The 288,358-nt window shown below is 37.1% G+C and overlaps 3 protein-coding genes and 1 pseudogene across 4 annotated transcripts in view; 2 read left to right on the forward strand and 2 right to left on the reverse strand.

The window, feature by feature from the left end:
- Positions 1 to 20,526: 20,526 nt before the first annotated feature.
- Positions 20,527 to 145,695, reverse strand: ST8SIA6 (ST8 alpha-N-acetyl-neuraminide alpha-2,8-sialyltransferase 6). Its single transcript, XM_037509840.2, has 9 exons — positions 145,579 to 145,695; positions 134,435 to 134,490; positions 125,560 to 125,658; positions 76,216 to 76,305; positions 55,892 to 55,978; positions 30,418 to 30,562; positions 26,564 to 26,676; positions 23,775 to 23,867; positions 20,527 to 22,518 (listed from the first exon to the last, which is right to left on the reverse strand). The coding sequence occupies exons 1-9, from the start codon at positions 145,693 to 145,695 to the stop codon at positions 22,050 to 22,052; spliced, it is 1,269 nt and encodes a 422-aa protein (XP_037365737.1). The 3' UTR covers positions 20,527 to 22,049.
- On the forward strand, positions 41,657 to 41,777 carry LOC119245429 (U2 spliceosomal RNA; annotated as a pseudogene).
- A 61,370-nt stretch (positions 145,696 to 207,065) lies between the features above and the next one.
- On the reverse strand, positions 207,066 to 227,094 carry HACD1 (3-hydroxyacyl-CoA dehydratase 1). Its single transcript, XM_054694678.1, is given in 9 exon segments — positions 207,066 to 207,240; positions 209,699 to 209,877; positions 213,034 to 213,155; positions 215,603 to 215,691; positions 215,767 to 215,785; positions 215,956 to 216,073; positions 223,326 to 223,526; positions 223,528 to 223,709; positions 227,002 to 227,094. Coding segments are annotated over 9 exon segments (1,086 nt in total). The 3' UTR covers positions 207,066 to 207,157.
- A 9,819-nt stretch (positions 227,095 to 236,913) lies between these two features.
- Positions 236,914 to 288,358, forward strand: part of STAM (signal transducing adaptor molecule) — a 55,314-nt gene continuing 3,869 nt past the window's right edge. The window contains exons 1-12 of one of the 2 annotated variants that reach the window (XM_037510678.2): positions 236,914 to 237,137; positions 248,470 to 248,554; positions 267,826 to 267,901; positions 267,983 to 268,078; positions 269,920 to 270,066; positions 274,639 to 274,729; positions 276,375 to 276,567; positions 278,336 to 278,430; positions 282,971 to 283,059; positions 285,614 to 285,701; positions 287,011 to 287,065; positions 287,429 to 287,582. In XM_037510678.2, coding sequence (XP_037366575.1) covers positions 237,098 to 237,137; positions 248,470 to 248,554; positions 267,826 to 267,901; positions 267,983 to 268,078; positions 269,920 to 270,066; positions 274,639 to 274,729; positions 276,375 to 276,567; positions 278,336 to 278,430; positions 282,971 to 283,059; positions 285,614 to 285,701; positions 287,011 to 287,065; positions 287,429 to 287,582 — 1,209 coding nt within the window. In that variant the 5' untranslated portion in view covers positions 236,914 to 237,097. Of the gene's footprint in view, positions 237,138 to 244,874; positions 244,913 to 248,469; positions 248,555 to 267,825; positions 267,902 to 267,982; positions 268,079 to 269,919; positions 270,067 to 274,638; positions 274,730 to 276,374; positions 276,568 to 278,335; positions 278,431 to 282,970; positions 283,060 to 285,613; positions 285,702 to 287,010; positions 287,066 to 287,428; positions 287,583 to 288,358 lie in introns of those variants that run through there. The other variant, XM_054695109.1, reaches the window with a different exon arrangement.

A 288,358-nucleotide genomic window follows, 5' to 3' on the forward strand; every position in this document is an offset into this window, starting at 1 on the left:
GAAGTCTTTATTGAGACGTCAAATATATAGTCTACTCCATTCTTTCTTTATTAGTATCTAAAACTTGGTATACATACTACTAATAAGGAGTCTCTGCGGTTGCTGGAAGACATTTGAAAATCAAAATATTTGGCTCCAAATGTTAAAGCTGTAGCAAGATCACACACATAAAAAATCCCATGAGTAAATACTAAGTCCCATTTGTGTGCCAGACAATATTTTAAGTGTTGAGTATACACAATGAGCAAGATAAAAATCTGTCCTCCAAGGTCACTTATTGTATTGCAAACATGATGTAAAAAAATACAATGTATTCTTACTTTTTCCCTTTTTAGGCTACCAGTATAAAAGGAAATGCAGAACAACATATTTGTGGAGCCTATGAATGTAGACACCAAAAAGTATCCCAGTTATTCCCTGTCTCCACGAATGAATCTTTATTCTGTATTAACCACCCGGACAAGTATTTCTTGTCTGGTTAAATGATCATTTATGAGGCTCTTGTGATTAATTACAATTAACTAACTCATTGAGTAGTGGATGAAAATATGGTCAGGTACTGGAAAAGATGCATTTCATGTGAGATAAAATAGATTTCCTAGCTTTTAAGGTGTTTGAAGTTTACATGTATATAAAAGCAAACAGGACACAAACCCAAGGTTCTTTCTATGTCATGTAAAGCAAAGGTCTGCTTTATAAATAAATGATATAATTTGCTCTTAAGCTTTATTTGTTCTCATCCAGTTAAAGGTAAATAATTCCTCACTTCAAAAAATTAATGTTTCCAAACTTTATCCCCCGGCCACCCATTTCTGCCTTCAACAGCTTCCCATTTTAGCCTCAGGAAAACCTCCTAATATTCTACTTTCTAGGTGCCTAGTATGTTGCTGTTCTTTTCATTCCCTCCCTATTTCTCATATTGTGAAAGTGCAACAGAAAGTAGAGACTTTGACAGAATGCAATTCCCTCTAAAATGTTTGCTCACATGGCCTTTTCTTTAAATTTCCAATCTTCTGCCTCCTCAAACCCCCATCTCCCTTTTACCTTTACCACCCCGAACTTCCAACAAAAAGGGTAGAAAATGCTAGGATCTAGGGATTCCTAAAATTACATGAGGCCTTTTCAGCTGGTCTAAAGGAAAACCTGATGTTGAATTTTTAATGGCCTGTAAGGAGTGCCAAGAAGGCACTGTCAGATTGTGCCATCAGAGCTGAAGGAGTTTGTGATGCTAGTAGAGAAAGTTCTGGTCTCTTTCGACCTTAAAAATAGTTGATAAAATCCTGAAGCCCTTTACAGAGGCTTCTCTGGGTAAGGAGTTTTCAATTTTGTCTTTTCATGATAGATGTAAGTCATATCCATTACCCAATTCATCCTCAGGGTTACCTTGGAAACATGAACTTCAGCTTGGTGGCTATAACCATCTCTTTCCAAACAAAGCACAGCAGAGCTGTTCATGGGGATAACCTCGAATCCACTCTACTTCCTTCCTTCCTTTATTTTTTTTGTGTATCATTGGCTAATTTGGGTAATTTATGTGTTTTAGTTATTATAACTTACTCATAAGCTGTCTCACAGCCTATCTCAATATTTCTATTGAGGAGAAGTACTAGACACTTTCCTCTGACCATGGGGTCAGCAGCCTCTCCAAAGAGCCAGACTGCAAATGCCTTCATCTTTCTGAGCCATACAGTCTCTGTAGTGTCTATTTACTCTATGTTTGTACAAAAACATATGTCACTGATTCTAAACAAATGAGCTTCTTTGTTCCTAATAAAACAGAAACAAGCAGGCTGGATTGGGCTTGCTCGCGGGTCAATAGTTTGCTGATCCAACTCTAACCAGCTCTCTCCCTTCCAATTTCAGAGGAACCCAGTTCATCTAGTCTTGGATCATCTCTGATGACCCTCTCTCCTTCACTATCCTCTCCCCTCCAGAAAAAAAATCCTCACCAATGCATATTTCATTTGTCCCTGAACAAGTGATGTTATTTTATTTACATTTCAAAACTGCTGTTTTCCTTCAGTCTGATATACTGAAATATTCCTATGCTTTTTATCAGATTTCTGCCCATGATAACTCCTATTTTTGATAGACAAGCATATTTCTTTCATTAAAAAGAACACCACAGTATTTGTAAATTTTCCAGTCAATAGTAGTTACCACCAAATAGAGCAAGACTTCTAATTAACAAGCAAATTCCAAATTCTAAGTGGTGTGCCAAACTACTTAATTTGATCAGTTGCTTTTTAAATTCCCCTACTGGAAGTTTCAGGCTTGACTTTATCCTTTATCCAGTCACTTCATTTCTTTAGCCTAATCTTGGCTATACTCTAGTCATGTTAATTATTTCCAATAATTTGTTAACCTCAGATAGAGGATCTCTTACTCTTTAGAGGTCAGGGAATGTCAAAATTTCTCTGACCCATAGTTCTCTTACTTTTACTTCCCAGCCTAATAAACAAACAAACGAACAAATAAAACCTGACTATGGTTTTGTTTATATTTCAGGCCTATTTCTTTTTTTTTCTTTTTTGCACACAACCACTACAATTATAACATTAAAATTCAAACAAATGACATAAATGAATAATAAACATCCCATTTAACTAGAAATATGAAGTCCAGAGACAGGTGAAGACATGGTGTTAGAGGATGTCAGGTACAAGTGTGAAGAGGTAAGTAATAAGGATTTGGCATTTGAGTATTTCTCTGTTCTTTCCCTACTTGACAGTAATTTCCAGATGTTTTTCCACAACTTGGCACCTGGTAACCATGAGCAGAGTTGGAAGATGTGAGTAAAGTCTCTGACCAGGTCAGGAGGAGAAAACTTAGGTAGAATTTTCCCCCCTTAATACCAGATCATTAGTTTCCAGTTGTTTAAACAAATTATCAAAAATTGGGCCTCCCTGGTGGCACAAGGGGTTTAGTGCAGCACTGTGAAACTGTCCACAGTCACTGCAGCAAGAGTTCAATCCCCAACCAGGGAAGTGACCCACATGGCACAGCAGACCTCTCCTGTCCCTTCCACTGCCCACTGATCCCCTCACCAGTGTATTTGGGTGAATCCACCTGTTCTGCTCCCCACTCTGTCTCTGGTGAATCCTCTTACCTCTTGTACATCTGACCTGTACTCCAGTTCTTGTATGTATAAATAAATAAATCTTTAAAAAAACACAAATTATCAAAAATTTATGGCTTAATGCAAAATGAGAGTGGACTTACAGTTCTGGAAGTCAGAAGTCCAAACTGGGTCTCACTGGGTTAAAATCAATGGTTAGTAGAGCTAAATTCTTTGGGAGACTCTCAGGGAAACCAGTGTCCTTGCTTTTCCCAGCTTTCAGTGGCCACCTGCATTCCATGGCTTATGCCTTCTTCTCCCATCTTCAAGGCAACACAGGAGCACCTTGAGTCTTTGTCTGACTGGACCCTTTTGCCTCCCTTATTCACTTCTGAGAACTCTTATGATTATATTGGTCATACTCAGTTAATCCATGATAATCTCCCTACATGAAGGTCAGCTGATTAGCAACCTTACTTCCATCCACAATTTTCAATTCCCTGTTTGAATAGAAGATAACACATTCACAGATTTGATTCTAAATATAATTTGGATGAGAAAAGTCAAAATGAAATCATGAACTATAGAGAAAGCAATGAAGGGAAGACTATCATATCCTAAAAGCCTCTGGAACTCAGTGAACAGTTCACTACCAAAAAATTATAACCTTGAATACTATGTTGGAGGTCTCTAAGATCACCCTCAGATGCGTTTGATTCCTAGACAGCACTCAAAAATGCTATTACACTCACAGTTATGGTTTACTGCAGAAAAGATAAAGAGTACAATCAGCAAAGGGAAAAGTTGCATGGGACCAAGTCTAAGAGAAACCAGGTGCAAATTTCCAGGTATCTAAGAGAGAACATGGAAGTTCCCACACTTAAATAAGATGTATGATATTTATCTACCTTCTACATGATTATAAAGTGATGTGTGGAAGTTTTCAAAATTAAGTGGTATGGACTGATGGAATGTCAAGTAATTTAAACTTTCTCTTCCTTTTATTTTCATATCAATTTTAATTATGATTAAAAATAAAACTTATGATATAAGAATATATGCATCTATCTACAACCCATATGTGCATACATTAATCTTGCTTCTCTCAACCAGAATTCCTTAAAAAAGACTAATTTGTGAGATGCTTATCAGGTGTGGCTGAATTAAGAATTCTGTGGTCAAATCGATTTAGAAAATATTGAAATACGTGAAGTTGAATGACTTTCTTTTTTTTAAAAGATTTATTTATTTATGCATACAAGAACTGGGTACAGGCCAGAGATGCGGTGGGGTGGGGAGGGGTGAGAGGTTTCACCAGAAACAGAGTGGGGAACAGAACAGGCAGACTGAAATGGCTGTGGATTGCTTCATGGTGCGATGCCCAACCCCCTGTGCCACCAGAGAGGCCCTGAATGACTTTCCTTACTTGGGAACTTTCAGCGTCTTCCACTGTAGGATGTTGTCCAGAATGTTTCTTGATCTTAATTAACCATGCAGTGTTCTGTGTTCTCTACCTCCTGTCTTGGGGGGTTGAGGAGCACTTTGAGACTCTGGTATTCCCTGCACCTTCCCGAGGAAAAGGAAACTACTGAAGGCTTTTGAACAAGGTAGTAAATGTTTTAGGAAAATTAATGTAGACTGATGTGTTAGACATGAGTAGTTTTTCTTCTCTGAGACATAAATCCCAGCCTGGCTGTTGAGCAGACTGAGATCATTGGAACATTTCTCTTTACTTTGTCACTTGGCTGTCCCTAGTGATTTATGTAACTTCACAACTTTATAGTTTATTTATCTGTGGAATAGGTAGAGGGGGAGAAAATGGGTTAATGTGAACTTTCTGTTAGGACATCTGGTATAAAAGCTCTCAAGGATGAATTTTGCTATAACTGGTGTTGAAATAAAGGGAACAACACTATAGCAGTCTTCATGAATGATATTCTCATTACTATAAACCACTTCATACTTATTTTCAAATATGCCAAACACTTTGTCTATTTTCACTAAGACCATCCTCATAATGAGGCCCAGCTCAAATGATTCCTTATCTTCATAGTCCTTTATATCCCCAACAGATGAACAAACTGTTGTCTTTTTCTGAATCTTCAGAATATGTTATCTTTACATAGCTGTTCATGGGAAGAGATGCTTAGAAAGAATTAAAGATGCTAGAGATTTTTTTTAAAAAAAGATTTATTTATTTATACAAGCACTGGGTACAGTCAGAAGTGAGGGAGGGTGAGAGAATTCACCAGAGCCAGAGCGGGGAGCAGAACAGGCAAACTGATGAAATACACTGCTGAGGGGAGCAGTGGGCGCGGCAGGAGAGGTCTGTGCGCCATGTGGAACCCTCGCCGGAGGCCAGGGATAGAACCAGCGCTGCAGAGGCTGCGGCAGCTTCACAGCCCAGTGCTCAACCGCTGCGCCACCAGGGAGGCCCTAAGAAGATGCTAGAGATTTATTAGGAGAATCACCTTTGAAAAGTAAAGAGACAAGAGTACAAATAGACAGCAATCTTCAGACCCAGAAGCAAGTCAGGTACCCGTGAAAGGAGAGGAGGGAGGGAGGAGAGTAGGAGGATTGCACAGGGAGAGCCTTAGACTGCAGTGTGGCTGAGAACATTGTCAGGCTGTGGGGAGCCCTACAACAAAGGCTGCCTGCTTGTTCCACATTCAGCAGCAATGAGAAGTGGCTTGGCTCCAGCGCCCGATCCCTATGGTAGGTTGTCATCAAGGTAGAGCCTGGCCTGGGTAAGATGGGTGGCCAAGGCATGGCAGCTGGAGCCCATCAGCCAACTACATTCCCTGCAACAGATTCCTTCCAGAAGGAGGAACCGTGCAGAGTGTTGTGACTGTTATGCTTTTATAGCTCATATCTCACTCCCCTCTTTATATTAGAATTATTTATTCTGTATATTACTTCCCTAACTAGCTTGTTAGCTTCTGAATGAGATCCATATCTGATTTATTCTTAGGAATGTGCAAAGCTATGAAATACTTGGCGGGACCTAGAGACTCGTAATATGAAACAAATCGTCAGTAATTTATTTCTGCTGTAATAATCATTTCTCTAAAACATAATGTTTCATGGTGTGAAGTCAAGTTTCCCTCAGCTATTACAATTGTTCAGCTAGTTGCTCTTCGTGCCTCTTAAGTATAACAGATTATTGTCCTGACACCAATCTCTTATTTACTGGAGAGTTAATGTTTTCATTTGCTTCCTAAATACATTCCCTTTTTGACAGTGGTCTAAGGTTAAGCTAGGCCAATAATCTGTAGTAGTGCTGACCTTTCTCTCCCATATACTCACTCTACTCACACAACATTCCACCTGAATTTATGAATACATAACATCAACTTTAGACACTTACCAAATTTTACCATGAAGCTGTTAAAAGTTCAAGATAGAGGTATAGTTACAGACAATAGTAGGTACTAATTAAATATTTCTAGTTTGAATAACCCAAATACAATATTTCTTCCTAAATACATGGCAGATGCATAACACAAAGAGCAAAAATAGGCTGCTATGTGCACTGTGACAGGTCCTACTTCTCTCCCTTCTCAAGAATCCTTTAAAAATAATATTAGGTTAGGATTGTTAGGGTATGTAGTTAGCTTTTCCTTTTCAAGTCAAATATAAAAGTCATTCTTTCAACAAGTGATTAAGCGCTGTCTGTCACACTGACGACTTCATGTAAAGAATTAAATGGCAAGAAGCCATAATTCTTTTTTACAATCTGGTGTCAAAATTGCTGATGCTGGTCAAATGGCTCTTTATAGCATTTACATTACTGTATTACCAGTAACCATCAAAATCAGCTGAAAACACGGAAGATGGCTTATGTATTTCACATGCACACATGCATATAAAAAATAAATATTTTCTCAACTACTGTATTTCAAAATATTAGGAACACCATAGGCTCTTTTCATGTCTATTCTGAGAAAGGAGGGAAGAACTAATTTTAAGTGTTATTTTATTTTAAAAGAAACACATTCTTTGATTTCCCCCAGTCACTTGCATCACATTGTGGAATTGTGAATCAATAAATATTTTTCTCCCCATTAAATCATTTATAACAGAGAATACCCACTTCATAAAAGATCCAGGCTAGAATTTTTCAAATTGTCTACAATAAAGATCACATGATCTGAAATTTGTGAATTCTAGAGGTTTCATAAGCCAAAGCTAGAGCAAGGGACTTGAAGAGTCTCCCTTATTGCACTTTTTTCTGCGTGTGTAAAATTGTCCTCACATTGACAACAGTTTCCTATGAAACAAAGAGGACTGCTGACCCTGAGCAAAGCAAAGTGTACACAGAGGCCTCTGAAAGTCAGAGGCTTTGATTCCTACTATTGTGGTCACCATTCAGCAGTCTGAAAGGCTTGGTTTAATTCTTCACGAGTCCCATTAAGTAGATATAAGAAGTAGCAAAGTCAATTCGTTAGACTGCCCAGAGGTAATGGCTTGTTAGTAGCACTCTGTGTTCAAGAGAGAATCATTTATTGGGGCAAGTCCATCTCCCCATGGCTGGCAGCATCCTGCAGTCCACTGGACACCTTTGTGTGTCACAGAGTGCCAAATGCGCTCGCCTCTTCTGAACTGCAGAAAATAGAAGCTTACAGCAAATTGCCATTTCAGCACCTGCAATTCTGCTAATCCTTCATTTCAGTAGAAGAGTGAATCTGATTTAGCCAGAGTACAAGTTATTAGGAAATAGTGGTGATTATGAAACTTCTGTCCTCTGATTGCTACTCTTAACGAAAAAACAATAATCCTTTAAGAAAATATGACTGTGCTTCCTTTCTTCATCCCTCAAGTATTTGTTTTCCACCTACTGAATGAAGTCAAATAACATATTGAAGGAAATCTCTTGACAGCAAGATTGAGCTGAAGTCCTGCGTGGCCTGAAACATTATCATTTCACCTCTCATTCTCAGGTCTGATTGAAATGAGCTTTGGAGATTGCAATGTAGTCCCTAGAGGGCCCTGCAGGATAGTACATCCATATCAAAAAGCCATTGTATGTACGGACTCGTGCTGATTTTATGGGACAACCTGTTTCCATTTAGACAGGTTCAAGCACCACAGAGTAGAATTACTTCTCTCTAACTTGTAAGATTCAAAGTGGAACCATTTTTGAACAGAATCCATTGCCTGGTAGTCTCCAAGCTACTCGTTGCCCCAGAATTACAAAATCCTTGTTTCCTGACGACAGCAAACATTTCACCCTCCCTTCACCCTTTACTTCTTCCTACAGAAAAAGAAGTGTCACAAGTAGAAAGGCAGTTGGTTCAAGCTGTGTTCTTTCATTTTGGTTATAAAGAAGAATTACAAGGCCTCAACAACAACCAGCCCCCCGAACTAAAGTGCCATCTCCTAACACTTAACATATCAACATAAATTAATAGAAGGTTTTTAAAGTCTTATTTATTTCTTTAGTATGCATTGGTGTTGAAGAAATCCTAAAAAAGATGTATCCACTGAACATTTATTAAAATCTCTAATAACTACTATGACAATAATGGCTTATCTATTCATGTAGGATTTAGACACACCTGAATCCAGAATGTGAAAACCAAAGACAGTGATTCAAGCGCTATTAATATGACACACTTTTAGCTGATGAAAGCCACATCTGTACCCTCTGGAGAAGATGTCTCCTCACCCAGAGACTTTAGTTCCTAAGCAATTTCAGTGATGAGATGATATGTTAGGTATCCTCCTTTGGGGAAAGAGAATGTTCTATGGGTGGAGGGAAAAAATGTCTGCCTTCTAGAGCTCACACAAGCATTTTTTCTTTCCTTTGTATACACATAAATGACATTTCTCACCCTCCTGTGCAAGACATACAGCCATGTACCTATGCCAGTGACCTGTGACTTAAAGTGTTGGCATTATATTTAGAGCTGGCTCATAAAAGCACTCCAATCAGAATGCTTCCATGTTTGTTCTTTTTCTGATGGATAGATAGGCACAGACACATTTCAAAATCATATGTTCAAGACAGCAAAATCAAAAAATGGGACAAGCATGTCAGGATTACTGCTTGAAGGTGAATAATCTACCAATCAGAAATACCTATTACTGACTTTACAAAAATTGTAACTAAATATCAATATAGTTTGAATCATTATAATAATTTTAAAGTCTCTTGGTTATGCTTGTTCATCTTACCCTAAATCATATATTTAATATTTCCAATTCCTCTTAACTTTTTTTTTTAACAATTTCTTTATTTATTTATACAAGCACTGGGTACTGTCAGAAGTGCAGGAGGGTGAGAGAATTCAGCAGAGCCAGAGCGGGGAACAGAACAGGCAGACTGACAAAATACACTGCTGAAGGGAGCAGCGGGCGTGGCAGGAAAGGTCTGTCGCGCCATGTGGGACCCTCTCCGGGGGCCGGGAATTGAACCAGTGCTGCAGAGGCTGTGGGCAGCTTTGCAGCCCAGCGCTCAACCACTGAGCCACCAGGGGAGGCCCTCCTTTTAACTTTTGATGTAATTTCTGACAAAAGTGATTGTTCTATACGTTGGATATTTCCTGAAATAGAAATGTCAAGAAATTAAGTATGTTATATTTAACAATGGTTCATAAAGTTAAATAGCTGGAGAAATTTGTTAAACAAATACCCAGTTTTAGGACTTACATCAATGAAAGCACAAAATTATGTTCAGCAATCTTTATTAAGAAACGTACTAAAATATCAATAATAGATACAGCTCTGGGAAATGACCAATAACAGATCAAATGTATCTTCACAGCTCTTTAATGATTTAGGCACAAGATATAGTACATAAATATATTAGCAATACTAGATATTTCCTTTAAAAGCAAGCCCAAATGTATTAATTTTGTCTCTTTGAAATATTAATCAAACTTTAAAAAAAACACAACCATATCTTTGATGCCAGTTGTAGTTTATTTTGAAAAATATCTTAAAGTATAGATATCTAAAAACTATGAGAGGCTGATATAATAAAGTCTATTACACTACAACAAAAATAAGTTAGCAGAAACCCAATATACCTACAAAAATCCCTCCACCTGGAAATAAAAATAGTAGAAGGCAATTATTTATATATCACAAAAGAAAAAATACAAGACACTTTACAATATTGTCATGATTGATTACAATGTAAATATAATAGAGAAGTCTCTTTAAATATATAATTCTGGATTTATTTCAGTAAAAGTTTAGTTTGCACGTCACCAGCTTTTAGAAGTTTCTCACTGATATCTCTGTTGCACATTTTTAAAAGATATAAAAAGAATGTGAGATGATAATAATAATAATAGCAGTAGCAATGGCTGCATGTTCTGAATCCTTTTATACTTAACCACTTTACATGGATCATTTAATATTCCCTGAAGTCCTATGGAAAGGTACAATGAATAATAGCTGCTCACCTCCTGGGGCGGGGGGCCCTAATATATAAGGGTGTATGCAAATAATGGTTGATGGAGTTGTGCAGTGCACAGTCTCCAAAGTCAAGAGGGGTTCTGACTTTCATTATTCTCACATTAGAGGTGAGGAAACTGAGGGTCACAAAGAGAGGAGAAATCTGTGAAAAAGAAAGTGAAATCTGTGCCTAGAGGCGCATCCATGAAGATAAATAGCTACAGAAATTCACTAGGCAAATATTCTGTTTTAGAGTTTACATTGACGCAAGCACAAAAATATGCTCAGCACATCTTTTTAAAAAATATTCTAAAATAACAGTTACAGGTACAACATCTTAGGAAATGACTGACAATAAACCAAATGCATTTTTGTAACTCTCTAACATGGAAGCTCACCCACCATAATCTGAGTTCCTTAAGGGCAAACTGTCCCATAATTATATCTCTAGAAATTAGCACACAATGGATATTTTATTAGTTTCTGGTGAATTAAAGAAAAGGATACTAGTTTAAAAAGTTTATATAAAAAGTTTTAGATCGGTTTTCTATGAATCACACATAAGAACCAAAACCTCAACATATTTCAGAAGTCAAGCTGACAGGAAACAGAGGAAAATGTTATTTGACAATCAAAGGAAGCTTTTAAAAAAAGGATTTTATCATAAAATCCCAACAGTTAAACTATGCATGGTTATTTGACAAAAAAACCCAGTATGAGATACATCACATTAAGACAAGTTTAACAGTAAAAAGGTTTTCTTTTTATAGTTCCAATCCCTCATTTCCTAAAGTTTGAACTAATTTGAGCTCTTAGATTATTTAGTGTTGAAGAAAAAATATATTTTAGTTTAGAACCAACTGCTTCCAAAAAGTTTTCAGAGCAACTTGAAGAAATAATTGATTGTATCTAAAATTATTCCAAGGACCATCTTGCTTCTAAAATGCCCTTTTTCTGTGTCTTTTTTAAAGGTTTATTTATTTATGCATACAAGAACTGGGTACAGGCCAGAGGTGTGCGGGGTGTGGGGAGGGGGGCGGTGAGAAGATTCACCAGAGACAGAGTGAGGAACAGAACAGGCAGACTGACTGAAATACACTGCTGAGGGGAGCAGCGGGCGAGACAGGAGAGGTCTGCTGCACCATGTGGGTAGCTCCCTGGCTGGCCGGGGATCGAACTTGTGCTGCAGAGACTGTGGACAGCTTCATAGTGCTGCGACTTAACCTCTGGCGCCACCAGGGAGGCCCCTTTTTCTCACTTGTTTTTTATTTTTCTTGTCTTGGGCAAAATACTCTCCACTGGTTTGTTGCTGACTTTTTGTAATAAATAAATTTAGAGATGAAGCAGCAAACCCCTAAAAGTAGACATCCCTGAGCTCTCTTGTCACACCAGGCAGACATCTAAGCAGGGAGGGTATTCATGCTCATAAATTCAGTAGATCTAATACACAGTTGAAACAGGGGGAACCTAAAGAATATGACAGCTTTAAGCTTTGAGACCAGAGGTATATGAAAAATAAAATTAGAACATCACTGTCTCCTCAGGAATATGCCTTACATGACATGTCGAAGAAAAGAATCATGTTATGCTTAGTGTCAGAAATAATGCTACTTACTATTAAACAAAGATGATTTGTAATCTATATGTCTTAGAAGTTGACAAGTAATTCCTCCAAGAGTCTAATATTATACTTTTTTATTGCATATTTACTGAGGACTTTGAATTAAAAACCAGATTTGTTGCTTGTGATGGAATATGGGGTGTTGTTTTGCTTCCATATTTTGTCTTACAAGGATGCCAATGTTGAGAGCTCATAAAACAGTAGGTGTTGGTTTTGATCTAGGTATTTTATGAGGTTATCAGGGTCAGAATTGACTGGTGCTAATATGGGAAGGAGAGCATCTTTTGAATACATGCCATGGGAGCCTTCGGAGTTCTCTGCTTATGGAGATATTTACAGCAGGGTTCATCACCATTCTGCTGCAAAGGAGTGAACATGGGAAACCCCAGTCTTCAAGTCTTACCCTAGGAAAGACTGCAACAATAGGAACCACATTAAGACGTGGCCTCTATAGGAACTCTCACTTTATCAATCTTCCACTTCCAAAATTATCCATATATATATATATATATATATATATATATATATATATATATATACACTCTAGGTCATGTTACACACTGTTTTTGAAACCTCAGTATTCTCATCAATAAGGTGAAAATGAAACTGGTATAGCCTCAAATAATTCAATGGAATAGTCAATAACTCAAAGAGTAATAGTTTTAACACAAATCTTGTTTTTTTTTTTCACTTGTGCTTGATTATATAATTTGATTTTCACCAACTGGAAGTAACTTTTATGTTATTATCTTTTGTAAAGGGCCATCTGTACTCAATGATATTACATTTTTGTAAATGTAGCAACATTATAAAGCAGGCTATTATAGAAGCACTCTGTGTAAGTATAAAAAAACTACATAAATACAAAGATATTCATTAAATGAAACTGAGTGGATTGGGAATTTATCAGATGCTAATATTTAGAAATGGTGAAATTTTTAGCAGTTTCTCAAGAAAGCAGAAAAGACAGATTAAAAAAAAACAGGAAAGAAAAAATGTTTAGTTTTCCTAATTGCAATCAAAATGTTAATATTTTTTGGCTTTTATAGACAATGAGATCATTTACTGTGATCATGCTGGTGGGAAAAATATTTTATCAGCAAAGAAAGTATCAAAAACAAAGAAAGTATCAAATGATACTAGCATTGTAATTAAAATCAATTTTTTTTCTCACAATCGATTGTTTTTCTGATCTTCGTTAGTCATAGTTACTTTAGCAACTTCAATGTCAAACTTCAACTCTACTGAGAAATATATTAACTAACAATAATTAAATGTTTAAAACAGTTAAAATGATAGATTGCTGCTTTCTTTAAAACACTGAACATATTAATTCATGAAGCTATTCTGTAGGAGAGTTACCTCTATCCACATTTCTTGGCATAGTTAAAAAAGAAAAGAGATAGAATATATTCATAGCTCTGAAAGAAAGCTGGCATTAGAGTGGCTGAGGGGAGCAATGGAGCTGACCCTACAACCTTCTAATTGTGCACTTTTTAAAAAGAGAGTTGTACATCCAGAAAACTAAATCCATTCACTGTGGAGACAAAAGCAATTCTTGTGAACTTTACACTTCAATATGAGCAGGTGTCACCACTCTCTTGAATTTCAGAGAGGTGGCTATATTACTTCTCTAGTAAGAATTTTTAAAACCAAAACTTTAAACTTTTGGAAAGCCATATGGTCTGAACCCATTGAATATTTTTTATGAAATTCTAATTTCAAAGCACTTGGGTGACGATATATGATGCTCATTCAAACTGCACAATTTTGAGAATGAAAGGCATAAACTAAGGATTCTGGGCAAACCAAGACATATTACTAATATGAATAAAGTTTCAGTAAACTGTTGTCTTAGTGACACAAAGTGGAAGGCAGTTTTCTTCAGAGTTGTTTATTACTGGGGGACTAAGCATTACTCTGTGACTACTATGATGCTCTTAACATACAGAGGATTTCATGATTCTTAGAAGAGAAACTTGGGTAAATACCTAATGAGAAGGCAACTCTTCTGGGAAGCCATCAGCATTGGGTTCCTCATAAATAAAGTTGTTAAGATATCATTGTATTTACTCAGAGATCACTGAGCTCAGAAAGTCTACTACTATAAGGTAAACTGTCTTAATAGATATTTTTAAGACTTTATACATAAGCAAACATTCCATTCCACATATTGGATGAAAATTAATCAAAGTATTATCTTACAAATTTAACAAATAAAAGTACTGGCTCCTATATATTACAATTTGATTAATACAGAAGAGGGATTAGTGCCCAAAGTGAAAAAAATTAAAGTATTTCTATAAGATTTCTGGAGAGAATGCATTTAATGCCTAGCAGCTAATTTTAATGGGGAAAAATTAAATGTTAGAGAGCATAATTTCTCTGTGATCATCAGGGATAGAATTGTAAAGTTTAACTCCATGTCCCCTGTATTCCCTTTGTCAATGATTGGCTGAGGTACATATGACCTATTTGCGACAATGAGAAATAAGAAATGTTTGCTGGGACTCTGGGGAAAGTTATTCCTCCTCCTTCTGGGCTCTAGACACGCTGCTCTTCTTTTGATTTGTACAGATATACAGATATGAGACCTGCATGTGCAGCTTTTTTTTTCAATAACCAGCCTTAGGATGAAGTCCACACAGAGAAGTAAGCTGGATGAAGGCTTTCACAGGGAACTGAAACTAGAACCAATGTTCTTAGGTTGCTCTAATTCTGGACTTCTCTGTCTGTAGGCCAAGAATGCAAAACATTTAACCCACTTTGACTGGAATTTTTTGTAACTAATGGCACCTCAATCTTCTTCACTCAATTTCTCCTCTGGGAAAATCAGATTGATAGCTGTATTGCAACCTTGCAAGAATTCTTAATACTTAAAAAGTATTATGTACAGCACTTGGCAGTACAAGCTTTCAATATGTGATAGCAGGCTTGAGGTGCTGGTTGCCTAGCATACCAAGTGGCTGCTATTAACTTCGCTAACAATTAACTTTGGCAAATCTTTAACAACCTTGATTTTTGATTGTTCACATTTCCATTTCAGATGCGACTGGTGATATTAGCCTCCAGTGAACACAATGAAATGGCTGAGGTTGGGATTTTAAAACTCTTTGAGGTTCTCAAAAGACAAGGAATAAAATAATAATGCATATTTTATAAAAACCACACACACACACATGCAAAAAAAAAGTCAGGCTGAGAAAAGAAATTCATGTATCATATTAAATGCTCATTTCAAAAAGAACTCAGAAGAATACAGTATTTTGGGTACTTCCAAAATTAATCAAACTCTATAATGAATAGAGCAGAAAATAAAAAGAGATACAGTCTAAGTTTGAGCCATAATCCGTAATTCCTGAATTTAGAATAGTTAAAACTTGGGATTTATCAAGAAAAATAATGCAATTAAAAAAATCAATGTGATAAAAATAAAATTCTGTAAGTTTTAGAATGTTTCCAAACAAAACAACATCTACAATAAAACTAGACAGGATGAAATATTATTAAACACATAGGTTTCAGACATACAACCTGAATTTGAAATTTTGCTTGGAGATTTGCAAACCTTGGAAGGTTTCTTAGTCTGAGTTTTGTCATGTATAAAACGGGAATAAAATCTAGCTCATAGATTTGGTTTAAATAAGAAAATATAATGTATGCCAAGTTCTTGTATAGGTGTTATATGTATAGTAAACTTTTAATAAAATTATTCCCAGGGGACCCCACTTACTTCTGATTATCATAGATGGGCAAAGGGAAATCCAAGAATCTATTTCCAGCAATCCACAGTTATAGTTTTAATACTTTTCTCTCAATAACTAAGCACACAAAAAATCAGGAAAGATATAGATGGCTTGAATGACAATATCAACCATTCTGATCTAACTGACATTAGTAGAACTCTCCACCAATTTTAGAATACACATTCTTTTCAAGTGCACATAAAATATTTACCAAGAAAGACCATATTCTGGCCAGAGAAATAAAATCTGAATAAATTTAAATGAATTCAAATCATACAAAGCATGCCACTGACTACACTGAAATTAATTTAAAATGATCTATAGCAACATATCTGAAATAATCCAGAAATATTTGGAAGTTAAACACTTTCTAAATAACACATGGTTCAAAGATGTCATCAAAAGACAGAACATATTTTAAACTGAATGATAATGAAAACAGGACACATCAAAATTGTGAAAAGCTGCTAAACATTTTGTTTTTTATTTTTTGAGGAAGTAATAAGGTGTTTACTTAAAAGTTCTTTCAGGGCCACCCCTGGTGGCACAAGAGGTTGAGCGCTGGGCTTTAAAGCTGTCTGCAGCCTCTGCAGCACGGGTTCATTCCCGGCAGGTTGGTGAGGGTCCCACATGGTGCAGCAGACCTTTCCTGTCTCGCCCGCTGCTCCCCTCAGCAGTGTATTTCATCAGTTTGCCTGTTCTGCTTCCCACTCTGTCTCTGGTGAATCCACTCACCCTCCCACGCATCTGCCCTGTACCCTGATTCTTGTATAAATAAATAAATAAATCTTTAAAAAAAAGTTCTTTCACCCAGAAGTAGTTAAAATTTAAAGGGAAATCGATAGCACTAAATTCTTATGTTCAAAGCAAAATGAGGTGTCAGGGCCTCCCCGGTGTCGCAGCAAGTTGAGCGTCGCACTGTGAAGCTGTCCGCAGCCTCTGCAATGAGGGTTCGATACCCCACCAGCCAGGAAGATTCCCACATGTTGAAGCAGCCCTCTCCTGCCTCACCCAAAGCTACCCTCAGCAGTGTCTTCAGTCCCTCTGCCTGTTCTGCTCCCTGCTCTGTCTCTGGTGAATCCTCTCACCCTCCTGTGCCTCTGGCCTGTACCCCTTCTTTATACAAAAATAAATCTTTAAAAAAAATCAAAGAAGTTATAATTTAAAAAAAAAGAGGTATCAATTCAATTACCTTAAGCAATTATACAAGCAGAAGTAAATGAAATTCAATGGAAGAAGAAAGAAAATACTAAAAATGAGAGCAGAAGTTAGAGATCTAAAAGCTGATTCTTTTAGATGATCAATAAAATTAATAGATCTCTAGCCAGACAGACCAGGAAAGAGAGAAAAAACACAAATTGCCTATCTGAAAGACAAGAGGGGACATCCCTATAGCTTCTGTTACCATGAATAGTAATGAAGTAAACATCTGAGTATGCATCTCCTTGTGAACTTACACAAAAAATTCTGTGAACATATATCCAAAAGGCAGAAGTGCTAGACCACAGGATAGATAAATAATTGCTTTTACTAACTCACTACTAAGAGACTGCTTTCCAAAATGGTTGAATTGGTTTATACTTCCACCAGCATTTGGAATGAATGATCCTACTAATTTTTCCCAATATAATAGTCATAATATTAATTTTCATTTTCATTCTCAGACACTAATAAGTTGAAACATCACTTCCTATTCTTACCAGCTACTCAGCTTCTCCCTTTGTACATAACATTTTTACCTGTGGCTCTTTTTTAATATTGCATTTCTAGTCTTTTATTTGTTGATTTATAGTTCCTAAGAATGTTTTATACAATCATTAATTTTACCCATTGCTAAAAATTACTCCAGTCTGTCACCAGTCTATTAACTTTGTTGAACCTAATATTCATTGACTAGAAATTCTTCATTGTAATAGGGCCATAGTCATCATTTCTTAAACGTTAACTTTAAAAATTATATAAAGTACAGTCCCTCACCTACATTTTGTTCTATTTGTTTTACAGTTTAACCTTCAATCCATCTTCATTCTATACGGAGTGTGACTTTTTGAACTATGCACTGTAGGCATTTGTTATGTTCCATATAATAAGCCAGTGTTCCAACAACAATTGCTAAAGAGTATGTCTTTTCTCCATTATATATAAGTGCTACATCTTTATCAAATATCACTTGTAGTTTTTGATAAAAAGAATAATAATAATAATAAAAAGAAAAATGATGACTGAGATAAGATAAAACCAGCAAGAGAAATATTTCTTCCCATCCATCTTCAGAAGCATAATGATAACTACTCATTGTGGAATCAGCCTCCTGAAGCCAAAGGCAAATAGGAATTCTTAAATCACCCAGCAGCTCTAAACTGATTTTTTTTTGGATCAAGAGAAAATAGTCTTATTAGGCCAAGTGTTCCAGATATTTCATTTGAATTTCTACATTTTTTTCAATGCTTAGTAGCATAACAGTGGGTTTTTGTGCCCTATTATGTAACAAAATAAAATATTTTGAATGTCATAATTATACTATACATTGTATCATAACTATACTTCTGCAGTAGCTATTTGGGATGTGAAAAGATGTGCTATCCATAAAATTTCCAATTTTCCTAACACTTCCTCAAATTCATGGAACACCTTAGGGTTCTTGACGTGACAAAGTATTTAACTGGTAAATTTTTTATAAGCAAGGAAAAAGCTAGCCCCAAACAGCTCTGATTTATGGCTTAATTCAGTATTCTATACATAGAAAGTCCTAAAAAAAAAAGTCCTTGGCTGATTACCTGGCTGAGAGCCTACATATTGAATGGGTTGCAATTTGCATGCAGAAGAAAATCTTCTTTCATAAGAGTCATAATCTATTTGTCTTTGTTTTTTGTTAGGAGGGAAAAAAAAAAAAAACACCAAAGACTTCAAGGATTATTGTACTGTAAAAAACTTAACTCTATGCCATTGTTCAGTGAGTCCTTTCCAGCCACCATTCAATGGACCATATGCCTAAAGGAATATTTATGCTTTACCCTTGGATTTGGATGGAAGTTATTTCAGGATATTGTTATTTGGTTACATTGTTCAGTGATGCTAAAACAACAGGTAGAAAATAGAAAAAAGCAAGCTGGTATTTCTCTTAGAAACTGATTGCGTGGAATTAGGAGCTGGAGTCTTCACTGAAGTGTTAGCACTGTCTAGTACCAATGCTCAGATTTTCCATGTTAATGCCCATGGACATATTTGTTTAAGAGCAGACCACATCCAATCCATCTAACAACATTTAAGCTCCTTGAATGCAGAGATTCCTGGAAAACGTCACAGTCAAACTTGGTTTTGGTTAATCTACAAACCTACAAGATGAAGCTCATAGTTTTTATTTTTGTTTTATCATGGAGAAAAACTTATAGTAATTCACCACTATAGAACAAAAAGAACTGTGATGTTTGATTTAAAATTCACATAGCTGAAGTGTCATATTATCAAAATTCATGTTCTATTTTAGAAAGTTCTCTCTCTCTCTTTTTTTTTTTTTTTTGTTTAGGAACAAAAGAACACTATTGGCACACCACAACAGTACATGCTGTGGAAAGTCATCCACTGGCAGGGAGGAAATGTTATACTGTGAATGAGACACATGCCTCCAACCCCCTTTACTTTCTTGCAGTAAGATTGTAGAATAATTGCCAATAATGGCAGAAAAATTCAAGTTGTGAAAATACAACAACTACAGGGAAAGAGATAGAATGAGTACACATATTCTTTTTGGTAAAGACTTCAGATTAATGTGCCTGTCCAACTGTTATAAAATTTCAACATGCTTTTAGAATTGCAACACAAACTTTAAATAAGAAGTAATCTCAAAAAAAAAAAAGAAGTAAACTGTTATGTTCATGTGGAAATTTCTACAATTTTCTCCACAACTTAAAAATATTTTTCTACTGAACTTTCACTGGGTACCATTAGGCTGATGCTTCTTGCTTATGTACCATTTTGAATATTTCTGAGATCTCCATAAATGACATTAAAGATTATGTCTTGAGATTTTAGAGGATATTTTCTAAATTAAGATAGGAAGGTATGTGGGAAAAACTTAGGTAAACTCTAAATGTCAAATCATATGTAGTTTTTTATTAAAATAACTTATAAAGTCTCCATATTGCATTTTTAATGATTTATTTCAATTTGTGCTACTTTGATTAAATCAATCATATATTTCCAATATCATTGAAAAGTTTCTTCTTTCCAGAGAATGCTTTGTGAAAAACATTTTACTAAATATAAAATACAAGAGTGTTATGATCTATTTTAAATAACCCATCAGTAGTAACATGATTGATACATTACCAATACTGGTAATAGATTTTTTAAAAAAATTAAATCCATCAAATGTAGTAGAAAATAGCCATCTTTTCAACATCATAAAAAGAAAGATAAATGTAGACTTTATGTAACTAAGGGCACGTTCTTCCTGGAACATATTTATATATGAACATTTATTCAGTTTATGGAGTTACTGGTTTCATTTGCTATAAAAGAATAAATGAAAATGTGAATGAAGAATAACATCACAAATATCAACTACCATCAAATTTAAGATGTACTTTTTAAAAAATAAGCAATTTATAGCAAAGTATTCTTACAAATGAACATTTAATATAATGTTCATAAAATAATAATTAAATAATGATAATTAAAATTTAATTTGTAATTAATTCAGCATGCTCCACTTCTATTTCAGCTCTTTATGTGATGGTATAAAGATAAGCAGTAAGATATACACATAATTATTTATTTAAGTCAAATTACTTATGCAGTAGATGCATAGATGACCTCTATTAACAGGTACGATCAAAATGTAAGGGGAGATGTGTGGAAATGCTAATATTTAATATCTAATGCTTTACTTTATATTGATGTTTAAATTATTAGTCTTATTTCTCATGTAAACATATATCTTTCCTTATGAGGATTAAGTTTTTTTGTGCTTTAATCTTTAATAGCTTTACTATGAAATCAATCAGATCAGATTATTTCCATTTCATAGATGTGGGCCCAAGTCACCACCCCTACATACTACACCTTACCATATGACATGGGATGTGGCAGTTCTTGGGACAAAGTCTATGATTTATCATCAAATATCCTCATTGTGAAGAATCAAAATCAAAAGAATAACTTTCTCCTTTTTCATATTTCCACTACCTGAACTTTTATCATTTGGTAAAATCTTATTTATTTTCTAGGTTTAATTCAGGATTCATTTGTTCTCTGAAATAGATTCCACCAAAATAAATTTAATTTTTCCTGCTTTTGTTCCTCACAGTACTTACATTAAAAACTATTGCAATAGCATTTATGAACTACATCATAGTTGGTGATACACACATCTAATTCCTAGTCATCTTTCCATTCCTTCCACAGAGTTTGGCATAAACAAGCTTTAATATATATATTAAAGTATATAATAAAGTAGATCCTTGATGTAGATCCTTTCAGTGGGAGAGGCTTATGAATGAGATAGGAAGTTAATATAAATTCTAAAGAATCATTTTGAATTAAATAAAATGGGAAAAGAATTGGTCTAAATCTAACCAAAATGTCATAGCAGCTAATAATATAAATGAACATAATCAGAAGTAGACATATTACTACATGAAGTGAAGGATTTCATTTCTGAATAACCAAGGGATTCTTGTTTCAGTACATCCTTTTTGTTACATGCATTCTTTAAGATAGGAAGAAAGATGTGAAAGATATTATTGATAATACAGAAGACTGTCAGAGAAAGAACCCCAATGTGTATCTCTACCGTTTTTGAGAAGGGCCAATCAGCAATTGGGCTGATTTCTCCAGAAAAGATCTCTAAGATAGCATGACTTTAATCATAGTTCGTGAGGGTGGAAACAGCTGTCACAAATATCAACAAGGAAATACTCATCCAGTCCCTACTTCACACCAAATACTTCAACAAATGTTTTCATAGATTATCACATTTTACAAATACGAGCTAAATATCATAGTATCTTTCTTTTTGATGCTGAAATATCTTCCAAATGTATAATGATAAGATGCTATATCAGAACAATTGAATGAGTGAACTAATTGGGAAGTTTGATCAAACCAAGTGTTGGGGCCTTTCCTACTATATCTTAATATGATCTTTCTTCACATTTGGAAACACTGTTAGTTACCCACTATATTGTATTAAAATTTTTCCCATTTTAAGATATTTTGCTTAGGCTGTTTCACATTTGCTAAATTGTAATTTGAGTATTCCTTTGAGGTGAAGTTGGAGAATTTGGCTATATTCTTTGGGCATCTCATGGAAACCACGTTTAGGTAAATTGTTGTCATAGTAATGATGGCTGACAGGTGTATCTTCTACAGTTTTTGAGAAGGGCCAGAATCCATACAGCTTCACATTCTCACACAGTTCAACTGCCACACTTGTGATCATCAAGCCAGATGACAGGCGATATTCTGTCACACCTTTAGTTCTCCAGAAAAGGGCAAGATTTTTCAGGTACTTGGGATGGAAAAATATGACTCTTGGTCTTGCTTGAAACACTTTCAATGTTTCATACACTCTAAAAGAGGCAATGGTGTTGGCTCTAAAGGAAAATGCTGGCAGAAGAAGGTATGCATCTCCGTAGTTTGCAATATCCTTCAGGAATATTGTTCTCTTTTCCTTTAAGTTTCCATATCTGCCAAATTTTTAAAAGATTATGATAATGACATCAATAATAGTCAAAGTAGTAGTTTTGGTAACATGAGTTTGAATTAACAACTGACATTAAAACTGAACCATTTGTATTGCTGTATATAAGAGAAATGATTGATTTGAGGAAAACACTACAAGTAAGCAACTGTTAAATATCAAGAGCTAAGCCCTCAATATCAAGAGCTAAGCCCTCCATATTCATCTCTCTTTCTTGGTATATCAGGCTTTATTTCTATTTTCTCACCAGGTGATACCCTGACTAGATATGCACAGCACTTGCATTATTTTATTTTCCAACTCAGTCATTTTTTTTTCTGAGATTGTTTTTTTGATGCTGAAACACCTTCCAAATGTATAATGATAAAATGCTATCTCAAATATAGCACACTCTTCAAATATTTACACATTAAAAAAATCATATAGCTGAACCTTTATAATCTCATTTGTGCACCTTTTTTACATGTTATTATGAAATAAAGGTTTCCGTATAAAACCTATGATATCATCTCTATATATACACACAGATACAAATGTATTTTAAATTTTCTTCACATGTTGCAATAGATCTATATGTTTGATTCAAACAATAGATTAGTAAATATACTTATATGTACAATTTATGTATGTTTAGAAAATGAGCTCTTGGGAGACAAGCATAATATTTTATATTCTTTCAAGATATGCTAGAACTATTTGGGGGCATGTTATACTAATAGTAATTATTAGCCATATTTCATGAAAAATGGTGTAAAACTATGCATGGAACTTTTATTTATCAAGCAACATTATTTTAGTAGTTATGTTGCAGTAAAAAAAAACATGGGGATTATTTTTTTAATAATAAATTATCCAAAATGAAAAATTAATTTTGCCAGGTTCTCCTAAGGCTTACTCTCTGAAGTTTCTAAATATTGTCTCATTGAAAAAGTACTACCAAGAAAAAAGAATAATGCTAAAATTCTAAAATAAAATTGAAAAAGTAACTTCACTATTGTTAAAATGATGAAGAGATAAATAAGCTCTTATTTGATTAGAAACATTCAGCTTATAACTGACCATATTTCTTATGAACAACAAATTTGACAGAATGTCAAAAAATACAAGTGTTTTCATATATATTTCCCCAAGTCAGTTATATTGCAAGTCAGTCTCAGCAACAAGATTAATGCTCAGATTAAGAAACATGTTAAGCAATGGAGGAAAATATTCTTAAGTATTAGGAAATATGTAGGTACTTACTTTAGCTTTATGATACTGGGATTTATAGTTACAAGATTGGTTTTACTGCCAACGTCTTTACTAATATTTCCTGTTACTGGAGGGAGGTTACACCTGAAATTTGGAAGGGAAATTATTTTCAAAATAGTAAAAATAGTGTGTTCACTTAAGCACACATTTATCACCATTATCTTTACACTGAAAAAAATGCCAGATACTGTTCTTTGAAAGCGATCTCTTAGAGTCTCTCAAAATCCATTTGATTTCCATTTAAAACTATTTAGTAAGTACTGAACTCTTAGTTGCCATTTCAGCATTGTAAAAGTATACAAATTTAATAAATGGTCTTGATAGTAAGATTTTATAAGCAACAAAGTTGGAAATAACAATTACACTTTGCCTAGCCTTAGAAGAATTTATAATCTTTTATTAAAGTTGTCATTGTTTGTATTGATTGTATTCCCAACAATCAACAGTTTACAGATTTAAAAAAATGGGCACTGTGACTGAGATTATGCACTCTACCAGAAGCAAAGATTATATAAAAAACTCAAAATCTCCTGATTCCCATATGGATAGCTTTCCCATCAACTATGCTGCTAATAAATAAAAGCTTAATGTTATTATAATGCTGTTTTCATGTTGATATTCTCATCGCCTTTTGAGTATTAATTTGTTTTTTAAGTTGGAAGACAAATTCAGAATTGTATTGAGTAATTATATTTCTGTTTCAAAAAAAGAGAAAGTTGGTTATGTCTCCTTAAGGGTCATTTACAGAATTTCAAGAAGGCCATTCCTTTAAAGCCATACATAGAAAAGGAGCATCTCTGGGTACTTCTTAAGAAGTCCTAAAGTTGATGTGTTCTGCAGTATGCAAATAAGATTGAAGCATTGGATTCCATGCTCTATGAAATATAAGGAATGAAACTTGTACGTTTCTCATAAAAAATATACATCAGGGCCTCCCCTCGTGGCGCAGCGGTTGAGCGCTGGATTGTGAGGCTGCCCGAGGCCTCTGCAGCGCCAGTTCGATCCCCAACCACCAGCGAGGGTCCCACACACAAAAATATATATATATACATCATAGAATTACTAAATAAATAATGGCACTTGGGAAAAAATAAATAGTAATCCTGTATTTATTTAATTGGCTTCCTGTAACAAATTTGTATTCTAGACCATCCCCCATATTATTTCTCTCTCTCTCTCTCTCTTGCTCTCTCTCTTTTATTTATTGAAATATCATTGGCTTACAACATTGTATATGATGCAGAGGTGTAGGATCACACCTCTTCAGATGTATGTTACCAAACCATACCCATCACCAAGGCACCCATAGTCCAATTAAAGGTATGGACAACTCCTACAGGAAATACTGAGTGTTGTGATATCTACAACAGTGTAGTACAGTTACTCATTGACAGTTTTTGTTCCTTATCCTCTTAACTGAAACCTCTCAACATTTTGAAATGAGGAGAAGCAATAAATTTTCCCTTTGCTTATAAATTATGAACATGTACAGTCAAAATAAGTACAGGCTTAATAATTGAATAAATTTTAATGATGCTAATCATTTCTAGCCTTTCAGTTGGGAAACTTAACTTCAAAGGGATCTCTATGTTCAGGAAAATACCTGGCATCTGCAAATGCAGAATCTAGAAATACATGCATTTATTTTAGAATTATAAATTACGTAGCTGTTGAGAATGGTTTTTTAATTTTAAAAACTAAAGTTCTATTTCCTATATTTGCTACAAAGGAAAATGGATGCTTCAGTATAATACCACAGATATTGTTTGGAATTTTAAGTCTATTAATAACAAGTACAAGAATTATTTACCATTATTATGGCTTTTTTCATACCAAATACCTTAACAAAATGACTAAATCATTCAGGTATTGGCTATTTTAACATGAATTATAAGGAACACATCCAATAATTGTGGGACTGTCAGGTCTGTTGTTCTGTCATTACCTTCAACAGAAAATTTTAAAATGAGAATTTTAAAATGAGGGAGAGCTACTGATTCAAAACTGTATTTCCTTTTCATTGCTTAAAAGAGCAACAACATTAAATCAATAAGGATCACAGGAGGTCCTCTGATGTATGAAATCAGTGCTCCTAAAATAAGAAGAAACAGATTTCTAGTTACTTTTTTATAAAAGGTGCATTTCAATGGAAATCCATCCTCACAGGGATGAATCACCTTTCTATCATATTCTGAACGTAGAGCTGTTCTACAGCTTGACTTAGTATTGGCACACACAGAAACCACTTTTGTTTCTATTTTTGCAAGCTTGCTGGTATTGAGATATAAGCATTTAAAAAACAGAATGTAGAAACTGCAGAAGGAAAGTTTTAATTTCAAGCCAAAAAACTCAATAAATAATGATGCTGCGTGGCTGTATAATGCCTAGGCCAGCGTTTTCCTAAGTACCTGAGAATGAAACTTTTTTGAAATGCGCTATTAAAGCGAGTAGGAGGAAACCCGGGAAATGACCCCTAAAATGCTTTCCAGGGAGCGATGCTAACATGAATATGCTCTGACAGTCCTGCGGCACAGACTCTCTTCCACCATGATTTCACCCACAGTTTCTGACAAGTGACCACAGCACATTTTGATCCTTCAGGCATCAGCGTTCTTTAGAGCTCGTGATTCATTCAATACTTAAGAAAACTCTTTCAAGATAATTTGTAGATTTAAGCACCTGGCTCAAAAGTTGAAATTTACATGAATTTTCTTAACACTATGCCTTTACAATATCCAACTGATCTTTGGTTACAAAGAAACCAGCTTGACAGCTCTTACCTAAAAACGAAGTCGGATTTATCTATTTCAGCTCCACAGAGAGACTTATTCAGGATCCCTCCATTTCCAACCACTGCACACTGATTGTAAGGGTACTCCATAAATGGCTGGGACTATCAGGAGAAAGTAGAAAAGCACCACAGAAAGTATTTAGTTTTAAAAAACCACCACCACCACCACCAGTTTAATTCATGTAGCTTAATTTTTATACACCCTAAGGAAAGTAGAAGTAGCAGAAGTAGAAACACTATAGCATTGCTGATCAACTTATGACTATAATAAAAAGTCCTAAAAACCTAAGTTTCATTTCTCTTGAGAGAAATAGGCAGCCTATCATATGCAGTTTAATATAATAAAACAAATATATGTTTGTATATAACAGGTAATATAATGTATTTATGTCACATAATGAAGTAGATAAAAAGAGAATGGCAAAATTCTACTTTGGACCTTTCCAACAAGCAGAATGTTTTCAGCAAAAAAAGAGAAAATAAAGCATTAGAAAGGAACATTGTTATCTATCTTGGAAATAAAATGAATAGTTAATTTAGTGAAACTTAGACCTCCAGGTTCAGGGGTGGTGTGAGATATATGCCTTCCACCCTCACAAATGACCCACAAGGGTGCTTCAGGGAGGTCTTCCAGCTCTGTGCTGACCTATTTCAAACTAATTTCCAAGAATGAGTCCTTTTTATTTCCTCCAAGAACCCAACTTACTTTCCCCAGAAGGTTTCTTCCAATCCTTCTTAGTCTGAAACATAACTTTTCAGTTCAATACCTTTTCTTTGTTGGTAACGTTCTGTGAAGTAAAGGTGTGACCTTGATTGGCAGCTAAGATGCCAGCTCAGACTTCACAGTGATGAGATGCCGACTTACCTCTTTTGTCTCTGGAATTTAAGTGTACATTCTCGAGGGCACAGAGTGTGTGGACCACTTTAAATCCCTCTCATCGTTTGCAGACCTAGCACCAGGCAATGCATGCAGTGACTTTTCTATAAGAGCTTGCTGACCCAACGGCCCACCCTACATGAGCCCCAGCACTGTGCTGGAGCCCACTTCTACCTACTTGTGGGAGCCAACAAGTAATTATTCCAGAATTTGATATCTGGTTGTGAAACCTTTGATAAATTAAAATTGGCCACAGTAGGAATATTTACACCCTTAAAATTGGCACATGCTACAGATCAGGGCATCCTACCGACAAAAGTCAGTTTACTAGCATCACTGGAAACACCCCAGGTTTAAGGTAGTTCTGGGCAATTCAACAGACCCCTCAAACACTGTGTTCCCAATGCTGCATCTAGAAGATACCAAACTAGCAAAAAACCCACAAAAACCTGTTTCAGCATGTCTAGGTTTGACTCTAAAAGTTAAAAATCATATAGTGCTTGTTATACATGAGCTACTGTTCACAGTGCACACCTTATCAACACATGTAATTCATACAACCACCACAGGAGCATTTCACAGATGGGGAAATGGAGGCAGGAGATTAAGGAGTGGCAAGGAAGGGGCAAATCTGTCTTCAAACGCAGGCAGTATGCTCCAGAGCCCATGCCCTTAACCTACACGTGATACCACTCCTCTCGCTTAGTGGATAAAATGTTAACTTCAGTACGAGTCTTATTTCTTTTTATATCTGCGATGCTTAGCATGTTGTTTGGCTTTCAAATGGGTGGTTTTCAGATATCTCAGGTTATCGTAACTCACTGAACTTCTAGCTCAAGATGTCTTCAGACAGTGCTTACTCACAGTACCACAATAAATCCTGAATTTTATAGATAGGGCAGAATGCAAATATGTGATTTATCATACAATGGAAAAGATTACTGAGGGAAACCTATCTCCAATTAAACACTCAAAATAATGAATGTTTTTCTCTGGTTTCTTGGTCATCTGGGGGAAAACATCCATATGCTTGGGATCTCATATGCAGTAAGAGTTTCAATAAATTACAAACTTCAGTGTTACCTAAAATAAACCTGCTAAGAAAATGCAAATTTGTGCCACTCAACTGCCTGCTCATTTCTCAGTCTGGTTGAAAGCCAACTTTGTCATTTTTTTTTTCAAGCAACTTAGAAAGTTTTTGAAGGAAAAAGCATTCACATTATCCAAATGCATTTATTGCATTCTGCCTTATGGCCGAGTCCTGGGGACCCGAATGCAGCAGAGCAGGGCAGAGTGAGACAGAGCAGGGCAGGGTGTGTGTGGGAAGCTGGGTAGGAAGAGGCTCTTTCGCTGGAAGTCATGTCCATTGAGAGCAAATGCTGAAGCAACATAGAGAAGTGTTGCAATTGTTCTATATTGAATTCAGAATTTTCTCCCCCCAGCCTTAAAATTCAGTACAAACTTGGAAAATGAATGCTGTTAATCACATACAGAATTAACAAAACTAGGTAAATATATTCTTTTCAGGGGGCCCAATAGAGGTAAGGGACCTCTTGTTCCTTTGTTCTGGTCAGTGTAAAGCAAGGGAACACTAGCAAAAATTGCTGAATAGGTGGCTCTTTGTGGAACTTTTCAAGACCTTCCCTGATAGGGAACATAAATATTCTTTAGCTATTATTAAATTTTCAACTTTTGGTCATTTCAATGCAACATGAGGGCATTTTTAGAATGCTGTTTGTTATTTTTTGTCCTCCTATCCTTCCAGAAAAGTTTCATTTTTCTCTATAATTTTCTGTTTATGGGCCTCCCTGGTGGTGCAGCGGTTGAGCGCTGGGTTGCGAAGCTGCCCGCAGCCTCTGCAGTGCAGGTTCGATCCCCTGCTGCTCCCTGGCCACCGGAGGAGGGTCCCACCCACATGGCCCATAGACCTCTCCTGCCACCCGCTGCTCCCCTCAGCAGTGTGCTTTGGTCCTTCTGCCTGCTCTGCTCCCCGCTCTGGCTCTGGTGAATTTTCTCACCCTCCCGCACTTCTGACTGTACCCAGTGCTTATATAAATAAATAAATAAATAAATAAATAAATAAATAAATAAATAAATCTTTAAAAAAAAATTCTGTTTATTTCTTATTTGTTCTCAAAAAATTATTCTCCATTGAATTATAATATTAAGAAAAATGGGAAAACATACATGACAAATTATTTGAAAGAAAGCAAAGTTCTAACAAAAGGGAATTAATTGTAAGTATCAAATACCCCACAGCATTTATAAAATAATCCTAGTTTTGACAATACTGACTTGGCCTGATGGCTTTTAACCAATTCCTTAAAATATGCCTGAAAGTGTATATTTATAAGCAATGGAATGTTCTTCATGACAAAATTTCTCCCTCCCAGTTTGGATTTATATAAAGGAATGAGTTTCTTCTTATAAAGATACCATATCATTACCCATTAGTTTATTTAGCAAATATGTAATGAGTGCACTAGGGAATGTTCTAGTAGCTCTGAACACATAAGACAAAAATCCATGTCTTACAGAGGTGTTTATTGACCACAAATTCTCACATATTTACTTCCCCCCACATATACCTTAAGTTCTTTGTAAAGAAATTGATTTAGTCAACCAGCCTGACAACTGGAAGAATCTTATTCCAGGTGAAAAATGGACATCTCCCAAGTGCCAGTAATTACTATGCAGAGAGCCTAAGTACCTCATCTCCTTCAAGATGAGTCATGAAGACTCAAGGACTAGGAGAGCTTATCATTTAAGGGATAAATGCCATTCCTTACAGAGCCACCCTGCATCCAGAAATACCTTTTAAAAATGGACTGCTATACATATTTTATACAACATATCAGAGTATAAGTATGGTGTTTTAATTAACTCCTCCATTACTATAACTTAAAGTGAGTGAATAAATTCCCTGGAATGCTCACCCAAATAAACCACAGCAAATCTTTACTCACCACTGGAAACATATTAAAAATGTTCTGTCTAATTAAAATCTCGTATTTGCTTTCCACCTCATAACTGATGTTAGTCCCAACTGGAGTGTTATTTTGAGAAACAACGAAGTTTTGGACAGCATCACAACAGGAAGCAAGTTTTGTTCTGCAAAGAATAAAAATCAAATGAGTCAAGGAATAAGATTAAGAAATCAAAAAGGGAGACTACAATGGAAAATTTGCAAAAGGGATTTTGCCATATTGACTCTCAGAGAGAAGACAAATCATTCACAGAGACAACATTTTTGTCTCAGTTCTTTCTAACTGGACTTGGATGGTGAAATAGGGTACTTGCAGGATAAGAAGCAAAGGCTATTAGACATACTTATTCTCAAGTAGGGACCCTTTAACCAATAGGAAGCACTGATTAATATAATAATATTATATTTAACTATAAAAACTCCCTTTTAATTATGTTATGAAATAAGAGAAAAATGACAGAATGCATTCTATTTTATAATAAAAATAAAGTAAGAAACTAAATTAAGCAGTGTGTTACAAGGTCATCAAAGCAATATGTAATTATCTGTTATGAAACAAACCTAATGAAAAGGGGAATAATTCAATATAGTGACTTTGTCAAGTTTTACTGAGGTATAATTCACAAATAAAAACTGCTTAAAATTGTTTATATCTAAGGTCTATAACTTGAGATGTATAAACATTGTGAAATAATCATCAGAATCACACTAGTTAATATATCCATTTACACAGTTAGTTTTTGTTCTTTTCTTTTTTCTGTGATAAGAACATTTAAAATCTCAGCAGATTTCAAGACTACAGTACAGTATTGCTAAGCATAGTAGTTCACTGTATATTAGTGAATTTTTAAGTAAAGCATATTTAAAGATGTCATTTCTTATAGAAAGCCCTGAAATACATAATGTAGTTCCAAGCTGTACATCAAAATCTTACTGTGGAGTGAAACATTATTAGACTGCAGACTCAGGAAGGTTTTTCCAGAAATCATCTGAATTTGCCCTCAACCTCTGGCAGATGAACATAGAACCACCAGAATTTATATTTTATATAATTTCCCAGTATGTGGATTCCATCATGTTTTTTGGTAATTACTCCAGAGTTTAATCAACTTTGAAGTCAAGAGCTACTTCCATTTACACAGTGAAGTATGGCTTAAATCAATTTTCCTTGTTAGTTTTTCATAGAAACTCCTCATAAAGCACTTCATGTAATTCAAAATGGAAAGCAAGCAAATCCTGAATCTTCTCGGCCTTTAAGTATTCTGAGAATTTTTTTCTTCCCTCAGATTTTCCTCACAGGTCCAGTTTTTCATTATTTTAGTTATCTTGCTCCTCTTTGAACATTTACTCATTTCTTCAATTACTTAAACATATTTAAATATATATACTTGTATAATATAAATGTATTATAGATGTGTGTGTGTGTGTATAAATATATCTCAAGGTTGACACAATCATTACACAAGGGACAGTGAATATTCCGTGAACACACTGCATGTGAAATCATAGATTCATGCCTGGTTCCTTCCTCATTCCACATTTTTCCTTGGTTTTGGTCCTGAACAGTGAACTTGTATGCATGTTCCTGCTGGACTTTGTGCATTTGAAAAAAGCACAATGTCCTTATCGGTCATGGTCATTCTGAATTATACTCTAGTCTTCCTAAAATCCAGTAATTCTTAGGGTATGAAAAGTCAGTGCTATGATATTATTTTACCACAAAGTCAAGGTTTTTTTTTAAAGATTTATTTATTTATTTATTTATACAAGCACTGGGTAAAGTCAGAAGCGTGGGAGAGTGAGAGAATTCACCAGAGCCAGAGGGGAGTACATAAAGTCAAGATTTTTAATGTTATTTCTTATGAGTTAATTTACATCATTAAAATATACTTTACTCTTCCCTGAATTTTTTTAATATTTTATTTTATATAATTCTTACATCATTTTTCATTTTTGCACAATGTATACATTTTCATTTGGTTATATTTCCTATACAATTGCACCCCCCTTATTTTGACCCTAGTACCCTATCCCTTCCTCTCCCTACCTGTCCCCCCACCCCCAACCCTACAGTGTGTCTCTGGTTTATAGTTGCTTGTTGATTTTGATTTTTACTTTGTATTAATTAGTCTTTTTCCTGGTCCCTTATTTAGGTTTTCTAAATTCCTGCTATGAGGGAGACCATCCAGTATTTTTCTTTTTCTTTCTGACTTATTTTGCTGAGCATGATCCCTTCTAGCTCCATCCATGTTGCTGCAAACTGCATGTGTTTATCTTTTTTGACTGCTGAGTAACATTCCATTGTGTATATGTACCACATCTTCTTGATCCAGTCATCTATTTTTGGGCATTTGGGTTGTTTCCGTAGCTTAGCTATTGTAAATAGTACTGCTATAAACATAGGGGTGCAGGTGCCCTTTGGAATTAATGTTTCTGTGTCATTTGGGTAAATACCTAGGAGTGGAATTGCTGGATCATATGGAAGCTCTATCTTTAGTAGGTCAAGAAATCTCCACACAGCTCTCCATAGTGGTTGGACCAGTTTGCACTCCCACCAGCATACTTGCACTCCCACCAGCAATACTCTTCCCTGAATTTTATCGTCTGCTTATTATCCCTCTTTGCATTTCAGAACCTATCATTTCTAAAAGAGAGTTGATGGGGATTAACAAGAGAAAAAAATTAAAACTAAAGTGCTGTGTAGTCAAAACCAGAACACTAGTTTTTAATTACAAATTTAATTTCATAACATTCCACGTGACATGCTACAAATTCAGAAACCCTTACGTGTTTACAACTATATGTCTCTTAAAAATAGCATTTTGCAAAAGGCAATGTAATAAATTCTCATTTAACTTTTACAAGTAACAATTTCTTTAAGAATATTCAGTACTTTAAACAATATTGCATCATTAAAAACACTACCCAGGGTTCCCTCCATGTTTTTTTATGTAAATAGATTCTTCTAAAACTGTATCTTTAGTGTTTTACTAAAATTTTCAAATTTACCAAAATCTTGAAAGACCTGGAAAATGAGCACTTGAAAAACCACCTGAATGCTACAATTACTATATTTTCCTTGTTGTGTATTTATCCATCAGTTCATTTTTGTTGTGATTACTGCAATTCTAAGTAAATTGCAGGTCCTAGTATACTTCACCCCTAAATATTTCATCATGAATGTCATTATTTTGTTTACATTTTGGGGGGTACAATTTATATACAATAAAGCTACAAATGCATCCTATGGATTTTGAGACATGCATACACCTTTGTTACCCAATCTCTATCGAGATACAGAATGTTACCAGCTCCCAGAGGTTCCCTATACTTCCCAGTCTCTCTCCAGCCTTCCCCCAACTTAAGGAAAACACTTTTGTGATTATTTTTTTATCATACATTAATTTTGCTTGTTCTCAGTCTATATAAAAACAATCACAAAGTATAATGCTTTGTGTAAAATTTCTTTCATTCAGCATATTGTTTTTATAATTCATGTTACATTGCTGTATCAATAACAGCTTTTTCCTTTTTTTTTTTCTGGAATAGTATTCCACAACATGTCTGTGTCAGAGTTGGCCTAGCCAGTTCTAAGAAATTACTCTCAAAAATCAATGTTAAATACCTAATCACTCATAGTAATCTCCCAGGAAAAATATCAGAATAATTATCAAAAATGTCATTTTAGAAACCTTCCTTAGATCATAGATTAAAGGGACTTTTTAAGTCTTCATATTCAGTGGCAAAATTATAAGTTGATGCCACTTGTAACTTTCCATCTCACTGTTCTAGAGACCTCTGTGATAGCCAGTGTTAGTATAAAACTGAGTTACTTATAACAAATAAAACAAAATGGAGTGTTTATCTCTGTTATTCCATTGCCCATCACCCCAAAGGACAGAGTCAATTCTGATTCCTGATGACTCAAAAGTCAATGAGGTTATTGTCACAATAGGCATGACAATTCTTCCCTTCTTGTGTAAAAAGAGCAGGAGAAATTAAGAAACAAAGACAATGTCAGTATTGACTAGATGTGATGGTTAACTTTATATTAATTTTGGACTGGGCTAAGGGATGCCATATAGCTGGTAAATATTATTTCTGGAAGTGTCTATGAAGATGTTTCCAGAAGAGATTTGCATTTGAATTAGTAGACTGAGGAAGAATGTTGTCCTCACAGATGCAGGTGGGCATGATCCAATCTGTTGAGAACCTGAATAGAATAAAGAGGCAGAGGAAGGCAAATTTGCTCGATACTTGAGGTGGGACACCCAACTTCTGCTGTCAGACATTGGTGCTCCCTGTTCTTAGGCCTTCGGAGTGAGACCAGGACTTATACCACTATCCCCCAAGCTATATTTTTTGACATTGACGCATTTGCAACTTACTTTAAAGTAAGTTGTAATTGCAGAGTGATGCTCTCGTTTGGGTTCTTCCTTCAGGAGGCTTTCCAACAGGGCACCAGAGCAACATAAAGCTGGCAGCACCTTTCTGAGAATTTGCCCAGACACTACTCAAAGGCTGAAATACAGTTGACAGAAATGCTTCAAACCCTATATATAATTGAGGCATTAGAGCATCTCATTTCACAGAGAGGATTCATCCACCAGGGGTCAAGTTTATCAAGTGATCAGTAACTGACTTGATGATGATATAACCTTTGCTGTATCATACCATTAGCAACTTTCTCCCCATCATGAAGTTTCAAAAGGAGAATACACTACCCTCCACTTCCAGGAAAAAAATGGGAGCACTTCTCATAGTTCCAGAATTCAAAAGCTTAACTTTTTAATTTTCAAAAGTTCTTAACTCTCAAGAATTAGGTTTGTTCTAGGAGAATCTGGCTTAATACTTTGTACCTTTTTTTTTTAAGATTTATTTATTTATGCATACAAGAACTGGGGTACCAGCCAGAGGTATGGGGCTTGAGAGGATTCACCAGAGAAAGAGTGAGGAACAGAACAGGCAGATTGACTGAAATACACTGCTGAGGGGAGCAGTGGGAGAGACAGGAGAGGTCTGCTGTGCCATGTGGGTAGCTCCCTGGTTGGCCAGGGATTGAACTCATGCTGCAGTGGCTGTGGATAGCTTCATAGGTTGCGTCTTAACCCCTTGTGCCACCAGGGAGGCCCAATGCTTTATACCTTGATCTAGAAAGAGACTCTGCAAATGTGCAAAATCCTCTTTGTATCACAGATATTGCAATAAACTTCTGAGAAAGGGATTTTTGATAAAACTGGAAATTCATTTTTATTTTTACTCTATGTGCTGAGTATGTCCTTTTTATTTATTTATTTATTTATTTTTATTGTTTTGGGTTCATTTCAAGTCTTAGGTCAAAATCTTCTTCAGTTCTAAATGGGATGCTTCCTGGATTTCCATGAAATGTTAATGACTGCTCAAGGCTTACAGAGTGGAGCACTAAAGGACACTGAATACTAATGACCTGACTTTTTCAGCCTGGAGCTCAGGGACATATCTTCTGCCTATCAAACTCTTTAAGGCTCTCTAATGAGAGGGCCATTTAGGGTATTAAAAAAGGGTTACCTTTTTAAGGAAACCACTTGCTAGGATTCTATGTGGTAGGGGGGACATCTTGAGAAAAGGAGTTTTAAACCTATATAAATTCCAAGGGATTTATTTACCATTGTAATGATTCCTAGACTAGTCAAATTTCTTTTCCTTCATTAAAACTATAATGTACCCAGGCCAAGCAATATACCAAATGTCTCTCCTATTGATGCTTCCTTTTAAAAAACTTTTTTCTTCTTTCGCTGCTCTATATTTTATATCATTGATTGACCAATAATAACACCAAATATTTAATGCATTCTCACAATGTGTTAAATATTTTATATATATTCTTATATGCTATATGTAAGCCCCACAATAACCCTGCAGGTACAATTAACACTCACTTTACAGTTGAGGACAACTCAGGTTTATGAAAGGAAAGTAGGTCACATGTGACATATTCTTTCATTTGCTTATAGTTGTTTAGCTTCCAGGCAGGCATTAAGCACTGTGAGAAGCCCTGTCTACATATTATGAATAAAATAGGCATTTTCCCTGACATTATTTATTTATTTTTTATTTTTTTATTTTTTAAAGATTTATTTATTTATACAAGCACTGGGTACAGTCAGAAGCGCGGGAGGGTGAGAGAATTCACCAGAGCCAGAGCGGGGAGCAGAGCAGGCAGAAGGACCGAAGTACACTGCTGAGGGGGCCAGCGGGTGGCAGGAGAGGTCTGCGCGCCATGTGGGACCCTCCTCTGGTGGCCGGGGAGCAGCCGGGGTTCGAACTGGCAGCTGTAGAGGCCGCGGGCAGCTTCGCAACCCAGCGCTCAACCGCTGCGCCACCGGGGAGGCCCTCCCTGACTTTATTTTTATTGTGATCAAGTAAGGCAGAAAATATAAACATTTATAAGGATAATTTGAAGGGTAGCAGAATATGCTATCTACCCTCAAATATCACACTATGGTATATTGATTATTTTGAGTTGTAGTTACCTGAAAAACAACAAAAGCAGGGAGAGCCTTTTTCTGAACTTTCCTATTTTGCGTAAAAACAGATCCTCCAAAAGAAACTCAGCTGTCATAAATCCCCTGCTGGCAGTTTCATCAACCAGATAAGAAGGACTCACCACAGGAGAGACCAGAGAACTTTGTCACAAACTATCACACTTTCCATCCTTTCTCCTAAGGGCTCATTCATCTAGTTTAAATCATGTACTTTTTCCTAAGAAGCCAATGTGACCTCTCTTTTCCTTAGTAAGATGCTATTTAAATCTGATTTCTAATTCACTCATTTTTCCTTAAAGTCTCCCATGTATATATGAGGTATACATATTAATAAACTTCTGTTTTTATTCTCTTGTTAATCTGTCTTTCATTACAGGGATCTCAGCCAACAACTGAGAATGGTAGAGGAAAAACTGTTAAAGCCTCCTTACAAAGTGTAAGAGAATGAAAATGGCAAAGCTGAGATTCAAAACCTTACTCCAGAACCCACTCTCAGAGGATACCTTATAAAGTACCAGGGTGTGCCATGCTCCCTACTTGGGATTTAGGGAAGATTAAGATGATTAACATGTTCTTATTACAATCACCATATCTTGCTACCTACACCTCAGGTTTTTTCTAGAATCTTCACATTCATAATCAGAAGCATATCTTAAAAAAAGAAAAGAAAGTTAAGATGGTGCTATGAGCTCAAAGGACCTTTCATATCATGCAGATGCTAATGTTGTGTCATGTAGACGACCCCCAGCTTGGCGTTCACACGCAGTCATCATGCCGGGTGGCTGCATTAAACTCTGTGTGTGTGCATGTGTGTGTGTGCATGTAACTCTGAAAGTTGGGAAAGTAAGAAAAATTTGGTATTGGAAATTAAGAACAAGTTATTCCTGGTCATGTTATAGGACAGGGAGAGGAGCAGCCCAAACCCCGCAAACCTGCCTATTCTAAACGGGTTCTGCCATCCGCCGCATCAACACAAAACATAGGAGACTTTAATGGGAAGGAACTTTAATAAAACTAGGAAACAATACAGGTAAGGCAAAGAGTCTAGTTTCTAAATGAAGCACCCAAAGTTACCCGTCCCCTTGTGGGTAAAAGTCCATCCACCTGGGAATGGCCCAGAGCAAGGCCCCAAAGCCTGCCACAAGTCTAAAGCATCTTCCAGTGGGGACCCACAGCAAAGGGTCACAAACAACCAGACAAGCCCGGAAGGGAAAGAGCAAAATCAACATCAAGATAAAAGCTGCCATGGTCACCTCCCCACGGGTCTCACCCACATCTGTCACCCAGTCCACGACCCAACCCACATCTGTCACCCAGTCCACGACCCAAAGACAAGCGCAGTTTCTTCACGTGTCTCTAGGCTCCATGCACCTCCTCCAGGTCTCCTGGCTCCATCCTGCTTCCTTCCTCAGTCTCCTCTGCAGCTTCTCCTCTCCCTGCTCAGCTCCACCCTCCCTTGGGAGGGGCAGGGAACCTCCCCCTTTCCTGGGGACCACCCTGTTACAGTCAGAGTCCACTTAAGGAGTGAACAAGATTTACAGGTTTGAAATTGACTTGATATAATTCAAAAGAGTCTTGTGCTTACTAAAGTTCTAATGTTATCTGAAACAATATCATTAAAGAACAGTGATGAGAGAGGGAAGAGATAGAGTCTACTCTGTGGTACTCACAGCACCCATACTCGTTGTGCTGCTTTGGAAATAGTTTTCAAAGACATACTGAGAAACCAGCTGTCCATGTAGAAGAATTGCGATCTTAAACAGATAAAGAACTAATAATGTATAGATTGGGCAATAACAAATTCAGGAGGATTCACTTGCAGTTTTCAATATGGACTTAGGAGAAATTATATTTGACTTGTATAACTGCAAGATACAGAAGTGGGATCAAAGCATACAACAATTCAGCACACATTTGCTTCAGGTGATTACCATAGTTCAAGGTCATTACAAAGTACAAATTGTTAAATATATAAATATAAATAAAGTGTGGGTAGACCCAGCCCTTTGGGAGCTTACTAACATCAGGAGAGCTATACACAGGGAGTAGCCTAAACGAAAAGCAGTTACCTGTTTTTTTCTTAAAGGTCCTAAAGGGAGAATGAGCTCACATTACAGCAGTAGAGCTAGAAGTTAGATTGTGAAAAAGCAGGGCTGGAGAGATTTGAAAATAGGATTTGAAAATAAAGTCAACCATCTGGCTGACTTTAGATGTGATCGGGAATAAGCACAAAGCTATGACCAAACCGACCTCTCAAATTGACTCACAACAGTCTGGTCACATGGTTGGTCCTACCTTTTAAAAATGAAGTTCAAGTCAATTGCAAATTGCATGAGTGTGGAAAACACAATTCTAAAAATACAAAATCAGCCGTTAAGATGGATGTTGAGATTTCTGAATATATTTTACTTTGTAGACCAACAAAAAATCTAGGTCACTGCTTTATTGTTCAACATGTTAAAAAGTCATTTATATCAAAACTTTGTTAACAGAGTTTATACTTCTGTTTGAGACACAGGGCAAGCTAGGGTTATTAGGCAGTTTTAAGGACAGTGTAGGAGGGGACCTCTGAAGAATTTAGGGAGGCTTTAGAGATAAGGACAACCAAGGGAATGTAACCAATTCCACTGGGAAAAACAAACATCCCAGGACCATTGTTAACAAAATGGGAAAAACAAACATTCCAGGACCACGGACAATATCCAGGATGGTCCTGGTTTTCTTCAGGTGATAAAGTGTGGAGATGCTCTCCCAGAAGGCTAGGCCATAAAGATAAAGATGTAACAAATGGGGAAAGAGAAAGCTGTTAGATAAGGAATGTGAAGATCCCCCACTCAGTAGCAGATTAAGTGAGACAGCCGAAAACTGACCAATCACAAAGAGACTGGTGGAGCTTTAGAATAATCAGGGAAAGAAAGTATATATTCCCTGAGACACGACTCCACTTTGGCTTCCTTGCCCCTCCCAGGCCTGGTTTCCTGGCCTGGGAGTCCCACTTTATTTCTGCTCTTTTTCTCCTCAATAAACTTTTTCTTCTTCTAAACAAACCTGCCTCTTCTTGCTTGCTTGCCTGAGCGTCTGCAAAGTTCCTGCTGCGGCTTCGTGAGACACCAACCCATGCTGGGGCTCAGCGCTGCCCCTGCAGCCTGAGATCTGTTCCTGGCTGAGAGACTAGGCCTGACAATTCCGGTATCATGTTTAGTTACATGTTTTGTAGGGGAGGAAAAGGGAGGAGTAAGAAACTTTTTTTTGTAGATATTTTTATGGCAACATACTTGGTCTTGAATTAACACTCCGAACCCCATGAAAACAGTTCTCTTACGGTATGCTGAATCAATCTTCTCCATAATTCTACCAACATGCTACTTTGTGAAGCATTTCCTAAGGAAAATATTCTTGTACACTTTGTGTTTATGGCACTTTTTTAAATAAAAGATTTCATTATTTCATTATCTTTTCCTTACCAAACCAAGTTCTAATTGTATGTTTCAGGAAAAGCAATGCAATATGCGACATTGCATAGGGCTCCTTCTGTACATGGAAGGGTGTCTGTCCTGCACAGATGGAAGAACAAGTAGGAGGCCAGTTCTGAGAACCAACATTTAATGAGCCTGATACACATGCACAAATGGCCCCTAAGTGCTCCTCAACAGCCATGCAGGCAAGCTCCCATCTCAGGCGCTCTTTCAGAACAGCTCTCATAGCTCTTGTATGGTAAAATTCATCATCTGCATTTTGGCTTCAGCCCCAGACTCAGCTCCTATTTCTTCATGGCCTCTGGGAACTGTCCTCTTATAATCCCCTTTTGGCCTCTGGCTTCCCTCCATGTCCTGACTTTTCATCTCTGCCCTCAGGCTTGCCCAAGCAGAGAATTATTTAGTTCTACCCTGAGCTTGTCAGCCCTTATTTAGTTCCATCTGGGGGCTAAACAATCTGAAGAAAGGGCGATGTGTAACTTTTCATTCTGTCTATAATCGGGTTGATAGATTTTCAGGCGACTCATAGTTAATGGTAGTCAGGCCTTAGAGCATAATCTTTAACTTAACAAAGTGATTTGACTAGATTGTCTCTTGAAAGCAAATGACAAGCTGCAGACTTATACCAAGTTAACTCCTTTACTATTGTAAATAATGCACTGGAAGTTTGTAAACCTATAATGTTAACGATTAATGGTTTCTGCTCTCTGTGACCTATTCTCCATGGTGAAAAGATCGAAGAATGTTCAAACAGAACAAACTGAATAGGAAGCGTAGCCCTTTTCTTTTTTTTGAAAATTTTATTTATTTTTTAAAGATTTATTTATTTATGCATACAAGAACTGGGGTACAGGCCAGAGGTGTAGGGAGTGAGAGGATTTACCAGAAACAGAGTGGGGAGCAGAATAGGAAGATCTACTGAAATACACTGCTGAGGGGAGTAGCGGGCAAGACAGGAGAGGTCTGCTGTGCCATGTGGGTCACCTCCCTGATTGGTCCTTTTCAAAAATGTGGCATAATCCATATGAAATACACCACAAAGGCAAAACTGGGGCTTATCAATGTTCACGTGTTTCTCTAGGCAGAGGCTTGGGATGAAAACTATTATAGTTTTATTGTTACTCATGGCCTTGCTATCTTTATTACAGATGCCAACTACTTTTAGAAAAAATATTAATTGTATGCTAGGAAAATGTTAAACTGATAATAATAATTTATTATTGCTTCTCAGCCTTTTGTCTAAGATCAAGCATAGCATCTGTTCTTACCAGTTTAATAATAATAATAGTGATCATGTATTGAGATAGTATCATATAACAGATTCTTTTTGAGCATTTCACATAGGGGAATATTCATTAAAAACTCAATGATATTATGTCCTTTTTATGATAAAAGAGGCTGGCTAGGAGAAGTGGTTTAGTCTAATAATAATAATGCTAAATCCACAAATAACCAACTACCAAATGCCTTCTGGTATACTCTATTTTCTTTTCAGCTCACATAAATTTTTCACCTTTTACAAATGCCTCCTGTCAAAAGCAAAACACTTCCTTTAAGATGTTCTAGTGGGAACTCAGCCACACTTGGAGGAGACAGACTTAAAATAAAAGACAATGGAAAATAAACAAAAAAATGTCAAAAATAAGATGCTTGAAGTCAACCTGAGATAGTCTCTGATCCTGAACCCAGAAAACTGACTATTCTTTCCAAATCCTTATTCAAACTCTGAGTCTGGACCTACCTGTAAAACTATTTAAAAAGATTCTGGATTCCTTTGGATGAAAGCATGTCTCTGTCATTGTTTCATACTCTATAAAGTGTATGGATCACAGATTAAGTTGGTCTATAAATTAATCACAAGCACAAAGTGGAAATGCATAGTTGTGATCAGTTATGAAGGAGAATCTCATTGAAGTACAGCAGCAGGTCATTCAGGGAAGGTATTCCTTGAAGAAGGGATGTCTGATTTGTGATATGAAGGATTAAAAACATTAACTAGGAGTAGCAAAGGATAGAGAAAGGATAGTGTTGTCCAAGATCTGTGGCTAAAGTAAGCACAGTACATATAATGATGTAAAAGACCAAGATAGAAAAAAGAACCAAGGAGAGGTGTGTTGTGCAGTGAGGCCAGAGAAGTAGAGAGTGGTCAGGCCTTGAGCTTTTGTTTTCAATGTAATAAAAAGAACAATAGATGCCCAAAAGATATGAGTAAGGGTGAGAGTGATAGAAGGGAATCGTGACCATAAATGGTAGTCCAATTTCCATTTTTAAAAAATCAGTCCAGTTATTGTGTAGAGAAAAGATGAAGACACCAGCATGGTACATGATAACCAGGTGAAGGTGATGGTAATAGTCCAATGGAGAGATAATGGGGAAGCAAACAAATTGCACCCAATAATAGTCAGTCCTGATTGATTGTGTGCAATATGTCAGCAGACATTTCCTTGTTCTAGAGAAAGAGGTTTCTGAAATACAAACAAAACTTGAGGACGGACTGATATGTAGATGAGGAGGAAGGAGCTGAAAGAACAAATAGAAAACAAAGAAATCAAGTATAAGAATCATCTATAATTTCAAAATACTGGTAAAGGTAAGACATTGAACAAAATGCAAATTGAAAATGTCTTTTGGATCTGGCATGTGTGCTGTTGCTGATGACAAGATCAGTGTTAAAGATGTAGGTGGAAGATAGTATATGGACAACTCTTTCCAGAATATGGCTGGATAGTAGAGGAGAAAGCATCTTTGAGTGTGTATGAAATGAATTGAAAAATAAAATCAAGATAGTATGTTAAAAGACTGATTTTTAGAATGAGTAGGTTTACAAGGAATCCATGTTGCAAGCTAAAGGAATAGTTTGTTATTAAGAATACTGATCTATGAATTCTGAGGCATGAAAACATTTTGTTTCAGCCCCAAAAGATGAAAAGAATTAAGAGTTTAAAATAGACACCAGCTTCTAGTTAGCAACATGTTTGTGCCTAAGTTAAAGTAGAGTCATCCACAAGATTGAGTTAGCTCCCAGAACACTGGGAAAATTCCAGTAACCCAGAGGGAATCTGTTAGTAATTTGTGTGGCCGTTCGGTTGGCATCACACTGAGAGTGAAGATGGAAGAAAGAATAGGAATCCCTGGTTCAGGGTTCATTCATGACCCTAATCACCCAAAGAAATTTTATTTTCAAATTTCTGGCTCTGTTGCAAAATGTTTAGGTCTAAATGTTTAGGTTCCAAACATTTAGAATTGGGAAGTCAGACACCAGTGATTGTCCTTAATAAATCCTGTTGGATACAGAATCAGACTCATGGCTTTAGAAAACTAAAAAACATTATCAAATTATAATGCAGAAGCCTAACGTTATCCATCATCTTGCCACTTTTCCTTTTCTCTGGAACTGTTGAGCATACCCTGTCCCACTTCAGCCCAGTGTCTCTCTTCCAGAATGCTCTGTTGGGCTCCTTAGTCTGAGCCTTCATTATGTCACACCTGGCTTACTGCAGTAAAAGCCCTTCTGTTACTCATTTTGCTTGCAATTACCAGATTAATCACCCTAAATTTTTTTTTATATGTATGACAGTGGGCAATGGAAACTGTCTTGAGATTAGATGCCTAGTTTCCACATTCACTAATGGTGACACCTTAGAAAATTCCACCAAACTCTCCATACCTCTACCTCTTTATGGTATTAAATGGGTAAAACAAATATAGTGAAATCACCTCCAGGAACTAAGTAGAGTTGTTGTTTAGCATTATAAATATGATGCCTATATTTAACCGTGAATTACTTCACATCACTTATAAGACAATCTAAACTCCTACAGAGTATGACATCAGTCCCCCGCAAATGGTTCACTAGTCCTCCTTCTGAGACTTTGTAATGGCTCTGCAGACACTTGTCAACACCCAAACCTTTCTCTCCTCCTGTATGAATTCTTCCTGTTCTTCTACAGTCCTTCTTGAAGACTCCACGAGCCTCCTTTCCCTCCTTCATGAAACCTTCCTTTACATCTCCATTTTTCAGGGATCTAGACCTCCTCTAAGTCTTAACAGAGATCTATCTTTTTATGCCATAAACCATATTTTATCGTTAGTCCTCTAACTTTGCATATAAGTCACCTGTCATCATGTATATTAAAGGTTTGGGAGAGGGCTGTATCTCATTACACTAAGATAAGAGAGAAACATCAAAAAAACATAGCATGTAGTAGTTACATGTACATATGTAAAAATACTCACAAAAATTTGCTTTGCTATGTATGGTCAGCTTGGGAACACTACATTCCTCTTAATATTCAATGAGATACACACCCTGCCACATCCTAAGGGGCTCCTCTGAGGGAGGAGGAGGAAGATAATTACCAAACTTGAAGCTGGTTGTGATCTCAGAAATGCTCCTTACTGTACAGAAGAGAAAACAGGGAACTAAAGATTTCTTCAGAATCACTGGTCAGGCACTCACAGAGCTAAGACTGCACCCTTAAATCCTTAAATCCTTAAATGTTTTATTTGCTGTATGCCTTGGATGTGGCTGTTATGAGACCTTTCCATCCTTATGCTGCTTCTTCCAACCTCTTAATCCCTATATTTTCCTTCAGTTTCCCATTGAGATTTCATCTTTATATTTACATAGTAACAAAACTACTCCACTGGATGATGTCAGAGACAAACAAGCAATGATTGGACAGTAAAGCAGTATATCTAAATAATGACCAAAACATACTGGCTAGATTTGCACATGCTATTAAAATACATGAATGAAACAACTAATGTGATCCCTGAAAGAGGGACAGGAATAGAGAAACCTGATTACAAAGCCAAATTGTCAATAAATATGAATATGTAAGGGGTGCAATGAATGGAGGAATAAGAAGTGAATGGAAAAGAGGAACTGTTCAAAATTGACTACTGTATCTAAAGGGACAAAAAGAATGGAGGCACTTGCACTTTCACTTTTAGAAAACTATATCCTTTCAAGGCTAACTGAAAATGTATGATACAGAATAGTGCTCACACTTTTCAATTTCAAAAGTCAATGCAAGGGTACAGTAATCAACACTGTGTGATATGCTGGCAAAAGAATAGACAAATCAATGAAATAAAACTAAGAGTCCAGAAATAAACCCTTACGCTTTTTATAAATTGACTTTTGACAAGGCTGCCAAGATAATTCAAGAAAGAAAAGATTATTATTTTATTTCCCTCAAAAAAATAATATCTAGTTGGGACAACTGGATATGAAGCTAGGTCCCTACCTCATACCATATACAAAAAAAAATAATTGAAATTAATTCATAGATCTAAACATAAATTCTTCAAGGATAATATTTCAAGGGGTAATACTTCAAAGGATAATACTTCAAGGTCATTTTCATGACCCTGGGCCAGGGAATGGCTTCTTAAATATAATATCAACAGCACAAGGGCAAAAGAAAAATAAGTACATTTGTGATTAAAATGTACAAGTTTTGGTCTTCAAAAGATACTGTCAAAAAAGTGGAAATGATATTGGAGATACTATTTTCAAACTGAATATCAGATAAGAAACTTACATCTAAAATCTAAAAGAACTTTTACAATTTAACTATAAAATGAGTCTAATTTAAAATAAGCAAAAGGGGGTCTCCCTGGTGGCGCAAGGGGTTGAGTCTCACCACTATGAAGCATTCTGCTGCCACTGCAGCATGAGATTGATCCCTGGCCAGGGAGCTGACTCACATGGCTCAGTAGACCTCTCCTTTCTTGCCTGCTGCTCCCCTCAGCAGTGTATTTCAGTCAATCTGCCTGTTCTGCTCCCCACTCTGTCTCTGGTGAATCCTCTCACCCCCTGCAACTCTGGCCTACACCTCAGCTCTTGTATGCATAAATAAATAAATCTTTAAAAAAGGTAAAAGATTGGAAAAGATATTTCTCCAAAGAAAATATACAAATAGCCCATTGATGGGCTATTTCTCAAAATGTTAAACCTAAAATTACCATGTAACCCATCAATTCCACTGCTAGGTTTATACAAGAGAAATTATAAAATATATTCACCAAAAAACCCCTAAGTGTCCATAGTAATAATATTCATAATAACCAAAAACTGGAAACAAATCAAGTGTTTATTATTAATGAATGATAAACAAAATATGGCATATCTTTTTTTATTTGACAGTAAAAAAAAGAGGAATGAAGTGCTCCAAAGAAAATATACAAAAAGCCCATGAAAGATACTCAACATTTGTAATCATTAATAAAATGCAAATCCAAAGCACAATGAGATACCACTTCATACTCACTAATATGGCTAAAATTTAAAAGAGAAAATAACAAGTGATCGACATAAGAGCACAGTAGGAATAGCAGTAAGAAAGAAACTTGAAGAGATAAGCAGGCCAGACCACAAAGGGCTTTGTTATCATTCCTGTGAGTGATTTTGGTGGTGGTGAGTAGTTGGGAGCAGTTCACATAAATGATCGTGTATGGTGGAGTGATGTAGTTGCAGGGAAAGACTGCACTGGATGAAAACTACACAGTAGGGGGCCTCCCCAGTGGTGCAGTGGTTGAGCGCTGGGTTGCGAAGCTGCCCACAGCCTCTGCAGCGCCGGTTCGATCCCCAGCCGCCGGGCGAGAGTCCCACATGGTATGGCAGACCTCTCCTGCCGCCCGCTGCTCCCCTCAGCAGTGTATTTATTTCATCAGTCTGCCTGTTCTGCTCCCTGCTCTGGCTCTGGTGAATTCCCTCACCTTCCCGCACTTCTGACTGTACCCAGTGCTTGTATAAATAAATGAATAAATCTTTAAAAAAAATAATAAAATAAAATTAAAAAATTGCGTTTAAAAAAAAAAAAACTACACAGTAGGGAAAATGGCAAAGGAAACTATAATGCAATCCATCCTACATAATACTATCAGGAGAGGTAAAGAAAAATAGATTGCAAAGATATAAATGAAATAGAATGATGCAGTTGGGCTGATTGGATCTGGGAGATTAGGGGAAGCTCTAATCAATGTCATTTGGATTTTTGACCTGCACAATTCACTGCAGGTAAGATTTTTTTTTTTTTTTTTTGTGGACCCTCACGGTGGCCGGGGAACGAACCAGTGCTGCAGAGGCTGCGAGCAGCCTTGCAGCCCAGTGCTCAACCGCTGTGCCACGAGGGGAGGCCCTGCAGGTAAGATTTTTTTTTTTTTGTCTTTTTTAAAATTTTTATTTATTTATTTTTATTTATTTATTTATTTTTAATTAATAAATTTATTTTTATATTCCCCATACAATTGCAATCCCCCCATTCTCCTGCAGGTAAGATTTTGACCAAGCCAAGGGACAATGAATTAAACCATGGAGTGTTTTCCATGTTGAATCTGACATGACAGTGGGAAATCCAAGAAAAACTGCCTATGAGGCAGGCAGACTATTTATTAGTTTTCAATTCACTTATTAACAAAATTGTATCACAAAATTCACAAATTGCTGTGCAGGTTAAATGTGATCAAATGAGCAGCTCACTGCATGTGGCATGAATTGAGCCCTCATTATGAATTCATTTGCTTCCTTTCCTTCTAGATCCAATCCATTAATCATTCACATCTTAACATGAACTTGTACATTGCATGTCAATGGAGGTCTGGCATAGAGAAAATAGAGACTTGAGGAAGAATGAGAGAGAAAATTTGGAACGTGGAAACTTGACATGGTTCGTAGCCACTGGGTCATTGAGGCATTGCATTGAGAAGCAAGAGATAAATGAAGAAGGAGGTGGGACAATTTGTAGAAAATGAAAAAAGGGAGGGGGGACAAGAGCCTGATATAAGGCACCTGAAACTGAGTGGATGTTGAAATACACATGAAATTAAAAAATAAATAAATGAAAACTTCACATACTTTGCAATTTTGCTGAAGGTTCATCTATCTATGCATCCCACACATAAAGCTCTGTTTCATAACCTGGCAGTCAAAGAAAAGTTCAGCAAGGTTATATGATCCCATATTCAATACAGGATTAACAAAAATTTCAGTCTAAGAAGAAAGAAAAAAGTCCAAATTCAGTCAGCAATTTGGATAACTGAATTTTCCCATTATTAGCTAATGTGGGCACCAATATTTTTAATTTTATGAAAGATGAGCTCATATGTTTGAGTAGAATATAAGAACTAAATGGGGGTAAAATAAGTTATAAAAGAATATGATTACCAAACCAAAAAGCAGGAAATTAACTGAAATGTAAATTCAGAAGAGAAGACACAGAAACACTGAAGAGCTGTATACAAGGACATCGTACTTGTGTTTCAACAATGGAATGAACCAATGAAGACATTGAAATGTAATAAGGAGCAGAGTTGAAGGGCATGGCAGTCCAGAAATAGACTTATAAGATAGCATAAAACAACATTGTTAATACTGAGGACAGCTTGGGAGATAAGTTTTGAAATAAAATATAAAAGATCAGCAAATTCCATGTGGTTGGATGCATTTTTATGGCAAAGTTTATATTCTGAAAACTAAGAGTGGCACTAGTCCTTAAATGTATAAGAGCCAGTTCCTATTATTAAATACAGCAAGAGTAATGGCATGGTGAGGGTTTTGTTACTTCTCTAAATGCACAGGCATGCTATGTGGCATGACAAATGGAAGATGATATGACAGGATATTAACAATGAAAAATGGTCTCGATGCAGAGGAAACAAGGAAAAGAAGCTTTTTCACTCTGACAACTGACCCAAAACACCTATCATAAAGTATACACATCTTCTTAAATTAAAAAAAAATATGTATCGCTTTGAGTCATCATCATGTCAACCCCATGTGAATCATAAAGCGTAAACATTTAAAGAGTGTGAGGAGGAAGGGATCAGGAGCTCAGAAAAATAAACATGGTTTGGCATAATCAAAAGAAGCCCCAAATAAGATGATTTTTGCTTCTCTCCAAGAAATCTGTACAACAAAACAAATGTCTGGGACATAACCATGTTCAGTAAGTGTTGACTGAATGAAGGAAAGTATAACCTCATGAAATGCTATCCAAAATCAACCATATCTGTTTTTGAAGAAATATTTCAGGAGACAACTGAAAACTTTGTTAGTTAAAGCAAGTTTCATTGCTCCATTCTATACTTTCTCTAAAAACATTGATTAATTTAACCACATGTTTTATTTCCAGAATTTATATATTCTTTCACAAATGTAAAACATTAAACAGCACTGGGTTAATTATGTAAATGTCATGTAGTCAAAACCTACCAAATGTGGTATGCTACATAAGTTTATTTAGTTTAACATTGTATTTTTTTCTAAGGCACTAAAATAAAAATGAAATCAACACACTGGCTGTTTTATACAACCCATTTTTTAGAAAGATCAATTAATGTGCTAATATAGCATTGGAGTTTGTTCTTACATATCCAACACAAATTCTGTGCAAAGAATTTTAATCTCATAAAACCTGAGGGGATAATTTAAGATTTAATAAAATTGTTATCAGTAATAGTTATCTGTATCAAAGTAATCAGGTACAAAATACGTTTTACATGTAAAACAAAATCCATTTCACACTCTCCTTTGTGAGAACCTTGAAGTGTGCATTTGTATAATAGGATTGTTTTCTGCCCCCAAGTTTTCAGCAAATATGTGATTGATAATATCCAATTATTCTGGATTCAAGTTCACATCAATGAAACAGGAGGCCATACAAAGAAATCGATGGTATTAGAGAGTACAAAGGTAACTAAACAAAATCATAGTATGAGTGTTTCTGAGAGAAATTGAAACTTAAATGAAAATTAAGAACTGTTGTTTGTATATCCATTAGTTTTCAGTAATTGATTACACAATTTAATACAGTTCTTTTAAGTTAACTGACAGAGGAAAGCTAAGACAGTTATTACATGAAAGCTAACTAGGGAACTTAAGACTAATTATTGATGTTCTAAGATCTTCTACTGGGATCAAACCTGCTTCCAAGAAGTCTGGAGCGTCACAAAGGAGCTTTCAAGGGTGCAATACAGCAAGTGGGGAAAGGGAAGAGGATGTTTCATATCGTGTTTAAGTTTCAGCATCTTGGTGTTTTTCTCAAATATCTGAGCAGTACGTTTAAGCAGATGTTTAAGCAGTACGTTTAAGCAGATGTTTAAGCAGTACGTTTAACAGTACTGTTTAAGCAGATGATAATGCATCTCAGTTTCTAAAAATGAGAGAGGATGTAAAGAACCATAATTTCTTCAGCTCATTTTCTGATAGATTTTCCACAGATTATTGTATGTGGATTGCCTTGTGCTTAGGGGAAACATTTTAATAAGAGAATCAATTAATGATTTTAAAACCAAGAGAATTAATTAATGATTTTAAAAACAGAAGGTGGACAGCACACTTAGCTATATTCCTAGCTATATGTAATGAAATTAGAGGCCGAGAAAAAGCAGGAGGTAGGACATGCTCAACTTTAATTTAAATCTCTTTTTAGGTTCAACTAGAATCTCACAGAAACACCAATTAGGATGTCTGGGAGGGAAAACTCTCAGATGATAACTATGCTCTCAGGGAAGTTAATCAAATCCCAAAGCAAACAGAGCCTCAGGTCCAAAGAGTTCTTAGAAATATTTTCATCCTCTCTGGGATCCTAAACTCCCTGAGAATCTGAGAAAAGTTAGGGATCTTTTTCCCAGAAACATGTACAAATTTTATACGTAATATCACTAACTTCATGGAACCACTGAAGTGGACCTCAGACGTTTCCAGATAAAGGCTGAGGAGAAATTAGGGATGCAAAGCTCAAGCTAAAAGGTGTCAGATTCACAATTAGGTGCTAGATGAATAAAAGGTTAAGAATTATATAAAGAGAGCAAATACTGTTAAGTAGTAGTGAGGGAAGATTTCTGAGAAGACAGAATTTCAGAGGGCCATATTTCTTCCTATTTTTCATTTTATTGAGGTAACACTGGTTACAAAACTGTATGACTCAAAGGTATAAGATCACACCTCTTCAGATGCATGTCACCACGACACACCCACCATCAAGGCACCCATAAAGGGCCATCATTTTTACAGAAGCTAGATTTAAACTGTACTTACCTTAATGGGGGGAGGGTCCATTTTATCTTAACACTGATATTTATCTTAGACCAAGGAAACATCTTCTGCATTTGGATGTCCCAATGTCAGCTCAGACACAGCCTGTCCAATATAGACTTACCATCTTGAAAGCAACTTCCCTTTGAAATGTTTGTATTTGTCAGTAGAATTACTATGATTCCAATCAATCAGACACAAAATTTCTCATTTGTTTTTGGTGCTTTGTTTTTCTTCTTCAATTGAAAACTAGGAATCAACAAGGAACTAATTCCTACCAATCCTCAGTCATGTCTGCTATAGCTATTTAGTCGCCACATACTGGGCCTGGAGATACAAAGATAAATAAAATCTGCCATGCCCCTCAGGAGCTCACAGTCGAGTGTCTCTTCCCTTATATTTTGATAGTTACCTTTGAGGTTTTAAATCTTCATCATTCTACAGTCACCTGCCTACAATCAGATCCTAAATGCACTATTTCCTTTAGTCTACTCTACTTAAGAGCTCAATTCGGGCCTCCCTGGTGGCACAAGGGGTTAAGTACTGCACTATGAAGCAATCCGCAGCCTCTGCAGTATGAGTTCAATCCCCAGCCAGAGAGCTACCCACATGGTGAAGCAGACCTCTCCTGTCTCACCCGTTGCTCCCCTCAGCAGTGTATTTCAGTCAGTCTGCCTGTTCTGTTCCCCTCTCTGTCTCTGGTGGATCCTCTCACCACCCCCCAACCCCCACATCTCTGGCCTGTATCCCAGCTCTTGCGTGCATGAATAAATAAATCTTTATATAAAAAAAACCTCAATTCATTTGAGGTCATTGTAACATTTGACTGACTGAATATGTTCATAAAATAATACATTCATCATGTAATTCCCTTGCTAGGAAGATCTCTATTGGGATCCTGGTTTTGACAGAAAACCTGGAGATGATCAAAGCCTGGTACATCTACAGGTCCACACTGTGATAAAGTTATCACCTTTATCCCAAGTACCCTCTGTACAAGTTCACCGCTCCTATCAAATTGGTGCTGAAACATACTCATGTTTATTCCTGGTCTGACATGCCTGTATTTGTCTCTCCCTCCCTTTCTAATCATCCTGAGTTACAGCTCAAATCCTTGCTCTTCCCACAAAATATTCCAAGAAATTATATCCTACAATGATCATGCATTGATATAGTGTAGTAGCTGCAAAAATCACACATTTGACACTAAATACTAAATATTCAGTGTTTTTTTGAAAGGAGTCTACTGTGTTTTGATGTAATACACCATAAATGAACATTTATTGATAAATCAAATTTATCTCCTTTGCTACCAAGCGGCATATTTGTTCAAAATAACTGAAAAGTTCTCTTATGTTAAGGTCACATGGCCAGAGAAGTCTTATAATTTTTAACTAATTCCTAGGTGTCAATTTTGGGAAGCTTCAACTATCATATTGCAGCTGGATTTAGAATATATTTACTTGCTCATGTAATTCTAAATTTAATGTAACTTTTATATTCTGGTCAAAGAATATTACCACCTTTTTAAAGCTCACATTTCACTTTTCCTCAATTTGGTATAAAATGCTGTACATAAATAAAATGGAAACTATTAGCTACATGACATCTTTAATAATAGGGGAACTTTCTATAATACCAGCATTATAAATAATCCAGAAACTCCCCACATGTGAGCAGCTATATTAAGAAAAACTTACAAATATGGATCATTTATTATGATTCAATTGTATGTCTATTAAGGGTTTATATAATTTAGTTTATATGTCATAAAAAGAACATTACAATGGTCAAGTAAATCAATAAATGTCACCAAGAATATTGTCTCAAACGACAACAAACAGCAAGTGTTATTGTCCCAGATGTTTACTGGATTGGCCCTGAAGTGACAGATAGGCCATCGGGTGATCATCATGATTACTGATGCACTTTTTATACCAGTGTGGTACTAGGGAAAAATGGCTATTCTGTCTGCTTTCCATCCATCTATACAGCTTCTATTCATCATAATTTGCAGCAGTGACTCTCATGCAGCTTTGGATTTAAAAAGACTCCTGATTTTTTTTTTTTAAAGAGGGAAAGAGAAAGGAAAAACCTTTAAAGACAATTCTTTTTTTTAATTGAGTTAGACATTGTATGTGAAAATTACATCATTTAAGACTCAAAATGAGATTACCTTATTCCAGAGAGGATTGACTTTTGTTTTTATCGGCGGGCATCTTGGCTAAGGGCAGGTCTAAATCCAATTGAGGATGGGAATGACTCAAATTTGGGCTTCAGTTTTTTAGAGAACTGGTCTTTTCTAGCAATTTGATTGCTAGAAGCGCTTAGCTTCCTGCCTTTTAGCCATGCTTCTGCATTTACATTCCGAAAGTCCCCTGTGAGAAAAAGCAGCTCCAAGTGCAGGGCTCCTGTACCTTAGCTTTCCTCCTGGATCTTGGTCCTATAAATTCTCCCTGCCTTGGTATATTGCCAATGCCCTCAAACAGGTATTTAGTATAGTTTGTTCTATTTGTATTATGCCCATGAGGCATGGTCTAAATCATCTTTACTGTCACAGGTAGTGTAACAGGGTGGTCCCCAGGAAAGGGGGAGGTTCCAGCTTCCCTGCCCCACCCAAGGAAGGGTGGAGCGGAGCAGGAAGAGGAGAAGCAGAAGAAGAGACTAAGGAAGGAAGGAAGCAGGATGGAGCCAGGAGACCTGGAGGAGGCGCATGGAGCCTAGAGACACGTAAAGAAACTGCGCTTGTCTTTTGGTCGTGGACTGGGTGACACAGATGTGGGTGAGACCCGTGGGGAGGTGACCATGGCAGCTTTTATCTTGATGTTGATTTTGCTCTTTTCCTTCCGGGCTTGTCCGGTTGTTTGTGACCCTTTGCTGTGGGTCCCCACTGGAAGATGCTTTAGACTTGTAGCAGGCTTTGGGGCCTTGCTCTGGGCCAATCCCATTTGGATGGACTTTTACCCACGAGGGGATGGGTAACTTTGGGTGCTTCATTTAGAAACTAGACTCTTTGCCTTACCTGTATTGTCTCCTAGTTTTATTAAAGTTCCTTCCCATTAAAGTCTCCTATGTTTTGTGTTGATGCGGCGGATGGCAGAACCCATTTAGAATAGGCAGGTTTGCAGGGTTTTTGGGCTGCCCCTCTCCCTGTCCTATAACAGTAGGAACTCTTTAATCCCTACTTTGATTATTGGTGTCACTATCTAGTCTTTTTAGCTAATTATCTTGGATTGATTTTCAGTAGCTCAATATCTCAATATCTCCATCCTTTTTTGCCTATCTGCAAGTGTAGAAGGGCTTCTCAACATCAGATTCTTTTACACTTATTGACCCTGTGATCACTTAGGTTACAATTTCCCATGCACCTTTATATATGGTGTCTCTATCACTAGGATCTCCCAAAACTACTCTTAAGTAGGACTGGGTCTTAGTCTGGTCAGACTGCTATATCAGAAAATCATAGTCTGGGTGGCTTATAAACAACAGAGTTATTTTCACAGTTCTGGAGGCTGAGAAATCCAAGATTAAGGTACCAGCAGATTTGGCTCCTGATTTTTAAAGAGCCATTTTGCTGTGTTCTCAGATGGTGGAAGCAGTGTGATGTCCCTAGGGTCTGTATTGTAAGGTCAGACCCCACCTCCAGATACCCTCTACTTTAGGGATTAGGTTTTCAGTTTAAGATTTTTGAGTGGACACATTCAGTCTGTGGCAGACTGTGTAGCATAAACTATCCTGGAAATGAAATAGTTAAGCAGGGGTGCAAGTATTCATGTACCCCCACAGCATGTTGTTTTAACACAATTGATTTCTGTCTGGCTGGGTTCCAAGTTATCCTAGCAGAGAAGACAGCTCTATAATCATCAACTGATAACCTGGTCTTAACAGGTTGATGGCTTCTCCCCAGGTGATTACCTGAAACAACTCACACTCCTGAATGTTGCTTGTGTTAAAAATCTACTGAGAAAAACTGGAAGTGAATATGCAGAAAGGAACACAGTTTTTATCCTAAAGTAATAAGATTGTGGGTGATTTTTTCCGCATCTGTTTTTCTAATGCCCTGATTATTACTACATTTTATTTATAAAACAAATAAATAAATGTCAAATACAAATGGTACAAAGAAATAGCAATATTTTCTAAAATGCAATTAAAATGTATAACAAAAACTCTGTTTTGAACTTGGGATTTTTACATTAATTCCAAGTAGTGTGCTTACACATACAAATTTCTATGTAAAATCTGGAGATGGAGTGCCATGTGCCTCCTGAGACAGCCCTAGAATTAAATGACCCTGATTGTCAGTTGGTTCTTTCTATTTTCCTTTGTAACAACATGCTGCTTATTTTCCCTACAAAGCAAATGTACAAAACATTTTTATCTCATAGTATTTATGAAGAAGTTTTTTACCTAAAATTCTCATATTCTTCTGATTGTCGCTTCCATGGACAGTTCTGTATATTTGTGATAATCTGAAGATAGTCATTCTCTGAATACCTAAAAGTCAAATGTCAATGAAATTAGAAAATAAAGATCTCACACATTACTAAACAAACATAAGTCTTTTAAAGAACACTCATAAACAATTCATTTTAGCCTTCTAAACTTTTTCTGAAATAAGGTGGTGTAAATTATTTACAATGTCCAAATATGGAAACAACCTAAATACCCCAGAATAGATAAGTGGATTAAGAAGATGTGGTGCATATACACTATGAAATACTACTCAGCGATCAAAAAAGATAAAATCATGCCACTTGTGGGCGACATGGACAGAACTGGCAGGGGTTATTCAGCTGCCCCTTCCTCTCATAGGTTGTAGTACAGTTTAATTACAGTTTTATTAATCCCTTCTACCACGCCAGTGCTCTTGATACTTGGCATCCATCTGCCATTCAAGGGTCACTGTCTTTGTTTAGATAGAATTAGTTTGTAAATAAATGGAGAAGATGGCACAATACCATCACAATTTGTGAAGTGCGGGGATGGCTGACATGACCAGCCCATCTGACCAGGAAAAATCACATGTATGCTACACTTGTGGGCTTACATAGTGGGATAAGAGTGTCTCTATAAAAGTTGCCTTTGTAAAGTAAAGTAAAATGCTCTAAATCACATCATACTTTCCATAAATTTACATTTATAGTTGGTTTTCAGGTTAAAAAATATATACAAGGCCCCATAATTTGAGAGACAATTATTCCCATGATATTAACCCCTTTTGTATGAATGACAAAAGTAAGAGTTCTGAGAAGATAAACAACTCGCTCAATATTGTATTGTAAGTTGATGAACAAAGAATTAAGCTCATGTCTTTTGATTCATAGTGTGGCTCCCTTTCTAATATATCATGCTGCATCTCATCTATTTTCATAATGAAACTGAAAATTAATCTCATCAGAAACATTTTCTGGTTCTAAGACAAACAATAAATCATACAAAATAATGTAGCAAGTTATTATCAAAAGAATAATGTCCATTTAAATCATTATTAATAATACTCAAAATGGGGTACAAATTATAAATAACATACCAAATGATACTAAATAATATATTAAAATTCAAAATATTTTTAGGAACTTCTCTTTGGAGATAAAACCACACACTGTGACAATTTTGATCTCAATTAAGATATAAATAGGGATTTATAATGACTATAATTTATAGTTAATTTTATCATTAAATATTTTTGGGACAGGGCCTCCCTGGTGGTGCAATGGGTTAGGATGCAACCTATGAAGCCTCCTGCAGCCTCTGCAGCATGAGTTCGATCCCCCGGCAGGCCAGGGAGCAACCCACATGGCACAGCAGACCTCTCCTGACTCACCCACTACTTCCCTCAGCAGTGTACTTCGGTCAATCTGCCTGTTCTGTTCCCCACTCTGTCTCTGGTGAAACCTCTCACCCCTGTACCCCAGCTCTTGTATGCATAAATAAATAAATCTTTTAAAAAATAAATTTTTAAAAAGTAATATGTAGCACAAATGGAAACCTATTCATGCCATTTATCAGAATTATTTTGGAATAACTGTAGTCATTTCATTGGACCAGTTTGATATAATGTCAAAATCAAGTAGTACCTCATCTCAAAATGAAAAATGTAATTTTAAGTATCTTCTCCTCAAATATCTGCAACATGAAAAATATCACAAGGACAGGATAAATGAAGACAAAAAAAATGAAACTGCTTTTCTTCTTGCAACATAATACAAGATTTCTGGAGATGAAAAAATGATAATCCACTATTCAAGTTTATATAAAGAAATCTCCAGACATAAAAAGGATATCTAGAGATTAAAACAACTACTTAGTGATCTTATACTATAAATTTTTAGAAATGGGGTCCTATGTATTTCAAGAATAAAACCTATGAGAAACCTAAGAGAATCAATACATTTAGAGTCTCTCCATCTCCTGTAGAACAATGTTATATGGGTATAGTGAGTTACAGTAGTGATAGAACTAGCACGGAGAGATCCCTGGTATATATGAACTCTTTGCCTTTCAAATTTATTTGACTCACATAAGTGGGGTTGGTCTCTCCCTTCTCTGTCGTTTGCACCATCCTATAGTTATTATATATCTTTACAACATTTATCCTTTGTTTTCATGTATTTATTCAATAAGCACTGGGCATCTGCTATGTGCTAATCTAGGGGCCAATAACACAACAGTGAATCATACAGATTTCTTTAAAAAAAAATCTATGGTCTTGTGAAATTTATATTGTAGCAGGGGACAATGGACAATAAAACAAAGTCTATTCATCATGGGCTGAATTGTGTTTCTTCAAATCCATGTTGAAGCCGTCATATCCAATACCTCAGGATGGACTACATTTGGAAAGAGGGCCCTTAAAGGGGGGATTAAATTAAAACAAGGTGATGAAAGTGGCCCTATCCAATGTGTCTGGTGTTCCTAACAGAAAAAGGAAATTTATATATACAGAGAGACCCCCCCGCCCCAGAGAATGGTGTGCATAGAGAAAACACCAATGCAAAAACACAGATATTTCCGTAGGAGAAACCAAACTTGCTGGTATCTTGATCTTGGACTTCTAGACTCCAAAACTGTGAGAAAATAAATATCGGTTACGTAAGCCACCCCATCTGTATTAGTTTGATGTAGAAGTCCTAGCAAACTAATGCACCAAATAAAAAGTAAATTAATAGCATATTGAAGTGCTCTGTTCTTAGTACTACGACTAAAAACAAAATGGAAAAAGGAAGAAGTATGTGAAATACTGCTGCAGTTTAGATAGGGTGTTCAGAGAAGCTCTAACTTGGAGGTAATGGTTGCATAGAGAATCAAAGGAGCTGATTAAGAAATCTATATGCATATAGGCTGTGGGAAGCAGAAGAGCACTATAGATAGTGGTAGAAGCAGGCATGGTATATTGGAGGAACAAGATGGATAGTGGCTGGAAACTACCATGAGTTGCTCATGAAGGTAGCAACAAATGAAAAAATAAAGATAACAAGAAACTGAAAATATAAGTCTTGTTATTTAAAGTATGGATCTCAGAGTAGCAACACTTGTATCATATAGTATATTACTGGTAAAAATTCAGAATTTCAGCCCCTCTTCCATACCTACAGAATCAGAATCGGCATTAAAATAACATCCCCATGTGATTTGTACATTAATGTTTCAAGTTTTACCGAGGTATAATTTGTATATCATACAGATGACCCATTTAAAGTGTACAAGTTAATGTATTTTATGACAGTCACAGATATCTTCAACTATCAACACAGTCAATTTAAAGATATTTTCATAAACTCAAAAAGAAATCTTGTACACTTCAGCTATCATTTCCTGAATTCTGTTACTTTTGGTATGTTGTGTTTCATCTTTCTTCATCTCATTTTGAGATGAAGAACCTTTTTATTGTTTCTTGGACCCACTGCCTAGTTAGAAGTATGTTGTTTAATTTCTACAAATTTTGAGATTCCCAATTTTTTTCTGAATATTGATTTCTAACTTAATGACAACTAGTCAGGTAATATATTGTGTAGTGTCTCTATCCTTTTAAATTTATTGAGGTTTGTTTCATGGTCTAGCATGTGATTTATTCTGGAGAATATTTTGTATGCATTTGAGAAGAACACATATTCTATTGTTGCATGGTGCATTCTATAGGTGTTCAGTAGGTCTACTTGGTTTATATCATTGTTCAAATCTATCTCCTTGTTGATCTTCAGTCTAATTGTTCTATGCACTATAGAAAGCAGGGTATTGAAATCTCCAATTATTGTCGAATTGTTTATTTCTCCCTTATTTTGGTCAGTTTTTTGCTTTATTAACTTTGGTGCTCTCTTATGAGGAGCATCTATGTTTATAATTGTCATATTTTCATTCCGAATTGACCTTTTTATCACCATAAAATGTCCTTTATTCATAATCACTTTTTTGTTTTAATTCTATGTTGTTTTATATCAGTATAGGCACTCAAGTCTCCTTATAGTTGATGTATGCATACTATAGATTTGCACATTCTTTAACTTTCAACTTATTTGTATTTTTGAATTTGAAGTGTGTCTTCTGTGGACATCATATAGTTGGGTTATGTTTTTCAATCCAGTCAAATAATCTGATTTTTGATTGCATGATATAACTATATATATTATTATTAATAGATTTACCAACTGTCACTTTGTTTTTTGTACTTATGTCTCACGTAATCTTGTGTCTTTATTCCTCCTTTACAGCTTTCTTTTGCTTATATTTTTCTAAGGTAGCATTTTAAGATCTTCAGTAATTTTTTTTTTAAAGATTTATTTATTTATTTATACAAGCACTGGGTACAGTCGGAAGCATGGGCGGGTGAGAGAATTCACCAGAGTCAGAGTGGAGAGCGGAACAGGCAGAGTGACTAAGTACACTGCTGAGGGGAGCAGCGGGCGGCAGGAGAAGTCTGCGCGCCATGTGGGACCCTCACCAGGGGCCAGGGATCGAACCAGCGCTGCAGAGGCTGCAGGCAGCTTCGCAGCCCAGTGCTCAACCTCTGCGCCACTGGGAGGCCCCTTTAGTAATTTTTAACTACATATTTTTAGTGCTTTCTCTAAGATTTATCATATACATATTATCAAAATCATCTTCTAGTTTATAGTTGCTTAACTATACTGACAAAAAGAAATGTTATTACTCTTCTATAGCTCTATTACCTTCCCCTTTTTTGAGGTATTTTTATACAATATTATATATATTGATATTTTAAGTACCAAGACACATTGTTATAATTATTACTATCTGTAGTCATTTCCTTAGCCCAATACAGCTTTGTTCCAACCGTCTAAGGGTGAAAGTGGGGGAGTTAGTAAAAAATTTAATCATCTTCTGAATGTGATTTGAAGGAAACCAGCAAGAATTAGTAATAGAATATGGGACAGATAAAAAGAGGAATCAGAATAATGCTGAGCATTTGTACTGAGCACTGGAAAACCAAATTATTTTTAATTTTTATTTATTTTTGATAAGTTATTACTTATTATACATAAATCTTTGAATGACCTTCAACTTACTATGAAAGGAGTGATCATCCTTACCCAAGAATTAGAGGAAATATCTGACTCTTTCTTTGATATGAGGATACAAGCATTGTGGCTGGTAAGCAGTGATTCTTTCCTATTTGTTTGATTGAAATAAATAGAAACAACTTATTTTTAAATGATAGGAGAAGAGCACTAAAGTACAAAGTTTAGGAGAAAGTCCAGGAGATCATGTGAGACATGTTAGGACTGAGATCTTTATAGACACCCAGGAAGTGTTGACTGGGCAAAGGTGCATTCAAATTTGGGAGTAGTTTTAGGTGGGCGATATAAATTTGGAAATAAGCCACATATAGATGATATTTAAATCCATGTGACAAAGTGATATTCTTGAAGACAAAGAAAAAAGAAGTGAGGCCTGAGGAGAATCTGCAAAGAATAAGGAGAAACCAACACAGTATATGCACTTAACTCTCCCAATCTATGGAGTTATTAGAAAGCAGCAATAATTTCATTATAGTCATGTCCCTCATGCAAGAGTTCTCAAGCATACATTCTTTGGAAAATTTTTCCCAATGAGTATGATATGCAACTCCAAATGGGAGGATAAATATCTCTGTGCCTGTCATAGGGCTGGGCACATAGAAGGTGTGTGTTTCTGTAAAATTTAATGATTAGAACATATCAGTAACGAAGTTTATAAATATTAATTTTGAGCTATTAATATCTTAGTTATTAATATGTGAAGTGTTAACAATTAGTCATCAGTCATAATCTTACCAAGAGAAGCCACATTGATCACCAAGATGCAATCAGAGTAATTGCTATCTAAGTATACACAATAATGCTATTTAAGTATATTTATATTACAGAAACTTAAGTAAAACAGTAACAAAAATAGAAAAGTGTATAGTGTTTTGGAGACGGATTGCTTTTGAGTAGTTTCACATTATAAAGTCAAATGCCTTTCTCTTCTTATACTTGTGACATGAAACTTTATTTTCATTAGGAGTGGTACCATGGAATAGTGAAAAGAGAACAGTCAGAATTTTGAGCAAATCCTGGCTGTGCCATTTGTAACTGTCTGATATTCTGTGAGCCATTTCAACCCTCTCAATTCATTTTTCTCACTTGCAGAATTAGAATAATAAAATGTTTTCTGAAGAACAATCACATGGACTTAGATACATTTAAATTATTTTGCATATGGTAGGTACATAAAAATAGTAGTTGTTATTGCTATCAGTAGTGATAATAGAAATTATCTTTTTGATAAAATATAATGTAAATGCCTATAAATTAAGTAGTCACTTTATTATCTATGACTATGTGATGAATTAACTCAAAACTTAGTGACTTAAATCAATAATTAACAATTGTTATTTGAACAGTTACTGTAGGTAAAAAAAAAAAATCATGAATACCAGAGTCAGGCTGTTATGATCCAGAAGCTCTCATTAGGTTGCAAAATCCAGATGTTGGTTGATCTAAAGCATCTACTTCCAAGGTGGCTCACTAACATGTTTGACAAACTGGTGCTACTTACTGGCAAGAGACCTCAATTCCTTATCATGTGGATCATTACATGTCCTCATGACAAAGTAGCTGGCTTCCCCCAGAACAAGCATTCTAAGAGACAGTAAAATGAACACACAACTCTTTTTGACCTGACTTTGAAAGCACATACTGCTATTTCTGTTACATTACACCAGTTACACAAACACTGGGGGGAGGAAATACATAATGTTGGGGAGGAAAAGCTTGTGACTATGAAAAGGAGAGGATCACTGGGTGCCATTTTGGATGTGTGGCTGCCACAAGTAGTAAATAAACTGTCCCCTTTGTATTATCTGTCATATTTGAGAACACTGAACAAAAGCAACACATTTGCTTTTTTCTCTGTACCACTTGTAAAATTGCAAATAATTCCAGTTATTTCTCAATAACCTTAAATAAGTGTGATATTTTAAAATCATGGTCTTCCTAGTAAAGGTTTCTTTCAAATAACTAGCTATTTGAGGAAGTATGAGGATGTCATCTGTTGTGAATACATGATTAACATCTTAGTATAACTAGAAAGTCAGCATTTCAGTTTTCTCTGAGGGAAAATTCAGTTTTTTTCCACTGAAAAACACTTAAAATAACACCATTTCAGTCTTCATCATGGTATAAAATGAAACTAAGTAACTACTACTAAGTATTAATTAAGGAAATCAAATTAGGATTATGCTAATTATCTTCCAATAGCAACAACACACACACACACACACACACACACACCCTTTATTTCCTACCCTCCCATTAATTTGTTTCTCATTTTGAAAAAAGCATACCTTTTTATCTTTAAACTGAAGGAATCAGATTTTAGAAAAACTAAAGTCATATAATTTTCATGGAAAGAGAAAAAGTATCAGGTTTAGAAGAATTAAAGAGTCTATCCCTTCAAGTTCTTAAATTGGTTTCCTAGATATTAAGAGAGAAATTTCCTAGATATTAAGAGAATACTGTATTGGTATGAATGGTTGTGTTGTGTTCATTCTTTTTCTGACCTATACCTCTATACCAAGGACTGGAAGTAGTGCTAGATTTAGAAGGGCAGTAAGAGGGAAGTTAAAGGAGCAGAGGTGAACAGAAAGACTAAAGTGTGGGTGTCATTTTTAAAAAGCAATGAAAGCACCATAGATTTAAGGCTGACAGGAAACAAGTCAGATATAATTCTATACCAGGGAAATCTTGTATATGACCAAGAATTGTTTTTCTTGATAGACAACTTGAAACTTAAAATACTTGCTTTGTTAGCAGGCTGTCAAGTGCTATGCTCACATTTGCGTTTTTTGAAATTTGATCTGCCATAATTTACGCCTCTTCTTTTCAAGGTCATGTTGTTCTCTCCAAGATAATAAATAGTGAAGAACATGTAGGACCAGTTTTCAATACACTTTGCCTTTCACCCTGCAAAACAACTCCTTCTAACAGGCATCGTTATGCTGCCCCATTAGGAAGATATCTTTCTGAAAATTCTATTGTTCTCAGTAATTTTAAATGCTACTGCATAAAATAACTCATCAAACACATACAATCACCAGTGTATGATTCAAGCTACCCTAGCCTATGCAAGGCAATGTTCCAAATCTTAATTCTGAGCATTTGGATCTTTCAAAAAAATAAAAAGCTATTTGAATGCAAGTGAATTTTTCATGGCTTAGTGATTGTGTAGGAAGTTATAGAACAGTGGCTTATACTCTGTTCCCGTAATCTCTAAATCTCTCCTTTTACTGGAGATATTATTAAAACTGTTCAAGCATTCAAAAGATGTAAAAGATTGCTGTTGGTTTTCGATCCACCTTAGAAGCCTACAGTCAATGGAATGATCAAAATGGCAGAGTTCTTTAATATATTATCTGTGGCAAAAAACATATGGTGGACATATCTGGTGGTGCTTCCTTTCCAGAGCATACAGCTGTTATTGCAAGCAGTTTCCCACTCAGATACTACATTCCCCTCCACCAACTGCATACCAATTCCACTTCTATTCTATTGCCTAAAATTGGTCCCATGATCCCAAACATCTGGATGGTCCAGTTCCAGCCTGTAGAATGTAGATGGAAATGATGTGTGTCCCCTCCAAGCTGGGTGTGCTTTCTCATTGCATCTTCTCTTTCAACAGCAGGGCTGGGATCACCTGTTAACAATGGCTGTATTATATGCTGGATGGAGGTCAATACATAGAGGAGAGTTACCAGATCAAGAAGGAATATCCATATGGAACATGATCGAGAGAATAAAATTTTGTGCTATGACACTGCATTTTGGGAGCAATTCACCTATCCTGACCAATTGGTGGAAACTGAACAAAAAATAAGCATATATACTCTTGGGATTCTGGAATCACCTCGGACAATGGAACAGGCACACAGAAAGAAAAAGGCACAGCAACAGAAGCAGAAAAACCCAGGAAGGATGAAATGAGTTTATTTCCTGCATCAGTTCCTCTGAAGTATCTGCTCTTATAAAAATCAGTTCATACGTCTGAAGCAATGCAGACTAAGATGGACAACTTGGATACCTATATAATCACCACTTCTCTAAAATTATAAGCAAAAAAGATTATAAATAATCTTCCACTATACTAAAAGATGGGCAAACTGGTGTGATAAGATGGCTATGCAGCATTTTAGGACAGTAAAATACTTTATCTGAAGATAACCTCATGAATAGGACTGGGCTGAGAAACCCATAGAAAGATTCAGGGGAAAAGGATAAAGGTAAAAAGAGGCAAAAACAGAAAACTGAAGATTTAAAGCAAAAGAATCAGAAAAATTAAAAATTGGTTTCAAAAAGGAGCTAAAGTTTATGGATTTATGGATAATTTTAATACCTATGTATTAGACATGGTACAGAAAATGCTTTGAGGGCCTCCCCGGTGGTGCAGCGGTTGAGCGCTGGGTTGCGAAGCTGCCCGCAGCCTCTGTAGTACCGGTTCGATCCCCGGCTGCTCTCAGGCCACCGGAGGAGGGTCCCAGATGGCGCACAGACCTCTCCTGCCACGCCTGCTGCTCTCCTCAGCAGTGTATTTCGTCAGTCTGCCTGTTCTGTTCCCCACTCTGGCTCTGGCGAATTCTCTCACCCTCCCGCACTTCTGACTGTACCCAGTGCTTGTATAAATAAATAAATAAATCTTTAAAAAAAAAAGAAAATGCTTTGAAGACCTATGAAATATATTAATCGATTCATTTGTTTATTCAACAAATATTTACTGAGCAACTACTATGTGCTGAGCTCTGTAACAGGCACCAGGGACAGAACCCAAAATAAGTTCTTTGAAGCTCACAGTTTTAAATAGAAAATAAAGAATTCTCACACACAGTTCCCTATCCCATTGCTCCTCTGAATGGTTACTGTTTAATTTTCTTTTATTCAAAAATGCAGTGAGACCAGTGGAGAAAAAGAGCACTGTTTCCCTCACATTATAATTTCATCTCCTTAAAATCTATGTTAGGGACAAATTGGTTGAAGAAAGAGAAAATTCCATGTCTTTATCAGACCATGACAAAAATAGAGCTAAATAATTATTTCTAAGAAAATGAAATTACTTTTTATCACCACACACTAAATGGCTTTCCCAATTGTCCCCTGTTTAAGTCTGTAATAGCACTGGTTGCAGAATACACAATTTCTGACAATAGATAATACAACTGAAAAAATTAGTCTCCTGTGTGCAAATAACACTTTTATAACAATGGGCAATTCATGCCTGCTCTCTCTAGACCTTTGCAGAACAGGATACCAGTAAAGGCTAATTATATGAGCCAGCTGAAAATTGTGTGTGTAATGGAAAGGCTTCCCCCTAAAGAACAGATGAGAAAAGGTCTTAGCACCACACACAAAACAACAGGGAAAAAATGAGAGAGCAAACACAAGAGCATATGCACAGGCAGTTTCAATAGCACACTACAGCTAGCCATTTTGTGGATGCACATAAAAGAGTTGTAAAATTCTCTGCCTTAGAAAAAACTCCTTCCTTGACTAAAGAATTTTTCCCTGTATTGACTCCACTGCTTTTCTCCAATGTGCAGTTCTGGATTGTTCTTACACTGAAGACTTCTGACACTTTGGAGAGCAAAAGATAACAGGGAGAGAGCTGAAGAAGATCAAAGTTGACTTTATATGCCGATCCACACATTGGGCAAGGAATTCATCCACCTTCCATAGGGGATAGTGGAGTAAGAACGATTCTTCCAAATTCTACTTTATAAGAGGCAGGTGGGATGGCGCTGTAAGAGATTTGGAATTTGAATCCCTCCAGAACAGTTTCAGAAAGAGCCTTGCAACATTCACATTCCAATAAACAGATAAGCAAAACAAAATAAAGATAAACTCCAGCAAGAGCAAAAAAGATGTGTTATGCCATCTATAATGCATGAGCTATGTTAAGTCCACCCCAACATTCAATGAGTTTATCCTGCAAGAAGAGGAGCCTTCGAAAGTGTTCATCACAGTTGATCTATGCTAAGCAGGGGCAGAAATGATGACCCACTCATACTGCTTCAGTTAAGAAGAGCTCACCGAAGGGACTATAAGAACAAAACAGTGTTCACCAGAATGCAAAAAGAAGAGGGGCTGGGCAAGTTGAGGGAGAGGGGTCAATTGTATGGCAGTGGGCGAAAACTACACTTTGGGTGGCCAGCATGATACAATACACACAGATGTCGATGTATCAGTCTGTGCACCTGAAACCTATATAGTTATGAGTCAGTGTCACTTCAATTAAAGAAAATTCAAAGAAAAGAAAAGAACTTTTCCCAAAAGGCTGGGTAGATGTAGGGAAATCCAAGAACAATATCAGGGGACTGTTAACAACTTATCCTGTAGTTGAAGGGTCCAGTAGGAGATGGTGGGAGTGAGAGCTCTTAACAAAAGCCACAGGGCCTCTCTGGTGGTACAAGGGATTAAGCACAGCACTGTGAGGCTATCCACAGCCTCTGCAGCATGAGTTCGATCCCCTGCCAGCTAGGACCTTTCCTGTCTCACCTGCTGCTCCCCTCAGCAGTGTATTTCAGTCAATCCACCTGTTGAGTTCCGCACTCTGTCTCTGGTGAATCCTCTCCTCTCATCCCCCGCACCTCTGGCTTGTACCCCAGTTCTTGTATGCATAAATAAATAAATCTTTAAAAAAAAGCCATAGTCTTCTCTTAAAATGCAGCACCTTTCTCCGGGGTAAGAATGTAGTTAACCTGCAGCAACACCACAAGAAAAAGCTTTTGATCCTTCCTCCCTCTTTCCGGTCTCTTTTTTGTTCTCCTCTCTGAGTCAACATAAAAAAAAAACAAAAAAAAACCCACACCAGATGACAAAGGAGCATAATGACAAAGGAAGTCCTTGTAGATCTGCTTCCCAGGGCCAAGACAGACCAGGGCTAAACTGTAGTAAAGGGAAGGAAGGAGGTAGGTAGTTTTGGTGAGCAAATGGCAAGTACACAGCATGGGAATTTCTCCATGAAGCTTTGGGCCCATCAGTTGGAATTTAATGTAAAGGAAACAAAAATTTCAATAGGGCTGTCCTTTTGTAATAAACTGAGCCAACACACAGGATTGGACTGTCAAACCAGATTAACTCAATTGAGAGGGCTTATGCAGCATTTGGCTTTCCTAATAATATTAAGGATCTAAGCAGGCCAAGAGGATCAGACAAAGCAGAGAGAGGCCTGAGACATCAAGGGTGACCAAGCTGCGTTCCTGCACTGAACACGCATCCGTGGCTCAGAATAGTAGGTGAGGTCTCTGACAGAGGTCTGTGGTGGTCCTTCAAAGCTGGAACATTTAAAATCTGGAACATTTTCTTTTTCTATCCAGAGAGTTGGAGACCATGTGCTACTCTACAGAGAGCCCTGCCTCATGGTTCCTAGGTTCCAGTTACTATAAGTAGTACCTTAGCCTTCCAGGGATATCCAGTGAAAAAGTTCTCTTCTTCATAGCAAAAATTATTAGAGTAGTCCCCCTCACCCCACATCTATGGTTCTGCTTTCCATGGTTTCAATTACCTGCAATCAATGTATTTCAAAAATAGTATGTACAATATTTTGAGGGAACACATTCACATAACTTTTATTATAGTATATTTTTCTAATTGTATGTTTTCTTATTAGCTACTCTTATCTATAAATTTATAAGTGAAACTCGATTCACAGGTATGTAAGAAAAAATATAATATGAAAAAATATAAGAAAAAATATATAAGAAAAAAGTAAGTATAAGAAAAAATAAGAGATGGTGGGCGGAGCAACATGGCGGCGAGGAGACGCTGCGAGTAAGATCTCCCATTAAAAAAAGTTAATAGGGAGGAAAAGCGGCAGGTCCCAGTGAGCACTGGGACACGGAAGATAAACGGGTGACGCCAGCAAACTACCCGAAGAAGAAAGTGGCCAAAAAAGAGGACTAGAAGGGAGGGAAGCGCAGAACCCTGCTCCCCTCCCCCGCCCACAGAGGCGGCACTCTCCGACAGGCAGAGAGGAGGAAACAACAAACCAAAACGACCCACAAGAACAAACGAGGCAGCAAGCGGGACTGGGAGTGGAAAGGAACTATTGCAGCCACCACACCCCGTGAACGGGAGCTGAGGCGAACCCTGCAGGATCCGCGCCGGTGAGCGAACGGCTCCGGGCGCCATTAGAGAAGAACAAAGACCCCGGGAGACGCGCACACAGCCCGGGCTGCCGGTAAGCTGGCGCGGAAACGCGGCGCGCTCGGGGAGCTTGAAAAGCAAGTGCAGACCGGGATCGCGGCTGCCCAGGTACCCGCGCCTGCGACCTAGGCTTGCGGGGAGACGACCTAGGCTTGCGGGGAGACGCGCGGAGGTCCTCACTGAGGTGAAGGTCCCTCCCTGAGTGAGCAGGAACCAGGCGCCCAGGCACGGGAGCGGTGCAAAAGGCGCCATTCCCGCGCCACTGAACTGGGCTACAGCCCGCGTCCTGGAACTGAGGGCTTTGAACTGAGACCCGGGGCACGAAAATTCGGGGCGTGGGTTCTCCACGACGGTGGGGCACATGGCAGACACAGCACCCCAAAGCTGTTGAGGTGTACCCTACCATTCCCGCTCTGTTCCCTGTCCCACGGGGTTGGGGGGACGAAAAACAGCCCCCCAAGGACAATAGGAGAGATCTCTGGCGCCACCTAGTAACCAGGAAAAAAAAAGTCACTAACACCCCATAGAACAGGAAATTTCTTAAGACTGCTTGAAAAGGGCAGAAGGCTTCTGCAGTGGCCAGCCGGGAAGTTATTCCACGCCAGGCCCCTTCCGACCAGCAGTCTGAGCCCACAGAGGGAGCAGGCACTCACGTCCGGGGCAGACCGGGGGCGCAGGAGAGTGTGCCTGAAACCGGAGGCGCAGGGACTGCATCCCGCTTCGCCATTTGAGAACAGGGACATTTCTTCAGTAAAAACTGCCTAAAACCAGCAGAAAGCTCCCCCAGAAGGCAGAGATGGCTCCTGGAAGAGCCAGAGGGGAGCGGAGAAGTTCACCCAAGATGCCAGTCAGTCCGAGCATCACAGTGTCCCAACGCATACGACAAATTAGAAAACAGACAGTAGGGAGTAGAAGAACCACACGCAACCTAACAACTCCTCAGGAAAGAAGCACACCACAAAAAGAAAACCACTCCCCAGATTGCAACGACAGCAACTTGGAAGAACTTCTGAGCCTTCCAGAAAGAGAATTTAAAATTGCCATGATTAAAAAAGTGATAGATCAGAAGAAGGAAATTGAGTCCCTAAAGAGGGAAAACAATGGTCAAAAGAATGAAATTGAGTCCCTAAAGAGGGAAGTAAAAGAAATGCAGGAGATCAAAGAATTAATGGAGGAACTAAAGAACTCCGGGAAAAGCAAGGAAAGCAGAATAGATGAAATGGAAGAACGAATAAGTTCTCTTGAAGACACAGAAATAAAAAGAACCAAAACAGAAAAGGAAAGAGAAGTACGAAGGAAAAAGAATGAAGAAAGACTTCGAGAACTATCTGACTCCATGAGGAAAGGAAATATAAGAGTTATAGGAATTCCAGAAGGAGAGGAGAGAGATGTAGGAACAGAGAAAATATTCCAGGAGATAATTGAAGAGAACTTCCCAAATGCGAAGAAGGAGCTGAAAATTGATATACAAGAAGCAAGAAGAACACCAAACTTCCACGACGAAAGGAAAAACACAGCAAGACACATAATAGTAAAGCTCCCAAGAATCCAGGACAAGGAAAAAATAATGAAGCTGACAAGAGGAAAGAAACAGATAACATTCAAAGGAAAACCAATCAGGCTGACATCAGACTTCTCTGAAGAAACACTACGGGCTAGGAGAGAGTGGAGGGACATAGTCAACAGACTCCAAGAAAACAGATGCCAACCAAGAATACTCTATCCCGCAAAGCTCTCTTTCCTCCATGAAGAAAGAATATGGACCTTCCCAGACAAAGAGAAACTCCGGAATTTCATTACGAATAAACCCCCACTCCAAAAAATACTACAAGGAATCCTAAAGCCAGAACCTCAGAGGGACGAATAACAACGAAAGAAGACCAAAAAAAAAAAGTTATTAAAAGAATAAATAAAATCAAAGGAAAGACAAACATAATGGCAAATACAGATGCTAACATATCAATATTAACTCTAAATGTAAATGGACTAAACTCTTCAATAAAAAGACACAGAGTTGCAGCCTGGATTAAGAAACAAAACCCAACCTTTTGCTGTCTCCAGGAAACACATTTAGCTACAAAAGATAAAAATAGGCTCAAAGTCAAAGGATGGAAAACAATCCTACAAGCAAATGGGCCAAAAAAGAAAGCAGGAACAGCTATACTTATATCAGATAAAACAGACTTCAAACTCAAAAAAATAAAAAGAGACCCCAATGGTCACTACATTATGATTAAGGGGACAATACTTCAAGAAGAAATAACACTCATTAACATATACTCACCAAATGAAAGAGCACCAAAATATATCAGACAACTGTTGTCCTCTCTGAAAACAGACATCAGAGAAAACACATACGTAGTGGGAGACTTCAACACACCACTATCAACAATGGATAGATCAACAAGACAAAAAATAAGTAAAGAAACTAAAGCTCTAAATAAGGACCTAGAGCATTTGGGCTTAACAGACATCTATAGAACACTAAACCCAAAAAAAACGGAGTACACATTTTTCTCAAGCGCACACGGATCATTCTCCAGGATCGATCACATACTGGGGCACAAGACAAACATCAACAGATACACCAAGATTGAAATCATACCAACCATCTTTTCTGACCACGAAGGCATCAAACTAGAAATAAATCATAAAAAGAAGGCAAGGAACTATCCTACCTCATGGAGATTAAAAGCCACACTACTGGAAGACCACTGGACTAACGAGGAGATCAAAGAAGAAATTAAAAAATTCTTTGAATTGAATGACAAGGAGGACACCAATATCCTAAATGTATGGGATGCAGCAAAAGCAGTAATAAGAGGAAAATATATAGCAATAGAAGCTCACATCAAAAAACAAGAAAGAACTCAAAGAAACAACCTAATCTCGAAGCTCAAAGATCTAGAAAAAGAACAACAAAAAACCCCAAATCCAGTAGAAGAAAAGAAATAATAAAAACCAAAGCAGAAATAAATGAAATTGAAACTAAAAAAACAATCCAAAAGATCAATGAAACCAAGAGCTGGTTCTTTGAAAAAATAAATAAAATAGACAAACCCCTAGCCAGGCTCACAAAGGAAAAAAGGGAGAAAGCACAAATACACAGGATCATAAATGAAAGAGGAGAAATCACAACGGACACAGCAGAAATCAAAAGAATAATCAGTAACTACTATGAACAGTTATATGGAAACAAGTTCAACAATCTAGAGGAGATGGACAAATTCCTACAACTCTACAATCACCCAAAGCTAGATAAAGAAGAAATAGAACACCTAAACAGACCAATTACAAGCAGCGAAATTGAAATGGTAATCAAAAACCTCCCCAAAAACAAAAGCCCAGGACCTGATGGATTTACAAATGAATTCTACCAAACATTCAGAGACGAATTAGTGCCTATCCTTCACAAACTCTTCCAAAAAATTGAGAAGGAAGGGACAATACCAAACACGTTCTATGAAGCCAATATTACACTAATACCAAAACCGAATAAGGACAACACAAAAAAGGAAAACTATAGGCCAATCTCCCTAATGAACACTGATGCAAAAATCCTCAATAAAATTTTAGCTATCAGAATCCAACAATGTATCCATAAGATAATTCACCACGACCAAGTTGGATTCATTCCAGGGGCACAAGGATGGTTTAACATCCGAAAATCAATCAACGTTATCCAACACATCAACAAAAAGAAATATAAAAACCATATGATAATATCAATAGATGCTGAGAAAGCTTTCGACAAAGTGCAACACCCATTCATGATAAAAGCCCTTGAAATTCTTGGGATACAAGGAACATACCTCAACATCATAAAGGCCATCTATGACAAGCCAACAGCCAGTATCATTCTCAATGGTGAAAAGCTGAAAGCAATTCCATTAAGATCTGGAACAAGACAAGGATGTCCACTCTCACCACTGCTTTTCAATATAATACTGGAAGTCCTAGCCAGAGCAATAAGACAAGAGAAAGACATCCAAGGAATCCAAATAGGAAAAGAAGAAGTCAAACTATCACTATTTGCAGATGATATGATAATATACATAGAGAACCCCAAAATCTCCACAGAAAAACTAATTCAACTCATCAGTCAGTTCAGTAAAGTGGCAGGATACAAAATCAACACGCAAAAGTCAGTAGCCTTCCTATACACAAACAATAAATCTGAAGAAGAAGAAATCAAAAAAACCACCCCTTTTATTATTGAAACAAAAAAATCAAATATTTGGGAATAAATCTAACAAAAGAGGTAAAGGACCTATACAAAGAAAACTATAAAACACTGTTAAAAGAAATAGAAGAAGACACAAAGAAATGGAAAGACATCCCCTGCTCATGGATTGGAAGAATAAACATTATTAAAATGGCCATCCTACCAAAGCAATATACAGATTCAATGCTATTCCAATCAAAATCTCAATGGCATTCTTCAAAGAAATAGAACAATTATTGATGAAATTCATATGGAATCACCAAAAACCCCGAATAGCCAAAGCTCTACTGAAAAAAAAAGAAGGAAATGGAGGCATCAAACTCCCAGACTTCAAACTATACTACAAAGCCATAATCATCAAAACTGCATGGTATTGGAACAAGAACAGACATACAGACCAATGGAATCGAATAGAAAATCCAGAAATAAACCCACAGATTTATGGTCAACTAATCTTTGACAAAGGAGCAAAGACTATGCATTGGAGCAAAGAAAGTTTGTTCAATAAATGGTGCTGGGAAAACTGGGTCGCTACATGCAAAAGAATGAAGCTTGACCACTACCTCACACCATACACAAAAATCAACTCAAAATGGATTAAAGAACTAGACATAAGACCTGAAACCATAAAATACATAGAAGGAAATATAGGCGAAACACTACGGGATTTGCACATCAAAGACATCTTTACAGACACATCACCCAAAGCAGTGATAGTGAAGAGAAAGATAAACAGCTGGGACTACATCAAATTAAAGAGCTTCTGCACAGCAAAAGAGACAATAAGAAAAACAAAGAGAAACCCCACCAACTGGGAGAACATTTTTGCACCCAACACTAATGATAAAGGACTGATCACAAAAATCTGCAAAGAGCTGATGAGACTCAGCAACAACAAAGAAAATAATCCAGTCAAAAAATGGGCAGAAGAGCTAAAAAGAAACTTCTCTGAAGAGGAAATGCAAATGGCCAACAGACATATGAAAAAATGTTCAACATCACTTGTCATCAGGGAAATGCAAATCAAAACTACCATGAGATACCATCTCACACCAGTGAGAATGGCACATATTAAAAAAACTAGCAACAACAAATGTTGGCGAGGGTGTGGAGAAAAAGGAACTCTTCTGCACTGTTGGTGGGAGTGCAAACTGGTCCAACCACTATGGAGAGCTGTGTGGAGATTTCTGGACCTACTAAACATAGAGCTTCCATATGATCCAGCAATTCCACTCCTAGGTATTTACCCAAAGGACACAGAAACATCAATTCCAAAGAGCACCTGCACCCCTATGTTTATAGCAGCACTGTTTACAATAGCTAAGCTTTGGAAACAACCCAAATGCCCAAAAGTAGATGACTGGATCAAGAAGATGTGGTACATATATACCATGGAATATTACTCAGCATTCAAAAAGATAAACACATGCAATTTGCAGCAACATGGATGGCGCTGGAAGGGATCATGCTCAGCGAAATAAGCCAAAAAGAAAAAGAAAAATACCGGATGGTCTCACTCATAGCAGGAATCTAGTAAACTTAAATAAGGGACCAGGAAAATGAATATAAGAAAGTGAAAATCAAAATCAACAAAAAACTATGAACCAGAGACACTTTTTGGGGGTGGGGGCGGGAGGGGAAGGATTGGGGTCAGAATGGGGCGTTTGCAATTGTATGGGGGAATATAAAAATAAAATTTAAGATTTAAAAAAAAAAAAAAAAAAAAAAAGAAAAATAAGAAAAATATAATACAAGAAAAAAATATAATATGGGGTTTGGTCCTATCTATGCATGGTTTCAGGCATCCACTGGGGGTCTTGGGACATATCCCCCGCAGATAGGGGAGAACTACTAAGCCTAGGGCCCAGAGGACCAACTGCAAAGAGGTAAGACAAGGTTACTTTATTGGTTTCTTTTCCCCAGGTCAGTCTCTTCACACCTCCAAGGAAGGGAGTGAATGGCTTATAGGCAGATGCTTTAACTCCTTCCTCCCATGAATGCTACTTTAAAAATTAGAAGAGTGTAAGTGGGGTTTGTTTGTTTGTGTGTGTGTGTGTGTGTGTGTGTGTGTGTGTGTGTGGAGAGGAGAGGAGAGAGACTGATTAATAGTAAGAGAAAGAGAAAAATGGGTAGGAGGGATGGTCACTGGGTCTCCCTTATATGAGTTTGGCACTAGCAAACCTATCCTTACCCTGCAAAAATCTTCCAACATTTTTAGGCAAGCACAGGGCAAAATGCAACTCAGGTTAGTTTCTTGAGGGAGACTGCATACATAACCACAAGCTGCTGGCCCACAAGCACACCCTTGTCCAGCACAGTCAGACTCTGCTCCCTCTGGGTACAGTCAGATATGAACAATGTAACTCTTTGAAGAACATGGTATCATGAACTCTGCAAAATACAGGTTTGGGAGCAGATATGGGGAAGCCGGGAGCGTACCACAGGTGGGACTGTGGGTAAAACTGTTTAACTTCTGGGAGTATAAGCAACTTAACATAACTGTGCATTTTTCTAGAATAGAATCCAGAAAGTTTAAGGATTCTCAAAAAGACTGAATCTTTTTGACAATCTATAGAAGTTCAGCTGGAAAAACATCATGGTGTTTTGGTGAATGTGGATCCAGGGACAAATTAGTAAAGTCCCCACTGCCCACACCCAACCCTGGTCTGCTCTGTTGGGGCCTCCTTCTGACTGCTCACTATCGGAGGTCTCAGAGCCCAGGTCAAGCCTGAGGATGAGCAGTCTTAATTTCCAAAGGATTTCAAAGATGCTGTGAGACATTCTGAATACCAAACACTCATCGTTTAAATTAATGAACTATAAAGAGTAGAACTTACCTTTTAGTTTTGTTAGATAAAGTCTCAAAGTCACCTTGCAGATTTTTGCATGTTTCTTTCCATTGAAGAGACTTCTCATTTAGATATGTACTGTTTCTTGAAAGAGATTTTAAAAAAAGATTATTTAAAATGAGAGCTTCTAAGATATTGCTAACAAAAATCCAATTTAATTGATAATGTGTGCCCAAACAAAGTCTGCTTTTCTTTCCATTATTGGATTTCTCCGTGGAAAAGGAAATTGATATTTTTACCTGTAAAGAGTCCAATTTTTTAAAAAATTATTCTATAAAGTCAAACAAAAAAGAACTCCCTATGGGAGACTTTATATTTTCAGGTTTTCATATTTTAAGGCTAGTATTTACAATGTACAAGTTATTGAATAATTTTAATCATTGGGTATGAAAACAGCCTTTATTTTTAAAAAATGTCTGGTAGGAAGCATCTCAGACACAAAAAGAATGCAAGGTACATCTGGGCTTTGATTATTATAATAGCTATGGCATAAAGGCCTGTTGCTATTGTTTTATGATCTGGAGTTGGAACAAGGCCAAATCAAAATGCAAACTTTAGACACAGGGTATGGAGTTGGGCTGCCCAAAGAGCCTCACCAGCATATGCATGTTAGTTAACCATGTAGATACCAGTCCCCACATCTCTACTGGAATGATAGTCCTTACTGCATAAGGTTATTGTTATATGTACACACAATGCAAAGCACTTGGTATTCCACCTGATAAAGTAAATGCTCAAAAATTTATCAATTACCACTTACACTTCAAAAATATGCATACAACTCCAACTTACTGTTAGTGCATTTATTTAACCACCATGAAGATTCTGCTGGGAACCTACTACGGGCAGGGGGCCAGGCATAGGATGCTTCCAGTATGGAGATGGATAAAACAGACATGGTCCCTTCCCCTGGAGGTGCTTGCAGACTGGTTAGGGGGATGGACATTTTCCAAACAAATAACCACTCTAATGCATATGGAATTCTGAACTATGGTTAGGATCATTAAAAGAGTGGAAGTGCCCTGGAGGAGTGTGAAGGGGACAATCTTAAGAGCATCTCAGGGATAGGGTCATTTAGGCTGAGATCTCAAGGAAAATTCAGATGAGCTGGATAAACTGAATGGGGTTGGGGAGAGACATTCCAGACAAAGGGGAAAACACGTGCAAAGGGCCCAGAATGTGAGGAACTGAAAGAAGGCAAGTGGGTAAAAGACTAAAAGGTTAAAGACATTTAGAGCATCATGCAGAGGGAGCAGGCAGAGCACACAGGGCTGGGAGTCATGCTTGGAATTTATCCTAATAACAAGGGGGGCAGGAGAGGGAAGTCATGCATTTCATTTCTATGCAGAGAAATGATATGATGGACGGTTAGATACAGCAGAGCTGGGAAAGTCAGGCAGTTGCTGCAGGATTGCAGGAAAGAGATGATGGCAACTTGTTTAATTAGTCAGCACAGAACAGACTGTGATGTGAGGATAACAACCACCACCAAACCCACAGCTGCTTCACGTAACAAAGCTTTGTTTTTCACTCATGAAATGCCCACTTTTTGTCTGGGTGGCTTTGTGGGGCAGCTGTGTTCCATGCAATATGGGGATCCATACCAACTGGTTCCTGTGGGGCCTATGTTCCAACAACCCGCTTCCATAATTACGTAGCTGGAGAAGACAGTGCTAGAAGACCTTACCATGTATCTGAATGCTTTAACCTGGCCTGAGAGGTCGTGTGGCCAAGCTGGTCACAAACTGGGAGTCAGAAAAGAGCAAACACCCATGTGTCCAGAGAGAGGAGATGAGGACACAGAGTGCAATGGAGCGCTGGATGCTCAGCCCACAGGTGATGAGTCCATCACCTGTGTCCATCAGCGTGAAGAGAAGCTGACAGATCGGGATCTATTCTAGAGGTAAAACTGACAGGACTTCATAATAAATTGGATATGGGAGGTGAAGGAGTAGAAGGTGATGTAAAGGTAAAGATACAAACAAGACAGATTCATAATTAATCTTCCAATATTTCTCAGAAATGCTTCTCAAAAGGACTGTGCAAGGGTCAATCTAGGCTCACAATCTCTCTTCATCCTGAGAAGAATTTTCTCCCCCACCCCCACCTTCTGCCTTCTTCTCCCTCCTTTTGTTTACATGCCTCACCTTCTGCGCTTTCTGAATGTATTATTGTACTTTCCAAGGATTTGTTTATTTCTAATTTGCTGTGTGTTTTATTCAGGCAGCACCATTAATGAAGTGAATTACTGAGCCGGCAGTGCTTTGAATTATGATGGCTTTGCAGCATCAAATGGGGAAGCTGTGACAAGCAGGAACCAATAGGATTTGGTGTCATATAACTTTCCTGAAATCAGATAGTATCTTTGTTAATAAAAAGTCAAAACAGTTTTGCCCAAGTAATATCACAGAAGATGTGGAAGCAAGTGAGACTCTCTGGGGTCAAGTGAAGATGACAGAATGAAATTCTAAGGAAAAAATGAGCTTTTAGGCATCAGCAAGGCCAGCCTCTAATCTGGACTCTACTTGTTGGCCTCAAACTTAACCAACCCTATCTGAAATGCAGACCACTCATTCTGCACCACGTTCCCATGACAGGCCTTCCTCTCTGTTCTCCTACTTCTGAGAGCTGACCGGCGCCCTCTTGCAAGTTCTTTCTTGGACCCACCTATAAGTGCTGGCGTTTCTCACAGTTCTTTTTCTGTGACTTTAACATGTTTCCTATTTTCCATGGTGGGGTGCAGTTACAGGGATTCCCAGGACTGTCTCCAGGTCTCATTGTCTCAGTCTGCCTGTTTTCTCTGAACATCTCGACCAGTCTCGTTTTCTGTCTTCTGCTCCATCGTCACCGGCCCCAAGATGGGTAGTATTGCATATACATTTGATCATGTCATTTCCCTGCTCAATGAAACTTTGTGACCACAACCCCTCAGGACATGCTCCACACTTCTTGGCTGGACATATATAGCCATCCAGCACCAGGCCCCTGACTGCAGTTCCAGTCTTATTGTCCACTGACAGTGAGCTAAGCTTTAAATGGAACAAATTCTTTTTCCATTTCTTGCAAGTCCTATGTTATGGATTCAAACTAGTTTTATTATTTCAATATAGGATTTATTTATTTGGTACTGGCAACCAAGCCTTCAGGCACATTTTCTTCAGTATGTAAGTTTGGGTGAGTAATGAAGGAGAGATTCTTTAATAAGATTAGGAGAAAAAAATACAAAAACAAGCATTTTTGTTATCATGTTGTCTATGTAGCTGATCTGCACTGTAGAAATTCTATCTGTATGAAAGCCAGGCTTCTGTTGAAAGTGATCACTTTATAAGATCACCTAGCAAGATTTTACAGAATAATGAGAAGCTTAGAGACTACATCTGCTGCAAAACAATAAAACTTAAGATTCTGGTAATACAAAGAACATCTCTTTTTAAAAAATAAGTGATTCAATCACTACAAAATAGTGGCATCAGTACTTAGTGGGCATTCACAAGAACCTCTAATATGCTGAGCTAATGTCACCTTCTGAGCATGACTTGTAATTAGTGCAATCATGCAATCAGTCCCCCAAACAAGAGAAGCATTTCAAAGAATAATCTGCTTGCAGGTGACTAAGGAGTTTCAAGAACTTTCAAATTCTATTTACAGTGGCCATAGCAGAGGAAAAAATGGAATGTGAACCAAAATGAAAAACTTAAACCTAATCAATTTTACTCTCTGAAGAAAGACTGTCATTTCAAGTGGGAAATGTGACCTAGAAATGGAAAGCCTAAAGAATAAGAATTTTCCTGAAATCCAGGGAAGAGTTGCTGATGAGCCAGGAGTTGTCATCCTGAAAACTAGCAGAAACCCCTACAGAGGAATCTAACATGCTGGCCTGCCTCTAGGACAAGAGCAGTAGTGAGAGCTACCTGTGCTCTGTCATCAAGCAAGCTTCTAACCATCATGCTCACCTCCCCAAATCTGAACACCCTGGGTTTTCCCTGAGGGAGGAAGGCAAGCTTCCCAGACCGCTGCATAGAGTTGATTATTCTCTTTAACCTATAAACTAATATTCTGGTTTATAAATCACCCTTCTATGAACCTAGCTAACATAAATCTGTCTTTGAAATACCAATCATATTCTAGAACTTACAAAATCATATTTTGGGGCCTCAGAGATGAGTCCCTGTCCTGCCTCTTTGTTTAGTCCTTCATGAAGTATCTTGTGGAGTCCTATCGTGTGCCCAGAGTGTGGTAGCTATTGAAGATATGACAGAAAAGTACACAGTGTCCCTGCTGCCATGGAGCAAAGAGTGTAATGAGGGCGACAGTCAAGTAAACAAACACCACACTGAGTCTGCAGAATGAGTGCTGGCTATCTTCCATAATCATATTAATTTCATGAAACCACAGCTCTGTGTTTTGGTTGGTGTCATTTAATTCAAAGCATAGAAACTGCTTTTAAAAGGACCATAGAGAACTTCACTCTTTTATATATAAACACTGCAGTCAACTTATATTGCAAACATTTCTGCAAATACTGTTAACATGGTTTTACCTTAACTCTTACCTGTCTTTGGTTACCGTTGACAAAGTTTAATTATCTAGCTCTTGACTACTAAATCAGTTACCATAATATATCCTGGCTTCCCTACCATTGTTGGTAGTTTTCAAGCATATGAAAGAATAAATCCTATACAAGTAGGAACTAAACACATTAAAGATTTGATTTTATCATAAGGAAACTGGTTCAAAGATGAATCCAAAACACAGACACATTTCTAGATCAGGAATATTGAGATGGGTGTGCAAATGAAGCCCAAACTGGGGCAAGAGGTGAGTGGGGGCAGAGAAGTGAATTGGACCTCTACCAGACAGGACATAATTTGCATATTTATGGACAAAAATTATTTTGCATTGTTCTAACTACAACTTACAGAGTTGTAAAATTATTCACATAGGATCAGAATCAGATAACTCAGGTGTGTGACCTGAACAATGCAAATTTATCCATTGAAATTACTCAACTATAGGGCCTCCCCGATGGCACAGCAGGTTGAGTACAGTGCTGTGAAGCTGTCCACAGCCTCTGCAATATGGGTTCAATTCCTGGCCGGCCCAGGAGATACCCACATGGCGCAGCAGAACTCTCCTGTCTCACCCGCTGCTCCCCTCAGCAGTGCTTTTGGTCCGTCTGCCTGTTCTGCTCTCTGCTCTGTCTCTGGTGAATCCTCTCACCCTCCTGCACCTCTGGCCTGTACCCCAGCTCTTGTATGAATAAAAAATAAAATCTTAAAAAAAAAAGAAGTTACTCAGCTATAGAAAGAAGATGAACTCCTGTTGTCTGCAACCACATAGCTGGAACTTGAAGGGATTAGGCTAAGCAAAACAAGTCAGAAAGAGAAAAACAAATACAGGATGATTTATTAAATGTGGAATATTAAAGAAACAAAGCAAATGAACGAATAAAACAAAGTAGAAACAAAACCTAAGACTAACAGCAGAATAGTGGTTAGCAGATGGGAAGGGGCTAGGGGGAGGGAGGATGGGTCAAAGGGGCTAATTGATAGAGGCAAATGGTGACTAACATTTGTGGTGGGTGTGGTGTAGTACATACATTTATTGAGGTATAAAACTATACTCCTGACACACTCTATTCTAAGACAATAGTACCTCAATTAAAGAGATAGCACTTCCCACTGAAGCACAAAATTTTCTCTAAACCATTAACAATATCATTGTCCATCACTCTAATCTTAAAGGAAAGCTCTACAGTGAGGAACCTAATTCACTCGCTCTCTAAATTTCAGTCCCCTGCTTGCCCTGAGGTCTCCAGCAGACCTGACTCAGGTGAGTCCTTTGGGACAGAGAGGAATCACTGAGAAACAGGTTACCAAAGATCAAGACTGACATGGAGCTTTATTAAAACTTTAAATCCAGAAAGGGAAGAGGAGGGTCCTAAATTGGAAGTGGAGTCTTTAGCAAGTAGAGATAAAATAGGACCCGACTTGGGAACAAGCAGAAGAAAATAATGACAGCAAGGAGCATCTGTGTCTCCCTCCCTTGTCCTTCAGTATCGATCCTCAGGGGCTGACGCAAGCTCAGAAGTGTAAAATCAGAGTGAAATTCATTTATAGTCAGTGTTTCTAAGTCTTTCTTTTAACCTCCAGCAATACTCTTTTATTCCACACAGCCAAGATTGTTCTGACCTTTCTTTAACGTGTTTTGAATTTGAAAACACCAGATAAACTGAGTGTTTTTTAACGCTAATATCCACATTTCTTTATGCAAAAATTCTGGTATGCCCTCCCAGTTAAGGATACTGATCATGTTAGCAACAGATAATGAATGGTCATTAGGTGCCAGGTATTGTTTTAAACACTTTAAACAGATGTTATTTGTATATGCATATGTAATTACATCTACATATACAATTCACACTTTAAATATGTTTGTTTACAATGTACTGTACAAGTCAGGTATTGTGTCCATTTTATAGATGAGGAAAATTGGGCACGCTGTAAGATTAAATAATATCTCCAAAGTCACTCTGCTAGTTAGAAGTGGAGCAGAATTCTAAACCCAAACACCATGGTTCTGTGTTCTTAGCCATTATGACACCCTACCTCCTCTTACAAGAGAGGGGGGAACTTGCCCTTCAATGGAGAGTTATTCATTGTCTATCATATCACCACCCCCTTCAGGTTACTTCACTCTGAGTCTGTGGAGTCTGACATAGATTTTCTCCTACAAGGCTCCTCAGAACTCTTTTGGAACTGGGCTCCAACCTTGGGCATATCCTTAAAACTGGACTTAAGAGTCCAATTTTAGACAGAGTCCTGCTAAGTCAGTTTAGTCAGGATCTCCCATCAGCCACATGTGATCACCCTCAGTATCTGATCAAATTCCTCATCCTCCACCACCCCCAGGTAGTGTCCAATCACCCTGACTTGCCTTCAGCAAGAATCCTCTCAAGTAGGCTAAGTCAGGATCTCTCTTATTTGTTGACACTTTCTCAGTGTAAAGTTCCATCTACTGACCTCTATTCTGACTTTTGACTATGAATTCCTGTATTTCTTTGCTGCATTCAGAGTTGAGTCCAGTCTCTCTACCCTATTGCAAAACCCCACCGCAGCAGTCCCTGTACTTACGCGACATTATTGAATAAATCTGCCTTATTACTTTAACAAGCATCATGAATAATTGTTTTTAACAGAGCTATTTTGTGATTCTATAAATTGTAGCAAAGTGACAGCAACACAAAATAATTCTTGTCTATAGGCATGCACGTGACTTATGTTCAGAAGAGAGATAACTCTCCCCACTCCTGATGGAAAAATTAGCTTTGTCTCCCTTTTTATTGAAGGGAGACACTGAATGGGCATACTGAAAATAATTGTGAATTGAATAGACACATTAACCCAGGTCAAGAGGACAAATCTGGGTGGCAAATGAATTCAGTCCCAGTTTTACTCCATACTACCTTAGTCCCAAGAAAGTCATTTACCTCCTCTTTTTTTAAGGTTGATGTGCAAATTGGGATAATACTAGCTCTTCATGTCAATCTAAAGCAAAACTTTCAACAAATGTGGGACTGTCTTATGGCCAGAGCATTAGTGAGAAAGGTAATAAATCGACTTGAAAAACAGGAAGAGTAAAATGAGCTAAGGTACTTTGTCACCAATAAAAGATTTTTGGTGCATTTTTTTTAATTTTCAGATGAAAAGCATAACAAAGGAAATAATAAAAAGGTACTTAAGGGAATAACATAATTGCTTTCTTGAGCTCATCCTCCTGGGAGCTCCGTCATCGCTGTCTCCCCTCAGTTCCACCTGGCCCTTCAAAGGCAGCACCCCCTCCCCTTCAGTGGGCATGATTCCAGCAAACTGGATGATAACATGATAACTGAAGGAAGCTGGCCGCTCTGAGGAAAGGCCAAAGGACATGAGTTCTGAAAATGTCTCTAAAATGCCAGCTGAAATTCATGTTTAAGTGTCCATATTAGCTAAACAATCCCAATCAAAAAGGTCTTTGTCTCAACCAAAAATATAAACATATTTCTCTGTCAACTAAATATTTCTTCAATAAAACTTAGAGAAGTGCATTCTGCAATGAGAACTTCCATGAGAAAACAACTTTTTTCCTCATTCCATGTTGACTCTATGGTTGTGTTTGAAATAATAACTATATAGTCAAATAAATAATAAATAAATAAATAATAAATTATAACCACTGTAGAACACTCAAGGATTTTCAAACACTTAAATATTTGAACCATAAGTCCATTTTAAAAGTAAGTTTAGTCATCAAAGAGTAAAAACTTCCTTACAACCTGTAAATCCATGGCTCAAATCTTTTTTTTTTAACATTTATTTATTTATGCATACAAGAGCTGGAGTACAGGCCAGAGATGTGGGAGGGGGTGAGAGGATCTGCCAGAGACAGAGTGGGGAACAGAACAGGAAGACTGACTGAAGTACACTGCTGAGGGGAGCAGCGGGCGAGACAGGAGAGGTCTGCTGTGCCATGTGGGTTGCTCCCTGGCTGGCCGAGGATCAAACTCGTGCTGCAGAGGCTGCAGATTGCTTCATAATGTGGTGCTTAACCCCTCACCCTATCAGGGGGACCCCAATGGCTCAAATCTTAAATATTCATATTTCAGACTCACTTTCAGGGAAGCATGAGGTTTAAAAACAATGGACCTCAGATAGAGAATTTTATGGAATGGCCTTTTAAAAATAAACCAAAATGAATGAAGTTGAATAAGTTGATAAAATAGTTTCAGATCATGAGAGCAAGGAAAACTTGAAGCAATGAAAACTGGTGCCATGACTGGATGCTGATATTGGGAAATCTGGGAAATCATATACTATAAAAACTGGCCACTGAACACATTTGTGCAAAATCCTAAATTTACTGATTCAGCATTTAAAACAAGTGGATGGTCCTATATTTTACAGAGGCCATTTGAGTTTTTGTATGGTTCGTGTCAGCAGAATGACAACACAGTGCAAAAAATCTTTCAGAAATCATAGCTAAACATTTGGGACACCTAAAATGGGAAATGGAATGGCAAGAAGAATATACAAAAATAAAAAAAACAACAAATGGCACATTTTACCTTTTATTGTACAATTTTAAAAATGTGAAATGAGGCAAAAGTCCTGTCATAGAACTATAATGATTTTCAAAATTATAAAATGCAAAGATGGCAACTATTTCATTTAGTTAGCAGGAAGCACACCAGAATCTCCCCATTAATCAAGATTTTTTTTCTATGACCCACGTTTTGTAAGCCAACGATGAAAAACCTATAAACTAGAATTTATTCAATAGCAATCTCTAGAATGTGTCCATAATTCAATATTATACCGCTTTTATGTTTGTCTTTTACATGATGTGTCTTTTTCATCTGAAGTAGCCCCCTAGTAAATTTGAATAATAATGCGTGAATAAATAAATGATAACTGAACTGTAAGATTGTAACTCAATGAGTGAAAATAGATTTTGGAGCCAAACAGGTTGAAAGCAAATTAAAATTCTAAAAAAAAAAAAAGAAAAGAAAATCAATAGGAAAAATTAGAAATTAAGAGTCTTCTGATTAACCCTCTAGCTAATTACAAGATTTAATTAAAGGAAGAACCCAGTCCTTGTTCATTCTATTTAATTGAGATTTTACTGTACTTAAAATGATGTCCAAATGTTCTCATTAATATTGAATGAAAGTGTAAGAGAATTGGCTAACCAGATTTACTGTGCTTAGGTAAACTGTAATTAGAAAGGGTTATGAGACAGTCCTAAGAGACCTATCTATCTCAAAATGGAGCAATATAATTATAGATGAAATTCAACAAGAAACAGCACAAAGTAATAATCCTCAAAAAAATGGAATACAATTACTCGAATGTGGTGTTGGGTTCTGAGCAGTGCAGTCAATCAAGACTCATTTCACGCAACTCAGGAGCAATAAACCTACTCAACAATATTGAACTCTTGATTAAACTGTATTCATCTGATATCTGTATATTCACAATTTCCCAGCCAGCAAAATGTCCTGCTGCTCTTTCACTTAAAATTTGGAATAATCTCTAGGGAAAATCAGAGTTTTGTGTGGTTACAAGTTCTTTTTTTTAGGATTTATTTATTTATACAAGAGCTGGGGTACAGGTCAGAGGCACAGGAGGATGAGAGGATTCACCAGAGACAGAGTGGGGAACAGAACAGACAGACTGAAAGCACTGCTGAGGGGAGCAGCCGGTGAGTCGGAGAGGTCTGCTGCACCATGTGGGTAGCTCCCTGGCCGGCTGGGAATGGAACTCGCACTGCAGAAGCTGCGGACAGCTTCACAGCACTGTGCTCAACCCGTTGCGCCACCGGGGAGGCCCTGGTCATGGGTTTTTTGGTTTGGATGTTTACTTTTTGCTGTGCTGTCTTTCTACTCAGCAGAGCCCAACCACTCTGAGTCCATTTGCAGCAGGATCTTTTCCCCACTCATCTCAGGTTCTCCTTCAAAGCACCTTCCAGCTAACAGATATTCTTTCTTGCTCTTTAACTAATTCCCAGTTCCATTTTCTATTCATCTGAAAAACTACACTTTGTGAGTAGGATCATACATGGTAATGAGTTCTAATGAGTTTTTAATGGATCCTAGCTTACAATAAACATATTTGCATTTTAAAAATGCTTTTAAAAATGTATTTTCCTGCCCTTATGCCCAACCTTGTTGCCTTTCTTTCAGAAGATGAAAAGTGAGCCTGCTCATGACTGGTCCTAGGATTGCAAACACTGTGAGCCTTGGGAGGGGCCCTGGCCCCTCTCTTCATGCATTCATGTCTACATCTACCCAGTTCTCAACTTCCAGCCAGTCCTACTCCCACTAGATACATTTGCTTTTCTGGCTTGTCTCCTGGGGGATCCCCGTGGCCATGGTTACCAATCATTGTGGCCACCCTCACATCACTGACATCTGGCTCTTGTTGTTCTGGACAGTACCTGATGTCCACCTACTCCCACCTCTGACCTCCTACTTGCCTGCAGCCCACCAACCAACCTCCTACCAAGCAGGCTGATCACAGCCCCTCTTAACTTCAGTTCAGAGAAATTAGCATCTCAATCAAAGATGCTAAGGTAGGGATTTGAGACTGAAGTAGGCTCCAAATTTTGAAGAGATGGGTCCCACCTAAAACCAAACCATGTGAGCCCCCATTCCTGCATGAAGTGTCAGGTAATAGGTGGGAGCTTAACAAAGCCACAAACAGGATGACTCTGAGTAAAGACCATTTGCTGAGAATCCTTAATTTGAATTTAGTGGACCAGCTACTGCTATGTCAAAATGACTGCATTGGTATGGACTCTTTGTTGTGACCTGCATTTTCCTAACATGCAGGTCTTCTGGGAACTTTGACTAGAATGTACAGGAATAGTTCTGTAATCAATGCAAGTTCCATTAATGTATGAGATTCAAGAAGTTGAGATAAATGCACACAGCATTTTCTTATCGAACACACCTCTTTTATTCCATTCTGTCAAAACATGAATACATTTTTAATTTAAGAAATATAATATTCAGAATGATTATTTTTATTATAGCTTTTCATTTTTCTTTAGGCAATAACTATTTCCATCTAATCCATCTACTTGTTTTTTTCTCAACTCCTCTATTTCTTTTCCAGTAATAATATCTGTATTTTCTCAGCTGTTTAAGTTGCTTTAATAGATCAAATTGAAAGTAATTTGGAATTTACAAGTCTTATCATAGTCTCATTCTGCCTGAGCAATTCTCAGTACAGAAAATTAGTGCAGAGAAAAGCTAAAGACTGCATACATTTATTGAGAGTTTCTGTAGCTTTCTGCTTATGAGTCCTAAAATAAATACTATGGATTTTTGAGTTCTGATATATTATGGTGTTGATGTCTGGAAAAAACCAAAAACCTTACTAACCCACTTATTCAGTGTCCCACCCAAACATCTCACTTGCCTGACATTAGAGTACTGACCATCATTTTGCTAAGAGAGTTGGCACAAAGATAAAAGCCAGCAGCTTCTGATGCAATTATTTAGTTATTAATGATTCCAGCTTATGTGTTATTGTTTACATAATATGATTTTATTCATGGTTTCTACAGCTGTGCAGAATGCCTTAAGGAAATGAAGATACATCCTATCCACTGCATTAGCTTGCCAGGCTGATCACTCACCCTGTCCTTTAGCATGTAATTCCATCTGATCCCTGGAATGAATTTGTGAAGTATTTTTATCACCAGTTTCATAGCATGAATTTAACTTATTACTATATTACTGATGTATTTATTAATGTATTCTATTTGTCTAGCTCACTTACTCTAGTATTCTCTAGGCAAGAATTCTTTAATCTTGCTGAGACAAACTCCTCCCCTCCCCAACACATATGTCCTATTTTCATTTGCCTCCTTCCCCGACTCAAGAAACATTCTTCATTTTCTTGCATCTCTGAACGCTGTTGTTCTTGCCTGGCAGTTTTGGTATCCTGAATGTACTCAACTATGCCATCTGGACCTACCCCCAACAAGCCAAATCCTGCTGAAGAAAAATCACATCACTCTGCTCAGTGACTTCACTTTATACAGCTTTACAAACTCCAAATGGACATTTAATGATACCTGGCAAACCTACGTTGGCTCCCTGATAAATTGCATTCTTCTTTTTCGAAACCATTACTTTCTTTTCTTCCCTCTGCTCCAAATCATCTCCCACCCTGCTTCTTACCTCCCCACTCACTTCAACTGATGGTCTTACCTCAAGATTTACTGAGAAAACAGAAGCCCGCAGAGGGCAACACTTTCACATGCCTTCCACTATATCTAAAACCCGTCAGCTTGTGCCTCTATTAATATGTTCAGGCAGCCACAACAAAATACTGCAGACTCGGTGGCTTAAACAACAGACATTCATTTCTCACAGTGCGGGAGGCTAAAAGTCCAAGATCAAAGCACCATGTGATTGGTTCTGGTGAGACTTCCCTCCCTGGCTTGCAGATAGAATCTTTTCATGGCCTTTTTCTGTGTGCACACAAATGGAGAGAGAACTCTCTGGAGTGTCTTCCGTGTTTTACAGAGACACCAGTTATGCTGAATTAAGGGCCCAATCTTATAACCTCATTTGACCTTAATTGTTTCTCTAAAGGCCGCATCTCTAAATACAGTCACTTTGGGGGTTAGGGCTTCAGTTTATAAATTCAGTTTATAAGTTTGGGGGACCAAACCAGTTCTTAACAGTGTCCCTCTTCTTCATCTTACCAAGTCTTACAACAAAGAAAAGTGCTGCTCCCACCAAAAGCCAACAGCCCCAATGTGCTCTACATCATAATCCTTATGCCTTCTGACCCCCTCACCTCCCTGTCCTTTTGCATAGTCTATTTCTTTCTCCCCACTGAGTTGTTTTCCCAAGCATTCAAACATGTGTCTCCCTAGACTCAACAATCCTTTTTCACCTTCCAACTCATTTTTCTCCCTTCCTCTGAAACATTTCTCGAAGGAATTATCTAAAACCACTGCCCCACCCCCCTCAACTATTTATTCACTTATCAGAACACCCCCATCTGGCTAATACTGTTTCCTCAGTATCCCCCATGTTCCCAATTCAATGAACACTGCGTTCATCTTATGCCATCTTTCAGCAGTATTTGACTCAGTTGATGACTCACTTCCCTGAAAACTGTCTTCTTATTGGACCTGATCCTAGTTTGATTCTGCTAGCTTCTGTGTCTCTTTCGAACCTCTAAATATTGAATGCCCTAGAATTTGCTCCTGCATCATCTTCTTTTCTCCAGCTCCTTCGAGTGTTAAGTGATCTCATCCAGCTTCCCTCACTGTGAATATTGACACTCTGGTGATGATTCCCAATTTTATACGTTCAACTCTGACCTCTCTGATGAATTCCAGCTTCATTTACATGGTCTGAATGCCTATCTGACAGTTCTGCTGGGATGTCTGGTAATCCTGTCAAATATAATACACCAAAACATAACCCTTGACTTCCTTCTCTCTTTCCGGGGCTTCCCCATTTCCACAAATGGCTGTGAACTGCTCAAGTCAAAAATTTATCATCCTTGATTTTTCCCTTTCTCTTACCTGCTACATCCAGTCTTTTGGCAATTCTGTCTCAAATTTATCTACTTCCCTTTAACTCTGCCTCTATCACTCCTGTCCAAGACTCATCTTTCTCTTGTCTGAACTGGAGTCACAGCCTCTTAACCAGTCTTTATGTTTCTCTTCTGAACCTACTGTTATCTATGCTCTATACAGCTATCAGAAGAATCTTTTAAAAACTTAAATCATGTGTCAGTCCCTTGTTCAATGCATGGAAGGTAGAATATAAATAGTTCTTCAGTGATCTCCCTCATCATAAAAAAAAAATCATCACCAAGACTTGTGTCCTACAACATTATCTGATTTACCAGATTTCTCAGATTTCTCTCACTATTCCCACCCACCCTGCTCTCTATGCTCCATTCTTTCTGCCTTTCAAAAATATACCAAACTCAGATCTAAGTGTTCACCATTCCCTCTGCCATGAACATTCATTTCAAATGTCAGCCTCTCAAAGTGACCTTTCCTACTCCCTAGCTAATGCTTGCTCACACCCTTCCCCAGCACTGACTTTCTTTCATACAACCTATCACAGTGTGCTCTGAGGGTAGAGCTCTGATCCGCCATGCCCCTTGCTGCATCACTAACAGAAGCATACAAAAACTCACTGAAAGAATGAAATTAATCAAAAAACTCTCACCTTTCTTCAGGCTGCCAAAAGAAGTCCATAATTGCCTTCCCCAATCCTACATCTGTCCCACCCCACCTATTTTCTAAGGAGAATAGTTACAGCCAGAATGGTTCCGGCCTCTTTGTACATCAGAGTCAGAAAGTTGACAAAGAATTAATAGAGGAAGATAGAACTGAAAGTCTCAGAAAGGAAACGACTTGAAGAAATTGGTTGTCAGTCAAAAATAATAAAGAGTAGAGATGTGGCAAGGAGGGAGGAGGGAGGAGTTGGTAAGGAGGGAACGTTGGTAAGGGGGAAAAATACATTTGGTCTAGGTAGAAGCCAGAGACATTGAGCATTTGTCAAATTTGAGCTTCTGGAGGGCTGAATATAGTAAATGGGGTTGACTAGCATAGCTAAGGATTCTGAACTGAACCCCATTTACTTACTTTAAGAGAAAGGAGAGTAAGGATATAATTTTTGCATATTCTTTTGTGCTTCTTTCTTTTTTTAAGATTTATTTATTTATGCATACAAGAGCTGGGATACAGGTCAGAGGTGTGGGGGGTGGTGAGAAGATTCACCAGAGATAGAGTGGGGAGCAGAACAGGCAGACTGACTGAAAAACACTGCCGAGGGGAGCAGCGGGCAAGACAGGAGAGGTCTGCTACACCATGTGGGTAGTTCCCTGGCAGGTCGGGGATCTAACTCATGCTACAGAGGCTGTGGATAGCTTGAAAGTGCTGTGCTTAACCCCTTGTGCCACCAGGGAGGCCTCAGTTGTGCTTTTTAAAATACCAGCCTGGGTTTGAGCTACATGGCAGTTGATTTCAGTAGGATCACATATATCTGAAAAAAATGAAGTTTTGGGAGGTACTGTGACATAAATAGTCATTCAGCTAAAAAGTGACAAATGAAGATTCAAACCCAGGAATTCCACCTACAAGGCCTTGGTTAATAATCCTACACCATCTGCTGCCCTTCCAAAAGAAGAAATGAGGTTAATCAGATTTGTCTTTTTTCTAATAAGCATCGTGGTGTCTAATGGTCGCCATTTTCCCTTATAACTACTCACAGTAATTTAAGTCAAATTCACTAACTTGTGGCCTCCAAAATATATCATTATCCTCCCAATAAATACCAAAAATAACATCTGTTCCCTTCATAGCTTTCTATCACCTGTTCTCTCCTCCATGACTGCTTAAAGATTATCAGTAGTGGGCATCCAATGACATGTCTACGTCTAGAGAACTGAATTGACTTAAAATGACAAGTGTGATCTCTGACTATCTCTTCACCTGTCTTTGGTTCCATTCTCTCTCTACTGAGTGAGATGCTTCTGAGTTGAAGATCATTGTTCTTGAACTGGAAATTGGAAACACAAAAGAAAAGAAACAGTTCTGATTTCCCCACTGCAGGGAACAATATCCAATCTGCCTGCAAGCGGTGAGCATATCCCTGTCTCTTTTTTTTTTTTTTTGCTTAAAACATGGCTATTCAAAAATATCAGTTCATTGTATTCTTTCCTTAAGTCTTTTTTACAATCTTCTTCAATCTTCATGCCACTCTTTGGTGTACATATATTATACACCCTTATTTTTTTTTCCATTCACCTTTTCTGAAGTTGAGATCCTGTAGTCATACTATTTTGAATTCATATCTTCAGAATTTTATTTTTAAAGAGTTTTTCTAGCTGGCAGTTGTTAAATAAACACATTTTCTGAAGAGATAAGAATGAGGTTTTTAAATGATAACTACGAAATAGTTAATTTTTTAAGAGTATAATCACAAAGATTGATGACTCTGAAGTGCTTTTTAAAAGTGTACTTTTCCAGATAAACACATGCAATTTGCAGCAACATGGATGGCACTGGAAGGGATCATGCTCAGTGAAATAAGCCAAAAAGAAAAAGAAAAATACCGGATGGTCTCACTCATAGCAGGAATCTAGAAAACTTAAATAAGGGACCAGGAAAATGAATAACTATAAGAAAGTGAAAATCAAAATCAACAAAAAACTATGAACCAGAGACACTTTTTTGGGGGTGAGGGGCGGGAGGGGAGGGATTGGGGTCAGAATGGGGGGGTTGCAATTGTATGGGGAATATAAAAATAAAATTTATTATAAAAAAAAAAGAATATAGACACCTAAAAAAAAAATAAAAGTGTATTTTCCATGGTGGTACAATGTACTGTGAACACCTGCATCATTTGTGATCACCCCAAAAATGCTCAATGGGGGTTTTCCTGGAAACAAATATGGAGGACAAGCTCTCAGAGGTAATTTGGGTGCTAAAATATTCAAGTGCTAACAAATGAGTGTTCACACACAGAGCATGCTATGGGGTGCCGCCCAGATGCTTCCTTCAGAACTGTTCAGTCATCCTGCTGCTCAGACTATTGTCTGCTGATGGCCCCTAAGGGTCCATCCAGGGAAAAGGTGCTGCCTCCCCCAAGGTCACATTCTTAGGGGGAAGAGGGCATCTGCATCCTAAGATGATCAATGTCCCAGTCCTTTACCTCAATTCAGTGCAACTCAGAGGGGCCATTCCAACTTCTCATGGTCAAGACCTCCTTTGCAACTGGACTGAAGTTCAACTCCTCCTACTACTCCATCATGCTTCCGTTACTTCCTTACAGGCATTGTTCATGAGAACAATTCCTAGTACACTTTATGCATGCAAATCTCCATCCCAGACTCTATTTCCCAAGGAATTCAACTCCCAACAATCCCGAATACATTAGAAAGTATATAGTGTATAACTCAATTTCTTTGTGCTTCTAATTGGTTAATAGAAAAAATGTATACAAACTGCTTAATTAACTAAACATGAATGAACCTGATCTCAGAATTAAAAGGATGCATACAAAGTTAGAACAAATCAAACCACATTTTATTTCCTCTTGGAGATAAACATTTTCTGAAGGTGTACAACCCCCAAAATATAAAGGAAGAAAGTGGAGAAACATAAAGTTTCTACAAATGTATAATTTATAAAACATTTCTTTTCTGAATCTAATATAGATTGTTAATTTACTATATATAATATTATAGAATTTATGTCAAATGTATAGAGAATTTTGATCTTAAAGTAAGAGCACAGAATATTAGGACCCTCATTTCACTTAATGAAGAGATGAACAATCTTTCAGTCAGTAGAAACAGACTTAAATCATACTACAAAATCAGACATTTGCTATTTAAGAACAAAATTTTTTTTTAAACTTTGGGGGAAATATGAAATATTTTTAATCTCCAAAATAATGAATTTCTGTTCATCTTCCCTAAAGAAACTCCCCACAAGTAGGAAACGTTGTATGGGATAGCATTGAGCCAGTCAGAGGCAATTACAGAGAGACAAAATTTATATAATCTCCTTCTGTCTTCCCACAATGCCAATCTTCTCTTTATCAAAAGGTAGCAAATAGCTACTTCCTTCATTAAAAACAGATACTGTAGCGCCTCCCTGGTGGTGCAGGGGTTGATCTCTGGGTTGCAAAGCTGCCCACAGCCTCTGCAGTGCCAGTTCAATCCCCGGCTGCTCCCGGCCACCGGAGGAGGGTCCCTCATGGCGCGCAGACCTCTCCTGCCGCCCGCTGCTCCCCTCAGCAGTGTACTTCGGTCCTTCTGCCTGCTCTGCTCCCTGCTCTGGCTCTAGTGAATTCTCTCTTCTGACTATACCCAGTGCTTGTATAAATAAATAAATAAATCTTTAAAAAAAAAACAAAAAAAAAAAAACAGATACTGTATTTGTCCATGGCAAACTGAGTCTTAAATAATTCTGCTCCTCCCTTACCACCATCCTTGGGCTGAACAGTGAATATGCATTAATATGGCTCACAATATATTGATTGATCAAGGTAATACTCCTTCTAAACACTCAGTGAAATGGAGTGAAAACACACTATTTTACTGACTCTCAGGGGCAACAATTCATCTTCTCCTTCTTTAATAACAGAGCAGTATCTATATTTTTACAGTCATGTATTTGAAATACATGTGTTTTTTGGCTCCCATACCATACAAAGTCCACAAAGTTCTGCTAAAATTTTCAAGAAAAAAATAAACAAGAACTACTAAACAACATAAAGCATGCTAAGAGATAGGGAAGGGAATGATAGAAAATATATAAATTGTTTAACAATGTGAACAACACAGGATGATGGGTAATGGTAATTTCACTTTAAATAGAACTGACTAAAAAATGCTAGAAATCTTTTTCAATAGGACAGAAAAGAAATGTGCACAGGAACAATATTTAATAGCATACTGTTACCATTCATTTGGCAGCACCAGAGCCAACAAGATACTCAGAGAGTGTTTGGTAACAAAAAATATGTGCCTGATATATTTTGCAGCCAAATCAGCAAGCAATTAGATGGAAATATTGAAAATGCACAAGAAGCAGTGCCCACCCCCAAAATTCTAACCATAGACAACAAGTAAATGGAAGCTTGTAAAATTCACTGCATTTCTAACTCTCATTCTTATTTTCCAAACCCTAATAATCTCCTCAGGGAAGCCTTCTGGAATTTTGCAGACCTGGTTTCCTTATTTTCATAGTCCCTTACTTATTTCTCCTTCATATAATTTGATATTGCTGGGGTTCTGTGTTAATGTTCCCCTCCCCCAATTGGGCCACCACATCATTTAGGCCAGAAATCCCAGGACGGGTTCCCTGTGTGGGTGGTGCAGTGTGTGATACATCACAGGAGCTCCAAATATACTTTTTATGCAAGTGAATGATCTCGACACATCAACGATTTTCTCCATTTTCTTGTCTCTGCTACTACTTCTTGCATTGTTCTCTAGACTTTCTTTCTTTCTCTTCTGCTACCACTCGCATGAGAATACAATAGCAGACAGCATCCCTAGAACAACACGACAAGTACAGGAAAGGGACATATCCCTCCTACCCCTTTGTTCTATGCGCACAGAAATAGATCACTTATTCAAGTGCATTCAGGCACCTGTGATGGGTCCAGAAATACATAAGCAATAATCTTAAGGGGAATCTTACATCTTTGTGTGAAATCATCTTCAGAACAACACTATATATTCCACTGGGCTCTTTATAGAAAAGTAAATTGATGCAGAAATCACAGGTTTTAACTGAGTACCTACCATGTGCCAGTTATTATAAAATTATCCAACATCAAGAATATATGTATCACTGATTTTCACTGAATTATTTTTGTACAGCTAAGGTTATTGTTATACTTTCCAACTTTATGTTTTGTAGCAATATGCCTCCCACGATCCCCATATCATGCTTTATACCCATCCCTTACCTTAAACAACGTTTATTGCATTATAGCATTTATAGCATTAAGTCAATTAAGTTCTATTTTTGCCTGATTGTCACTGTAACAGACACCATATTTCAATGCTGCCTTTATTCTGCACAAATGGTGTGTGTGTAAAGCCTATCATTTTAAGATTTACTCTTACTGTCAATTATAAAAGAAGATTTTATTTTCATTACACAAGACATGAGATTTCCTCTTCACTTATTCATAGTGATTTAATATGTCAATTTTTTACTTACAGCTTGTATCTAGCAAGCATTCACTTTTTGTTTGTTTGTTTTTCTTCTAGAAAGGAGTAACATAAACATTATGGTGTTACCATAAATAAGTGGTCATCTAAAGAACTACCTTACCTTGCCACCAGCAACTTGAGATTTAAAACTGAAGTTGCAACTTAAGAATGTTTTTTTTTTAAAGACTTTTTTAAAAGATTTATTTTTATTTATTTATACAAGCACTGGGTACAGTCAGAACCACGGGAGGGTGAGAGAACTAACTAGAGCCAGAGCGGGGAGCAGAGCAGGCAGACTGAAGTACACTGCTGAGGGGAGCAGCGGGCGGCAGGAGAGGTCCGCGCGCCATGTGGGACCCTCCTCCAGTGGCCGGGGAACAGCCGGGGATCGAACCAGCACTGCAGAGGCTGCCAGCAGCTTGGCAACCCAGCGCTCAACCGCTGCGCTACCGGGGAGGCCCAAGAATATTTGATTAAATAAGATGATTTGCAGAAACTACAAAATATACTGGTCAGTACAAAAAAAGCCAGGTAGTAGGACAAGCTTGCACATGGCTGTGGAAGTCTGGATTCTCCCAAAAGCAGACCATGAGACAAAGATTCAAATGTAAGTAGTATGTTCAGATATTGAGGCATAAGGCCAAACACAAGGTCCAATATGATGTGTGCCTTAACATTTGAAAGAATCATGAGGATCTTGAATGGCCTAAGTGCAAGTTCCCCTCCCTAGTCTTCTCCCATAGATAAGGTCCCTCAGTCAAAGGGTTTCCCTTATCATGGGGAATAGACAGCCCCCATTTTCCCCTGAGCTTTCATTCTTTGCCATTATGTAGAATTATTTGAACAAACAAATCACAGTCCCCTATTAAGAACCCAAGTCACCTTACCCTCTTGATACCACAAATTATCCTGCCTCAGGCCTCCCCTGGTGGTGCAGCGGTTGAGCACTGGGCTGTGAAGCTGCCCACAGCCTCTGCAGCGCTGGTTTGATCCCCGGCCACTGGCGAGGGTACCACATGGTGCAACAGACCTCTCCTGCCACGCCCGCTGCTCCCCTCAGCAGTGTATTTCGTCAGTCTGCCTGTTCTGTTCCCCACTCTGGCTCTGGTGAATTCTCTCACCCTCCTGTGCTTCTCTGTACCCAGTGCTTATATGAATAAATAAATAAATCTTTAGGGAAAAAAAAAAGTATCCTGCCTCCCACATTCCCTGCCTGTTTACTGTGTTCCTGAGTATTTGGCCCCATGTGGCATGTGATGTCCCCCTTCCCATGCCGGGAGTTTATGTAACTAACAAAGAGCAATGATCCATTCTGCTGAAATCCTATAGTTCCCAAATTCTTCTATAAAATTCACAGAAGGACTCTGTGATTTTTTTAGTAGAAATTTCTATGTATGAATGTAGGTTTTTGCAGTAAAAAAAAACATGTTGATGATCATAGCTTGATAAAGTCCCAATTCATTCTTCTAATCTTCACCATTCATAAATGAAGTATTCTGCTGGTGGTTCTCAGACCTTAGCATGTATCCAAATCACATGGAGGGACTAGGTCTCAACTCCAGTTTCTCATTAAGTAGTCTGGGGTGAGGCATGAGAATCTGTATTTCTAACAACTTCCCTGGTGATGCTGATGCTGCTGGTACAAAGGACCACCTTGGATTCTAGACTGAAGTTTTGCCATCAAAGGCCTGGAAGTGTGGAGTTATGGAGTTTTGTGCTGAATGCTAGGAAAGTAACAAAACCAAAATGACCTTAGAGCAGGTCTCTACCACACTGGGATAAACAATAAAGCATAAGGTTAAATAACACAAGAAAAATCATCAGCTTACTTTGCTACATTGTAATTAGCAGAGATAGTGAGATTTCCTTATAGATCAAAGTCAAGGAGACAGTTTGGGGAAAAGCACAAGAGGAGAGCAATTCAACATGCCTCCACCCAAGGTCTGGTGTACATGGACATTGTCTCCCTGGGCAGAGTAACAAGTGTTTCCAATGGAGTCGATGTTGGGACTGGAGTCAGGTTCACTCATTCCCAGGTCACAACTGGGCGTGGGTTGATAAGGGGATGTTAATAAGGGGATGCCTTGTGTTTCGGTGCTTTAATCCTTTCATTCTTTAGTCCAGCAAGAATCATTTGCTGCCTTTGGCAATAGCCTGGTGTCCTGGCCTCATGGAAATCCACTTGCTCATGAAAAGAGGACAACCCTGACTAGTCTTTTATTCTTTTGCTTCTGAATTCAGATGCCCAGTAAGCAACTAGTAAATCATCATTGGTTGGAAAAGAAACAGGAAGCAAGTCCTGAGATCTTACATCCAGTGACCAATGAAAGCCCATCACAGCAGTCCATCGAGGTGTAAGAGAGCAAGGCAGGATGGAGGAAGTGTTTCCTCCCCAAAATCCCCACTGAAACCCAAAGTTCAGCCCCCAGAGGAATTTGGCTTCAAAAGCTCTAGAATCCCAGACCTTTCACAGTGAGGGTTAGTATCACCATTCATAAGGTTTTCATTTCTCAAATGTTTATTGAGTGCCTCTTGTGTGGTATGCATTGAGCAATAAAATATATTCAGAATACGCACTTTTCAGTCTCATAATGTTTAAAAGAGCATTGCAAGAAGAGACGGATCCAAATAGATCAAACCAGTCTATTTGAAATTCAGTTTCACATTCACTCTTTCCCAGCAAGGACACAATTTTGAAGAGACTCCCAGTGACTTGTGATCGAGTTGCTAAGTAGCCCCAATACCAAGCAAGAACCCTGCAGAAATATCTGTATGGAAATTAATATGTGATACTGTTTGCTAAGGGATGGGTAACTCCATGCAAAACAAAATAAGAGGAGAAACAGTGACAAATCAGCATTAGGCGAGATGCTTCAATACAGATCCTGAAACACTAACAGGAAATACAACATCTAGAGGAGATGGACAGTCCAAGGAGCAAACAATTCTTGAGGCAAGGAAGGAAGATTTGTATGGTCCACTTCATAATCTTGCCTATAAATCTAGATGAGCATCTGTCCTCCTGCTGCCTTCCCCTGTCAGGGCAAAGCCAGACACCTTCCAGGAGCCCAAGGAGGGAGGGAGTCAATAGGAAGGGAAGGTTTTTCCTAAATCTGTGAAACATCCTTCTCTGGTATGAAGAAAAGAAACATCATTTTGTTTATTGTCAGGGACTTTCAAGGCATTATTTTGATGTCATTTTAAGCCTTATTAACTTCTACTATTATCCTCTACAAGTTATCCTCACTTATTAGCCTAGTAACTAAATCTTTCTGAATGTCCACCTTATAAAATTCTATAACACAGATATTCTAACATGTATTCCACTGAGATGATAAACAAGTGTGAATTTCTTGCTGGGCCTCCCACTGTAGCCAGTGTGAGCTGCCATGGCTCCTGCCCCTCCCACACGCTGTCCTCATCACTACTTGACAAGATAAGTGTCTTCTCCCTGTAGAGATAAAGTGCATTACAGATCCTAATACATTCATTCAACAAATATTTCTCCTTATTTTGATATGACAGAAATGCTGGAGACGTAAAAATGATGGGTAGTCCCTGTTCTCACACAGATAGCTTTCAGTCTCCCCAGGAAATGGGAAAATAGTCAATTTGCTCGATTGTGATAATGAGCTCCGCCAGAGAGACACAAAGGGAGGAAGTTAGAAAGAGGGAGCAAAAGCAGCTGGAAGGGTTCGCAAGGGAAGGGGCAGCTGAGCTAGGGCTCTAGGGAAGTGAACTAGAGTCAAGCATAGACTTACTAGGTGGCTTTTGAGGCCTGAGCTGCACCACCATCTCCACCACCTCCCTTCGTGTTGGCAGTCATGGATACCCAAGATCTCATATAGCAAGCACAGAGGTAGGCCGCTGTTGGCTCACAGCTGGGATTTGCAGATATGTCTTTTGACATCCATGTTTCCTATTTTAGAATACATCTATTGTCCTTACAGTTTATGACCCTTTACAAGTTTAAATCTCCGTTCAGGATACACCACTGCCACCGCTCACTACCAATACCTCACATGCTCCTGGGTACTTACTCCACTCTGATATGGACCTCACATTCTTATGGCCTGGGGCTCCATTTAGCATCTGGTGCTTTGCTTTGTGGTACCCCCTCCTCTTCCAAGTACCTCTATTCTTCCGGAATACTTGCTTCATGTGACTCAGGGCTCCCCCTTGTGACAGACTGTGGGTCAACAGCCCCAAAGCCACTCGCAAAGTCCTTTCTCCTTGGCCTTCCTGTAAAGACCACACAGGTAAAAAAAAAAATGGAACATTTCTCTTTCTTGGACGTCCTTCTACGCAGGCTGGATATGGGATAGTTATGGGCCAAAACATTTAGGCAGAAATCTTTGGGTGGGCATTTTCTTTGCAAGTGGAAAGATAAAGCTTTCTTAGGAAAAGCCCTTTGCCCTCAATCCATCCCTCTTCCTCCAAACTACAATGTACAGGGCAGCGGGCCGCCACCACTTGTCGACATGAAGACAAGAATCACACAGGTGATGATGGAGAGAGAAGGTACTGGGACTCTGATGACACTGGGGAGCTGCCACAGCAGTCTGGACTGCTACCTAAGCACTTCTTGCACAGTGAGAAGATAAATCTTTGTTGTGCATGCTCTGTTACTCATTATTAAAGACCATCCTAGAAGATCTACATTTGTACCATGAAAAAACAGGCACTTGATTCATTCTCATTGTTCTGTGGGCCCTGTTGAGACTGGGGAGGCTAGGGCATCCACACTCCTCTCTAACAATCTACTACTTGGAGGCTCTACGTCTATGCAAATAGAACTGCACCTTGTCTCACTGCTGCCTCGTGTACCCCCATGGCTTCTGCTGAGAAGACCTCTCTAACCAGATAACCCTGAAATCCAGTTTACACACAGATCCTGGAAATTCTTGACTCCTGGCAAAAACCACAGAAGGAACCAGAAAAACTTGTCTGAGTAAGAAAATATCTGTCTGGGTCATAGCTCTGCAAATGTGGGGTGTTAATACTCACCCTACCACCACCAGTAATATAAAATTACTGAAGGAGAGGATCAGAGGGGGGAGAAGTGGAGAGACGGTTCAAGAGTGGGCAGTGAAGAGTAGGCAGGGTCTTGAGGCCCTGATGCGGGGAGCACCGGAAGCAAGGGGAGTGAACACTGAAGAAGGCCCCAGGATACACCAGGGCAGAGGCACCATGGCTTGTTTAGAGATACAGATTCCTGGGAGCTGGCTTAGGGATTCTAAAGCCATAGATCTGAAATGGGGTGAAATGGGGGCCAGGAATTTCCATTTATAATTAGCACCTCAGGTGATAAATATGCATGTGCTTTTCCATTTTAAAACTCTGCTAAAGGCTATAAAACCCTGAGCTAGTGAAGGGAAGTCTGGAATGAGAAAGAAACTTACTGAGTCAGTAGCTTTCTGAGACTCAGCTGTAAAGTAACTAACTAAATAACTCTCAAACTCTTTTGCTGCAGGACACTTTCTTGCTTTTTTTTTTTAATTAATATGACTAAATACAAATACTGAACATAGCAAATTGAAGAAAGAAACACACTTCTGACTGAAACAGAATGGGGACCTAAAGTGCCACCTAATCCCTCTAACCCTGCCACATTCCTCTGAGGAAGCCTGAGGCTCCAGGCATCACCAAGCCAAGTGGCCCGACTCCATTCCAGCAAAGACAGCATGACTTTAATAGAATGGCAGAAAACACAGGGGAAATATTTGTGGTCCATTCCAAAGATCTGGCAGATTCCATCCTATATGGAGGATAAAGGAAAGAAAGTTGGGGTATATATTTTAAACCACATTCATAACCTTTATATAAAAGGGATTTCTTCACAGAGCTGTTTAAAGGTATTTTAAGCACATCACTTCAAGGTGTGATGAAAATAATGATGCACTGATTTGAAACAGGTTATTTTAGAAAGTTTAATTTAAAATGGAGGAGATATAAGTTAGATTTATTTGGATTTTTGAAAAATATAGGTTACTCAGGTTACACATAAACTAGAAGAGCATCAGAGCCCACTGTAAAAACAAAGGGAGAATTCAGAACACTTTCTGATATAAAAATATCCCTGGGGGAATGAATCTTGGCTCAAGTCACAAGTCTTATACCTGTTCCCTATGGGATATTAGATAAATCATTCCAATTCTCTACATCCTGTATTCTTCACTTGTAGACAAGGATTAACTGAGCAAGTATTTATTCAAGGTCTACTATGTGCCAGGTATTATTCCATATGCAGCTATATAAGCAACAAGTGACAATTCTTGCCAAAATAAAAGTAATGACTCAAGAAAATACAGCGAAAAAATAATGGAAGTAAAATATACCTCATATCATAAGGTGCAAAGTGGTATAGAAAAAAAAGGCAGAGAAAGGGTAACTGGAGAATAGGATTATGGAATGGTGACTTCTGTGGTCAATGGAGTGAAAAGGAATGCCTCAGTTATCTAAAATGAGGGGAAGGAACAAGCAGGTGGAGATTTAGGGGTGACATCTGGGGCACAGTTGTCTGGGCAGAGGACACACTGTCTGTGTTCTAGAAACAGCTAGGCTTTCTATGTGATGCAGTGAGCCAGGAGGAAACTTGAAAGAGATGAAGTCAAAGAAGCAGTGGGGCCAGATTTTACAGTGACTCATAGGCCTGTGAAAGGGTCCTGGCTTTTGCTCTGAGTGAGATGAGGCATTACTAGAAAAGTGACATGACAGGGTTTACATTTAAAAGAAGCCCATTCAGTTCACTGTATTGAGCTTGAGAGGGGACCGCGTTCACAGGCAGTTACAGCAATCCTACCAGGTGGATGGATATGTGCCTTTCCTGCCCCACTATGATGTAATGTTATGAGTGTAAGTTTCAAAACATGGAAGGCATTTAAGGTTGAGTATTATTGCCGGTCTATAACCTTTATGGTAAAAACACTCTAGCAAGAAAAAAAATCAGCCAACAAACACAATATTGTATTATGAGGAGCTCACAAGGGATAATGAAAATGCACTTTTCAGCTTGTCAAAGAATCCACAACAGCTTGGTGTCATATTTAGGGCCTGCTTAATGGCCCAAGAAAACAGATGTGTAAAACCATGGACAGGCACATTCTGACTTTTCTGTCTTATTCATATGACTCAAGAAACTGTTAACATTCTACATCTGGATGAAAATAATAACCTCTACCTTTCGTCGACAGGACAACACCATACATCAATTTGTTAAACACCCACTTCAAACACACATACATACAAACACACCCACACACGCACACCCATTGCCTTAGTAATTGTTGAAGACAAATGTCAGAAAAAAAAATGACAGAGCATCATTAATCCATTTGTTAGATCAAGGTGCTAAGATAGCTATAACATTCAACTAGTAAAAAAAAATCAAAGAAATTAAAATTGAAACAGATACTGTTTACATGCATTAAACTAACAAAAAATAAAAATAATACCTAATGTAGGAAAAGTGATAAAACAAGAATTCTTACAGGAATCTAAGACGGAAAAATAGATCTTCCCAGAATTATATCAATAGGCCATCAAAGTTAAATTGTCAATATATGATGACTGGGGTTATTTTGATGGCAGTAAAAATACTCTGTATGACACCATGATGGTGGATACATGTCTTTATACATTTGTCCAAACCCAGAGACTATACATTGCAAACAGTGAACCTTAATGTAAACTATGAACTCTGGGTAATGATGATGGCTCAATGGAGTTCATCAACAGTAAAAAAAAGCAACATTCTGGTGGGGATGTTGATAGCAGGGGAAACTGTACAAGTATGGGAGCAGGCAGTATACTGGAAATCTCAACTTTGCTGTGAACTTACAACTGTTCTAAAACAACTAAAAGGACTTAAAGCAAAACACAAGGAAAACAAAAGATCTAATCAGGTCCAGGATATGTCTCAGCTGTGAACAATATTTACAAACTCATATAATACAAATTTCATAAAGAATTAATTTTAAAATTGATAGAACTATATTAGAATGGTGGAATGTCTGTGTTTCTTTCGGTGAGGAGGAGGGAAAGTAAAAAGGACTGAATCTATTTTTAAGCTTTGAGTTCAGAGAAGAGCTAACTGTACTACTCGCTAGACTACCTTGTTTTAGGAGTTACCAGATGTTTTCTCCCAGTGTAAATAATCAAAATAATTAAATTTTAATGTGCCCATTTTGTTAAACTTATGAGACTACAGGACTGAATTTTTGATTAAAGGTTTTGACTGCTATAAAAATGTTATATTTTGAGGGCCTCCCCAGTGGCGCAGAGGTTGAGCACTGGGTTGTGAAGCTGCCCACAGCCTCTGCAGTGCTGGTTCGACTCCTGGTCCCACATGGCACCACAGACCTTTCCTGCTGTGCCCGCTGCTCCCCTCAGCAGTGTACTTCATCAGTCTGCTGTTCTGCTCTCTGCTCTGGCTCTGCTGAATTCTCTCACCCTCCCCTGCCTCTGACTATACCCCAGTGCTTGTATAAATAAACAAATAAATAAATAATCTTAAAAAAATGTTATATTTTAAATTGCAAAAACAAATTTTCCGTACTTTTTTCATTTCTTTGGAATGGCTTTCAAGTTTCTGCAAAATATGATTGTGAATTTAAAGTATTTAGCATTTATTAATGAATAATGTGTACATATTCCCATTCCATAAAAAATAAGATGAATGAAGTTTATATAAATTCTGTAATGTCTAAAATAAATAATAAATCTATTTCTGCCATAGTTTTTAATATAACTCTAGTTTTAAACCTAGGGGAAAATGGGAGCAAAATGCTAGTCGTCATTCTAAAATTTTTAGTACTATAAATGACACTTAAATAATACTAGCAATTGTGTAACATACACTAGTCAAAGTCACTTTTTTTCTAGAGCAAAATATTACTTAATAGTGCTCTTTGGATATTTAACTATTTAATACACTACTTAATAAGCAATAAAAATTGACTTTAAAAAAGTCTGTCTCAATCTATGTAATTAATTATGCACAGGAGTTAGGTGTATATAAATTACAAAGTTCAATTCTTATTAGATCAAATACAATTAATAATCTGGAACACCACAGGCAGACCATAATGAGGCAGAATTTGCTTTGCATGTTCTCCTGTGATGAGATACAAAAAGAGGCTCAATTTAGTATTTCCTCTGTGCTAGGCTCTGAGTTCCTTATATAATCTCATTTAACCCTCCCTATCACCTTTAAAGATAGATCTAGGTGACTGTGAGACAGTAGATAATGTCCTGAGGTCACACAGTTAAGATGATGTTATGGACTGAATGTTTAACTTCCTCCCAAACTTCATATGGGTAAGCCCTAACTCCCCATATGTTGGTATTTGCAAGTGGGGCCTTTGGTAGATAAACAGGTTGTTAGCTGAGGTCATGATGGGTCCTCTGATGGGAATAGTGTCCCCAGAGACACTCCAGAGACACCCCACAGATTTTCCTCTCTCCCTTCCCGCTCTCCCTGTCTCCAGAAGAGGGACTTCACCAGAACCTAACCATGCTGATCCTGGACTTTTAGCCAGAATTATGAGAAATAAATTTCTGTTGTTTAAGCCACCCAGTCTGTAGTATTTTGTTAGAATAGCCTGAGTCAGCTAACTATGAAAGATGGGCTGAGAAAAGACAGAAAAGGAGGCTCACCTGACTTCACCCTACCTCTTTGGCAGCTCTATTTCTCCTAGCTCAAAAGAACCCAATACACACACACACACACACACACACACACTCCCCATAAAGAGCTCCAACTGCTAGACTATAACCATTCCTGAGTCACTGGGTGAAACCCACTGCCACTCTGCTAGCTCTTCAAGGTATTATCTTTGAGCGGTCAAAGGAATTGTACTCACTTTGAGAAAATCTGAATTTCCAAGACTATGTTAAGATCTGTTGTGGCAACTTAGGTCAGCAGATTCTTTTTATGACAGTCACCCTCCCACCTTCCAAATCACACACATCAATTCAGGTCATTGGAAATACAGGCAAACCCCATTATATGAGCCCTCAGAATGAATGACTTAAGAATGTTTACTAAATTTGTTTATATCTCTATGCTCTGGACTGAATTGTGTCCCTCCATCCCCAAAACTGGTATGTTGGGGTCTTAGTCCCTAGTATCTCAGAAAGTGTCTATATTTGTTGATAGGCCCTTTAAAGAAGCAATGAAATTAAAATGAGCTCATAGAAGTGGGCTCTGATCCAACATGACTAGTGCCCTTAAAGAGAAAGTTTAGACACAGACACACAGAGGGAGACCATCAGAAGAGAGTGGCAGAAAATGGTCACCTATAAGCCAAGGACAGATGTCAGGGACAGACAGTTCCCTCAAAATCCTCAGAACAAACCAACCTTGCTAACACCTTGATCTTGTATTTCTAGCCTCCAAAACTGCAAGACAATAAATTTATGTTATTTAAGGCCCTGAATCTATTGTTACATTGGTTACAATTGTTACACTGCTATATTGTTACAAAAGCCATAGCAGAATAATGAAGCTCATAATTGCTTTGTACCCAAGTTACTGACTGAGTACTTTTCATCCTGGCAATTCCAATCTAATTATCAAGACCTGGAAATTCAAACTTCTCAGGTCTCTTCTTAAACTCCCATCCATCCCATCACATGTATTTTATTTAGGTCCAGCCTATTCAGCTGTGGGTTTTCCAGTTCTTCTCCTGTCAAACCATCATCTTCACAAGGAGGATGCTCACAATAGAGCCCAACCATCCAGAAACAGAACTAAGCCCACGGTTCCAGGCAAGGGACCCAGCAGGTAGCTGCCTGTGATGTCCTGGGAGAAGCACCAGGGTCCAGGGTTGCAGTTCTCCCATTACTTGAACAACTGGTATGGTTGTCCCAGGTGAACACCTCCCTGCCTTACACTAGCCCCAGAGTCCACTCTTTTAAGTTACAAAGAAAATCACATCACCCTTCTGAAAACCTATCAGCAGATTCTGTTGACCTGTGAGATAACACCTATATTATTTAGCTAGGAGCATCCCTTAGTTTTCTAGTACCTGCCTACTTTTGCAACCTTTTGTTCCCAACTCCTACACTCACATCTGGAATCCAGCTACCCTGAAAGAATTTCAATTTCCCAGATAATGTGGTCTATAAATCCCTCAGGACATTACATGTGTATTGAATAGCCACTTTCTTCTTTGCTTGCTTGTGGAACTTTTGCTTATGTTTTGAGATTCAAATGCAGGCACCATCACCTGTTCAGCCTCCCTGAACTCCTTGCTATGGGCTGTCACACTGGCCTGGACCTGTCTCCATGACAGTGTTTATACTGGGTGGTCATCACGGGTGCCTGTCTCTCCCTCTCTAGTCCTTGAGACTTAGCAGTCACTGACACTTCACAGGGCAATGTCACAGATTGGGAACTCTGGCTGAACAGAGAAGGGCCTCAGAAAATGTGTGGAGATGAGAGGATTGATGTGCTTTACCACAAATGCTGAGCTGAACTTAGCAATTGCCTCCCTAAGGAAGGAAGGCTGTTTTTACCCAAATCTAATTAGGTGCCACCTGCATATCCACCCTCCTGGCACCCAGCTCTCAGATAACAGTGCAGTTTTCCTGCAGCATAAATACCCACTGAATGGATGAATGAAGCCATTAATAACCTTCGACTGTGTGCCGGAATCAGTACTGCTGGAAGAATATTTTCAAAAGAAAAGAAAATCACCTTTTTGAGCAAGTCAGGATAGAATCGTTTGGATACAAATTCATTCTTTTCTTGGGGGACGTGCTCTTAATGAGATTCAGAGCAGGGTGAGTATGATGGATGTATGTATTCCTTGGACTTCCTCAACGGACAGTGAAATCTCACAAATATGGCCTACTCGTGCAGGAATAAAGGTGACCCTTACCTATGACTGTGAGGAGGATGCATATGCACAACATATACACAACACACACAACAAACACACACCACACTACACACCACACACACAAGAATTAAATTGGCCAGAGAGAGCTAATAAGTGATTTGACTTGAATTGGCTAATTTCAACTTGGGTAAACTAAACAATGAGGTCTCAGTGCACTTTCTCAGATGGGATTTGCATTTTCCCTTGTAGCTAAGATACTGCTTTCCAGAGGTGGGCCCCAGAGCTTGCAGCCCTTGATGCCAGGCACAGACTCTGTCCACACACACCCTAGTGAGGCTTCATCTCCCATCAGCAAGAATGTAAGGACTCCATGCCGAGGAATGCTCTCCTTGGGTTTTTTCAAGAATGGCCTGGACCTGGCTTAGCCCCCTGGGGCACAGGGTGTGCAGTCCTTGGCTGGCTGACTGAAACTCCCATCTCCACACTTGGTCTAGTCTGCATTCCAAGCTGCTGCACACTTAACATCACTAAATCTTACTTCACAGTCAAAAGGGATTCGAAGGGCTCCTCTGGGCTGGTTCCCTATCTGCCAGGATGACACGGTGTCTCCCAGGCTCTCATCCACATAAGCTCAGAAATTAGTGATCACCCTCTGAGCTCCTCTCCCAAGACCACTAAATGTTCCAAAAGATCATTCCACATTTAGTATGGGAACACAGTGTGTGCCTGGCCACTGTCTCTCCATCTGGAGCACCGCCTGAGAAGTCAGTCTGCTGCCCCTTTCTGGCATGTGGCCTGTGTAACAAAACCCTCTGCATCTCAGTGTCTTTTTCTGTAAAATGGGAATATTAATAGTCCGACAATAGTGTTGCCATGAGAATTAGATGAAGTCATACACAAAAGTTGCTAGTTGTGGCACATGTTAACAGTGCAATTATTGCTAGACCTCCTGGTTTTGTTGAACTGGACACAATGCCATGTGGATTGCAGCAGTTCACATCAGAGAGACAATTCTCTTTATTAATACAAACAGGTTTGAAACAGCATTTTAGGCCTGAAAAGAACTGTTTGAAAAACATGAAAAAAAATATGTAGGCAATCTGAATGCTAGTGGGGAATTTTACACATTTTGTCTATTTCTCATCTCAGGATACTGTTGATAACTATGTAGGTTGCCTTAGAAGACTTTTTTAATTTGGTGTGCTTCAAAACTACTTAAATCCTCTCCATATCCCAACAACACAACATTACTTCTATGCATCAGCTTCCTATATTTAAAACCCACCCATGGATGCACACACAATACATAAAGCTTACACAAAGAGCAAAATCATGGATGCAAGCACGTATTTTCTCACAAAATTTCCTGCACATAAAAATTTTAAGTGCACAATTCAAGGATACCTAGTAACTTCATAGATTGAAGCAACTACCTTCACAATCCAGCTTTACATTTCCATGACTCCATAAAAATCCCTTGTACCCAATTCTCACCCTAGACCCACCCCCAGCCTCACACAACTACTTATTTGTTTTTTGTCTCATCTCACACAGTATTTTTGTGTCTGTCTCCTTTAACTTATGATAATGTTTTTAAGGTTCATCTATATAGTAGTGTATTCATATTTCATTTATTTTTAATGCTGAGTAGTATTTCATGTATGGTTACAGCACATTTTACTTAGCTGTTCACCTGCTGTTGGATATTTGGATTGTTTCCATTGTTTGGCTATTGTGAATAATGTTGCTATAAATACTCATATATAAGTCATTTATGTGGATGTATGTTTTTATTTTTCTTGGGTAAATACCTAGGAGAGCGATTTCTGGGTCATATGGCAAGTTTATCTTTAATTTACTAAGAAATTCTCAACTCAATTCCAAAATAGTTGCACTTGGACTTCCAGTGACTGATTTACTGATTGATTTGGTGCCAGCAACCTTAAGTCTCATCTCCCACCGCTGTCTATTGCCTTTCACACAATCCTAATGAGCTTATTTCACCACTACCACCCCAGTGCATCAGTGGGGTACCCTAGATGAAGAATTGTGCAGCAGCACTATCACTGTCTGACCTGCTGAGGCTCATACCCTGAGGGGAAATGGTTAATTAGAACACTAGCAGCACCAAGTATCTTTGTAGCTATGTCTTTCCTGGATACTGCTATAAAGATTCTGATCATCACTATTACACAGAGATTCATCGTGGCACCCAGGAGCTAAAACTCATATGCTACCAGTTCTAGATGCATCACCCTCCTCACCTCCTAAGTATCCCAAGGAAATGAACACACTCAAGCCAAAATAAAGGTAATCAACAAGGATTATGAATTGTCCTATTATTCTAACAATTTGACAGATGCCTAAGGATGATAGCCCAAACTCCAACATTTGAGAATTATATCTATGCATAGAGTTATCGTAATGGGATGGTAAATACCCTGAGGCATATTGTTGGAGTTACTGATCTAGCTAATGTGTTTTATCTTGTTCCCATTTTCTTCAGCATCACAGTTAAAATTTGCATTCACCTTTGAGGTGTCCCAAAATGCATTTACTAATTACCTAGGGGCTATAATATATCAATATCCCCACCACATATGCAGAGAGGACCTTCACAGACTTCCTGTGTTCTCAAGAACCCATCCCTGGCCTTATACTAACAATATTCTACCAAAGGATAGTCTACTCGTGAAGCTATTGCACAAGACATTTGAACTGTGGTTGAGATTTGATTAACTACAGTTGGGACCCTACACCCCAAAGATCCAAGTTTCCACCACTTTAGTTAAAGTTGGGGCATGATTTGGTCCCCAGAAGGCTGCTCTATATTATATCCAGTCAATAATCCCATTCTCATCACTCTCAATAATTCAGTCAATAATCCCATTCTCATCATCTCCCTGCCTACTAGGATTCTGGAAACAACATATTTCCTATATAGAGTGTTTCATTAAAATCTATTCAAGCAATCATGAGATAACTGGCTCACTTTCAGTGGAGGTCACACCAACAACAGGACCTTGAGGCCACCCAAAAATCTAGCTTATTACAGTGTCATTAGTCTCATCTGTTGATTCCATTACTATGAAAACCCTAGCCACTAATTCTCATACTTTCTGGAGTCTCCTTTTCCAAATCTATAATCCAAGAAAAACTGCCTTTTGCTTGATTTCACTGGCCACTTGCAAGATGCCCTGGGTCCACCATAAAGGAAATCCATTTATTTTACAGTCAATAGCCCCATCATCGCATGTGATAAAACTCACGAGAGAGCTACTTCTTTCCAGGACGTCATTGATAAAGGCTGGAACTCAAGGGTGGACATTTGTTATTGGAGAATTTCTTCAAGATTTATATGAATTGTCTATATATCACACACTCCTGGATGGTGGTTAATGACCCCACTGTTTGGTCTGATCAATAGGCACAAAACAGGTTTCACATTCAAGAAGGTCCCAATGGGACTTTCCACTTAGGAAATATATTGTCACTGAGATCTCATTTATTATAATTAATGTCTCCATGTCTCAACTCATCTTTATGGTCCTGGGAAGGAGGCTCCTTTCAATGCTCACATTTCCTAAGCAAGCACATAAAGCATCCCCATTCTTTTGACTCTAATTGTCATGTCACTGTGGTCTTTGGACCTTTAAATTTGGGGCCAAATGCAATGGAGCCAAAAATCCTCCTGAGCCTCCCAATGTTCTGCTCCAGTATCATGATCCCTGAGGATCCTACCCAGGAGTAAATGCCCCTTCACTCCATGGAAAATTGATTTTATTGGGCTATTTCTCCAATACGTAAGCACAAATCACTTTGCCCTCTCAATAATTAAAAATTATAAGGGTCTACTTTGGATTTATCCTTCCTAATGTGCTGCTGCTGACACTGCTAATGTAAAAGCTCAACAAAACTTTGTCAGTTCCCTTTGTGCCCCAATACTGTGCACTCTGATATGAGTATATGCTACTCATTCAGCACAAGCATGAATCTTAAAACAAGGCATCATTTGGAATATCATTTTTCCTATTGTCCATAGTCTGTTGTCCTAACGGAGTTCTAATAAAGGGATAAAATGACCTACTGAAAGGCACCCTCTAAAAAATACAAAATGGTCTCCCAAATGGATGTCTCTTTTCCCCTGTGCCTTAGTTGCTTTGAATGCTTGAATTTTAGGTCTTATGGCATCTACCAAAATGTAACTAGGGTCCCTCTTATCATTATATCCATAAACAGTGACATTTCTCACCTACAGATCTACAATACACAAATAAAACTCTCATTCCCACTTAAAAACAACACCCCTTTGTGACACCCCTTCTCAAACCTGGAACTCAGATTGAAGTGGATAACACAGTGAGAAAACCCATTGAAAATGCAGGGGTTCTAACCCCTGAAACAAGCTACTACTGTACATGCCATAAGAAATATGTCTGCCAAAGCTTCCTCTCTTCTCCAGTATAACTGTTTCAAAGGTTGGCTAATTGAAGGTCCCTCTTCAAAGGAAACAGAAGTCTCAGTGACTTCTTTTAAACTATGAGAGTGGGTTTCATCACAATCTTTGCTATAACAGACACATATTTAGGCATTTTCAATTGTATAACAGAGGCTCAACACCCCCTATAACTACATGGATCTTTCAACAAGGAAAGGAATATCTTAAATTAATACCCAGCACCAATATTCTTAAATAGGACCAGCTCTGACTCCAGCCTATTATGGTGATTTGAATGAAGAAATACTGCAAGATTCAGGATGGTGATGCCCACGATGCTCATAAGAAGAAGAAATAAGAAATTATTCCACCACTATTACAGCAGCTAAAGAAATGCTGATTTTTCCCCCTCACTTCTGTAGTAATTTATCTCCAAATGTAAAGCTTTGCCTTAGGTCTGAAAGATGTCCAGATTCACAAGGAATCTACAGAACTCATGCACTTGCTACTGTCTCTGTTTCAGAACCTTTCCTGGAGACCCATCCTCCCCTTCCCCACCTTGGAACTTCCCTACCTGAGTAATAAGGTTTTCTTTGGCCACACTAAAGGATTACTGTCATGAGCTTCAGTAGTAGAACCTAACCTTGAGAGGGGCTGCCCCTCATCATGGCAGACTCGCTAGAAAAGCTGTCCCAGAAGATGTGAAATGGTTATCTTATTATGATTTTGATCTGTATTTCCCTAATGACTAATGATGTTGCTAATACTGTTAACACATTTTTTTCATATGGTCATTATCAGCTATATCATCTGTATATTTTCTTTGGTGAAACACCTTTTCAAATCATCTTCCATTTTTGAATTGGGTTAACGGTCTTCTTGTCATTGTGTTGTAAGAGTCCTTTACATGTTCTGAATACAACTCTTATGGGATGTATGTTTTACAAATAAGTGTGTGGTTTATCTTTTTTATTCTTAAAGTATATGTGGAATTGCAAATGCTCTTTTTTTTTAAACCTTTTTTTTTTCAAGCGGGCAGCTTCGCAACCCAGCACTCAACCACTGCACCACCGGGGAGGCCCCGCAAATGCTCTTAATTTTGATAAATATAACTTTTTTTTTCAATTTTTAAAATTTATTTATTTTTATATTCCCCATACAATTGCACCCCCCTTATTTTTTCCCTCTATTGCTTACACTGATTCAACAGCACCAAAGTGTTATGTTTTCTTTCAGAAAGAAAGATCTTAAATCTATGATCCATGCTGAGATAATTTGGGGGATATAATGTGAAGTATGGGTTTAAAGTCATCATTTTGCATGTGGAGATCCAGTTGCATGTACAGACTATCCTTACTCTACCGTGTGGAAGTCCACTTCTGATCTGTTAACTGATTTGTTTCATTTCAAATAATTTGCCCTGCTAAATAAAATTACACTTATTTTAAAAAATCTATCTGAAAGTCCTGCATTCGAAAGTACCCCAAACAACAGCTCTGTCCTGATTTTTATCATTTTCATAGCACAGATGATATAAAACAATCTTTTAAATGTAATACCTGTCCTATTCTCAATACTATTAATGAAAATATTAAAAAAAAACTTAGTGTTAAAAATTGTGTAAAAATCTATATATTTTTTATTTTGTTAGAGATTTTTTTAAAAAAGATGTACATATATGAATAGATAATATGTTATGTAATTAAAATTTTTATGTGGCAGCCTCATTGCTTAGAATACACAATTTGCCATCTTGCTATAAAGGGAACTTCCAGCAGAAACAGCATGAAAGTTAAGCAACAATGGATATTTACTTTGTACATGCATTTTCTTAATTTTTATTTATTTAAAGTTACATTTTATAAAATGTTTCTAAGGTTGGCCTCCCCTGGTGGCCCAGCGGTTGAGCGCTGGTCTGCAAAGCTGCCCGCAGCCTCTGCAGCACCGGTTCCATCCCCGGCCACCTGCGAGGGGCCCACATGGCGCGCAGACCTCTCTTGCCATGTCCACTGTTCCCCTCAGCAGTGTATTTCATCAGTCTGCCTATTCTGTTCCCTGCTCTGGCTCTGGTGAATTCTCTCACCCTCCCGCGCTTCTGACTGTACCCAGTGCTTGTATAAATAAATAAATAAATAAATAAATAAATAAATAAATAAATAAATAAATAAATCTTTTAAAAAAATATTTCTAAGGTTCTGGTTCTTTACAAAGAGGGTTTAAAATCCCTATAGAGCAAAGGTTCTAAAATGGACAGCAAAGAGATGCAATCACTAATTTCTGAAATTTTTATTGGAAAAAATTCTAAGTACAAATATAATACTTTACATCTGCTTATTCAGATTCTGTAAGTTTTTCTTTAAGAAATGATTATATTACTTTTCAACCATCCAAATTTAATCCATCTTCCTCTAATTTCAAAATTGTTCTTATATATTCATACACAAGCATACAGTTATAAAATTAGGTTTGACTATCACAAGTATTTTATCATGTGAAAGCCACTACCTGTCTATCTTGCAATGCAACATGATAAAGCCTACCTTCAAACACCTAGTACCATTATTTAGACATGGCAAAAGGGCTCAAATCCCAATATATGGGAGTTGCCACTCATAGTTAGGAGGCTGTAGTGAAAGAAATAAACAAGGCACAGACCTCCTAAAATCTATTGAAGAATAATATTCTCCATACATAGAAAATATGAGTATTTTGGTAACCCTCAAATGAATGGGGAATATGGATGAATTCCCAAATCAAAAAACACAAAAATATTGCCCACAAACTTAACGTGCAACTAGTAAAACTATGTTGACAAATATAAACATGCAGGGTATGGCAGACTGAATAACAAAGTATCAAATATCTTACAAAATGCACAGTACAGCATTAAAGGATACATTCTGAAAAAAGTGTGAGGAGGATATGTTCTATCCAATAGGGCAAGAAAATGATGACATACAATCTTAAAAAGATTATATAAGAATATATCCTCCAAATATAGCACCAAAACATACCACTTGCATTCCAACAGAGGTTCCAGCATTTTGAAAATGCATGGTGTTTACAACCTACAACCTCAGTTTCTTGGGATGCTACAGTTTAAAAATTACATTTTCCATGTACTCTTGCCAGTTGTGAAAATACAGATGAACCTTGAGGGTATTATTCTAAACAAAGCAAGTCAGACAGAAAGAAGACAAATACCATATGATTTCACTCATGTGAAAGATAAAGAAACAAAGCAAATAAAAAGCAAAACAAACTTAGATTATGACAACCGAATGGTGGTTATGAGAGGGGAAGAGGGTTGGAGGTGGGTAAAATGGCAAAGGGAGTCAATGTTGGCTGCAAACCAGATGTTTGGTGGTGATCATATGTAGTATATACAGATGCTGAAATACAAAACTGGGTGACTGAAACCAGAAAGAAAACAACTGAACAAACAAAAACAAACTCTTAGCTTATGAGAACAAAATGGTGGTGACCAGAGGGACATGGAGATGCGGGGTGGGCATATGCATAAAGAGGACCAGTGGTGGAGGATGGAAATGAGACTTTTGGTAGGATCATAATGTAGTATACAGATGTTGAATTATAATGCTATACACCTTATAAGCCACTGGAATAAATTGCTGTTAAGTATTATGTTAGAGAATTCTAGTTTGTTTTACCAATAACTAACAAGATAGTAGAAATTATTTTACAATAATTTAGAAAGCACAGGTTATATCCTATAAAATTACTCTTAGAAATAGTATTCCCACTTGATATGAATTCCTGGGAGTCCAGGAATTATTGACTGATTATCTACAGCAAGCACAAATCATTAGTACTTTGTGAGGCAAAATAAAGTCTTTTAAATATGAAGTTATGGACAAGACAGATTTAATGCCCTGATAAGCTGATGTCCTAGGTGTGTACAGGTAAATACACTACAGCAATACTCATCTCTTTAACAGCAAAAAGAAGCCATAAAATAAGATATCAGGACACAAGAACACTTCCCTCAAGTTTACTCAGTGGCTCCTTAAACAGCAACTTTTCCTGACTCCAAAAAAGAGGTGATAGGACCTTTACACCATTAAAAGACAGAGCAGTTAAAGACTGATGGTTCTAAAAAGAATCACTGCACTTGACAGATTTATTTATTTTCCTTTCCTCCTCTTGATATCCCATCCACCCTGCCCAAGTGTCTCTTCTCACTATCTTCTTTGTTAGCACCTAACCTCTCCAAATGTTTGGTCCTTTATATCTCCCTCCAAAAATCTCCATTCCCCTCACCATGCAGTCAGGCTTTTTATCATTGTTTCCAATTCACCCTAATGTCTGCTTGCTCAAGGAAAATGTCTCTTAAGAACACAGTAAATTAATACACAAGACCAGAAAACCTAAAGCAACTTGATTTATGTTGCAATGGAACCACCTTCACTTTGACATACGTGTGTGAACAGTCTTGTCTGCCAAACGTCGCAACTCAAGTCATAAAAAGAAACATCCCAGCTTCTTTGCAAAGTGAGTTTCTATCAAGGAAGTAATGACATTATATGAGTATAACAGAAAATAAAATTCCACTTCCACAACCACCAAAGTGGGAGCTGGGCCACGCAGACACCATTTCCTCATGAACTCTGCCTCTCTTCATCGTACCGCCCCACAAAGCAAAGGAAAGAGAAGGGCATTTGTTTGGGTCCTTCAAGCTTTTCCTGGCTTTCCTGTTTATGTGCCCATGAGCCCAGAGAAGCCTAGGAGTGACTGAGGCTCTCTTGAGGTCGATGCCCCCCACCTGTTCCTGACAATCGGGCCCGCTGCTTTCACCAGACCAGAGCAGACAATGCTGTGCCATGGGTGCCAGAGAATAGAGGGGCTGAAAAGTGCCAATCTGGGAAACCAAAGGCCCCAAAGGAGGAAAGAAGAGAGCAATCCCACAGCAGAAATGGAGAGCTCCCTCCAAACCTTCAAGGAGAAGGGCTGCAAGGAAGACACAGCACTGGGAAGTAGAAAAAGAAGCAGAATGCAAGATTGATAGCCTCATTTCAGGAAGCAGACTCAAGGCAACTTTAAAACATACTAAATTTTTCAAATCAGGACACATATAGTAGCATTACTTCTAAAAGCAAAGAAGGAAAGACATAAAAGTAAAAAAGCTGATATTGTTCTTGAAAGCAATATCCAACAGTTTGGAGGATGGGGTAGAGAGGAAGCGGTAAGAGGATTAAAATCAGCTCTTCCAAAGTTTTGTTTAGTTACAAGATTCTTTTTACAAGCTCTAGCTCATATTCATCTTGAAGCTCCTAGTTATGATCCCTGTGTGAACATATACAACCAAAAATTGTCAAATAAAACATTGTTACAACTTTCAGTGCAAGACAGTAGAGAGCAAACAATGCCCAATTCTTCCTTTTCCAGATTATTTACAATCTTTTCTTTCTCTATTTTTAATTGAGGCAAAATTTGGATACCCTTATTTACATTCTTATGAACATACACAAGTCTGCACAAAATTACTGCCACACATTTTGATGGCAACAGATAGTTGCTTCAGAAATTTGTCAGATTTGGGGAAGAAATGCTATCAACAAAATGAATGAATTACCATCAGCTGATGTAAATTTTCACCTATAAAACAGAGCAGATACATGGGAGTGGATATCAGACAAGTTTTGAGCCACTGCCATGGTCTGTCTTTCTTTACCTGAGCACAGAGTCTGCCCCAACTAGAAAATCAGGTGACTATTTCCACACTGGAAGGACCTGCTTCCTGAGGCAGTAGGGGCTTTGGGGAATGGGGGTGGGGGTGCATCTGTACTACTGTTGGCTACTGCTTTCTTTAGGTCTTCTTGAGATGTCACATGATATAGCAACAATGAAGGAAAGGAAGGGGGCAGAAAAGGAGTTAGTTGATGTACTCTGGATGTGAACAGGATGGCAGACATGGAGAGAACCCCAGGAGCATACCCCTTTCTGGGTTTCAGGTGACATTTGTCATGTGCCATTCCTGGCAACAGCAGTCCATGTTGACTAGGATCACCCAGAAATATATGTGCCTTCTGACAGACATGAGATCAAGACATGGGGCCAAAAGATAGCTTAGAGATGCCAGTATTAAAAAAAAAAAAGTTCAAATTAGTAAATATCACATTATTTATTTTACCATAATATTTTGAAAAATTCAACTTTATAAACATTAGACGTTTGTTTTAAAGTGAAATGACTCAGCTTCTCATCTGATAGATGCACTACGAAACAGAATCTTTCAGCCCCAGGTGGAGACTGAATGGAGTTATCAGGAATCCTGTCTAATGAGTAAAATGCTAGAGAGGCCTTCTTATTTGTGGATATCTAAATGAAAATCAAGCCAAAGAAATCACAAAACTTATGAAAAGATTCTCTAACATAAGATGCAGATAAAAGTATACTCTTGAAAATATTTACTACAAGAACAGGAGAAATCTTTTAGAGAGCATTTCTTTGTGTTCTCAATAAAGTACAAGAAAATATAAACTAAAAAATGGAAGATGAGACTTAAAAGGTTATTTAGATGCTTTCTAAGATGCAAACCAAAGTGATACGCTGTAGGCTGAAAGAAGAAAAAAGATTATAAAGAATAAAATGCTATCAATTTACTGTTTTAGACAGGGCAATACAAAGGATTGAAACTACAGAAAATAGTTCAGTAATATAAGGGGCAAATATGGGAAATGAACCCAGAGGAGGAAGAAAAAGGCCAAAGAGAAAACTAAAAGCAGAAAGAACAATAAAGTTGTTTACATGGGAAGGGGATGTAGGGACGATAAACAGCTATGGAAAAGAGAAATGAATTTATAGAAGATGGAAAATGAAGACTCACTTCAAAAGTGCAACTACAATACGTGCAACCCATCACATAATCAAAGATATAATACATTTTTTTTATTTAGTTGTAACCAAGCCAGAGGATTAAAAAGGCTTACCAACAAAATTAATCAAAAGAGGTCACTGCATAAACATATCACTGTGAATTTTAAGAATGCTAAGTGTAAATTAAAAATTCTATCAGGATTCAGTAAGACAAATAATCCAACAGGCTACTTTTGAAGAAATAAAAGTAAAATTGTTCTTATTTCTTTTTCAGAGCCCTTAATGTTAGAAAATGGAGGAGCAACATCATATAAAAATTTAAGACAAAAAAAGTTAGAACTGTGATACAACAATTCAGTATTTGTAAGAAAAATAAGATTTGTATCCTGAATATCTAAAGTTTCAGAAATACTATCATCTACATTCCAAGACTAAAAATATTAGAAGACATGCCAACAGGTCAAGAAAGCAATGGGAACAAAGGGAACTAAAGGACGGGAGAGCAGATCACTTAACGTGAAGCATCTTTTCAACGTCAGGCATTGAAAAGAAAATGCAAGTCATATTTTTCAATTTGTAAGCAAGAGCTTAAATCAAAATTTTAAAAAATCCTCAAAGGAGAACATATATAATAGAAGAGTAATAACTTAATAAAAAGTCCACCCCTTTTGACATATTCAAAAAGGACAAATAAATAGATTATGGTACATGCATATATTCAAACACCATGTTCTAAAAATTATATTGCAGAAAAATATTAATGTCATGAAGAAAATTTAAGATGTTAAAAACTATTAAAATAAGCAAAGAAAATTACTAGAAATGTGCATAAAAAGTAATGAAACAGCATTGAAGTGTTAAAATCATAGTGTTAAAGGTAGTTATCATTTTCTTGGTATTCCTCTAAAAAGATGCAATAAAATCTCTATAATAACACTCCTTATAACATTGTGAGTTGTGATATAAGACAATTGACTAATGTTTGCCCTCCACAAGCACCAATTCTCAAATATGTACAAGTCAAACTTTACTGCAGGGTAAAAGGGAGGGAAAAGAAAGACTGTGAAAGAAAATAGCAGACAAACCTCTCTAAGAAAGCAGAGAAGTAGAGGTGGGCTCTCATATCTGTGGTCAACTCATAATCCAATTATCTCAGATGGTCAATCAAATAGCCACCAAATAATTAAGACACCAAAAAAAAAAAGAAGAAGAAGAAGATAAAGAAGAAAGAAAAAGAAAAAGCTGCTACTATCAGAAAGTTCCAGGCAGTCAAAGGATCCCTATTGTCACTATGGACACTGCCACTATTAATGTGAAACCACAACCAGGACTTAGGATATTCCCATGGAAAAATTCTAGAACTTTAAAGCAATTACATTAACTGACTTTCTCTAGTTACATTGTCATCAATCTCACAATAATGCAACCTCTTACTTCTAATGATTGAATATTTGGGAACTCAATCTATGACATTATGATGTGATTTTATTGAGTTTCTTTTATAATCAAAATTTAATATTTAAGGAAAAAGCCAACTCCTTGGAAATTTAAAAGTCATCTTCTAAGTATTTATGGAGATAAATTTTTTTAAGTGTAGGGTCTCCGTGGTGGTACAAGGGGTTAAGTCACAGCACTATGAAGCTGTCCACACCCTCTGCAGCATAAGTTGATCCCCAACCAGGGAGGTGACCCACATGGCGCAGCAGACCTCTCCTGCTTACCTGCTACTTGCCACAGCAGCATATTTCAGTCAGTCTGCCTGTTCTATTCCCCACTCTGCCTCTGGTGAATCTACTCATCCCCTATGCTTCTGGCTTATACCTAGTTCTCATATGCATAATATAAATGTAATCATAAATAATTTAAAATACATTTTTACAAATCAGAACACTATGTAGCCAAATTTAAGGAACAAGTCCAAAGCTGCATAAAAAGAAAATTCATAGTAAATATTTTTGTTACAAAGAAAAAGGGAAAACAAATAAACCAGGCATTTACTTGAAGGCATTAATTCGAAAAAATTATATTTTAAAAGATGAAAGTAACACAAAATCATAAGATGAAAACCAAATACCAGATGGATTCACTTATTTGTAGAAGAAACAAAACAGAGTCAGACAAAATCAAACCAATAACAAGTCCTAGAGATCTAATTATGGAATTGAGGCTGAGACAGGAAGAGAAAAACAAAGAAGGACTAGACTAGAGGGCTGAGGGTACCTTGGTGGTGGGTGTGGTATGGTAACATGCATCTGAAGAGGTGCAATGCTATACCCTTGAATCACATACAGTGTTTTAAACCAATGTTACCTCAATAATATTTTTTTTTAAAAAATACAAAAAAAAAAGAAAGGAAATCACACATGGAAATGTATCAGAACTGAGAAATAAATTCAAGAGCTGGTTGTTTGAAAATCAAGAAAACTGATGACTGACTTTAACAAAGCTTATTGGAAAGAGAAAGAATCCATTGTAATGGGAGCCATGTTTGGAAAATTTTTAGCATATTTATCTCTTTTGTCTTTCTGACTTTGACATGAATTTCCTGTAATTAGGCTGAAGCATCCTTTGGAGAAGTATTGAATAGATAGATTTTTTATTAAGAAAGAATGCAGAGAAAATATAAGGTAATGTTCAGCTTTAGACAAGCAAAATAGGCTTTGCTGTAGCTCTAAAGTTTTCCAAATTCCTCTCATTCCTCTCTTTAGCACATTAACCACTTCACCTAGAAAACACAACTCCTGGAGCTTTCCCAATCCTTCATTCTTGGTGTCCACAATCTACCATGAAGGCATTTGAGTCAGGATTGGAGGTTTGAGACAGGACAAAAGGAAACATGAGGCAGAGGGATGCCTGTATATTTCCAGCCTAGAGAAAGGGTAGAAACAAAAGAGAGGATGAGGCTAGCTCTGACTTGGAGAGAGAAAAATTAGGGTAACGTTAAGTTTAGTGGGGGCTTTGCTTCCTCTCCCAATTAGGACTCTGAAAATAGATCATCTCTTGGACAATTTCCATCTTGATGTTAACTTAGAACAGGATCACATTCACTTCCTGGGGTTAGTACAGGAGGTCTTGATATTTAGTTTCCTGAACCATCTTTAGTCCTTGGATGTTTATTGATTTTTTAAAGATTTATTTTTATTTGTTTATGCATACAAGAACTGGGGTACAGGCCAGAAGTGTGGGGAGGTGAGAGGATTCACCAGAGACAGAGTTGGGAGCAAAACAGGCAGATCTACTGAAATACACTGCTGAGGGGAGCAGCAGGTGTGAGAGGAGAGGGCTGCTGCGCCATGTGGGTTAGCTCCCTGGCCGGGGATCAAACTCATCCCACAGTGGCTGATGATAGCTTAATAGTTCTGAGATTTTAATCCCTGAGCCACCAGGGAGGCCCCACATGTTTAGATGGGTCCCAGAAATAGCTGGGAGACTATCTGTGCAGGTGTCTAACCAGAACTGAATGAGATAGCATTTTAGGTTGCACGGTGTTGCAGGGTGAAAATCAAAAAAAAAAAAAAAAAAAAGGAATCTCTACAGATCCCTAAAAGGTAGCAACAGTGGGAGCTCAGATGAGGTCAAGACCATGGAAGGGGAGTACTAGGAGGTAGACAGTCTGAGGAGAGAGAATAAGCCACAAGCTGCAGTTTTCAAAATTGGCTGTCAACAGGGTAAGCAGTCATCAGATGGCAAATGAACATCACCAATGAAATCAGAGGAGTCAAAGGTAGCAGGATCAAAAAGCCCAACTCTTGACTCTACAACTGCATCTAAGCTCCTGTCCTTCCACCTGGCTATCATCTTAGAGTAAGAAGGGATTGTGAAAGCAATCTGAAAGACAATTATTTCTCAAAATACGAAATACTACCAAAAACAGTTCCTTAAATTGTCTGTCACATCTGACTAAGTTTTAACCTGACTGGGAACACACACACACACACACACACACACTCACACCCCTTCTTGCCCAGCACTGATAAAGGCTACACAGCAGGAAGATGAAGAATTTTGGATTCTCGGCACACATAGCCTAGGTCTGAGTCTTGGCGCCATGATGTGTTAACTATAACATTGGGCAATTAACTCACCTCTCTGTGTCTCAGTTTCCTCCATTATAAAATAAGCATAATATTTTTTCTGATTAGGTCAGTTTGGCCCATAAGAAGGATTTAATAAGTACTGGCTATTTTTATTACTATTATCATTATATTATATTATATTATATTATATTATATTTTATATCAATCATATCATATTATCACTTGTATCTATTACCTGGAGTATGAGGTTCATGGAGGACAATCAACTCAACTATTTGAAAAGTTAATTACTATTTCTTTATATAATCAAATAGTATGGATTAAAATTTGCACCCCTGCTATAAAACAAAATCATAAATGATAAAAGTGATAAAAAGCAGAAAGAAATGTTTTTAAAAGAAATATTTTTAAACATATTTAAGATTTCTTTTAAAAAGCATAAAGGAATGGAATAAATATTACATATTGTAATAAAATGGACCACATGCTGAAAAATATATGTATTGCTTATATTAGCTCAAGCAGTACGCCCAGTAGAAAAGAATATGTCAAAAGAAACTGAAAAATTCATCAAAGAATTACTTCATAAAAGGCCTAGGACCAGATCATTTAATTAGCACATTTTTTCAAACTTTCCCCACAGAGCTACCCTAGAATGTGCACTGGGCCCAGAGGTTTGAAAAAGATGGAAAGTTCTCCACTCACTGGAAAGTTAGGCTAATATACACATAACTCTGCATAACATAAAACTTTTTTTTTAAGGTTTTGTTCCTCCAGGATTTCTCCGGGATAGAGGAAAAGAGACCACTTACAATATTGCAATACAATGCTGAGGGATAAAGCAGTACATTCTGCTGGACTCAACTCTTCCAGGAAGCAATCAGCCATAAGTATGTAGAACCCAAAGCATATGCTTTAACCTAACAATACAATTTCTGTCAGTCCATTTTGGAGAATTAATTTAGAATAAAGATAAAGATTTATTGCAAGGATGAAGGTGGAATGTAAAATCAAATCAAATGAAAATGGAAAGGTACATTCATTTGATGAAGTATGCAACAATCAAAAGCAATGTTTTGGGAAAAATTTAATGACATATATGTGCATATGAATGGGGGGCAGAATACAAATTACAAATATAGCTTTAAGTATATCTTAAAACATGTCTTCAGGAAGAATATAGACCCCCACTTTAATCGGATCTCTGAGTGGTGAGACTCTGGGAGTTTTGGGTTTTTTCCTAATATATTTCCCATGTTACCTGACTTTCTGCACTAAGCATGTTACTTTTATAATCAGAAAAAAAGATCAAAACCAAGTAATTATTTTACCTGGATAGTCTTCCGAGTTAGAAAGAAAAAAATTAAGTCTCCATACACTAAGATGAAAAACATTCTCAACACTGTGCACAGAATTGCATTCTCCCAAATGAGCATCTTACACCGGTGCACCTTAAAGCACAGAAAACAAAAGCAAGCCAACTAAATCCCTGAATAAAGACAGGCTGAGCTGCTTCTCTCCGGGGTTTTCAATAGCGCATTATCAAGAGGGGAACCCAGCACCCATTTTTTAAAGTACAGCTGCTTTACTATCTTCCTTGGTTGGAATAGCATCCAATGGAGGAATAGGCTTTAAAGGGAAGGTTGAGGGAGTGTGAGGCGTTTACATGCGCGCACGTGCACACCTTCCCACTTACACAAACACACACACACACACACACACACACACAGGCACACACACGCATACAAGCGCGCTCTCTCGCTCTCGCTCTCGCTCTCGCTCGCTCGCTCGCTCGCTCAAATCCACTTAATCGTGTGGTTCTAGCTCGAAGCAAGCCCTGCGGGCACAGCCACTCCGCTTCCCTGGTCCGAAGCCAGAGTCCCCTGCCGCCCACCGCCCGGGGCCACGGGTACCTGCTCCAGGTGCGCCATAGCGGGGTCGCCGGGCTCCGGAGCGTCCTCAGCGCTGCAGGGGTGCCATGAGTGGCTTCTTTGCCTTCCTCCACCAAGAGCCTGCACAGCCAGGAGGAAAACTAAGTTGTTACAGCTCGCGGGGAGCAGCTGTCTGGCAGGCTCAGCTTCGCGCTCTCAGCCTGGCCGGGACATCCTCGCGCGCCCTGGCTCCCGGGCAGCATCCTAAGCCCGGAGTTTGAAGAGGCTTCGGGCGGGAAGGAAGGAAAGGCACCGACCACAATGTGGGGAGCCCTGAACACTTACTCGGAACCCGACACCAAGTCCTGTTCCGCAGCTGCCCGCTGGAGCCCTAGCAACCCTAGCCAGACCCCCGGACACTTGGCCCCGCCCCGAGTGTCGCCTCTCCCACACCCTCCACCAGCCCTCCTAGCCTCCAGGACGCCCCATCCCACTCCACCCTCAGGCCGCTGCACCCCGTCGGCTTGTCTCGCTGCGGCCAAAAGTCTACGCGCCCAAGTCCAGCGAGCGGCCGGCTGGGCAGCTGGGGCGCGCCGCCGGGAGCCCGCGCGGACCCCGCGAGCCGGCTGGGGGTGTCTGGAACCGGCGGGTCGGCGGGAGTCCAGCGAGCGCGTTACCTGGAGCGGGCGGGCGCGTCGGCCGAGCCCCAGAGCAGACGCAGCAGCAGCAGCAGCAGCAGGCAGGCGAGCAGAACCAGCAGCGCGCCCCCCGGCCGCATCCTGAGCCACAGGCGCCGTCGCAGTCGCCGCCGCCCCGGCGAAGCGCAGCCAGAGCGGCCCCGACTGGCGGCCCCCGCCGCGGCAGCCACAGCCACGCACACTTCCAGGGCAGCCGCGGGGGGCGACCACGGCGCGCGGCGCGGCCCGCACTCTCGGGCGCCCCCGGCCCAGCCGGCGCGGCTTTGGGGCCAAAGCAGGAGCCGCGTCCTGGCTCTCCCGCCCGGCCCTGGCCCGCCGAACCGGGCTCCGGATGGCAGCGACGATGCGCGGCGCTCGCCGCCTCTTCTGCCCGAGGCGCCCCGAACTGCCGCGGGCTCTGGTGGCCGCGCTGCTGGCGCTGCCGCTGCCGCGCGGGGTCACCTGAAGGTTGGGGCTCCGGAGCTCGACTCCTGCTGATTGGATTCCAACTTTTGTACGCCCTCACCTTCTCCCGAGTGCCCGCGTGCTCTGCGCCCGAGCCCACGCCTCCCAACCAGGTACCGACAGCTCCGCGCGCGCGCCCCTGAGGCCGAGAGCCAGGACTTGGGGGGGCGGAAGCGAAGACGGAAAGGGCCCATGTCAAAAAGTTTTAAAACTGTTTAGTCGCTCTGCTGATCATCCCACGCATAAAGGCTGCTGGGAACTTGGCAGTTGTGTTCACTGTACCGAATAGAAGCCAATAACCTTTTGCTTACAGGCAGATTAGAGGGACAGCGAGTGGGGTCTGCAAACTACCTCCTACAGCCCCAATTCAGCCCCTGCCGTTTTTGTAAATAGTTATCTTGGAACCCCTCAATGCCCATTCCTTTGTATTATCAAAGGGCTATATAGGGTTGTCTTATCTAAAGCTGTTTTTAAGGTACAAGAGTTGAGTTGTGTAGGGGTGACAGAATCCTATGGCCCAAAATGCCTGAAGTATTTATTATCTGTCCCTTTTCAGAAAAGGTTCAAACCCCCTGGTCTAAATCATCTTGGTCTACATCAGATTCGTTTATCAGTAAGTATCTCGTTTATGGCAGGAGAGCGATCTCATGGCATAGTCTGACTTCCCAATTATTTGGGGAGTCTCTCATCTTTCAGTGCTGTCCTCACCTGGCCCACACAGTGCCCAAGGCCTCACTGTGCAATCGCTCTAGGTTTTGTCCCTAACTCTGGAAACGTTAGTAAAACCATAAATCTCATCATGGTTCTACGGGGCTCATTAAACTATTTCCTTTTGTAACTGCAAAAGCAACCTTTGGACCTAATCATCTTGCTAGCTCCTTTATAAAGGTACTGAGAAAAGGCTTAAACTTGAAAAGGTTTTTATCAGTCCATTTTCTCAAATAACAAAATATATTTCAACTAGAGTCTTCTAGGATATAAGGTACTAATCTGAAAGACCAGTGGAGGATCTAGGAGAAAGCCAGTAGGCTGAACTACTCAATAAAGTTGTTACTCAGTGATTTCCTCACAGAAAAAAATAGCATCTCAAGAAGAGAAATATAAGGCTGTGCAGCTCCTTTTTGCTAATTCTGCATTTATTTTAATTAAAAATTTTTGGTGGAAAATAAACTGAAACTTTAAACAAAGTAATTGCTAAATAGATATTTGGCCAATGAATAACATACTTTCTAACCAGTGTTATTTTCAGGACAAAAAGGTGCAAAAATCTGAAAATAAATGTGTCTGGAAATAGCATTTCCTTCCAAAGTGCAACTATTCCTGTTAAAATATGAACTAATCAATAAAAGTTAAAGTTGTTACCGGTACATAAGACTGACATGTTTACGGTCCAGATGATTATCTGAGTGTGGTGTGATACAGTAATGCAATATCAGACAGAGCTAAAATAATAAAGTGATTCATTTCTATCTGTCTGAAAGTTTAAGCATTCAGCTAGATAAGCAGGAGATGGCACAATTACCTGAAAATGAAAAAGTTGTGTAGATTTGGGGAAATAGTGTGAATATTTCCTCTCTTAGAACAGAAGAACTGAGCAGACAACTCAGACTGAAGTTGCTTTGCAGAAAAAGAAAGGGGCATTATTGTATCAGCCAGGAAGCTGCAATTTCACCTAATTTACTAAAGTTTAATATTTCAGCACAGCTGGGCTCAAGGCAATAGCAGAGGAGTCAGCCTTGCACTGGGCTCCCTAAACATCCTTGCTGAAAATGAAGTTACTTTTTATCAAGCCGGTGGCTATCAGCAGGGGATTCACAAAAGTCCATTTTAATTGGAAAACCAAGTGTAAATTTGGGAATTCTGAACCAAGTGTTAAAATTCGACAGGAAGGAAGCATAAGCTTTGTAACTGAAAAAGTGGGTTGTTAAAATATGAATTGCCTTGCTTATTTTTGAAAGATAAAAGAACCTGACAAAAACATGATTGCTTTGATATTATCAATCATAGCACCAACACTGGAAAAGTGTGCTTTTGATAACTTCATGTTAACATGTTTGACCAGCAACCCTAAAGATCTGTGCCATGCAGTAATGTGAGATATTGCTAAGACTTAGGATCAAAACAGAAACTCAGGCTGCTGTGCAAAACCTCCAGCTGATGCATGAACCTGCCTCTCGCAGCCAGTCTGCCCAGCATTGGCCTGTCATTCCTTTCATTTTGCCTTTGTTATACTTTATTTATCATCACAAATACCCTTATCATCATAAAATAACATTTTTTAAAAATGATTGGGACATTTTGATATATATAAACTGTCCAAGTAATTGAAATTCTCCCTGGATGTTGCAGTTTCTCATTTCTTGGTGTACAATTTTAAACATTTCAATATGCATGAATTTGTGAAGAATACCAGCTACCAAGTGTTATAATATTCCCTGGTGTACACCAGTAGGAACTCTCACTATAGGGGAAAGGTAGAAATTCTCTCAGAAACAAAGGAAATTTATGAACCTAAAATCACTTCCTTCATTTGGGTAATAAGTTTACCTTCTAGAAAGAATGGTTGCCATTGTCTCCAGACTACTTGATTGGTTTTAGGGTTTTGTAAAGGACTGCAGGACAATACCACATTTATAAATAGTAAACTATTCCTTGGGGAGAAAATTCATAATGATTGTATAGCCAAGGCTGCATATTCTCAATAAATCATGGGATAGAAATAAAAGTATAAATAACTTTAAAGCTCAACAACCCTCCATAGGGGTGTATTTTCAAATATGTTTTATTAGATGTTTTTGCCCATTTCTAATTGAATATAAAAAATTGAAGCAAGTTCATGTATAAAGTCTTTTAACTTAAAAGATACAATCAATACCTAGTAAATAACAAAATCAATTCTGGGGCCTCCCCGGTGGCGCAGCGGTTGAGCGCTGGGTTGCGAAGCTGCCCGCGGCCCAGTGCAGGTTCGATCCCCGGCTGCTCCCCGGCCACCGGAGGAGGGTCCCACATGGTGCGCAGACCTCTCCTGCCGCCCGCTGCTCCCCTCAGCAGTGTACTTCGGTCCTTCTGCCTGTTCTGCTCCCTGCTCTGGTGAATTCTCTCACCCTCCAGCGCTTCTGACTGTACCCAGTGCTTGTATAAATAAATAAATAAATCTTTAAAAAAAAAAAAAAGAACGGCTTTTATAAAAAAAAAAAAAAAATCAATTCTAAGAAAAGAGAGAAATGGAGGAATCACTTTACCTGACTTGGAAACTTTAAAGCAACAGTATTAAAAACAATATGGTATTGGCACAAAAACTGATACATGGATCAGTGGAACAAAATCAAAGGCCTAAAAATAAATCCACCCACATATCAGTATTAATCTATGATAAATCAGCTACAACCATACAGTAGAGAAAGGAGTATCTTTAATAAATGGTTCTGGGAAAACTGGAAGATCACCTATAAAAAAGAGATTGAATCACTCTCTGACTATATACACAAACATAAATTCCAAGTGAATTGAAGATTTAACTGTAAGACCTGAAATAAGAAAATATTTAGAAGACAAAATTGGTAATGGGTTCCATGACAGCAGTGATAAAGATGGTTTTTTTGAAGATTTGAGCTCTTTGGAAAGAGAAATAAAAATAAAAAACTTGGAGTATATCAAGTTAAAAAGCTCTTAAATGGCTGTATATATATATATATATATATATATAGAGAGAGAGAGAGAGAGAGAGAGAGAGAGATGTAATTAACAAGGGGTTAAGATCCAAGAAATATAAAAACGTATATAATTCAACAATAGAAAAACATCCCACCCAATTAATAAATGGGCAACAAATGTGAACAGACAATTTACCAAAGAGGATAGCCAGAACGTCAATAAATATGTGAAAAAATATTCAGCATCACTTCCAACAAGAGAGGTGCAGGAAAAAAACACAAAGATACCATCTTACACCCAGAAGAATGGCATAAGTTAAAAAAAAAACACCCTTGAAAACAAGTGCTGGGAAGGATGTAGAGAAAGAGGAGCCCTCTTATACCGATTGTGGGTGGAAATGTCAAATGGTGCAGCCATTATGGAAAGTGATCTTGATTCATCTGAAAAAACTGAAAATGGAAATACTGCCTTATCTAGTAATCCCACTCTTGGGCATCTACACAAAGACCATAAAACCATTAATGCAGGGCCTCCCCGGTGGCGCAGCGGTTGAGTGCTGGGTTGTGAAGCTGCCCGCGGCCTCTGCGGCACCGGTTCAATCCCCGGCTGCTCCCCGGCCACCGGAGGAGGGTCCCGCATGGCGCGCAGACCTCTCCTGCCGCCCGCTGCTCCCCTCAGCAGTGTACTTCGGTCCTTCTGCCTGCTCAGCTCCCCGCTCTGGCTCTGGTGAATTCTCTCACCCTCCCACGCTTCTGACTGTACCAGTGCATATATAAACAAACAAACAGACAAAACAAACAAATAAATAAATAAATAAACATGCCTCTATTAAAAAAAAAAAAAAAAAAACTATGTGCCATGAAATGTTTGTTGCACCACTGTTTACAATAACTAGGACATGGAAAAGCAGCCAAAATGCCCAACATTAGATGACTGGGTCAAAGCATGGCATACCCATACTATGGAATTCTATTCATCCAGAAGGAAAGTTGAAATGCACCATTTACAGCAAAATGGAGGGAATTTGAGGGAATTTTGTATAATAAAGAAAGTAAAAATGACAAAAACAAATACTAAATACTGAACATTTACATAATTTAGCATGATTTGACAAAGTAAAATATTCACAAAAGCCAGTGGACATTAATAGGGCTCTGAGGTTAAGAGGAGGTGTGGAGGGAGACAGGGAAGAGGGACCCTACAGTATGGAAAAAACCCACCTAGGATGATATACAAATACCATAGTGTCTTATATATATTAGAAATCCAACTTGCAGTATAACTCAAATTACAGAACAAAAAAAAGGTGATTGTTCACATTTTAAAGCAGATTTTTAATGTATAGAATACTCAAACTTCTAAAATTCCTGTCCCTGAAGTCCACTTGGAAGATCATAAAGGACTAAATGAGAAATGGATACCATTTATCCTGAAACTATAAACTCCCAGGAATGCCTGTTAAAGTGAACCTATTGGACAAGAATGCCAAGTTCAAGTCTCATCTCTCCTATTTATGATCTTAAATTTATGTGAGAAAAAATGAAAAATTTTTTGAAGGCTCCACTACTACCCAGTTTGGAATAACTAAGGCTGGGAGTAGATCACAACAAAAGTGACTAGCAACCTGTGCGGATGACCACAGTTGCAGATTTAAGAGAGATGATAACCAGTATTTCTGTTTCCAATGAGTCCATTCAAAAATTATGCCCTAGAGTTAATGCTAACCTTGAGAGGAGATGTTATAAGAGAATATTGTAGCTAAGTCAAAGAAAGGTGAGCACCTATCCTACATATTAAATAATCGAAAGGTCCTTGAGCCTTTGGTTTTTATACTAAAAGAGTATGTATGTCCCAGAGCATTTTACCTAATTGCAGAATTTGCAGGTCCAGGCAGAATTCCAGTTGTTTCAACAGATTTGGAGCTAGGAGTTCAGGGCAGAGTTCTCATATCCAAATCTGCCATATTTCTTTTCTCATCTTCTCTTCCCTATCCCTTTATTCCATACAATTTAAACTTTAAGTAGATAACCAAGTAACTGTTTCCAGTAGCAAATCCTTACTGCAAAACTAGGCTTCAGTAAGTAGGTAAATATAAAAAGATTTTTCTATTCACAACATTCATGGGAAGTAGCAGAAAATAATATGCAAAAGATCTACAAATTATTGATTAAGGAATGTAACCAATAAAAATGAAAATAAAATCTATAAATTGGAATAAGACTTATTCCAGGAAACAGAATATTTAAATAACAATCACTTTATACACCCCAGGAAATTAAATATATTATAAACTTTATGATGGAAGAACCCAAAGGAGAAATAGGAATTGAAAGCAGAGAGAGCAAAGCAATGTTATAAATTGATGGCTGATGATAGTGAAAAACAAAACAAAAAAATTGTAGAACTTACAACTGTCTTAGACATTTAAGGGACAGAATTAAGATGGCAGAAATCTGAATCAGTCATAGATTTGGGCTAATGACAATTGCAGAAAACACAAAGGGACAAGAAAAATACATTGATTAGGACAAGAACTGTATGTATCAAAGATAGTGGAAATATAGCATGTGCCTATTAGGTTTTTTTAAAATAAAAATGAAATATTAAAAATGTTTAACAAGTATAATAAGTATATGATAGAATAAAATGTTCCTGATATAAGTGAATCGGCAGCTATGTTGAGTTTCATTTTCCAAAGTCATTGTGTTCCAGAGAAATTTAATAGAAAACAACTAATGTTGTGATTTGTTATTTTGCAGAAATTATTCAAAGACAATGAAAGAATCCTAAACGCATCCAGACAAAAGAAACAGGTAAAAATTAATCTTGCTTCTGAATTTATTTCAATATAATTGGTTCAAAAAGGAACAAAATCATATTTACAGTATTTAGGGGCAGGAAATACGTGACCTCAAAATTCTGTACTCAGCTAGGACAGTTTTCATAAGTGAAAGCAAATAATTTTACATAGGAAATTTTCAAATATTTTAGGACTCAGAATAATAATACATCTTTGAAAAAATCATAAAACATGCATCAAAATAAGGAACTCACATGAAGAATTCTTTATTGTAACATACTCAGATGAGTAATAGGTTATTTTTATATTAGAATGGAATATAACTAATAGAATTCTACAATATAAATGTTACATTTTCTTTAAAAATTGCTACCTAAATATAAAATAAATTGGTGCAATAAATCTGGGAAAGAATGTACCAGTTCATGGAAAATAATGGAAAATAAATAAGAATAATGTTGGATGTTTTGAAAGTGCATTAATTTCCTCATCTTTCAGGGTGACTATATATGGTAAAATCATGAAAAGTTTATTAGCCAAAAAAATTTTTTTTCAAAAAATTTTCCAAAGAAGAGTGGAGGAGAAAGAAAGCTCAGACTTTCAGCTAAAGATAGAAAAACACATATTCCAGTAATATATGGATCTGTTACAAACACTTAGAAATGTTTTACAAAGTATAACAATAAAAAAAGTAATGTATAGCTAAGCTTTCAATAAAGAAAGGGAAAGTCCCAGCTCCAGAAATGAGGAATGAACTGAAGAAGAACATAAAGATAACAGTTAAGTGTGTGATCTGACCAGCAGTTCACCTGGAATATATTTTTTATCATCCTGATAACATAAAAGTTTGCTTTTAACATCTATGTAGTAAATGGAAGAAGAACACTGGGTTTCTGGTGAGACAGACTTAGAATTAAAATTTGTGCACAGAGATTTTTTTTATTGTTGCTAAAAACAAAGTATGTGAACTAGAAAAACAAAGATCCACACACCTGCACATTGACAATTATTTGTCTCTGCCTGAGTTCTAGGTGAAAGAATTTTAGTTTAAAATCTGCTTCATTTGAGTTTGAAATTCAGTTTTACCCTGCCCACGTGGGCCTGGAATGAATATAAATATTAGCTCACTACTAATGATGCCCTGTGGTATATGACAAGAAAGTGATAACTATTCTGGTGCCATAAAAATTTCAAAGAAAAAGAATGTCACTGAAAATGAGATAAAAATTTAAAAATATTTTGTAATTTACTTAGTATTTGCTCATCTGGGTGATATTGATGTTTCACATGGTGTTGACTGTGGTCTGGAGGTTTCACTCACCTATCTTGTCCTTTGATATAGATGGTTAAAAGGAAGAGTTCAGCTGAGACTGTCAACTATCATGCCAATATTTGAACTACATGAATTCTCTGGCATAGTGATCTCAGAGTAGGCAGACTTCTTTCATAGAGGCTCACAATTCTCAGTGAAAATGCTCTAAACTCCTAGGACAATCTGCAAAATTCTTATGATCTAGTTTGGAAATTCTAGAACATTATTTCCACCGCATTCTATATGTCATATAAGTCTCTGAGTCTAGCATATATTCGAAAGGAAATGAATTAGATTTCCTCTCTAAGAGAAACAACAATTTGTGGCTTTCTTAATCCAGTATCCAGGAGAGAATGGGGAAGAGGTAATATTTGAAGAGCTAGTGTCTGTAAACTTTCCAGAATTAATGTTTTGAAACCTTATATTTAAAAATGACACATACTGACCAAGGTGAATAAAAATACATCAAATTGTAAAGTAGTGCAGCCACTATGGAAAATTATATGGAAATATCTCAAAAAACAAAAAATAGAACAACCATATGTATATAATTTCTCTTCTGGGAATATATCCAAAGGAAATGAAAATATTGACTTAAAAAGATAGCTGTACCCCCATGTTGATTACAGCATTACTCACAATAGCCAAGATATGGGAAAAACCTAAGTGGCCATCAACCAATGTACGGACAAAGAAATTGTAGTATAAATACATTGGAATATCCAGTCATAAAAATGAAAAAATCCTGCTATTTGCAACAGCATAGAAAAGAACTTGAAGGCATTCTGCCAAATGACATGGACAGAGAAAGACAACTATTCTATGATTTCACATATGTGGAATCTAAACACACACACACACACACACACACACACATACACAACAACAACAACAACCACCTCATAGAAAAAAGAGAACAGTCCTACAGTTACCAGAGGTAGGAGGTAGGGAATTATAAGATGACCAAAACGTACAAACTTCCAGTTATAAGATAAATGCATACTAGAGATGTATACCTATAACATCACAATAGTTATCCCTGTTCTGTATTATATAGGAAAGTTAAGAGAGTAGATAGATCCTAAGAGTTCTCATCACAAGAAAATATTATTTTCTCCCTATGGTTTTTTATTATATTTACATAAGATAATGGATGCTAACAAAAGTTTCTATGGCAATCATTTCACAGTATGTGTAAGTAAAACCATGATGTTGTGTACCTTAAACAAGTACAGTGATATAGGTAAACTATACCTTAATCAAACTGGGAAAAAGCACAATCAAATCTACATGTGCTGTAATAAAACTGCAGAACCCCAAACACAAAGTCTTAGAAGCAGCCCAAGACAAAATAAATGTAACTTCCAAAGAAATGATAATTACATTACAAAATATTTCTCATCAGCAAAAAATGAACCCTAAAGTTAACTGAATCTTCAAAGTAGCAGGGGAAATAACTATCATTCTTAAATTTTATATCTGGCTAAATTATCAAGCCAAGGTAAGGATGAGGCAAAAAGTGCTTACAAAGACTGTTAGAAAGAAAAATTATAAACACAGGAGTAAAGAAATTGATCCCAGAAAAAAGGAATGAGATGGTAGGCAATAATAGCATGAGAGACAACAGGAGCTCTCAGTGTTAGAGCAGGTTAATTCCTTATCTTTTTCAGGATGTCGGTAGAATAGTAATTAGTTTGATACACAGTTAAGTCAAAAATGCTCATTGTAAATATTAAGATATCCACTGTAATAGATGAGGTGAGTGCTATGTTAATTAATTGACTGTGGGAATTCTTTCACATTGTATACCTAATTCAAGCCATTACATCTTACACTTTAAAGATGTTACAATATTATTTGTCAGTTGTACCTTAATAAAGCTGAAAAAAAAAAGACATCCACTATTATGTAAAATCATGATAGTTAAAGGAGAAAAGAGAATTTTAAAAATCTACCCATTCTATAGGAGACAGAAAAGGAGAGGATGGAGAAGTAAGAAGTGGTCAAAAATAAAGCACAAAATAAAATGGCATAAATAAATTTCAATATATCAATTATCATATGAATATAAATATACTGTTACAAAAGAAAGAATCTCAGAGTAGATTAAAATGATAAGAAAATATGAAAATAACATATTAAAAATTATATACAAAAGAAATGCTCATCAAAAGAAAGCTAAAACAATATTAGACAAAAAAGCCATGGAGGTAGAAAGTATTATTAGAAATAGAGGATCATTTTCATCTTAACACAAAGCACACCTCAGTAGGCAGAGACAAAAATCCTGACTCTGTGGAACAACTGATGACATAACTTCATATTACACAAAACAAATCTGATAGATTAAACTCAACTTTTTCTTGGGACAAAAAAAGTTGGGAAAAATGGACTAAAGAACACAATTTGAAAAACATTATTCTGAATTTAACATGCAGTGCTCTAAAAAAAATTGCCAAATTCTAGTTCACAAAACCCCAACAAATCCTGCAAAATGGATATTTAAAGATTGTGTTCTTTAATTACAAGCAGGAAAATTAGAGATCAGCAGAAAGATTAATAAAACTGTCCCCATACTTAAACACACTTTCAAATAATTCATAGATCAAAGAGATCATCTTAATTAAACTTATAAAATATTTAGACAGAACCAATAATAGTAAGCAGGAAAATGTACAGAAATGTACAGTCATTTTTTCTTTTTTAGTATCTCATTTTATTTTATATATTTTTAATTTTTTAAATTTTTTACATCATTGTTAATTTTTAAACAATATTTGCTTCCCCCTTACCCCCTCAGGTGTAGTCCCCATAGAGTTTCCTTCACCAATGCACCCGTGCACCATCACCTCAGTCCCCTGTGCTCCTCCTTTCCTTCCTCTGATCCCTCTCCCTCCTCCTCCCCTGAAGTATGTCTCTGATATATAATTGTCCGTTTTTGCTTTGTTGTGTTTTGTACTGTTATTTTTTTTACACTGCTGTCTTATTTGGTTCCCCTATATTCCTGCTATAAGTGAAACCATCTGATATTTTTCTTTTTCCTTCTGGCTTATTACACTGAGCATAATTCCTTCTAGCTCTATCCACGTTGCTGCAAATGGCATGAGTTTATCTTTTTTGATTGCTGAATAATATTCCATTGTGTATATATACCACATCTTCTTGATCCAGTCATCTATTTTTGGGCATTTGGGTTGTTTCCAGGTTTTACCTATTGCAAATAGTGCTGCAATAAACATAGGTGCACAGGTCTTCTTTTGAATCATTGTTTTTGTGTCCTTTGGGTCCTTTTGTGTCCCTAGTAGTGGAATTGCTGGGTCATATGATAGCTCCATTTTTAGTAGACTGAGGAACCTCCAGACAGCTTTCCATAATGGTTGAGCCAGTTTGCACTCCCACCAGCAATGTAGGAGAGTTCCTTTTACACCACATCCTCACCAACATTTGTTGTTGTTTTTTTGACATGTACCATTCTTACTGGTGTAAGGTGGTATCTCAATGTGGTTTTAATTTGTATTTCCCTGATAAGTAATGTTGAACATTTTTTCATATGCCTGTTGGCCACTTGCATTTCCTCTTTGGAGAAATGTCTGTTAAGTTCTTCTGCCCATTTCTTGACTAGATTGTTTATTTTGTTTTTTGTTGAGTGCTGTGAGTTCTGTGTATATCTTTGTGATCAGTCCCTTATCCAGTCCTTTGATTGGAGTGCAAAGATTTTTTTCCCAATCATTGGGGTGTCTGTTTTGGTTAATGTCTCTTTCACTGTGCAGAAGCTTTTCAGTTTGATGTAATCCCAGGTGTTTATCTTTTCCACAACTTTCTTTGCTTGGGGTGATGAGTCTTCAAAGATGTTATTGTGATGTATGTCTTGTAGTGTTTTACCTATATTTTCTTCTATACATTTTATGGTTTCAAGTCTTATGTCCAGTTCTTTTATCCATTTTGAGTTGATTTTTTTTGCATAATGAAAGGTAGTGGTCTAGCTTCATTTTTTTGCATGTGGTGGTCCAGTTTTCTCAGCACCATTTATTGAACAAACTGTCCATGTTCCATTGCATTTTCTTTGCTCCTTTGTCAAAGATCAGTTGTCCATATAAGTGTGGTTTTATTTCTGGGGACTCTATTCGTTCCATTGGTCTGTGTGTTTATTTTTGTTCCAATACCAAACTGTTTTTATTATTTTGTCTTTGTAGTATAGCTTGAAGTTTGGAAGTATGATACCTCCATTCTCCTTTGTTTTCATCAGTAGAACTTTGGCTATTCGCATCATCAGGCTCTGAGAGTGGATGGGCCATGCAAATGGGAGTAAGAAGGGAAACAAGGGGTGGAGCAAGACCCCATTCGGGAACTGAGAGCCAGGCATGGGATCCAGGGCATGGTAAGCACCACGGTGGGCACTGCACAGGGTGACAGCAGTCATTTTGGATCTGAGACCTTGAGATTGAGAACTAGAGCACAGAATTCAGGATACAGGATCCACACAGGCACAGCACCCGGCAGACACAGCACCCAGCATGAGCAATAGCCTCTGTGTGAAGGTGCTCCCCTCCCCCTTTCTGTTTCTCAGCGAACTACAGGGGAAAAGCACAGGTCCCCAAGTATAGGTCTCTATCGCCACCTAGTGATTAGCGCAAAATCACCAACTAACTGATTCCCTGCTGGAACTGAGAAAATGAGACCTTAAGAAAGGAAATAAAAGAAAAGGAGGAGACTAAAAGATTACTGGAGGAGACAAAGAGCTCTTGGAAAAGCACTGAAAACAGAACCGAGGAAAAGGAAGAATGGATCAATACTCTTGAAGATACAGAAATAAAAAGAACCAAAAGAGAAAAAGAGAGAGAAGTGCAAAGGAAGAAGAATGAAAATACCCTTAGACAATTATTAGAATCTATAAGTGGAAAAATAAGAGTTATAGGCATTCCGGAAGGTGAGGAGAGAGACAAAGGAACTGAGAAATTGTTCAAGGAGATAATTGAAGAAAACTTCCCAAGCATGAAAAAGGAGACAAATATAGACATTCAAGAAGTGAGAAGAAAACCTAATTACCACAATGAAAACTACAGCAAGACACCTAATCGTAAAGCTTGCAAGAGTCCAAGGCAAAGAAAAAATAATGAAACTGGCAAGGGGAAAGAAACAGATAACTTATAAGGGAAAATCAAGCAGGTTAACCTCAGACTTCTCTGAAGAAACACTATGGGCAAGAAGAGAATGGAGTAACATATTCAACAAACTTCAAGATAGCAAATGCCAACCATGAATACTTTACCCTGCAAAGCTCTCTTTCCTCTATGAAGAAAAAATATGGACCTTCTCAGACAAACAGAAATTCATTACAACTAAATCCCTACTCCAAAAAATTCTACAAGAAGTCCAAAAGCCAAAATCAACAGAGGAATGATCAAGAAGAACAGAATTAAGCAAGGAATAAAATCACAAAAAAAGACAAACAAAATGGCAAATACAGATGCCAACATATCAATATTAACTCTAAATGTAAATGGACTAAACTCATCAATAAAAAAGACACAGAGTAGCATGTGCTGTATTAAAAAAACAAAATCCAACCTTCTGCTGTCTCCAGGAAACACATTTAACCACAAAAGATAAACACAGACTGAAAGTAAAAGTTTGGAAAACAATCCTACAAACAAATGGACCAAAAAAGAGAGCAGGAGCAGCTATACTTAGATGAAACAGGCTTCAAATTAAAGAAAGTAAAAAGATACATAGATGGACACTACATTATGATCAAAGGGATAATACATCAGGAAGATATAACACTCATCAACATATACTCACCAAATGAAGGAGCGCCAAAATATATTAGACAGTTATTATCAGCTCTGAAAATGGACATTAAAGAAAATACATATACAGTGGGAAACTTCAACACTGCACTCTAACCAATGGACAGATCACCGAGACAAAAAATAAATAAAGACACTAGAGCCCTAAATAAAGACATAGAACTCATGGACTTAACAGAAATCTATAGGACACTGCACCCAAAAAAAAATCCGAGTACACATTTTTCTCAAGCTTGCATGGATCACTCTCCAGAATCGATCACATACTGGGTCAGAAGACAAACATCGACAGATACATGAAGATCAAAATCATTCCAACTATCTTTTCCAATCATAAAAGCATCAAACTAGAACTAAATCACAAAAAGAAAATAAGGAACCCTCCCACTTCATGGAGATGGAGATCCATGCTACTGGAAGACCACTGGACTAATGAGAAGATCAAAGAAGAATTAAAAAATACTTTGAGTTGAACAACAAGGAGGACACCACTTTCCAGAATGTATGGGATGCAGCAGTAATAAGAGGAAAATATATAGCAATGCAGGCTCACATCAAGAAACAAGAAAGAACTCAAAGAAACAACCTAATCTCACATCTCAAAGAGCTAGAAAAAGAACAACAACAACAAAAAAAAAAACCCTAAAGCCAGTAGAAGAAAGGAAATAATAAAAAATCAAAGCAGAAATAAATGAAATAGAAATTAAAAAAAAAATCCAAAAGATCAATGAAACCAAAAGTTGGTTCTTTGAAAAAATAAACAAAATAGACAAACCTCTAGCCAGGCTCACAAAGAAGAAAATGGGAGAAAACACATATAAATAGGATTATAAATGAAAGGGGAGAAATCACAACAGACTCAGTGGAAAATGTACAATCTTAAGTTTTTTTGTCCACAGGGGATTTATTTCAAGTTCCCAAGCAGATGCCTCAACCATAGGTGGAAACCAATCCATTATACTATGGTTTTTCTTATATGTCCATGCCTATGATAAAGTTGAATTTATAAACTAACATTTATAAACAAACTATTATGAACAGGAGATTAATAATAAGATAAAACAATTATAATAATATGCTTTAATAAAAATTACGTGAATGTTCTCTCTCGTTCCCTTTTATATCATATTGTATATAATATTTTCAGACTATGGTTGATAGTTACTGAAACTGCAGGAAGTGAAAGGATGAATAAGAGGGGACTGCTGTTTATGAAAAATAAGAAATTGAAAATCAAGGAGTTAAGCTTAAGGTACTGGGAAAATATAGTTAACAAAAGACTATTAAATAAACCAAAAAGAGGCATTATAAGGCAAACAATTTGGAGGTCAATCCAAAGAACTGATTAGCCACATAACATACTACCTTAGCTCCCTCATACTCCAAAATGAGACTGAAACATGGACTTTTGTGCAGGCAGTTTATTCAGGAATAAATCCTGGAAGCAGAAGTGAGGAGTGAGAAATTAGAGAAAGGAAAGCAGAGCAGAGAAAGCCAGTGTAAACATGCATCATGGAATTGGACACTGCTTTGGATGTAGGGCTCTATCATGCCAGGGATTCTTTGATGAACCACATAGAATTCAGTATTATCTTCCTGAACAAAGGCTGTCATTTCTCTATCAGCCCCAGATGCACACCGCACTTATTCAGGTTGCACAAGAATAAATGACAGGTATCCTACAGTGGTACCATAATCATATATCAGACTGCAATTTACAGGACAGCACCTACTTAATAATTTTTACCCTCTTCAGTTATATATTCTGCCTTGTCTATGCCAGTACTTTCAATATCCATGCCCAAATGTGCTCTCTAGCTTCTGCCAGTAGGTGCCATAGTTGGTTTTCTATATATGTTCTTTCCTCCTGGAGTACAACTATATTTTCCTCCTCTAGCCATGCTGTCACTTCATCCTAGTTAGTGTAGAATCTATGAGGGAAGTGGGGGCTGATCTGGGGGAGAAAAACATCATAGGAGATATCCACTGATAGTAAATGTCTTCCATCTTTGAACAGCATGCCTGTAACTAGGTAAGATGAAGCTGCTCTTTCTTATCAGGGTTAAGTGTGATGCTTCTGTCAACCCAGAGTGTTTAGGGGGACCTTAGGCTTAGCCACTTAAACTTCCCCCACAATAGGTCTTGAAGTCCTACTCCTTCCTCTTCATCTTTGTATAGGTGTCCTGTCAAGACTGTAGATTCAGTCCTCTTTGTAGCTCTGCCACCCATAAAATGCAATCGTCAGTTAAAATGTTCTGCAGCCACAAATCATACCTTCTCTAAGGGCTGCCAAAGCGGTCCAGCTCTCAAAGCCTACTTTTAATTGGTAGCTAAACTAAACTTCTTAATTTTATACTTAACCAAGACCAGTCAATCTGTGATCCTTTTCATTAACATTACTACTACTCTATAGAATGTACAACACTAAGAGTGAACCCTAATGTAAACCTTAGACTTAAGGTAATAATTATGTTTTAAAGTGTGTTCATTGATTGTAACAATGTCCTACTATGGTAAGTGTTATCGATAATGGGGCAGGCTATACATGGGGACAGGGATATATAGTAAATCTCTGTAATTTCCATTCTATTTTGCTGTGAACATAAAGCCACATTTAAAGAATCTCTTGAAAAGACATAAATGAAGTCATTTTTTTAAATCAGTAGTATAAGGTAAAGATGATGCAACATGAGAAAACCTAATTTTATATATCACATTACATGATCACTGCGGAAAGCTACAATCATCCTAGCAAAAGAAAACGTGCTTAAAATCATTTCCTAGATTTAAAAAATCTTTAGTAAAAACAGATTTGGCAGTAGCTTCTAATAAAATAGAAAAAAGAAACAACTTGAATCAAAAGGCAACCTCATGCTTAATTATTGAATAAAAACAATTTTCTTCCATCACGTATAAGCAAATAAGGATTTGTGGAGTGCATTCATGGTCCTGCACAGGTTCTTGACATGCCATTTGACTATTTAGTGTGCTAATGATAGTTTCAAAACATTAAGCCTAAATGGAACCATGAAAAAAAACACTCAACAGTTTCATCCAGAGTCTAAGAACTGGTATAAAAGCAAGTTATCAATTGTTTTTTTTTGTTTCCTATATTTAACACTCAAAATTAGGAATGATTTTACACCTGTCTTTACTATTAGAGAAAATTCAGAAATAAGTCTATTCTACAGTCAATAGCAATTAACTTTTCTATCATTCACATGACCAATTTGATCTGCACCTAAATGCAGGAAGATTTTAGACTGTGGAAAGCTCTCAGCTCTTTTGGCACAGTGACTCAACGTTTGTTTTACTGCTAACTCATAAGCCTGAAAAGCATCTTTCTCACAGATATATCTCTAGAAACAACTGAGGAAAAACATTCAGAAATGTTTTGGAGTCAAGCAAAAACCTCACATAGCTTTTTCTTTGCCTCTTTTCTAGCATTTTTTGCCCATTGTGGCAAAGGGAATAGACAATGTACTTGTGAAACATGAGGTCAAAATGATTTTGCAATAGTGCCTTTGCACTTGCAATTCTGTTCCTTCTGCCAAAAAAAAAAAAGCAAGAAACTCTTTTTTTTTTTTAATATTTTTATCAGAGAGCATAAGTTTTTTTTTTTTTAAAGATTTATTTATTTATTTATACAAGCACTGGGTACAGTCAGAAGTGTGGGAGGGTGAGAGAATTCACTAGAGCCAGAGTGGGGAACAGAGCAGGCAGAAGGACCGAAGTACACTGCTGAGGGGAGCAGCGGGCAGCTGGAGAGGTCTGCGCGCCATGTGGGACCCTCCTCCAGTGGCCAGGGAGCAGCAGGGGATCGAACCAGGGGATCGAACCAGCGCTGCAGAGTCTGTGGGCAGCTTCGCAACCCAGCACTCAACCGCTGCGCCACCAGGGAGGCCCAAGAAACTCTTATTCCAGGTACATTGACCACTTCCTTCCTCTTCCTTTAGTTTGATAAGGTATTACCTTAATAAAATAAGAATTACCGTTCTACTCTACATGACCAGAACTTCTTACTCACGCTTTCCATGGTCCTTTTCAATCAAAGACATTATATATTCATTTTTTAGAGTGTCAGTTTCTGCCAGCTACAATAGAAACTTCATGAAAGCACAGACTATTTTTCCCTATTTCTTCATTCCCAGTGCCTAGAACACATAGCAGTACAAAATAAATATTTGTTAAGTTCATGTAAATTCTAGAGTATTTATAATATACAACTGACATTTTCTCTAGCTAACTTAAGCACCCCTGAACATTTGAGAGGCCTTTAGAAAGACGAGGCCAAATAATAATAATATACAAGTGTAAATATAAGTAACTTTAGTCACTAAACAATGCAGAATAAAGTATGATGAAAGACCAATCTGGCCACAAACTGAAAAATTCTAACAATTTGTTTTCCTATAAAAATAAAACTTGCATTAGAATTTTTAATTGGAAACATTTCTTAGGAAAATATGAATGTGCAAATATAAGACTAAGAGCTTTTTTAATGCATACAAGAGCTGAGGTGTAGACCAGAGGTACAGGGGATTCACCAGAGACAGAGTGGGGAGCAGAACAGGCATATCTACTGAAATTCACTTCTGAGGGAAGCAGTGAGCCAAACAGGAGAGGTCTGCTGTACCATGTGGGTTTGTTCCCTGACTGGCTGGGGATCGAACTCATGCTGCAGTGGCTGCCAATAGCTTGATAGTGCTGAGACTTAATCCGTGCACCACCAGGGAGGCCCCCAAGACTAAGGTTTTAATTGATGACTACCCAATCTTTCTATTCTGATACTCAGAGCACTTTGTTATAAGAGAAAGGACAGGAGCTTTTTTTTTTTTTTATTCAAACAAGCCTGGGCTGTACCCTGCTTATGTCACTCATGAGTGATGACTAAGCAGGGTATTTAACTTTTTTGAGTCTCTTATCTGCAAAGTAGGGGTAAAATGAACCTTGTAGGGAGTCTGTTCCATCTCTTTGTTTTGTAAGTGGAAAATACCACTATCCAACAAGCTGCCCAACCTAGAAACTCTCTCCTTCACACCTTGCTCTTCTTTACCACCACCCACAACCTCCAGACCAATAAGCCATTTTAACTTTACATCATTAAGGTCTCTTAAATCCATGTGCACTGCCATATGCTATATCTGTAGCCTGGGACACCACTGTCTCTCTTTATCTGGATCATCATGACAGCCACCACCATTACCCCTCCATTCCCGAAAAAGCAGAAGAAATGATTTCTCTAAAATAATCATGAGAATAAGATATTTACCTCTTTTCCTGGCTGCCTGATAGTCTAACTACTCTTTCTTCCTTTGTCTATTTTGTGGGAGAATTCCACACCTTGTGAGATTTGGGTGGGAAGGAAGCCAGCCCCCCGTTGTTGAAGTCTATAGGAATTAGATATTCTAAGAGTCTTTTGGCAGCTAAGTTATGGGTCTGTGATTCAGACGTGGCCATCAATCACCTCCAAAACTTTGAATATGACACCAAAGGAGGAGGAAGTGACACCTAACTGTAGGAACAGTGGGGACACTATTCAGCATGATGGAACTGGCATCCATAAGAATGCCATGGGTCTGGTTGTGGTATGTTTCTGTGAAGCCATATCTATTGCAAAGCACTGACAGGATTGTCCTTATTGCTTGGCCTCCCTTGGTTGGTGTCCATTTTCTAAATTCTGTTCTCTAGTTCTGATATTTCCAAAACTAACCCATAAATATTCTACCACTAACTTCCACTCTTGCCCATGTCAGTTACCTTTGCTGGCATCCAACAGCACTGATTGCCACTTCATGAAACACCGAGTCCCTCCAACTCCTTCCCATGGCCTTGAGTTAACACCCTGTTCTTAGCTTTGGGGTTCTAGCACTGCTCACCTCTCCAGCCTCGTTGTGTCTTATTCTCTACCATGCTTACCTTCCTGCAGTTAATCAAGGCTGGCATGTTCTCTCTCTCTTCTAGACACACTTTATTTTCTTTGCCTAAAATCCTCATTTGCATGCAAAGTTACCTTTGTCCTGTTGACAGAGAAATCTCTTCAACTAGCAGGGAACACAGCCAGAGACAGCATCACAACTACCTCCTTACAGTTTTAAAAGGGACCAATTTACACTGTATTTAGAAAGTTGCCGGGAGGGACCCAGTTTGGATCATGAGCTCACCCTTCTCACAAGGAGGACAAGGTGCTATGAAAGAAGTAGGGAAAAATTGAGTTGATCAGGCTTTTTTATGCCCTCGACCTCTGTGGCTCTCACCTGCTGGCCTTAATTGTGTTGATGAAGAGGGCGCTTGGGAACATGGGTGAGGGGCATGTGTGCCTGATTGTGGACACCTGGAGCATGGGTGTGCATGCATACATAAATGTGCACACCTGAACCTAAAGTCAGTGCTATAAGGGCAGCATCACTCAGAGATGGGGGCAGCTATGAGAGGATGATCCAGAGGACGAGTGACTGCAAATGAGGTGAGCGCACAAGAGAATGCCAGAGAGAGCCCAGAGAAGGAGTTAATGTTCATGGGGGGTTAAGAGGTTTGGTTGTTGCCTGCCTCCCAGCCCCCTCTGCCTGGCCTGTGCCTGCCTCCTTGCATGCCAGCCTCCCTGCCTGGTGTGCCTGCGTACCTGCTTCCCTGAGAGTACGTTAAAGCCTGAAAAATCCACTGAGGGCTCTGAGACTCTCCTTTATCCATCTTCCCAAACTATAGTGAAGCTGCCCTGTGCTTGCTGGCATTAAAATGGGCTAAGCGAGGTCTGTGCCTACCTTTGTGGCCAGGATGGAGGGTACTTTGTCCTTTTCTCTTGTGGTATACTTTCCCCAGATAGACTACCCAATATCCAGCTCTCTTGTTTAGAAAAGAATTTCTAATTGTGTGTGAACCGTGTGAAGTGGAGAGAATTGAGGGGAAGGCATAGGCATTTGTAGAGAAAACAATAAGGATACAGGGCTATAATAAGGACAGCTCAAGTGGAGTGTTGTAAGGTATATAAAGGCACTGGAAACCCGAGGGCTGGGAAAGAAGATTCTAAAAGTTGGGATAAGAATGCATAAAGGGAGAGGAGAGGAAAGATTTTAGGTGCTTCGTAAATCTACGTAGGCTTGGTGGCAGTCATCACCATTTATAGTGAAAAATCACCCCACACTTCACGTAACAAAAAGGAGAAATAAAACAAACCTGAGATATAAAGCTAGACAGACTTAACTCTTAGTTCTGCCAATTGCTAAGGCAGTAACTTCCCCCAAAGCTCCTTTTCCTCTTTTGTAAATTAAGGATAAAATAAGCATTCTCAATACTAAGTGCCAAGAGCAAGCTGCAGAACTACATGTGTAGTACGGCAGTTTGTCTCTTTTTAACAAAAGCAATATATTCAGCAAATATTATTGTGCATACATGAAGTGGAACTGGGAGTGGAAATGGGGTGGAGTGAGAGTTATATGCCATTGTATGGTCCCTAGTGTTTTTTAAAATAATTATTGGGTACATGTTTCAACTATTCTCATAAATTACTTAATTGCATAAAATATCAATCTCACCAAGTAGTTGCAAAGAAAACTATGCCTAATAGATTTCCAATAAATACTGGAGAAAGGAATTCCCTTCCTTTTTGTAAGTGGACATAAATCACCCATCTGGACTAGCATAAGAAAGCTAGAGATACTCTAATGTAAACCCCACTGGTCTATATAAGGAGTCCACACGTTTGCTTTATTATCTGTGTGCATAAAGCCTGCATATATGTAGTATATGGGAATCAGACAACTTGAACATATATCTTGTCAAATTGGGACTGCTATACCACTATATCATCTACCAGAAATATTATAAAGTATGCATATGCTTAGGTTTATACTTCAAATGTATACATTTGTTTAATTTTTAATAGAGGTAAACATTGAACAAGTAATTCTGACCCTTTCCATTTCTGAAAATTGATATACAAGGTGAAGGTGAGTTAGTAATTCTAAGATTGGAAAAAAAATTGTGCTTCTAGAATAACCCCTAATTTTTACATATTAAGAAATGCCTACCTGTGACAGTTTCTCTAACTCATTAACCATCTGCTGAAGGTCTGGCTATCATTTTCCACACTTGGCTCCTACGAGCCATTTCACTACCCAGTCTCTAAATCAAAAGCATGTTCTTACACCTGTTTGTATTTCCATTATTGAAAGAGGGAAAGAAAAATTGAACCTTGGGTGGAAAACAAGGGTCTTTTGAAAGTAAAGATCTATAACCTAGAAAAATTAGTAACATACAAAAGCCACCTTCACCTACCACTCTGGATTGGACATTCACTAAAAGCAAACATGTAAAATATATTGTGACTCTAAATATATAATGCATAATGTGCAAAAATATTCCAAGTAACAGAGACCCAGGTACTTATCAAGTATTTATGTTGTTCTTCTAAATACATGTTTTATTTACCATAAAATATATAAAATATTTACTTTTTTTCTAAAAAGGTACTGTAAATTATTCAAAGTCTAGTACATTTCACCATTTCTTTCCACAGGTAAAATTGATTTCTTGGACCACTAGCAATGTTTTAAAAAAGGGAGCTTGAGATCCAGAAAGTTACCATTCAGTAAAATCAAATATCCACACATAATACTTAATTCTAGTAAAACCTAAATATGAAAATCTGGATGTCCATATGAAAAATCAAAGGTAGCCACTTGGGGATTAACAAGTATCACTAGTATGATTAGAAAATAGTACAGAAATTAACTATCTTCTGTACCCCTTTAGAAGAGAAGATCAAGAGTTAAGGGTTTTTTTTATATAGAATCCTGTGATCAGAACTACAATTTCTATTTTTCATAATCATTCTAATAAGAAAATCCTTGAAGAATAAAATACTCAATCCAGACCCCATGTCTTTAAGTGACAGTCTTTTCCATTCTATTATTTGTGGACATGCAATGGTATTCCCTCAGAACTACTGGTAAGGAGACCCCTGCCTAGTATTTGAGCTCTGAGTCATCTTCAAGAGAACAATTTCTTGCTCTTAATTTCATTGAAATTACTGAGCATAGCTCCATATCAAATACAGTGATCTCTGTGCTGCTCCAACTCATATCCTTTCAGAGTTTACCTAATAGGTCAGTAGTAATTTACCTGTGAAGTTAGGAGATAACCGTACGTCTACTCACTTAATTTTTTCTTGGAAAATGCTCCTTAAATTATGTTTTGCATGTTGAAATGACTCTGCTTTCAACTTGTGCTTAAAGGTATCTGAGGCTAATGGATTGATCATCTTGATTAGAGAAAGGCTACCTTTACAGTTCTTACACTTTGGTAATGGAGCTTACATATTTGCCCTAGCTGATACTTTATAACCTATTTTATGACCTCATTAACTCTCTTCAATGATATTTAACCATGTATGGATATATAATTAAGATACAAATTTAATCAACCTTAGAACTAAAATTATAGAGCCAAGACAACCCAGCCTTCTCGTCATAGTTTCTGTGAGAGTTTGCTTTACAAACATTGAAACTCCTTGTTCAATTATTTTCCTGTTTTTCTTCCACAGGCATCTTTAATTGTTTCTCTTTAACACTTCCTTTGACTACCACTTTTTCTGCTTTCCTTAAAGCTCCAAATTTCTCATAATATGAAAGTTTGAAGGAGTTATTAAGGTCATTTGAGCCGATATCATGTTTTGGGTTTGGATTGTTGGCGTGAAGCCAACAGAGCCGGAATTTTCTTTCCTGCTTACCCAAGCAACAGCCTAATTAACCTTCGTATTCCAGCTGTGAAAGGCCAGCCAGTAGCAAGTGAAATGATTTTTTTCCTGGTCCCAAAGCAAGTTATTAGCGGCTGTGGATCCAGGAATCTCTATTCTCTCCATGGAGCCCATCAGATTTTTCCCACTGTGTTATTAAGTTGGAAGAAGATACTTTTCCATGCTCCTTCCTGAGAATAACTACATGTTCTTGCAGTTACTAATTGTATTCTATCTTAGAACCACTGGTTTTGTCCTTATTACTTTAAATCTGCTCCAAAAAATAGTTTAAATATAATTAATAACATTCATACTATGAGTGAGGCTTACATTTTCAGTGAAAAGATTTTCACTTGGAGTTTTTTTTAATTTTTTAAGTAGAAACAAATTACAGGAATTTGTCAGAGACAGAATAGAGATATCAGAAGAAGGCAGTGCCACCCAAAATTGTCTAGGCATTTAATTAAAATGAGGGCCAGCTGGACAATTAAAAATTTAATACAAAATATGAAATTCGGACTAAGGATGAGTTACCTTTTTAAGAACACACCTCTTTATAGAGTCAGCCATCAAGATTAAGCAGATCTAAACAAATACAGTTCAACATAGGTAAGAAAGATTCCTCCATTGTGAAACAACCACACAATAGACACCTGAGGAAGGGAAAATTCCTAAGGCCCGACCTCATCAGCTAATTTTTAGTGAAGCACATTTTCTGAATTTACAATGTCTTCACCCAACACTCATAGATATTCTCCTCCTTTTTTCAAGAATGGCTAATTAACCTTATTTACCTGGTGTAGAGGCAGGAAGGGGCACTGTGCAGGTTTTCTGATCCAGCAGACCGCGTAAAGGAGGAGTCAGAGTCCTCAGTGGCTTTTGTAGGTCTTTTATTTAGATTTACCAGGTACACGGCAGGCAGGGGTGCTGAGGGGCCCAGCCCCCAGCAAATCCTCCCTCTATCTGGGCTCTCTGGAGTTCTCTGGTGGCCTTGTTCTCGTGATTCTTTTGCTCCTGCTTCTCTGTTTCTCCTCTCCGCTTCTGCTGGCATCCCCGTGATGCCACCCTTAAAAGGCCAGTCGAATCCCATCTACCTATGCCCACAGCCTACTCCAGGTGCCCGCCATCAGGCATGCATTCGGGACCACAGGGATCCATCATCTATCCTAATGGCAGGAGGGCAGAAAAGCCTGATACTTTTTACCTTACCTACACCTGGTTTTTGCAGTTCTAACAATTTAAGAAATTAAGATTTTCCCTATTTTTTCTTATTTCCTTTTTAATAGTACTTTTCATTTAAGGAAATATACAAAATTCATAGCTTGTCTATTGGTAACTCCAAGCTCTCTGAAGACAAGTGTGTTCATGTTCTCTCCTCTTCACACTGTTACTCAAGTAGGTGACAATGAACATTTGCAGAATGGATGGATGGATCACACCAGGTGTTGTGTAAAACACAAATGAAGAGCTCACTTGCAAAATATGCATCATTATATTTTCTTAAAAGTATAAATAATTTCCACACTGTCTTGAGCTTCTATAATGGATGACTTCCTGAATTTGAAAATGGCAGGTCACTGGACTTCACAAGAGGGCAAATACAGAACAAATATTTTCTCCTGAGACCACTGACAAACTGGATGAAAATGTCATTTTTATTGTGGAAGAGGCAAGTTCCCTTTCAGAATTGATGGCACTGATGCCAGCAGCATTCTTTCAGAAATAGGAAAGCCAGAGAGTATAAAATAATAATTGTTGATGAAGAGCCACAGCTATAAGATGTTACCCCACTGTAGACTGCACACCCAAACACACGTTAGGGCTGAGCATTGAAGCAGAACAGGAACATGAGGGATTCATTACTAACAACTAAGAGTGGCCTTCACATTGGCTCTGATAACCTACCTTATCCTAAACAAAAGTGATCAGTTCATGACATGATTGTGTGTTATATGGCTTAGGTTAGGAGAAAGGTCAAAAACCACTGGACATGTAGTCATTTTCCTCCTACAGTTCAATCCTCATTAGTTTCTCCTGTGCGGTGATCCTCAGGACATGAACTCCTGGACATAGATTAGCCTCCTTGCTCCCTGCTTGGTTTACTACTGAACTTGACCTCCAATGTTGTCCTCTCTAAGCAAAAGAAAACCCATATTTCTGAAAGCCTGCTAGGTATGTCTACCTTGTTGCCCCACCAGTTTTTTTGCTTCTCCCAATCCAAGTCATAGCCTCTCTTTCCCATAAGGATACTGTCAAGCAACTCAGACTAGATTTTCCAAAATCATCTTATTTCTCCCCCTCCCTTCCAGCTCTTAGATACACTTCCACTGTCACCACCTTCCCTTATCATAACATCAGAACTGGCCCCTTCACTCACTTGCTTCCTATTCTGATCTATTCTACATGATGCGACCAAAATATGTTGCCAGTAACTTGTCATATATGAGTGTTGTTGTTCCAAAATCTAATCTTCACGTCTCTCAGTTTACCTCAGTTGAGTTGAAACCCTGTAATTGACACCCAGACTACCCTTTTATTATTATCAAAACCCACACAGCAGAGTTTAGCATGCTGGGTTTGTCACTGTGTGATCTCAGATGTCATCTCTCCATGCCTCAATTTCTTCACATAAGAAGTTCACTCTTACAATTGTGTAAATATTAAATGAATTAATCTATTTTAAGCATTCAGAACAGTGCCAAGCACTCAGTAAGTGTGAATTTTATTGGTGTTTCTTGTTATGACTGATCTTATAACCTAACAATGGGATCACTCAACATTTTCCAAATGTGACTTCACTTTCATCATTCCTGATCTTTTGTTCAAATTGTTCCCTTTGCTTTCAGTGACCTTTTCTCCACCTAAAATCTACCCATTTTTTAAAGTCTCCCTCAAATACCAACTTTTCCCTTGAAACTTTCATTTTAAAGATTTGTCTTTTTCTGAATTCAAGACAATATGTCTAACTACCTTTATTCCTAATAAATAATGTAGATTTTAGCATTTAAACCCTCATGTAAGATTTGTCTTAAAATGTATTTATATTTTTTAATTTGCCTCTATATTGCAGCCATACCCCAAATTATCTTTATGATGTTATTTTGTTTCACTTGTTTGTCAGCAACTTTGAACTTGAAATCATTTTCTGTCACAAAATTGCATACCAAAAACTCCATGCTCCAGGAAAAAGAAACTTAAAGCTTCTTAAAAACAAACATTTTAAGACTTAGGAATATTTCAAGTTTTAAGTATATTTGAAGAATATATATACACAAAGAATCTCTGAGGACTCTTAAACAGAGCATTATGCCAGCATTGTACCATTTACCATTATTTCACAGATGACTTTAAAATTGGGATGACTTTTTTCCCCTTCAGTTTCACTTTTTCTGCTATACTTAATGCATTGCAAGATTTTAAAGGTTGGCTTCTTATGGAGACAAATTATACCTGGGGAAATTAGTCCAGATGCAGCCAATTAATTGTGGATTCAGAAACTCCCCAGTGAAGTGAGACTGAGCATTCCCAATGTGTTCTGGAGATTTCTTTCCCTCACGTGATGGATCTTCACTTTTAATGAGAGAAAAGTGGCTCCTTGTGGTGTGTACTTGGCCTTGGATTTTTTTTCAATCTAAAAAATTTTTGCTCTCATTATGGAAAAGCAGACAGAATAAGAAGAAGATAGTGATGTCCCTGTCTTCACTTCCCTTGGAGATCCTTTTCAACAGTCCATCTCCCTCCCAGTACTCCCTTCTACCTAGCTCATATCAGTGGCGCACACTATCGCCTATCCAATCTTGCTGAAATATCCTGTGCTGCACTCCTTCAGGGCCAGGATTCCTGGATGAACCAAATCCATTCCATTGTATTCATGAGGGAAACAAAGCAAACACTTTCAACAATGGGCTGTGCTGGGCCCCTCTCTCATTTAACCTGTTGATTTTCTTTGCTCCCCAGTCTCACCCTAATCCTTTCCCAAACCTTTCTGATATCTTTGATGAATGTTCTCTTATCTGTGTTATTCTTATAAAACATTCATTTTAGTTTTCTGTACTTTCTTAAAGCTTTCTATACATTGTATTGGGCTACAGATTACATTCTTTTTTGCTTAAGCTTCCCCACACTGTGTCACATGTTGCTGGGTGTACATTCAATGTATTGCTTCTGGCTGCTGCCATATAAGGTTCCATAGAGAACATTATACCTATCCTCTACCCTAGTGATAGACACCCAGATTACCTCCAACTCCCACAAACAATGCTATGTTTGTTAGGGGGAAAAGGATGTCCTAAAGCCAGGCAACCCGTTTTATATCGGGACTGCTCTGTAACATGTTGGAAACACATGTACATGTTTCATTGTGCACCTAAGTATGAATTCCTTTGGGAAACACCAGGAGAATTAGTCAGTTAATCAGGCATCACCTTGATTAGTTTTGATGACAAATAGTACTCAGGTAAGAGAGTTAAAAAAAAGCTTTCTTCCCCATCACCCATCAGTGTACCCCAGAAGTACATCATCTACTGCACATTAAATACCAGTAAAATAAGACTTTCATGGATATATTCTGGTTGTTTTGTTTTCCTGAAACCTGCATGTATTCTTCATCGTGTAAATAGGGACTTGTTTTTAGAGGTTTGTTGTTTTTTTTAAAGATTTATTTATTTATACAAGAACCGGGGTACAAGCCAGATGTGCGGGAGGGTGAGAGGATTCACCAGAGACAGAGCAGGGAGCAGAAGATGCAGACTGATGAAATACACTGCTGAGGGGAGCAGCGGGTGAGACAGGAGAGGTCTGCCACGCCATGTGGAATTCTCGCTGCCTGGCCGGGATCAAACCCGCTCTGCAGAAACTGCAGACAACTTCGCAGTGCAGCGCTCAACCGCCTGCGCCACCAGGGAGACCCTGTTTTTAGAGGTTTTTAGGAAGGCCATCATTTAGGCTACCTTGTAACATGTAAAGTGCGGGATGAAGTAGTAAAAGTACTTTATTATTTTTTTTATTAAGATAACACTGGTTTTAACAGTGTATGTGATTTAGGGATAAGGTTCACAACCCTTCAGATGTATGTTACTATGCTACACCCACTAATACACCCATAGTCCTCCACCTTAATCCATTGGGCTCCCTTGCCCCTTCGCTCCCCAGCCTGCCTCTTTGGTATCCTCAAATGTATAGTCAGAATTTTAGGGTTTGTTTTGGTTTGTTTTTTTCTGTTCCTTTGAAAGCTTCTTACTGCCTATAGAGCTTAGTGCTGCGGAGTCAGCATGGCTGGTTGAATCCAAAGATCATTTACAAATCGTGGACTCTGGACACTGTACTTACCCAATACCCAAAACACACTTTCTGGGAACTTTGGTTCAACTGATAGCACTCAGGAATGAGGATATATGTTCTAAAATCCTGCATTAGAAATTTGAGAGATCTGAGTTTGTTCTACTATCTTTTCTAAAGTAGAAATAGCTCGTGTTTTGAAAGAAGCATTAGAGGGGCCTCCCTGGTGGCTCAGCGGATTGAGCGCGGCACTGTGAAGCTGTCCGCAGCCTCTTCAGCACATGGCACAGCAGCCCTCTCCTGCCTCGCCCGTTGCTCCCCTCAACAGTGTCTTTGGTCCATCTGCCTGTTCTGCTCCCCGCGCTGTCTCCGGTGAATTCTCTCAGCCTCCGGTGCCTCTGACTATACTCCAGTTCTTGTATAAATAAATAAATCTTTAAAAAAAGTAAAAGAAGCATTAGAAAATCCCAAGTCCAAACCTTATAAGGGCCTAATTGAAGTGCAAGATATGGAAAATAACAAGAAAGCTTAGTATTATTGGCATTTAAACTGGATTGATCCAGAAATAATACTTTCACACACCATCTTTATCATCACTTCTCAGACTTGGTTCTCTCTATTGCATCATCTACTGCTAGAGACAACTTGGCTCATTATTATTAATTAAATGTGAATGCTCACATGTATAAAGATTTATAACTTCCTTGGTCTGACAGCTGTGCTATAGCTAAAATGCATCATAGTGAATGAATGGCCAGTCTACCAAACATGAATTATGATCCACTTCTCCAGATTGGCCAGCTCATATTAAAAGTATTTTGGGGAACTTGCCAAAGAAACCTTTCCATTATTTCTTCTCACCCCCATTCTAACATTTCACAATCATAAAAGAACCACATCTGAAGGAGGCAGTATGTAATTTGGGGTCCAGGTTTTAAAAGTAAAAAAAATGAGAAGACTTACCTAGTGATCAAGTATTAAATTATAATGTTGTAAAGAAAAATAGTTTGGCCTAGAATTACTCTTGCATGATCCTTAGCTCATGTAGGCAAATGGAAGAATATATTTTCATAGAATTTACCTTAACAGATTTAGGATGGATCAGAAACAAAATCCTTCTCCTTTATAAACTGTGGAATGAGATGACAAAAAGAAGTCAAGAGAGGGCCTCCCCGGTGGCGCAGCGGTTGAGCGCTGGGTTGCGAAGCTGCCCGCAGCCTCTGCAGCGCTGGTTCGATCCCCGGCTCCTCCCCGGCCACCAGAGGAGGGTCCCACATGGCGCGCAGACCTCTCCTGCCGCCCGCTGCTCCCCTCAGCAGTGTACTTCGGTCCTTCTGCCTGTTTTGCTCCCCGCTCTGACTCTGGTGAATTCTCTCACCCTCCTGCGCTGACTATACCCAGTGCTTGTATAAATAAATAAAAATAAATCTTTCAAAAAAAAAAAGAATTATAAAAAAAAAAAGAAAAAGAAGTCAAGAGAGCTCTGAAATTCCAGACAGAAGATAAGGTAAACAAATTCAAAACTGACAATCATTTCTAATTATAACATTTCACGTAATTTTCAATCCCAACTTTTCGGAATTAAAAATATATCCATATTATCTACATGAACGATTTTTAACCCTAATTTTATATATTCAATTTACTTATATTGTTATATCTACATTAACTTGACTTTATCATCCCATTGTCTTTGTAAGTTTATTAGCATAATTATACTCTAAGATGCTCTTGTCTGCGAATGACTTGATTGATCGCTACAGGAAGCTCCCCAAACACCCTCATTTCCTTAGGAAGCATCAACAGTTGGTTTATGTTTCCCCAAGACTCTGAACTCCTTGCCTCAAATTTCTTACTTCAGTATTTCCATCAATTTTAACCTGTAATATTTTGATCCTTACCCAATCTCAGTCAATCTTTTGCTTTGAAAGCACCATCTAAACAAAGCATCAAATTCTCAATGAAATCCAATTTGCCTTTCTTTTTGGAGACCCAGTAACAATGGTTGAGGTGGCACAGTCCCCCGCTCTGTGGTGAGCAGTAACCTTGTCTTATCAAGTTTTGTAATATTTGTGGAACACTCCTCAAAATAACAATATAATATGATCTTTGCAACATATTCATTAAAAACACTGGACCTTAGAAAGAAAGATATAAATGATAAATTATTTTTCACTTTAATTAATATTTAGCTGGAAAAGGAGCTAGTGGAGTGAACTTTAACTTGTAAATTGAAATGTGAGGGTCTTGTGCTACAGAGTTCAGAGACCCCGCATAAGCTACAACCTGCTGCCCTAGCACTCCCTGGTCCCCATTATATGTTTTCTTTTTAGGGAGCAGTAGGGCGTGGAGTTCAGCACTCACCCACTGACATAATAAATATACAAATTTGTTTATATATTTATTATCTGTCTCTATGTACAATCCTAACTGAAATGTAAGCTTCATGAGAGCCTGAATATGGTGTGTTCCCAAGGAAAGAAGAAAGGGAGGTAGGGAGGGAAGAAAAAAAGAAGAATATGTAATTGAGGCAACTTAGTCCAGCATCAAGTGACAGCATTTAGCAGTTAGAACTCAATTCAAACTTTTTCACCAACTTAATCGTTATATGATCTCAAACAAAATGCTGCAATACTTTGAGCCTCAAGTTTCTCATCTATAAAATAGACAATAAAATTTAGACAGCATAGTTGTGAGACCAGAAAATGTATAAAAGTGTCTGGACTATGTCTAGCAGTCAGTAAATCATTAGGAAATATTAAATTAATATGTAAAAAGAAAAATAGTAAATATTTTAAAGGAAAGAATGATGGCTAAGCTTTGCATTCTAAAGGATGGTAAACTTCTGCCTGTTTTTTATTTAGTGGGAAATGGAATTTTTAGTAGGATGAAAACCACCTTGATGAACCTTTTCCCTGCAGCGATTAGGGAACTTTTACAAGTCCTAGAGAGAACTTAGCAAAAGTGTGCTCCATTTTTTCATATGTAATTAGGTGCAGGGAATGGAAGCTTTACATTTTGCCTTAAGAACTCAGGAGAAAGGAGGGCAGTGCCCAAAAGGGGAAGAGAGAATTTGGGTAAAAGAATGTAGCCCTAAGCAAGGAAGTGGATACTTGGGCCTTGTGGGGAAGGGCAGCCAATTGTGAAGCTCCCTGGGGCAAGAAAGGCCAGGAAATCTTAGAACAATGACATCTATTATTCAGTTTTCAGTTTTTATGTGTGCTCTGTGTTATCCTCTTCCATTATTTTTAACCTTTTTAAAAATTCAGCTACATATATTTGTCTTGTGTTCCTGGCACCCTGGGGAATTTAGTAGAGGAGTGAAAGGAAAGGCTACCTTATTGGATCACCCAGCATCGGGGAGAGCAGTACAGCTTCAGTGAACATGGATTCTGGCACAGATGTGCACCAGCTGTTCCCCAGGTGGCCCTCGCAGCAGTGGGGGAGAACCTGCTACTCTGTCGACCCTGACCTAGACAAAGCAGATGTGAGGGAGAGGAAGGAAGGCTCACGTCACCACAGGGGGTCAGAACCAAGGTGAGGCAAGATGTACCTCAGTGGCAAAATTGAAGGGGTTAACAGAACAGCCAGCAATCTAGAGAATATTTTCCTACAGTATTTCATAAAGTCACAGTTAATGCCAAAAATCCATGATGAAAAAACATCAGAATTTTAAAGACAGGTTCATTATGACTGATATTTCCTTTTGCCTCTGGCTCTAATATGGCTCAGCAAGCCCCTTTTATTGATCCTGACTCTTTCTAAACCTTGAATATTTTCTTCTTCATGATATTTTTGTTCTGATTTTGATTTTTTTAACTGTTGTGTTAAAACTGTGTTTGTTCCAAAGAAACAAACCAACAGAATATACAAATAATGTTATAAACATAAGTAGCATAATATAAAATATATATCAATAGGAGATTTATATTGATATAGGTATATAAATATATAGACACACACACACATAGTAGAAAGAAATTTATTATAATGTACTGGTTTGTGCAATTATGACGTTTGAGATGTCCCATGATCTGCCATCTGCGAGCTGGAGACACAGGGAGCCCAGAGTGTAATCCCCAGGCCAGGGAGGAGAGTAGATCATAGTTCCCTGTCTGGGCCTGAAGGTCTGAGAACCAGCAGTACCAAGGGCAGGAGAAAATCAATGTCCCAGTTCAATCTGGCAGAGACAGGAAAGTCCAAATCTCCTCTCTGTTCTATTCAGGTCCCCAATGGATTTAGTGCTGCCCATCCACATTAGGGAAGGTCTTCTGCTTTACCAGGTCCACTGACTCAAATGCCAATCTCTTCCGGAAACATGGTCATAGACACATCCAGAAATAATGCTTAATGACTTACCCGGGCAACCCATGACCCAGTCAAGTAGACTCATAATATCAATCACCACACAAATATTATTTATCTTGGTTACTGAGTTATTTTGACATCCCTTTACATCTTACACAGGAGATGAATGTCCACCCTCACCCCTCAACCCTCACAGACATTGTGGCATCATATATATATGGATCATAGTGTGATTTTAAAATATTAAGTTACATTTATTGAATAACTACTGAGTTTCAGGCAGTGAGTTCAGTTTTAGGAACTGAATTGAAAGCAAGACAGTCAGCCTCAGCCCTATTGAAGCTTACCGTCCAATAAGAAAAACATACCAAACTATCGAAATGATGTTATGTAGAAAGGCCAAAAACATTGGGAACCCACAAAAGAACCTCACCTAGGAAAGGGTCGGAGCAGATCTCTCCACAGAAAAAAACACTTAAATTTAGTCCTCAAATGTACATAGGCATGACCTAGATAAATAAGGATCTGGAGAGGAAATGAATCTTCTAGACAGAGAAAGTAACATTCAAAAAGGATAAGAAGCAAGAAAGCTTGCCTTTCTATAGCCAGTCAAAAAAGTTCCAAACGTGGATTATAAAGCATTTTTACACAAGTTATAAAATAAATAAGACCTGAGAATATAATGTACAGCATTTGTGACAATAAGTAACAATATTGTGTTGTATATGTGATAGTTGCTAAAAGAGTATATGTCAAACATTCTCATCACAAGAAAAACAAAATTGTAGCTATGTATGGTGATGGATGTTAACTTGACTAATTGTATATATTGTATTTTATATATACATATACTTTTTTGGACATATACTGTTTTATACAACTACTTAATATACCCAAAACTAACATTATATATCAGTTATATCTCAAAAAAAAAAAGGCAAAAATCTATAAAGGTAAATAAAGAATAGAGGGTGGAGGACTTTTAAATTCACATTAAGGGTTCTGACTTTATCCCCAGAGCAACAAAAAGCCTTTAAAGGGCTTTAAGTAGAGACAGGACATAGTAAAATTTGTGCTTAGAAACATAAAAATTTGCAAATGGTATTAGAGGAGGGAAACCTATACATTGCAATGGTCCAGGCAAGAAAAAGGGTGGCTAGGACTAAGCTAGCAACAGCAGGGTTTAAAGAGAAGTGGAAAAATTCTGGAGACATTTATAAATGGAATTGTCAGGATTGGATGACTCATTAGGAGTAGTGAATTAGAAGACGTCAAATATATGATACCTAGATTTATGGGTTGGACAACTTGGTGATTGATGAAGTAACTTCCTAGATATTGGGCATATTAATTAAAGTAGCATTATAGGTGTATGCATAAAATGGTTTTATGCTACATATTTTACTTATTAACTCCTTAAAAATATCACATCCTAAAAAAAATCACATCCTTTTTAAATAAAGAAAAACATTTTTAAAACATAAATCAATTACATAACTTGATTGTTATAACATGGTAAGAAATTATAAGTTGTCTTTGATCATTTTGAATAGAAACGATTTAGACAATTGTACATTAAACAATAACAGAATAACAATAGGCAGATTTTGAAAATGTGGAAGGTCATTTCCTTTTAATTTATCCAGTTTGTGTTTCTTGGCTTATTATTCATACATCCTGTAAGCTTCAGTTTCTGAGAGGCTTATCATAGGGGAAAAAAAAGGTCATAACTCAGTATTTAGTTTGAAAGGGTTTAGAATGATTTATTCTATAATGTTATAAACAGACAAAACAGCATTCTCTCCTGAGATCCTTGATATTGTGCAAATCCTATTCTATGATTTTTATTGTATTTTCAATCATATCATATTTATTACCTGATATGTTTAAGGAGGGAAGGACAAAGTCATTACAAAGAAAAACAAAATCTCACATCGTGTTTTACGTATTTAAAAATATCTACAGCACCACATTTACTCCAAAATTGCCACAGGCAGAAAAATAGCATTAGAGGCAAAACACAGTTTTTCAGTCTCCCCAAATGACCCCTCAACACACACACACACACACACACACACAAATAGAACAACTGAGACAGGAAAACAAAAACTCAGAGAGAGTAGCATCACAAAATGTCAAGGTCTCCCTAAGAACAAGGAGGTATCAAAGTATTGGCAAGAAGGATATGTAGTAACACTTAACAGGAGGAAGCCGGAGTGAGACACGGGACTTCTGCTGTACAGTCCAGAAATGGAATTGCCAACAGGTACTCACTCCCAAAGGAAAGAGTTCATTCTTCAGGCCAATCAGACAAAAATATAACTAGGAGGGAGCTTCCCAGCCTCCAGATATCCTGCAAACTCGTAGTTTCCTCCAACCACAATGCGTTTAAAGAAGATAAAAACAAAAAGACATGTGTTACCCCTTCTGTGCCCAGCCCCTATCTTGCTTGGCTGAATGGAGTGGCTGCCACCTCTCCCTCTCCCTGTTCTTTTACTACAGCAAGCCACCAACCTTAAGCATAGTATCTGTGGTCATTGCCCCATCACCAGCAATGAACTACTGAAATTTCCTATGGAACATACTTATTTTTTTTCTAGTTATACTTAGGGGAGAGGTTCATCAAATCTCCTTATTTCACCATGTTGTGGGCAAAGTCCCCCCAAAATGAAATGAATGAACTGAATTGTTCATGCAGTTGATAGCGTTAAGTATAGAAAGAGCAAGTATTTTAAGTGACTTTAAGATCTGTTAATCTAGTGATGCATCCCTAGGTATGCACCCTAAAATCAAACAAAATATATTCTAGTATATTTTTAACTTTTTAGTAATCAAATTTTTACTGGTCTTATTGGTATTGCTGAATTCTCTGTATTATGTAGCTGTAATATATTGTATTGGAAAAATGAAATAAATTATTCTGTGAAAGTTATTAATAATTAAGGTTTTCACCATGAGAAAAAATAAAGTATTAAGTGAAAACTCTATAATCCTAAAATTTCAATTAGAAATATAAATATGAAGTACTAATAGTATTTTAAAACATGCGCATATGTGCATATATGCCATAGTTCTCTCCATTAAAGTGAATGAATAACAATTACCAGAAGAGCAAAGTTCAGCCATAGTGACCAGGTGGTATAGTCCATGGATACTGTTTTGTTCTTAAAGAAACCAGGGTTTCTTGAATAAATAGTTGATTCTAGTTTAGGGCAAGATGGCCTAAAATACCTTTTTTTTCCCTTAAATTTCATATATATTTTACATCATTCTTCATTTTTGTACAATCTATGCTTTCTCCTCTCAGGGGTAGTCCCGTAAAATTCCCATCACAAGTTCACCCATGACCATCACCATTGTCCTTTGTGCTCTTCCCGCCTCTGTTTTGATCCTTCTCCCTCCTCTTCTGCAGAATGTCTCTGATTCATAGCTGCCGTTGATTTTGATTTTTAATTTATTATATTTACGTTTTTTTTCCTGATCCCTTGTTTGGTTCCTCTACATTTCTCCTATAAGTAAAACCATCCAATATTTTTCTTTTTCTTTCTGGCTTATTTCACTGAGCATAATTTCACTGAGCGTAATTGAATTAATATTTTTGTGTCCTTTGGGTAGATTCCTAGGAGTGGAATTGCTGGATTGTATGGAAACTCCATTTTTAGTAGTTTGTAAACCTCCACACAGCTTTCCATAGTGGTTGGACCAGTTTGCATTCCTACCAGCAGTGCAGGAGAGTTCCTATTTCTCCACATCCTCATCAACATTTGTTGTTGCTAGTTTTTTTAACATGTGCCATTCTCACTGATGTAAGGTGAGCCTAAAATATCTTTTAATGCCAACATGCGCCAAATATCAAAAGAATTCGAAGCCAAACCGAGCAGTCTAACTGGACAAAGATGGGTCAATATAAAATTTAAAGAAATATTAACTGCAGTGGATTGAAACATGTCAAAAATGTTTAAATTCACTAATAATGATACTTTAAAAATCTCATTTGGAAGACACTGGGAGATCAACTTGTCTTTTAAAAAAATGATGAGTAAAATTAATTCAAGTACTTATCTTCCCTAATATATTTTAAAGTGTACCTTGGAACAATAGGAGAAAAAAATTGAAAGTAACTTTAGATAATAAATAAAGAGTGATAAAATATCACCACACTTGTAGATGTTAAAGAAATAATGGATCTAGATTTCAACAATGAACACTAGTGATTGTTGATGTCACAGATAGCCAACCAGATAGTAAGAGCCTCTCGATGCAAAAACTATCACTTAGGAAGTATTATCACCAACACATTGAACCTGGGCAGTTAAAACCCTAAATCTTACTACCTGTGTAAAGGAAGTGCAAGAAAGAGAAATGTGGTAAACTATAAACTACAGGGATGCAATCAGAACATTTTAGAATATGGGAAACTTAAATTGATTTCTGTAAGAAATCAATTACAATGAGAAATGAAAGAGAGGAAGGGGAAATCTGTAAATAGAAACTTGAGAGGCATGTTAACAAATTGAAACGTATGGATCTTTTCTGGATCTTAATTCATACAAACCAACTGTAAAAAAAAAAAGTATGAACCAGACAAGTTTGAACACTAATTGAATAATATAAATTTAAATTATTGTCTATGTTTTTAGATTTAATAATTATAATCTGGTTGTATCCTAAAGCAGTTCTTATGCTTTAGGGATGCATAGGAACAGGTTTTGGGATTAATGAATATCAAAACTATTATGTTTCGCATCAATAAAAACATGCTTGCCTCAAAATAATCTAGTTAGGGAGAAGAGTATTAAATAGACCAGGATTGACCGACAGTTGATAATTGTTCAAATTAAGTGATAAAAAGTGAGGTTTTACATTATTCTCTATACTTTTGTATGGTTTGAAATTTTACATCCTGAAGACAGTTTTAAAAATAGTTGTTTTTTTTTTTTTCATTCTACCTTTATCTCACCTAATCCATCTAGAATGACCACATTGGGTTAACTTTCCAGGTTTCCAGGCTATTTAAAAATGAGCTATAAGTCTAAAGACTAAATCATACTGCGAGTATGACCCATTTCCCTTGATGTTGTTATATATCACTTGTTAATGAATTTTAATAAACACTAGGTGGCTTTATACTAAGTGATAAAGTGATTGCTTTATACTAAAGAGGCAAAAGAGAAAATGGATTATCCCACTAGCGTGAAAAATGTCATCTACTAATGCTATGTCAGGGTGACATCACCTTTGAAATTATCCCATTTCTTAATAGATGAAAATATTTTTTCATTTTAAAATTATAATTTTCCTGTACATTACAAGTTCACCTAAACATAATTTATTAAAACTTCTATTTACATCGGGCCTCCCTGGTGGCACAAGTGGTTGGGACGCAGCCTGTGAAGCTATCCACAGCCACTGCAACGTGAGTTCGATCCCCTGCCAGGGAGCTGCCCGCATGGTGCCGCAGACCTCTCCTGTCTCACCCGCTGCTCCCCTCAACTGTATTTCAGTAAATCTGCCTGTTCTGCTCTCCACTCTTTCTCTGGTGAATCTACTCACACCCCTACACCTCTGGCCTGCTTCCAGTTCTTGTATGCATATATAAGTAAATCTTTAAAAAAAACTTCTGTTTACATATTAAAGTTCATTATTGGGGTTTTTCCCATCTTTCAGTTTATTTTAAGCTGCATTCTGCCAGGAAGAAGCTGAAATTGAACTTTGCATAGTTAAATAAGAAATAGAATTTTACATTTTTCAAACTGGATTGTCATAAAGTATTCCATATGCTACAAATTAATGTGAAGTAGCCTTGAGCCTTTTCTCTAATATCTGCATAGTGCTTCTAGTTTCTCATTCTCATGTCAGTAATTGGTCCCAAACCTTCTTTTAGCTATCTCAGTGTTCCTGTCAGCTGATTTTTTTATTAACCAAAATAATATATCATTCTATTTTTATAGTGTGTGACTAATTTAGGGAATCACTGAGGTTTTAATGAATAGATTATGATGAAAGCATTCAGTTTCAAAATCCATTATTTTGGACAGGAAATAAGCTTAATACCTAGTGAAGACAGTAGAATGAACAGTGAATTTGTATGTCCCTTGTGCCGCAGTACATTGTCCCACTCACTTCGTTTTTCTACACATTAGTTTCATTCACTCTTATTGAATGGATATTTATGCACCTACTAAGTGATAAAGCTAGGAATACAGCTGCAAGCTAGGAATACAGCTGCAAGCGGTGGTGCTGGGGAAAGGAAACAGTAGAAATGGAGAAGCAGGATGTAGAATGAAGGGAGAATATAAGAAAATAGAGAGGTGCACCTACTAAATGATAGAATTGAATAAATAACTCATTGGACTCTTCCGTTTCATTGGCTAACAGTTGAATCAGAGGATATTGGCTTTACCATTTTTTGTTGTCATGATCATATGCAGATTCTTACCTTCAGTCCTTAGTGCTCGTTTATTTAGAATATTGGATCTACATACCTCAAGATTGTGCTGGACCTTAAATAAGATTAAAACATTTAAAGCTTTTTGGTATACATCAAACATTCTGTATATAAATGGTAATGACAAACACTAGCCTTTACTTTGCTCTTCTCAAAGAAACTACTGCATCTTTTCTCTTATTCCAACAATAATCTGAGAAGATATTTATGAGAGTATTTATTATTCCTGTTGTGCAAATGGGAAAACTTGAATTCATGAATGGAAGAAGGTGGCTTCCTGGGTTCTTTTTTTTAAGATTTATTTATTTATTTATACAAGCACTGGGTACAGTCAGAAGTGTGAAAGGATGAGAGAATTCACCAGTGCCAGAGCGGGGAACAGAACAGGCAGAGGAAGTACACTGCTGAAGGGAGCAGCGGGCAGCAGGAGAGGTCTGCACGCCATGTGGGACCCTGGCCTGTGGCCAGGGATCAAACTGGTGCTGCAGAGGCCTTGGGCAGTTTTGCAACCCAGCGCTCAACTGCTGCACCACCAGGGGAGGCCCTTCCTGGCTTCTTTTTTTTTTAGATTTTTTTATTGTGTAATTTTTTATTGAGGCAACATTGACTTACAACCACGACGGCAAACATTTTCTAAGACTCTCAGCAGATTGCATGATAGCAAAAACTAGGATTTAATATTAGATAGGAAAGAAGGAATTTTTACTTGTATATTGTTTACTGTATGCACATGTAATGTTCCTCAAAATTTTATTTTATTTTATTTTTTTAAATAAATTTTATTTTTATATTCCCCATACAATTGCAACCCCCTTATTTTGACCCCAATCCCTCCCCTCCCCGCCCCCACCCCCCATAGAGTGTCTCTGGTTCATAGTTTTTTATTGATTTTGATTTTCACTTTCTTATAGTTATTCATTTTCCTGGTCCCTTATTTAAGTTTTCTAGATTCCTGCTATGAGTAAGAGCATCCGGTATTTTTCTTTTTCTTTCTGGCAAATTAAAGAGCTTCTGCACAGCAAAAGAGACAATAACAAAAACAAAGAGAAACCCCACCAACTGGGAGAACATTTTTGCACCCAACACTAATGATAAAGGACTGATCACAAAAATCTGCAAAGAGCTGATGAGACTCAACAACAACAAAGAAAATAATCCAGTCAAAAAATGGGCAGAAGAGCTAAAAAGAAACTTCTCTGAAGAGGAAATGCAAATGGCCAACAGGCATATAAAAAAATGTTCAATATCACTTGTAATCAGGGAAATGCAAATCAAAACTACCATGAGATACCATCTTCCTGGCTTCTTATTCAGCTTTTTCCCGCCATCACACACTACTGTTTTAGCTTCTCATTAAACAAATAGGGTATCTTAACATGGGCTGGGCATGTGTACAGATTTGTTTATCTTAGAGCTCAAGATTTCAGGTTTTCCTTTGGGTTTCTTTTTCTTTTTTTTTTTTTAAGGATTTATTTATGTATGCATACAAGAACTGGGGTACAGGGCAGAGGTGCAGAGGGTTAGAGGATTCACCAGAGGCAGAGTGGGGAACAGAACAGACAGACTGACTGGAATACACTGCTGAGGGGAGCAGTGGGCAAGACAGGAGAGGTCTGCTGCATCGTATGGGTAGCTCCCTGGCCAGGGACCAAACTCGTGCTGCAGAGGCTGCGGGTAGCTTCATAGTGCTGTGCTTAACCCCTTGCGTCACCAGGGAAGCCCTGGGTTGTTTTGTTTTGTTTTTTCTATTATCCCAAAAGATCAATCTTATACAGAAGCTTTTCCTCTCATGCTAAGCCTTCTTTTTGTAGTGTTATGGCTATGAATGTCCTGTCAGTCAATTACTGTTAGAATGAAGACCAGCAAGTGTTTTTAATCATTTTTATGTGGGTCAGTTCCTTCTCTGTCATTCTTCCTTGACTTTGAATTTGTGAGCCTGTTTTTTTTTTTTTTTTTTACAAGCAATTCCTCAAGGAGTCAGTAAAGTGTCCGCTAGAAATCACCTCAGTTGGATTGTATACCTGAAACAAATAGGTTTTGTTTGAATTTATTTTCCCTTTAAAATTCAACAGAATTTTAGATCATCCCTAGCCTAATTTTTATTTAAATTGCAGATAATCAACAAAAATCTAGAAGCTACACAACTGCATATAGTGGGAAGTAGAAGAAAGAAGGAAGAGAGGCATCAAGGGGCATATTGCAATAATCTTCCCAACTTATAGACGCATTAGAGCTCACCTTTCTATTTAAAAATGAATAAATTCCTGCTATGAGTGAGACCATCCAGTATTTTTCTTTTTCTTTCTGGCTTATTTCACTGAGCATGATCCCTTCCAGCTCCATCCATGTTGCTGCAAACTGCATGTGTTTATCTTTTTTGATTGCTGAGTAATATTCCATTGTGTATATGTACCACATCTACTTTTGGGCATTTGGGTTGTTTCCATAGCTTAGCTATTTAGAAAACCCAAATAAGGGACCAGGAAAAAGACTAATTGTAATAAAGAAAAAATCAAAATCAACAAGCAACCATAAACCAGAGACACACTATGGTGGGGAGGGGAGGTGAGGAGGGATTAGGGTCAAAATAAGGGGGGTGCAGTTGCATGGGGAATATAACCAAAATGAAAATGTATACACTGTGCAAAAATGAAAAATAATGTAAGAATTACATGAAATAAAATATAAAAAAAAATGACTAGTCCTGCCCATGAGCTACTGGTGTATGGATACAATGACTCCAACTTAATTTACTTCCAGGCAAAGTTCTAGTTGATTCAGGAAATGGAACAAAGTCTTTTCTTCCTGACAGCACCTTGGAGGGACATTCAATTTTTTAGTTTCCATAACTCTATTAAGGAAATATTTCTTGTGCTATTCATCTAAAATTTGATCAGGCATTTAATCTCTAGCTCTGCTACAGCTAGTACAGAAGTTGTAGTATAAAAGATGTTTCCTAAATATTAGATAACCATTTTAAGTGTCTTAATAAGTGTGACAATCAGTTTTACTGAAGTTGTCCCTCCTTTACGTCTCACCACATTTACAAAACTCTTTTTGACTCCCTAACCCCAATCATGGGGTTCTTTCGTAGAATTCACTCAATACCACCCCTTGAGCCTGTAATTCATAACCAACTATACCTCTCTTGAGTTGTGGTTGTTTGTATTCTTTTCACAGAGCCTTCTAGACTATACACACTTTCTGAACTAGGCCTTGGTTATCTCATCTCCCTATAGTACTCACCATAGCTCCTTACATAGGGTAGGTAGAAATCTAGAAAATGCATGAAAAATGAATTTTCCTACCTCAAATGAAAAGTAACTTATCTACCAGAAAGTTAGTGCTGGAGGGTGGGGAGTGCATTCCTTAGATGACTTTGAAAAACAATATTAACAATGAATATAATACATTTAAATTATAAATCTCAGACTCCTACACTTTTAATGCAAACCATAAATTTAGGCATCAAATTGTTCTTGCTGTAAAAGAAAAAGAGCAAATGAAGTTTTGGGTTGTATGCTGATGATTTAGATTGTGGTTATGATGGGAGAAATCTGTCTCTTAAGATATGCAGAATGCTGCATGTTGCATAATCATTACCACTCATAACAGGACTGTCAAAGGTCTTATTTTAAGCATGATTCCCTGAAAATTATCCCTGGCCATTTGCCTTGAATAGCTATATTTCAAAAATGATTTTTTGAAAAAAGGAAAGAAAAAGCAAGCAGGAATAAATAATAATGAAATATCTCAGTGGCAAAGATTCACAAAATAGGCACCATAGAATAATAAACACTTGATTTTGTAGAAATGCTGTCTATTTCCATGGATCTTGGAATGATTTCGATGATAAATTCAAATTGGGATATTATCAACCATAGGGTTCTCATTGCTACAAGTCAATCAACACAACTGCCTTGCTTCTGTGGCAGCCGCCATTGAAGAGCAGCAGTCATGGGTCTGTGCTACCTATGGGTCTCAACAAGGTCCACAAGTGACAAAGAATGAGAGCAAGCCTACACAGAGCTGCTACCACAGGTGCCTCGCCAAACACTCCAAGTTCATTCGGGACTTGACCCAGGAGTTGTATGGCTTTGCCTCCAATGAGTGGTACGCCATGGAGTTGCTTGAGGTCTCCAAGAACAAGTGGCCCTCAAGTTCATGAGGAAAAGGGTGGGGACACACATCTGCACCAAGAACAAGAGAGAGGAGTTGAACAATGTCCTGGCTGCCAATGAGGAAGACAGCACCAAGAAAGACTGAACTGCCCCTCATATGCATAAATAAACTCTTCAGAAAAAAAAATTAACAAAGCTGGATGTTATTTAGTTTCTTAGACATTATAAATTAACTATGCACAAAATAAAAGACCTACATAAAATGCCCACTAAAATATTTAAAAACTGGTATCTATATATGATACGCGGTCTGTCTTTAAGGTAATGAATGAGAATGAGACCTTTCCTAGTCTCTCCTGATCTCTCATTGTACTCTGACCAGGAGTCAAAACCTAGCCATGACATTCATTCTCTGTAATCCCTAACTTTGTGGGTCATTTGCCCCTTTGTCCTTATGCTTTTTCTATCTCCGTTGTTTCATTAGAGAATTTCTCATCAAAATCTATGCAAATATGCTTCTTCTCTTAATCAAACTAGAACCAAATGACTAATTCCATTTGATTTATATTTGATAACTGCCTTCAAATTCATTTGATTTCCAGTTACTCTATTTCACCATAGGAAATGGCATCATTTTTATCTGATACGTGATATTGACTTCTGTAACAGTTTATGTTTCCCTTTTGCTTTGGCTTCCAGTGTGCTCAGAGTCAAACTTGAAGCCCAGTTTAGTAAACTGAAAGGCCCTTATGCCATGCATTACTCCACAGTGTTTTCAACATGTCTTATCTTGCTAATGTACCTGTATTTTCTCTAGCACTGATCTTGTTACTGTCTTAATTTGTATTGCTTTTAAACCATATAGAAATCTTTGTACACTTATATGGATGACTGATCTTTGACAAAGGAGCAAAGAATATGCAATGGAACACAGAAAGTTTGTTCAATAGATGATGCTGGGAAAACTGGACCCCCACGTGCAAAAAAAAAAAAAAATGAAATTAGACCACTACCTTTCACTGTGCAAAAAATCAACTCGAAATGGATAAAAGAACTGGACATAAGACCTGAAACCATAAAATGTATAGAAAAAAATATAGGTAAAACACTACAAGACATACATCACAATAACATCTTTGAAGACTCATCACCCAAAGCAAAGAAAGTCATAGAAAAGATTAACACCTGGGATTACATCAAACTGAAAAGCTTCTGGACAGCATAAGAGACATTAACCAAAACAGAGAGACACCCCACTGACTGGGAAAAAAATCTTTGCACTCCAGTCGACGGATAAAGGACTGATCACAAAGACATACAAAGAACTCGCAGGACTCAACAAAAACAAACAATCCAGTCAAGAAGTGGGCTGAACTTAAAAGACATGAACTTAAAATACATGAACTTAGAAGACATTTCTCCAAAGAAGAAATGCAAATGGCCAACAGGCATATGAAAAAATGTTCAACATCCCTTATCATGAAGGAAATTCAAATTACAACCACATTGAGATACCACCTTATACCAGTAAGAATGGCACATATCAAAAAAACAAGCAACAACAAATGTTGGTGAGCATGTGGTATAAAAGGAACTCTCCTACATTGCTGGTGGGAGTGCAAACTGGCCCAACCACAATGGAAAGCTGTCTGGAGGTTCCTCAGTCTACTAAAAATGGAGCTACCAGGGCCTCCCTAGTGGCACGAGGGTTAGGACGCAACCTATGAAGCTATCTGCAGCCACTGTACACGAGTTCAATTCCCAGCCAGCCTGGGAGCAACCCACATGGCACAGCAGACCTCGCCTGACTTGCACGCTGCTCCCCTCAGCAGTGTACTTCGGTCAATCTGCCTGTTCTGTTCCCCACTCTGTCTCCGGTGAATCCTCTCACCCCCACACACTGGCCTGTACCCCAGCTCTTGTATGCATAAATAAATATTTTAAATAAATGGAGCTACCATACAACCTGGCAATTCCACTCCTAGGGATCTAACCAAAGGACACAAAAATACTGAATCAAAAGAACACCTGTACCCCTATGCTTATTGCAGCACTATTTACAATAGGTAAAACCTAGAAATAACCCCAATGCCCAAAAATAGATGACTGGATCAAGAAGATGTGGCAGATATACACAATGGAATATTATTCAACAACAAAAAAAGATAAATTCATGCCATTCACAGCAACATGGATGGAGCTAGAAGGAATTTTGTTCAGTGAAATAAGCCAGAAGGAAAAAGAAAAATATCAAATGGCTTCATTTATAGCAGGAATATAGGGGAACCAAATAAGACATAAGTGTAAAAAAATAAGAACAGTACAAAATACGACAAAGCAAAACCAGACAATTATAAATCAGAGTAATACAGCAGGGGAGGAGGAGGGAGAGGGATCAGAGGGAGGGAGGGAGGGGCACAGGGGACTGAGGTGATGGTGCACGGGTGCACTGGTGAGGAAAACTCTATGGGGACTATACCTGAGGGGGTGAGGGAAGCAAATATTGTATAAAAATGAACAATGATGTAAAAATTTAAAAATTAATCTAAATTAAAAATTAATCTAATCTAAAAAAATAAATAAAATTAGAAATAAGAAAGCAAAAAATCTTTATAGAATAAAACATCAATAATTCAGTTCAGAGAGTCATTTCCTTAGGAGGGAATAACTAAGACAGGAGATTGATGTCTCTTTAGAAAATTACATCTTCCTAATAATTATCATACTTAATAATTATCCTCTAGTTATTTGCTTCTAATCTCACCACACTCTAATCCATCTATCATCTTGAAATTAATTGTCTCTCTTAAGCACAAATCAGTTCATATTACTTTCCTGCTCACACACATTACTTAGATGGTACACTTTACACAATAAAGCTCAACTTTCTCAGCACAGCTTTCAAACTCCTTCACAAGATACCACCATCTAAGGTGTCCAGCCTTATCTTCCAGCTGCCTCCAGTGTATCCTGCACTCATAACAACTATACAGTGTATTTCCACACAAGCCCTCCCATTAATACCCCACAGTCCTTTTCCCCTCCCATCATTACAAAGCACACAGATAGCTCACATTTCTCTTCTCTTTTTTCTTTGATTTTTCAATTCAGGTAACATTAGACATTGATTCCATGGTTCCTCCTCCACAGTATGCTTTTCACCCTCTGCCTCCCTCTCTGGAAACCCAAGTACAACAGATTTCTAGGTTTGTTATTGGATTGTTTTTCATTGACCTGTTTTTTTTTTTTTCTTTCTTTATGCCCCGTAGATCAATGTAACCATGTAATATTTATCTTTCTCTTTCTGACTAATTTCATTTAACATTATCTCTTCCAGTTCCACTCATGTTGCCACAAATGACAAGAGTTCATCTTCTTTTATTGCTGAGTAGTACTGTGTTGTGTTTATACACAGTATCTTCCTAATCTACTCCTATGTCCATGGGCATTTAAGTGTCTATTTTAAATATCTATAAGTAGATATTTATAAATACATATATTATAAATATACATCTTTGTTAATCTGAGATATTGGTCTGTAGTTTTCTGGCCTGGTTTTTTTATCAGGATAATGTTACCTCACAGAATACATTGGGAAGCATACCCTCTTCCTCAATTTTTGTAATAATAGATATCAGTTCCTCTTTAAAGTTATGATAGAACTCACCAAATGAAACCATCTGGTTCTGGGCTTTTCCTTTTTGGGAGATTATTGAATGCCATTTCATTTTTTAAAAAGATTTATTTATTTATTTAAGAACTAAGGCACAGGCCAGATTCGCAGGAGGGTGAGAGAATTCACCAGAGATAGAGCAGGGAGCAGAACAGGCAGACAGGCCAAAGACACTGCTGAGCAAATAAAACTTTGTAGAATAAAACATCAATAATTCAGTTCAGAGAGTCATTTTCTTAGGAACTGCTGAGGGGAGCAGCAGGTGAGACAGAAGGGGTCTGCTGCGCCATGTGGATATCTCTCTGGCTGGACGGGAATCGAACCCATGCTGCAGAGGCAGCAGACAGCTTCACAGCACTGTGCTCAACCCTGTGTGCCACTAGGGAGGCCCCATTTCATTTTTCTTGCTTGTAATTAGTCTATCCAGGTTTGCTACTTCTTCTTGTTTCATCCTTGGAAGGCTGTGTGCTTATAAGATTTTGCCCACTTCTAGATTTTCCAATTTGTTGGCATAAAGATGTTCATAGTAGTCTCTTATGATCCTCTGTATTCCTGGGATGTCTGTTGTAATTCTCATTCATTTCTGATTTTAGTTTTTTGAGTTTTCTCCCCTTTTTCTTTGTGAATCTAACAAGAGTGTTGTCGATTGATTGATTGTTTGTTTTCTTTTGATTTCATTGATCTTTGAACTATCTGTTTTACTCCTATTTCATTTATTTCTGCTCTAATTTTTTTTTTATTTCCTTCCTTCCTTGGTCATTGTTCTCATTTTTTCCTTTTTTTTTCTAGGTCCTTAAGGCATACCTTAGACTATTTATTTGAACCCTTGCTTATTTCTTGAGGTTGATCTCTACTGTTATATACTCTCCTCCTAAAACTTCTTTAGCTTTGTCCCAGAGGTTCTGCTAGCTCCTGTCTTCATTTTGGTTTACTACCCAGTATTTTAAACTTTCTTCTATTTCCTTATTATCCCAACAGTTACTCATTAAGTGTTGTTCAGTCTCCACATATTGGAGATTTTTCCAGCTTTCTTTTTGTGGTTGAGTTATAGTTTCATACCATTGTGATTGGAGAAGATATTTGATATGATTGCAATCTTCATGAATTTACTGATGCTTGTTTTGTGACCCAACGTGTAGAATATTCCTGGAGAAGATAAAGCATGAAGCATGCATATTCTCTGATATCCTCTCTTCAAGTGGTAGGGGTCTATGTGCCCTCTCTGTGAATACAAGGTAGACTTGCAATTAACCTGTAATCAACAGAACACATTGAAAATAATGTTCAATGATGTGCAAAGCTGTACATAAAAGTCAATGCTATTCCCTCCTTGTTAACAAGGACACTCACTTCTAGAGGTGCTGTGACCACCATGCTATGAGAAGCCCAGGCCACAAAGAGAGACTAAGTTAGATGCCCTAGTCAGTAGTCCTAGCCAACATGCAGCATCAAATACCAGACATTTAAGAATATTTCCACATGATTCTGGCTCCAGGTCAAGTTGTTACTGCAGACCTGAGTCTTTATTATTCATTGGCAAGCCATTTCTCCTATGCTCTGTCTAAATGCTTGACCCAGAATCTGTCAGCATAACAAAATAGTTATTTTAAGCTTCCAAGTGTTGGGGTTATTTGCTGTACAGCAACAGCAACTGGATCAGTAGTTCAGAGGATTATTTTTGAGGATTATATGAAACACATACATAAAGTAAGAAGCATGGTGTTTGGCAAAATAAACACTCAGTTAATAGAATTTACCAAGGGCCAATTTTACTTATTTGGCTTTACTCAAAATATTCAGCATAGTGCTCAGATTTATGAGAAATGTTTAAAATATACTTGTTGACTTGAGTAATTAGACTTGAGAACAGAAAATAGGAAATGACAGAGAAATCATAACACCATTTTCCTAACCTGAGAGGAATTTTTTTAATGCCATTAAAAGATACTGAATTCTTCCTGTTGCAGTCTCTCAAATTCTAAAATTTATCTTGGTGAGGAATCATATTGTACAAATGGCTAAGTCTCAGCTAAGTCTGGGATAACAAAACTATAAATACTTGAAGTCAGTGAAAAGTAGTTAATTAGGAAAATAAGGAATCCTGGCTCACAAATGTGGGTACTAGGTATTGCAGTAATCCTCCATTTTTGTCCCAACCTTCACTGAAACTCTGAAGTAAGTTTTCCTTCCCTCTCATCTACTGTTTACCCTCAAAGCCTCTCCACAATATACCCTTGTCACTGTTATCCTCTGTTCACCACTCTAATTTACTATACCTCATTGGGTAGTGGCAAACACTATGGGAAATTTTATTATGAAAATATTGAAATTTGGGCCTCCCCTGGTGGCGCAGCAGTTGAGCGCTGGGCTGCAAAGCTGCCTGCAGCCTCTACAGCACCGGTTCAATCCCCAGCCGCCGGTGAGGGTCCCACATGGTGTGACAGACCTCTCCTGCCTCACTTGCTGCTCCCCTCAGCAGTGTATTTCATCAGTCTGCCTGTTCTGTTCCCCGCTCTGGCTCTGGTGAATTCTCTCACCCTCCCGCGCTTCTGACTGTACCCAGTGCTTGTATAAATAAATAAATAAATCTTAAAAAAAAAAAAATCTTAAAAAAAAAAAAGAAAATATTGAAAAAAATTTTTCTGGTAACAAATACCACCTAGAATTTTGGAATATATGGATCACAAATAAAAAATATTTTGGGTATTTTGAGTAAAATGACATTGGAATTAGAACAGTTTCTAATTTCTCACTGACTTTGTTACAGTTGGTATGAGAGACAATACACAGTAAATAGTGAGTCTTGCCTGGTTCCTAACCTGTGGAGCCTCAGTCTTCCCATAGGTGATGTCAAATGATGACCTCAGGCACCTTACTTAATTTAGAAGTAATGTGAAGTGTTCTCACTTAACCAGTAACAATATTTTGGTGTCTGTGTTCCATGTCTAATAAGTAGTCTTTACTTTGTTTCCCAGTTGGTAAACTGCCTAGAATCTTAGCTTTTCTTGGAATAAGATTCTGCCTTGCTTCTCTAATCAACTGCACAGAAATACTAGTCTTCCTCTTAAAGGTCTGTGCATGGACTGGAGGCCTTGCTAGCTGTGGATAGTCTACTTACCCCCTGCTCCATTCTCCCCCAAAAGCCAAATTAGTCTTTTGAAGCACTCTGTACCAACCAATAGCTTAGACCTCCCCCCCACACACCTAATAGGTTGCCTGCTGCTTGGTTGATATCTCCACTGAAAACTCTATTCTGCTTCTTTCTGGAATTGCCACAGAATCTTCTCCATTCAGTAGATGAACTTAGTTTTGTTCTGATTAAGCAAGTTTTATGAAATGAAAGGATAGCAATGTGAAGATAAAAATCTTGGTTTTTTCCCATTGGTTCTATTTTATAGTTTTAATGTGCCGAATTAATAATGTAAAATCCTTTGCTCCTTGAACTACTCCTTTGAGAAGCAGGAAGATTTCAAAATATCTGTAAGATGAGGTGAAAGGACATAGCTTTCAGCCATGTGAATAATGATTTCCCTGCTGAGGAAAGGGCAAATAGTAAATAATGTCATTTCATCTTATACTAAAGATAACCCCCGAGAAGTGTCTTTTTAATTTATCTCTAAAACACTGTCCAAAAATTCTCTTGGTTCTAGGGCAAACCTTTTAATAGAACCAAAAATAGCCCCCAAAAAGGAGAATAAAAGAGGAAGATCACTTTTTTATCCAAAGGCTGATCTCAAGCTTGTTTTTAATTCAAGACGAGCTCTCTGAGGAGAGAGGGTGGGAAAGAAGGGTAAACTGTTAAAGTCCACATTCCTTTTCCATTGGGAGAAACTCTGGGAGATAATGAGACAGAAATGCTTGACAGGTCTCCCCAAGGACAGGGCCAACAAGCTGCTTCAAGTGGCAGCTCCAAAAGTACAACTGTAAGTTTCTTTGCTTTCTCACCCATTAAAATTCTAGAGAAAGGAGGCTAATTTTGCAAGCAGGCAATTCTAACTTCCTGTTACATGTGCCTCTGATAAAATGGCAAGAAGTGGATTATATGACAAGAATACTAGAATAACCAAAACAGTTTTTCGAGAAGGTGGGTATTACTTTGAGTTGCTTGCAACTTTTTGTTTTTAGTCTTTTAAGGGACCACCCTGGTGGCACAAGGGTTTAAAGCACAGCCTATGAAGCTATCCGCAGCCACTGCATCACAAGTTCAATACCCGACTGGCCAGGGAGCAACCCACATGGTGCAGCAGACCTCTCCTAACTTGCCCGCTGCTCTCTTTAGCAGTATATTTCAGTCAGTCTGCCTGTTCTGTTCCCCACTCTGTCTCTGGTGAATCTTCTCATCCCCTACACCTCTGGCCTGTACCCCAGTTCTTGTACGCAGAATAAATAAATCTTTAAAAAAACATCTTTTAAGCACAAAACATACTATTGAAATTATTAAGAAGGACACTATCCGTATTTTTACATAAAGATATCTCTCTGCTCTTATACCTTGTGGTCCTTCTGTGCCTTATTAAATATGTGTAAAAGATGCATATCATAGGAAAGCATTGGTGCTGACTTAGTGATGGTCCAACGAAAATGGGAAGAATCTCTATGGCCTTTGTAAGTTAAGTAGGGAAAAGGGAGAAACAAGTGGTTGACCATCAGTGAAAGTGATTGGGATTGTGGTAGATCATTTCCATAGATGGTTGCCAAAAGTTCCTTCCCATCCCCATATGTGAAAGCCTCTCCTTCCATTAAAATGTAGAATTTATTTTCCTCCCACTTGAATCTTGGATGGCCTAATGGCTTCATTTGACCAAAAGAAAGCAGTGGAAGTGATGAAATTTCACTTCACTGGCACTCACTTATCAAGGCTTTCTTTCTTCTATTTTTACCTTCTTAGAAGTCAGTCACATTATAAAAAAGGTCAGGCTAGAATGTAAACATGATGACAGACCAGATGGAGAAGACCCTTTCATTGACCTCAGCTACATGATCTATATGTTCCAGTAAGATTCCACTCATGGCAAGATCAATAGCACAATCAGGGCTGAAAATGGGAAGCTTGCCATCAACAGAAAGCCCATCTCCATCTTCCAGGAGCAAGAGCCCACCAATATCAAATGGATTGATGCTGGTACCACATATGTTGGGGAGTCCACTGCTGTGTTCAATACCTTGGAAAAGTCAGGGACACACTCAAAGGGAGGGGTGAAAGGGGCCACCATCTCTGCCCCTTCTGCTGATGTCCCATGTTTGTAAAGGGTATGAACCATCCCTCAAAATTGTCAGCAATACCTCCTGCACCACTTTCCCCCATTCCCTGCCCAGGTCATCCATGACAACTTCAGCATAGAGTAACGCTACCTACAAGGCATCCTCTCCAAGTGTAAACTCCATCTTGGAAATTCTTGATACGCTTGCAAGACAGCCAGACATCAGTCAGTATGCCCTAAAGAGGATTCTAAGATACTGAACTTTATAATGATAATTATAGCTAATACTTAGGTTCTGTGTTAAGCACTTTGTACAGTTAATCCCCATAATGGCCATATGAAGTAAATATTAATTTCCTCATTTTTCTGCTGAAGGAAAGGAAACATAAACAAGCAATGTGATGTAGCTAGGAGCTGGCAGAGGTGGGATTTGGACCTAGCAAGTCTGGCTCACAGTCTGTGCATTTAATCACATTCCTTTTAAATCAAAAGGAGAAGAAATTGAAGCTTCTTGATTCCTAGAAGTTTCCTGCTCAATGTCTACACAATTATAAAGCAAAGACTTAGTCAAACAGGAGTAATGGGTGATCCACTCCGCAGAGAAGTCAGGCCTCTACCTGTCTGACAGAACTCGCCTAGTTAGTCTTTTCAGAAGGAATACTGTCACCTTGAAAGGTGATTTTTGTCTCTAACTAGATGACATGTATGAGGAAAATTTTATAACAATGGCTCTTAACATGGCACTCATGAAGCTTGCCTGGAAAAATATTGTGCTTTCATTTTCACTACCCTCTAACTTAAATCTAATATTTTCACCAGGTCTGAACATTGATAACAATGTCACTAGTACAATAGCACTAGCAATGCCTATGACTTTGTGACCTAATATAATATAACCTATTTTCTTATCACAACAATTTGCAGGTATCTCAAAAATTCTCTTCACTAGTTATTACTTTTAAATTTGTTATAAAAGGGAGAAATCCCATATTGTAATATAAAATAACAATACATCAGTAATAAAAAATGAAAATAAATTCTTGCATAAGACTGCTAAATCTCATGTAAGATGTTGATAACTATGCACCTATCTTGTGAAACTGCAAATTTATTTTTTAATAGCTTGTTAATCCATTGGTGCCCTTTGTAATCTTATGTATTTTACTTAATGCATTTTAAAACATTATTCTGAAAAGAGGTCCATAAGCATAAAAGGATATTCCTGCTTAAAAGAAATTGATATTTCTGCTTAAAGGAAATTTCTCATTTTCCATAGCCTTGACTCCCTTCAAACAACCTTTGGGCACGTGTCCCTTGGGTATTAGTCTCATTCATTTCATAGGAAGCAGTTCCTATTTTCTGTCTTTAAGGTCAGTTATAGACCCTCTCAGAGGGTCCAGAAAAAGCCAAACAAAATTGGGGGGTCTGATATTTAGAAATCAAACAAAAATATGGATTTCTTTTCATTTTGTTTTTCTTTAAAGCAAAGATATTTTTGCGTTAGCATGGACACCAGATGTCTGAAGTCAAAGTATCCATGAAGCCATGTGCTATCTGAGAGCTTTCTTGGTCTCTGCTAGCTTCTGTTGTTTGCTTGCAGTTCTCAGCATTCCTTGCCTAATAACTAAATCACTCTGGTCACACAGTCATTTTCTCCTTTGTGTCTTCAAATTGGCTTCTCTTTGTGCATTACAGTGTTCGCAGGTCTCTTCTTACAAAGACACAGTTCTATTTGATTAGGGACCCATCCTACTTGGTATGAGCTCATCTTAATTTAGTTAATTTGCATTAAGTTTATTTTTAGATAAGGTCACACTCTGAGGTTAGGGTTTCAGTGTATCTTTTTGTGAAACTTTACCTAAGGGGCAGTTTTAGGTTCACAGAGAAAGGTACAGAGTTTCCCTGTCTGTCTGTCTGTCTGTCTCTCTCTCTCTCTCTCTCTCTCTCTCTCTCTCTCTCTCTCTCTCTTCTCTCTCTCTCTCTCTCTCTCTCTCTCTCTCTCTCTCTCTCACACACACACACACACACACACACTCACTTGCTCATTCATGAATTATCAACATCCCCCACCAGAGTACTGCAGGTGCTACATTTGTGAACCTATACTGACACTAGTTACCCAGAATCCATGGTTACTCCATATTTCCCAAGCTGTTATTTTGACCATACAATGTTTTCCACCTTGAATCTTCAATACCATTGAGTAATTATTGCCAGGATTAGATTCCCTCTGCTTTCAACTACCCTTGAAAGCAGCTCAAAATTTTCGGAGGTCCAGAGTGCACCAGCTGGTTCACTTAGAGGAATTGGCTTGATGCAGGAAACAACTGGGTCCCGGTCTGTTCTGGCTCCTGACTCACCTCTGAGTGCAGTTCACATTTGCAACTGTGATCCACAAAGGCATTTTGGACCTTGGTTGGGTGAAGTCATTTGGATCTAAATGTTGCTTTTAATGGCTTCTAATTTGCTCATAAAAATTTTAATCACCAAAATCCTCATTTTTACTATCAAATTGGGAATTTTATTAGCAAATCACTTGATCCAGTCACTGAGATGATTTCAACGAGCCCCTTCCATCTGGCCAGTTCTCCCGCTCTCACTCCTGCCAAAAGCAAAACACAGCCCCACTCTTCAATTAGGAATGCAGACGTTGACCGCTTCCATGTTTAGTGCACGTTCAGTTTACTTCAAAGCTTGATTCACCTGCTTGTATTCTGTATGAATATCAGTTCTTTAAAATCAGATGTAGGTTCTTCTAAGATCAATATCATGCTGTAGATATCTATATACTCCCTAAATATATTTTTTTAAAGATTTATTTGTTTATGCATACAAGAACTGGGGTACAGGCCAGAGGTATGGGGGTGAGAGGATTCACCAGAGACAGAGTGGGGAACAGAACAGACAGACTGGCTGAAATATAAGGCTGAGGGGGAGCAGCGGGTGAGACAGTAGAGGTCTGCTACGCCATGTGGGTAGCTCCCTGGCCGGGGATTGAACTTGTGCTGCAGAGGCTGTGGATACTTCATAGGTTGTGTCTTAACCCCTTGCACCACTAGAGGCCCAACCTACATATTTTGATAAAATGATTTTTGAGGGGAGAGTGGGGTAGGGGGGAAGGCGGGGGAGTAAAGAGGGAGAGAAGGAACAAGGAAAGGAGGGAGGGAGGGAAGGAAACTAACAAAAGACTTTATGTTAGTACTAAAAACTAACTTGACATTTGTTCAAAACAGTGCTTGTGTTCTATTGATGCCCCCAACTAGTTTACATAGTATAATGAAAATATATTTTTTCAAGAGTTCCTAAAACAACTGAAAGAAGATGGATAAGGTACAATGTCTGCTATGCTTTCATTAAAGAAACCTCATTCAATTCATTTCAGCCTTCTATTGTCTTTCTGTCGCCAACCAAGTAAATTAGACACTAATTATGAATTATACTGAAAGGTTTACTGAGTACTCTTGATATGCAGGATGTTGAAATGCATGTTTTTAAAATCAGATAGAAATGTTTTAAAAATAATATGTGCTATATTGATTTTAGTAGCACTTTTAGTTTTTGTTCCACTCACACTAAAAATGAAACACTGAAAATATTCAAATGAAAAGGACACTAAAATATTAGAGGTGGTTCTAGTCTGTGGTGGGGAAGAGATTTATTTTCTTCCTTTTCAACATTCACTCACTTTTTAGTGGGAGAACAGTAAACATTTTTTTTTCAATAATAAAATAAGGATTTTTCTAGTCAGAGTTATCTTCCCTTCTCAAATCATTTTGTAAAGTACCTGGCAGTTTTGACAGAAATAATACTGAGTCCCCATCACAATTCTTCAGACACTGAAAATAAAGTGAAGTTGAACTGCACCAGCTGTGAAATTGTTTTTGTTTATGTGTGTCTACAGCTGCTGCTTTTTTTGTTACAGTCACTCTCTTGTAGGGCATAAGTTTTACTATGCCACTACATATTTTCAGGCCTATTTTTATTCTTACTTTTAAATCTTCTACTCCTATCCAAACAGACATAATAATGAGTGTTGTCTCATTTTTTATTTTGAACTTATTCAAACTCTAGTATTAACACCATTAGGAAGGTTCTGTGTACCAGAGAAAATTCTCCTGACCTGACCCTCTCACCGCCTTGCTTCCTTCTATCCTGTGGCAGAGATAATGAGGGTCATAGAATGTCACCCTTCCCGACCACAACACTTGCAGCCTTGTTGCCACTACTGGCCCTAACCACAATATTAACCCCATTTTACCCTTTATCTCGTGTTTAATCCACAGCTCCAGACTCCCAGGTCACATCTTGTATCCTGCCTTATGCTAATCCTACAGTCCTGCATATTCCTTTTTTGTTCTCTTTCCTACTCCTCTCTCTCTCCTAAAACCGCTTTCACTATACTCTGTGGGACTCATGATCCTTTCATTAGCAAAATCTACTGAATTTCACTCTCTCTAAATTCAATCTAGTAAGAAAATATTACTGAAAATCCCTGTGTGCTATTCAGAATCCCCTGATAAAGACTACAGAGTTTATGGAGAAAGTATATAGGGCACATCATTTTAAAATGCCATTAATGACATATTAAGGTTAAAAATAGGAGCCTAATAAAGAGTTTTATAGATATTTAAATGATTAAAACTACAAAAAATATTAAAGTAAATACAGCAATTTACCTTGAAAAAACGAAGTGTGCCCATGGAAGTGGCTTTTGGAAGGATTTCAGTTTTTAAGTTATTGTAAAGTCATACAAGAACTGCTAAAATCAAAGGGAAGTTTGTAATACCAGATGTGCATGGGTGTGGCTCATGACACATGCAGTAAACTGAGGCAGTTGGCAGGTGTTTACATGAGCGCATTCTGTGTCTGCCTAAAGCGCTCCAGTGATTCTAGTGCAAACTCCTGTGTTTCAGCTATTATTTTTCACAGACAAAATAACATGTAAGTAAACACAAAATTAACCTTATGCTCAAATTGTGCACCACTGTATTGAATGTGCTAAAACAAATTAAGATTTCAAAACAAGTGTAACATCATCACTGGCTGTAATCATTCATTGGCTGAGACCCAAAATCTGACTTACCTAGAGGATGCATCATCTTCCAAAGTCCTGTCAAGTGTTGGCCAATTTTATCCATACTGTTAGGATTTTCGGTGGGGTAAGTGTCCTCTTTTATGTCTCATTGCTCTATCTAGAGGACTCTTCTCTAATTTTTATTAAACTCCTCTTCTTTATAGACCTTTTCATCCATCTTGCCTTCCACTATCTTACTCTAGTAACTTCTCATTACTTAACAACTGAACACCCCATGTTTTAGTCAGCATTATCCAGAAAAACAGAATACATGAGAGATAGATAGATGGATAGATAGATAGATAGATAGATACTGAGAAAATGGCTCACATTATTGTAGCACTGAAAAATCCCATGATCTGCCATCTGCACACTGGAATCCCAGGAAAACTGGTGATATAGTTTATTCCAAGTTCAAAGACCTGAGAACTGGGGGAGCCGATGATTCAATTCCCTCTGAGGCAGAAAACTGGTGTTTTAATTCAAGCAGCCAGGCAGAGATGGCAATTTCAATTTTCCTCTCCCTCTTGTTCAGGCACTCAGTGGAATGAATGGTGCCCCCTGCATTGCTGCAGATAATCTGTTTTACTGAGTCCACTGAATCAAATGCTAATCTCATCTGGAAACAGCCTCACAAACATACACAAAAATAATATTTAGACCAGATTTTAATTTCACTAAACAATATGACTTAGAATGTAACCAGTTTAACCATACATTAATACAAGTTGCATTCAATGACACAGTTGGTGGTATTTTCATTTTTTAAAATACCCTCATTTCACAAGTACTTTTATACAAGCTGGTTATAAATCAGAAGAAAACAATGAATGCAAATAATATAATCTACAAACTTGTGAAACAATGTATTTGAAAAAGAACTGAAGAAATGCATGTCCCTAGAACAGTAATAGAGACAAGGAATAGACGGAAGATGAGCAGACATGAGGGCTACCTGCATGGGCTGGTGTAGTGGATGAGAATTTAGAGAATTTCCAGAATGTAGAACCTGCTGCCTTGCCTGCCTTGACAATAATTCTGAGTAAACAATCCCGCAGGAAAGTTGGGCATGGAGCTGGAAGGCAAAGAACAACCTGCTCATAGTTAGGTTTTGAAGTCTTGATCTTACTCTCAAGATAGTTGGAACCAGAAGTAAACTGAGGGTAGCAAAACATAAATCCAAACCTGTCCTTTCTCACTTGCTGCTAAGGAAAAAGGAAATCATATATCTAACCCTAAAAGGCAAGGATTTTCTGGAAGAAAACTCTACTTCAATTTCCAATGTTCTATTGTCACATAATGATATTAAATCAAAATTTACATGTATGAAAAGAAGCTTGAAAATGTGACTTTAAATCAACAGAAGAAAAAGATCAACAAAAGCACACCCACAATGACCCAGATGTTGAAATGTGGAGACAAAGATTTTTTAAAAAAACTATTCCAAATATGTTAAGGAACTTAGGGGAAATGATACACAAAAATGAAAGGAAATTGTAGAAATTTTCCATTCTATGATTCAAAAAGAGCGGAGGGCCTCCCTGGTGGCGCAGCGGGTTGAGCACAGCGCTGTGAGGCTGTCTGCAGCCTCTCAGCACAGGTTCGATTCCTGGCCAGCCAGGAAGCAACCCACATTGCAAGGCAGACTTCTCCTGTCGCGCCCACTGCTCCCCTCTGCAGTACTTTCGGTCTGTCTAGCTGTTCTGTTCCCCACTCTATCTCTGGTGAATCCTCTCACCTCCTATGCCTCTGGCCTGTACCCCAGCTATTGTATACATAAAAAATAAATCTTTTTTTTTTTTTAAAAAGAGTGAAAATTCTGTAATAAATTAGGAAGGCTCAATAATTAGCTAGATACAGCAGAATAAAGGATGAAAAGTTCTTGAATAGTTCAATAAAAAGTATCCAATCTAAAGAACAATAGAAAAAATTAAAAAGCAGAATAGTATATCAAATACTCAGTGACCCCTGATGCCCTGACCTGGGCATGTAGAGAGTTAATCAAAATCTCTTAGTACAAAGTCTCACTGCCCAGAACAGTACATATAAGGGGCAGAAGAGTTCTAGGAAGAGAAGAAGGTCATAAAGATAAAGTGTCAGAAACCTCAGGCCTTGGGGGATGATGCAAAACAAATGTGGGAGCTCACTGCCTCTGCCTTGCAGAGTGGGTCTTGCCAATTATTTGGATAGAAATTGGAGCATAGAATGAAAGGAAATAGTGATTCTAATTCTGATTCCATATAATGGAGAACTCAGAAGATGAAAAGATGAAAGCAAATGTTTTAAAATGATTCTTTGTACAAATAATGCTAATTATAGTGATTCATGTGAACTAATTGCCATTTCCCCTAATTACCATGTAGCATATTAACAATAATCCATGCCATCGCATGTGTCAGATTAGCTACATTTAATTGGATGATGTGAAATCCATTATCAAAATTTATAATTCATATAGCCTGACCTAGTCTATCTGCCCACAGGTTTGGAGAATTTAAGGGAACATTTGTTCCATGAATTCTAGGAAGCTTTGGGCTTTCCACAGTTGTAAATGATCATTGTTCTCCACTTTTGTTTGTCTCTCTTCCGTGGCCATCCATTGCAACTTCTGTTGTGCTGCCATCTGTTGGAAGTTAGGCTATCTTCGAAAGACAAAGTGGAAACTTCCAGTGTTCCAACAAAAAATTGTTGTGTATTGTCTCATGGTAATTAATAAGGCAAAAACTCTGCCTTCTGCAAGGCTCTATTAATATCCACCACCAACTAAGGAGATTATAAACTTCACTCACTGAGCTATCCCTATGTATGACAACCATGGGTTCCAAATTCCCCAGAAGTCTAGATTACAAATATTCTACCTTTTGTTGGTTCAAAAACTATGGTTTCTGGATTCTGGGCCCATGACTATCAGTTTGCCTGAGTAGTGAGTGAAACCTGAGACAGCAGTGGAGGGTTTCAAATAGTACTGGAGCCAAGTACTCAGTAAAGCAGATCAGCTTGAAGCCTCCCTTGGAGGGGAGGGTGATAGTAACAATGCCACCAGGCCGTCCTGGGGTTGACCTCATGGAAGTTAGCCACGATGCAGCCTTACACCAAACCTTTCCATGCAGACCTGGCCACATTCACTCAGTTGCTGTTTCAGGATATTTGTTATTTCAAAACAGGGAGTGGTTTGGGAAACTGTGGTCCCTTATGACAAGCAACAATTTTAAATAATTATATTAGCTCTCTATGGCTACCATAACAAATTGCTGCAAACAGAAAGGCTAAAGAAACAGAATTACTATGTTCAGTCTGAAGGTCAGATGTTCAAATGGATCTGTAGGAAGTTCTTAAAACCTGTTTTCTGCCTTTTCAGCTCTTAGAGGCTGCCTGTGTGGCCAGCCTTTGGTCCCTTGGTTCACTCTGACCTCTTCTTCCATGGTTATATCTCAGATTCTTCCAACTCCTCTTGATATAAGGACATTTAAAATTCTATCAGCCCCACCAAGATGATCTCCCTTTATCAAGATGCCTAATCACACCACATCTGCAAAGTTCCTTTTGCAACATAAGTTAACACATTTACAGTTTCCAGGACTGGGATGTGGACATTTTGGAGAGAAGGCAACAATTATCCTGCACTCCACAATGATCAGGAAATACCACAGCAAGGAAAAGCAACCCTCAAATGATGCTTATTGATGCAAAATATGCAATTGAAACTGTGGCATATAAAAATGAACACATAGAATAAAAAATCAGGTTTAAATATGAAAAAAACTTATATGAAATTAGCAACGTTATAGATGCTTTTCATCCCCTGCTCCTTAACCTCTAGCTGATCATATCTTTAATATTCTGGGGGCAGGGAAGGGGGAGATTTGACAGTTATTGGAACACACAAAGACAGTAATTAAAATGAAAAATAGTATATATGCTTCTTTTATTTCAACAAAAATTAAAAGTCCCATTACCCATCATAATTTGTAATGAAATGGAAAATAATGTGAAGGAAAGCAAAGCCCTGATTAGCTTGGTTAGATGGGAAAAGTAATTATCACTTCAGTTTCACTTTCATGATTCAGTCAAGTAAACATAGGTAGCAGAGTTATTCATAATATTAAAAGGAAAGAAAATATACCAATGTATACTTAATCTAAAAGCCTAACTCTACACTGATCCTTTAGAAATTCTTTGCTTATAGTCCAAACTTGATAACAATTATTGTAATAACTTTCTTGAAATATATTTTGCATACTATAAAATTCAGACTTTTAAAGTACACAATTTGCAGGGGGTTGCATATTTGCATGTATTTTTAGAATATGTACCACTAACATAACATTTCCATCACCCCAAATAGAAACCCTATGCCCATTAGCAGTTACTCCCAGCCCCTGGCAACCTCTAATCTACTTTCTGCCTATATGTATTTACCTATTTTGGACATGTCACTTAAATGGAATAATAATGTTTGGTCATTTGACAATGACTTCTGTTACTTGACATAACATTTTCAAGGTTCTTCCAGGTTGTAACATGGGTCAGTATTTCATTCCATTTTATTCCAATAATATTCCATTGTATAGATGTCTTCATTTTATTTATTCACTCATCAGTTGATAAACATTTGGGGTGCTTCCATTTTTGGGCAATTATGGGTATGCTGCTATGCATATTTGTGTTCAAGTTTTATTAGGCAGAGTTTTCATTTTTCCTTAGTTTATACCTGGAAATGAAATTGCTGGATTATATAACTTTATATTTAACATTGGGAAGAACTGACAAGCTGTTTTCCAAAGTAGCTGCCCCAATTTGCAACCACACCAGCAAAATGTGAGGAGTTCAATACTAAGACATCCTCACAAGTGCTTACTGTCTGTTATTAAAATTATAGCAATCGCAGTGGGCCTGAACTAGTCTGAGCTTTGATTTGCATTTTCATAATGCATTTATTCTAAAACCATTTCACATGTGATTGTCAAAGACAAACATTACCCTGACATTAAATATAAAATGAATATATAGTGGAATGCCTCTCTATAAAGCACTTGTTCATTTTATCTTGACTGTAACTTTTATTTTTTTAATCTGTAACTAACAAAGAGAGAAGAAAGATTTTTCTAGTAAATACTCTCATCTCTTTTCTCTAACTCATGAAGTCAAAGATAATACCTCATCTTGTACCTCTAGGTCCCATGGGGGTGCATCTATCAAAATTCAAAACAACTAAGGATGAACTTCCTGCTCAATAGAGGGGACTGTTTTTTCTTTCCTGCTGTCAATACTTGCTTTTAAAACTTGAAAATCTTATTAGGAATCATAATCCTTAATTGTGCAAGTGATAATCTTTGTCTAGGTTGTCTCAAAAATTTAATAACCCAAAAGTTAGTATTAAAAGGAACATCAGCCAAATTAATTATCCTGGAACAGAATGATTCCAATTCCCCTTTCTTCCTTCCTTCCATCCTTCTTTTGTTGCCTTTGCCTATTATCCTTCACTTTATCTGCAGAAAGCGATTAACATGCTATGAAATCATGTCACTTACTTCTTTCACTATCCTTTCCTATGACAAGATTACTATAATCTGACCTGAGAGCTTCATTCTGCTTTTAATGCTTTTGCACTCTGGGCCTTTCTCAAAACCTAAACTGTTAGCATTTAAGATCCTCTCTCAATACTCTCAGGAGGCATTTTGATCAAATGGTTTCCATAGCAAAATCCATCCTGGCTGTGAAATAGGAGTTAAGAACATCCTTTGGTGATCATGTAGCATGAAGTAGTAATATTTAATAAGACCAGGTAAGAGTCTTCTCTTTTATAAAATTATTGTGAATAGCTTAAGTTAAATTTCTCAATTGTTATTAGAGATTTTAGAAACCTGTCTTTCTTTCTGTGTTTATTTAAGGGGAAAAAATACCCCAAAGCCTATGTAGTTAATTTCATTGTCATTTCTGTATACTTGACATGCATGCATATAAAATTATCAAGAAGTTCAGTTGTAAATTGTGAATTTGGTTAGCTAAATTATTTATGAAATAACTAAGTGGGTTATTGGACATCTACATAATGAAATTCACAAATCTAGTAAATATTTATGAAAATTAATAATAACACGAAATTGTACTCGTATTAAGTGAGAAAGCAGGATGCACAATCGTAGGTTCAGTGCAATTGCAACTGACAAGTAAAAATGCTTTTAAAAGATTAAAAGGAAACATACCAAAGTATTAATGCAGTTAGCAGTGTCCATGATTGTTTTCTTTTTGTTTGTTAGTAATTTCTAGTGTTCAGCAGCAGTACATTCATTGATTCTAAGATGCACCCTTCAACATTCTAATACCTCTGAAGTTGGAAAATTTAGAGTTGTGCCTTACATTATATATATCATTTGAAACATAGTTCTCATTATCTGTGCACCCACTGGTAGCTTGGAAGAACATTCCAAAGAAGTGTTATGTGAACAACACCTTTGTTCTCTTAGAGGAATATCTAGAAAATACAAGCAAACATTCCCTAACATTTGCTCTGAATTGTTAGCAAGAAAAAGACTCACTATTTGACAGTCAACATTATATCCCCTTATTTTTAGGATACCAAAGTATTTTTAGGATATCTTCTTCCATGTAGTTTGGATGATGTAAACTTCATCTCTAGTTCTAGAAATGGACCATGATTGGCACAATCAGATTATTCTATCCACTTCTGTATATTTGACTCAAGAGAAGAGTGGAAAGATGAACCCACCAAATCCAGAGATGCCTGAGGGTTTCTATAAGAGAGACATTTTGCCAACTTCAGCTGGTTTTAATGAAGATATAAGATTTGAAGATTGACCCCTTTTGATTAAAAGTATGAAACTACCAGTGGTGATTTTGTAAAGCGTGAGAATAAAACCTACTCTACGGTATATCTGAGGGGTAGGATTCAGATGACATCATGTGAACTCTTCAGGAAGCTACTCCTGTACCCACTCTCCTTATGGGATTTTCCTATTTAAGTTGGACCCATCCTAGTTTACCTAGGATTAAGAGGATTCCCAGGGAGAGGGACTTTTAGTGCTAAAACTTTCAATGTCCTGGGCAAACACGCATGATGTAATGATGTGGTCCCCTAGAAATAATGAAATTAAATTTCTATTTTGGCATTAGAAATAAGAAGTAAATTATATTATAAGAGAAGAGTAGACACTTTTGTGATGTAGTTTTTCTCATTAGATTTTTGTTTCATCCATGTCTTTGAAAAGGTGATGCTTTTTAAACTTAAGTGACAAAATGGAAATTTTTTGCTGCAAAATTGACATAGGACTTTTAAAGAGGTTGAACTATATAACACATTAATCTAAATCCATTTATCAAAATGATGAATGCATAGGAATACATTCAAAACACATCATTAACACACAGTTTTCTGGAAAAGTTTTGGGAAGTAATGAACTAAAAATGAACAAAACAAATTTAACTAATAATTTTAATTTGCATAGTATCTAATAAAAAGTGCTTTCAAAATGCCTGGAGCAATTTTGTAAAACACAAAAATAATGGAAACTGTATGGCTTATTGAAATTAAACATTAGAGAATATAATTCCAATTTTTATTGTGTTGATCCATAAGCCTTAACTTCTATCTGCATTTATGTCTTAGGTGTTCAGTGGAACTGTTAATGACTGATTGCATTTAACCATGATGAGAAAAAACTAAGACTATTGTACTCTAAATAATGAGATGACTATAAATTACTATCTGATTAATAATAAGTGATTTTCAACTTGTTTGCTTTCCCCATCTTAAGGTCTATGTTTTCCAAAACTACCTAAGAGAGATCTCTAGTACCTTAAAATATACAGGTATAACTCAAAAGAATGAAGTTGCAAAACCCATTATTTTAAAAACATGATCCTAATATAGTAGCACAAAATAAACCCTTACGGTTCCTTTTCTGTGACACAGCTGTCATCTTAGCTTTGCCTATGACTGTTAATTTAGACTATGACTACTTCAATTCCAGCTGAGCAAAAAAAAATGTAGTTCATTAAAATCCATTTTTCAATTCAAACAACTGCCAACCATACAAGCTGTCCCTGCAATTAAGGAAATGTAAAGTGATTCCCCACAGAGAGGAATGAAGTCAATTCAGAAGGTAGGCCAACAAATCATCTCTTCTTTACAGCTTCCCAGAAAAACTCTGTCAGGAGATATGACCAGACCATACACCAAAACAAACTGATAGTTTATTTGTATCATGTCTCTATATATCCGCCACATGAAAGAACTTTCTTTCCCCTTGACTATACTAGATTCTGAATTATGTCCACAATACATATACTTCCAATAATTCTGCTATAATCAAGTTTTATATATCCTCTAGAAATCTGGAGAGTGTTAAGGATGATCACAACACTGGGTAGATCAAGTCTACACTGCTTTACTTCCAAATTCCCTTCATTATAAATTCAAATAAGCCCCAGGCTGCTGTAATTCCACTTTTCGATGCATTCTCATAACCGAACTGCAAATTTCTTTGCACTAGAAGTAATTCTTTTTTGTCTTTCAGTAAAGGAAAATATGAATTCTGCATACACTGACTGCAGTGTATGTTCAAAAAGTCCTATGTTTTCCTGAAATACAAAATTATTCTATGAAATGCAAAATTATTTTACTAAACATCACACCACTACCCTCCTGATAGCATTTTTGCAAGTCCTTAATTTTAATACATCTGTAGTTTGTTTGTTTGATTGGTTTCAGGTTAAATAGGAGAAACTGAATTCATTTATTGCCATGAATGACTTATTTGGAAACATTGTTTAAATCAGATATTAATAATAGAATGCAAAGTTAAGTTCTGTCTACAGTTTAGAAGCTACTTGGAAGTCATGACATCAACACAGAAATGTAGAATAATTATTGAATGAACTTAAACCCATTTACTAGCCACCCCAAACCCCACTTTCCTTCGTCCTTCCTCCCCTTACCCTCCTGCTGCCACTGAAACACAGACACGCCCACACATACTTATTATTTGAGCCTTAAATCAACCTAATAAGAAAACTGTATTCAGAAAATTAAGTGTTTAATTTCTCCTTTCACCATACACATCATATACCTCATCCTCCCCCATTTTTATACTATCTTTCAAATACCTACTGTGCAGAATTAATGCAAAAAATAAACATATAGATTAATGGAATGAAGCCAAAATCCCCAAATAGATTCTACTTTAAATGGATTTCTGTGGTTTCAAATTATAAAGAGAAACAGCATAAAGAAAAATATGAATAACTTGTTTGTACTTATGTCCACTGGGAAAGGGACTTGTGAAACCTACAGTTATAAGAGATTATACAATTATAAAAGAAATTGCAACAAAGTCAATAGACAATAGACAAAAGATAAATATCTCTACCAGATAAACAGATCTGTCAAATTTATAAAGAACACATCAATTGGGCCTCCCTGGTGGTGCAGGCTGTTGAGCACTACACTGTGAAGCTCTCCGCAGCCTCTGCAGCGCAGGTTCAATCCTGGCCAGCGAGAATCCCACATGGTGAAGCAGACCTCTCCTGTCTCAACCGCTGCTCCCCTCAGCAGTGTATTTAGTCAGTCTGCCTGTTCTGTTCCCCGCTCTGTGAATCCTCTCACCCTCCCGTACATCTAGCCTGTACTCCAGTTCTTGTATAAAAAATAAATTAAAACAAAAACAAGAACACATCAAGAATTCTATACATACAAACAATGAAAAAATGTTCATTGTAGTAATTAATATTAAGACAACACTGAAGTACCATTTTACAACTATTGAATTAGTTTCCAAAAATAGTTTGTACATGCTGGTGAGAATGACATAAAAGGGTAAACTCACTAGCTCTAAAAGTGAGTACAAACTTCCAGGAAAGCAACACACACAAAAAAATGCATCCAGAATTATTAAAAACATTTGTATTATTGAATTTAATAATGCAATATTCTAAGGAAATAATCCAATAGAAGAAAAAAGTATCTGCTGAAATAAGTCCACTTCAGAACTATTTAAAGAATGCCAATTAATTTTAACAAAACAATTTAACAAGTGAAAAAATTACCTATTACAAGTTGCTCACTGCACTCACTGCAGCCTTACTTTAGAGAGTGGGGAGTGGGGGTTGATAAGAAGCACAGTGTCAAATTAATATCCAAAAATGGGAAATGATGTAATAACACCAATTGCATTCAATATGATAGTTATTTTAAATAATAATTATGATTATGATAAATAAATCTGAAAATGAATTATATGACTACAAATATGTTGAATTATAGAGTGAATATCTGGGCATTTTTTCCCTTCAAAAATTTCAAATTTTCTCTTTTTTTAAGATTTATTTATTTATACAAGCACTGGGTACAGTCAGAAGCGCAGGAGGGTGAGAGACATTTGTCTTCTATCCTTCAGAACTGGGGCTCTGCCTTTACTACCATCCTTGTCTTCCATCAATTCTCAGAAGACGCCTAGTATCCCAGCCGCACAAAACTATTTGCAGTTTCTACTCCAAACTTCTCCAGAATGGCACACCTTTGCACAGCTTGCAGTCACAACACACATGTCTTGCTTTGGCAAATACCAAAACAGTCACACACCCAGCCACATCCTTTCTGCTTTCATGGAATCTACATCATCCTTCAAGCCTGGCTCCTGGGCAGCCTCTTTCCTGAGTCCATGCCCCTCCTCTGTCTTCCCATTGCATCCTCACACAGCACTTGACACATAAACATTTCACTTTGGGCTCATCTTCTATCTTTTTTTTTTTTTTTAAGCAGACATAAGTCACTTGATAACAAGAAGAATCTTTCACCTTTTCATGTCCGGGGCAGTGTTGGCATAAAGATAGCTGTTGAGTGAATTTGTTATATGATTGAGTAAGCTGCAGCTCATAGCTGTTCTGAAAAATGATGCCATGATTGCTTGTAACCCCAACCTCAGAGGCTTTTAATTTGCCAGTGCTAAGTATCATGATGCCTACGGTGTTGTAGAGATATTTGTTGAGACTAGACTTTTTTTGCCAGTGACAATTTATAAATAGTTTACCTCAAATTTCTAAAAAGGTGCTTTTATCTACACATCAAATGATATGTTTCAGGCAAGCATTAGCAATGGGGACTCCTAGCACACACTGTAGAATTTAGCTTTTGTTGAAAGAATCCGTTCATTTAATATATCATTGCCTACGCTATGCCAGACTCTTCTAGGTGTTTGAGATACAGCAATGAAATAAAAAAATAATAAAAACAACCCTGCCCTCATCAAATTTACATTCTGTATAGGCAGTAAGTTACACAAACTATGTAAGCATGTGCAGTTATGGGAAAATTAATTGGAGTGCAGTGGATTTAGAAAGCAGTGTCAGGAAGAGGTCTGTGATTGCATATGGTAGTCAGGGAAGGCCTTTCTGATAAAACAAAATTTTGAGCAAACACTTCCAGGGGAAAGGAAACCACAGGTATAGGGGCCTTGAAGCAGGCACACAAGTGGCATTTTCCAGGAATAGCAAGGTGTTGAGTGTAGTTGGAGCAAAGGAGCAAAGGAAAATAAAGTAGAAGGCGATTGTGCAGTGGGGAAAAGGCAGCAGGTTTTGGAGAGGTTAGGATTTTGGCTTTTACTCTGAGCAAAATGGGGAATTTCTGGAAGGTTTCGAGACGAGGAATGGTGTGATTTAACTGTTGTTTTAAAGACCACTCTGACTGATGTGTTAAGAGCAGACTTTAGGGAGCTAGGGCTGAATTGAGAAAAATGGAATACTTCCCCAATGATACAGGCAAAAGAAAATAGTCAGCAGCAGAGATAGAAGAGTAACAGAATATAAATGTATCTAGATATATTTTGAAGATCAAGTCAAGAAACAGTGAGGTGTGAGAGAAAACAACACTTCTACAATGACTGCAGGGTGAGAGGAATAGCACACTAGACTGGCCACTAACTGGTATGTGGAATGCCATTAATGCACATCTTTGGGAGAAATATAAATAATGTCTTGTTTATTTCCTTTCCTTTTTCTATTAGATTGTAAGGACATGTTTATAACATGCATTTTTAAATTCTGAGGGTTACTTAAAGTGTCCTTTTTCCTTTTCCATTCCTTCCCTGTCACCAAGCCTTGAAGTTTCTTTCTCAACATCTCAAATATGTCATCGACCTTTATCTTTTCTCTCGTGATCCCTTAGTTAAGGCTCTTAGGACTTCTTGCTTAGTAAAATGCAGCAGCCTCCTAATTGGTCTCCAGCCTTCAGTTTTTGACAACTTTGGGTTTTTTTTTTTTTTAGGATTGATTTATTTATACAAGAACTGGGGTACAGGCCAGAGGCACGGGAGGGTGAGAGAATTCACCAGAGGCAGAGCGGGGAGCAGAACAGGCAGACGAACTGAGAACACTGCTGAGGGGAGCAGCGGGTGAGACAGGAGAGGTCTGCCGCACCATGTGGGTTTCTCCCTGGCTGGCTGGGAATTGAACCCGTGCTGCTGAGGCTGTGGCCAGCTTCACAGTTCTGCGCTCAACCCGCTACACCACTGGGGAGACCCCAACTTTGGTTTATGACAAGTCTCTCCCACAATGATGAACGCACAGATGAATTATCACTGCCATGTTCAAATATCTCTGGTGGCCTTCCTCAAGCCTGCTGGATAAAGACCATGTCTCTGCCTGGGGCAAGCATCCACACCACGTGCATTTCTAGCCTTGCATCTCCTCCCTTAGCCCACCACAGAGCACCCCTGTTCTGCTCATATGTTTCTGACCTCTGTGGTATGTGTACCAACCCCTCTCCCGACCCTGCCCCAGCTGCAAACTCACTTCTAATTGTACATATTAAAATGTTTTTAATCCTTGGATGTCCATCATTCCAATGAAAGCTTTAAGATTTACCCAGGAAGAGTTAATCTACAAACTCACACCCCTTTGGGCCTCTGCTAAGCTCTCTATGTTGGTTATTATGTAGATGCCTGTTTATCTCCTTTTGGATAGTGACCTATGACCTACTATATGAGAATGCAGAATTTGTTCTATTATCAACATCTCTACAGAGCTCAGCAGAATACTGCTTAGAATAGATCCTCAATAAATATTTGTCATAGGTCTAGATAACAAATTACTGCTACAATAACAACAGTCTTTAATATTGGAGAAGAGTTGCAGGATATGGGGTCAGTCCCCACCCACACTGGTACACACACATTTTCTTTCACAGGATATTATTATTATCCTAGTCTGTTTAGCACAAAACCAGCACAAAGACAGTGTAAGTGTTCTAAAGGTCATAATCAGCTACTCTCCATAAATATAAGCCTCTGTGGAGTAATATTTAGAAAACATTGTAAAATAAATTAGATGTCTTGTTCCTCTGAGGCCAAGTATGTTTTCATTTTTGTGCACAAATAAAAAATATTGATTTTTCTTTTTCTTTACTAAAAAAAATAAATGGTTTAAAAGACACTGGCAAGCTGCATAAATGCTGCAGAAAGCCAGATGTCTAAGGGCACAAAAATAGAAAAATTAGTACTTTATCTTATAATTTTAAGGCTGTCTTAAGGGAAAACTGATGAGTGTTGGAATTAGGAAACTGGAAACTAGCTAGCTGTAGTCTGCTTAATATCAGGAGCATTTCCACAACCCCCCTCATGACTATATATTAACGTTATTGGTATAAAAGTCTTTTTCCTACTACAGTGCTGTCTCCAGAGCCTCATTTCATTCCTATGTATTAAAATCATTGCTGTAAATATATATTTTTTCATTAGATTATACATTACTTGAGGGTTTTAATCTGTAAAATGTGTTACCCCCACTAGATTTGAAGTTCCTGGAGAGCAGAAATCATCCTTTCTTTATATTCCCACCAGCTCTTTTCATAGAGATGTACATGGCACCTCAGCAAATATTCATTTGCCCCTTGACTGCTGCTATGCTGACTTCCATTCTTTGTTAAAGGACACTGTATCCTAACCATGATTTAATGTCTTCTATTATGTGTAATATAGATTCAGAAGCTGTAACAAAAATCCGAAGTAACTATTGCATAAACTGTTTAGAAGCAAACTTCCCAAGACTTACTCATCCTGTAGAACCTACATTCAGGTGTCTCTGGGCTACTGTGCGGTTGTGCAGGATGTGCACTGCACCACTCTGCAAGGTCCCATTCACAGTTTGGTCTCTAGGAGTGGTAACCACTGAGAGTTAGCACAATGTGCAGCAGCACAGCTATATTCAGCAGCCCTGTGGCCATTCCATAGTAGTAGCATCCATGCTGCTTTATAATATTGCCCGACTATCCCTAGGGATTTGGAGCATCCACCAGGTTCCAAGATAGCTGGCTTCCACATTCCAGTAGGAGTATGCATATGGAAGTTGCACATGTCACTTCACTTGCATTCTATTATCTAGCACTTAGTCATACTGCCTAGCTTACTCACAACTCCACACCTAGCTTTAAGGAGACTGGAAAATAATCTTTATTCTAAGTGCCAAGTTCTAACTCAAGGGTTCAATTACTGTAAGAGTACAGGATAGATTTGGGGAACAACTAGAAGTCTCTATACAAATCAGAATGCTACCTTTTTATTTTGCAAAGACACATATAATTTCTATTTCTATTTAGTATTGCAGCTATCAATTCTTTATTTCTGAAAACCACAGTGTTTTTCAGGCCACTTTGCTGTCTGAATTTCTACAATGTTTCCCTGCCTCCCATCACTCATAAGAGATACAAAATACCAGCATAAGAGATACAATATACCACCTAATATGATCCAAATCCATCTCTCCATCCTTAATCTGTCCTGTTGTTTGTTATACATGGTTTTTTGGGGTCCAGCAGAACTCCTTGCTCCTCCTTGTGCATATTCTATCTTCCACCCCCTGTGACTTTACTCAGAATGTCTGGGACTGTCACGTCTGCCAAGGTGCCCTTTTTGCCCTTGATTACATGTTGCCATCTTAACTGTCCTTTCAGACCAGCTCAGATATTCCCCATCCCTCATTTCCTGATTCCTAGTCAGTTCTATTTCATGTAAGAGTACCATACCAATTTTTATACTCATATGCCCATTTTACTATTTTATACTAATATACTATATTTTAGAATATTTAATTTTTACCTAATATGCTATTCTATTTTTATACTATTTTGCATATTGTAACATAATTATTTTTAATTTTGACTTAAATTAAACATTCATATGAATAAATGTACATATTCTAAGCATAAATTTCAGTGGATTTTTACCTATCTACATATCTACTGTGAAAGGCAACATTTTGGCCCCATAACCTTCACCCCCTGGTGCCACATTGGTGAACACATTGTATGTCAAGAGGGACTCTGCAGTTATAATTAAGGTTACTAATTTGTTGACTTTATGATAGGGAAATTATCCTACATCATCGCAGAGGGCCCAGTATAATCACATTTTCCTTTAAAAGTAGAACTTTCTTTAAGCTGACAGCAGGACAGGAAGCAGAGAGAGGAGCAGAATGGGAAGTCAAGGAAACTGGAAGCATGAGGAGGCCATCCACAGACCAGCAGTGTCTACTGCCAACAGGTCCATACCTGTTTAGATGGTTTATTAAGTCCTATCACAACAAAGTGTTTTTGTAACCACACATGGAGACAGATGTTAGCCACATGTGGTGGTGGTCATTATACAACCCACATAAATATTAAACTAATATGTTTTACACCTGAAACTATTATATGTCAATAATACTTCAAAAAAGACAGTTTGAGCAAGTTGATGGTGAGAAGGGTTAAGACTTTGGAGCTGTTATGATGTAGTGAATGTATTTTGCAGGTAAGAAGGACATGAATTTTGAGGGTCTAAAGGGCAGAGTTTTATGAACTGAGCTATCTCACCCAAGGAAGTTCTAACTCCCAGTACCTCAGCATGTACTATATTTGGTGACAGGGTCTTTAAAGTGGTAATTATGGTAAAAAGAAATCATGTGGCTGAGCCCTAATCCAAGTGACTGGAGTCTATATAAGTAGGTTAGGGATTTCCATTCATTTAACAATCTGTGTGTGCAAGGGGAAAAGAAAGAATAAATATGTTTTATCAAGGTCTAAAAAGACAGCAGGCTGTTACTAATGCCTGAGGCATTAGAACACAGTAAAAAAAGAGAAACTTACACTGCTTTATACTGCATCGAGATGTATGTTTGAATTCTGACCTTCTGAACAGCTACAGAAGCTGCAACATTCTCTCTAAAACCAGTGAACTTGACTCATCTGAAACCATAACAGCTGGACCATATCACTTCAGTCAATGCTAACCAATTTGACCATCTGTTTTTTCAGATGAGAAATGATAGAAGATAATTCAAATCTATATTTTGCCCCCTATTTCGGATAACAGAGGTTTATATCTATTATTTTATTTTTTAAAGATTTATTTTTTATTTATACAACAGCTAGGGTACAGGCCAGAGGCGTGGGAAGGTGAGAGACGAAGTGGGGAGCAGAACAGGCGGATGGACCGAAATACACTGCTGAGGGGAGCAGCGGGCGCGACAGGAGAGGTCTGCTGCACCATGTGGGAATCTCCCTGGCTGGCCAGGAATTGAACCCACATGCAGAGGCTGAGGACAGCTTCACAGCGCTGTGCTCAACCCGCTGGGCCACCAGGGAGGCCCATATCTGTTATTTTAATGAGGACTTAAGATGAGCACACAAGATTTTAATCTTTTAAAAATTTTTGCTGCACATGCTCATTCCTAACTCCTGTCACCTCGTATACTGTTAGTTCAGACCACAGGCAGACTTTTCTGCAAAGAAACTCATTATTGAAATTCTGAACTTTCTGGAATATTTTCACTTAAAAATTTAATACACTTTTAATGCTGCAAAGCAGTTTCTACATAAATTATCTTATATATGTTTATTTTGGAATTGAAACAAAAAAAGCAGTATCAGGTTTGGGAACAAATGCTTATGCACACAATTTACAAATAAAGTCTTAGTTTGAAAAAAATATTTGATGCCCAAAGATCTACATTCTCCCAGTTGAAAATTGTTTAAAAGCCATTTTTCTTCTTCTCAAGTACATTTAACATAATCTTTCTGCTTCCTCAGCTCTTAAAATGAATTTCTGTTGTAAGGGTTTTAATAAATTTCAGTTAAAGTCAATAAACTGGTTTCTGAACGTATTACCTTAGTCACAAATCTATATTAGTCAACTGTTGATTAAAAGTCATTCAGGCAGATTATAATTACTTTCTATCATGCATATTTCTCAACAACATAGGTAAATACACTTCTCACAATCTTGAATATATTTCTAGAATGTGGAGGAGGGCTTATTTACAAAAATGATGTAAAGTTTTGGTCAAGGGCCTCCCCCGTGGCGCAAGGGGTTAAGCACCACACTATGAAGCAATCCACAGCCTCTGCAGCATGAGTTCGATCCCAGGCCATCTAGGGAGCTACCCACATGGCGCAGCAGACCTCTCCTGTCTCACCTGCTGCTCCCCTCAGCAGTGTACTCGGTCAATCTTCCTGTTCTGTTATCCATTGTCTCTGGTGAATCCTCTCAACCCCTGCATCTCTGGCCTGTACCCCAGCTCTTGTATGCATAAATAAATAAATCTTTTTTTAAAAAAAGGCTTTGGTCAATTAGCAATACTACGAAATACAAAAAAAAAAATGTATTGAGGTAACATTGGTTTAAAACACTGTATGTGATTAAAGGGAATAGGTTCACACTTCCTTAGATGGATGTCCCTATACCATACCCACCACCAAAGTAGCCACAGTCTTTTACCCTAGACCATGGGCTCCCTTCTCACTAAGGAACAATCTTTTAACACAGTTTCTAATTACAGTGATATATTATTTCATGTCATTACATTGACAACAACAAAAAAACCTGATTATTCCTCTTGGTTGTACCATTATTATCTATCCCATGCTCTACACAACTCAAGAGAATGGACGTATCAGTTGCTTGGTTATAACTAATTGATGCCCCCAAGCGAAGCAAACGTCTAAACTACTTCATACTAAGTAAATATCAAGGTTTGCATTTTTATAAACTTAAAAGCCAAAGTGCTCATTTTTATTAGAAACAATAAACAATGTTAAAGGCATACTATTGTTTAGTCATATTAAGTACATTGTATATGTAGCAAAAATTTACACTTGTAAGAAGTCATCTTTCTCCACCCTGATATTTCTCATTGTAGTGTTCTCAAAGGGTGGTGAAACTACCTACATCAGAACTACCAGCACCTTGCTACAAATGTGGATTTCTCAGCTCCACAATCATTAATGCAAAAATCTCTAGAGGACTCCGGGATTCCCAGATGATTCATAAAAGCTGTAGTCTGAAAACCATACTTCTTTAGCCATTCTCAAAATAAACCACAAAATGTTAAGTGGATTTAGGGATAATTTTTAATTTTCTATTTGTACACATTGCATTTAAAGATATAAGGATATGGCAGTCATAAATCAAGGAATGAAATTAGTTTGCAGTATTTTATTTCATTTGTATTATATATTAGTTTACTAAAGCAGAATTACCTGGTAAGAATATATAATAGCATAACAGAATATTACAGTTAAAAATTTTTAAGCAAAACCAAAGTACATTAACTATTCAAGTTTTTTTTATAAAAAATATACAGGTAAGCTAATAATATGATTGGAAATAACATGCATAGAAAGAATTTAGTCCTGGGCCTCCCCTGGTGGCACAGTGGTTGAGCGCTGGACTATGAAGCTGCCCACAGCCTCTGCAGCACCGGTTCAATCCCGGCCGGTGGCAAGGGTCCCACATGGCGCTACAGACCTCTCCTGTCTGGCCTGCTGCTTCCCTCAGCAGTGTATTTCATCAGTCTACCTGTTCTGCTCCCCGCTCTGGCTCTGGTGAATTCTCTCACCCTCCAGCAGTGCTCGTATAAATAAATAAATAAATAAATAAATTTTTAGGGGAAAAAAAACGAATTTAGTCCTTTATAACTATTTTTTAAAAAGATCACTTTTCATGTAGTGGAACACTGGCATATTACTATGTTTAAAAAAATCTCAGTGTCTCATTTCAAAGGCAGACTGTAATGAATTATAAAAGGCCTTCTATTAGTAAAATACTTATGTTGTTAAAAAACAAAACCCTAACTCAACAAAGTTATTACCACCAGTAAATGGAACATATCAGTTTTCTTCGCCAAGAGTGTATAAATTAAACCTGATAATGAGGAAACGTCAAACAACCCAAAATAGGGGGTTTTCTATACAGCAACTGTCCAGTGCTTTTGAATGTAAATCATGAAACATGAAGCAAAACCCAGGATCTGCTCCAGACTGAGATGACAGCTAAATGTAGTGTCTGAACCTGGACTGGATCTTTTTTTTTTTTTTTTAATGTCAACTACTACTCTTTATTTTTATTTATTTATTTTAAAGATTTGTTTTTATTTATTTATACAAGCACTGGGTACAGTCAGAAGCGCGGGAGGGTGAGAGAATTCACCAGAGCCAGAGCGGGGAACAGAGCAGGCAGAAGGACCCAAGTACACTGCTGAGGGGAGCAGCGGGCGGCAGGAGAAGTCTGCGCGCCATGTGGGACCCTCCTCTGGTGGCCGGGGAGCAGCCGGGGATCGAACCCGAACTGCAGAGGCTGCGGGCAGCTTCGCAACCCAGCGCTCAACCGCTGCGCCACCGGGGAGGCCCCTGGACTGGATCTTGATCCAGAACATACACACACAGTCCTCCAATTTATGATTTGACAACGACCTTTTGACTTCACTGCAGTGTAAAATCTGTTCGAGTTCACTAGAAGTCAGAACTTTGAATATGTTTTAAGCTTCAGATTTATGAAGGAATTAAGATGTTTCATAAATTTAGACTAAAAATATGAACTGAATTTTCAATTCTATTTAAATGCCCTCATACTCAAAGCTACAAAACTGTTGTTCTTATTTTATGTTAATTATATGTATATTCCATGGCTACATTTGGGGGAAAAAAACTGTTTAAAGTTGTTTCTATTCCTTTTTCCTGCTTTAATGTTTCAATTTAATTTCTGTAATTTTTAGTTTATTTAAAAGTAGTTTTGAACCAGAATGTCATCTATTTAGTGCTACTCTGATATGCTTGCATTAAGTAAAACAGAACCCTGCCACATCACATTACCAGTTGCACCATAAATTGTTAAAGCCCATATCATTGTTTTGCATTGCAGTTTTCCAACCCATCTAACCTAATTGTCTCAGGTCTTTGTTGTATAGGATGGAAAGAAGTGTAGTAGAGAGATGTTAATTCCCTATTTCAATACTTGGCATGGATTAGGCATAAATATTTGCAGAGGGAAAGGGATTACTGCATAATTGCACCTCCCTTTCAGGGTATCATCAGAAACTATGAGAGAGTGACATAATGGATGCTTACAAATCCAAAGATGCAAAAATAATGCTGCTGAGAATCTACAGACATTATGAAACAAAATCCTTTAGTGAAAATAACTTTTATGTTGTTTTTAAGAAGTTATAATTTTGAGGGATATCAGATGGTTTTACTCATGTGTGGAATATAACTAACAAACAAACAAAATACAGACAAAACACAGCAGGACTAAATCTTGGATTTAGTAAAATAATTTAAAGATTACCAGAATGAATGGAGTAAGGGAGAGAGGGAGGGAAGGAGTGAGTGAAGGGGAAAGGAAGTATTTGGCATGGGTGGTTTGGTAGAAGGTAGGAGAAATGTGTATATATGGAAGGGCAAAAATGTAACCCCAAAATTTAAAAAAATAATAATTGAATGAAAATTTTAGGAATATGATCTAAACTATATTCTACAAGACAGAAATTAACAAAATAAGATGTGAACTTCCATGTTATAAGGGGAAAAAACTCGGAAAAATTCTTCCATATAAAAATTCAAGATGAAAATGAATCAAGCAGTGTAAACACAGAATGAACACTGGCATTTTGAGAATTAGTAACCTAAGACAATAATATTGCTTCTCAGAATATTTAGCAGCATAGGAGATATTAAAAAGTAATAAAAGAAAGAGCTCCATTTTTAAATATCAGTTTTTCTAAAGTGAAAATTTGTGGAACTATTCTGAACCACAAAGCTCCACAAGAAAATATCTGAAAAAGAGTTGGTTAACTAACATAACACAAGCAATTTTAAAAACTGTAATGTTACATGTTGATGGTAAATGCAAGTAACACAAAACATTCAAGGCCAAAATTATACCTACATATCTATAGTAGGCAATAAGTTCTTTTTCTTTAAAAGTCATATATTTAGTATTTCTTTAAAATGAGTAATGTGGGCCTCCCTGGTGGCGCAGCGGTTGAGCGCTGGGTTGCGAAGCTGCCCGCAGCCTCTGCAGCGCCTGTTCAATCCCCGGCTGCTCCCCGGCTACCGGAGGAGGGTCCCACATGGCGCGCAGACCTCTCCTGCCGCCCGCTGCTCCCCTCAGCAGCGTACTTTGGTCCTTCTGCCTGCTGTGTTCCCTGCTCTGGCTCTGGTGAATTCTCTCACCCTCCCGCGCTTCTGACTGTACCCAGTGCTTGTATGTATAAATAAATAAATAAATAAATAAATAAAGAATGAATGAATGAATGAATCTTTAAAAAATAAAATAAAATAAAAAACAAAATAAAATAAAATGAGTAATGCAGTATAGCATAGTAAAGGGACCAGAAAAATGAATAACTATAAGAAAGCGAAAATCAAAATCAACAAAAAACTATGAACCAGAGACACTTTTTGGGGGGTGAGGGGCGGGAGGGAGGGATTGGGATCAGAATGGGGGGGTTGCAATTGTATGGGGAATATAAAAATAAAATTTATTATTTAAAAATAAATAAATAAATAAATAAAAGACTTAAAAGTATCTTCAGCTATGTATTAAACATGTGGACAGGAATTTTAGTACATAATTTTTTTGCTATTCAGTGAAATGAAGACTACATGATCTGTAGTGACAGTATCATTTTATTACCTAAGTACAACAAAGGGATTTTTATAATAAGATTTTGTTAAATGATTACACAATTTAGAGTAGCCTTTATCAGCTGGAGTTTTGGGTATAACATTATGATCAGATTCAATGTTATTTTTGAACAAGTGAGGAAAAATATATAATTATATTCTTTTAACCCTTAAAATTCTTAGAGTAGAAAAACCTGTCCTTGAGTAATTACTTCAAATAAAAATAAAATTTGTTTGGTGATATAAGTATTTCCAATGGTCTAGGTGTATTTTCAAAGAATATTTTCCCAATTATAACATCCACTTGAGTAATTTTATGTTATGTGGATATTTTCTGTCAAATATCTTACCATATTAAATCATATTCATACTTCCAAAAATTGTTATTAATCAAAAATACTACCATGTAATTTGAAAGAAGTAGATCTTGAGTTCAAGAAATGCCAATGTTATTAACAAATCATTATAATTTTGCATTTACTTTCACTTATAAAGAGCACATAAATATCACTGGCAGGTATCATAATGTTAAATCATTAAACTAATATCTTATTTTTTTTTTTTTAAAGAGTTTATACATACAAGCACTGGGTACAGTCAGAAGTGCGGGAAGGTGAGAGAATTCACCAGAGCGGGGAGCAGAGCAGGCAGAAGGACCGAAGTACACTGCTGAGGGGAGCAGTGGGCGGCAGGAGAGGTCTGCGCGCCATGTGGGACCCTCCTTTGGTGGCCAGGGAGCAGCCGGGGATTGAACTGGTGCTGCAGAGGCTGCGGGCAGCTTCGCAACCCAGCGCTCAACCGCTGCGCCACCAGGGAGGCCCTAAGTATTGATTTTAAATGTTTTGAGCATAGTTGCAAAAAATATTTAATAAAACTAACGAAAACTTTTTTTGCCAGGTAATTACTTTGCTAATATCATCACCTACCCTGTAGTTGATAATATTTGTATAGTTCTTGTAAATTATGAACCTAGTGCAATGGGAAGACAAATACTGGCAAATACCTCATCTCAAGTTGTATTTTAAAAAATAATACAATCCATAATATTTCATAAAGTTGTTTATTCTTGTTATTAAAACTTGGACTCAAGTAATCCTGGTTATTCTGGAAAAAGCACCTTGTTTGTAGAGATCATCTAATCATCCTTTTCTACAATCACCTCTCCATGAAGCACCTTTCTTCTTTGACGTAACATGTGAAAATAGAGTTGTGGAAACACTTAATTGAAAAAAAGAAAAGAAGATAAGTGAGTGTTTAAAATGATTTATACTTAAAAACTACTAAATATGGCAAACGTTGAGAATAAGCACATCATATACCACTGCCACCCCTCAATATTTACAGAGCTTGAGGTAAAATTACAAATGGAAGCCTGCTAAATATTTTTATGCCATAAACTTGGAGGATTTTTTTAAACAAACTTACATATCTTAATATACTGTTATAATGACCTGGAAGGCTATGTCTGAATTCAGACTTCTGTAATTCTTTGGAATCATGTGCCAGAAGGTTCCAGCTCCAGTAAAGCTGTCCCTCTGTCCCTTCTCTCCATTCCATGGGCTCTGTCTATACCATGAGGGGTCCCATCAACACACGTGTAGACATCACAGGCCACACATCCATGCTTTACCCATACCCTCACAAACAGCTGTTCCTTGGCCACCCCTTGATCTCAATAGTGTGACTATTGGTAACATGAGAATAGATTAGGGAAGAGGCCTAAGCAGTCCCTACATGCACACTCTGTACTATTTGGGTGGTACAAGTCACTGGCTGCAGGTTTCCACAATGTGACCAAGAAGAGGAATTTGGGGGAGTCTGTGTGGAGGCATGGTCAGTGAAATGCCAGAACAGGACCCTCTAAAACAGGACCCAGTGCAGAAGCCCCTCTTGGTTGGGTTTAAGGGTAATCTGCTATAACAGAAAGAAATGTTCTATGTATTAAAACAGTTATTTGTCCTGTCAAATTTGGAGACTTAGCTGAGCCAATGCGAACCAGTGCTTTCAATTATAGTGTCAATATTGTGGATGAACAAAACATGAGCTATAAACAATATAAATGTAAAATATCTCTGAAAAAGAACAGGATAACCAAACCAATGAAGCTAATGACAAAATAAGCTCTGAATATCTGTTCAGGCAACTTTGTGTAATTTTTTTAGAACTTAGCTCAAACAGAATGAAAATGCACAACAGATTTTATCTTGTTAATGTAGGTGCTACTTATATTGATAAAAGTAACCATCATGTTATACCTATGGACTAAATATATGTCAAATACGAAATTAAAACTGATTAATTATAGCAGATACTTCTACATCATTTTGAGCATTCAAATTCTGGCCTCATATACTTAGCTGGGTGATTATTTTAGCAATTCACTTAGCCTCTCTAATCTATAATGTCTTCACTGATAAATAATCCTTGGACTATTAAAGATACTCTCCCAAAGTACCTTCAGTAGTTTTAATTAGTTAAGTAAAATTGGTTATTACTACTAATATTAATCAAGTGGTAAATATCTCCTTTTCTGTCTGCCAGCAAGTGGCATTTTTCAATAATTTCCAGCATGGTGAGCTGAAAAGCTATTGGGTTTCCATAGAAATAGACCATAGATTCATTTGTCATCTCAGAGGAAGAAGGGAACCTGATACCTAGGCCAGTAACTGATCTGACTGACAAAGCAGCAAGCTCTGGCCCTGCTTAAGGCCTGGTGCTGCTCACGAGATATCAGGAAAGCTGGGGCTGTCCAGGAGCCTTGCAGAGGGCTTCTCAGCGTTCTTGTACTGGCTGCGTGTAGTGATGAGAGTCAGACTGCAATAGTAGAAGATGAGGGGAAAAACACTGCATGACCATCAAGTCGATTTTAACTTTGGAGAAGCTAAAATTTTGAGGCCTCAAGGGTTGGCTTAATTATATGCTCACCTCCTTCAGGTATTTTGTGTCAGTGTGGATTTTTAGATTCTATAAACTTTTCATTTCCCTTTTTCCCAATGTACCTCAGTCTTTAATTTTACTGAGAAGGGTAAAAATAAAATAGTCTTAACTTTACCTTCCTATTTCCTGCTAGTGACTATCAAAATTTGACCTAAAAATATACCATTAGTATTTAAATGAAGCAATTAAAGCCTCACTAATTTACTGCAACTGTTGAAAATTGATGAGAAATTAATGAAGAAAATTAGCAGCAGTGAAGAATTACTCAAAATATTTTAAGAGGGCTCATTATTTTCAGGTACACACAACAACACAAATATGACAAAAAAGTACTCTTTGATGATTCTTCTTAAGTATATGCTTAACAAATACATAGAAAAGACCTGCAAGTTTCTTGGATAAAGTACTTTTATTTGGACTCATAAGCCTAAATGTTTGCAGACAGTTCACTGACACATGCTTTATTTTTCCTTTAAAAAAAATAAAATCATACTAACCTTTTAAAATAAGTTTAAAAATGCAATCATTTGCATAGATTTACTTTTTTCTCATAATTAGGAAATAGTCTTTTTTGACCCACTCCTCAATTACTTCAAATTACAAATGAATCGGTGATCAAAGTGAGGTTTTGATGTATTTGTAAGCCACTATGTCCCTTGCTTATTAAACATATTATGATATCTTTTCCCAAACTTTCCTATAATATGCTATATCAAAATATTAATAAATATATACTTACATGGTATATATGAGGCCATGGTTAGAAGAAGAAAATAGTAGTAGTCAAAAGAGACGTTGTATTTGTTAGGAAGTCGTACTGAAAACATTCCTGTTTTCTTCACATATGGTAAGGCAGCATATATTGTGAGAAGTTCACCAGCAACTCCGACAGGATATAAGATGATAAAAAAGTTATATCTGGAGAAAGAGAAACCTTAGAGAATTATTTTTCTAGAAAAATTAATGGATTTTATCATAGTTCTTTTGCTATTCTTGCATTTAAACTCAAAAATTCTCCTTTCTATACATATTTATAAAAACCTCACTTGAGGTTATTTTTTTCTACTTAAATCATTTGTTTATTGATTTGATTATCATCCTTTTTCTTGAAGCAGTTCTGATTTTAAACAGCAACACCATCTTAATAAAATAAGTAAACTGACATTTTAGTAATGAAATAAATTCATATATCTCGAAGTATATATGTAGTTTTCAATGTATTAGAAGATATGTAAGTGTAAATATTCTCAAGTAGCAATTATATAGTATATGTAAAGATTGTAAAGTATTATAAAGGTAATTTCTTTCAAACATAGAAATAATTGATGTTTCCCCCCCCCCCCCCCCGTAGCTATTGATTTACTGATCGAATGCTGTTTTCTAAAAGACCAATTATGATCCTAATTTTATATCTTAATCTTAAAATTACCAGAGTAGTTCTTTGGGCGGGGCATGGTGGGGAACTATTTGTGACTGCTAACTAAAAGAGATTTACTATTGTGGAAAACTGATAATACTACCTGACACATCAGTAGCTACTAATGGTATATTGTATTGTCTAAAACTGCTTTCATTGTAAAACAAGACAAGTTGTTTCCTGAACTCCCACATTAAAGGAAGAGTTAGCATGCTTAAAATAGAGCTGAGAAAGCTCTATTCAAAATCCAAAATCACAAAGTGTTCATTTGGATTGTGGGAATTGCAACCATAGAGTAGGTAGGATATCATTTACACCTACAGTTACAGGAACAGTCTCAAGTATCTGGTGGATTCGGGCAGAACAGCCTCAAGGACCCAAGGCAATGACATTTCTCCATTAAATAATTTTCCTCCAAGGCAAGTCACTACATAAAAGTAACCACAGAAAATTAAGGCTAAAATTTTGCAAAAAGAAAGAAATCAAACTAGTCATATTGTACTCACTTTGTTGGCATTGAGAATTTTTGTAAAGAAAAGTCACATTTGTCAGTATGGCAGAGTTGGAGACAACTACAAAATCACCTTATTCCTTATATACCATGGATATACAAGGATAAGAGATGGGGAAGAGGGGCAGAATTCTTTGCCAAGACAGATTAAATGGTAAAGAAAGAGGAATGATCCTTCACTATCCTTGTTTATTCCCTTCTGGCCTTGGCTATATACCCTCCTTTCATATCACTATTGTGTAGCTATTTGAATGTCATTCAAATTAATATTTTCCTATCTCAATTTAAAATTATACAGTTGAACATTATATATTTCCTTCTCAAATAAAACATTCAAAATTACGTAAGCTATTTTGGTAACTTGGTCTATAAGTTATCTCAACTTTATGTGACTCTGAGATGATTGAGGGGGTGAGAATCACTGTTTTGTAATAGGAAAAATGTCACTCCTAGAATAAGACATTTAAATGCAGTGAAAAATGTTTAATGAAATGGGAACAAATTACTTAATGTATTTGACTCTGTTGGCACTTTAAAAGAGTGCATGTCACAAACTCTCTAAATTTTGAGGCCAGAATGGGAGACTTAACTACCCTTTCATAAAGAGATATAATGCTTCCTTGAAGACGCCTACTTGCCACCTAAAAAAAAAATTGTTAAAGGAATGCATTTCTTGAAATGAAAATAGAAATCAATATAAAAACATAACAATATACAACTACCTATTCTGTGGAACTGGGAACACTTCTAACACAGAATCAAAGTACATTCAAACCATTACAATAGGTTATTTATACATAAGAAGTCATTTTTCAAGTACAGTTTTATATTTGATAACAACTTCAACATTTGAACTAAATACAAATAATATTTTAGTTTTTTTTAATGGGCTGGGCAAATGTATACAGATGGTTGGGATGACATGAAATATGATTATTCATGATTATAATTAACTGATGTGATATAGTATGTGAAAATATGTATTTAATATTTGAAAGATTTTATAATACTTTATTCAACTTTAATGCAATTGACAAATAAATAGTAAATTTAAACATGCAATGGCAGATTTTTGAACTTTTCCAGAAACTTAAGACATGCAAATTATTTCCAAAAGGCAGGCAGATAAAGCATTAAAGATTATTTCTTTCTGCAAACAAATTTTATAAATACAGCAACTCTAAAAAGAACATGTCATGAATTAGCATTTTTAAGGTGCTAGAGATCCAGATGGCAGAGGTCATGCAATGTGGCTTGATAATCATTCTAGGATTAGAGTCCAATCACATTCCACACTAACAACCGTGGAAAAGGCCCAACCACACAGAGTAAGTAAGTTTTCTGGTATAATAAAACCACCCAACCATACATAAGTGGTCCTGCAAACTTCTTATGACAGACAATATGTTCAAATTGAAACTTCAAATAATTTTATTATATGCAAAATTTTTAAACCACAAATGTCTAAAAAGAAGTGAAAAATTTTTGAAAAGCCTGAAAGAATACAGATCACAATTGAATATCCTTGTGTAGAGGGATTAAAAGCAACTTTAAAGGTACTTGCCTCCTTTGTATTGTATTTATACATTCTATTTTATGTTAGAACACATATTAATCCACGAGTTATAAAAACTTCAGAGAAAGAGTCAGGTTTTTAACATGGGGGTATCTGATGCTATTTAAAGATTATCCTAAAATAATTTAGGAATGAATCAACATAAACATCAAAGTTGTAAAAAACAAAAATATGGTTAAAAAATTGCTGATAAGATCTCAAGGCAGTATTTATAATAGTAGAGACTAGAAATAATCTAAATCCTAGCAAAAAAGAACTAATTCAGCCATGTATGAAATATTGTACAGCATTGAGTTAAAGACCTATATCTAAATATATTTCTCTGTTTTACTCAGGATACATTTTCATTCATTTTGCATTGATTTCACTGTGCATATATATATATTATGATTCCCCTCTGATCACTGAATTAAAGCTTCAGACCACAAGTTAGAATGCTGCTAATATTCAAAACAATAATATCCTGACGCTGTGGGGCTAAGACACAAATTTTAATTTGCTGGTGTTAGCTCAGCACAGAAAACATGCACGCACAGGACTGTGAGAAACTAAACTGCAAGACATCGCCACCTGGCCCATTTAATGAAGTATGGCAAGTGGTCGAGAAGACTGAATGTGTAGAAGGAATAGCGAGTGATCTCTGTCACAGTCCACGCGACCAGAAAAAGCACCACACTCTCTTCATTCTGGATCTGCAGGATTACAGAGAAATCCACAGTGTCGTTCAACCCAGAACTCATTTTTCCCACAAAGATATTTTAATGATTTATCTTGTTTTTTATTGTAGTTGGAATGTCTGAGTTAGACAAATGCAAGCCAGAAAATTTTATGCAATCACCATTATATAATTCATCCAAAACACACAATTTAAATATGTCCTATGCGCAGAAATGATCAAATATTTACTTATCTCTCTCTCACACCCTTTACTTAAGCCAATAACTCAACCAGCTCAGGGCAGCATTAATCCCTCGACACAAGGAGGGGAACAATATGACCTTTCCACTTTCTATTCATTATCAAATCACACCCATCCTACTGTGGCACTAACTCTTGAGTCAGCCCACTTGTCTTTGGTCCTGAAACTGCTATTTTAATTCAGGCCTTCTTATCTTGCTTCCAGACTACTGTAAGAGCCTCCCAAATAGCCTTTCTTCTCTTTCTTCTCTTCCTGGACGGAAATTTTCCCTTAAAAGCAAAACAAAAAAGCAAGCAGACAAAACCCAAGTTGAAATGGCTACTCCTGTGATTTAAAAGCTTCACTGGTTCCTTGTGGCTAACCAGGAGAAAAGGATAAAATCCTACTACCTGAATATGAAAGTCAACCTGCTTTGTAATATGAGCTCAGAAATCTCTTGAACTTTATCCACAATAACTCAATACCCCACCTATTCTGGCAATACTAAACTATATTATATCCAGAAAATATTCTGAACATGTGTCTTTATACATGCTCATCTTTCCAATTAGAAGCTAGCCCCTTCTAATTTCCCAAACTCTTTCTCATCTTTTAATATGCACTTAAAATATCATGCCCTCTGCAAAACTTTTCCAAAACCCTTCCTCTCACCCTGAGCAGTTACTGGTTCACCTTCCTTGTTCTTACAGCACTTTGTTCATACCTGTAACATTTGCCAATCTACATTAAAATCCATCTGGCCAACCTTGGGTTATCTATCACTGTACAATATAAACATTCCTTCATTCCCTACGGCAAGCTAAGTCCCTGCACTGCAATGAAGATTGGGTTCCGTTTTTCAAAGCATTAGCATTAATACAATGAAATAATTATTTGCGTAACTGCCTATTTAATCTCTCTCCTACTGTAGGCTCCACAAGAACCATATTTGTCTTACTAATAACAGATCCTAGCACCTTGGGTTCTCTGCTCCCTTGAGGACTAGCCACTCTGGCTTCTCATTAACTTTTCTTCAGTTAATGTTGGCCAGTGTTCCTTTGTCTTTCTTGTGCCTCACTCTTCAGTCTTGGAGGCCTTCGTCCACCTATCAGATTCATTCACTGTCTGGAATAGTTGCTCTTTTATTCTATTTGCTGGACCCCTTCTTTTCAACTATTTTCAACTGACTAAAATGTTCGGCTTGTGCTCACTGCTATCTGGAGAGCAGTCACTGGTTAGGCACCAGGTGGACTAAGCTGAACAGAAGATACCAGTTAAGAGGACTCAAGTGCAGAGTAGGAAGGAGACCACTGAGAATGGAAAGCAGAACTCTGAGGAGTAGGAAAAAGACATCTGAGAAATGGAAAGGAGGCCAGACATCTGTCCTCAAGTGGACAAAGCCACCAGCGGTTGTCAAGGTCAGGGGGGCCCTTCTAGGGAATGTTCTGTCAAGGGTTTAAAAGGCCCCATCCTGGGCCTTCAAGGTGGTGCAGCAGTTGAGCGCTGGGGATCCCTGGCCGCAGGGCGAGGGTCCCACATGGTGAGCAGACCTCTCCTGCCGCCCGCTGCTCCCCTCAGCAGTGTATTTCATCTGCCTGTTCTGCTCCCCGCTCTGGCTCTGGTGAATCCTATCACCCTCCCGCACTTCTGACTGTACCCAGTGCTTGTATAAATAAATAAATCAATCTTAAAAAAAATAAAATTTTAAAAAAATAAAAGGCCCCATCCTGTCATTGTAAGCATGGCATTTATTTGTCTGCAAGAGGTTAAGTCGTTAATTAGATTCAGGTCTATCTCCTGCCATGCCTCAATAAATAAAAATGCTTATTTTTCCCTAAGTTCTTTAACCCTTCTAACTTTTAGTCTTTTTCTTATGGCTGTTGCTAACAATGATGCTGTTTTTTATGGCTGTTGCCACTCAATGATGAGGAAAAACTGTTAATACTGACAACTTCAATTTATATAATCAAAGAGAATGTATAATTTCAATAGAAAACTTTTAGTTAACTATTTGATAGAATATGAATGTTTAATTTTGAAAATAGGAAAACATTATAGAAGAGTACACTATGAATAAAAAATGCCAACATTTGCTTGTGTTTCAAAGTCACGCTGTTAAAGCATTCTATCAGTGCTCAGCGGTTCTGCTTCCTGAAATATATCAGTGTTAATAGTTTCGTTTCCAATTAATATGGAACTGTTCCTGCAGGTTAAAGTAGAGAACAAGTTCATGCCACTTACTGGTTTTATACTGTGAGTAATGAGCCACACCATAAAGATTCTGGAACTCACTTGGACCCCAGTCACAAGCACAGACGTAGGTACAATTCCTTTAAGAGAAAAACCAGTCAGCCACTGTCCTAAAGACAATTTATACTAAAAATAAAAATTAAGTAGAAACTCACCAATTAAACAGTGGACTATCTGTAAACAAAAACAAACAAAATTTACAGATCAATAAAATCCCTGTCAATATTGGTATCAATAAATCTATACATGATATATAATCAGCAACAGACTTTGGTCAACAAGTAAACTTTCAAGTAAATATTACAACAACAACAAAAAAAAAAACAGTATCATTGTAAACTTACCTCAAGCAAGGCAAATGTCTGGAAAAATTTAAGCGTCTTCTGAATATGTTTATATACACCTTTGTGTGTTCCTTTTTCCATATAAAAGCGTACCATGGCAATAGCTAAAACCAACCACCTAGGGAGAAAATAAACATATTTTATAAAGTCTTACAAAATAAATAATGAATAATACTGATCACCCTAAAAAGAATTGCCTTAATTTATATAGTAATAACGTGTAAGCTTAATTATGCCTCATTTATTATTGTACTTTTGAAAGCTCCAGGAAATACCATTTTTATACTGATGTTTCAAGAGGATGAATGAAACTATTTGAGACAAAATATATAAAAAACATGAAACAATGTCCATTGTATTTCTGTATTCAGCAGATCATCTGACAGACTGAAAAAATTAGGTTTAGGTACCCAAAATGGGGTTATTATAAAGTATCTAATAATTATATAAAGAGTTCTTAAGGCAAGAAGCTATATATGCATAAATATCTATTTCACAGAAATATACAGTATATATTTATATCAAATTATAAGTTAAAATCTTTAGTAAAAATCATTATTCAATATTTCTGTAATTTCCACTAAATGAAAACTGTATCATAGAAAGGAGAGACAGAGTATCAGATATGGACCTACTTCAAAGAGCTTGTTTTAAAAAAGGAAGAAATAACACACCTTCTCTTTTCAGCTTACTTTTACACATTAAATATACATTCTGTTTTGTGAGTTAACAGTGCTTAAAATACAAGCTACTGGGCCTCCCCTGTGGCACAGTGGTTGAGCGCTGGGCTGCGAAGCTGTCCGCAGCCTCTGCAGCGCCAGTTCAATCCCAGGCCGACGGCGAGGGTCCCACATGCGCCCAGACCTCTCCTGCCGCACCCACTGCTCCCCTCAGCAGTGGATTTTGTCAGTCTGCCTGTTCTGCTTCCCGCTCTGGCTCTGGTGAATTCTCTCACCCTCCCGCGCTTCTGACTGTACCCAGCACTTGTACAAATAAATAAATAATTTATTTTTTTGTGTGTGGGACCGTCGCCAGAGGCCAGGGAACGAACCGGCGCTGCAGAGGCTGCGGGCAGCCTCGCAGCCCCAGCGCTCAACTGCTGTGCCACCAGGGGAGACCCAATAAATCAATCTTTAAAAAAAAAAAAAAAAAAAATACAAGCTACCCCTGTAGAGACTAGTTTCTTCACCCAACCAATCTCCAAGAGTCATAGATCATTTTTGCCAGCTTCCTTGCAATTACAAAAGCACTTCTGAGTTTAAAGTGTTGTGTCACCTGTAAATTTTTTAAATCTTTAACAATACACCCATGGAAATGAGTAGGTTTTTAAATGAGTGGTCTCCAAAATGTCTAGTTAATGGTATGTAAAATCACTTTCTTTTAATCAAGACATGTGGAATGAAAAATGGTCTATGACTAAAAGACTGCTGCAGAGACACTACTGATTGAGTATGATGAAAATGCAAGCAAGACAGACTCAGAAACTAATAGCTTGACACTTGTGCTTTTGGAACTTCTTAGCACAAATGAGGAAGATTTTTATTTTGTTCACATCTGCAGTTTTATTGGTGAAATTGTCTTTAGGGCAATGGTTGGCTTATCAGATGTGATGAGAGGTCAGGTAAATTTCTCTAACAATCACAAAGACTTCTCAAATGTAATCTAAATGACAATAACTAACAACGAAAAAATATACTTCAGAGTACAAGCTATTCTAGACATTGTTCTAAATGCACAGTTAACATATTAATGGTGAATCCATATAATAACCTTGTGAAGTACAGAATACTTATTATGGTATTTTACTGCTGAGAAAGAAGGTAGAAAGGGCACATGGCCAGCCAGCTGCAAACAAACCCACCACTAGGCTCAATTTATGCTCCTGAACCTCCCTGCTGTGTGGTTCGGTTCTATAGTGTATACTATACCTTGAGATATTAATCATAATGATTAATGTATTTAAATTACAAGCCCATCTAAAAAGTTATATAGAGAGCTGTTGTTCATATTTTAATTGATAATAGTATGCTATTAAAAAGTCTGAAGGCTACTGCTTTTATATGAGACAATCACCATGTAAAGACATCAAGGGACTTATCCCATCTTCAGTTAAATTAATAGTTTAGTTTGAAATAGAAACCCAAGTTCTCCTAACCCCAGTCTGTTTTCTTTCCATTATACCATGCCTTTACTGGCTTCAACTGGCAGTTTCACCCTGCATGAGAGCCAATATTGAATTAGTTGCTTAGGATGTTAACCTGGATAATGCTATAGTTATCTTCCGGTTTAAAATGTTTTGATTTCATTATCCTCAATTGTCAAGACCCTCTTACTCCTTCCAATAAGGAAACAAAGTTTAATAAGATGTTTTAATCCACATCTTCCATATACATGTCTTTTTTTTTTTTGGCAAATCCAATTTAGATTTTTATAAAAGATAAATTTGGGATATAATTATTGAGCTACCAAAAATGCATCAAAGAATTTGTTAGAAAGCAAGTTTTCTACATTTTTTCAATAGCATTATATAAAAATCCATGTATTATAACATTATAACAAATTTTACTATTGTTCCATAGGTGGCAGTGTTGTGCCAACTACTATAGTATAATACCAATCACTAAGTTTTCTGAAATGAAACAAATTAATACTCTGGAGTCAGAAAGAACCATAGAACTGTACATGCTAACCTTTCATGTTTTTCAGTAAATATAATCAGAAGCTAATCTAATCAGTGCTTGTTTCCTAAATCCATCAGCATGAGGGAGAGTCCCTACAATTAACTGACTTTGAACTTCCTCCATGCATCAGTTTAGTAACTGTAATAAAACCAAAAAAAATTCAAAAGAAATTGGAGCTCCTATTATTAGGAATCGTTTTCAGGGAATTTCTGTTGTGGTTGTTTTAATATGCCAGAACAATTGATTACCCAAATACGAAACTAAAGCGATATATCCAATCTTTTATTTAAAACAAACAAACAAACCTCTCTTTGGGAAATATAAACATATGTTCCATATGTACAAGATTTCTTGCTTGCTTGCTTGTTTCATTTATTTATTCAACTTTACGTTCAACCTTTATTGCTAAGCCATATATGATGCTAGGAAATTAGAGAAAAATAGGGCATAGTCCTTGTCTCAAGGAACTCTGAAATTACCAAGTGAAGACAACAGAATAGTGCTTCAAGAGATACATGCCATAACTTAGTAATAAACACAGAGGCCTTTTCTTAGGTTTCTTTGGCCACATGAAAATATGCTCAATATTATTAATCACTGGAGAAAGCAAAATAACAAAGAGATTACATAATACATCTATTAGAATATGTGAATTATGACAAGTGGCCATACCAAGTGTGCTAAGGTTGTGCAGTAATTGGAACTCTCCTTCATTGTTCGTGAGTACATAACATGGTACAACCACTTTTTGGAAAATGGCTTGGCAGTCTCTAAGAAATCAGCCATGTGACTAGCATAGAGACTAGTCATTCCACTTATAGGTATTTACCCAAGAAAAATGAACGCATCTTTGTATCCCTACAAAGATTTATACATGAATAATCACTGTTTTATTTATCACAGAGAAAAGTGGAAGGAACCAAATGTCTACCAAGAGATGAATGGATAAAAAATTGTGATAGATTCATACAGTAGATCTACCCTCCTTAGCAATAAAATACATGGCTATACTTGACATTTTGGGGGATGTCTATGCCTGAACCTTAGATTTGGTGTTCCAATAATGTAAAGTACGTATATCTCAGTTTCTTCTTCTGCAAGAAGTTCATTCTTAAATTAACCACTGGGAATAGGAATTATCATTTTGAAATATCCACTAAGCAGTTCATATCCATGGTCTCTTTATTGCCTAAAACAATCTAGCAAAGTAGTTGTGTTGTTCCAGTTTTACAGATGAGAAAACTCAAAGTCTGAAGGGTTAAATAACTTAAGTTATCCAGCTAACAGGAAGTGAAACGTAACCTTTATTAGCACCTCCTTGTACTGTTTAATAAGCTAAAATCCAACTATGTTAGCAAGTTATTTAAGGCCGTGTGTGGCTCAGGATACCTGTCCATCTTCATTCCACTCCCTACACTTCAGGGCCACTTGTCTCAACAGTACAGCTAGCAGGTCTACCCAAATGCATGCTATTTCCTTACCCATACCTATTAAATCCTATGCATCCTTCAAACCTTTATTGAAAGATCTACCCCACAAAACTTCCTCTGATTCTCCCTACCAGTTGGACCAGACAACTCTCTAGAGCCCTTATTTCATTGATTATTTCTTTTACTGCAATATACAAATGCCCCAAGTTACACTTCTTCAAGGATAGGATCTAAATTATTTATGTCTCTTGCTTGACATAAATTGACCTAGGAAAATACAGACTCAAAGTATTTGTCAAAATAAAAGAGAGAAATATGCTTACTTTCTTGGTCAAGAACCCTATGAATAAGTGCTGTAAAAGACCTCATATCCTTGAAAGGTGTAATTCTACTCTTGGGAATTCATCCTAAGCAACTAATTCAACAGAAATCATAAAAGCAAAATATCACTAGGGATATGATTTAATCCATTTGTACATCAACTCTCTTGTGACCAAAGAGCATATTTATGAAAGCTCTATAGAGACATCTGATAGAATATTAAATGAAAATAGACTATACAATAGAGCAGATACTATAACTACAATGTTTTAAATATGAATTCATTCAATAAATATTTGAGTGCTTCATAGAGCTTACATTCTGGCAGGGAGACAACAGACAATAAACAAGATGAATTAGTAAAATCCATTCTACAGTCATAAGGCAATAAATGAAATGGAGAAAAATTAAGTAAGCAAGGGGGATAAGGCACATTTGTGTGGGGACGGCTCCCTGAACAAAGACAGCCAGAGAAAGCCTCTCTGAGAATGGCAATTAGCATGAAAACCCGAAGGTTAGATACACATACAAAAACAGTAACACAAAATGAAAGGTTGTGCCTAAACTGACAGAATTAGTAAAGTTTTTCTTATACTTATATAAAAATGTTATTTATTAAATATTATTTTACTATTTTCAAAACTATTAGAAAAAAATGAATAAACACTCCCAGGTTGTGTTAAGCAAGTTAGCTGAACAAAAGAACCTCAGTTAATCCTCTTCTGTACACTCCATTAAATGTTTATATTGGTGTTCCACTTTCAATACCACAAGGTATCCAACCTTATTTACTATTCCACAACATCACCCTCAAATTAAATCAAGAGACTATATGTGCCAGGCTGTCTTGCATCTCATGTCTGTTTTTAAAATTTTGCATATAAAATATCGATCTCCTAAATATGCAAATCCTATTCCTTCTTCAAATCTCAATGTCTCTTTAAGAAAGCCCTTAAAGACTTGCATGGACTATTACTCCATTGCAGTTACCCATGCCATTAATCAGAGATGAAATGGTAAGGGACCTTCTCAATATAGGCAGGGAGACAGAAAAGTTTCAGGCAGGCAGTAATTTGCTGAGGAGGGCTAGAGAAAGGAATGAAATAGAAGAATACAAAAGAGGGGACATTTAATTTTGTTCGAAATTGGGTAGGATACCTAGAAGACATCAAAGAGGCTGGTTTGCTTAAAAATCATGAGAGAAAGAGGTAGACACTACACAAAGAGTGAACAGTCCTGAGCAAAGATGGAGAGAGCTGTGAAAATAAAAATGCGTGGTGTAATTTTAGGGCAACTCTGTGGGCATCCTGAGTCAGAGAGATTTCAAAAGCAATTAAACTAGAAAGAAGAAATCAGGGAACATATTGCAAAGGGCCGTGAATGACAGGCAGTCTAAATCTCTTATACTATAGTGGAGGTACTGGGGAATCATGGAAGGTTTTAAATGGAGTTATGCACTCTTATTTTTAAAAGGGTAACTTGGCCTTAGGGACAGTGGACTGGAAAAGGAATGGACAGCAGATCAGTTCATTACAGCAGGTGTTCCAAAAATGTTTATCAATTGGATTTGACAATCACAGAGGGGAAATAGTTTGTCTCAACCTCTACTGTATCTAAATGTAGCAGGGCATGGTAGGCACTCAATTGTCCTCTAGTAGTTTTGAATGTATTAGTTTTCTCTTGCAAAATTATAAAATTTAGTAAAGCAGAAAGGTAAAGGGAGTAGGATGTTTCTGGAGTCAGACTACCTGGGCTGAAATCCAAGTCTAACACTTGCTGGTTGTGTGATCATGAGCCAGTTACTTAACTCCTGTGCCTCAGTTTCCTACTCTGTCACTTGTAATATCATGTACCCCTCAGAGGATCATAGTGGACTAAAAATGAGGGTGTAGCTTTACGGTAACCAAGACAGCGCCTGGCAAGTAATCCTCAATAGATATTATATTACCTATGAACCATATCTGGTGTATGCTAGGCATGTAACAGGTAGTCAGCACTGTGTCCAATCAGTTATTAAATCATTATGGATCACGTTTTTCTGTAAGCCCCAGAAAAGTTAAAAATATTAAACTGTCACATTTCTATCAGTATTATTTGATGAATATGATTTCATGAATAATGGGAAAACAACTTCTTCAAAGACAATACAATTTAGAACAGAGCATCTTTCCAGCAGGTTTGGAAAATCAGTTGCAACAGAGGTAACTGTGCCAGCTCTTTGAAAAGCGATACCAATAGTCATTGTGTAACCTTAACTTGTAAGTCACACTGCAGTGGGGTCAGAAACAGGCTGGACACCAGTGCCAACCTCCCCCTTTCCTGGGGACCACCCTGTTACACCATGCTCCGACTTGGCGGAGTTTTAAAAAAAAAAAAGTCGTCCCAAGTAAGCAAGTCTCCAGCATACTGTCGCTTAAAAAAAAAAAAAAAATCACGGTCACACTAATAGTTAAGAGAACTCAGCCCAGGGATCCACAGCAGGGGGAAATGCACTCTAGCGGCCAGCCGCGGAGGAAACCAGCGGGGACAGCTCGGCTCCCGGGTGGCTGGACACCGGCGCTGCAACAGCGGCCACAGGCCCCGCATTCCTGCTCGGGTCTATACTTAACCTCCGGCCCGCGCCCCGGGGCAGCCGAGCCACGCCGTGCACCGTATTAGGCAATGCCCGGGGCGCAGGGCCCGGCCCCCCCGCCCTGATCCATTCAACCCCGGCGGCGCGGCGGCGCCCCTCCCCCATGGTCCCGTTCGGCGCCCCCCGTGGGCCTCGAACCCCCAACGCCCAACCCTCACTGACCCTGGCGCGCCCGCCCCGGGGCTCCCCTGAGGCCGGCCCGAGCCCCGCGCCCGGCGGGCTCCCCGCGCGCGGAGTATCTGGGGGCAGCCGCGCGGGGAGGGCGCGCGAAGCTGGGGAGGGCGGTGAAGCTCGGGGCGCACGTACCCCGCGGTCATGGCGATGTTGTAGAAGGTGAGCCAGGCGGTGGCCAGCAAGCCCAGGCGCCGCCTCTTGCCGGTGGCCTCCCTCTCCTCGCCGGCCTCCGAGGAGCCGCCGTTGCTGCCGTCCTCCTCGCTGGACGCCATGGTGGCCGCGCGCCCGGGGAGGGTGGCCGAGAGGGGCAGGGGAGTGGAGGGGCCCGGCTCAGCGCGCAGAAGCGCCGCCGCCCGCTGCCGCCGCCTCGGGCAGGCGCCCCACGTGCAGCACTGGGGGTTCGGCGCCGCCCGCCCCGAGGTCTGCAGGGGGAGGAGCGGGCGCCCCTGGCCGCAGCCCCGCCCCCGGGAGCGCGCAGGTCCGGGACCTGCCCCCAGCTCTCCGCGCGCGCGGGCTCTGGGGGGCTCGGGAGACCCCGGGTCAGAGCAGAGGGCGGCGGCGTAAGAGCGGTTAGCACCAGAACGGGTCTGCGGGCGTGCTGGGGAACTCGTCTTGGAGAGTCGCGGAAGATGTGTTTGCACCCTGGCAGCCTGCACCTTGCTATGCATTTAATGGGACAGACGGACAGACGGAGCACACCTGAGCTTGGGTGTGGCCCTGTGGCGCCCTGTCTTTTTGAGGGTGTTTCTGGTGTGAAGACAGCTAGTGGGATCTTTCAGCCAAAGGCTCATTAAGAGTTGCCGGGACATTGCATGAGTTTTTCTTTTTTGATTGCTGAGTAATATTCCATTGTGTATATGTACCGAATCTTCTTGGTCCAGTCATCTATTTTGGGGCATTTGGGGCATCTATTTTGGGGCATAGTGCTGCTATAAACATAGGGGTGCAGGTGCCCTTTTGAATTAATGTTTCTGTGTCCTTTGGGTAAATAATGGATCATGCTCCGTGAAATAAGCCAGAAAGAAAAAGAAAAATACTGGATGGTCTCACTCATAGCAGGAATTTAGAAAACCTAAAAAAGGGGCCAGGAAAAAGACTAATTATGATAAAAAAAAAATCAAAATCAACAAGCAACTATAAACCAGAGACATGGGGGCGGGGGTGTTGGGCAAGAGGAGGGATTAGGGTCAAAATAAGGGGGGGTGGGAACTGTATGGGGAATGTAACCAAAATGAGAATGCATACATTGTGCAAAAATGAAAAATGATGTAAGAATTATATAAAATAAAATACATTTTTGAAAAAGAGTTTCTGGGAAAGAAGCATACATCATCTTCCCCTTCCCACGTTCAGCGACCTGTAGGGTATGCATGGGGGCTAATAGGATTGGCCCACTTGTGCGGATTTCTCTGGAGCAGGTGTTCTAAGGGCATTGATTTCAATGCAAGACAGAAAGCTAATGTTCAAGTGCAGCTAGAGGGAAAAGGACGTGACAAGATACTGTTGGGGGAAAAGGATGTCCTAAAGCTAATTCCATACAGGCTTTGTGGACTCCACCCCCACCCCAGGCCAAAGCCAAAGACACTGGGAACTCCAAATCCCATCCCCACCAAAGGGAAGGTAGCTGGGATCTGAGGGTGGGGTTAAGCAGCCAGGTTGATATAAAAGGCAGACACGTGGGCTTTGGGGGGGTCCCCCATTTTGGCTCTCCACCAGCTCGCAGGGTCTGGCCAGCTCTGAGAGTGACTTTGGATTTCCAGGTCGTCGGATCGGGTAGGACGCATTAAAGACTTTATTTCCCTATTTTCCCTATTTCCTTTTCCCTTGTAAATAAACCTTTTATTAACCTTTTTTGTGTGCCTGTAGTGGAGTATTAATAAGTCCCTTTTAAGCTCATGGGTGAGGACCCACAGCCAGGAACCCGTTCAATATCGGGGCTGCTCTATAACAATACCAAAGGTGGAACATTTGAACTCATATAGGCACCTTACAGGCTAACAAGAATTCTTTCCCATCTGTTCTCCCCTCTGTCACTTTCCTTTTCCCCGTGTGCCTTCGAATACTTAAGCTTTCACCTAATAGCTCTTCCATCTGAAGCCACACAGTTAAGAAGGCAGGTTCTGGGGTCACATTAATTCAAACTCCAAATTCCTGGCGCCCCCGCTGTGCAAATTTGGGCAACAAACTTCTCTGTGTCCCAGTTTCCTCAATGGGAATAATTTAAAAACTTAACCCGTAGGGTTGTTGTGAGAGCTAATGAAACAGTCCCTGTAAAACGCAGGCCTGAAATAGTTTGAGTTACTCAAAATCAGCAGGTTAGCACCATTGTGGTGATACGGAAATCCCTTGATCCACAGAAATTTTGGGCAGGCCAAGGGTTTTCTGGTTTTGGCAGGAAATACCACCCAGCACCTCACAGACCTCATTGTGTACCCTTCTGAGGATACCGAGTCATCCCCAAGCAGAGGAGGTCAGATAACTCACCAAAGGGGTTGGGGTCCTGGTTCTAAGCGCAGGGCAACTTAGATAACTGCTCAGGGCAACTTAGATAACTCTGAGGAAAACATTCCAAATAGGAGAAGGAGACAGGAGGGACATCTTTAAATGCCCTGAGAAGAAATGACTTGCCAACAGACTTGTAAAACTGTTTCTGTAAAAAAGTGAATATTTACGATGTACTGTGTACAAACTGATGATAGCAACATTGATGAAAAATGAGGCCTGTCGTCAAGAAGCTGATCGTGCTTTAGAGATCACTTTTGAATATTTGAAGAATGAGTATGACTCCTACAGACAGACTGTAAGAGGATTTTGCAAGTTAAGGGCTCACAGTGAACTTGAGGGCAGGGAAAGCAAAAAAGCATGAAAAAAAGTGAATTGTATAGTTTGACTAAATCATGAAAATATTAGGAGGGAGAGAGAATTGAAGTATATTGAGAACTAATATATTTTAAAAAGCAGTAATAAGCTTCTGGACATTTGTGAGCAGGAAAATCATATTAAAGAAACTTCTTTCAAAGGTTAATTTGGCAGCAGTGTATTGAATAAATTGGCATGAGGGGACACAGGAAATCAGATAACTTGTGATCTAGGAGAAAAGTAATAAAGGCCAGCACTAAATTGGCAGTCAGTTTCAGCATAAAGAGGGGGATGAATAAGTAAATACACTGAGACACAATAGAAACAAAATTGTCTATTTGCCAAAGGAAGGGACCATAAGATAGGGAGAGATTGGTTGCCTATGTGATACAGACTCTCTATGAAGCAGTATCTGGTTGTGAGAGAATAAGGAATTAAGGAGATAAATGGAGGAATTATGTTTCAGAAAATAAGGAGATGCTTCTTTCTCAGGCAAGAATAAAAGAAATGGAAATGGATATATTTTGAGATAGGCAAAATAAACTTGAGGCAGGTCACCTAATTAAGCTTGAGGTATCCTGAAAGCAAAGACGCTTTGGAATAGCATTTTACATATAACCTTGTCTGACTTCTGAAAGAACTCATTATTTTCTCTAAGCATTTGCACTTGTTTAAGTTAAAAATTGATACTTAGCATCAATTCTCAGAACTCTCTATTATAATGTGAGCTCAGGAAAGCTGATCAAATGTCTCTTAGTAAATATCTGTCACCAAAATCCTCCGATCCAGTCAAACAGTTCTGCTCATTGTCCATATACTGATCAGGATAGTCCATATACTGATTTGATCCAATCTCCATTCCTTGCACCTCACTAAACTGCTAACTGCTATTTTCCATTCTTTCTTATTTGCTTAAATCTCATTTACTTGTCAAGGACACATTTAATACCAGTTCTTTCAAGTGGCTTTCCTTGAATACTTCATGTTCGGTCCTCGTTTCCTTCCCGGTTCCAATAGTTTGTACTGAAAATGTGTCATCCATTTCAGCAATTAATTGTATATTATCTTCTGCTTTTACTTAACTTTTTGTTATGTCTGTAAGGAGTAAATGCATATCAGAAATCATGAACTACATTTTTAGAGTTACTTCTCCAAAGTCAATTAGTGTTTTACAAATTTAATAGCATTACCGATATATAATGGATAGCCAGTAAAGTGCATTTAAAATGTACAGTTTAATAAATTTTGACATGTATCCTCTGTGAAATTATCACCCTAATCAAGAGAGTGAACATATCCATTATCCCTAAAAGTTTCACCTATCCTCCTTTTTAAAATTCCTCCTATCCTGCCCTACTTCCCTTTGTCTTGAGGTTGTCTCCAGGTAATCACTGATCAGCTTTCCATCACTACAGATTACTTTGTTTTCAATAATTTTATATAAATTAAAACACACATTATTATACTTGTTTTTTCTTGGATTAATTCGCTCAGGATAATTATTTTGAGCAGGATCAGCTTCCTGGGTATGTGACAGGTATTTCCCCACGAGATCCTAAGTATCCCTCACTTGCTTTAATGTTCTACTGTCAATGTTTTGAAATTCTTAATGATTTATAAAAAAGGGAGCCCATATTTTCATTTTGTACTGTCCTATAAGTTATGTAGCTGGTCCTGAATTAGAGACTCATCATGTAAAGTATATATTAGTAATTTATGCTATTTTATTACTGAGCAGTGTTCCATTGTATGTATTTACAATTTATCTGTTCATGTTTAGATATTTGGGGGTTTTGCAGTGAAAAATAAATAACGTGTGAACATTTTTTGACAAATCTTTGTACTGAGCTATGCTTTCATTTCTCATAGGTAAATACTTAGGGGTGGAACATTAGACCATGTAGTAGTTACACTTCTAGCTTTTTTAAAAAAATGCTAAAATGTTTCACAAAGTGGTTCAACCATTTTACATTCTCACAACCTATGTATAGGAGTTTCAGTTGTTTCACATCCTGACCAACCCTTGGTTTGAATTTCATATACTCTAATTGGCTTGTTGTGCTATCTCATTGTAGTTTCATGTACATTTCCATATGGACTTAAGACTTGTTTTCTAATGCTGAGTTACCTTTCATGTGCTTATTTCCCAATTGTACATTTTCTTTGCTTCAGAGACTGTTCAAATCAGTACCCATTTCTTAGTGGTCTGATTGTACTCTTATTACAAAGTTTTGAGAGTACTTTATAAATCTGGACACAAATCTTTTATCAGATACGTGATTGAAAGATATTTTCTCTTGGTTTATGGGTTGCTTTTCATTCTCTTAATAGCATCTTTCAAAGAGCATGAAGTCTTAATTTTGATGAAAGTTCTATTTATCAATTTGTCTTCTTTGATAATTCTGTTTTTGGTGTTTTATCTAAGAATTCTTGCCTAACTCAAGGTCATAAAAGTTTTGTCTTCATTTGAGGGTCTACATTCAGGTCTATATGAAGTTTGTGTCTTTGCTTATAGAGACCCAAATGTTACATATAATTTGCTGAAAGTCTATCCTTTCTGCACTGAATTTCCTTTGTAAAATTGTCAAAAATCAGCTGTCCATATATATAATGAAGTATTTCTATAATGTCTATTCCTTTCCATTGATCTACTTGTCTACTTTATACCAGTGTCATCCTGTTTTGATAACCCCAGCTTCATCATAGATTTTGAAATCAGGTAGGGTTAAGGATAGTATTAAGTGATGATTAATGACACCAGTGAGCTGCAATGTATTTTTTTTTTTTTTTAGGATGTAGTGATAAATCATGACTAAGCCTTATTTCAACAGCATGAGTGCACTATCACTACTGTGAAATAATTTTTTTCTGTATTCTTTCTAATTGTTTTCTTCTCTGATGTTCATTATTGCCTTTTTTCCTGCTTACTATGGGTTTCAGTTGCTATTGTTTCTCTGTCCTCAAAGCGAAATTTAACATCGTTAACTTGAGACTGGTCTTCTTTTCTGCCATATGTGCTATACTATCAATATCAGCATAAATACTTCTTTAACAGCTTATAACACATTTGGACATGCTGTTATCATTAGCATTCCACTCAACATATTTTCTAATATCCATTTTTATTCCTCCTTTGTGTGACTAGAAGTGTGTTCTTTAGTTTCCAAATATTTGAGAACTTTCAAATAGCCTCCTGTTATTTACTTTTAATTCAATTCCATTGAAGTCAGAAAACATACTTAGTTTGACTTTAATCCTCTTATAATTATTAATATTTGGTTTACGGGGCCTCCCTGGTGGCACAGCGGTTGAGCGCTGGGTTGCGAAGCTGCCCGCAGCCTCTGCAGCGCAGGTTCAATCCCCGGCTGCTCCTGGGCCACCAGGGGAGGGTCCCACGTGGCTCGCAGACCTCTCCTGCCGCCCACTGCTCCCCTCAGCAGTGTGCTTCGGTCCTTCTGCCTGCTCTGCTCCCCGCTCTGGCTCTGGTGAATTTTCTCACCCTCCCGCGCTTCGACTGTACCCAGTGCTTGTATAAATAAAATAAATAAATCTTTAAAAAAAAAAAATTTGGTTTATGGTCTAGAATATAACCTATCTTGATAAATGTCATGTATACTTCAAATAATGCAAATTCAGGTTTCATTGGAGGTAGTGTTATATCAATTTTAATTAAGTCAAGTTGGTTGATAGTATTAATCAAGCCTTCGACAGCCTTGTTCTTTTTCTGCTTGTTTTATCACCAGTAAGACAGGGGAGTTGAAATCTCCAAATATATTTGTTATCTATGTTTCCTTGAAGTTCCATCAGTTTTTGTTTAATGTCCCTTGAAAATCTGTTTTTATAATCAAAATCGTCTAGATTTGTCATGTTCTCTTATTTGACTGCTTTTTCATGATGAAGTGACATTTGTGTCTCTGATAATATACTTTAAACTGAAACCTACATTGTTTGATAGTAATATAAGAATTTCAGTTTTCATTAGTGTTAACTAATGAACCATTAGTTAACCATTGCATGGTTCATCTCCATACACTATGACATATTCTGATATTTATGATATTACTTATAGATTGCCTAATAATGTTTCATCTCAGAAACTGTATATATTCTTCTTGGGTGATGGATATTTTTGTATTCTACTATGCCCCCAGTATTCTGTAAACTTTAATGACCTTGGCCTCTTGGATTCTTAGCTCTCTTTCTTCATCTCAAAGAGACCAACTCTCTGTGCCATGCCTGGAAATTCTATCCAGACAGAAAGATAGAACTGTGATAAGGCTCACTTCTTTTTTGCCTCATCTTTCAAGGATCACTGTCCTTTGTTACCTAATAGCCAGTATCTTAAGAATTGTTGTTCATATATTTTGTCCAGTTTTTCAGTTGCTTAAGACGAGAGGATAAATACATCTGTTATACCATCTTGACCAAAGTTAAAATCCAAAAGCCTATACTCCTTTAATTGTTCTCTTGATTTTAGTATTGTCTAAGTCAACCATTATAATATTGAATAGCAGTGTGAAAATGGGCATTCTGCATTATACCATCTTCATTTACCTTTGAGGAAGATGGTATCTCTAAGTTTTTTTTTAAGATACTCCTAAGTCAGGTTGAAAAAAAAAAGTCTCTTCTAGTCTTAGTTTGGGAAGGTTGAGTTTTTTTGGTCACAAAGGCTTTTGAGTTTTGTAAAATGATTTTCTGTACCTACTGAGATTTTCATATGGTTTTTCTCTTGTATTCTATTAATATGGTGAACTGTGTTGATTTTTAAATAATAAAATAATTATATTACTGGGATGAACTCCACATGGTCTTAATGTATTTTTTTAAAAAATGTACTGCTATATTTAAATTTCTATTTTTAAAGGACTATAATACTTATGTTAAAACGGATATTGTCTGAAGTATTCTCATAATGTTTTGTTTGATACTGGTATCAGGGTAATGTTGTTCTCATAAAATGAATAGGAAATTGTTCCTCCACAATGTATTTTCTAAAAAATGTTGTATAAATTTTGTATTATTCCTTCCTATATGTTTGGTAGATTTAACTATTGAGTTAATGGTCCTGAAAAATTTTATGGGATATTTTTTACTAATAATTTAGTATCTGTTATTGATATATATCCTATAAGGTTTTCTGTTTCTTCTGGATCATATGGTCATTTGTATCTTTGATATATGTTTTTTCATTTCACCTATGTTGTCAAATTTATTGACAAAAATTTAAAAAACAGCATTAAATGATAAATTTTTAAATTCCTGTAATGTTTTAATTAATGTATCTGAAATCACATTGCTACTGCTATTCTTGATAGAGTAAATTGTTTTATTTCATTTCCTATGACCTTATCTTTATTATTTCCTTTTTTACTATTTTAATTTTTTTCTCTTTTTAAGGTAGAAGTTTAGCTCATTGATGTTAGATCTTTCTTTTCTAACACCTTAAACATCTTTCTTTTCTAACACCTTGTTCATCAAAGCATCACTTTAATTGCATCTCACAAATTCTGATTGTTTTTGCTTTCACCCACTTCAAAATATTTTCTAATTTTTCTTAGACATATAGTTTATTTAGAATTATATTGTTTAATCTATACATATGTTGGAATTTTCCATATATTTTTCTGCTATTGGTTAGCAGTATCCTGTTATATTTTTAAGATGTTTTAGTCAAGAAAAAAATCTAATTTTATCCTTTAAATTATATTGAGTTAAGACCTAACATTTTGTTTATCTTTGCTAAAGTTGTGTGTCCACTTAACAAGAACATTTATTGTGCAGTGTTAGGGTGAACCTTCATAAATGTCAAGTAGGTCAAGTTGTTTGATAGTATTTTTGAGTCTTCTGTGTAATTACTGATTTTCTATTTGATCTATTTTTTATCTCACCATGTTGCAGAGGCAACAAATATTATGGATCTCTATATTCTATGTAATATATATCTCTTTCCTATTTTCAACCTCTATTATTAGGTAGATACAAATTTAATCTTGTTTTGTCTTGGTGAAATGATTCCTTTATCATGATGAAATGCCATTCATTATTCCTGGGAAGTTTCCTTGTTTTGTATTTTGTCTTATATTAACATAACCAGCAGTTTTGTTTAGATTAATGCTTTATGTATATTTTTTCAATCCATTTATTTAACCTATCTTTCTCAGTATCTTTAAGATGTTTTTCATACACATCATATAGTTGGGTCTTGCTTTAAAAAATCCATCTCTGCCTTTTCATTGGAATGTTTAGACCTTTTGTATTTAATGTACCTTTTAATATGGTTGAATAAAAATATCACTATACTGCCTGTCCAATCTGTTCTATTTTTTTGTCCTCTTTTATTTCCTTCTTTTCAATTCTTTGAATTTTTGAAAAAGCTCATTTATTTCTGCTATTGTATATTTATATCCCTTTGTTTTTCTTTTTCCATATACTTTTGATATATATTTTTCTCCTACTTTCATCTTTTTATAAATCCTTGAGCATACTGACCAAAGTTATATTACCTTTTAATACATTTATGTGTTATTTCAACCATTTCTATAACTTCCAGTTTGTTTCTATAGACTGTTTATCCTACTGGTTACTGGACATATTTCCTTACTTCTTCATGTGTTCACTAATTTTTAATATAGTCTAGTCACTGTATAAATTATATTTTTGAGAGTATTTATTTGCACAGAGAGCATTCATTTCAAAGTCCATGCTTTGTTCTGCCTTTCCTTTAAGTTACATTTCTCATCTTAATCCTTTCAAGATATTTTTTAAACTTTTTTTGGAGATGATCTCTGTTCTCTACCACTAAAACATTTCATTTTGTGGGTATTTACAAATACCTAGTGCATTCAATTAAATATCTTCCCTCTGGCTTTTCAGAACTTAAATGATAACTGAGCTTGTATGATTTCTTAGGATTTTTTCAAATCTTGATTTGCTAGCAGTAACTCTTTCCCTGAAAGTTCTTTACCCAGATTTGTAGAGATTTATCTTACTCATTCAGTCAAAGTTTCAAGGGAATTCTTGTACAAATTTCTGAAATTCTTTCTCTGCACAGCACTCTCTTGGTACTCTGTGCTCCAAATTATAGTCCTTTAGATTCCCAAATGTAGTAAGAACTTTTGGATCTTTTTTGGGGTTCTTTCCTGTGTGTCCAGAAAGCGGACTCCAGGCTGACAACCATGTTGATTATAAGGCACGGTATTGCTATTACAGTTTAATGCTGTTTTCCTATTTTTGAAACCAATTATTTCCATACATTTTGTCCTGTGTTCTACTTGGTTATGGTGAAAAGACAAGTGTAGATCTTGTTGCTCCCTCATGATTGTAATGAAAGTCACAGTGTATTTCTTTGCTACATTTAACAAACATTTATGGAATACCCACTGTGTATGACCTGAAAATACAGAAAAATGAGTAACATGCAAAAGCTATACAAACAAGTAATATGTTATAATACTGTGATGGCTTTCAGACATGGTCCCTAATTGTTTAACACTCCTCTTTCAAGATTTGGTTTTTACTTCCTCTCCTCTTGAGTGTAGAAGCTGGAACTGCTTGTCAAATAGAATATGACTGAAATGATGGTGTTCCCATATCTTAGTTCAGGCTTTAAAATATTGGCAGTTTCTGTCTGCCTGTCTCTTGTAATGTTGAATCTAATATGCTGTAAGGGACCAAGCAGATACATAGAACAGCCCAAGTTGTTTTTTTGGCTGACATCTCCAATGACTCAGCTATTGCTTGACATGCAAGTGCACAGCCTCAGGTGTAGAGTCATCTTACCTTTTGCGTCACTCTAGCTTACATTGTGTGTAAGAGGGATGGTTTTAAAAGTCTGTTCGCAAGTTATTTATTCCTAGGGTCTTAAAATTGTTTTTTCAAGATGTAATATATTCAGTCCATAACAATAGGAAGGGAGAAAAACATAGGAGGTAAATATAATATTTCTAAAGATGATGAGAGTGCGAACTAAAGTAGTATTACTAACCTTCCTAGAATATTCTTTTTCTCTAACTTCAAGAAAATAGATTTTTTTCCCTAATTTCATTTGCATGTTGCTGTTCTCTCTTTTTTTAATGTATAAGAATTTTCAAAATCAAACCGAAATTTAAAATTAACCATTGAACTTAGTAAACATAATATTACAGAAACATTTTAATGTGAAATGATAGCCTCTATAATGTTTAAAAAGATTGTGGCAATACTAACACTGAAACTCCTGCAGTTTTAAATGTTTTAAGGGATAGTAATGGAAAGCTAAATTCAAATATAAACTTATTTCACTTTTTATGTTTTTTATATTAAACATTAAAATTTTAAATTTTAAACATTTTTATTATTTATAGCAGATTATCATAAAATCTCTAAATAGCAAAAGTCATTCTTCTAGATCAGAATACATGGATGATACTCTCAAGACTAACAGCTATTATTTCTTACCTATTACCATTAATCACATATTGAAGATCATGGCCTCAGCACTTTGATGACTAGTTTATTGCTGGCAATAGAACAACTGTCTTATTTCTAAAGCACAAAGCAATACAGTGCATTCTCCTAAGTATTGGCTGATACAGAGCACTTGTGAGAATGTGCTCCAGACACTTCAGGAACATAAGATGGACAAGTTGTTACTTGATTCTATCATCCCAGTAATCAACAAGTTTTTTCAGAATGTTCCACTTCACTTACCAATATTGTTTTGGAAAAACTGTGTACTTGTCATAGTGAAACACAAGTATGCTTTTGATGTTAAAAATCAGTGGTACTGGACCTCCCCGGTGGCGCAGCGGTTGAGCGCTGGGTTGCGAAGCTGCCCGCAGCCTCTGCAGCGCCAGTTCAATCCCCGGCTGCTCCCCGGCCACCAGAGGAAGGTCCCACATGGGGCGCAGACCTCTCCTGCCACCCGCTGCTCCCCTCAGCAGTGTGCTTCGGTCGGTCCTTCTCTCTATTCTGTTCCCCGCTCTGGCTCTGGTGAATTCTCTCACCCTCCCGAGCTTCTGACTGTACCCAGTGCTTGTATAAATAAATAAATAAATCTTTAAAAAAAAAAATCAGTGGTACTTACTTACGTACCCCATCTTTTTTACGTTGTGTTTTAACTTTTTTTCCACTGTGAAAGAAATATACGCTCACCATGAAAATATTTGGGAATAAAATAAAATACTTAAAGAACAAAAATTTTTCCCAAATCTTACCACTCAGGGAAAATCATGTCATAATATTCTTAAGTGTTTCTTTTCAGATACTTGAGATTTAGGGTATTTTGTAATCTTACATGGCTTTGTAACCTGCTTTTAAAAACCTGTGTACTTAGATGTCTTTCTATAAATACATATTATCACCTTTAAGAGCTGTGGAATTTCTGCTTGTGTGTACTGTTATATAAACTACTTGACCAATACAATTATGATTTCTACACTTAATTTAATGCATACTTAGGTGCTAGGCACTTGAGGATTTCAATTGTACTAATCCATTTGATCCTCACAATCCTATTAGTCTTGTTATTCCTATTCCTTACAGATGAGGAAACTAAGGCACCATGAGGCAAATAACTTGTTCAGTCTCAATGTTGGACACTTCAGTGGCTATCAGTGCTCTGGTTATAATGTTGTCATGAAAATTTTCTTTTTGCGGCATCAAAGAATGTCTTTAGAATACATTCCAAAAAGGATTGCAGGGTCCAAAGGTATTCACATTGTTATTACATCCAAGTACTTTCTTTAGAGACCATATTAATCTATGATTCATTCAACAGTGTGAGTGAGCGATTTTTCACATCCCTGCTTCTTTTAATCTGTCTGGATCACCAAAATTTATCTAAATGCTACATTAATTTGCGTTCTCACTTTTAGAAATGGAACTTCATTTTTAATGCATTTTTGCAAGTACTCTTGGTATACCATGGTATTAACCACATTGTTAACATGTTGTAAATATTTGTTTACATATCAATTTAGAAGTGCCTTCATTTGGGTATAGATGACAATTTCAAATTACGTGCAAGATCCTTTTACTAAGTTGGTTCCAAGTGGGACGCAAGCGGCTCCTTAAATTCTACATGACACAGGGGAATATTTTTGTTTTAAATGTATAAAAATAAAATTCTTAAGTAAATATTTTAAGTTGTTTGGAACCACTAGCTAATTTCTAGTTCATTTTTTCTTTTTTTTGTCCTCATTGGGGGTGGGGGGTAAAGGAGAGGGTTCTGTCAGTCATTCTTGGATCGTGAAACTCACTTTTTTAATCATCACAGCTGCTGAGTAACTGCAAAGTTAGTCACTCAATAAGTGCCAACGCCCAACTTGATGAGCTCCCCACAGAGATGCTCAAGCCGGGCGCTCAGGGACTCTGGGGAAGGTGCCAGCGTTACCTCAGCCTCGCCGAGGGAGCAGCGCACCCCGATACTCCCCTTTACGGACTCAAGCCAATCCCTGCAGCTCACATGACTGCATCCAAGCAAGTTCTCTGTCACCTCAGACAGCGAACTGGACTCATTGACTTTTTATTTAGACGACCCCAAACGGAGCTCCCATTCTCCTCTGAAAAGGATACAAAGTTATGACAACTGACTCAGACGCGACCCCTTTCCTTTCTCCCCATCTGATTCACGCCTGGGGTCTCTAGATGGCTTGGGCACGCCTGAAGGACCCCGTCTTCCGGAGACGCCTGTCTAAGGCAAAAGCCAAAAACACAGGCACTACTCTGACTCTCCAGTGTGAACTATCAAAAGCGGGGTCCGGCGGAGGGGGCGTCTTGTTCGGATCTGCTTTGGCGGGGCAGATTCTGTGTAGGTTCTGAGCAGGCAGCGCCGAGGGCGCCCCTGTTCCCGACAGGCACCGCGCGGGGGCCTTTTTCTGCTCCTTCGTTGTTGCCGCCGCCGCTGCCCTGGTTGCTGGGGGTCGGTGAGAGGAGGAGCTGCGGCGGACCCTGTAGGGTCCGAGTCTGTAGCTGTTTTTGCCTGAGGAGTCTTTCTTCTTGCGTCGCACCCTGAATCCCGTGGTGTCGAGGGGGAGTCCCTGCGGACACCTCGGCACGCAGTGGAGATGCCTCTCTTTGCTACTAATCCCTTCGATCAGGATGTGGGTAAGTGCTTTGGCGGCTCTCGGGCCACCCCCCGCTCGTGGCAAGCCCACTCTGCCCCTTCTCCGCGCGCAGCCTGGACCGCCGGGCTCAGACCATCCTCGCCCCTTTCTCTGAGGCCCCTTCTTTCAGAGTTTGGAGGTTGTTGGGGGGCTTGGCGCATCCTCGTTGAGAGATTTGGGACCCACAGCCTGCGAGATGGGCCTTGAGCTAGTCCTGTGGGTTTGGACAGAACTCCTTAAAGGGGGATGTGCAGGCCTCGGAGGAGCAGCTGGTGTGGCATCTGGTGTTGGGACAGAACTGCGGGCTCAGGGGTACCTCGGCTAGGGTAGACTTGTAAGCCTGGAAGTGTTTCTCTGGACAAAATGCTTACCCTTTGGAACAAGCAGAATGTTTCAGGTTAGAGTCCTTGGAGGATTTAAATTTTTTTTTTTATTGTAACTCTAATGGGGATAGTTTCTGGCAAAGAATAGACTGAAAAAATGTTGGGAGAGATGAAAAATGGAATACTTGGCAAAAACTGAAACGGAGTTATGACTCGAACCACTGCCTTGCCTTTCTTCGGCTAAGTCTGCACTTTTTAAGTGTTGACAGGCACCTGGAATCTGAACTGGTTTTGAGTTTGAAATGCTGTTTTTTTTCTGACTCATTGCTTTTATGCACTGACGAAACCAAGTGGACAGGTTAGCTTTTTTGTGTGTATTCACCAGGAAGGTTTCTAAGGGTAATAATTACAGGGGTTTGGGTTCCTAGGAAGATTGGGATGATTTGAATGCACTTAGGAATTGCCCTGACACATTGGAACTACCATGCACAAGTTCTTTAAGACAAAATTTGCTGTGGTAAGGAACTAGGGCAACTTTGTGGAACTGCTTTATGTCCTTGCATGTTTTTATTGTGAAGGGTGGGTGCTGAATTTTGATTTTTTAACTCTTCCTTACAGCACATCATCAAAACTTAGAGTAGGAAAGGGTTCAGTTCTGTATCTCTGTGGCTTCTTAGCTCAGAGTGAAATTATGGGTAAGTTTCTTACACTCTGTTGAGTCCCACTCTCCTATTCCTTTAGAAAAGGAAAAATACATTCTGTTGCAATTAAATAAAATATGTGTAGAAGACCAATTACAGTGCTTTAATGTAGTACCTACTAATGAATATTAAGTGATAGTTTCTTGTTGTTTTCCAATTTAAATGAATATCCTGAAAATAGCAGGGGATGGAACGTTAGAGCTCTCCAATAATACTTAATAATTAATTGTAAAATTGCATTTAATTTAATAAGCACTCAGCATACACTATACAGGACACTGCTTAGAGGCTTAAAAGAGGAGAGTGATGAACAAGACATGGTTACTGCTGTCAAGCAGTTTAATACATTAATTTCTAGGGCAAATACTTCAAATAAGATGACTTCTGAATACCTGGTTATTCAGTTTCTAGCACCTTTGTCTTATTTTTTGACCATATAGATGACCTAGATAGCAGCTATCCAGTCACATTTAAATCCTATTGACAATTTGTGTAAACATTTCCATTGCATTCAGGTAGATTTCTTAATGTTAAATCCTTTCTCAGTACTTCCACCACTCAGTTTTAAGCACAGACTCCTTGCTCTTATGCTTTTGCTTCTGTTAGTTTTTTTACCTTTCTGCATGTCCTCATGCTTGGAGGTCAGTTCAAAATTGAAACTCATTATAGCCAAATCATTTCCAGATTGCTTCAGCCTAGAGTTTATCAGTAATGATGCTGTTGACTATTTGGACCATATAAATGTCTTTGATCTAGAGTTTAATCCATTTACAATGTAGTGTGTTTAATAGCATCCCTGGCCTATGTTTACTAGATGTCAGTGGCACATCCTCTCCACTACCCAGCTCCCAGATACAATTTAGAAAGTTTACAGGCATTGCTAAACATCTCCTGGGGGACAAAATAGCACCTTAATTGAGCACCTTCTTTCTATCATACCCTCCACTCTTTTTCCAAACTCCTGTAAGATTTTTTGTTTTTAACTAAATTAGTATTGAAGATAATTATATCCTGTATTATGGTCCTTAATTATTTCATTTGTTGCTACATGATAGTTGCCAATAAATGTTGATTAATGTTTGGTATCTGGATCAATTCTTTCCTTATGAACCAGTTATCAAAATATCGTGAAAGATTATCTAAGACCTCTCAGATTCCCAGTAAATAATCCTGGAATAGAGTAGAATAGATTCTCCTGGCAAATTTTTTATTGTATAGGATACAGAGTATATAGTATGTATTCCTTCTCACTCTGTCCATGAGTATGTCTGATTTTAAAGTATTCCCACTAATTTATTTGATATAATTCATCACTTAACATGTATATGCTTTTGTACTTTTTCCAAAATTGTTTTCAGCTTTATGTTTATACTGAAACTGTGAATCAGAAATTGACAAATGATTTGTGCAGTATAACATTTCATTTAAAGAGGCAGAATGTTGGTGCTATCTTTTCACTTCTATCCATGAAGAAAGGGATTTTCATTTGACTCATTCCCTGCTATATCCCTAGCATATAGACCATTGTCTGATGGAACTAGTAAACATTCAGTAAACATTTATTAAGTGGATGAATCTCATTTTGGATATTCATTTTCTTGTCAAGTTCAGCTCTTGAATTGTAAAGATAACTTATTCCATCAAGCTGTTATTTCAAAGTCCCTAGTGACTTCCATTCTTGCCAAATATTATGGTCAAATCTTACGTCATTTCTTTGTTTTCTTAGCATTCCATTTTAGTATACTTTATTCATTTGGTTTCCAAGATTCCCAAACTTTTTCTAGTTTTCTGCTTAGCTCTTTAAGTCTTTTTGACTTCCCTCTTTTTGTTATTTCCAGATGTTGAACTTAACTGTTGCTAAGTACTAAAGCCTCTTCTTCACCATTGTCTTCTCACAGTATTAAGAGGCAAATTAGTTTGCTCAGCTTGGAGCTACACAGCCTGGTTTGCATTCCCAGGTTAGCTGCTTACCAACTTTGTGATTGGGCTATTTGTTTATATACTTTATACCTCTTTTGTTATCTTTATCATGGGATCCAGAGATAATTTCTTAGTTTCTTTCCCCACCTACTCATTCTCTCATCTTGCTTATATTAATTGATGGCACCATTACTATTGTTGTAGAGTCTCCCCCTAGACACAGACCCGAGTCTAAATCAAATTTAAACAAAGCCTCTATTAGCGGGCTGGTGACTGTCCCTCTTGTAGGGAGCAGCCGCGAGCAAGGGGTGATAAGGGTTTTTAAAACCAAAAACTGCACCTGTGAGTTTACAGTTACCATAGCAAGCGGGTTACAGAAGCCATACTCTGCTGTTGCAAACAGTGGAGCGCTTCACCACATCCCATGTTTCAGGTACAAAGGGTACATACATCTTATTTTTGATGGGAACCTGGCCTCTATTGTTTTGGCCTGGAATTTTCCCACAGCCCTAACTTGTCCTCCTGAGCTAACTCAAGCTTAGGCCTTGGGTGGTCTGCTTCATTTCACATTGCCCCCATTTCACACTATTTCCTATCCAGGAGTCACCATTGATTATCTTTTTCTTTCATACTCTATATCCATTCCTTTTTTTCTTTTCTTTTCTTTTTTCTTTTTCTTTTTTTCTTTGTGCCACCTTTATTATATCTGCAAGAATTTTTGGCTCTACCTTGAAAATATGTCCAAAATTTCATTATTAATTATCTTTGGCCAGTCATCTTGTCTCTTTCATAGACTATGCCAAGAGCCTTCTAATATGCATCTGATTGCCCCTTACAATTAGTTCTCATCTACAAAGGTCAGTGATCTTTGCAAAACCTTAGATAATGCTACTTACCTGCTACAAACCCTTCGAGCTTCCCATCTCACTTACAGGGCAGAGAAACTATATTAAAGTGACCCACAATCTAACCCCTTGTGTCTGATGTGATGATGATCTCTAGATACTATCACTCTAAGCTTCTTGAATCTAAATACTCTTAGGCTTATTCCTCCCTTTTTATCTGTATTGTGCTGTTTTCTTTGCCTGGAATAGTCTTACCTTAGTTATTTGAATGTCTTGATGTCCATCACATCATATAAGACTGTTCAAATTAGTTTCAGAGTCTTTCCCCTAATTAGCTTTTGTGAGAAATATCTACCTCTGTCCTCTCATTTTGTTGCCCTGTTCCATTTTGCTTTTCTTTATAGTACTCAACTACCTGACATTGATTGGCTGATTGATTGACTCCTGTGTGTGATATAGACTCCCAAAGGATGAGAACTTTTTATTTCTATCCTTAGTATCTTAGGGATAGCACCTGATCTATAAGCTTTTTAAATAAGTTTAAATAAACTTGGTTATTATATTTTTAAGTAAGGTGAGATAGATTTTAAGCTTTATGTGTGTACTTTAAAAAAATGAACTATACATTTTAAAAAAGGCTGCTTGGCTTTCAGTCAGTAAGAATGATGCATCAATTATTCAAATGCACTACCAGATCAAGTAAATGACTTGCTTTGCTTTTCAAAAATGAAGTAAATGTTAGAATGAAAGATACTGTTAAGTATGACTCACTCAATCTTCTTGGTCTTCAGAGGGATGTAGTGTCTCTGTGGCAGGATTATGGGACTCCTCATTTAGAGTAATTTTATTTGGATTTGTTTTACATACTGGGTTTCTTTTAAGGTTTTTTTCTTCTTTTTTATAAAAGAGGGCTGAATCATAAAGAATTTAAGTGGTCTTTGTCACCATTTTCTGGTGGAAGGGGACTTCAAATTGTCAGAATTTCCTGAGTGATAGGAACATTTTTCTATATGGTAGGCTCTTGAGAACAGTACTTTAGTTTATGCTAACGAGATGATTAAACCTGGAGACTGGCCTCTGGTTATCGTAGGACCGACCTTATGATTAGATGGTTGGTTGGTCTTTGGGTCACATATCAGCCAAGATCTCCAGGGAGGGAGAAGGGGCCTGGAGATTGAGTTCCAGGAAAGCCAATCCTTTAGTCAATCATGCCTTTACAATAAACTCCCAATATCAGTTCTGGAAGCTTGGTTGAGATTCCTGGTTGGTGGTAATACATGGCTATGCCAGGATGGTGGTGTGCCTTAAGGGCACAAAAGCTTTATGTTTATGACCTCCCAGACCCAGCCCTACGCTTTTCTCCATTGGCTGATTCAGGTTTGCATCTTTTATAATAAATCTGTAATCATAAGTGCTTCCCTAAGTTCTGTGAGTTGTTACAGTGAATTATTGATATTGAGGGAGTAGTGTGAATTTGTAGGCAGTTCTTCAGAAGTACATGTGGCCTAGGAACTCTTGAACTTATTGCTAGTATCTGAAGTGAGATACTTAGGGATTGCTGTACCTTCAATCCATGAAGTCTATGTTAGCTCTGGTAGCTGTGTCAGAATTACATTGTGGAGGGTTTCTGCAATGAAAAGTAAAATTCAGAAACCATTGAAGTAGATGCTACTAGAGGTCTTTGTGGCCTATGACTTTTAGATTTATATTGTAGTTATATAATTAGATTTAGTGTTTATTGAGCTGAGAACATGGCCATTGAAAAAATTATCCAAAATAGAATTGTTGTGATTTTCTTACAACATAATATGGAAACTTGAAATAATGACAGGTAAGTTTGACTCAGTTATTCTTGGCATACCCACCAACCAGAACAAAATTAAACAGTATTTCAACATTTGCTTTCTTAGTAACTCATGTAGTTTCCAGAGTAATGTTAGTTTCTCATTATGTTTTCTTCTTTTTCCTTTTCCAAGCCATTTTTATGTATTGACAGTAGATTTGCTTTTTTTTCTGAAAGCTGAGCTCCAATCAGATTATTTCCTAGTTCTTTTTTGGCTCTCTTGAATTAATAAAAACATTTCATCTGGTAATTTAGGTCTAAGAGTGGCTCCAACCTTTCACAAAGTGGTTTGTATTTCAGTTATCCTAGATTCTTCATTGTACATCTCCTGTTTCATAACTTTGCTCTGCTGTATTATTCACTTCAGTGGAAACAAGAGAGTTCATTATTATTTCTTCTATCTTAGTTTCTAGGTATATCAAGAAACCTTTCCTGAGACTCCTTTTCTCTCCTGCTAGGTATTTTCCTTTTTTCTAACTTGCATCAGGCTTTGTATTTTCTGTGACACTTTTACTATTTTATATCTAGGTCTCTGCTGGTTTCATTTCCTTTTTTAGAGTATAAACTACTTCAGATCAGGATTGGCATAGACTAAACATTTATTCTATTTTGTTGAATATATACCCATATTTTATACTTTCCTGTAAATAAGTCCCCTCTGCAAGATCTCAGGTATTTTGGATAGTTGTATTAATTCTAATAAGCAGTCCATTTGTATGAATAACATGCTTTTGTTATTTCATTTTAGAAGATGGGGGTTGACTAGGACTAGGCATCCTACCTCCTACTGTTTGTATTTATCACCCAGTGCTGCCTTAGTCAGGTTCTCCAATGGTGGTGACAGAAACTGGTAGGTATTGCTGTATCCATGGGCATGTGCTATGGACCAAGTATTGTAAGCCTGCAAAGAATACAGAGAGTTGGTTGCTTTCTCTTTTATGCTCTTAAACTGACTGTGGCCTACCTCCAGCGCTCAGGAGTGGATCAAAATGTGTGTCCTCTGTTGAAACAGGCAATAGGGCATTGAGTGGAGGAGAGGAGCAGAAATTTCATTATCACATCACCAAGACCAACCATTATATCTGAGAATCTTGGTAAGGGTAAGACTTCCTACTCCCCAAACATCTCAGATTTAAAAAACTGAGAATATAAGTGAAGATCTTGGTGGTGTTATTTATTTTTTTAAAACATAACTGTTCTTTGAGTTATGTAGCTCTAGTCAAGACAGCTTATTTTCTATTTCTATATAGTTTTTGTTTCAGAAGATAATTTCTTTTCAAAGATTTTCCCCCCTAACATTGCCTCTTGTTCTTCTAAGTTTATTTTCTTTTTTTCCTATATTTACCTTTATTGTCCATGTTAGATTTTCTCAGATAGCTGATAATCCTTGGTTGTCTGCTCGTAGTTAATACTAGAGATGTAGAAAGCACATTGGAAGCTCTGGTTAAGTGGTTAGACCTTTTCGACTTTAAAGTGTATTATTGGTTGACCTGGTATGACATTTTCTATGGAACCTCTCTCCCTCCTGCCAAAGTACTGTCTTTAGATTTTACTTCTGGGGCTAACATGCAGTAAGCAAGCAGTGTTTTGTAATCTGTTCCCTGGTATGGTATGAATGAGGGTGGGAGTGGAATAGAATAATTTCTGTACAGGCAGATATTTTGTGAGGAGGATCCCATAGTCACTTCAATTTCTAGGATTCACAAGATTGTCATACTCACAGCTCTGATTTATTACAGTGAAAGGACGCAAAGTGCAGTCAGCAAAGTGAAAAGGCACGTGGGGTGAAGTCTGGGGAAACCAGGCTCAAGCTCCCAAGGGTCCTTTGTCAGTGGAGTCACACAGGATATTGTTTAGCAATTCATTGTGACAACATGTGTGAAATGTTGCCAACAAAGGATGTTATTGGGAGGCATACTCTGCTTGGCAAGCACCCAAACTCCAGACTCCCAGAAGGAGAACAGTTGTTCAATATAAGCTGTATTGTTTGGAGGACCAGCTTAGGCATAGTTAACCACTCTCCTTAGTTTGAGAAGGGTGAGAAACTCTCTTGAAATTCAAGTTCTCATACACCAGAGAGTGTTTGTAAGACATTTAAAGGCTACCAGTCAGACTTGCTATCTTAACTGCTTTCTGCACAGCAGGTATCAACACTTATGCAGTTGCTTAATTCCTTTATGATGTATTTAATTGCCATTTCTAAATCTTTATTTGGTAAGGTACCTCTGTTCAGGACTTTTGTGCATTTTAAAATTGGGTTGCTGCTTCTATTTGAACTTTAAGAGTTCTTTAGATATTTAGCCTCATATTCCTGTATCAGACTTGTTTTGCAAGTCCTTTTTTTCTGGTTTGTTGCTTATCTTCTCTTTTCTTGACAGTGTCTTTCGGAAAGAAGTTTTTAATTTTAATGAAGTCCAGATTATCATTTATTTCCTTAATGGATCATGTGCTTGGTGTTTTATACCAAGTAATGTCACCTCCTCACCCTCACCGTATCCCAGATCATCTAGATTTTATCCTATGATATCTTTTCTTTTTTACTGGCATTATCCAAAATATGGTTGTATTCTGACATGGAAAAAAGCCAGTGTATCCAAATGAAAGAATCACCTTAAAAAACATTTGTAAGAAACAGCTTCCAAGAACATCCAAGCAACTAAGAAGGAGGAAAAGTGTTTCAATAGCCAATCAGTTTTCTTCAAAATATTAATCAGTAGAATACAACCCAGTATTGGGTTCAGATTGTCCATTGTCCTCTTTTGTATTTTCTGGTATATGTGTCTTTCAAGGAATTTATCCATTTTGTCTAGGTTATCAAATTTGTGGGCATAGAGTTTATAATTTCAATGTGTGGTTTCTCAACCCGGTTGGGCATTTTTCTAACTCTCAGTGGATGCTGACTGATTAACAAATTTAACTCAGTTCTCACACTATCACCAGGTGATAGTGTCAGTTCCCACAGATCAGAAAGTCTAACAAGATTGGCCCAAATCCTACTCTAAACTGCTGTACAGGTGTTAACTTTTGCTTCTGTCTGACTAGATATCAATTGGAGGTTCCCATAACTCTTTCAGTGCTACTGAACCTTAGTAATATTCCTTTTGTCATTTTAATGTCCATGAAATATGTAGCGATATTCCCTCTTTCAAATATGATTTTAGTAATTTGTGTCTTCTTTCTTTTCAAAGTTAGCCTAGCTTATCATTTTTATTGATCTTTACAAAGAACCAACTTTTGGTTGTATTGATTTTTCTCTATTTTATGTATTCAGTTTCATTTATTTCCCACCCTAATTCATGTCTGAATTTAATATGCTGTTTTTTTAGTTTTCTAAGGTGGAAATTTGTTACTTATTTTAGATCTTTTCTAATAAATGCATTCATTGTTATAAACTCCTTGCTAAGTATTACTTACAACTGTATCCTACAAAATTTGGTAGCTTGTGCTTTCATTTTTGTTCAGAATATTTTAAAATTTCTCTGGAGATTTCTTATTTGACCTATATATTATTTAGAAGTGTGTTATTTAATCTTCACATACTTTGATTTTCCAGCTATCTTTTTGTTAATAATTACTAATTTAATTCCTTGTAGTTTGTGGACAGACAAATGATTTATAGATTTTTAAATTTGTTATGGTGTACTTTATGACCCAGAATGTGGTCTGCTTTGGTGACTGCAATGTGAGGTTGAGAAGAATGTGTTTACTGTTGTTGAATGAAGTCTACAATTGTTAATTATATACATTTGATTGATGGTATTATTTAGTTCTGCTATGTGGTCTCAGACCCGTGGGGAAATTCTTGTTTTTACTTCTTCAAATATTTGTTCTGTTTCTTTTTTTCCCCTCTGGTATTCTGATTATTCCTGTGTTATAGCAGTTATGCTATAGGTTTACATTATAGTAGTTACACGTACTATAGTTAGGTATAGTTGTTGTTGGGTTATCTGTTCCAGTTCTCTTTCCACCCCGCCCCACCTCCCCAGTCTATTTCTTTTTGCTTTTAAATTTCAGAAGTGTCTGTTGCTACATTTTCAGCTTAGAAATTGTTTCCTTTATGGTATCCTGTCTACTAAAGATTCCATTAAAAACATTCTTCATTACTACTAATACTTTTCACCTCTAGTATTTATTTATGATTTCTTTTTAGAATTTCCGTCTTTCTCCTTACTTTACCCATCTGTTCATGCATAGAATTCTTAGCATATTAATCATAGCTTTAAAAATTCCTGTTCTGATAATTTCAACAACCCTCACAACCCTGCTATGTCTGAGTTTGGTTCTGATGCTTGCCCTATTGCTTCACTGTTTTTTGCCTTATAGTGTGCCTTCCTTCTTTTATTGTTGGTTATGTACTTGTAAAATAATTTCTCATGAAAGTAGGTCTTGTTCAGTTGAGAATGATCTGGCGTATTTCAAAATGTTTATGTTCCCCTATCCTTGCTGGAAAAATGAGGAAACTTTGCTCCACTATTCAAGGTCTGAACCTGGGAGAACTCAGTAGAGTGAAACTCACAAAAGTGTGGGAAGCCCTCAATGCTTACGTCCCTCTTGTGTTTTAACTCCTAAGTGTGCACTTCAGCCTCCAGCAATTTGTCATAATGTTAGTTTAAATTTTCATACCCTGGTACTGGCTTCTGGTAGTATTTCTGCTCATGAGTTTCTCTTCTGTTAAATTGTGATTCCTTTTATTCCTCTGTAATATCTCTGATTTGGAAGGGGTAATCACTTCTCAGGGATTTAAGAATTGAATTTTTTTTTTTTTTTTTTTTTACTTTGTTCAGTGTTATTTGTTCGGAACAAGAGAGTACTCCCAATTGGTGCCTGTGGCTGGAGTCTTTCTGTTTACAAAAGTTTTACTTTACCTTTAGAAAAAAACTTGCTTAGGTGAAGGGATGTACTTGTAGAGTCCTGGAATAAGGGAAGCAAAGTAGATTTAAATTATTCTTCCTCTTAACTTTATGTCTGCTTTCTTATTTGTGTCAGTTCCAATCCTTCCTTCTGTTACCAGTTTTTGAGTTTCCTGAAAATTCAGTGGGTTGAAAAACTGGATGTTTCTAAAGTGTTTTTTTTTTTTTTTTTTAAACTACTGCTATATGATTCATCTTTCTTGGGTGTTCTAAGTAGGTTACCATATATCTATATTGCTATATAACTTTTGAGATACTGTCGCATTACCACTTTTATTTTCTTTGTCTTTATGTATTTGTCTTTAAAATCATTTTATTGTAATTAATAGGGAACTAAATTAGCTGATTAGGTTCGGTCTACCAGATCTATTTTTATGTTTTTAATTTGTCAAGATTTTACTTAAGTTACACCTTGATTATCTTTTCAGTTCTTCCCTCCTTCCCAAACCAAAATTAATAAAACTAGATGATTAATTTAATTACCTGACACATCTTGATACAAAGCTGTTCCTAGTCATATTAGTTCATTGGTAAGTAAAGTATTTCTGATAATGAAATTTTTTTTTTATTTTTGAAAAGAAAATCTCATATAGAATGGGGTCGACTTGAACAAATAAATGAAATGTTAATGGTAAAAAATTGATTGTAATAGGTAATGCGAGTGCTGTGCTTCCCTTTCAAAGATAAACTTGTTATTGATAATTATATTACAGTTTAGTGACTTGAATGTGATATTTACATGTAAAAAATTAAAAAAATATGTTTCTTCAATTTCTTTTTCTGATATCTAGAGAAAGCAACCAGTGAGATGAATACTGCTGAGGATTGGGGCCTTATTTTGGATATTTGTGATAAAGTTGGTCAATCTCGCACTGGGTAAGTGTTGCAAAGTTTCAGATGATTTTTATTTGTTCTTTTTATTGCCATGAATGAAACATGGATTAAAATATAATATAATTACAATTTTTCTTACAAAGAGAATGTTTTTGTAAAAAAAATTTGAGGAATCATTCATTTCGGTTGTTCCTTATAACCAGCTGGATAACATTGTAATGGTAAAAAATGTACAAATTTGAATTATTTATTCATGTCCTTATTGGATTTCTGAAATCTAGCTTTTTCTACTGATTTTTTCCGACTGTTTTTAAAGTTGTCAGTGATTTCTCAGCTACCATTCTTATGATGGTTATTTCTAACATTTTTTTTTTATCACATCTGCAACATTCCACCCAACTAATCAATGACTTGAAAAAAAAGATTAGGGAAATAGAATCTTAATTTTTCGTGTTTTTACTTTTATGAAATGCTAATACTTATGCTAATAACATTGGCTTTGGTAGCCTCATTTGCCCCTTTATGCCACACAATATTGTCCTAAGAACTTTTATGTGAAAAAGTAGGTAGTAGTACCACTTTGTACTTGCTTCATTTGGTGGTAATCTTTACCCTTTGATAGTGCTTTCTTTGGCTTGTCTTTCTATCTTTCTGAATACTGATAGTTTCTTAAACTTTTTGTATTGTTACCACATGTATAGACTTTGATCTCATTCTAAAAATCTGAACTCATTTCCCTTTTGCATTAAACCTGCTTTCTCTCTTTTGTTTGCTGTTTTTGTTAATGACAAAATTGTTCTTTCATTTGCACTTAAAACCTCAGTGTCACCTCTACAGTTACCTCATTACTAAATGCTACCAGTCTCCTTCAGAATCTCTCTCAGAATGTTGTTCACATAAAATCTCCTTAATTAAGTTCTTGACCATGGCTAGATCAGTTCAGGGGCAGTTTGTTTTCAGGCTTTACTGCCCCTTCACTCTAGCCCTTTTTGACTCCTGATGTGCTCTCCTGTCTGATTTCCTAAATTGTGGCCTCCTCCATTCCCTTTGTTGTCTTTACATTTTAGTGTTCTAAGTCTTGTTATTTATGACACTGTTCATTGCTTAATTTAATTAAAATTTGGGTAGCTACTGTGTGCTGCTTATCTGTTCCTTTTTCTGTTTCATTGGCCCTTCTTTTATTTGAGACATTCATTACCTTGCCTCAGTGAGTGAACTAACCTAGCATTTCTTTCTTTTTCCATTTCTTGTCTGTTCAGTTCTTATACCCGGTTGCTATCTAACAACTGTCTCCATGTTACTGTCCTACCTTTGTATTGGGTTTAATCTCACTTCTTAGGTTTCTGAGTCATTTTCCTTTTTTGTCTCTTGTACATGCCATTCTTTTCAATCCAAGTACTAAGTCATTAGTGCTTTTCTACCCGTTGAATGCTTTTCGCTATTCTGTTCTTTTAGCATGGGATATTTTCTTTTCCCATTCCCTAGTTCTAGTCTCATATCCATAAGATCCAATATAGGATATTATTTCTCCCCCAAAGCCTTTCTTTTTTCCCTTTCACTGACCATGAAAATCATAATCCTCTCAGTCCTCAAAGCTCTCTCTCAAACCATTCTTACCATGCTTATTGGTGTTTTTTTCTTGTCTTATAGTAATTTCTATCTATGTAGTAAAGTTAGATTTATAGATGTAAGCATTTATAAATATTTGCTAAACTGAAGAAAGAAGCAAATAGTTTAGTGGTTGAGAGCATGAAATCTGTAGTGAAACTGCCTGGGTTTGAATCCTAGTTCTGGCTTCTGAGTTGTGTCACATTGGGTAACTTACCATCTAGTTTGCTACATAAGAATAAAAATAATATCCTAGGGGATTTGTTGTAAGTATGAGATTAGTGAGTATCTCTGTCGTGTGTGTGTGTGTGTGTGTGTGTGTGTGTGTGTAAATATTTATGATACTTACAGTTGTACCTGGCACATGATTAATGGGTGCAACGCTGCTTCTTTTTGATTGAAGTCATATTTTATGACAGTTTGTTGAGGATTGGGTATCGACCTAGCTCTATCCCTGTATGTTTTGGAGATAAAACTTTTTTTTTTTTTTTTATAGAGGCATGCTTTATTTATTTGTTTGCTGGTTTGTTTGTTTGTTTTGTTTATACATGCACTGGGTACAGTCAGAAGCGCGGGAGGGCGAGAGAATTCACCAGAGCCAGAGCGGGGAGCAGAGCAGGCAGAAGGACCGAAGTACACTGCTGAGGGGAGCAGCGGGCGGCAGGAGAGGTCTGCGCGCCATGTGGGACCCTCCTCTGGTGGCCGGGGAGCAGCTGGGGATCGAACCGGCGCCGTAGAGGCCGCGCGCAGCTTCGCAACCCAGCGCTCAACCGCTGCGCCACCGGGGAGGCCCTGGAGATAAAACTTTTATCTAGCATTCCAGTTACAAAATCCTTTCTCTTCATATACTGGTTTTCTTTTTTATTATTGGTATTCTTCATTTTATAGTTACTGTTTGTGATAATTTGGTTAGTTGCTTGAAATGAAAAGACAAATTTTCCTTCGTTATGAAAAATGTTCTGTATTTTTCCAGTTAAAAAATAAATTTGCAGGGCCTCCCCCAGTGGCGCGGCAGTTGAGTGCTGGGTTGCGAGGCTGCCTGCAGCCTCTGCAGCCCTGGTTCGATCGCTGGCTGTCGGGAGAGGGTCCCACATGGCGCACAGACCTCTCCTGCTGCCCGCTGCTCCCCTCAGCAGTGTACTTCATCACTCTGCCTGTTCTACTCTCCGCTCTGGCTCTGGAGAGTTCTTTCACCCTCCCGTGCCTCTGACTGTGCCCAGTGCTTGTATGGATGGATGAATAAATCCTCAAAAAAAAAAAAAAAAAAACCAAATAAATAAACAAACAAACAAACAAATAAATAAATACATTTGCAGCCCATCTGAAACTCTGGTATATACTAAAAGATTTAGAAATCAATTTATGTTTCTTCATACTTGTTACTCATTTCCTTGCTGTTGTGATGAAGACTTTTTCAGATGCATTTTCTTTGCAGCTTTCAAATATACAAAGTATTGTAGCTGTGCCTATTGTGTGCTGTACGTTACATCCCCATAACTTATTTACCTTTCAACTGAAATGTATACCTTTTTAAAGAAGATTTATTTATTTATACATAAAAGAACTGGGGTATAAGCCAGAGGTGCAGGGTGTGAGAAGATTCAGCAGAGACAGAGTGGGGAACAGAACAGGCAGACTGACAGAAATACACTGTCGAGGGGAGCAGTGGGTGAGACAGGAAAGGTCTGCCTCGCCATGTGGGTCACCAACCTGCCTGGCCGGGGATTGAACTTGTGCTGCAGAGGCTGTGGATAGAGTGCTGTGCTTAACCCCTTGTGCCACCAGGGAAGCCTGAAGTTTGTACCTTTTGACCACCTTCACCTGTACACCTCTTCATATATCCACTTCTGGTAATCCCCAGTCTATTTTCTGTTACTTTGCATTAAAGTTTTTTTTCTATTTCATCTATCAGTGAGATCATAGAGTATTTGTTTTTTGTTTGTTCTGACTTATTTTACCTAACATAATGCCTTTAAGGTCTCTCCATGTTGTCCTCATGTATTTAAAATACACTAATTTCTTTTTTTTTTTTTTTTTTATTTAGTATCAATAGGTTCAGGTGTGTGCTCATTTTTTATTTCTGAATTTATTTTAGATAACATACTTGGAGTGTATTCTTTAATATTTCACTTACTGTCATTTTGACTGACATTGCACTGTATCTATGAATTATTAAAGTGTTTAGCTTTTTTAATTTAAATAATGAGTTGGGGCCTCCCTGGTGGCGCAAAGGGTTAAGTCTCAGCACTATGAAGCTACCCACAGTACTGCCAGGGAGCTAACCACATGGCGCAGCAGACCTCTCCTGTCTCACCTGCTGCTCCCCTTAACAGTGCATTTCAGTGCCCATTCTGTTCCCTACTATGTCTCTGTTGAATCCTCTCACCCCCCAAACCTTTGGCCTGTACCCGGGTTCTTGTATGCATAAATAAATCTTTAAAAATAAATAAATAAATGATGAGTCTGTTGTCCTTTTAGTCCATATTTTTCATTTCCTCTTCTTTTTCCATTCCACTTATTTTTTCAGCAGTTACTGATCTCTAGTTCCTTTACATTTTTATTAATTTCCAAGTATTCACTTGTTCATGTAAATGGGATATGTCTCTTCCTTGCTCTTGTTGATAAGGATATGCTTGAAAGGGATTTATTAATAATTGAGATATCATTCTAACATTAAAATGCCAAACGCTCAACATTTGCATGTATATGATTTCTCTTTAAGAATAATATTTTACATACATACCATTTGTGTTTTTACTTTCTTGCAATACTGTGATAATCTCTCAGTGAGAAATAGCAAGTATCAGGGCACATTATTTCATAGGGCATTAGGTACTATAGCCTTTATAGATCCCTTTCTTCATTAAAAAATAATAAAAATATTTTTGACTGCATTTTATAAAAACAAATATATCATTATACACTAAAACATTTTCTTTACCCCCTAAGCTCATTTTTAATCTTCTTATTCTAAAAGAAATTAAAACATTTTTTGTAGGCTGAGTCTTATTGTTAATGTAAGTATTACAGAATTGAGTTGTATATTCTCAAGATCAATTTAGTGATAGAAAATCATTAACATTCTTGTCTGGTAGCAGTATGCTATAAGATATATATGGTGGGAGTTCCTAAAAATAGATGTGATTTATTACTCATATTTATATTGTAGTAAAATTATACATGGCAAATTTTATCATTTTAACCTTTTTAAGGCTTGATTCATTACATTCACATTGTTGTAGCATCATTACTACTGTTTTTCTGTAAAGTTTTTCATCATCTTCAACTGGACTTTACTCATTAAAAGCCCCCCCTACTCTTGATAACTACTTAAAGATTTGTTAAATCTTTGAAATAATTTTATGATTAGTGCATATGTAAAACTTAAGGATGTCGGTTATTATCTAGGAATCTGGCTAGGTATGTTTAAAATGTGATTTATTGATGGTAGCATAAGAATATTAAAATAATACTGTAGGTTTTTCAGTGAAGTGTTTTAGATTGATACCTGGTGCTTTTCAGAAGACTGGCACATGTAATCGATTTGAGCGGGGAAATGTGACATGAGTTTTTCTAAGACATTTAGATAGGGTATGTTGAAATAGAGGGAAATTATGGATTGGCATTCCAGATGCAGTTGTACAATTGTTTGTATACAAGGCAACATTCTAAATTTAAAAAAAGTAGTGTAAAAAAAAAAAAAGTAGTGACATTTAGTATTAATCTGAAATTTTATAAAATTTAGAGATGTATTTAAGAGGGTAGATTTATGGATAGTTGAAAAGCATTTCTCTTCCAGTATAATTTGGATTTTTTATAATCTAAATAATTAGTAAACAATATAATATAAAGTTATTTAATGCATCAATAAGATTATTTATATTAATTTAAGTCTTTCCTAAGAAAATAATTTTTTAAAATCTTTTTGACCCTTTCCCATCTTCCTTAATTTATTTTTTGTTAAGTATCATCTGTTCTAGAGTTGTGGTATTTTGGAAATATACTCAAGTTTTAAAGGAGAGGGAAAAAAGCCATTATTGTGAAATTTCATTTAGTCAGTAGTGTGATCCAGAAAGATAGCTCCCAAGGGTGTTTTGAAAAATCCTCCTTAATTCTTCCTCTTTAAAAAAAATCTTATTGTTCTCTTCTTTAGACCACACATAAATACGTGTTTATTTATATTTGTTAATTTAAATAAATATTCCTATAGAAAATGTATACTTTATCTTAAAAAGAGATATGTATTCACATGGCTCAAAAACTAAGACCATTAAAAAAGATCAGCACTGACAAGACTAAGTCCTATCCATATTTCCCTCCCTATGCACTCTATGTAGCCACTTTTGTCTTCATATAGGCATGTTGTATAAAACTGCCCAACATTTCTGATTATTTAATTAATATGTCTTGTCAGCCTTAAAAGTGTATTTCTTTTAATATTTGTTAATATTGCAGTGATTGTCAAATTGACAATGTAGAAATCATTTTCTACTTTAACATCAGTTTTAATTAGTTGTGTAAAGAATATTTAACACACTAATAATAATTTAGTTAAAATTATGTAATAATTTCAAGTAATTGCATCAATCTTAGGAAACCTACTAGATAGAAGATATAATTCCTGTTTACTCTAGACTGGTTTTTTTGGAAGCCTGAAATGTTTGAATTTGCTAGATTTAAAATGTTAAAACATATTCAGAAATTTTTTTCTGCATTCTTAAGATAGTCACATGATTCTTAGTGTGCAGTTCTAGTGAGTGAGTAAGTACTGAGAAATGTCTAACCAGTGAAATCATATGATGAAATGGAAGTCTGTTTAGAATAAAGAGAACTTTCAGAAAGACTGTAGCAGTTTGTTAAACATCACTGCACATAATAAATAGTTTTTCTCTATTTTTTATTTGTTTTTCTCATGTGAAAAAAAGTAGGGTATGTGTAAATTAAATAGCATGTTGAAATTGAGTTCTGTAATTGATGTTCAGGTTAATTTCTGCTATTTTATACCTGAGCTATCTTGCTTAGCTTTAGTGTAAGATAAAGTTGACTGTAGGCAGAAAGCATCACTTTATCTAATGAATATGTGTAGTTAGTAAATCTGATTTATTCAAACAGAATTATAGAAATAAAATGATGGCCACTACTGATATTTTGTGAAAAATATAAATCTTTGAGAAAGAATTTGTTAAAAATAGTTTTCATGGACTGTATCATCTTGCTCTGGACCTGCTCTGTGACTATTTCTAACCTTTAACCAGGGGTTTATAGAATATTTCCTGTTTTGTTTTTTTTTTAATGGGATAGGTAATCTCTGACCAGATGTCTTTGAGGTAAAGGGGTCAGCCTCAGGAAAACAGATCCCTTCAGTATATATTTTGTTGTAATCATATCGTAAAGTTGTAGGCCTTAATTTCCAAAGTCTTGTAAGTGTTCTTTTAAGAATACTAGTTAACATTTAAATTGACTGCATATTATTTGCTATGTCTTGTTTAAGTGCCCCAGAAGCAAATTTTTTAATTATCACAGCAGCTCTTAGGTACTGTGGCTTTGCCCAGTTAATGCATGAGAATCTGATGCATATTGTTTCCTTAATATAATTTAAATTAGGGAAAGTGTTTCAGTAGGAATAAATTCAAAGGATTTTTGTACAACGTGATCTTAATTTCCATGTTTTTTCATTGTAACAGTACACAATTGTTGGTTTCATTCTCTTTGAGTCAGTTATTTTTTTCGTTTATTTGAGAAAAACCTAGAAATTTTTCTGGATGAATATCATGTTTTGGGTATGCACTGGAGAATAAAATAAGCACAACCTTTATGATCAGCAGTATTTTTAGTCTAATAATGGAAGATAGAAATAAACAGATAAACTGATAATGGGCTAAGAAGATAGTGAGCAAATGAAAAGGGAGAACTACGTCGATTTTTCTGGGAAGGATGGATGTGAGGGGATAACATTGACCTTATGATTTTAAAGTTGAAAAGAAGCAGAGAACCAAAAGCAGAGCAGCCTGCCTGAGTGGATACCATCTATATGAATGCTGCATGGCCCGAGCATATGTGAGTTTCTCTAAATAAGCAGAGTTGGGTATTAAGCACAGAGTTGGGAGTGAATGGGTGAGAAAAATGGAAGGTGATAGTTGGAATGCTTGAAGTTGAGATTATAGACATTTTTTCAGTTATTGGTTAATGAAAAGATTTAGGATGTGACCAAGAGAATTAATGAGGTGGGGTAGAAGTTGAAAAGCCAAGATGGCACCAACGTTTGTGTTGTTATTAACATCTCTGAGAATTAATGCGGTATTAGATTTGGGGGGACTAGCATTGAGCCTGTTAAAATCACTGAGAGTTGAGGGCCATTGTGTTTCTTTTTAAATGTACTGCAGCAAGAAGATTGTCTCACATGCCCTATTGGGATATTTTAGGAAAAAAGGATGGATAATGATTTGGAAGTAGCAAAGGGAGCAAAGAGGACACTTTACCTCATGTGTACAAGAACCATGGGAAGACAAAATGCTACCTTTATGCTGGCTACAGGAGAAATAAGTTTCGTTGGGAGAGCCATGCTCTTGAAGGAGCAAAGGACCCAGAATAAGGGCTTTTGTTGATAAACGACTGTGAAATACAGATACAAAGGGAGGTTTCAGAAGTTAGGTAGTTATGGATCTATAGAGATATTAATGATGGGAGGGAAAATCTGGAGCTTCTTGTAGAGACTGGTATAAACAAGAGTAGCACACATATGTTTAATTTCTCATTCAAAGAGTAGAGAAGGTTGGTTGCCCAAGAGTCCTCTTTACCTTGGGTGCCTGGGAAGGAGTGGGTGGGGCTCCCTTTTAACCCTTGTCTTTAAGGGGTAGAGGTAGGGTGGGATAGTCTTACATCTAGTCAAAGACTTGCTCTTGCTATTGCTGAAGTAAACATCTTTTTAGGAGTTCTGTTTAAGAGCTGTTGTGTCTCCTTTGCTGTAAACTGTCTGTACATATCCTCTCCTGATTTCCAGGAGTCCTTAGTATATTAGGGACAGATACTGTCTGTAATATGAGTGGCATTTATATTTTTTCCATAATTCTTGTAACTTTGCTTTTGCTTAATTTGGAATTTTTTTTATTTTTATATACTTCAATTTATCAAGCTTTTCTGTAGTCTAGAATTTTAAGTGATAAATATACCAGATTTTCCTTCTTCAAGGTTTTAGTGGGACTATGTCCTATTTTCTTTGTATTCTGACTATTTTATAATTAATAGAATATTTTAATATAATTTTAGATTTATAGAAAAATTAAGCAGCTAGTACAAAGACTTACATATAACCACCCTGTCTATATAATTTTCTCTATTATTAACCTCTTGCATTAATGTGACAGATGTTATAAATAATGAACCAATATTAATACATATTATTACTTAAAATCTGTAGTTTACATTAAGGCCCACTCTGTGTCATACGGTTTTAACAATTCCTTAATGACAAGTATCTATCATCACAGTATCACAGAATAAAAATGTCCTGTGCCCTATGTAGTCATCCTTCTTCCTCTTTCTGAACCTCTGACACCATTAACTAATATTTTTACTGTTTCTACAATTCTGCCTTTTTCAAAATGTCATATGATTAGGATCTATACTATCTTTCCTTTTCAACCTGGCTTTTTTTAACTTACCAAATGCTTTTAAGCTTCATGATGAATAGCTTGACTATTATTGCTGAATAATAATAGTCCATTACATGGATGTATTCCAGTTTGTTTATTCTTTCACATATTGGAAGACATCTTGATTACTTCTAGTGTTTGGTGATTGTGAATAAAATTGCTACAAAATATATTCACATACAGTTTTTCTTCTTGTATGGACATAGGTTTTCTTTTTTTTTTTTTTTTGCTCTTTTATAGAGGCATGTTTTATTTATTTATTTGTTTGTTTGTTCGTTTGTTTCGTTTATACATGCACTGGGTACAGTCAGAAGCGCGGGAGGGTGAGAGAATTCACCAGAGCCAGAGCGGGGAGCAGAGCAGGCAGAAGGACTGAAGCACACTGCTGAGGGGAGCAGCGGGCGGCAGGAGAGGTCTGCGCGCCATGTGGGACCCTCTTCTGGTGGCCGGGGAGCAGCCGGGGATCGAACCAGCGCTGCAGAGGCTGCGGGCAGCTTCGCAACCCAGCACTCAACCGCTGCGCCACCAGGGAGGCCCCAAGGACATAGGTTTTCAACTCAGTTGGGTAATTACCTAGGAACATGTTTGCTGGATCATATGGTAAGACTGTTTAGTTTTGCACGCAACCACCAAATTGTCTTACAAAGTCTGTACCTTTAGTTTTTTTTTTTTTTTTTACATTTAATTCTTTGATATTTGGAATTTATCCTTTTATGTGGTATGAGCTATGACTCTTAACTTTATTTTATTCTGTTTGACTACAAACATATTCAAACATCATTAACTAAATAATCCATCTTCTTTCTGATTCAAAATAACACCTTTATAGATTACATTTTCATATATATTTGGATCTACTGTTTCTCTAATGAAAGTTGTATTGGAACACAACCATATCCATTTGCTTACATATACTCTATGGCTGCTTTCTTAACACAACAGCAGAATTGAGTAGTTTGCATAAAGACCATCTGGCTCACAAAGGCTAAAATATTTACTATCTATCCATTTCCACATAAATTAGCCAGCCCCCTGATTTAGAACATAGACTCTTGAGCCAGTTGTTTGCCAGCTGCTTATCCTAGGAGTTACTTAGCTCCCCTGCATATAGTGCAGGTTCATTGCCTGTAAGATGGAAATAACACAGTGCCTGCCTCATAGCGGGCTTATGAAGGTTTAGTGTTGTTATTCGTAAAGTACTAAGAGGACTGTGCTAGCCCGTAGTTAGGCATGTATGAGAGATTGTTCAGGCTGAGCTCTGCTCAAGGTGGGGGTAGCTGGTACTCAAAACAATTGTATGAGATGGGAATCATATCTACATCAGGGCGTCTTATCAACTTTTTCTGTAAAGGGCCTGATAGTAAACTTTTTAGGCATTGAGGATCAGGAGACAAATCAATACTATGCTGACAAAGTTTTTATTCACAAAATTCAAAATATGACAATAGTGAATTTTTTTTATAATATGGATCTGTCAATGAGAAGAATGGAATTTTTGTTTTTTAAATGGGAGGGAGGTGATATTTCACGTTGGAAGGGTTAAAAGTTACTGTTACCTGTCATAAAGAAACCTGTTATACTGCCCAGATTGCTGGCTGGATCCATCAGTATACCCGATATGTCAACCTAGCTACTACCACAAAGAAAAAGCCACCACAAAGCTTTAGTACTATTAAGTCATTGAACTGCTGTGTTCTAAGACAAGTCAGGGCATTCAGCTTCTATTTCTTTTTTCTTTTTTTAATTTATAACACTGAGAATCCAACAGGCCCCTAATTATATGTCAGTTTATCTATGTTTTCTCATAATTTTTTTCTTTTCCACAGTGCTTATAAGCTATTTATTCCTCTCTTAGAAAATGTGTGATATTTCTCTACTCATTCTCAATTGATGATCCACTACTGTATCCACTACTGTAGTTAAATTAATTGAAATCAACTTCTTAGCTCAGTTTATCAATACTGTCTGTCTTTTCTGCTTGTGTGTCCCATTGTCTGTTTCACCACTGTGGCTATATTCATTTTTTTGTCCTGATAACAGAAGCATTTCTCATTTCTCTTATGTAGAGCCCACAGTATCTTTTTGCACTCTGGAAATATCTTCTATTAGCAATTGTACCTTTTATATTTATATATATATACACATAACTCATTCTAAATCCATAATCTATCTTTCTGAAATGCATATAGGTATGTGCACACACACACACTTACACACTTCCCTTTAAGTAGTATGCTTCCTTGACTCTTTCTCCTTCCACCTCTACCTCTTATCCATAGAAGCCTTACTTTCTCAATGTCTGTTGTTTTTTATAAGTATTTTACTATGTTGAGAAATCTGTTATGTAAATGTCCAGTATTTGTCTTTGTCACTCTGACTTACTTTACTACACATAAGTCCCTTGAACTCCTTCCATTTAGCTGGAAATGACAGCATTTTGTCTTTCCTTATGGCAGAATAGTGCTCCATAGTGAGGTTATATTACATCTTCTTAAATCCAGTCCTGTGTCAGCAGGAACTTAGGTTGTTTCCATGTCCTAGCTATCGTAAATAATGTGGCAATAAAGGTTGTGGAGCATATCATTTTTTGAATTGGTGGTTTCATGTTCTTTGGTTAGATGGTTAAGATTGAGAATATTGGGTCTTACGTAGTATTTCACTTTTTGTTTTATTAAGGTAAATACAGATTGCTTTACTTAATAACTACACAGGTTTACAATCCCATCAGAAGTGTAATAGCGTTGCTTTTTCTCTGCATCATCTCTATTACTTGTTGGATCCCTTTTTATTTTTTACTTATTTATTTTTTTTGGATCCCTTTTTAATGTGTGCCATTCTCACAGGTGTGAGTTGGCATCTCATTGTGTTTTTAACCACAGTTGGGAGTGATGATGAACATTTTTCCATGTATCTGTTGGCCTTCTTGATATCCTTGTGGGTGAATTGTCTGTTCAGATCTGCTGCCCATTTACTAGTTGTTTTGTTTTTCTGTTGGTGAATTCTGTGAGTTTTTTATGTATCTTGGATATTAACCCCTTATTAGTTATGTAATATGTGCACTTTTCTCTGATTTCAGTAGAATATCTTTGATATGTTTTTTCACTGTGAAAACTTCATATTTGAAGAAATCCCAGTTGTTTCTTCTTGCTTTTATTTTTCCTGCCATAGTGGTCGAGTCTCCAAAGCCACCTTTATTATTGATGTCATGGAACAATATCACCAGCATTGTCCTCTACATATTATTTACTGTTGCAGGTTTTATATCTAGATCTTTAATCTCTTTGGAATTTATTTTTGTGCATGGAGTTAGAGGGTCATCCAACTTTATTATTTTACACGTGTCCTTTCAGCTGTTCAAGCCTCAGTTATTATAGAGGCTCTCCTTTCCCCATTGTATGATTATGACTACTTTATTATAAATTAAGTAGTATTATGTACATAGATTTATTTCTGAACTTTCAGTTCTGTTCCATTGATCCTTATGTCTTTTGTAATGCCAATTCTATATTGTTTTTGTACTGTTCTTTGTAGTACAATTTTAAGTCAAGTTACATAATATATTCATTTCCATTTTTCTCAAGATTGCTTTTGCTATATGAGCCTTTTATGGTTCTATGTAAATGTCATTTTTGTACAATTTCTTTAAAGAATATTGTTGGTATTTTGATAGGGGTTCCATTGAACTTATATATTGCTTTAGGTAAGATTGTCATTTTGATCTTCCCCATTCATGAGAATGGAATATCTTTCCATCTTCTTAAGTCACTAATTCCTTTAATAATGTCTTACAGTTCTCCTTATATAGGTCTTTCACTTCTTTGGTTAAGTTAATTCTGAGGTATTTGATTCTTTTTTTTTTTTAAAGATTTATTTATTCATTCATTTATTTATTTATTTATACAAGCACTGGGTACAGTCAGAAGCGTGGGAGGGTGAGAGAATTCACCAGAGCCAGAGCAGAGAGCAGAGCAAGCAGAAGAACCGAAGCACGCTGCTGTGGGGAGCAGCGGGTGGCAGGAGAGGTCTGCACACCATGCAGGACCCTCCTCCAGTGGCCGGTGAGCAGCTGGGGATTGAACCCAAGCTGCAGAGGCTGCGGGCAGGTTCGCAACCCAGCGCTCAACCGCTGCGCCACCGGGGAGGCCCGGTATTTGATTCTTTTTGAATGAATTGTGAATGGAATTAATTTATCCTCATTTGCTGTTTGTATATAAAAGTATTATGGATTTTGAAATGTTGGTTTTGTAACCTGCTGCTTTGTTGTATTCATGTTGTTTCTGAAGTTTCTAGAAACTTTTTGGTGGAGTCTTTAGGATTTTCTATATATGGCATGTCTATGAATAGTGATAGTTTCATTTATAGCATTTGGAATCGCTTTATGATTTATGATTGCATCCCTGGGGTAAAAATCCCAAATGATCATGATGTATAATCCTTGTGACAAAGTGTTGGATTTAATTTGCTAGTATAGGTGATTTTCACATCAGTATTCATTCAGGGGTATTGGTCTATAAGTTTCTTGTGTTATCTTTATCTGGTTTTGATATTAGGTACTGTAGGCATAGTAAAATGTGTTTGAAAACCAATTCTTGGATCTTTAGAAATAATTTGAGTAGGATGGGCATAAGTTCTTTTTTAAAGGTTTGATAGAATACATTTGTGAAATCATCTGTTCTTCGGCTTTTGTCTTAGGGAAGATTTTTTTACTGCTGTTTCAGTTCCTGGGTGTGTGATTGATTTATCCAACTCTTGCTTCTTTCTGGTTCAGTGTTGCTAAACTGTATGATCTAGAAATTTGTCCATTTCTTCGAGATTATCAAATGTATTGTTGTATGATTGATTGTTCAAAGTAATCTCTTATAACCCTTTGCATTTCTACATCATCTGTGGTAATTTCTCCTTTTTTCTTTTCAATTGTTTGTTGGTATTTTTGCTCCTCTTTGTTAGCCTCACTAGAACTTTATCTATTTTTATCCTGTTGAACAACCAGCTCTTAGTTTCACTGATCTTTTGTATAGTCCTTTTGATCTTTGTTTCTTTATTTCTGTTTGTTTAATACGTCCATCCTTCTATTTTTGGGTCTCGTTTGTTCTTTTGCAAGTTGCTTTAAATGTAGTATTCACTTGTGTATCTGGGATTTTTTTCTGCTTCTGAATGAGGGCCTGTATTGCAGTTGTCATTTGCCATTCCTTTTAAGACCACTTTGCTGCAGTCCCTAAATTCTGATAGCTTCTATCTTCATTTTTATTAGTTTCAAGGTATTTTTTAATTTCTCTTTTAATTTCCCCTTTTATCCAGTAGGTATTAAAATATGTATTGTTTTGCCCCTATATTTATTTTTTTTTTTCCCCTGCTTTGTTTTTGTTTTTCTAATACTGATTTCCAGCTATATTGCATTAAGGTCAGAAAGAGTACTTGATACGATTTCAATTTTTGTAGTCTTATTGTTGACTTGTGTCCCAACATAGCATCTATTCTTTAAAAAGTTCCACATACACTTGAAAAAAACGTGTGTGTGGCATTTTTTGGGTGGAGCTTTCCATGGATGTCTGTGTTGATAAATTCTTTTAGTTTTTGCTTTTCAGTAATGCTCCTTATGCTTTCATTTGTCTTGAATGTTAACCTTCAGGATAGAGGAGTCTGGGCTTGAAATTTTCATCTTTGAGAACTTTAATTTCTTGCTATTCTCTTCTTGTCTATATGGTTTCTTCTGAACAGTTATGGACAGTCTGATTGGTATTCCTTTATAGTGTACTCTTTTTTTCTCTCCATGGCTTTAGTATTCTGTTTATTACTGGTTTTCAACAGTTTTATTATAATGTGTCTAGGTGTGTTTATGTCTAGTATTATTTTGTTTGAAACTCTTGGATCAGGACATCTGGTTTGTTTTCCAGGTTGACATGGTTCTCAGCAGTTATTCCTTTAAATAAATTTTCTATATCTTTGTCTATTTTTCTTATGGGATCCCCATCATATGGGGATTTCTCTCTTCAGTTATCCCAAAGGGCTCTTTTTCTTAATCCTTTTTTCTCTTTGTTCTGTTTGTTTGTGTTCTGACATTGTGCTTTGAGCTCACGCCATTATTTGTATTTGTTTTGCTTTTGGGGCCCCTTACTTTTTTTTTTTTAATTAATTTGTTTATAATACTTTTAGATCCTTCAATTCTAACTATCTTATGTTTGGCCAGTCTTTATTCTTTTCAGGTATATTCTGTAGTTCTACTGCAGTGAGACTTCTCTCATATTTTTGCTCCAGCATTTGTGATATGTTCTTTTTTCTCTTCATTTTTCATTTTCATAGGTTGTAGTAGGAAAGACTGCTGCCTTTGCATCTGTTTAGATGGCCAGAGAACTGGTACCAACAAGGAGTAATAGGTAGAAAGGAACCAGGGTATTTCTTAAGGGTTGCTTCCAGTGAGCGTCAATGATTTAAGCTTCCTCCTGTGCTGTAGGTATCAGAGTTGTGTGGTGGGCATCCATAGTGATCCCCTTCTCTAAGCCAACTCCCTGGACTAAGTATCTTGTCTAGTCTGGTACCAGCCTCAGCCTCTAGGCTGTTTTGAGATGCAAGCTGGGCATTGTTTTCTTTGGTTTCCCAGTGCAGAGCCTTACCCTGGGGTGTGTGCTCCTATTGTTAAGATCCAAGTGATTAAATGTTGGTTAGTGAAAGCATTCAGTTGTCTTGATTTGGGCTCTGAATAGGGGGAGGGTGGCAGGTGCTTAGAATATGCAGTCTCAGGCTGCAAATATTAATAGCCTGGTCTATGAGAGGACATAGGTGATGAGAAGTGGCTCTTATGCCTCTCTCCCTCTCTCTCCACTGGTTTGGTATCTAGCTGTTCTGTACTGGAGCCCCAGGCTTAAGCCAGGAGCAGTATACCCCTGCTGCTTTCCAGGTAAACTCACTAACTAGTAATTGGAGACTTTTGTTGAGCCATTTGTCTGGCATTACTGTACAACAATATCCTAGAAGTAGGTAGACATTATAAATAATGTGACAGTTTTTGGAAATTAGTTAGATAATTGAAATTTTATTTTTACTCGAAAAAGAAAATTGCTGGGATGTATGGTTGATCTTAATTTTCCTTGATGTACATGTTTAAAGTCTTGAATTCAATTGTGTATAGTTTTTTTTTTGCATACTTGTTAATTTTTTTTCCCCTTAAAATCTTGTGCCTCCTAGTTCATTAAGTTTATTAAGTGACCTTATGTGTGCTGTCTTACAATCACAGCTCCCATTTGTGTGTTACAGAGTGCATAATCTCACTGCACTGACTATGATTCTTGTTTGGAATATTCAGTTATTAATATTAAAGCAAAACTGTTCCTGTGAGCATCATTTGAAGAGGTTAGCATGCATGTAGGGTCATGTTGTATTTGACTTAATTTCATGTTTGTTCATTGTGGCTCCTCAGGATACAAAATTCATTGCTAATGTTGCTAGTAAGAGGAACATCAAGTAATTGACCTGGAAATAAAATTAAAAGTTGCTAAGGACTACAAAGGTGGAAAATTATGGTGAACATCCTTACCAGTCAGTCATGTCCCATTTCACCTTAGCTACAACCTTGAACAAGAACAAAACTATTAAGGGTCTGCTTTGTTGAAAGCAATGAGACTATTAAAATTTGAGAAAGACCTAAGTGTAAGATATATAAAGATTTCTAATGACCTAGATTGAAGATCATACACAGATGTTTATTCCTCTCAGCACCATGATGAACATGACCAAAGTAAAAAGTTTGTGATGTTGGGGAATACGAGGTTTGAAACAAAAACGCCTAACCCTGATCATGATGTTTAATTTACTATGAATTCTGTGTGTTTTAAACAATTGATTATTATGCAACGTGAAAATGATCGCTAAACAAAACAAGAAATGTTTGGAAACTCTAGATATGTCGATTGCGAAAGAAAAGTACTGTAGACCAAATACTCTGTTATTTATGAACAGAATCTCCTGTTCTGGAAACAGATACCTAAAATGATTTTCATCCATAAGGAGGCCAAATGACAGGTTTCAAGCCTTTTCAGGACAGGTAACAGTCTTTCTTAGGGGCAGTGCTTATATAATAATGCATACTTCAGAATGTGTCCCCAAAGTTAAACAACGCATGACTATATTTGCATTTAATGTAAACATTTGTATTTTGAACCAAAACATTTTTTTTATATTTTATTTTATATATATTTTTTACATCATTTTTCATTTTTGCACAATGTATGCTTTTTCATCTTGGTTATAGTAAAAATCAACAAGCAACTATAAGCGACACACTACGGGGGGAGGGGGGAAGGGGGATTATGGTTAAAATAAGGGGGGTGGGAATTGTATGGGGATTAGAACCAAAACATTTAAATCTGCTATTGTCTAGATTATTTGTTTTTTTCTGTTTCTTTTTATTTGTTTATTTCCATTTGTTTACTGCATGTTGAATTTTTTTTTAAGATTTATTTATTTATGCAAGAACTGGGGTACAGGTCAGAGGCGTGGGAGGATGAGAGAATTCACCAGAGACAGAGCGGGGAGCAGAACAGACAGACAGACCAAAGACACTGCTGAGGGGAACAGCGGGCGAGGCAGGAGAGGTCTGCCACGCCATGTGGGTTTCTCCCTGGCAGGCCGGGAATCGAATCCGCTCTGCAGAGGCTGCGGACAGCTTCACGGTGCAGCGTTCAACCTGCTGTGACACCAGGGAGACCCCCTAGTTGAATATTTTTAATTGTTTTTTTTTTCTTTTTTTCACATGGAATAACTGGGGTATGGGGGATGAGAGGATTCACCAGAGACAGAGTGAGGAGAGAACAGGTGCATTTACTGAAATGCACTGCTGAGGGGAGCAGTGGGCGAGTCAGGGCCGTATGTGAGTCAGGTCTCTTGCCGGGACTAACCTCAGGCCCCAGAGTGGGTAGCTCTGAGACTTAACCCCTAAGCCATTAGGGATTCCCTCAGTTGAATATTTTTTATGATTTTTAAAATATTCTATTTCTCTTTTACAAACATTTGTGGTGATAGCCCTATATTCTATATTTTCAGTCTTTTTTTTTTTTCCTGTTTACTCAAGTTTGGGTACTTTTAAAGTGTATCTTTTAAGTTTCCTTCATTTCTTCATTCAGCTGTCTGAATTATTTGGCAGAATTTATTGTTTCCTATCATCTCGTAATTTTTTTCTAGTAATTTTTATTGAATATTTAATATTTTGAATTTTATATTGTTGAGTCCCAGGTTTTATTGTGTTTCTGTTAAAGAGTATGCGACTTTGTTCTGTCAGAAGTTCACTTGGATTTGGATCAACTTTATTCTTCTGTGGCTTGTTTTTAAGTTGTTACAGAATGAATTTAGAGTAGTATTTTGGTGTAGTTTAGCCCCATCTCCAAGACTTAAACTTTCTGATATATCCACTCTAAGCTCTGGATAGTCAACAGGGACTTGCCACTTGTGTGTAAGTTCTGATGACTGTAAGCCTTGCAAACTCTTCAACTTATGTAATTCTTGTCCATCCTCATGGAATTTTTAATCTATGCATGTGACTTTTTCCAGAACAGACCAAATTGGACACCTATGCAGGTATCTTGAGCTCTTTTTTCATGTAATTTCCGCTCCATCTTACAAATTTAGCTCCCTTGGCCTTTCTGAATTCTGATTTCTGTTTCCTCAATTCAAACTCAGTGAGATAGATCTCTATTCTTTTCTTGGGGTCACTTTCCTGCACTGAGATTCAAAAATTGCCTTTAGGCAGATGTAGTGATATCTGGAAAGTATCTCTAGGTGGAAAGTGAAGGCAAATGTCTGGCTTATATACCATTTTATTTTCACAACATTTTTCATCTACAGTTAGTCTGAAATACCTAATCTGTGGTTGTTTAGAGAATGTGTTGTCTTTGAAAAATTTAAAGCAACTGTTACTGAATATGCAGTCTTCAATTGTGTCATTAATAAAAATTAAGCTTATATATTCTACCATATTTTCCCCTTTGCATGACAATCCATTGCCTATTGTAGTTTAAAAAATGAATTTACCATTAATTGATTGTTTAATTTCTAATTTTTTAGACCTAAAGATTGTCTTCGGTCTATTATGAGAAGAGTGAACCATAAAGATCCTCATGTTGCTATGCAAGCTCTGACTGTGAGTGGTTTCATTTTAAGTTCTACCATAAAATTATCTTTCAAAATTGAGCTTTTTTAACTTCTAATTTTATGCTTTTAGCTTCTAGGAGCATGCGTATCGAACTGTGGCAAAATTTTTCATTTAGAAGTGTGTTCAAGAGATTTTGCTAGTGAAGTAAGCAATGTATTAAACAAGGTAAGGAACATTGTTTTCAGAAATGAATTAAGGCAGCTGTACTTCATGTATGTATTTTGTAGTTCAGTTCTTCACATTTGAAATCATAAAATTATTTAAATGACTAGGTGGTGTTTGTTTTTTTAACCCTTGCTAAGCTATGTCTATCCAATATCTAAGTATTTATTATGTTTTGACTATAAATTTATATAGCTGAGAGTTGCGTTTTTTCCCAAGCTAAATTAGAGTATTTAACCTCTTTTTTCTTTTTTCCTTTGATCTGATAAGAAAACATGTTTCTCTCTCAGATTAAAGAATACCAATCTATTTTAGGCATACTTTTAAAATCATTTTTGTAGCCACAGAGGTGTTTTCTAGATGTAGGACTGCTTAGAAATACCATTGTTTTGTTTTCATCTTGACATAATAAGGCCACTACCTGACCATTACAAAATTTGATACTATACTGACTGCTTAATTGAATATAGAAGAAAACATTCAAATCCCACAATTCAAAGCATTTAAAAGTCTTAGATTACTAAGTAATTTGGGAGTTTTCCCCATGAAAATGAGTACATCTAAAAGTAATTCTGCCTTTTTTGTTTTTGACATATATTAGGAGAAAAATTTAAAGTCTTGACAGTGAAAATGCTGCATATGTTTTTTTGAAAATAAATATTTCCACATTTCAAATGAAAAAAAAAGTGCAGAAATGTGATAAGAATTTTAAATTCTGTACTTTTTTCAAACATATGATTATGTGAAAATTTTTTTCCTGTTTGCTTCTTTTCAGTTATACTTTGTATTTTCTTTTGATTCATAAACAGTTTTTTAGTGTCCTCAGTGTCCATCAAAATATACAGTTGTGTATGATAAACAGTGCATTTTAAAAGTGTACAACTTTCTATGAAGAGATTTTCACATCTTTTGTAACTTAACTGAAGATGTGGCGCTCATAACTAGTTAGTAGTAACACTACAACTATTTGGGAAAGCAAACAACTACTTAGAGAAGGACTTTGTATTTCCAAATGTTTTACAGTGAACATAATTGGTTTTATAATGAAAGGGAAGACATTGTTTTGAAAAATGACATATCAGGAATAATGACATACTTTAGACCTCAAATCAGGCATGAAACAACTTGGGAAGTAAACACAGTCATGCACATTAAGTCAGGAATTAAGGGCCTCCCCTGGTGGGGCAGCGGTTGAGCGCTGGTTTGCAGAACTGCCTGCAGCCTCTGCAGCGCCGGTTAGATCCCCGACCTCTGGCAAGGGTCTCACATCGTGGGCAGACCTCTCCTGCCACGCCCACTGCTCCCCTCAGCAGTGTACTTCGTCAGTCTGCCTGTTCTGTTCCCCACTCTGGCTCTGGTGAATTTTCTCGCCCTCCCACGCTTCTGACTGTACCTAGTGCTTGTATAAATAAATAAATAAATCTTTAAAAAAAAAAAGTCAGGAATTAGGTATTAAGGATCATTAACATTTATGTTTTCCCTCCAATTTATTTTTTATTGGTCTGCAAAAAGATAAACCAAATGACATTTCTTTGTCTTGCATGCTTAGCTTTAATATACTTTAAAAAGTTATGTCGTCTTGACCTTCAAAATAAGTTGCTGCATATTTGATCTGTTTTTATTTGAAATGAGGTATCCTTTTTAATAGTGTGAAAATAAAATTAGTTTATTTCTAGTGATCAACTGTATTTTCTTATTTTCACATGTGTCATCTGTAGCTAGTAATAATTTGTGATTCAAAAGGTGATCTCTACAACACTTAATTTTTGTGTTCAGGGTATATGTATTAAATCATTGCCCAGAGAATTAGTACTTATTAATAATTTTTTTCCCTCTATTTTTAGGGTCATCCTAAAGTGTGTGAGAAACTAAAGGCTCTTATGGTTGAATGGACAGATGAATTTAAGAATGATCCACAGCTTAGTCTAATATCAGCAATGATTAAGAACCTTAAGGAACAAGGAGTTAGCTTTCCAGCTATTGGCTCTCAGGTATTTTGAAAAGTTCTGTGTACTACATACAGTTTTTTATTTTAAAATAACCGTGTTTGTTTAAATTTTTATTTTTCCCTCCAAATCCAATTAATTTGTACTACACCAGTGGAATGCCTGTTAATAGTAATTACCTCATATTCAGAGATTCAAGAAAAATATTATTGTGGAATATTAATGTGTCCCAACTTCTACTTTGCATTCTTTATAAATGAACAGGTTTAACATTCTGCAGTTGAAATATTTTACACAGTTTTAATAGTATAGAGAAAATTGCTTCATTTTAGTAACACTGATGATCTTGTTAAATGTTTTATGCTATGATTTTATCTTCTAAGAACGATACCTCAAAAATCATATCTACTTAAAATTTAAGGATGATTTTAGTGGTTTTTTTGGCTGAGATTTTTGAATACTTACATTAAAAATGGTAAGGAAATACAAGGGGCCAGTGAGGAGGGAAGCACATGAAGCAGCTTTTCCCTTAACAAGACCTGGCAAGTGTATCACTCTTCTTCCTTTCTCCTAATAGGTATAATTGATTAAAAGGTTTAACTTCTTCTTCCAAAAAAGTTTACATAATATATTTCACAGAAAAAAATGAAAGGATATCTTTTATATTTTTATTTTCACTAAGCATTATGTAGGATACCTAGCTAATCAAGGGGATTTAAGATATGTGGTAATTTACTGTCTTTCCCCACTGGATGAACAAAAAGCCCTCAGCTGCAGAGGGCCCAATTTTGGAATTTGACCACTTCAGGAAATCTTATAGACTATTCACCTTTATCCAGACTTAGCTAGCATTTTTTTCTCAAGACCTTTTCAGTTTATGTGAGTGCACTTGAAATGTAAAGAAATGAGATATATTTGGGAGATGAAGGAAGCAAAATACATTTTTCTTCTTACTTAAAAAGTTTGGTTGTAGTTTAGTTTTATAATAATATAATAAATTATGTCTTTGAGAAGTATTCCTTCTTATTTGATAGCTGAGTTTTACTATTCTCACAATAATTTCTAAACTATATCTTTTTTACATTTTCATTTTATTTTTTATTTTATACATTTTTTAACATTTTTCATTTTTGCACAATGTATGCATTTTCATCTTTGTTATAGGCCTCATACAGTTTCCACCCCCCTTGTTTTGATCCTACTCCCCAACCTCACCCCCTAGTGTGTGTCTGGTTTATAGTTGCTTGTTGATTTTGATTTTTACTTTATTATAATTAATCTTTTTCCTGGTCCTTTATTTAGGTTTTCTAAATTCCTGCTATGAGTGAGACCGTAAACTGTAAAGGATAATTTTATGCAGAATAATATGTGGGTACCTTATAATAAGTTTCTTAACAAGTGGAAGCAATGTTTAATTGTCAAAGAATGGACTTATTATAGAAAACAAAGAGTATAGATGCTTAGTGGATTAGCATTTCCAAATCCTGATAACTTATTTTAGAACTTGTAACTCAAAATGTGGTTTGCTGGCCATTACCATCATCAGGAAGCTTGTTAGAAACCAGTAAATAGCAGGTGCTACTCCAGGTTTGTGGATTCAGTATCTCCATTTTAACATGATCTTTGGATAATTCTATAAACATGTAAAAGTTTGAGAAGCACTGCTCTTGAATACAGCCTTCAGTGCAACTGCACTTCAGTCAACAAAGGCAATTTGTTCTATAAGAGGAGGAAGAAGAATGAATGATCTGTTTGGTATGTGGCTTCATTTGGCTAACCTAGAATCTCAGATATTTGTGGGAACAACTTTAGAGATTCTCTAATCTAATCCCCTCATTTTACAGATGAGGAAACTGAGACCCAGAATGGTTAAGTGACTTTCCCAGGGCCACAGCTAGTAGTTGACAGAGCTGGAACTAGAACACAGGCCTCCTGACTCTCAGTCCAGTGTTCTTTCCACTACACGATCCTGTCTTCCGTTTGCTATAGAGGTTAGTGGATATGTGTCTGTACAGACTAGGCTTCAAAGGATAAGAAGTGGAGTGAACACTGGCAAGAGCATTTATTGATTGCTTGGTATGTAAGTTAGGTCACTTGTTCAAAAGAGTCAGGATGTGAGTCATCAATAGTAAAGTTAAAGTTTTCTTCTTTCTTCTAGATGTGATGAAATATGAAAGCTAATTTTGTTATAGTTGCTATCTTTTCAAATACATAAAATGTATATAAAGTAAAACATGATATATATTGGTGATTTGTTAGTAGTTTCTGAAAAGCTTATAGAAAATCATGTTTGCAGAAAGCTTCCTGTTTAATGAAAAAAATATATCATCTAGCATTAATAGTAGAACTCCCTTTAGATTTTAGTCACATAGTTGCTTAAGACATTATTACATTTTAATCAGACTAGCTCTTTCTTAGCGTATTTAACAGAAGCTTCATAAAAATGTAAGAATTTTTAAAGAATATTTTTTATCCAAATATAGAAGAAAAGAATATAAAACAAAAACTCTTAACTCATGCTGCTGCAGTACTCTCAGCATGAACTTTTCACTAGAGATAAAAGTAATGCTATCAGTGCTACTGTTTTTGACTAGTTGATAAGTCAGATATCATTACTATATGAAGAACCTGATGATAGAAAGGAACTTTGTGAAGTGTTCAGTTCTGGAATGTAGGACTTAATACACTTTTTATTTCTGTACATCCTTTTTTACTGAGAGAAATTCCCATATGCCACGGAAAGATCAGTGTGTCTGTATTGTAATAGTCACCAAATTATGAAAAAAATCCATACACAATGGAAAAAGTATCTCTGACTAAGCAGGCCTTCAGCTTTCAGAGGTGTCTGATGATTAAAACATTGCTATCTATCTAAAGAAGATTATAATTAGAGGTGGATCATACTCAATACTTAAAAGGTCTATTTGGTGAACTCCTGGAAGCTTTTTTCTGATCCACTTTTCTAAAAATAAACTGCACTTGCTTGATAGCATGAAATATACAAAGTGAGGAATATGGGGCTATATATTAGTATAATGTGAAATATTTTACCTTTCATTCATTCAGCAATCATTTATTGATTGCTTGTAATATTTAAAAGGCTCGCGCACTCAAGGAATATATAGTCTATTTGTGGAAATAGACATGTAAGCAGATGATTATAATGGAAGCTGAGATTTACATGTGATAATTATTAGAATGCTATACATGTGATAATTGTGCTATCCATATGATAATTATTAGAATTACATTTTTTTAAAACTGGTTACTGTGGGAAATAAAATATTTTTGTATAGCTTTTCAAAATCTATTTTGAGTTAGTATTGTATTATTTCATGTAAATATAGAAACTTTGCAACTGTATAGAGATATTTACTCCCGCTACAGCATCTTTTATGCCATAGCTACCATTTTATAGCTATTATTGCATTTATATACTTTATAAATCTCAGGAGACAGTGTTAATATTTTTTATTTTAAACTCCAGATGGCTCCCTTTGCACTTGGTTTTGGGAAAGATTTGTGTTAATTTAATCCTCTAGTAGCTCATGATGTATAGTTGCTATTACTATCCTTCCTTTGAAGATGAGGCACAATGAGGTTAACATATCCAAAAACACACATTAGAAAGTGATAAAAAGTGATAGGTCTGGCATTTTGAACCCAGTTGCTTGACTGTAGAGTTGTTTGACAGCACAACTTGTACTCTTAACCATGTATATCAGAGGACCTTGCTTAAGAGTTTTATTAAAGGAACACAGGAAGAAATTCCTCAATAAGGGGGTTTCGGAATAGTTCATTAAGAAAGTGATATTTTAGGTGTTTATTGACTAGTGAGTTGAAAACTCAACAGGGAAAGATGTGAATGGAGTAAACGGAACTATAAAGAGGACATTATAAATCAAGATGTAAGTTATATATACTCTAGAAATTTCTTGTAACTGATAGAATTGCTGAAAATGAGACTGGTAAGGTAGATCTGAGTTTGATTTGACTTGATTGCTATGTAAAGCCTGAGGCCACTGTGACAGAAGCTTATATATCTTAAGTGTTTATCATGTATTTATTTACTTGTAATGTATTTTCAGAATTAAGTACTTATAAAAATTTTGGTTTATGAAATAGGATAATTTCATGAGTGTTAATACTGTTATAAAAATTTGGGTTCCCAAGGAAAAATCTTGGTTCCTAATTTTTGATGTGGAAGGAAGCAATAAAATATAACTCTTGAAAAGGGGTGTTAAATTTGTAAAAATGAATTGTTTTAAAAATAGTCATCTCTTCTCCCAGTCCCTTTTCTGGTTTTAGAATTTTTCTAAAAATTTTCACATCTCTTTTAGTCTTCTCTAATTTCCATATGGTTCACTTTCAGTTTATTCTCTTTACACAAATCTGGGCAAGTACTTAGGCTGTTGCTCTAAGTGTCCAGTTGCTCTCAATCAGTCTCTTCTCAATTACTGACATCTTCAGCTTTCAAAATGGAGGCTGCTACATTTTGGGCTTTTTTCTTCTTCAGAAGTCTGTGGTAAACTAACAAGAAATCTTGCAAGTTATTAGATTAGTAGGGGTAGGAAATTTTGAGAGCAATCCTCATATTGTGTTCCTTTTTTGTGTTAGGCTGCAGAACAGGCAAAAGCAAGCCCAGCCCTGGTAGCCAAAGATCCTGGTACTGCGGCAAACAAAAAGGAAGAAGAAGATTTAGCAAAAGGTACATTTTTAAGTTCCTGATGGTGGGAAGAAGATGGCTCTTTGATTTAATATTTTTTTCCCTGAGGTAATTAAAAATAACAGTAGGATATTATAGCTACAGCTGAAATCTACTTTATTCCCCTCCTCAATATCATTTCATCTTCAGAGGAAACTACTCTTCATGTGTCTTTTCAGTATGTTACTATAATATTTTTACTATGTTATATATCCATAAATACTATCAGGTGCTTTTTTGTGTCCAACAAATTCTTTTTTCATGCATAGTATAGTTTAAATACTACTGCAACTTGTTTTTTCATGCTACAGTATGTTTGAAATGTATTAATTCAAGTTTTTTTTAGCTGTTATATAATATTTTAGTACAAACAAATATACTGTTATCTCTCTTTCCTAACAATAGACATTTGGCTTTCTGTTAAACAAATGCACTGCATGGAATATTCTTATACACAGATATGTGACTTTTTGTGTGACCAAAGTGGTGGTGCATTCATCAGGCAGGTACATCTCCAGCTTTGCTACATGGTTGTGTGTTTTCCTCTTCCATCAGCAATGTGTAGATACTGTTATTTTTCAGTCTCCCAGCAACACTTGGTACTGTTAGATTTTAATTTTTGTGAATCTGATAGTTTGGAAATGATATCATAATTTTAATTTTTACTTTTATTACTAGTGAGATTGAACCCTTTTTTTTAATGGCTATTTTCTATTCTGAGTGTTACTTTTTTTGTTGTCCTTTTTAAAAAGCATTGATATGTAGAAAGGCTTATTTTGGATCTTAATCTTCCATCTATATGATTATTGGAGATACCTAATCTTAGTTTTTGGTTTATACTTTAAGTTTGATAATGGTGTATTTTATCAAGCAAATTTTAAACTTTGGTGCAGTTAAACTTTTTGCTTGTCTGTAATTTTGGGTGGTGGTGTTTTTTGTGTTTTTTTTATTGTTGTTGTTGTTGGTTTGTCTGAAGAATTTTCCCCTAGGGAAGATACTAAAAGATGTTTTCCTATGACAGTTTTAAAACTTTGTCTTCTCATTATCAATCAATTTAGAACAGAGGTGGAAGGAAAGGGTTATGGGTTAAGATTACATTGCAGAGCCTGAGTAACACATGGTGATCATCTTCATTGGGAAAGAGTGGTGATGAACTTTATTTTGGTAGAATTTCTTAGGTGAGAATTTACTGTAGTTATTTCTAATTTCTTATTTTTATACCAGTTACATAAGAATTACTTTAGAGCAATAAAATATAGTTTCTAAGATAATTACCTTTTGAGGTTCTGATTTAGTAACTCCTCAATGAGGCTTGGACTTAACGATTTTCCACGTGATTTTTATATTATATAACACCTAAACTTAAGAAGTATTTAAAGGTTTCTATCTTGTTAAACCCAATTGTAATTTAAATTGTATTCTTACGATAAAACTAGTTGTTATGCTGTCCATTTTTTTTGAGTTTTCAATTGTGAAAGAATCAGTAAAAAGATGAAATAATTTTTATTCAGAATGTTATATAATGATATGTCCTAGTTTTCAGATACACCATTGTAAAAGAACTTTTGCCTTCAGCAACCTTTTTCTGCTTCTTTGGTATATTGGCTTTATTAAAATTTTGGGTCTTTTAAAACCCAATATTTTTCAGCCATTGAGTTGTCCCTGAAGGAACAAAGGCAGCAGTCAACCACCCTTTCCAGTTTGTATCCAAGCACGTCTAATCTTGTAACTAACCACCATCATGAAGGCCGAAAAGTTCGTGCTATATATGACTTTGAGGCTGCTGAAGATAATGAACTTACTTTTAAAGCTGGAGAAATTATTACAGTTCTTGATGACAGGTGATGGTTAATATTAAATTGAACATTCATATGAAAACAAAATTTTACTTGTGTATGTCTTTTATATTATTCCTGTTGAATGCTGTTACTAAATGAAATTTAAAAAATATCAACTCATGTTTTCTGTGTATGACACTTGTTTGCTTTGCTTGTGTCATACATACTGTCTGGATTCATATTTTGTGATTTTTTTCTCATCTATTTAGTTTATTATTTTTTGGGGGGATATCTAGTTTAATATATCATTTTTGGCTCCATCTAATGATATGGATTGTTAAACTTGTAAAAAAGTTAAGATTTTAGAAAAAACATGGAATATATAGTTATGAGCATGTATTTATGGAATTTGAATTTAAAAAATACATAATATATTGACTTTGTTTACATAGAATAGTATATCCATGTGGAACAAATTCATTTGACATGAATTATATACATTTACATTATTATCAAGAAAGTGAAGGCCTCCCTCGTGGTGCAGTGGTTGAGTGCTGGGTTGTGAAGGTGCCCTCAGCCTCTGCCGTGCCAGTTCCATCCCCGGCCACCGGCGAGGGTCCCACATGTCATGCAGACATCTCCTGTTGCCCACTGCTCCCCTCAGCAGTGTACTTCGTCTATCTGCCTGTTCTGCTCTCCTATCTGGCTCTGGTGAATTCTCTCACCTTCCCACGCTTCTGACTGTACCCAGTGCTTGTATAAATAAATAAAATAAATCTTTAAAAAAAAAAGATACATTTTGTTTACTACAGCTTTATGTTTACTTAAAATTGCTATTGATAATTGTTACCGATAATGAAGTAATAAGATTTGCAAGTGGTTTTTGGAAATGAATTCAAATAGATTTATTGTTATTCCTTTGTATCACACTTGTATTTTGACTTTTTTTTTTAAGATTTATTTATTTATACAAGAACTGGGGTACAGGCCAGAGGCACGGGAGGGTGAGAGAATTCACCTGAGACAGAGCGGGAAGCAGAATAGGCAGACTGGCTGAAATATACTGTTGAGGGGAGCAGCGGGCAGAACAGGAGAGGTCTGCCGCACCATGTGGGTATCTCCCTGGCTGGCTGGGAATCAAACCCGCGCTGCAGAGGCTGCGCACAGCTTCACAGTGCTGCACTTAACCTGCTGCGCCACTGGGAGGCCCCTAACATTTTCTTAAATAAGAGAAAATGATTTTTGAGGTGGTTCACTGGAAGTTGTGCAAAGCCTTGATCATATTCATTCAGAAATATTTAAGAGTTTTCTAGCTTCCCTTATACTAACCACTGGAGATATAATGGTGAACAGGTGTGTGTACCTGTGTACAACCTATGAATATTTTTTGCTATAAATAGTGTCATTGGTCTGTGTGTTCTCTAATGGGGAAAAAACTTGCTAATATATAGTAGAAATAGCACTGACTTAGGAATGAATATCAAGATTAAGAGTGTATTGTTACTTTTATTAAAGGACTCTCCTGTGATACTCACGAACCACCTGAATTTGACAGTTGTTAAGTGTGTTGGGAGGGGAATCTCTTGATTTATAGAGGTTTTTTTTTTTTTTTTAAATTATATCCTCAACACATTCTCCAGCCTCCCAAAGATAAAGAATTATATATTGAATAGCTCCTTATTTTCTCTGAGGCCTTATTTCTTATTTGTAATAATGATGCATTCATCATCTGCTTCTCTGGATTATGGTGCGATTCAGATCTCATAAAGGATAGATTTATAGAATAAAATTTCTTACTGTGTAGTAAAGCATTTCCTTTTGTTCCTCATAGTGATCCCAACTGGTGGAAAGGTGAAACTCATCAGAGCATGGGTTTATTTCCATCTAATTTTGTGACTGCAGATCTCACTGCTGAACCAGAAATGAGTAAGTATTTTCCAGTCTGTTAGTAGTTGATTATCCATAGATGTTTTCTTAACAAAAGTTAAGTAAATTCAGCTTTCTGGTGTGGGGTTTTCAAGGTACATCCTAGGTGTTAACTTAAAAATGCAGCTATCTGAACTATTTTTCTTTATCTTTTGATAAAAGTGTAATGAATGCAGCATGACCACATTGAGAATTCTTCTTAATAAGAGTTTGAGCCCATTTCTCTAGTATCTAGCAGTGACTTCTAAGTTGTAGAGGTGAATTTATGGTCCTCTGTCAGATATTAACTGATCATAAACATAAAAACATAGCTTTTTGATTTTCAAACCTTTGCTGATTAGGAGAAATGAATTAGAAAGTAAGACCAGGAAGGAAAAATATTCGCGGTAAAGAGGTAGGCATAATGAGATATAACAGCTGGTAGCTTATCAAAATTTCTATATATCTTCATAGTGATGGTTTGAGTCATCAAGAAAAGTTTTTGTAACCAATTCAAAATGGGTTAAAGAACTAGACATAAGACCTGAAACCATAAAACATATAGAAGGAAATATAGGCGAAACACTACATGACCTACATTTCAGTAACATCTTTAAAGACACATCACCCAAAGCAGAGATAGTAAAGGCAAAGATAAACAGCTGGGACTACATCAAATTAAAGAGCTTCTGTACAGCAAAAGAGACAGCAACCAAAACAAAGAGACACTCCACCGACTGGGAGAAAATTTTTGCACACAACACTAATGATAAAGGACTGATCACAAAAATCTACAAAGAGCTGATGAGACTCAACAAAAACAAATTAAATAAGCCAGTCAAAAAATGGGCAGAAGAGCTAAAAAGAAACTTCTCCAAAGAGGAAATGCAAATGGCCAAAGGCATATGAAAAAATATTCAACATCACTTTTACCTAGAGAAATGCAAATCAAAACTACAATGAGATACCATCTTATACCAGTGAGAATGGCACATATTAAAAAACAAAAAAACTAGCAACAACAAATGTTAGCCAGAATGTGGAGAAAAAGGAACTCTCTTGCACTGCTGGTGGGAGTACAAACTGGTTCAACCACTATGGAGAGCTGTGAGGAGGTTCCTCAATCTGCTAAAGATGGAACTTCCATGTCATCCAGCAATTCCACTCCTAGGTATTTACCCAAAGGATACAGAAACAGTAATTCAAAAGGGCACCTGCACCCCCGTGTTTATAGCAGCACTGTTTACAATAGCTAAGCTATGGAGACAATGCAAATGTCCAAAAATAGATGACTGGATCAAGAAGATGTGGTACATATATACAATGGAATATTACTCAGCAATCAAAAAAGATAAACTCATGCCATTTGCAGCAACATGGATGGAGCTGGAAGCGATCATGCGTAGCGAAATAAGCCAGAAAGAAAAAGAAAAATACTGGACTGTCTCACTCATAGCAGGAATTTAGAAAACCAAAATAAGGGACCAGGAAAAAGACTAATTATAATAAAGTAAAAATCAAAATCAACAAGCAACTGTAAACCAGAGACACACTACTAGGGATGGGCAGAAGGGAGTAGGATCAAAACAAGGGTGGTGGGAATTGTATGGGGACTGTAACCAAGATGAAAATGCATACATTGTGCAAAATGAAAAATGATGTAAAAAATATATAAAAGAGAAAAAGAAAAGTTTTGTAATTTATCTGTTTAAGAAAACAGAAATATGTTCTAGTCTAGAAAGATACCTAGTATCCATTAAAATGTTTAGTGTTTTAAAAGTTTTTTAAAAGTTTTTGTGTATAGTTTGCAGCAACATGGATGGATCATGCTCAGCGAAGTAAGTCAGAAAGAAAAAGAAAAATATCGTATAGTCTCACTCATAGCAGGAATTTAGAAAACCTAAATAAGAGACCAGGAGAAAGACTAATCAATACAAAGTAAAAATCAAAATCAACAAGCAACTATAAACCAGAGACACACTATGGGGCGAGGGCCCTTGGAGGGGAGGAGGAAGGGGCGGGGAGAGAAAGAACTAGAGTCAAAATAAGGGGGTGGTGGTGCAATTGTATGAGGAATATAACCAAAATGAAAATGCATACATTGTGCAAAGATGAAAAATGATGTAAGAATTATATAAAATAAAATATTTTTAAAAAGTTTTTGTATATAAATTGATAGCTATAGTTTGGCAAATTATTGCTTCTCATCTTTCTATAATGCCAGAAAAGGGAATTGAAGAAAGCCATACAGTAAAAGATGCTTACATTATTTTTCATTTATGAGAATCTCAAGAGAGGATCTCTGTAACAAAATCTTTGTAAAATTACAGCGTCTTTGTCTTAGTCATCTTTTTATTTCCACTAGCACATAGTACTGAGTCTTACCCAGAATACCAACTATGTACATATTTATACAATAGTTATACATAAAAATATATTAACATTAAACAGATATATATTTTTTAAAAACATAAGAACATATCTCTTTAAGGGATGTTTATAACAACAACCCAGACATTACAGATATTTGGTAAAATGATGCCCTCTTATAGTTACTGCCAGATTTTCTGGTGTCATTTTTATAAAGATAGATTCTCATTCCTTTAATGGAGTTTATTTTTAAGTTTCAAAAACATATGTTGCAGAACATACTTTAAATGGTGGTTTTTTGTTTGTTTGAATTTTGCTCAACTATTGGAAAGGACAGAATTTTCTTGGACTTGTGTCAAAATGAGAGTGAAAATGTCATGTAGCTCATACCTCATCTTTTTTTGCATTATACAGCAATGTAACTTCAAAATATTTTCTGTAGTTCTTCTCATATACATCACTCTGGACCATATAAATGAGAAATAGCAGCAAAAGAACTTCTAATTCTCAATCTTGGAAAAACAAGTGCAAGCAAGGTCCTCGTAGCAACATTTTTACAAGGAAACAGGCCCACTTAAAGTGTTAAATATAGATACCTGCCCTTCTTTGTTGTTTCTGTTTTGGAGATTTAGTAAGATGTTGTGAAAACACTATCTTTTATATATATGAAAGTAATTTCATGCATATACGTGCTCACGCATGTGTACACACATACATATACGCATAGTAATAGTATTAGTTCTTATGGAGAACAAGTGCCACAAATTTGTGCATCATCAGCTGTTAAGATGTGAAATTCACCATGTGTTCTTTTACGGGTAACAGCCAGTGAAATATGGTGCTTTCCCAGCTTTCTACGTGTTAATAGCTCAAGTAATGAAAAGCAAAAATATCTAGCAGATGTCTCTTCCCCCCTCCCCCATGGGAAAATGAAATTGGTTGAACTTTTTTTAATATTTAAAATTTTGCTTTGTGATGACTTGAATGGAATGAATATATTCTTTATGTTGGAAATTATACTGTTTTCATTTTCTGTGGAAGCGCACAGTGCAGAATATGTAATTTTGATTGATTACATATGATTTGACTTCTTGTTCTCAGTAAAATCACAAATTCCAGTGTTATGGGGTCAGTGGAACCAGATAGATTGGTATTCAAATCCAGAATTTGCTATTTATTAGCTTTCTGTTACACAAGAGTTTTTAATCTTTCAAAGCCATGGTTTACGTCATTTATAAAATGGACATATTTTATTGAATTTCATTTCCTAATTGGAGGAAATGTAATATTCCAACAAGCTTGTTTAATACTAGTAAATATTTTCTTCCTTAACTTTGCCTTTCCCATGCTTCTTTCATTTTGATTCTTAATATTTTTATGAATGTTGATTGACTACATTGATGTAAGGACGAGAAAGGACGTTCATTCCTTTAAAACTATTTTCTTGTCAGTATTATTTTGGAAAATGTTAATTGCTGTGTTGATCATAACTTTATTAGTGAGTATTATATTGAATAATTTTTAAAGATTGTTTTGTTGAACAAAATGTTGAAAAATTTGTTCTTCTGACCAATGGCTTACAGATTCCTTAGTAACCACTTTTGCATTGCAAAAATAATGTAGCTAAAAAATACAGACTCATTTATTGGAAATATCAGATCCCTGCCAGGTTGCAAAATTCTATACTGTCCTGAAAGTTGGTAAAACATCTGAGCGGTGTGCTAAAGAATATATAGCTAACTTTCCAATTCATGTTATTGAAAAATAACTATAGGTTAGTAAATGAAATATTCCATTGAAAGGTCTGGCAATTTAAAAAGAAGATTCATTTTAAGTTGCAGAGTTCATTTATGCCATTGTAAAAGTTTGGTTTTTTTGTTCTCCACTTGGTAAACTCATACATAGTAGGTAAAAACAGTCTTTGCTTCAGAAATGTACCTCTTGTTTTTAGTAAAGAATGTTTTATGGATAACATAAAATCTTTAGAAGATAAAATGAAGAAATCTTGACAGAATTTCATAAAGTAATGTTCTGTTACTATTGCCTAAATCTCCAATGTAATTATTCTTTAAATTGAGTCTTAGCCTGAAGGAGTATAGGAAAACACAAATTCTCTCTTGAAACTTAAAGGTCTTTAAAATAGAATTTTAAATTTATTAAAAGAAAAAGATAAATGTTGCCTGTTTTACAGTTAAAACCGAGAAGAAGACGGTACAATTTAGTGATGATGTTCAGGTAGAAACAATAGAGCCGGAGCCAGAACAAGCCTTTATTGATGAAGTAAGTGAGAGCAGTTCATAACTTGTTTTTGAAGTGTCTTTTCTTGCCTTCTTTTAAAAAGCTTATTACTTGATTGATGCAGGTATGTGTTCTATTATAAACATTTAAGCAGTACAGTCAAACCAAAGATGATTCTTGAAGCTTTGTCTAGTTCCAGTCTTCCCATGTCAAAATATACAGGTGTACATCATTATTTTAAATTTGTGCTTAATATATTGTAGAATGGATTTATCTTGATTTAATTATTTGTTGCATATTTAGGTTGTTTCCACTTTTTTACAGTTTTTTGTTTGGATATTCCATGATCCATAAGATTTTTTTCTGATTAGCATAAAATGATGTAACTTTTCTTTTAAAAACTCAGTATTTAATGTTCTAGAAATTATATCTTTTGTAACAGTTTAAACTTTTGATGAAAAATAAGTTATCTCTAAAAGATAACTCATGTGAAGGCATTTATAGGTTGTTACTATCCTTTTTTTTTTTTTTTTTTGGGTAGAAAACTGGGGTGTAGGCCAGAGGTGCACAGGGTAAGAGGATTCACCAGAGACAGAGTGGGGAGCAGAACAGGTGAATACACTGCTAAGGAGAGCAGTGGGCAAGACAGAAGAGGTCTGCCATCCCATATGTAGGTTAGCTTCCTTGCCAGGGATCAAACTCAGGCCGAATCTGTGATAGTGCTGAGACTTAATCCATAGGCCACCAGGGAGGCCCTGTTAATAATATTTTATGGGAGACAGAAGCAGGAAGTTTGAAGAGTGCTCTTTTATTTATTTATTTTTCTTTCTTTTTTTTTTTTTAATTGGAGGGAGTACGTTTTATTTTTATTTTTTTAATCTATTTTTTTTCTCTTAACATTGTTTGCTTTCTTTTCTCAGGTGTAGTTCCCATAGAATTTCCACCACCAATTCACCCATGCACCATCAATATAGTCCCTTGTGCTCTGCCCATCCTCATTTTGATCCCTTTTCCTCTCCTCCACTGCAGAATATCTCTGATTTATAGTTGTCTGTTTATTTTTGTTTTGTTTTGTTTTGTTGTGGGTTTTTGTTATTGTTGTTATTATTACTATTTTTTTTCCCCGTGATCCCCTATATTCCTCCTATAAGTGAAACCATCTGGTATTTTTCTTTTTCCTTCTGACTTTTTTCACTGAACATAATCCCTTCAAGCTCCATCCATGTTGCTGTGAATGGCATTAGTTTATCTTTTTTGATTGCTGCATAGTATTCCTTTGTGTACATATACCACATTGAAGAGCACTCTTTTAGAGAAATAGATTGTAGATGATTTTGCAAAGAGCCAGGGAGTCTTAACTGGGTCAGGAAAAGTTGTTTGGTTGATTTCATTACATAAAAATTGCATTAGAGTGAGACTAATGGTCTGTCTAGAAACTATATCTCTGACAGTAAATCATTTCATATAAGGTGTAGTGTTTTGTAAATAAACAAAACAAAAATTATCCATGTGTTAGTTGACTCGGTCTCATTCTCCCACCCTCCCTTTTGCTTGTCATCAGCAAATTTTTCTGAAACATGCCTTCATTTTTTAGAGTACATAAATTGTCTATCTTTTACGTTGAAAACTAGTATCCATTTCGAAACACCCAGTTCTTTTGACTTGGGAAGAATTTTTCATATACTTTCGTCATTTTATTTCTCCAGTGATTAGTTTATTTTAAAATTGCTTTTACTTCTTTACAGACTACCGTTTTAAATGGTCTTAAAAGAATTTGCTTAAACTTGATAATCTTTAAGGTATTTACCATATATGGCTATATTTAGTAGCATAACCACATAAAAGCTATAAATGGAGACGTTTCTGATTATCATAGTATTCTTTTGTGCATTAAATCTATGTTTTGATTTTTAAAAACAAATAAAAATATGTACTTACATAATGTATAGATGTTTTTATGTAATCGTGTTTTTATTTATTGCATTGGTCTTATAACAGAAGATTCTAAAATAGACCTGAGTCATTGCTCAAGATACCTTCCCACCTTTCCTTTGTAGGAGACTAGAGAACCCTGCAAGATCTTTCTCCTCCTTTTTGTGACAAATGTAAATATTGGTGGAAATAAAATGGAGAATAAGTCCTTAAGCCCCTTGTTGGAAGAACAACTGTAATATAGCTGAGTTATGCCTTACTAGAACAGCTGCTGTGTTCCATAGTGGGGAAGAAATAACTGAGTTGTTAGTCATAAGTAATGTCATCTTGCGAGAGATGTTACACCTGTTAGCATGGCTAGGCTACAGCTGCTTCCACACAAAATGATACAGAAATCCATTAGCATGACATGAGTTTGAAGAACTCACACATTGTAAGTTTAAATGTGGTTCTCTTTTTCCTCATTTAATAGTTACTGCTAGCAGTTGCAAAAATGAGTAGATAGAGCTTTCAGTGCTCTGACTAAACTTAAAGAGAATACCTGAGTACTATATACATAAAAGCAAAATTGAAAACCCTGTAACTATGAATTACACAAGTTCTCTATTCACAATCTGTTGCATAATGATTGTTGCTTTTGATCTTAACTCTTTAATTCCTATAGGATAAAATGGATCAATTGTTGCAGATGTTGCAAAGTACAGATCCCAGTGATGATCAGCCAGATCTGCCAGAGTTACTTCATCTTGAAGGTAAACCTTGTTTTCCATTTACCTTGTGAGGAAAGAATAATTAGGGATTTTATTTAGTGTTCTGTTACACAATAGTTTTTCATTTAAATAAAATTGAGAATGATATTAAAAATGGCTAACATTTCTCATTCTTCTGTGACCCAGACTTACTTTTTTTTTTAAAGATTTATTTTTATTTATACAAGAACCGGGGTACAGACCAGATGAGCGGGAGGGTGAGGGGATTCACCAGAGACAGAGCGGGGAACAGAAAAGGCAAACTAACGAAATACACTGCTGAGGGGAGCAGCGGGCAAGACAGAAGAGATCTGCTCACCATGTGGGTTGCTCTGAGGCTGGAGGGGATCGAACAGTCACTGCAGAGTCTGCGGACAGCTTTACAGCACTGAGCTCAACCGCCTGCGCCACCAGGGAGGCCCCAGACTTACTTTTATATGCAATTTAAACTTTTAGTAGAATTTGAATTCTTGTCCTTTTCTATTCAAATCGAATGTTCAGCATTTTAGAAATTGGCATTAAATTTTGGGTATCAATACTTTATTTATTTTAAAGATTTATTTATTTATTTATTTATTTATTTAAACACGCACTGGGTACAGTCAGAAGCGTGGTGGGTGAGAGAATTCACCAGAGCCAGAGCGGGAAGCAGAGCAGGCAGAAGGACCAAAATACACTGCTGAGGGGAGCAGTGGGCGGCAGGAGAGGTCTGCGGGCCATGTGGGACCCTCCTCTGGTGGCCAGGGAGCAGCCGGGGATCGAACCAGCGCTGCAGAGGCTGCGGGCAGCTTCGCAACCCAGAGCTCAACCGCTGTGCCACTGGGGAGGCCCAGTTATCAATATTTTAAATAGTCATATCTTACTTCAAAACAATCTTACTTCGGGCCTCTCTGGTGGCACAGGGGCTAAAAACAGTGCTGTGAAGCTCTCACCAGCCACTGCAGCACAAGTTCGATCCTGTACCAGTCAGGGAGCAACCCGCATGGCACAGCAGACCTATCCCATCTCCCCGCTGCTCCCCTCAGCTGTGTATTTCAGGCAACGCGCCTATTCTGCTACCCACTCTGTCTCTGGTGAATCCTTTCACTCCCCGCACCTCTGGCCTGCATCCCAGTTCTTGTATGCATAAATAAATAAATCTTTAAAAAAAAATTTTACTTTAAGAAATTCAATTGGTTCTGTGGGCTAAGTTTAATTCATACAATTTTTTACTGTTCCAAAGTAGATTCTTTATTCCTGGTATTATAGCAGTATCTGCCAAAAGGTTTTTCATGTGCTTCATTTTCTTATATTTTTTCAAATTTTTTCCTAGCAATGTGTCACCAGATGGGACCTCTCATTGATGAAAAGTTGGAAGATATTGATAGGTAAGAGCACATGTTGTGTCTATATTGTATGTTGACTTCCCTTAAGTTTTCTCTAAACTGTATATTGGAATCATGTTTTCTCTAAACTGTAACTGGAATCATGTTTGCATGAATGGCCACAGGGGCCACAGGTAACCCATATATTGGGAAACCTAGATATTTTGAGGTAAAATCACATATAAGCTAGAATTCCCCCAGCATAGTACCTGTACCTAAACCTTAAAGAACAGTTTTGATTGCCTCAGAGCTAAAATTTAACCTTGTCACAAGGTTAAATTTTTAATAGCATCTCCTTTTGCCATTATTTGCTTTTTTGATATTTTGCTGTCTTATTAATAGAACTCTAACATTTAAATGTTTCAGAAAACATTCAGAACTCTCAGAGCTTAATGTTAAAGTGATGGAGGCACTTTCATTGTATACCAAGTTAATGAATGAAGATCCAATGTATTCCATGTATGCAAAATTACAAACTCAGCAGTATTACATGCAGTCATCTGGTGTTTCTGGTTCTCAGGTAAGTTTTTCAAAACTCAAAATATATATTTGAGATTGTTTGGAATGGTTGTTTTTGTAAATGTGAAACTTTATTACTGTTTGGAATAAGTTTAGAATAATTTTTTACTTGACAATGCAATATATAGTATACTAGTTGTACCAGTAGTCCTTTGGTTAAAATTTTTATTTGTTTGTTTTTGTTTCTGCAAGGGTGTGCATCAGAATAACCCATCAGGCTTAAAAAAAAAAAAAAAAAAAGTTTTGGCCATACCCCTCACCTGTTGAATCAGTCTTCAGGAAGGAGGCTCAAACATCTATTTTAAAACTTCATATGTAATTATCGGAGTAAGGTAGTTTTTGTCTATCTAGTCATTATCTTGTTAAGGTAGTTTGTTTAGTGTATTTTCTAAAAATTATTTATATTTATAGTAATATTATATTTATAGTTTTCCATTTTATAGTGAGCTGCTCTTATCTGGAGGTTTCTCTTTGTTTTACATTCCATGTTTAATCCCTTTCTCTCTCTCTCTATTCACCCCACACAACTCCTTCAATAATCCCTTTCTACAAACTTACTAAACTCAAAGTGCAGGGAGTAATTATCTTGGTACTCTATTTTATTCATGTAGAGTGGTGCAAACTTTTTCAGACTAACTTTTTAGCATGATCTGCTTTCCCTGAAATAAAGGCCCCAGTCCTGAAGATCAACAGGTAGGCCTGAAAAACAAGGGACTAGAGATGATGTCAGTGATACCTGCTCAGGAGTCTTGATCACCACTTTGAAACAAAGACTAA

Source organism: Talpa occidentalis, unplaced genomic scaffold (assembly GCF_014898055.3).
Source record: "Talpa occidentalis isolate TD23 unplaced genomic scaffold, MPIMG_talOcc4v2.1 talOcc4.14, whole genome shotgun sequence".
NCBI classification, from domain to species: domain Eukaryota; kingdom Metazoa; phylum Chordata; class Mammalia; order Eulipotyphla; family Talpidae; genus Talpa; species Talpa occidentalis.

Excerpts from the sequence above, each read along its gene's own strand:
- ST8SIA6 (XM_037509840.2), bottom strand. The coding sequence starts at position 145,695 with ATGGCCACGTCTGAATCACAGACCCATAACTTAGCTGCCAAAAGACTC. Across the intron at positions 55,979-76,215 it reads TTATCTAACAAAACTAAAAG|GTATTCAGAGAATGACTATC; the intron begins GTAAGTTCTACT and ends TTTGACTTTTAG. Across the intron at positions 22,519-23,774 it reads CCCAGTATCATAAAGCTAAA|ATATGGAAACTTAAAGGAAA; the intron begins GTAAGTACCTAC and ends AAAATTTGGCAG.